The 288,358-nt window shown below is 40.9% G+C and overlaps 3 protein-coding genes across 6 annotated transcripts; 2 read left to right on the top strand and 1 right to left on the bottom strand.

Moving 5' to 3' along the window:
• Positions 1 to 14,808: 14,808 nt before the first annotated feature.
• On the top strand, positions 14,809 to 22,259 carry klhl42 (kelch-like family, member 42). The gene is made up of 3 exons (XM_063059639.1): positions 14,809 to 15,860; positions 18,585 to 18,778; positions 20,984 to 22,259. The coding sequence occupies exons 1-3, from the start codon at positions 15,100 to 15,102 to the stop codon at positions 21,427 to 21,429; spliced, it is 1,401 nt and encodes a 466-aa protein (XP_062915709.1). The 5' UTR covers positions 14,809 to 15,099; the 3' UTR covers positions 21,430 to 22,259.
• A 20,045-nt stretch (positions 22,260 to 42,304) lies between these two features.
• On the bottom strand, positions 42,305 to 47,632 carry LOC134352338 (parathyroid hormone-related protein-like). Of its 2 annotated transcripts, XM_063059638.1 has the most exons (4): positions 47,485 to 47,632; positions 46,796 to 46,875; positions 46,520 to 46,641; positions 42,305 to 45,844 (listed from the first exon to the last, which is right to left on the bottom strand). In XM_063059638.1, exons 3-4 carry the CDS (start codon positions 46,624 to 46,626, stop codon positions 45,409 to 45,411), a joined length of 543 nt encoding a protein of 180 aa, XP_062915708.1. In that variant the 5' UTR covers positions 46,627 to 46,641; positions 46,796 to 46,875; positions 47,485 to 47,632; the 3' UTR covers positions 42,305 to 45,408. The 2 variants fall into 2 exon arrangements, with proteins under 2 accessions (XP_062915708.1, XP_062915707.1); XM_063059637.1 differs by lacking the exons at positions 46,796 to 46,875; positions 47,485 to 47,632 and having other exon boundaries at positions 46,520 to 46,653.
• A 23,897-nt stretch (positions 47,633 to 71,529) lies between these two features.
• On the top strand, positions 71,530 to 279,649 carry LOC134351576 (coiled-coil domain-containing protein 91-like). 3 transcript variants are annotated; one of them, XM_063057915.1, is made up of 13 exons: positions 71,530 to 71,612; positions 99,333 to 99,376; positions 101,473 to 101,551; positions 133,147 to 133,325; positions 142,575 to 142,778; positions 143,555 to 143,659; positions 176,991 to 177,068; positions 199,470 to 199,577; positions 212,383 to 212,475; positions 212,564 to 212,632; positions 216,796 to 216,972; positions 231,551 to 231,664; positions 277,084 to 279,648. In XM_063057915.1, exons 2-13 carry the CDS (start codon positions 99,347 to 99,349, stop codon positions 277,204 to 277,206), a joined length of 1,359 nt encoding a protein of 452 aa, XP_062913985.1. In that variant the 5' UTR covers positions 71,530 to 71,612; positions 99,333 to 99,346; the 3' UTR covers positions 277,207 to 279,648. The 3 variants fall into 3 exon arrangements, with proteins under 3 accessions (XP_062913985.1, XP_062913987.1, XP_062913986.1); XM_063057917.1 differs by lacking the exon at positions 277,084 to 279,648 and adding an exon at positions 262,297 to 262,522; XM_063057916.1 differs by lacking the exon at positions 71,530 to 71,612 and adding an exon at positions 82,619 to 82,703 and having other exon boundaries at positions 277,084 to 279,649.
• Positions 279,650 to 288,358: the final 8,709 nt, after the last annotated feature.

The raw sequence follows: 288,358 nt of genomic DNA, 5'->3' as shown, positions 1-288,358 counted from the left end.
TATACAGAAAGTGAGTGGGTGCAGTTGTTCATATTTTTCGAAGAATATTAATTCATTGTCATCGTTATGACAGAGATGATTTTCCGGTCTGTCAAATGAATCTATTCTCTGCACCCGCTTTTCTTTATCCGAACAAACTTGAGATGAAATTTAAAAGTCAAACGGAGAACACCCCGAGTATAAATCTAATGGAGCTTAGCCGTACAGAGAAACATAATTAAGGTATTAATAAGCCCGATTATCGATCTTTTTCTTCGTGCGCATCTTTACAAGAAATTAGAACAAAAATCGAAGAGAGTATATGAATTAATCGATTTCGAAGAATTACTCCACAGCATCAGGATTTCTTAATCCCCGCAGTACCCTCCATATCCTTAATACAAGGTGGACTTTGGCGACATTCTTACAAAGATACTCCTATATAATAAAATGTTTTCTATACTGATACGGAGTTGGGCTGTATTTTGTGCGTGTTGAAATGAATATTGGTGTTTGGTTGCAATAGAGTTAATCAAGTATAATGTGGAACATACAAAGCAAGATCTAAACAGGCATTTAAACAAAAATCGGCGATCCGTTGGCGGTTTTTCTTAGAATTAAGTCCTACACATATGACTTTCGATAACCCTACGAAACATGCCGACTAACCTAAAATCATAAAAGGAGACGCATATCCTCAAGCCGACACACAGCACTGATGATCTCAATAGAAAACATGTCGAGCGAGCTTTGCATGGCACCTATTAATAAGGGCAAACAATTCGTCAACACTTGGCAAAGCTGAATGAAAGCATTGTGTGAAGGGGAATCGTACGTTACACAAAGTATAACAAAAAGAACCAGGACCATAACATAAATACGCAACTTTTTATAATTACAAGATTCCTTTGCCAAGGACAGTTTCATAATACTATGGATCATAGTAAATCTTCCTTGTAAAATTGATAATGAAGACATCGATGTAACACAAATATGTTTCGTAATTGCTTTAAATAGTTTAAACGATCTTCGGCATCTTCGCAGAGAATAGTTTATACCCTACGCACGGTTCTGTGTAAATCGAAAAGTATATTTATATCAAGCCAATATGTGACTGAATGTGAATGAAACGTACTTGGATGCAAATATAGTTTCTATTCTAATTCGAGTGTAGCAAATAAATGATTGTTGTACTGGTATTTTTGAGTTTTTCTGGCGTTGTGCTTTAGCAGGTACGAGATATGCTAGAATATTGATCGCTTTCCAAAACAATTCACCCGGAGTCAATAATAAATATTACTCTGTATGAAAAGTGCTCTGTAAATAAGTTATTGTTGTTATTGCTATTATTGTTATTATTCATACCAAAGTAAAACACGGGCAGGTGTAAATTAAAAGCCACTTAAACCTAAACTGGAACCCCAAATGCACAAAGATGACCTTGTGGGGGTACGAGGCCAGCCATCATTGTTAATTCTTTCAGTACAATTGATATGTTGTGCAAATTGGGAACTTTTTATGAAATCCCGTGTGCTGACATCGGATCGTAGAAGTTTATTTCATGTCAAATATTAATAGCCAGCAGAGACAATAAAGGCTTATTTTGGTTCTTCCCGTATGTCCTATCAGATAGTTCCAATGATTCACGATTCCAATGATGCAGTCTATTTGTGCCGTCAACTTAGTTCTCAAGAAACTAGTTCTCCAATGTGTTAAAATGGAAGAAAATCATTACTAATTTAAGAAATATTTTAAAATATCCCCCTGACATCCAGCCCTCAAAAAAGGTTAATCAGCAAGTTCGAGAAGATCAGAATAAACAGTAAATCCTTGTGATTTCACATCCAGCTTCATCCTGTTAGGAATTTTGAATTTCTGTTATTTATAATTTAAGATTGTAAGAGTCACAGAGTCATAGAAAAGTACAGCACTGAAACAAGCCCTTCAGCCCATCTAGTCTGCACTGAGCCATTTAAACTGCCTAGTCCCATTGACCTGCTCCTGGGCCATTGCCCTCCATACCCCTACCATCCAGGCACCCATCCAAACTTCTCTTAAACATTGAAATCAAGCTTGCCTCCAGTCCTGGCAACATCCTGTGAATTTTCTCTGTACTCTTTCAACCTTATTTACACCATTCCTTAGGTAGATGACCAAAACTGTAGACGATACTCCAATTAGGCCTCACCAATGTCTCATACAACTTCAACATAACATCCCAACTCTTGTACTCAATACTCTGATTTATAAAGGCCAATGTGCCAAAAGTTTCCTTTATGACCCTATGTATCTGTGCCATCGCTTTCAATAAATTATGGACCTGTACTGCCTTTGTTCTACTGCATTCCTCAGTGCCCTAACATTCACTGTGTAAGATCTATCCTGATCGGTCCTGCTGAAGGGCAACACCTCGCACTTGTCTGCATTAAATTCCATCTGCCATTCTTCAGCCCATTTTTCCAGCTGGCCTACATCCCACTACAAACTCTGAGAGTCTACCTCGCTGTCCACTACACCCCTAATCTAGGTGTCATTCACAAATTTGCTGATCCAGTTAAACACATTATTATCAAGATTATTGATATAGACAGCAAACAACAACGGGCCCAGCACAGATCCTGTGGCACTCCACTAGTCACAGGCCTCCAGTTAGAGAGGCAAGCATCTACTACCACTCTCTGACTTCTCCCACAGAGCCAATATCCAATCCAATTTACTACCTCATTCTGAATGCTGAGCAACCGAACCTTCATGACCAACCTCCCATGTGGGACCTTGTCAAAAGTCTTTCTAAAATCCATGTAGACAACATCCACTACCTTGCCTTCATCTATCTTCCAATCCTCTGGTATCTCTCCTGTTGCTAGTGATGATTTAAATATCTCTGCTAAGGCCCCTGCAGTTTTAGCACTTGCTTCCCACAGGTCCGAAAGAACATCTTCTCAGGCCCTGTAGATTTATCCACCCTAATTTGCCTCAAGACAGTAAACACCTCCTCCTGTTATAGGGGTCATGACCTCACTGCTGCTTTGCCTCACTTCTATAGACTCTGTGCTTGTCTCTGTCATGGTCCCTTCTGGCAATCCCCCACCTTGCTATTTACCACAGGAATTGGGCCTCAATCACCTCATTTAATTTCCAATTATTCCCAGGTTCCACTAACTACACACACCCACTTCCCATCAGAAACTGCAGGATAAGGACCCTGTGATTACAACAAGGAACTACCAGTTTGTTTGGTTGACCCGTTTATGAGTAACCTCGTTCCATGGTTCTTAGGACTATTAGTTCTAAGTCTAGCATCGTTCCTGAATTCGCTACTAAAACCAAGACTCCTGGTTAAGACTCTCTTGGACACCAATTCCACACTCGCTACGACCGTAATGCCTCCTGACTCGGCTTCCACGCCTGTGTTAGGCACTTGGGTTTGTTCCACTGCCACATCCTTGCAACAGTCTCCCGAATAAATACAGATGCAAACAAACCATTTTAAGATCTTTTTTGGCTCCAGGTATAGATTACCATTCTTATTTTTCAAAGGATCAATTTTGTCCCTTGCAATCCTTTTGCCTTTAACATATCTGTAGAATCTCTTAGGATTCTCCTTCACCTTGTCTGCTAAGGCAACCTCATGCCTTCTTTTAGCCCTTCTGATTTTTTTCTTAATTGTTCTCTCGCATTTCTTATACTCTATAAGTACCTCATTTGTTCCTTCTATACCTGCCATGCACCTCCTTTTTTTTAAACCAAGGCCTCGGTATCTCTTGAAAATCAAGGATCCCTAAACCTGTTATCTTTACTTTTTATTTTTTCATTTAAATTTACCCAACTCCCTTCTGAAGACAGGTAAATAATTCACATTCACTTTTTCTTTGTTCTAGCAATCTATTCCATAAGTCATCAACTCTGCAAAAAATAAATAATCTTTGGAGTCTATACCTATTCTGCCTTGGGATCCCCTGTTATTAATTTCTTTCAGATTAAATGCTGCTGAATCTTGCTATGATTCTATTCTTTAATGTTCATGATTTATATTCTTTTCAGAACACTGATATCAATAGCTTAAGATTCAACATGTGCCCTGCTGAATTACCAGGGCTGTTTTTTTAAATTTAGTTTATTGCTGTACACTAACTGAGGGAAAATGGAGACAAATATGACCACAGCTGCTAGAATATGAAGCAGCAAACAATCTGCAGAACAATCTCTTGGTGTAGGGCTTCAACCTGGAGCACTAACAAAACTCCCTCCTCCACCACCACTCACAGTTCCTGACTGACCTACTGAGTTCCTCCAACAGATTGCTCTTGCTCATCGTGGGAGAAACTAAATAATTCCTAAAAATGTATTTTGTGATCACAATGTACAATTAACCTTTGTCATTTTTAGTTGGTGATGAATGAACAAATTCCATTATGGTGCTTTTAAGATCCAGTCAGCATTAATCATCTATTAACTCCCCTAGTGTCTAACAACCAGATTTAATTTCATGGCTGCACTGATTGAAGCTAGCTATTGCTGGAGTAAACCAGGTTTCTATTTCTTAACTCATGCGTAATCATTAGTGCAAGTCACCCCACGTATTTGGAAAACTTGTTGAAAGGTCCTGATGCCTTAATGGATAGAATGACAGAATCTGTTCTCAGGTGCTCAGGAAGTCTGAAGAAACATTAGAGTGAGACCTGGAACTCTTTTACGATGTATATCGATGATTTGGATTATGGATTAAATGGTTTTGTAGCTAAGTTTGCGGATGACACCAAGATAGGCGGAGGAGCAGGAAATGTTGAAGAAACGGAAAGGTTGCAGAGAGACTTAGTCAATTTAGGAGAGTGGGCAAAGAAATGGCAGATGAGATACAACGTTGACAAATGTACGGTTGTACATTTCGGAAGAAGAAATAATCGAGCAGATTATTATTTAGATGGGGAGAAAATTCAAAAATCGGAAGTGCAAAGGGACTTGAGGGCCCCCGTGCAGGATACCCTAAAGATTAACCACCAAGTTGGATCAGCGGTAAGGAAAGCGAATGCTATGTTGGCATTCATTTCAAGAGGAACAGTGTATAAGAGTAAGGAGGTGTTGATGAGGCTCTATGGGGCATTAGTGAGACCTCATTTGGAATACTGTGTGCAGTTTTGGGCCCCCTATCTTAGAAAGGATGTACTGGTGTTGGAGAGAGTTCAGAGAAGATTTACGAGGATGATTCCTGGAATGCAGGGGCTAACATATGAGCAGCGTCTGTCGGCTCTTGGATTGTATTCATTAGAGTATAGAAGAATGAGAGGGGAGCTCATAGAAACATTTCAAATATTGAAAGGGTTGGACAGAGTAGATGTGGAAAGGTTGTTTCCCTTGGTGGGTGAGTCCAGGACAAGAGGCCATAGTCTTAGAATTAGATGGTACCCAGTTAAAACAGAGATGAAGAGAAGTTTTTTTAGCCAGAGGGTCATGGATTTGTGGAATTCGTTGCCACATACAGCTGTGGAGGGCCGATCATTGAGGGTGTTTAAGGAAGAGATTAGCAGGTATCTAATTAGTCAGGGTATCAAGGGATATGGGGAAAAAGCCGGAAATTGGAACTAGATGGGTGAATAGTTTAGCTCATGGGGGAGCTACGGAGCAGACTCGATGGGCCGAATGGCCTACTTCTGCTCCTTTGTCTTGTGTCTTGTGAAACTCAACACCTTCCTTTGCAGATAGATCCTTGAATTCTTGACTAACAGTTCACAATCAGTAAGGATAGGCAGAATCAACTCCATCACGATTATCTTCAGCACAAGGCTGCATCCTCAGCTCCCTACCAGTTTATTCCATATATACTCATCACTACTTGGCCAGATACTACTCGAACTCACCTACGTTTGCAGATGACATTACCATAATGGGTTGAATCTATAGTAGTAACGAATCAGAGTACTGGAAGGAGATGGAGAGGCTCATGGCATGGTGTCATGACACCAATCTTTCTCTCAATGTCAGCAAAGAGACAATCGTTGATTTCAGAAGGGGAGAGGGGGTGTGCACATGTTTAAACCAATGGTGCTGAGGCAGAGATAATCAAAAGCTTTCGGATCCTAGTTGTAAATATCACCAATAATCTGCTACATCATCTCAGTGAGAAGGAGTAGCCCAAGTGTTTAGTCCCTGGACAGCAAGATTCAGTGTTGAATTCTATGCCAAGATACTTACAGGGTAGTCAAAAAGATAGGACTATTCAGCAGTCTCATTAAGATGATAACGACATTGCCATCCCCATGTGAAATGTCGAGGAGAATATCCTGTTTCAGCCTTCATATTGCTTTACATACAACCAGAATCTCAGTCTTTCCAGGATTAAGATGGAGGGCAGCTTTTTTTTAACAGTTGCAGACTCGCACATCTTACTGTATCTGACAGTCTCATTTGTTATCTCAACTTTTAGTGGAAGACAAGCAGAAATGCTGCAAAAGAAACTGACTTCTGAAATGCAAGCTGAAACTTCTGCTATCAAGACCCTGGGAAATATTTTTCAAACTGTGGTAGCCTGGCAATCTGTCATTCAGCACATTACTAGGATTACTGAGCCAGGTACCACTCCAAGGAATGAAAGTGGCTTCTCTCCGGGTGCTGTGGGTGGGAGTAAGTTGTTGCCTATTACTGCAACATATCCACGCCATTGTTATTGCTTGTCCTTTAGCTTTAGTAAACTACTGCTATGCATAGCAAGGCAATGAGGTCCAAATCTGGGCAATTAGCTCCAGAGGAAGGTCAACCTTTGAGTTCAATCACTGCCCCTGCAAAGGAGAAGCAGGCTTACTATAACCATTATGCCAGAAATTTGGACAGAGGACAGAAGTGAGTGCACAGTAGCTGCCATAGCTAAGGAGAAGGTGCTTGAGAACCTGAAAGGTCTGGAGGTAGATATATCACCTGGACCAGATGGACTACACCTCAGGGTTCTGAAAGATACAGCTGAAGAAATTATGGAGGTATTGTTAATGATCTTTCAAGAATCACTAGGTTCTGGAATGGTTCCAGAGGCCTGGAAAATCATAAATTTAAGAAGGGAAGAAGGCATCAGAGATGAAATTATATTACCTGACCTTAGCAGTTGGGAAGATGTTGGAATCCATTACTAAGGATGAGGTTTCTGGCTACTTGGAGGCACTTGATAAAATAAACCAAAGTCAACATGGTTTCGTTAAGGGGAAACCTTGCCTGACAAATCTGTTGGAATTCTTTGAAGAAATAACAGGGAGGATAGACAAAGGAGAGTCATAGATGTTGGTTATTTTGATTTTCAGGGGGCTTTGATAAAGTACTGCACATGAGACTGCTTAACAAGATAAGAACCCATGGTATTACAAGAAAGATGCTAGCATGGGTAGAAGATTGGCAGACTGGCAGGAGGCAAAGAGTGGGAATAAAGTGGTCCTTTTATGTTGGCTGTTGGTGACTGGTGTGTTCTGCAGGAATTAGTATCGGGGCAGCTTCCTTTCATGTTATGTGCCAATGATTTGGATGATGGATTTTGATGGCTTTGTGGCCAAGTTTGCAGATGATACAAAGATAGAGGGGCAGGTAGTGTTGAGGAAGCAAGGAGTCTGTGGAAGGACTTAGACAGTTTGGGAGAATGGGCAAAGAAGTGGAAGTTGGAATCTAGTGTAGAGAAGTGTGTGGTCATGTATTTTTTGTAGAAGGAATAAAGGTTTAAACTATTTTCTAAATGGGGAGCAATTTCAGAAATCAGAGGTGCCAAGGAACTTGGGCATCTTTGTGTAGAATTCCCTAAAGGTTAACTTACAGGTTGAATTGTTAGCAAGGAAGGCAAATGCATTGTTAACATTAATTTCAGGAGGATTAGAATACAAAAGCAAGGATGTGATACTGAGGTTTTATAAGGCATTAGTCGGACTGCACTTAGGGTATTGAGAGCAGTTTTCGGCCCCTTACATCCTGGCATTGGAGAGGTTGCAGAGGAGGTACAGGAGAATGATTCTGGGAATGAAAGTATTAATATATGTGGAGGGTTTGATGGGTCTGTGCCTGTACTTTCTACAGTTTAGAAGAATGATGGGGAGTGGGGGTGGGGGGTGGAATCTCTGAAACCTACCGAACGTTGAAAGGTCTGGATAGAGCAGATATGGAGAAGATGTTTCCTATAGTTGGTGAGTCTAGGATCAGAGAGACCAAACCCAGAATAGAGGGACATCCATTTAGAACAGAGATGAGGAGTAATTTATTCAGCCAGAGGGCAGTGAATCAGTTGTATTCATTGCCACAACTAGCTGTGGAGGCCAGGTCATTGAGTATATTTAAAGATGAGGTTCATAGACTCTTGAACAGTCAGGGCATCAAATGTTACGGAGAGAAGGCTGGAAAATTGGGTTGAAAGGAATAATAAGTCAACCATGATAGAATGGTGGAACAGACCCAATGCACTGGATGGCCTAATTCTTCTCCTATGTCTTCTAGTCATATGTTCTTATTATAAGAAAATGACATTTCATGGACTGCCTAATTCCTTAGGCTTTATGATTCAAATTGGCCTTGACATTGGAAGAATACGAAAATGAGAGGCACCTATAATGCAGACAGAAGGTGGTATTCTCAGCACCAGCTCCCTTCTTTCTCCTTCATTTCCTCCTCTGGTTCTTCCTAATTCTGCTTCATTACTGTAACGAAAGGGCTCTTCCTGCATGATGGTACGGGTGTGGTGAAAGCAACAGGCAGGGAAATGTTGACTAGCCATTTCCCTCCACAGCTGCTGCCAGTTTTGTCTCCATTGTCTGCAAGGACTTTAGTAAAGCACTCAATTACATCCCTCATGGTAGGCCGATCCAAAAAATTGAGGCACATACAATCCACAGAGACTGGGTAGATTACATTTGAAATTGTCTTAGCTGTAGAAGGCGGAGGATAGTAGTGGAAGGGTCCTATTCTGACTGGTACTCTGACACTGGTGTTCCACAAAGACCAGTGCTGGGATCTCAGTTCCTCAAGACATATATAAATGTTTTGGATGAGAATGTAGGTGGAATGATCAGTTAAGTTTGCACAACACAAAAATTGACCGAGCTGTGGATGGTGAGGAAGGTTGTGAAAGAAAACAACAGTGTATAGATCAGTCAGAAATATGAGCAGCGAAATGACAGGTGGACTTTAAGTCCAGACAAATGTGAGGTGTTGCACTTTGTGAGGTTAAATTTAAGAGGAATATATACTGTAAATGGCATGTTTCTTGGGAGCATCAATGAACAGAGGTATCGTGGAGTGCATTTTCATAGCTCCCTGCTCTAATCACTATATACGCATGATTGAACTCCAATGCCATACTTAAGTTTGCTGAGGGCACACCTCTGTTGTTGGCTGAATCATAGGTGGTAATGAATTGGCATATACTGTAAGAGGGAGATTGAAAATATGATTGGAGTAGTGCCACAAAAACAACAACCTCTCTCTCAATGGCAGTCAAGCCAAAGAGCTGGTTATCAACTGCAGGAGGAAGAAGCCAGAGGTTTATGAGCCAGTCCTCACTGGGGGCTTGGAGGTAGAGAGGATCAGTAGCTTTAAATTCCTTGGCATTATCATTTCAGAGGATCTGTCCTGGGACCAGCACATAAGTGTCAACACAAAGGCAATGCCTCTACTTTATTAGAAGTTTGCACAGATTTGGCATGTCACCAAAATCTTTGACGAACCTCTATAGATGCACAGTGCAGTGTATCCTGACTGGTTGCATCATGGTCTGGTATGGAAACACCGGTACCTAGGAATGGAAAGTCTACACACATGACTGCACAGCCAAACTCCTGAGTAATCACATCGTCAAGTTCACTGATGACACAATAGTGGTGGGGTCCTTCACCAGCAACAGTGAGATGGCCTGCAGAGTGGAGATGGAAGAGCACAAGGCCCAGTGTCAGGCAACTAACCTCTGCTTCAATGTGAACAAGACAAAGGAGATGGCTCTTAAGGAGTAACCGCACCACTCACGCCCCTCTTTACATCAGTGACACAGCAGTGGGAACTACAGGCAGTTTCAAACTCCTGGGAGTGCATGTCTTGCACAACCTCTCAAGGTCCAAGAACACATCATACACAATTCGGAAAGCTCACCAATGCCTCAGTATTCTGAGGGGGCTGAAGAGATCTATGCACATGTCATTCTATAGAAGCACAGTAGGGAGCATCCTAACAAGCTGCATCACTGCACGGCATGGAAGCTACATTACAGTGGACAGGAAGGCTCTACAATGGAGAGTCAAAACTTCCCAGCGCCTCACCAGCACCGGCCTACCTACCATCAAGGACATACAGAAGGGTGCCAGGAAAAGGTCCAGTAACATCATGAAGGATCCCCCCCACCCTGCTCCTGGACTGCCAGACTCAAAAACAGTCACTTTCCCCAAGCAGTAAAGCTGATCAACACCGCCACCCAGTAACACAGTCCCTCTGCACCCCAACCACCACTACTTTATCATTTCCTGTCAGTCACCTTATGTACAGACGCTCCTGTGCCTTAGCATCACTTTATCGACAGACAATTAGTCGATGTATATTAGCTAGCTTACACTGTCTGTTACGCCACTGGTGCTTAGGGAAGCAGTGAAGTTCCTTCATCTATGGCAGTGTTTGGAGCTTCCTTCATTGTGTCCGTAGCTTCCTCTCGGTTTTCACTACTGTCAGTTATGCAAGTATCGGGATGGAGACTCAGGAATACTGTTCTACTCAGATGTAGACATAGTTACATTTATTGTGCTTTTTATTATTATTGTGTTCCTTAAATTATTAACTATTTTTGGAACCAGAGTAACAATTATTTCATCCTCCTTTATACTTGTGTGACAAAATGACATTATGAAAAAGTGATGGATACAGCCCGGTCCATTGCAAGTGAAGCCCTCCCCATAACGGACTACATTTACATGGAACGCTGCCACAGGAAAGCAGCGTCTATCATCAAGGACCCCTACCACCCAGGCCATGCTGTCTTCTGGCTACTATCGTTGGGCAGGAAGTAGAGAAGCCTTAGGTCCTACACCATCTGGTTCAGAAACAATATTATCCTACAACCATCAGGCTCTTGAACTGCTGTGGATATCTCTACCTATCTATCTATGCATGTATTTATTTAGTTAGTTAGTTATTGATACAGCATGGAATAGGCCCTTCTGGCCTTTTGAGCTGCACCACCCGGCAACCTCCAACAATCCCTGAATTAGCCCTCACTGCAACACGGGATAACTTACAATGACCAATTAACCTGCTACCTGGTACATCTGTAGACTGTGGGAGGAAACCAGAGGACCCGGAGGAAACACACACATTCCACGGGGGATGTCATACAGACTCCTCACAGATGGCGTTGGAATTGAACTCTGAACTCCAACATCCTGAGTTGTAATAGAGTTGTGCTAAGCGCTACTACCGTGACACCCTTCATTCACTTCCACTCTGAACTCATCCTGTGACATACAGACTCATTTTAAAGGACTCTTCACAACTCATTTTCTCAGTTTATTTATCTACACAGTTTATCTTCTTTTGCCCATTGGTTGTTGGTCAGTCTTTGTCTGTCCAGGTATCATTTTCATTAAATTCTATTGTATTTCTTTTATCCTGTAAATGCATGCAAGAAAATGAATCTCAGGGAAGTATATTGCAAACTTCAATTTACTTTGAACTTTGAAAGGAGCAACATAATAAAACAGGATGTTAAAGAATGTGTAAGGATACTTCCTTTATTAGTTGGGGCTCTGCTTGAGGAGTGACTTGGACCTGCCTCAATTCATAACAGGTCAACAGCAGAGGCCAATTTATTGGCTCTTCACTCAAACCTGGAACATCTGGACAGTGAAGATGCATACATCAGGATGCTCATCATTGACTACAGCTCTGCAGTCAACATGATCCTTCCCTTAGAAATAATTACAAACGTTTGTAATAAGCTCCAAGACTTGGGCCTCAATACTTTCTAGAGTGTGAAGCGCAGAATCAAATATCACAGTCATGATTGTACGTTCTAGTACCAATTGTTTGGCGACAATAAAGTACAAAGTATAAGTATAATTGGATGCTTGATTTCCTCATTTGAAGTTCAGATTGGCAACATGTCTTCTCTGCAATCACCATCAGCACAGGTGCACCACAGGGCAGTGTGCTCTGCAAAAGGTCAGCAACTTTAAACTCCTCAGCACCATTATCTCAGAGGATTTAACTGGGTCCAACATGGACCCGCACCATTCAGGTCATGCTCTCTTCTTGCTGCTGCTATCAGGAAGAAGGTACAGGAGCCTCAGGACCCACACCACCAGGTTCAAGAACAGTTATTACCCCTCAGTCATCAGGCTTTTGAACCAGAGGGGATAACTTTGCTCAACTTCACTCACCCCAACAGTGAACTGATGCCACAACTTATGGACTCACTTTCAAGAACTCAAGTCCTTGATGTCTATTGCTTGTTTATTTATGAATATCATTTTGTTTTTTTCCCTTTTTGTATTTGTACAGTTGTTGTCTTCTGCATACTGGACGTTTGTCTGCCTTTGTTGTGTGCAGTTTTTCTTTGTATCTGTCACAATGGGGGCATTGGGAACAGACCCAAGTGCAAGATACAGACACTGAAGTACACGGAACAGGTCTTGATGAGAGTAGAGACGTAACAGAATACAGACAAGGAGCAGGGACAAGAACGCAGACTTGGGCTAGGGCATGGACAAGACAGGGAACCCGGACAAGGAACTATGCACTAGGAGCCTGGGCTTGGGCTCTGAGCCAGAGACTGGACAAGGACCCAGAACCTGGGTCTTGTCTCGGGCTTGGGCCCCAGAACCAGGCAAGGACATGACATGACTACGGGACAGAACGTGACTGGGGTCTAGAGGCTTGGGGCTGCAGGCTGGGGTCTTGGTCTTGAGGCATGGAGGCTGGGGTCTTCAGGCTTGGGTTCTTAGAGCTTGGCTTGGGGATCTTGGAGTTTGGCTTGGAGGTCTTCGAGGCTGGGGTTCTTGGAGCAACTCCTGGGCAGGACACGGAACTCCTGGGCAGGACGTGGAACTCCACCCCACGGAGTCAAGGACAGGGAGGGACGGACCCAACCACAGGGTAACGGCAAACAGCCTGCTTACCTGACGGAGGCAAGGGACAGGAAGGGACAGAACCAACCACAGGGTAATGGCAATTACAGCCTGGCTTACCCAATGGAGGCAAGGACAGGAAAGGAGCTCAATCCAGGGTGGCTCTGAGTCTCAGGGCAGCCAGCAACCTTGGCTGGTTACAGAAATGGCCAAGTCCATACCACGATGACTGCTCCGATGAGTGGCAACAAGGCTCCATGAAGCAGTGGTCCTCCAACCAGGCCTAGAGATCACAAATGGTTTCACCAGTCTTCCATCAGCAGGTTACTCCAAGGGGGACTAACAAGACAAACCAGCCACCCACACTCAACCCCAAGGCTACCTATATTCCAGGCCCAAAGATGGGAATCAGGTGCCTATGATCAACTCAACCAAACAAGGGACAGCTGGAAGACCTAGAATCCTGAGTCCACGGACCGGACCGTGAACCAGAATGCAGACTTTACGGACCGGACCATGACAGTATCTACTGTGAACGTCCACAAGAAAATTGACCTTAGGGTTGTATATGGTGACATGGTGATAATAAATTGACTTTGAACTTTTAAGTATAAGTATTGACAATTCATATTGCAATTGTATAAAACCTTAACTTGACTACTTATGGAGTATTGTGTGCAGTTTTGGTCCTTGCTTTGCTTGAATGATTTAGAGAGGCTGCAAAATAAGTTCACCTGTGTTTTTTTTGCCTGAATTAGAGTACAGTATTTGCTATAAGGAGAGTGATGCACCATCAATAGCTCCAAAAGAGTAAATACTGAAAGGCTTTTATTCACAGTAAAATGTGACCTCCAGCATGCTGAGGGTCTGCCCCTGGACTGAGAGGAGGAGCAATGGCCCAATCGCCTTTATTCAGGGATCTGTGGGAGGAGCCACAGGGGCAGTCAGCAGAGGGGTGTGTCCGGACAGGTAACCCAGTTACAACATATGTATATAGTTTACCACAGAGAGGTGGAACAAATTTTCTATGGAGTATTTGGACGTTGAGGGGTGCCCTGACAGCAGTATATAAAATTATGAGAGACAGAGATATGCACAGTCTTTATCGCACGGTGGAATTGTCAAACTCTGAAGTTTTATGGAGAGGTTGGAGAATGTAAAGGCACATGAAACACGGCGCCATTTGATGGGGCAGGGGGAAGAGACAGACCATAAGCAAGCAGGTGGCATTAGTTTAAATGGGCATTAAAGTAAGCACGGCATGGCAGGCTGAAGGATCAGATTATGTGCAGTACTATTCGATATAATGGGAACCATACAGTCCAATTCACTCGAGTTGCTGTTATATCTCGGAGTTCAGATTTCATATTCATGAAGCGCACAGTAGAAATCGTTAACAACAAACGCTACTTAAGCACCAACAAACATTAATTCTTTATATACAGTATTTCGTGTTGTTTACTGTGTGTTCATTCCAGTTTGATCCTTTAAATATATTGAATGTTCTGTAAAATAGAGGTGCAATGTTTGATAAACTATCTTTATAATTTATAATTTGTAATTAGATAGTCCCGTCTCCCATAGACACGACCTATGTCAGCACATACCCAATAACATAAATGATTTGTGGCACGGCACACATTTCATAAACTGTCCAAGTGCCTTTAAATGGTGAAGTAGCTGAAAAGCAGATTGGGCAGATTGTTGCCTTTTACGGTCGGTGATTGGTTGTTGAAAACGGAACGAGAAATGACGAGTCTTCAATGAGAAGGAAACCAGGCTCAACAAACTAGCGAGCCGATGCTGAGGCTCTTTCTGAAATTCCTTGAAAACTGAACGAAGTGTGAAGTGGTTCGTGTAACGTGTACAGCAGGTTTCTGTCGTTAAGCAGAACTGTGCACACTAATGCTGACAAATCAGGGGAGGCTGATGCGCTGCCTGGAGCCGGCCTTTCGTGCGAGGCGAAGATCAATGCGCAGGTCTGAGTAAATGTAAATAAAGGTTGAAGCTGCCCACTTAAGGAAAGCAATTGCACGGCCGGGCGTGCCACCCTGCCAGCATGTCCTCCGACCAAATCATTGCGATTTCCATAGAAGATAAGACGTACAATGTCAGCAAAAGTAAGTTAATTGAGAAAAGCGACTACTTCAGAGCTCTTTATGAGTCTGGGATGAAGGAATCCGAAGAGGATTCGGTTCAGTTGCAGGGTTTGAGTGTTCATGGACTAGAGCTCGTAATTGAATTTATCAACACCTCTAAAGTACACTTTGATAACGACACCTTGGAAGATTTGGTGGAAACAGCGTCTTTTCTGCAAGTGACTTCCATATTAAAGCTGCTGCTCTCAGAGCTGAAATTGGACAATTGTGTGGAGTTGTATAAACTTTCTGAGATTTATGGAATCGATGATCTAATGAATGCTTCCCTCAGGTTTATGGCGTGGCACTACCACCCTATGCTCAGGAGACAAGAATTTAGGCATCTGCCGAACACTTTGCGTCACCAGGTTAAGGAGATGCGATTTAAAGGCACGGCTGTGTTGGTGGCGGTTGGAGATTTCTTCAGTACGTCCTTGGATCTGGCTGCAGGTGAACCGTGGTCGATGCTGAGATACGATGAAGTCGCCCAGAGATGGCTTCCCCTTGCTAACACTCTCCCCCCTGACATGGTGAACGTGAGGGGTTATGGCTCGACCGTAATGAATAATTACCTCTTTATCGTGGGCGGATACAGGATGACCAGTCAGGAGATTGCGGCAGCACATTGTTACAATCCCTGTAAAAACGAATGGAATCAGATTTCGCCGATGAATCAAAAAAGGTGCTAGCATGATATAATGCATTCTTGCCACTTGATAATATTTGAAATGCTTTCTCCCACTCTATCTCCACCATAATTATACAAAATTAATTTGCTTAAAGTAAGTTTAACATTCCCATCTCTGAAAATAACTATCAAAAGTCTTGAGCAATGTCTTTACAAGTTGTATGTATTGGGTAAAACGTGTTAAATTCATCAAGAAGAGTTTATCAGCTGAGATGCTTTTACCGCCATTGCAGCCTGTTCATTCCTAAATGTAACATTTGCAACAAAGTTAAATCAAACAAAGTGTTTTTGAAATCCAGTAAATTGGTTGAAATTATTTGGTGATGCCATTTGACTTTCACCATTATACAGGTGAGAGTATGATTTTGTTTCATTTCCTTCGATCATTGCATGCCAGAATTTAAAATAGAACACAAATCTTTTAAAGGAGGATGTGTCAGTGTATTTATTGTATAAAATAAACCATTCGAAGAACTCAGCAGATCAAGCAGCCTCTGTGGAGGCAAAAGATGGTCAATGTTCAGTCTTGAGATACTTTATCAGAACTGAGAGTAGAGAGAAGCAGACAGTACAGTGGATTCTGGTTGATTTGGAAACATTGGGACCAGTACATTTTGGCCTAATTAAGCAGCTTCCCAGTTAGCTGGTTTCATGGAAATAGGTATTAAAAAGACAAACTGCCATGTAACTGAGTAACAAACTATGTATTTAGATGAAATGCAAAACAAATCTGAACTCTTATCAATTTAGAAGATTGAGGGGGGATCTTATTGAAACGTATAAAATCCTAAAGGGATTGGACAGGCTAGATGCAGGAAGAGTGTTCCCGATGTTGGGGAAGTCCAGAACGAGGGGTCACAGTTTGAGGATAAAGGAGAAGCCTTTTAGGACCGAGATTAGGAAAAACTTCTTCACATAGAGAGTGGTGAATCTGTGGAATTCTCTGCCACAGGAAACAGTTGAGGCCAGTTCACTGGCTATATTTAAGAGGGAGTTAGATATGGCCCTTGTGGCTAAAGGGATCAGGGGGTATGGAGGGAAGGCAGGTACAGGGTTCTGAGTTGGATGATCAGCCATGATCGTACTGAATGGTGGTGCAGGCTCAAAGGGCTGAATGGCCGACTCCTGCACTTATTTTCTATGTTTAATACTACTACAGTACTATAAAACTGTATTAGTTCCTAATAGTTAACAATGGAGGAATTCATCCAGTAAATGCATTCTTTTGATTGACTGTAAATGAACAAACTCAGTGCCGACACCTAGTGGACTGCCTTTCGTTGTAACATTCAGGATGATTGTTGATACCTTCAAATTGTAGTTCTTAACCTATTGTAGTTTTGAAATAATTTCATTTTCACTCCTGACCGTCTCTGGCATCTCCTCGCCACAATGCTTGAAACCACAGTGAGCAAAACGGTTTGGGATTGGTTTGCTGCTTATTTCTCACCAACTGTCAGTGACAAAACTCACTGCTTTTGAACACAAGTGCACACAACTGACACCATTTTAAAAATTGTTTGCATGATGTAGTGCTTAATGGCCATAGGTGTGCATGCATCTGACACTAGTTAGAATCTGTTTGGCAACAGTTTTGTGCCCCGGTTAAGTGGCATAGGACCACTGAAGTGTCTCGGGCCAAAATGTCAACTCTTTATTCCTTTCCATAGACGCCATAGATGCTGTCTGACCTGCTGAGTTCCTCCAGCATTGTGTGGTGTGTGTGTGTCCTTATCAATCTGCTCATAAGCCTGTAATTGTAGCATACTTGGTAAGTATATTTTCTCAGTGAGCAAGGACTCCACATCCAGCAAGGAACACCAACCAGCAAGTGTTGCAATTCTACCACTGATCCCCTTGCACAATAAAGCCTGTATGCTTCTCTCTGGACCAAACTATGTTAAGGAAGTGGGCCTATGACAAGCCAAAATGCAGTACAGTCTATATACTTATAATATCTTAAGCATCCATTAAGTTATCTTACTTGTGCAGCCTTCAGAATAATTGGGTGAGTTTTGTTACAATGTGACTGTACTTTCACCATTTTCTTCGTTCCCCAGATATGCGTGAATCTCAGAGCTACAATACAAGAATAAACATTTTTTCTTCTGATTCTGAGTACATTTCCCGCCCTCCTCCCCCCCCCCACCAAGTCCAATATGTACCAAACAACTCTCCAATTTTATTTGAGGTTTTTCAAATTCTTATCACAGGGTTGTGTTTGGTGCAGAGCTGATGTTCTTATAAAAAAAAATAAAATAATTTGGATCTAAATTTAGTCCCTCTTGACAGTGCTCAACTCTCTTGTTTAGTGACTATAAATGTGGAATCTGAAATGGGCTGGATCAATCCCAGGCTTTTGGATGCCTGCCCACAAAACTAAGTTATCTTCAACTGAGCACCAGTGAGCCTTATTATCATTAATCTCACTTGAATAAAAACAATGGGTGGTGTGAGCTCAGAGAAATAACATTAATCCAGTGGAACATGTGTTGGAAGTGAAGATTGTGGTGATACTTGTTGAAAGCAGAGTAGAGGAACTTTAGTCTGTATTTAACCATGTCTCACCTGAACCTGGGAATGGTTGGGAGTGCTGATATATCAACAAAGTATTCTGTTGCCTAACATTTGCATGCCTCATTTTTGACCATCATATTTGATAGTCAAATTCTATGTTCTTGTTAAGCTGTGTTCTCAGTTTTCCTATTTTTCTTTCAGATCAAATTTTAAGCTTCTGGCTGTATGTGGGAAGTTGTATGCTGTAGGTGGACACTCACTTAGCAATGTGGAATGCTACAATCCTGAGATGGATTGGTGGAGCTTTGTAGCTTCAATGCCAGATACCCTTGTGGAGTTCTCAGCTTGTGAATGCAAAGGAATGATCTATGTAATAGGTGGATATACGACACGGGGTAAGTTGTCATTTTTTATTAGCATATCTTTTGGAGAGATTCATCTTTCTACTTAATCAGAGATTCTAACAAATAAAGCCATTGTTGCTCTTGCAACTGGCAGGACAGTAGTGTGGTGACATTAATTTGATCTTCCATTTCATTGTCATGGTCTGGTCTTAGCTGCGTGCTATAAGTAGAAGCTCGGAGCTTATATTCAGACTTGCAAGAAAAGAATGTATAGGGCTTTCTGGCAAGAAATAATATGTTCGTATATGAAAATTTAACATCAAGGTGACCCTATGCAATTTTTAACAGTAATTGAACCAAAGGTATTGTCAGTTTCAATAATGGAATATCTTGCACATCAACTTTTCAGAACATGGGGTATTCTGTGCAATCAAGAATATTGATAAAACAGTTATGTCATTTTGACTCAAAGTTACTTTTAAAAAGCTGCTTCCTTTCTATAATTTGTATCAAAAATAATTGGCCAGTTTGCAATCATCACCAATGCCATTTCCCATTAGAAGATTTAAAAGCTGACTAGTATCAAACTTTTCTCCCCATTTTACTGAGATACGAGATTTGTAGCAGGAATTTGTGTCCCTACGAATCAGTTTGCTAAACAAAAAGCTGAGAATTTCAATTCCTAAAGGCAAAAAAAGTTCCCTGAAAGCTCTGTCAGCTGTTGGTACTCTGACAGCATTATAACAGGGCTGAATTGATTGCCGTACGAGCAGCCAGCACAAACATATTGAGCTAGGTGGCGGCCACCTGTGCTTGTTCTTTGATTCCAGAAGATTATTGCATTTGGTAGTTTTTCAAAGCTTCCGCCTAGCTGAAAGTTCAAAGTAAATTTAATATCAAAGTACATGTATATCACCATTATTGCCCCGAGATTCATTTTCTTGAGGGCATAATCACTCTATAATAGAATAATAACCATAATAGAAACATTGGAAAGACTGCATGAATTTGGGGCCTTCATCCAGAGCACAAAAGACAAACTGTGCAAATATAAAAAGAAAGAAATAATAATCATAGTGATAGTCATACTTTATTGATCCCGGGGGAAATTGGTTTTCGTTACAGTTGCACCATAAATAATAAATAGTAATAAAACCATAAATAGTTAAATAGTAATATGTAAATTATGCCAGGAAATAAGTCCAGGACCAGCCTATTGGCTCAGGGTGTCTGACCCTCCAAGGGAGGAGTTGTAAAGTTTGATGGCCACAGGCAGGAATGATTTCCTATGACGCTTTGTGCTGCATCTCGGTGGAATGAGTCTCTGGCTGAATGTACTCCTGTGCCCAACCAGTCCATTATGTAGTGGATGGGAGACATTGTCCAAGATGGCATGCAATGTGGACAGCATCCTCTTTTCAGACACCACCGTCAGAGAGTCCAGTTCCATCCCCACATTTATAATAATATAAATAAGCAGTAAATATCGAGAACATGAGATGAAGAGGCCTTGAAAGTGAGTCCATTGGTTGTGGCAACATTTCAGTCATGGGCAAATGAAGTATCCCCTTTGGTCCAAAACCCTGATGGTTGAGGAGTAGTAACTGTTCCTGAACCTGGTGGTGTGAGTCCTGAGGCTCCTGTACCTTCCTGATGGCAGCCTTGAGAAGAGAGCATGTCCTGGTTGCTGGGGGTCCCTGATGATGGATGATGCTTTCTAGTGACAATGCTTGGTGTAGATGTACTCAATGTTGCAGAGGGCTTTACCTGTGATGGGCCATATCCATTACTTTCTGTAGGATTTTCTGTTCAAAGGTTTCCATAGCAGGCTGTGATGCAGCCAGTCAATATACTCTCCAGCACACATCTATAGAAGTTTGACGAAGTTTTACGTCATGCTGAATCTCCACAAACTCCTACTCCTAAGGAAGTAGAGGCTGCCATGCTTTCTTCATAATTGGACTTGCATGCTGGTCCCAAGACAGGTTCTCCAGAACAAAAACACAGAGGAATTTAAAGTTGCTGACCCTCTCCATCTCTTTTGTTTAAGAGTTTCTGCAAGACGTAGCCTTGTGTACTTGCTGTCAATTGGCTGTCAATGGACCCAAGTTTTGTCTTCTCTTAAAATCTGTAATAAATGAGAAGTTTGAGTCTTACCTTCAGAAGCCAAAACTGAATTGGGAGTGTTATAGTAGTGTAATGCTTGTTTAAAGTTATTTTGTTTCTCAATTCACTTAAAATTACTTTCAATTCCAGAGAGAAATATGAACGTATTGCGATACTGTCCTACATCGGATGCCTGGACTGTCATAGAATCCTGTGAGGTTCATATTCGTAAACAACAAATGGTTTCTGTGGAAGATACTATTTACCTTGTGGGTGGCTGCATTCATGAGAGAAGTGGAAGTAAAAAGGGAACTCGTACTGAAGACATGCTCACTGTGCAGTCGTACAACGTGAGCAGTAGGGAATGGCTCTACCTTAAGGAGAACACATCAAAATCTGGACTAAATTTAACTACTACATTGCACAATGATGGAATCTATATCATAAGCAGAGATATTACACTATCAACCAGCCTTGAACATCGTGTATTCTTGAAATACAATATATTTTCAGATATGTGGGAAGCATTCCGACGGTTTCCACCATTTGGTCAGAACATTTTGCTTTGCTCATTGTATTATCCTAATGGACTTTAACAGTGTGTTGTTTTTTGTGAAAATGCAGTTGATACTTGTGCAGGAAGATCAATAAATGATTAAAAATGTTTCTTTTATGCTGTTACTCTCATGTAAAAGAGTTAGACTGATTGCTGCTCTCAGGCAGTGAGTTTTTAAAAAAAAAACTAAGACATTAGAAATTGTTGCACAAACAATAGCTGGCTGCTACACAGAAGGACCTCCTTAAGTATAGTACTTGCAAACTAAGTCAAGCATCATTAATAAAAGGCTAATAATGATGGATTGCTTTAGATTGCAAATACATAATGAATCCTATTTATTGATCTAAGGTACTGATCTGCATGCTTGCAGTACAGTGATTAGTCTTGATCTTTCAGGAAATTGGCAAAGCTATTTTCCAGTAAAGCATGATGTTAGACTTGTAAGTGAAACAATAATGTGCCTTTGATGCGATATATGTACACTATAATAGCAATTCATTTAAAAGGCTTTTGTGGCTACTCCACAATGCAGCAGTTTCTAATTTAATTTATATAGACAGTTCACCAGCATCCCAGCAGCTTTCTGATTTGCATATCACTGTGGTTTTAAATCTAATTGAGTCTTTGAAATGCAAATTTCTGAACTCCATCAAGTTTACATTGAAAAATGAATCCATTGCAAAGTCTTAATTCAATATTTGTCTCTGTCTTTATATAATTAAATTATTTTGTTGAACATTTGTGTGACAATATTGAGCACGCAGGCATGAAGTGGATTTGATGGGATGACCGTTCTGTTAACAATGAGTCTTTGGCAGACTAATAAATTATTAATTTGTACTGTTATAAGTCTCTAATATATTAAAATATTGCTACTGTTGTGTATTTGTCATATTATTGTGTCAACCTCTTCTATAATTTCTCATGCTTGCAGTTACAGTGGAATTTGGTCGTGGGAGCTTGTCACCTCTTAGCAAATTACAGCATCACATTTGCTAATCAGTCTCTTGTGGAGAAAGGGGTACTAGTTGATGTAAGGTGCATAGATTTTCAAAGGCATTTAGTAAGGTGCCATGTAAGCACAAAGCAAGATTGTGTGTGATTGGGGGTAATAAAGAGGAGTTTAGAGAAGGTTCTGAAGTTGATTCCTTGATTGTCCATGCTATCTAATGAGGACTGGTTAAGCTAATACATAAACAAGCTTAAAGACTCAAAGGTGTTCTCATTGAAACACGAGATACAAGGGGGACTTGAGAGGATGGATGCTGAAAGCGTATTTCCCTTCATGAAGGAATCTAGAATCGGGCAGCACACACACAATGCTGGAGAAACTCAGCAAGGCAGGCAATATCTATCTTGTGGAATGAACAACTGATGTTTCAGCCTGAGACCCTTCATCAGGTCTGCAAAGGAAGGGGACAAAGGCCAGAATGGGAAGGTGGGGGAAGGTAAAGAATACAAGCTGCCAGATGATATGTGAGGCCAGGTGGGTGAATGAGGAAGGAGGGATGAAATAATGGGTAGAAGAAGTAAAGAGCTGAAGAAGAAGAAATCTAGTAGGAGAAGATAGTGGGCCAATGAATAAAGGAAAGTAAAAGGGGAAACCAGTGGAAGGTAATGGGCATATGAGGGGATGAGAAGAAGTGAGAGGGTAACTAGGGGCAATCGGTGCTGAACTTGTGTACTAAGAGCAACTGCTCCACAGAATGTGAAACTTTGGATAAGACAAATCAACACGAACAGGGCATTGGAAACTAACAGAAAACAGATTTAAGATAAATGGATTGTTTCGGGGTGAAAATCTGTAACCAGTGGCTTGTGCAGACATTGGTGCCAGGAAGTCAACTATTTGTAATCTATATTATGACCAAGAATAGCCAGGTTTTTGATGCTATAAAGATAGATAGGAAAGCTAGTTATGAGAAGGACAAAAACATTTGCAAAAGAATATAAACAGGTAATGTGAGTGATCAACAGTTTATCAGATGGAGTATGATGGGGAATGTGATAGAAATACAAAATAAATAAATGGAAAGAGTTTACGGAATGCCACTGTTCAGAAGAATTTAAATTACCTTCTATATGAAGCAGTGAAAGTTACCATGCAGGTGCAGCAAGATACTAGGAAAGGAGTTATTTATTCCAAAAGATGGAATATAAAACAATGGATATCTTGCTGTACCAGACACAGGTGAGACCAAGGCTAGAATAGTGCATGCAGTTTTGGTCTCCTGTATGGAGGCAGTTTACAGAAGGCTTAATTGATTCTTGGTTGCCTTATGAGAAAAGGTTAAGCTGGTTAGGCCTGTATACATTGAAGCTTAGAAGAAAAATAAGTGATCTAGATGAAGTATATTAAATGTTAATGGGTATTGGGAAGTAAAGGTTGAAATTATTCCCACAGTAAAGTGGTCTAGAATTAAGGGGACAGTTACAGAATAAATAAGCACTTATAATAGTAACAAATTTAGTGACAGAAGTATGATCAGCAGTTATCATTCAATCTCATTATTAAAGGGTACTTGCACTTGAAATGAAGGACTTAAGAACAGAGGTTTTGAACAAATCGTTTGGGATTTAGGTGTTTGAATGGAATTCAGTACTATCATAGTTGCACTATCATAAGTGGATGTTCTGAATGTATTAGACAATAGTTAGCTACTTATCTGTTAATAAGACCACAAGATATAGGAGCGGAATTAGGCCATTTGGCCCATTGAGTCTGCTCTGCCATTCCATCATGGCTGAGCCCTTTTTCATCTCAACCCCAATCTTCTGCCTTCTCCCCGTGCACAGAAGTGCGTGACTATACACTTCCTGACACTGTATTCCATCAGCCATTTCTTTGCCTATTCTCCTAATCTGTCCAAGTCCTTCTGTAGCCTCTCCATTTCCTCAAAACTACCTACCCCTCCACCTACCGTCATATTGTCTGCAAATTTTGCAACAATACCATCAGTTCCGTCATGTAAATCACTGACATACAATGTGAAAAGAATCAGACCCAACACGAACTCCTGTGGAACACCAGTAGTCACAGGCAGCTAACACACCCTCACTAATCAAGAATCTATCAACCTATGTCTTAAATATACATAAAAACTTGGCCTCCACAGCTGCCTGTGGCAAAGAATTCCACACATTCACACTCGCTGGCTAAAGAATTTCCTCCTCATCTCCATTCTTAAAGGATGCTGCCTATTCTGAGGCTTTGTCCTCTGGTCTTAGACTTTCCCATCATAGGAAACATCATCTCCACATCCACTCTATCAAAACCTTTCATGATTCAATAGGTTTCAATGAGTGCACCCCTCATTCTTCTGAATTCTAGTGAATACAAGCCCAGAGCCATCACTCTTCATATAACAAGCCATTCAAACCTGGAATAATTTTCCTGAACCTCCTTCAACCCCTCTCCAGTTTCAGCACATATTTATAAGATAAGGGTCCCAAAACTGCTCACAATAGTCCAAGTGATGCCTTGCCAGTGCTTTATAAAGTCTCAAAATTACATCCGAGTCCTCTTTACATCCTTGTAAAGGATCGAAAAGTAATCCGGGAAATTATAGGCCGGTAAATTTAACATCGGTAGTAGGTAAGTTATTGCAGGGAGTACTAAGAGACAGAATCTACAAGCATTTGGATGGACAGGGACTTATTAGGGAGAGTCAATATGGCTTTGTGCGTGGTAGGTCATGTTTGACCAATCTATTGGTGTTTTTCGAGGAGGTTACCAGGAAAGTGGATGAAGGGAAGGCAGTGGATATTGTCTACATGGACTTCAGTAAGGCCTTTGACAAGGTCCCGCATGGGAGGTTTGTTAGGAAAATTCAGTCGCTAGGTATACATAGAGAGGTGGTAAATTGGATTAGACATTGGCTCGATGGAAGAAGCCAAAGAGTGGGAGTAGAGAATTGCTTCTCCGAGTGGAGGCCTGTGATTAGTGGTGTGCCACAGGGATCAGTGCTGGGTCCATTGTTATTTGTCATCTATATCAATGATCTGGATGATAATGTGGTAAATTGGATCAGCAAATTTGCTGATGATACGAAGATTGGAGGTGTAGTAGACAGTGAGGAAGGTTTTCAGAGCCTGCAGAGGGACTTGGACCAGCTGGAAAAATGGGCTGAAAAATGGCAGATGGAGTTTAATACAGACAAGTGTGAGGTATTGCACGTTGGAAGGACAAACCAAGGTAGAACATACAGGGTTAATGGTAAGGCACTGAGGAGTGCAGTAGAACAGAGGGATCTGGGAATACAGATACAAAATTCCCTAAAAGTGGCGTCACAGGTAGATAGGGTTGTAAAGAGAGCTTTTGGTACATTGGCCTTTATTAATCAAAGTATTGAGCATAAGAGCTGGAATGTTATGATGAGGTAGTGTAAGGCATTGGTGAGGACGAATCTGGAGTATTGTGTTCAGTTTTGGTCACCAAATGACAGGAAGGATATTAATAAGGTTGAAAGAGTGCAGAGAAGGTTTAGAAGGATGTTGCCGGGACTTGAGAAACTCAGTTACAGAGAACGGTTGAATAGGTTAGGACTTTATTCCCTGGAGCGTAGAAGAATGAGGGGAGATTTGATAGAGGTATATAAAATTATGATGGGTATAGATAGAGTGAATGCAAGCAGGCTTTTTCCACTGAGGCAGGGGGAGAAAAAAACCGGAGGACATGGGTTAAGGATGAGAGAGGAAAAGTTTAAAGAGAACATTGGGGGGGGGGGGCTTCTTCACACAGAGAGTGGTGGGAGTATGGAATGAGCTGCCAAACGAGGTGGTAAATGCGGGATCTTTTTTAACATTTAAGAATAAATTGGACAGATACATGGATGGGAGGTGTATGGAGGGATATGGTCCGTGTGCAGGTCAGTGGGACTAGGCAGAAAATGGTTCGGCACAGCCAAGAAGGGCCAAAAGGCCTGTTTCTGTGCTGTAGTTTTTCTATGGTTTCTATGGTTGAAATGTATACTAACTTTGGATTTGTCTTCCTCACCACCGACTCATCCTGAAAATTAACCTTTAAGGAATCCTGCACAAGGATTTCCAAGTTTCTTTGCACCTCAATTTTTTTGTATTTTCTCTGAATTTTGAAAATAATCAACCCTTTCATTTTTTCTACCAAAGTACATTTGCCGACACAGTATTCCATCTGCAGTTTCTTTGCCCATTCTGCTAATCTAAGTCCTTACGTAGTCTCTCTGCTTCCTCAAAACGACCTGCCCCTCCACCTATCTTCATATTGTCTGCAAACTTTGCAACAAAGTCATCAATTCCATCATCCAAATCATTGACATATAACGTAAAAAGAATCAGTCCCAACACAGACCCCTGTGTAATACCAGTAGTTACCGGAATCCAACCAGAAAAGGCTCCTGTTATTCATACTCTTTTCTCCTGCCAATCAGCCACTGCTTTATCCATGCTAGAATCTTTTCTGTAATACCATGGGCTCGTAGCTTGTTAAGCAGCCTTATATATGGCACCTTGTCAAAGGCCTTCTGAACAATACATTCCAGCTGAGGACTTCCTATTAGGTCCAGTAGCTATGCTCAATCTTGATGAGATTTCCTACCAGTTAGGCTGGGGAATCATACCTTGAATATTGCCTTGGGCCTTCAGCAGCAACTGAGATCCTAATGCATTTAACAGGGACTCTATGAATATGTGGAGATAATTTTTTGAAAATCTTAAGTTCAGGTGAGTTTTAAATTTTTACAAGTATTTTAGATAATTTTGGTTTTAAAGTCAAGCCTTTTAAGAAGAATTATTTCATTTTAAAAACATAAAATCAAGCACAAAAATGATGCCTTGGTCCATCATTTTCCTGGTGACCATTTTGCCTTGCCCTGTTGCATGTCTTTGAATGTCAAAGATATTTAAAATCTTTTACAACAATATCCAATGATTCTTAGGAACAAGCTTTCTCAGTGAGCCCATGGAAGCCATCCACTGATTGAGCCAAGGCAGTGTAGTCCAGGGTACTTCAGGCCAGGGAGACTGGCCCTGTTCATCCAGACCAATTAAGTGAAGGCTCAGTAAAACACCAGGTGACAATTTTGCACGGTATCTCAAACCAGCAACACTGAATCCAATGTTTTCTTTGGCAAGCCTACTTCATATCTAGGCCACAAATATGTCCACTTCACAACATTCGAAGGATGTCAATGATGACACAGACTTGTTTACAAAGATGATGTGAAAATGCAATTGTTCAGACAGTAAATAATTGGTATCGGCTTTTCGGTGAGATCTGTAAAATATGTAACACAATTGAATATGTTTAAAATGTAGAAAGATGAGCGGGATTGAGAAGACACAGTAGGAAGAGATTAATATGTTGAGAAACTTGAGAAGTTCACTGGGAGATGGTAATTTAGAAACCATCTAAAATGAAAGTGCACTAGGTAGGTACAGTGCACAAAACATCAACTTTTATACACCCAGAGAGAACAAAATTATTAGGAAAAAAAGTTAAGACATAATGAGATTCCTGTGATTTAGGAATAAGGGGAGGTGTGGCTGATCAGAGAGCAAAAATGATTATTTATGGAGGTAGGTGGCATGGGTAAGACACTTAGTGAGTTCTTTACATCAGCCTTTAGCCAAATTACTTATTTTGATGCATCCTGATACATGCTTTTAAAACTGAGATATAAATAATTCTACTCTGGTATGAAACTATTCTGTCTGAACTACAGATAATAAAGGTGCAGGCTTATTATCCAATATTTTTATTTTTAAATTAATATCTATTAATAGTCATATATGTAATTTAAAGCATTTCAAGCAAATTCAATATTTCTTGACATAGTGGTTTAAGCCAGTATAAAGCAAATCTATTTGATATCCTCTTCCTGCTGATATAAGAGCAATAGGAACATGAAGACCCTTTCTCTATGTTTATATAACCATGGAAAAAATACACTGTAATTTTTGAATGTAAGTTTCTTGGTGATATTAGGCAATTCAGTATTAAGTGGCAAGAAAATATAAGATCATTGTCAACAACCTGATTTTGTATTCTATAGTAAAGATAAAATTGAACTTCCTATTTCTGTCCAGAGTATTAGCTCCCTCTGTTGACTGTTTTAGGAAGGTGTGAAGCAGAAGATGGAATTACTTATCATCCCATTTTAATGGAGGTCTCTTTTATCTCCCACATTCTGTTAAACAGTTTACATGTTGATCTTTTGATATTTGAATATTAAGATATGAATTTATTCAAATACACCCTTAGTATTTAAACGCAAACAACAGGATTTCTGCAGATGCTGGAAATTCAAGCAACACACATAAAAGTTGCTGGTTAACACAGCAGGCCAGGCAGCATCTCTAGGAAGAGGTGCAGTCGACGTTTCAGGCCGAGACCCTTCGTCAGGACTAACTGAAGGAAGAGTGAGTAAGGGATTTGAAAGTTGGAGGGGGAGGGGGAGATCCAAAATGATAGGAGAAGACAGGAGGGAGAGGGATGGCAACACTTCACCTGTGAGTCGGCTGGGGTGATATACTGCGTCTGGTGCTCCCGATGTGGCCTTTTATATATTGGCGAGACCCGATGCAGACTGGGAGACCGCTTTTCTGAACATCTACGCTCTGTCCGCCAGAGAAAGCAGGATCTCCCAGTGGCCACACATTTTAATTCCACATCCCATTCCCATTCTGACATGTCTATCCATGGCCTCCTCTACTGTAAAGATGAAGCCACACTCAGGTTGGAGGAACAACACCTTATATTCCGTCTGGGTAGCCTCCAACCTGATGGCATGAACATCGACTTCTCTAACTTCCGCTAATGCCCCACCTCCCCCTCGTACCCCATCTGTTACTTATTTTTATACACACATTCTTTCTCTCACTCTCCTTTTTCTCCCTCTGTCCCTCTGAATATACCCTTTGCCCATCCTCTGGGTCCCCCCCCTTGTCTTTCTTCCCGGACCTCCTGTCCCATGATCCTCTCATATCCCTTTTGCCTATCACCTGTCCAGCTCTCGGCTCCATCCCTCCCCCTCCTGTCTTTTCCTATCATTTTGGATCTCCCCCTCCCCCTCCAACTTTCAAATCCCTTACTCACTCTTCCTTCAGTTAGTCCTGACGAAGGGTCTCGGCCTGAAACGTCGACTGCACCTCTTCCTAGAGATGCTGCCTGGCCTGCTGCATTAACCAGCAACTTTTATGTGTGTTGCTTAGTATTTAAAGACCACTTTGATACTTACTATATGATTGGAAATAACCAGTGCCACCAATAGTGTTATATTTTTTAAAAATTGGGATACAGCCTGGAATAGGTCCTTCTGGCACTTAGACCCAAGGCACCCAGCAGTCCCCCAGTTTAATCCTAGCCTAATCACGGGACAATTTACAATGACTAATATTTGGACTGTGGGAGGAAACCAGAGCACCTGGAGGAAACCCATGCGGTCACAGGAAGAACATACAAACTCCTTACAGGCGGTGGCTGGAATTGAACCCACACCACCTGTACTGTTAAAGTGTTGTAACCACTACGCTATTGTGCCACCCAAGAACAAAAACAAGCAGATATGTCTATGAAGGTTCTCAGTCATCCAGGTCATTGTATATCAAGAGTAGCACATCAAGGCAACTGGATTTGCTGTGATGTCTAGAAGACATTTCATCACTCATCAGAGAGGCTTCTTCAGTTCTAATCCACAGAGGTAAGGAGCAAAGCAGACGGAACATAGTCATCCCATATGTAGCTGGAGTTTCAGAGAAACTCAGAGGAATTTTCAACAAACACCAAATCCCTGTGGTTTTTAAACCTACAAACACACTCAGACAGAATCTTGTCCACCCAAGCTTGAACAGAGCAATATTGTGTGTGCTGTCCAATGCAATGGGAACCGCACAGGTCTGTATATCAGCAAGACAAAACAACCACTTCACAAACAGACGGCCCAACATAGGAGGGTTAACATCTCTGGTCAAGATTTGGCTGTACATCTACACCTAAAGGACAAGGGACACTCCTTTGATGATAACATTGTGTACATTTTGGACGGGGAGGACAACTGATTTGAAAGAAGCCTAAAGAAGCCATCCTTGTCAAAATGGAAAACCCATCTCTGAACCGAAGGGGTGGGGTATGACACCGCCTATCAGCTACTCCCAATGCGTTTCCATAACAGTTCACACCTCCGTTCATGCAAAGGTAAGGCTAATGACCCTCTCATTACCTCTACGGCTCTTAACGACCTTCACGTGATTGCTACATCTTTAAACAACTCACTGAGTTTATAAACCGGAAAACTATCCACTATGGATTCAATCTGTAGAAGCCTGTCGGATGAGTAGTGACATGTTTTCTAGACAACAGAGCAAGTCCAGTTGCCTTGATTTACTACAGCTTGATATACAATCAGTTTTGCTGTCATTCAAACCATAGTCTGGAATTTCATTACATTATAATCTCATGTCTGTAGAGTAATTATGTGTGATCTTACAAACAATCTAAAACAAGAGTCACACGGAGAATAGGTTTACGTGTTAAATCGGATAATATGTAGTTTTACTGAATGGATTAAACATGATTGTGAGCCAATTGGGGAAAAAAGGTAAATCTTGCAATGGGCAAAATTCTTTTCCTGAACCAGCAGGACTAGACAGGCTGATATCAAAGTTGAAGTGCTGTGGGCTTATCAGGTATCCTCATTGGCAATGTGTTCTTTCTTTAGGTAAGGAGACAATTACCCAGGATTCATCACTGTAAGTTTAGGATGTTAGAATGTCTATGGCTAGGTAATAAATGGTGAATACTCTATTTGTGACATTTTGAAGGATAAATCAATTAAAGAGCTGCTCAATATCGAGTGGGACTGAAATTGGGCCAGAGCATGACTTATTGGAAAAACAACATTAGGGGATGTTAGCTCTAAGGAATGAAGAAAGCGGGATAAGCATTGTGAAAGTAATAGATTCTGTGGAGAAGATGTTCAAAGATAGGTAATGGTACTGCAGGAAGGACATTATCCTGGGAGGGAGGATTTCAAAGGTATGATAGTTGAGTCATAGATGAGTTTAGGGGTTTAGGGATATACTGTATGCAGCTGTGTTCAATTACTTCAGATTTACTTACAGCTGAGCAGCTTCATTTTGTAACCCAATTTCACCTTTACCTGAAGTAGATCATGCCAAGGATAATTTCCAAGCAAATTCACATGAATTGCAAAGTTGAAATGCTTCTAGGCATGATCCACGTAACGTCACCTGACTATTCAATTGAGCCTTGCTCGGTTGGCAACCGTACAGATCCTGTTTTAGCATTTGCTTCTAGACGCGAGCCACCTTAAAGTGGTTTCAGAAGTCTAATTGCTAAGGTTGTGATGACCTTGAGACTAGAGTGGAGGGACAGAGGGTTCCCATTCGTTCTGTAGATCGGCCCCAGTCCCAGAGTACAAGTGATACTCTTGCTATTCACTCGCACTTACACGCCGATGGTGGAAGATCCTGCGACCCCGTCAGTCAACTCAAGGTCTACGGATCCGGCGTGGAAAGGAATTGTCCTCACTTGGTCCAGAAGAAGATAATTCAGATGTGATTCTCTGTTGCTGTTATGGCATCACGCCAGATAGAGAACGCCTCAGAGAGGCTCAGATGAACACTGAAGTGTCTACGTTCATGGTTATTGCTGGGGCGGGAGGGGGTGGTGGTTAGATGATCCAGGAGATAGTTCACAGAGAATAAATGCCAAAAGCTGTCGAGGAAGCAAGTGGAACTGGGATATTTCGCAGTCCTCGGGAAAGGCAGCCCAGAGGAACTCTGGTGACAAATGGAGCCTGGAGATAAAATGTGACGCGGGAGCGCTCACCTTAAAATGTCCAAGTGGGTTTATCAGAATGAAACATACTTTGCCAAGATATAGACACCAGCGAATGGGCAAACACCCAATCAACACAAAGATACTGCGGTTGGCTGGCGAAGAGGATTCCTGGGCGTTGTGCAGACGCACAGCGCAATACTGTAATGCCACAAGACACTTGGTGGCAGGTACACACTGACGACGCCAATAAAGTTCAAGATTCAAAGTAAATTTTGTTATCAAAGTACATATATGTCACAATATACAACTCCGAGATTCATCATTCCTTCCATCATACTTAGCAAATTTATAGAATTGTAACTATAACAGGATCAATGAAAGATCAATCCGAGTGCAAAAGATAACAAACCGTGCAAATATAAATAAATAGCAATACATAACGATAACTTGAGATAATGAGTAAAGAGTAGTTAAAGTGAGGTCATTGACTGTGGGAACATCTCAATGGATGGGCAAGCGGTGGGCAACCTCCCTCTGAAGGTTCATCACTTGGCTCATATAGCTTTATTCAAAGGAATAACTTACCAGGGCTTTGTAACGTTTTACGGCGTTTAGAAAATGCTCCCAATCATCCCGTGTTAACAAATACGACCAGTAAGCAGCGTAGGAACCCGAGTCAGTCGCGTCTCGATTCCGAAAATAAGCTCTGTGTGAATAATTCACTGTTTTTGTTTGTTTCCAAGATACTGCTCTTGCAATGAAGCCTGATAAAACAACCGAGATTTTTTTTTCACTTGGAAGAGTTTTGAGATTAGATAACAACTCTATTATGAGATATACTATGCCATATTTCCAGGAAATCGTCGGTAAAACAAGAATTAACCAGATGTCAGGCGGGAAAAAAAGCTCAAAGCCGGTTTAAGACTATTTATATTTTGGGAAGCGTTTAAATAATTGTTTTTCTACTTGTGGAGTTGGTGGAGCACGTCTCCAAATCTTCCGCTTACCATGACCAAAGAATCTCAGTCAAGTCTGTAGAGTTCCCACATGTTCAGGAACAGCACCAGGAGATGCAGCCACGGTGTTACATCGTCGTGCCAGTGGGCAGATTAGTACTACTGATACAGAGGTGGAAACACCCCACCGTTGGGTCAGAATTCTGCTCTGAAACAAGATGAAAGCGCAGTAAGGGGTAAAGGTACGCGTTATCGGCGTGCAGTGAAACCTGGTCGTGCACGTGATGGAGATTCTTCCTAGTGTTTACTAGCTTTGATTAACTGGTTGATTTAAACACTTCACAGTGTTATGCGCCTTGTTGTGATAGTTCGCCTTGCTTGGAAATTCGACACACGAGTATTCTCAAAATATGTCAGTCTTCAAATATAACTCAACACGCTTTCCACTCCATTTCCAGAAAGACGGTTCCCTTTTACTTCAATATTATAAGACCTCACGTACAGTTCAGTCAATATGATGTTAAATCTGGTTTTATTTCCTGAAAGTTGATTAATTCTATATTAGACGGCGATTGTCTTTTAGGTTTAGGAGGACGAAGAGGCTTGCATTCATTTCCTTGACATTGTCTTCTTTTTATCAATGGTTTATAATCCAAAACAAATGCAAGGAAGCTTTATGCACTAGCATAAACATCACACAGCAGTGATCTATTTTGAGATAACGGCAGCCTCATTTCATTATGATTTATTGATGGATTTCCCGAAGGTTTTTTTTCTGCTTGAGCGCATTTTAGGAGTGTTTTTTAAATCAATTAGTAAGCACTCTCCACGTTACAGAATGTAGCTTGCCATGCACCAAGAGCCTACAGGGACCCTGAAAACATGAGGCCTGGAAGGAGCATTAGGAATGCGGCGGGGATCAAGCAGCTTATAGACTGAGAAACTGTTCTGGCAGAAGCCAAGGTTGGGGTAAGTACAGGTGTAATTGGTGAGGAAAAATAGAGTAAGTTAAATGCGGCAGAGGATTAAATGAACACGAATTTACATCTGGAGGCCAGAAAGGAAAGCGGTGGAAATTGTAATAGTAGAGAAAACACGACACTGGCAAGGATTTCAGCAGCAATTGAGCTGAGGCCAGGTGACTTTACACAGGCAGAAATGGGAAGTCTTAGTAATGAGACAGATGTGTGAATAAAATCAAACTATATGTCAAATACAAGATTAAGGTTGTAAAAGTTTGGCACAAGATTGAACAGTTTCCTGGGGTGGGAATTGTAACCGTTGATGCAAGGGGACAGGTCTGTCACCTTTGCACCATCACCTAAAATCCCTTCCCCTGATCCATCCCACCCCTATTCCAGGGTGTCACTGATGTAACAAACACGAGAAGATCTGCAGATGCTGGAAATCCAAAGCAACACAAACAAGATGCTGGAGGAGCTCAGCAGGGCAGGTGGCATCTATGGAGAAGAGTAAACAGTCAAGGTTTTGGGCAGAGACTCTTCATCAGGACCTGGTGATGGGTCTTGGTCTGGAACGTCACTGCCTGGCCTGCTGACTTCCACCAGCATTTTGTGTATGTTCTCATTTATGCAAACTGTGTGCAGTGGGCCTCTCTAGCCATCTTTCACATTCCAGAGTCCAACAGTCTTATTATGTCTTATTATTGTGACATGTATTATTGTTCAGTGACAAACTTGTTCTTGCATACAGTTCATAAGGATCAATTCATTACAGCAGTAAACTGGGGTTATACAAGGTAAAACAATAACATAAGTCAGAATAAAGTGTGTTATGGTAAAGAGAAGGGGCTGTACAAAGTCATAACAAGGTAGACTGTGAGATTACGAATCAAGGTTATTTAGTTAGATTCTCCCAATTTTTTTTACAAAAAAAAGCCTTTGCCAGGGACCTATCAGGCAAACTTTCAAAGTTCAATATAAACTTATTAACAAAGTGCATATCAAGGGATATGGGGAGAAGGCAGGAATGGGGTATTGATTGTGGATGATCAGCCATGATCACAGTGAATGACGGTGCTGGCTCGAAGGGCCGAATGGTCTACTCCTGCACCTACTGTCTGTTGTCTATTGTATACGTCACCATGGGCCACCATGAGATTCATTTTCTTGTGGGCATTCACAGTAAGTACAATAGAATCAATAAAAAAATACATATAACCAGGACAGGTGACCAAACATGCAAAAGACAACAAACTGTGCAAATAGAAAGAGAGTGAAAAAGAACAAAATAATAATGATAAATAAATAAGCAACACACATGGAGAGCATGAATTGTAGACTCCTTGAAAGTGAGTCCACAGGTTGTAGAATCAGTTTAGTGTTGGGGTGAGTAAAGTTGAGTGAAGTTATCCCCTCTGGTTGAGGAGAAATAGCTGCTCTTTAACCTAGGCGTGGGTCCTGAGTCTTCTGTACCTTCTTTCTGATGGCAGCAGTGAAAAGAGAGCATTACCTGGATGGTGGGGGTCCTTGATGATGAATACTGTCTTGCTGCAACAGCATTCATTGTAGATGTATTCAAAGGTGTGGAGGGCTTTATCCGTGATGGACTGGGCTGTATCCACTACTTTTTCTAGGCTTTTCCATTCAAGGGTATTGTTTTCCATAACAGGCCATGAAGAAACCAGTCTGTATACTCTCCATAACATATCTATAGAAGTTTGTGAAAGTTTTAAATGACATGCTGAATCTTTAAAAACTTCTAAGATCGGTCAGGGCATGAAGTGATATGGGGAGAAGGCAGGAGATTGGGGCTCAGAGGAAATATAGAAAAATGGATCAGCCAAGATGAAATGGCGGAGCAGATTCAAAGGGCCAAATGGCCCAATTCTGCTCCTATACCTTATGGCCTTATGGTCTAAAGTAGAGCCACTGCCGTGCCTTCTTTGTAATAGTAACAGATGTAATAGTGACCAAAGGACCTAGGGTAATGGACGAACTGAAGGAAATTTATATTAGGCAGCAAATGGTGTTGGATAGACTGTTGGGTCTGAGGGCTGGTAAGTCCCCGGGACCTGGTGGTCTGTATCCCAGGGTACTTAAGGAGGTGGCTTTAGAAATCGTGGATGCATTGGTAATCATTTTCCAATGTTCTATAGATTCAGGATCAGCTCCTGTGGATTGGAGGGTGGCTAATGTTGTCCCTCTCTTCAAGAAGGGAGGAAGAGAGAAAACAGGGAATTATAGACCGGTTAGCCTGATGTCGGTGGTGGGAAAGATGCTTGGAGTCAATTATAAAAGATGAAATTACGGCACATCTAGATAGCAGTAACAGGATCGGTCTGAGTCAGCATGGATTTACAAAGGGGAAATCGTGCTTGACTAATCTTCTGGAATTTTTTGAGGACGTAACTATGAAAATGGACAAGGGAGAGCCATTGGATGTAGTGTACCTGGACTTTCAGAAAGCCTTTGATAAAGTCCCACATAGGAGATTAGTGGGCAAAATTAGAGCACATGGCATTGGGGGCAGAGTACTGACATGGATTGAAAATTGGCTGGCTGACAGAAAACAAAGAGTAGCGATTAACGGGTCCCTTTCGGAATGGCAGGCAGTGACCAGTGGGGTTCCGCAGGGTTCAGTGCTGGGACCGCAGCTGTTTACAATATATATTAATGATTTAGATGAGGGAATTAAAAGTAACATTAGCAAATTTGCCGATGACACAAAGCTGGGTGGCAGTGTGAAATGTGAGGAGGATATTATGAGAATGCAGGGTGACCTGGACAGGCTGGGTGAGTGGGCAGATGCATGGCAGATGCAGTTTAATGTGGATAAATGTGACGTTATCCACTTTGGTGGTAAGAACAGGCGGGCAGATTATTATCTAAATGGAGTCAAGTTAGGAAAAAGGGAAGTACAATGAAATCTAGGTGTTCTTGTACATCAGTCACTTGCAAGTACAGCAGGCAGTGAAGAAAGCTAATGGCATGCTGGCCTTCATAACAAGGGGAATTGAGTATAAGAGCAGAGAGGTCCTTCTGCAGCAGTACAGGGCCCTGGTGAGATCACACCTGGACTACTGCATGCAGTTTTGGTCTCCAAATTTGAGGAAGGACATTCTTGCTATTGAGGGAGTGCAGCGTAGGTTCACGAGGTTAATTCCTGGGATGGCGGGACTGTCATATGTTGAAAGATTGGAGCGACTGGGCTTGTATACTCTGAAATTTAGAAGGCTGAGAGGGGATCTTATTGAAACATATAAGATTATTAAGGGATTGGACACGCTGGAAGCAGGAAGCATGTTCCCGCTGATGGGTGAGTCCAGAACCAGAGGCCACAATTTAAGAATAAGGGGTAGGCCATTTAGAACGGAGTTGAGGAAAAACTTTTTCACCCAGAGAGTGGTGGATATATGGAATGCTCTGCCCCAGAAAGCTGTGGAGGCCAAGTCTCTGGATGCTTTCAAGAAAGAGATGGATAGAGCTCTTAAAGATAGTGGAATCAAAGGTTATGAGGATAAGGCAGGAACTGGATACTGATTGTGGATGATCAGCCATGATCACAGTGAATGGCGGTGCTGGCTCGATGGGCCAAATGGCCTACTCCTGCTCTTATTGTCTATTGTCTATTGTAATGGCACTTACACTGTGGACCCAGGACAGATCCTCTGAAGTGATAACACCGAGGAATTTAAAGTTCCTGACCCTCTCCACCTCCAGTCCCCTGATGAAGACTGGCTCATGTTTCCTCCTCCTGAAGTCAATAATCAGCTCATTGGTTTTGCTGATACTGGGTGAGAGGTTGTTGTTGTGACATCATTCAGCCAGATTTTCAATCTCCATCCTATGTGCTTTGACACAGCGGTGTCAGCAGCAACATAAATATGGCATTAACACTTAGCCATACTAATATTTTCATCACACCTATTTGTGTCAGAACATTGTCTAAGTCTTGTTGCGTGTAGATATACATTCCCCATTATGTGAGGAGCTGAAGGCGGATTTAAGCATAATGAAATCAACAGTGAGAAACTTCACTTCAGACTTCAGACCGTTGAAGGAAAATGCATTGATATAATAGCTGAAGAAGTCATGGTCTGGGATGATCAGCAATGCTCCCATGTTGACATGGTTTTATTTTATAAGTTAGTCATCACCCAACCTATCTTTCACAATATCATTATGCCGTACCACAGGAATTAGCTTTTGAGGTGATGAAACAAGAGCTAACATTTTCATTGTTGATCTTGTTTCTTTTATTTAATTGAGTAAAGACCACGTGTTCTAAATGTATTCTTTGATCTGTGTGGGTCCAACTCGTGGGCAATGGGTGTAGTTAACACTGGAAGAAAACAAATAAGCAAAGCACATCTGTGAATGATCCATTTTATGTGTTTTCTGGTTATTTTGGAAACTTAAGTGAAAATTTTAATTAATGACAGCTTTACAAATGTTTGATTGACCTCGGATCACCTCAGTCTCACACACACATGTTCACAGTTACACATAGAAATACAGCCTTGAAAAGTTAAGGTTGAGGGTGCCTCTTTTTTGTGAAGCACTCTGTAAACTTTGTACCTTGATCACTAATTTACTGTCATATACATCACACTGAAAAACGTCATTTCAGTGACGTGAATTACCATTAACTCTTCATTTCAACAAACTGGATGAAATTAAATTTTGAAGACAGTTTTGCTTCATAGTTTGCTTTCATTTGTTCTTGAGGACCTGTCTGACACTATTTGCATCAGGAAATTTTGATGCAACCTGAAACAGAAATATTTACACAAACAAAATTTTCTTGTTCAGGGACAACTGAGAAATTTTCACCCTCAAATCTAAAAAAATATATTTAGTGAGTTAGAATACATGTTTGATCCTGGATAAAAATAAAATTATTTAGGGTCAAGATCTTCATTCACTCCTTGAATTGGGCTCATCAAACTAATATTTAATCAAAAATGGTTTGAGTTCCCCAATAAGAAATACAATTCTTTATATGCTTGGTAATAGAGCTTTAGCCAGCTGGTGGCATAGTGGCATCAGCGCCAGACTTCGGAGCGAAGGCTCCCAAGTTCGAATCTAGCCGGCTCCCTTGCACGTTTCCTTTCCATCTGTGCTGGGTGGAACATCGAGCTAGCAACTCGGCCTCGTAAAAATACGAAAGCCTGCTAAAAAGACGACATCCCGATGACTCCACTCGGAGTTAAGAAAGTTAAAAAAATACAGCTGTAAAAAAAAACTCCATGAAAGATTAAAGATGTAGATCAGCCAAATCCAAAGAATTTGTCTTTGTCCTCTGCAGAGAAGTGTTCTTGCAGAAATTCTATCAAGAGTTGTGAGTGGAAGACCAGGACTTCCCACTCTTTGTGTGTGTACACTGTAGTGTACCAGTTTGCATAACATTTTACAGTGCCAGTGACTTGTCTTCACTCTCTGCCGCTGTCTGTAAAGAGCTTGTACGTTCTCACCGTGACCGAATGGGTTCCTCCAGGTGTTTCCACCCAAATTCCAAAGAAGTGTAATTTAGGAGTTTAATTAATCACATGGGTGTAATTGGAGAGCAACAGGTCGTTCAGCCAGAAGGGTCTGTTACTGCTCTATATCTCTAAATAATTTTTTTTGAAATAATGAAGAGTGAAGATGGTGGAGGAGGTGAACTAGGAAGAAGCTAACGGGTGAAATTGTGAAAAAGATCAAAACAAATGTCGGGTGGGAAACAGAGCAAATGATTATTGAAGGCAAAAAAAAATTCTGGGAGAACTCAGTAGGTCAGGCAGCACCTGTGGAGAAAAGAATGTATAATTTGCAGTTGTTTTTAAACCCTGCGCTAAGACTGATAGGGAAGATATGGTAATAGCAGCATAACCGAGGGGTGTAACAGAAGTTGGTAGATGATGCTTGGGACCAGGTGATGAGCCGCTGGAGAAGGGGTGGCAAAAGTGATCAAAGAATGAAGAAAACTCAGTGACCTGGTGGGAATGTGTGGAAGGAGAACACTGCGAAGGTGGATTATTTGGAATGCAATGTTCATGTTGCTGAGTTTTACGATACCCAAGTGGAAGGAATGATTGAGGATGTTGAGTGAATGAGGGGGGTTGGTTGGGCAAAGGAGCGAGGCCTCAGGTGCGCAATAGCATTTTCATTCTATTTATTTATTGATTGATTGAGATACAGTGCGGAGTAGGTCCTTCTGGCCCTTTGAGCCACACCAAAGGTGTGGAAATCCAAAGCAACACATACAAAATGCCAGAGGAACTCAGCAGGTCAGGCAGCATCTATGGAAATGAGGAAACACTCTATGTTTCGTGTGTGTTGCATCTAATTACGCTCATCCTACATTAATCCTTCGCACATTCCCCTTAATTCTCTCCAAGTTCCATATCTCACCTACGTTTTAGGGGCAATTTTTGAAGGCCAATGAACCTACTGATTGGCATGTTTGTGGTATACGTGAGGAAGTACTCAGCGAAAACACATGAGGTGACAGGGAGACAATGTAAACTCCACACTGAAATAACAGAAGGTCAAAATCAAATCCCAGTTGCTGGAGCTGAGGGACAATCGCCCTACTAGCTGTGTCGCCATGCCAGCCTGGATTATGGGTTCAAGGGTGCTTGAAACTCCAATTTACTTTGGAAAACAAAAAGAATGATTAAGAAGCTACTTATATCCAAAATAGTGCATTGCAGATTTCCTGAGTTACAGTCAACTCTTTGGAGTCCTCTGAAAGGTGGGCACGCCTGGCCTAGAGACAAGCCATGTGTTGGTGTGCATTATTGCAGCTTTTACTTTTTTAACCAGTCATGCATTATTATTTAACTCTAAGTACGGATAATCACGGCTTTTGTCTATTAAAAGGCCTTTTAGGAACAAATCCAGGAGTTATATGCAGAGGTTCAGGAAGAAATTTCTCATTTCCTATTACTTATGTTCAAATTTTAAGTTAAATTCGCAAGTATAGATTACTAAGTGGCATTCATTGAATGAATTGGAACAATGTTTTTCTTTAGCTGGCCCTTTTTTGCAAAAAAAAAGAACAAGAGACGATTGAGTATGTATGATAGTTCAAAGCTTTGCACTGAATTTCTTTACAATTTTCCTGGGTGCTTTAGTCTGGAAATTAATCAATCTCTTCATTTCTCTATTGCACTTGAAGTGCATTCTGCCCTCCAGTGGTGCACGGAAAAATTAACTATCCATAGATTCAATATCTGCTGCATTTCCCAGCTTCAGGTCGCATGGTCTGATAAAATGTAATGTTGATTTCCTGCAAAAGAAATTGAATAAAGAATTGGGATGTTTGTCTTTCACAGAAAATCATTATGGCGGAGTGGGGGTTGGCTATGTCCCAAAGTTGTTTTGTTGGGCTAACCTAAATAAAACCCACCATATTTAACCAAATATTCTAAGAATATACACAAGGAATTCTGCAGATAATGTAAATCCTGAGTAACACACACAAAATACTGAAGGATTTCAGCTGGTCAGGCAGCATCTATGGAAATGAGTTGATGTTTTGGGCCAAGACCCTTCTTCAGGACAGATGGCTCTAAGAATAAAATTATTGTTGGGATATAGAATCATAGAGGACCACGACACATAAACAGGGCATTCAGCCCATCTAATTCATGTTATTCAGCCTAATCCCAACATCCCTCCATTGGAGCATAGCCCTCCATACCCATCCCATCCATGTACTTATCCAAACTATGGATATACTTCATGAATCCTGATGATATATTAAGTACAAGTTTATCCTGTGCAAAAGCAACTTCTTTCCCTCAAATCAAAAAATGAAGTTCAAAAGTTAGCATTTTTTCTAGCAGGAATCTCTTGGGGCATGCAACACATTCCTGGCCAAGCAGGTATGCCTACAATTTTTCTGAACTCTATTATCAAGATTTGTGTGTCTTTTTGCAAGCAATTTTTGGTAAAATCTACTGAAATACTTTCTATAACTTTGCTGCTTTATAAATTGCTTTGAAAAGTAACCATTGAATTGTTGTTATTAAAGAGCATTACTCCTTTTTTCCAATTTAACAAACCACAAAATCACTTTATTATTGGTCATATAACAACATTACTTGAACTTTAAAGTGCATATCTTTACAATATATCAAAAGTTAGCAGCACCAATGATACACAGTTCAAATAAATAGATGATTTAACAAATAAATTACGGTATGTGACATTAATCATAAATTGTCAGATATTCACAATGACCAATGGTATAGCTCCATAGAGTAACACTCATGTTTTTATTCTCTTGCGTGCTTTATATTTACAATCAATAAATATGTTTAATACTTTAGTTATGATCACACAAACAGAATACTGCAAAAGATATTTTTTTCAGTCTTCACCTACAGAAATAAAGGAAAATTAAACAGTCGCTCAATATTTTAAGCAAGCAACCACCTTAACGCCATAAAATTATTGTCTTTGGAAAGTGACTCTGATAACTTTGTAGCAAGTAGGACTTTACTTGGACATCTCAGAGATGCCCAATTAAGCAATATGAACTAGCAGTCCAATAGTTGTTGTGTGCCTGGTTTTGGTCATAAACATATTTATGTTTACTGGATGGGAACCAACATTGTAGAGATGTTAGTCCCTGCCCTTTATCCTCTAAAGAAGAACTTATATTTGGATCATGTCAATGCAAATTGTGCAACAAATAATAACACAAGATAGATAGGTTCTGGTGTGGTTCCTCTTCTTACTCAGTTACCACCCAAATGCCCCCAGATCAATATATTCTATCAAAGATGTATATTCCCACAGGAAGAGTCCAAAATACAAAACAGAGACGGATAATCAAAATAGCCACTGTATATAGTTAATCTGGAGTCTTTAATCTAAAGATTAACTCCCACATTGAGAATCACATTTCTAAAGTCAAACAAAATCCAAATATAAGTCCCAATATGCTGCATTTTGTTGCATTCTAATACACCAAAAAGCTCAGTTGGTAAATTACCAGAAGATATTTTCAGAAAACTTTGAAATGATTTAATTCGAATTTTAGTCATCTGCATATTCAGAATTACATAATTGGCATCTTCGCAGATGATTACACCAACATTAGCAAGAGCTTCCCTTAAAAATCAAGAAAACTTTCAAACTTTCTGTACGTTTTCAATATTTTATCTTGAATACATACTACGAATCAACATTTTTAATAATGTGTTATTTCAAAGACAATTTAAGTGACAGTTGTAAAATGCTTAATTAATTATTAAGTTGACCTTGCATTGCATTTCTAGAAGTTCATTTTAATATCTATACAATTATTAACCTCTGGCTATGAAACATAACAATTGCAGTATTTAAATTAAATGGTAGGTTTTACCAAATAGAATATATTGCTCAATGGATTTCACCCATTGAAAAGCCTGGAGTGTAAGAACGTGCCTTCAGTAATCTCTTAATTATAAAGAACTACCCCTAAAGAACAATTACTGCAACAATGCTTCTTCCTAGGCTAGAGCGTACTTGTGTGGCAAACACAATGTGGCATTATGTAAATAATCGTAAATGGAACTTAATACAGAGTATGAAGAGTAGGGATGGAATCTCATTACTTAGGGCTTTGGCAGCTGAAAATGTTGTTTATTATAATTGTAGCAATAAAATTAGAAACATGCACAAAGCCAGAAGTAGGAGAGCACAACTGTCTAAGGCAGTTTTAGGGATGGTTGAAAGCATAGAGGGAACTATCTACAAAGTTGAGAATTTAAAGTCAAGGCTTTGCTTAACCGGGATCCTCTGTAGTGATGTGAATGATCACAAGGGCAATGTGAACATAACTTGGTACAAGTTTGAACCTGGAAGCGGAGGTTTGGATGACCTCCAATTTAGCAAGGCTAGAACATTGACAGCTGAAAGGAATTACTGTACTGTGAAGTCATGACCAGAGGTAACAAATCCAGAGATGGTGGTTTCCTTGGGAGATGAACTGAAGCTGGGCCAGAGTTAAGCAATATTACAGACTATGCAGTCGTGGTGGTGATGTGGAATTGATTAGAAACCCTGTTGGGACGAAGAATTTACTTGTCCAGAAGGGAAACCTGTACACTTTATGGGTACACTGCCAGCAAAACAAAAACTGAAGTGTTGCTTGCAGAATGCATGCTATTTAAACTAACGTGCTCACTTCAGCAGATATCCACGAAACCCCATACATTGGGTATCCACTCAAGTGATGTGCTCGTAAAGTGCAAAGCACAGCCAGTATATAGACGTGTTGGACGTAGCTGTACGTCGGCTTTCGATAAAACAATGCATTCTGACTATCAGACGTTTAGTTCCCAGATTCTGGAATTACTTTCCTCAGCTTGTACGCCCCTTTTTTCTCTATCAAAAATGAGGAAGCTTTTAACTGTCTGCATCATATTTTTAGTCTTAGTTTGCCAGACTATTACTGTGAAATATTTCGAGTGTTTCTCTTCGTTTGGACACGCTTTGCGCGCGCTTCATGCCTTCTACACCTATTTGTTTTTGATTGGGTGGTGGTCGGAGGGGGGGGGGAACTGAATAAAAGTTTTCATTTATTCACGTTGTGTTCTCCAACTTTAAAAGGAGATCCAAGGGGTTAGAACAGATTTCAAACCTCCAATGTACAAGCGGAAGTTCTCACCACCATTGACCTCTGAAGGAGTTTATTATCACTGGGGTTTGGTCCTGACTTACGTCGGTGTGCAATCAAATCATGCTACAAAATTAGAATCATTACTGAAAACATGGGGCTTTTTAAGAGGGATTATGTCTGTATAAGACTATTTTGGATACTTTCAGCTATTATCTGGCTGCAGATCATTGGTACGCTTACACTTGTAAAGTGCTTTTGTCCATTAACTTCTAAACTAAGGAACATGACAGCAGTTATGCTGTCAGTCGCGTTGATAGACTACGATTTTGGGCATGCATGAAGGAGAAAAGCATCATTTGGATGCTGACCGTACACGATGGTACCGCACAACGCCTGTGACGTCCTCTCCATCCACGTGAACTGATTGGTTCTACGCGCCTATTCTCTGCTAATATTAAGATGCAACTGAACGGGTGTATGCGCTTTCAAGCGCTCGAGTGCGGCCGGCCTAACGCTCCTTGTATCTGGACGCTTATTAATCGGAGATCCCTTTCTGTTCAAGTTCACAGCACATCACAGCAGACGCCGAACTCGGGCGTTGCCTGCAGTCTTTAAACTTTAAAGCAAGTGTGAGAGGGTGGACTGGGAGAGTACTGAGTAGTTACCTAAAATATATTTTACAGGTTGGACCCTCAATGCCACAGCCGTCCGTAGACGGCGTTCAGGAGCGGTTGGAACCGGATCCGATGCCGGGATCTCTGATTTCGGAACCGGCGGAGCGTGCGTGCCTCCTGCTCTTCTCCTGACGACCTTTCTGCGCTTTGCGCCTGTTACTTTTGCCTTGCTTCTTCTTCTTGCCGGTCTTCTTTGCGTTCTGGTATTTTAAAGCACCGGGTTTGCTCTCTTGCAACTGCTCCGCCGGGGTCTTGGCACCCTCGTTTTTAGACGCCAGCTTGATAAGAAGCGCTGCTACGTCCGGCGTGTCCGGCCACGTCGCCGGGTGTTTGGGATTGCTCGGCGACCGTGGCTGAGTCAGTCCACGGCCCTCTGCTGTATGCAGTTCGCCCATTACATTGTTCAGCCAGATCCGCCTCTGCAGTTCCTGGATAGACCTGCTCTTATCATGCATGAACTGGTGCTCCGAGACAGACCTCTTCCTACAAAATACAGACACGAGATTCATATTATTTTAGATTAGTCAGCTCGGCACAGGCTCAAGCACGGTTCGCTCCAGTTCCGAACCACTACAAAACTGGAACATCAAATTCCGATTGACCATACCAAGAACGCTCTCAACTGTATTCCAGCTGAATTTATCACCCTGGCGTTATTTTGTAGTCAACATTCTTTACGCACGCTGCTTCCTTTTGGAAGAATTTTATATGCCATTCATTTCCAGATCCCCGAGTCTAAAGCATCGGTCCGAACGCATTAATGTGCGTTTAATCATTCCACCAGGGTGCGCGGCGTTCCGAACAACCTCTACAACTGGCTGGCAGTACAGTACAGTGCTTCAGCCGAGATAAGGTTAAAAAAAAGCCTTAAACAGGATCAGTTACTGACCCGGAGTGCTGGCACCGCGCTAAGCAGAAATTCTTCACGTTGTAATTTGTCTATTACACAAATAAAACCTAGTCTCCCCTTCTCACACACCCTCTCCAACTAAAGCCGGCGAAAACAAACAAATCAGGTGCAATACTTAATCAAGTAAAACAAAACAGTTTATATTCATTAAAAAAAAGAAAACTCTACCCTATCTTGTGTATTTGACAGAGAGTTGCATGCACGCTGCAGTCTCATAGCCCAATTTCTACTAATATGTAATAACTTACTTTATATTGGAGATTTCATCCACGGGTTTCCCATAGGTAGCCATTGAATAACATAAGATAAATATCGCGAAGTTCAGACGCTGAAAGAATCTCCTGGTGTTCGACATTTCACCGTTCCCAACCTGCGAACACATGAATTTGCGAGTTATAATTAAATACAGGGCTCAGTCCCGCCGGTTTCTACATACGAGATCAATTCTTTCCACAAAGAAACTGTGAGCATTGCTAAATAATATTATACTACACATGTAAAGTGACGCCTCTTCCCTCACTTACTTTACTTCAGGGTGGCCAGTTCCTGCGGCGTTTGACTGAATTAGATGCTTTACCGAACAGTAGCCGTTTTAAAGTTCTGTCTAGGACGAAACAGAAAGGTAAATGAATTGCAAAAGTTTATCCAGCCGTGGAAATGAGCCTTTTAAAACCTATGCCAATTCAGCTGGATCGCTAGCTGTAGGACCATCGACAGCGTGCTGTGTGGTTGGAACCAGCCGAGCCCCTATTACGCCAGAGACATGCAGAGCAGAGCCCAGAATTCAAACCCACTAATCAAATTAAAGACACAGTATCCCCCCGCACCATTGCATCGGACACATTCATGGCAAAAGTGAACTTTAAAATAGCTCACCTTTTTTAAAAATCCTAACCTGCTTTAAAGGTGGGGGTTCTTTTGCAAACATTCAAACCGAGTATGTCAATTATCTAACCTCTAGATATTTAGGGAACCATTGACATGGCAAACGATCCGTTGAAGTTTATAGGAACATGAAGTTCTGATATAAGTTAGCACTTCATCCAGGAGAATGTGTGCCAAACTTACAACAATTATGCCAGTCGCGCAACTTGCGTGTGCATTACAGAAATTCCTGGAACGTTTGAACTTGCAACTGTGATACAAAGAAATTCAATCTGTTAAACATCATCACCCCTTTTAAGACTCACCCGAACTTTGATAGATCACTTACTAGATCAGAATTCGTGTTGGGCGGATCTCTAAATTCACTGCGTTCAATGGTACTCAGTACATATCTTCGAAACAACACGGATCTTCGCGGAACAGCTTCGAGGCTAATAACAGAAATAAATGAGCTTAGTTCTTGCATGTGTCTTGCATGCTTACCGAACCGATTCTGCCTAGGGTTTCAAATTCGAGACCAAGGCTAGATAAGCACCTTTTCTCTGACATCACGCCGCGTTAATTTGCGTTTGACTAAGTCATCGCCGGTTCGATTTTGTTCAATACATCCGCATAGTTATGCAAAACCAATGAATTGGAACTAAAAGGACAACCATTAAAGGGGGGGAAATGTTGGCAATGGTCTCACGAAGGTTAACAATGAAAGTGAAGTTAATTCTAGTCTTAGGCAACCGTAGCCAGGTAGCAATCAGTTTGTCAGCAGAATTTCTTTCTCTGGCTCCCAAAGCTAGAGGCATTACTGGGGAGGCAACAGAACGAATTCCTTCCTCCGTGTTGCGTTTCGTGTCTTTGATGAATAAATCTTAACTTGAGAGAAATAAAAAAAAACTGTTGAATATAATTCTGCTAATCTTCTGTTAGGTTATTGATCTGTAACATTAACCAGTTGACCTAAAGCACTTACTTTTTATTCGCCCACCTTCCCACAATTAGACGCCCTTAAGTGAAAAGCAAAATTATATTCGGTAGCTGAATCAAGTTTAAGTTGTTTGTATACTGTCAATATACAGTACTGTAATTGTATACTGTAGATCTGTCTTTATAAACGACGCGGTACATCGGATATTACGTCTAGTACGGCTTAGAAACTTCACTATATTGGTATTTGGCATTGCCTGTATACAATGAAAACAGTATTCTTCAGTCTACTAGTTCGAAGTTGTGTCCCAGCTCTGTTTACTTTACATTTAAAAGCTAAATAAAAATGTAAATTCATTAACAGTGGAACATGTGGATGGTTTGGTCCAGTCAGTACCTATTAACACAGAGGCAATACCATAAGCGCTTCGATTTTGCAGACAATTGCATAACACTGAGAGCTGTCCATGGTGATTACCAGATTTGTTCTTTCTCGGGAAAATTAAAACGCAATTGGTTAAAAGACAGGAAAACAATGCAAAGGTTGTAAAGCTACCGACAGAACCTCGATGGAAATGCTTGTGACCTGATGCTTTTCGGTGATTCAGTGAAGAATGGAATTTAAAATATTCCCTGGTCTACTGTTAATTTGTTTACGTGTAGACAATAGCAAGTCCTCCTTACCGCAATACAGAAGTATATCTAATGACCGAAAATACAGAAGATCTTGATTAGTTTCACACAAATCACAATAAAATAGTTTGAACCTGATTATTAATTATAAGATATAATTTAAACTCGGCATTCTCACGTTGGTTTATTATTGATGTTAGGACATTCTTTTGTGCGTATGTTTTGGCTGCCGCTGAACAAAACCTTCCAAGCTGGATTTCTAGTTCAAAACGAACCTGTCACACCAAATAGAAACTTCACCTGAGAGGGCTCTTAAGAAACCAAGCGGCAGAAAAATGCTGGATTTACTCAATAGACCAGACAAGGTCTACGGAGAGAGAAAGTGGAATCTTGTTGCAGACTGATTATATTTAATCAGAACTGGCCAGCTTTCTGAAATTGTTGAATTCATCCCCGAGTCCCAAAGTTATTATGCGTCAAATCAGAAGTTGACCTGCAATCCTCAAGTTTACATTGAACTTATTGGGTCACTGCAAGTGGAACGGGCTGTGATGGCCAGAATACGCGACAGACAATTGGAAGACCAGGGGCACCCTTGCAGACTGAATAGAGGTGATCAGCAAAGTAGTAACTCAGTCTGCTTCCGGTTTCTAAAAGGAATCGACAGGTGAACCATTTTGTGTTATTTTGCAATGTACTTCTATTCTTCTCTTTTGAAACCAGTTTTCCAATAAGCAGTTCACAACTGCCAGCACTCAACTGGAGCCACTTTCTTGATGGATTTCGAATGGAAATTCTCAGAACCTGGAGTGTTTTTGACGGAAGCCAAGGTGATCCTGTATTTTTTTTCTAAGTTCTATATCCATCTAACCTCGACTATTGGTAGCACTACTCTGAAAATGAGTTTTCAAGGTACTTCTCCTACAATCTATGATTTGGCGTTCAAACCGTGGTCTGTGACTTTTTTCAGGATGTATAACAGTCACCGCCCTCTCCATTGTCCCCAGTGACGTATAAATTCAGATGTGGTTTTACACTGTGATGGGATATCTGGACATATAATTATATAGGTTCTGTATTATGATTTTATATTAGATAGGACGTGTCCTCGTGTACCTGGCTCCTGATATTCATATCATATATAGCCGATGGCTCCCTAAAAAGCAATCTTGGCGGGATTTGCTAAGCTTGGCCACCACAAGATGGGTCTTCTTGGAAATGTACTTTGGTATAAGGCTGCCAGTTGCAGTTGTGTGATACCATAGGCAGTGAGCCAGCCAACAGCACCAGCTTACGCCAGAATGAAAGTGGTTTTATACAGCCTGGCTGGAATGCATTAACTTGGCCAGAAGTAACTCCACGTGTATTTCCACGTACATACAAAGACTTGTATCTAAATAGTTGTCATTTTTAATGTAGTGGGGTATATACTGGATATTTTGAACTGGAACATGAAGTCTGCAAAAACAAATCCAAGTTCCATCTTCTTCTGTCGGGATAAACCAGAATGGTAAGCTGTCTTCACTGAATGACCTTTGTCTTTGAGAGATCTGGTAGAGCATGGCAGCAACATTTGTTGTGGAATTAATGAATACCTTATGCCCCTTTGGCTTATTCTAAGACAGATCAAGCATGCTATAATCATTAGTGCAAATGCCCAAACCGAGGAGCTTCGGATAAGGCTAAGAAAGACTTCTATTCTAGCCTTGAAAATCTCTGATTCACATCCCAATGGGGGACGAAGTGCTGTTCCTTTGAGATATCATTGCCACGGTGGGAGGGGGCACGGCCATCTGCGAAGGCTCATTGGTTAGGAAGATTCAGGCTGTCACACTGGAGCGCTGGAAACGGACCCAAATGAGAGACACAGATACTGAGGTACAAGGAACAGCACTTGACTGGAGTAGGGACGTGACAGGATTCAGACCAGGAGCAGGGACAAGAACGCAGACTAGGGCTAGGGAAAGCAGGTCCAGGACTAGAAACCATGGACTAGGAGACAAAGCTTGGACTCCGAGTCTCAGACTGGACAAGGACCCACAACCTGGGTCTTGCCTTGGGCTCGGACCGCAAAACCAGGCAAGCACATGACATGGCTTCAGGACAGGACGTGTCTGGGGTCTAGGGGCCTAAGCTCGGAGACAGGATGGGGTCTTTGCTCTTGAGGCTGCGGGATCCTCGGGGCTTGGGTTCCGGGAGCTTGGCTGCGGGATCCTCGGGGCTTGGGTTCCGGGAGCTTGGCTGCGGGATCCTCGGGGCTTGGGTTCCGGGAGCTTGGCTGCGGGATCCTCGGGGCTTAGGTTCCGGGAGCTCAGAGACAGACTGGGAACCGAACATCAACGTAGAGCCAGGACTTATCCTTCAACAAGCCGGGACTCATCTTTAACATGACACTAACACGAGACAGGACAGAACATAGACACGGAGCCGGGACTTATCCGAAGACAAGCCAGGACTCAACTTCATCTCCACTCCAAAGTGCGACAGGTCCCTCCGTCAGGTAACAGCAGAACGGCCAGACTTACCCAACAGAGTCAAGGACAAGACAAGACAGGTCCCCCCGCAGGGCAACGGAAAAACGGCCTGGCTTACTCCACAGAGGCGAGGACAAGGCAAGACAGGTCCCCCTGCAGGGCAACGGCAAAACAGCCTGGCTTACCCCACAGAGGCAAGGACAAGAAGAGACAAACACCAAAGAACGACAGACAGTTCCATCTCTGCTCCGGGGAAGCTCCGAGTCTCAGTTCAGCCAGCAACCTCAGCTGGCTACGGAAACAGCCAGATCCCTACCTAGCTCAGAGTGGCTGGCAGCCACTCAGCTGGCCCAGGAAACAGCCAAATTCATACCGCAAAGACTACTCCAACAAGTGGCAACAAGGCTCCATGAAGCAGTGGTCCTCCAACCAGGCCTAGAGATCATGAATGGTTTCACTAGCCTTCCATAAGCAGGTTGCTCCAAAAGGGACTAACAAGACAAATCACCAGCCCACATTCAATCCCAAGGGTACTTATGTTGCAAGCCCAAAGATGGGAATCAGTTGCCTATGATTAACTCAAACAAGGGACAGCTGGAAGACCCAGAGTCCTGCGTCCATGGACCGGACCATGAACTGGAATGCAGACTTCACGGACCGGAGCATGACACAGGCAATGCCAACTCTAATTATGTGTTTCCCATGAAAAATCTTTGCTACACGGTCTAGTCATTATAAATATATTATTATTAGAGGAACATTTAGAAGGTATCATGTCAATACCCTCCAAACATTGGTAGCTGTTAGATTTTATCATCAGCTGAGTGGGCGATGACAAAACTATCTATATCACCCATGCCATAACATGTACCTGTAACTACAAAATGACACTACCTAATCCATTCTATTATCTCCTCAGCCTGGCCAGAAAACATCACAGAAGCATTAACAGATGAAGATCAATGTTAAAACATCCATGGACTCCACACAATCAGCTGTTTTCAGCCAATGCACTTGAAGGTGACCTGTTCACTCTCAGCCAAATGGAGCTGCTCAAATGGACTGCTTATGGGCAGTCCTAAATCCTGTCATAGGTTGCAATTGTGAAAAGATTTTTGATTTCTCTATGAAGACTGGTTTGATAAGAATGGCCAGGAGATTGAGAAGTAAAATAACTACAGACAACAAAATCAGAAAATGATGGAAATGCTCAGCAGTTCAGGCCATGACTATGCGGATGTGAGGAGAACAATGCCCCAGAAATGTCTGATAGTTTGCACTTATCCGTGATCCTGGGTGGGCAGTCCAAATAGATGAGTTAGAGCGAAGGACATTTGCTAAGGAAAGAGATGTGGCTGTGGAGATATGTTTTGGTCAATACCTTATCAAACAAGAAGGGAAAGAGACACAATAGACAGTGAACAAGGCAAGAGAGACAGGTGGAAATCCCAGAGTGGAACCTCTTCAGGTCAGACATTCCTGGAAGAGAGGTGTCATTAAATTCCTCAAGTAATTGTCAATGGAACAAACTGCAGATTCTGGAAATCTAAAACAAAAAATAGAAAATGGTAGAAATAACGAGATGGAATGTGACCTCCTGAGCATTTTCAGAATGTTCTGCTTTTGTTTTAGATTCCTAGCATCTGGAGTTCTTTTCATTATCAACCACAAACATAAGCTATTCCTACATTGGAAGCTCCATTATTCCTCTAGGGGAAAGAATAACCCCACAGGCAACAATTTAAAGCCACCTCTTTTCCCCATCCTAATGAGAGCTAAAAATAGTGACAAATTCATCAAGTACAGAGAGTCATCTAACACACTGTGGAAGGAATCCACTAAAGACTTCCTCAAGCTGTGATATGCACACCTTTGACTGTCACAATGGGGCGCTGGGAACGGACCCAAATGCGAGACACAGACACTGAAGTACAAGGAACAGGACTTGACTAGAGTAGGGATGTGAATGCAGACTTGGGCTAGGAAAAGCGGGACGAGGACTAGGAAACCTGGACTAGGAGACAAGGCTTGGACTCTGAGCCTGAGACTGGACAAGGACCAAGAACCTGGGTCTTGCCTCGGGCTCGGACCCCAGAACCAGGCAAGGACATGACATGGCTTGAGGCTGGGGTCTTTGGTCTTGAGCTTGGCTTGGGATCCTCGAGGCTTGGGGTCTTGGGTCTTGAGCTTGGCTGCAGGCTGGGGTCTTGGGTCTTGAGCTTGGCTTGGGATCCTAAAGGCTTGGGTTCTCGGAGCTTGGCTTGGGATCCTTGAGGCTTGGGGTCTTGGGTCTTGACCTTGGCTTGGGATCCTCGAGGCTTGAGGTCTTGGGTCTTGACCTTGGCTTGGGATCCTCGAGGCTTGGGGTCTTGGGTCTTGACCTTGGCTTGGGATCCTCGAGGCTTGGGGTCTTGGGTCTTGACGGCTTGGGATCCTCGAGGCTTGGGGTCTTGGGTCTTGAGCTTGGCTTGGGATCCTCGAGGCTTGGTGTCTTGAGTCTTGAGCTTGGCTTAGGATCCTCGAGGTTTGGGGTCTTAGGTCGAGCTTGGCTGCAGGCTGGGGTCTTGGGTCTTGAGCTTGGCTTGGGATCCTCGAGGCTTGGGGTCTTGGGTCTTGAGCTTGGCTTGGGGTTCTCGAGGCTTGGGGTCTTGGGTCTTGAGCTTGGCTTGGGATCCTCGAGGCTTGGGGTCTTGGGTCTTGAGCTTGGATTGGGATCCTCGAGGCTTGGGGTCTTGGGTCTTGAGCTTGGCTTGGGATCCTCAAGGCTTGAGTTCTCGGAGCTTGGCTTGGGATCCTCGAGGCTTGGGGTCTTTAGTCTTGATCTTGCCTTGGTATCCTCAAGGCTTGGGTTCTCAGAGCTTGGCTTGGGATCCTTGAGGCTTGGGGTCTTGGGTCTTGAGCTTGGCTGCGGGATCTTCAAGGCTTGGGTTCTTGGAGCTTGGCTGCGGGATCTTCGTCTTGAAATGCGGAGGCTGATAACTCAGAGGCTGGAGCTGAGAGACAGACTAGGAACTGAGCATCAACATAGAGCCGGGACTTATCCTTCGACAAGCCAGGACTCATCTTTAACGCAACACTAACATGAGACAGGACAGAACATAGACATAGAGCTGGGACTTATCCTATGATAAGCTAGGACTCAACTTCATCTCCACATCAAGGTGGGACAGATCTCTCCGTCAGGTAACAGCAGAACGGCCAGACTTACCCAACAGAGTCAAGGACAAGACAAGACAGGTCCCCCCGCAGGGCAACGGAAAAACGGCCTGGCTTACTCCACAGAGGCGAGGACAAGGCAAGACAGGTCCCCCTTCAGGGCAACGGCAAAACAGCCTGGCTTACCCCACAGAGGCAAGGACAAGAAGAGACAAACACCAAAGAATGACAGACAGTTCCATCTCTGCTCCGGGGAAGCTCCGAGTCTCAGTTCAGCCAGCAACCTCAGCTGGCTATGGAAACAGCCAGATCCCTACCTAGCTCAGAGTGGCTGGCAGCCACTCAGCTGGCCCAGGAAACAGCCAAATCCACAGCGCAAAGACCACTCCAATGAGTGGCAGCAAGGGTCCATGAAGCAGTGGTCCTCCAACCAGGTCTAGAGATCACAAATGGTTTCACTAGCCTTCCATCAGCAGGTTACTCCAAGGGAGACTGACAAGACAAACCAGCAGCCCACACTCAACCCCAAGGCTACTTATATTGCAAGCCCAAAGATGGGAATCAGGTGCCTATGATTAACTCAAAAAAGGGACAGCTGGAAGACCTGAATGCGGCCTTCATGGACCGGACCATGACGTTGACTCAATTTCACAACAGGTATTCAGGCCAGCCTTGTCATCATTCCTGGCTGACAAGGTCAAAAAGACCATGCCCTACTGAAAAACTACCAAGGCATCTGGAGATACTTCACACCCATCCCGCCCCCGCCACCCCCAACTCAACCATTACCATAATGATCCTAAAGCTCGTGAATCCACAATTTTAATTTTTACTTCTGGGAAAAGAAGGATACAGAATGAAATCTTAGCGAAACTCTGCCTACGATCATCTATCGAATTGGAGACTGACCCTGCTATGGTAACAACAGATCCATCTGCCAGCTGTCTGCCAAAAAGAAAATCATCATTAGTCTTCTTCAACAGCTTTCTCTCATTTCCAAGCAGTTCATCCTCAAATTGCAACATGGTTTCCATTTATTTTAACTCCCAGATGATATGAATGTTAATGAATGATAACTCCAAGAAAAATATAAGAAACAGCAACATCCACTGTAGATGGTCTGCTTCAACCACTGATCCATTGATCCAGAGAGACTGTGGAACCATATAAACCATATAACAATTACAGCACGGAAACAGGCCATCTCGGCCTATCTAGTCTGTGCCAAACTCTTACTCTCACTTAGTCCCACCGACCTGCACTCAGCCCATAACCCTCCATTCCTTTCCTGTCCATATATCTATCCAGTTTAACTTCAAACGACAACATCGAACCTGCCTCAACCATGTCTGCTGGAAGCTCTGAGTAAAGAAGTTCCCCGTCATGTTACCCCTAAACTTTTGTCCTTTAACTCTCAACTCATGTCCTCTTGTTTGAATCTTCCCCACTCTCAATGGAAAAAGCCTATCCATGTCAACTCTATTATTCCCTTTCATAATTTTAAACACCTCTATCAAGTCCCCTTTCAACCTTCTACTCTCCAAAGAATAAAGATCTAACTTGTTCAACCCTTCTCTGTAACTTAGGAGATGAAACCCAGGCAACATTTTAGTAAACCTCCTCTGTACTCTCTCAATTTTATTGACATCTTTCCTACAATTGGGTGACCAGAACTGTACACAACACTCCAAATTTGGCCTTACCAATGCCTTATACAATTTCAACATTACATCCCAACTCCTATACCCAATGTTCTGATTAATAGAGGCCAGCATACCAAAAAGCTTTCTTCACCACCCTATCCACATGAGATTCCACCTTCAGGGAACTATGCACCATTATTCCTAGATCCCTCTGTTCTACAGCATTCTTCAATGCACTACCATTTACCATGTATGTCCTATTTGATTAGTCCTACCAAAATGTAGCACCTCACATTTTTCAGCATTAAACTCCATCTACCATCTTTCAGCCCACTCTTCTATGTCAATGTTCATGCCATCTCCCTCCTGGCACTTAACCTTGTAAGCAGAACAAGTGCTACACATGCCCTTACACTGCCTCCCTTACCACCATTCATGGTCCCAGACAGTCCTTCCAGGAGAGGCGACACTTCACCTGTGAGTCGGCTGGGGTGATATACTGCGTCCGGTGCTCCCAATGTGGCCCTCTATATATTGGCGAGACCCGATGCAGACTGGGAGATCGTTTTGCTGAACACCTACGCTCTGTCCGCCAATGAAAGCAGGATCTCCCAGTGACCACACATTTTAATTCCACATCCCATTCCCATTCTGATATGTCTATCCACGGCCTCCTCTACTGTAAAGATGAAGCCACACTCAGGTTGGAGGAACAACACCTTATATTCCATCTGGGTAGCCTCCAACCTGATGGCATGAACATTGACTTCTCAAACTTCCGCTAATACCCAACCTCCCCCTCATACCCCATCCGTTATTTATTTATATACACACATTCTTTCTCTCTCTCTCCTTTTTCTCCCTCTGTCCCTCTGACTATACCCCTTGCCCATCCTCTGGGTTTCCCCCCCTCCCCCTTTTCCTTCTCTCTAGGCCTCCTGTCCCATGATCCTCTCATATCCCTTTTGCCAATCACCTGTCCAGCTCTTGGCTCCATCCCTCCTCCTCCTGTCTTCTCCTATCATTTTGAATCTCCCCCTCTCCCTCCCACTTTCAAATCTCTTACTAGTTCTTCCTTCAGTTAGTCCTGACGAAGGGTCTCGGCCCAAAATGTCGACTGTACCTCTTCCTAGAGATGCTACCTGGCCTGCTGCATTCACCAGCAACTTTGATGTGTGTTGCTTGACCTCTATAAATAAAGGTCAAAAGCAAGGCCTTAGAACACATGGTCCACTACCACAATGTAAGAGATATTTCATATAAAAAGCAGACAGTAATGATGAAGTTTATCACTTCGGATCTGCTACCCTGTGTTTGTTTGATTGAGGAAAATAGTACTTGAAGAATACATCCTCAGTTGTGTTGCAAAACTCACGTTCTACCAGGCAACACTAATCGTTGTCCTCCAATATCTTTCTGAGAATCAAGTTACAGCAGGCACTAAAATCCCAGGAAGGATACCACATCTGCTGTGTCCAAAGAATTCTCTAAATTCACTGGAAGGATATTCTGAGACCTGGGATAACTGCAGCAGAGACTTAGAGCCCCTGAAAAGATACCACCTCTGCTGTCTCCAAAGAATCTTCTAAGTTCACCAGAATGATAAATGTCACCTCCCAGGTGCATATCCCTAATATTAAGGTGCCTGTTGCACTCTGTTGATTACATTGGGCAGGAATAGGTTTTTGTCTTCCCGACATTGCTGTCCTAACTCAGCCATCCAACTCCAAACTCCTTCATGGAAGTGATTATCAGGCAAACTACAGATAAGATTCAAGGATGTGCTTAAAAGGTCCATGAAAATTTGTAGCATGGCATCTGATTCCTGAGGATCTTTTTGGCTTGTTGCATTTGGGGGAATACAGGAATCCATACACTAACCACACATAGATACTCCGTATTGAGAGGAACATGAGCACGCTACTTCACAAACTACCCACCCATCTTCTCCACTGGCCATTTACTGTCCCATTCTTGGAGGGGTCTGCGGTCCCCTGATTGACCCCTATTGTGTTGTGGTGAAAGCAATTTAATGATGCGTTGTAAAGGGATATGTTAATGGCTGAAATGAAACACTACTAGAGCGTTGTACATCTCCCACTTTTTCCACAACCTTGAGGTTTCAGGGCGTAAATCGCACAGGTGGAACAACAAGGTTCCCACTTCTCTGTCTCCCACTGATGACTGAGGAATATTAATAAATGTAGCATTTGCTGCGATCGTTTGGAAGGTGTGTTTTTTCCCCTACCACCAAGATAGGAGGCAAGGAGATAACCTCATGTATTCGGGGAAGTTTCAGTACCACACTCACGTTTCGGGGGAGGCTTTCAGCCATTACAGACTACCGAGCACGGGTTAATATTGAACATTTCATGACCACCTCACATTAAGTTATAATCTCACTGTGACATACTGTTGGGTAATTTCATTTCCAGGAATGAGGGAACAAAAGTATCAAATCCACTTTGAAGAATAACAGCCTCGGGATTATAGATATAGAAAAAAAATACAAAATAGTGAAGACATGTATATTTAGTAATGTAAAGAACAGGCATTAAAATAACATTTAACCATATTTAACGGAATGTATGTCATTAGGGACTTATGGCAAAGTCATCTGTAAAATGGCCATTGGGTGTTTGGATCGATTAAATAAATCGACAGAGGTGAAACTATTTCCTAAAAGTAAAAAACCATTATGTATTGAGATAAACGGTCTTAATTGCCCAGTAATCATCTTCTACATTCCTTCTGTCCTGCACAGTTTGGTTGCTCCAACATTTTCATGTTGACTTTTACCCATGAACTACAGCTGGGAAGGTTCAACGATACAACATTAAAGCACAGGTATAGTAGTTATTTAGAGATCAAAAACTTAAATTAGAAAGAGAAAGCGGTCACTCTTAATTTCCCCTTTGCTGCCGCCATAAAATAAAGGGGGCAATTTCTTGGCTGATAGTCTTTCCGTCACTGGTCCAGACCGGTGCTTGAGTCACAGTTAAAGATTTTAAAAGCTGCATAATGCTACCAGTTTTACGATGTTATCTCAACAGAAGCCATTAAAAGTAACTTACTCCGGAAAGAATCTGTTTCGTTCTGAAAATATAACATATAAACATGTTTAACGATTTATTCATGAATAATGAATTCTGTCAGGCCAAGCTCCCCATTTAAAAATAAAATAATTGGGTAGCTAAGTCAAAGAACTGGTAGGCTTCTTGTGAAACGCTATAAACCTGTGGGGTTTTCTCCTCCCCTCTTCCATTGCCACCTAATAATAGTTACCATTTTCATGATGAAACCAAGGGCATGAAATCTAATTTAGAACTGCTGTTAATGTTTTGCTAAAGTTGTAAAAAAAAACTTTTGCTGCTGAGGCCATGTATGCATTGAACCTTTGGCATTTGAGAACCTTATCATTCCCTTTGCAATATATTCTTGCTGTAAGGGCTTTCTAGAAATGGCTAACCTGTGTTCTAGTCTATATTTTCTTACTAAGGGATAAGTAGTAACTACTTGGGTTCATTTGCGTTGTTGCTTGAAATCAGGACGGCCACAAACATTTATGTAAAAACAGATGTTATGTTGAAATTTCTCACAATTAGTTAATAATTTGGTGGTCCCAGGTAAAATATAACAACACCATCATGAATTGGATTATCTTCTGCTTGCTTTTATGGTAAAGTATATATGTTGACACTCAATAAAATGGAAACCCCAACATAAACATTCCCTATGTTTCTTTTCATCAGTAGAGGACTGATGAAAAGGAATATACACCAGGACTGCAAATGCCCTCAAAGATGTCCATCCCATTTCTCATAGTTCTGTTTTCTCATCTGTTGTTTATTCCCAGAATCGTTATATGGTTCCTCTTGGCTTCAGGTCCAAACTACACAAAGCTACATACCACCCCCAGCTAGTTGTCAATGCACTTTAGTCTTGCCACATTCTGAAGATAACTATGTCTCTATAAAACCGATGGTCCACTCTGCCATTTCACCAGAACATTTGTTTTTGCATGCCACCTTCCTATGCATGCATATTAAATGTAATGCATACTGCTTTTCATTGTTCAGGACCCCAACATGTCCTTCATGATGAAGCAGCATTTGCTCTGTACATTCATTTTATTGAACTGCTTTGCTGCTCATGCACAGTCTCTTTAAACCTGGGGATAGTCAAATTTGATTCCTTTCTTGCATACTTCCTTTTTCATCCATAAACATAACCCCAATCTTTTAGTTACTTTAAATTTCCAACACTCATGTTTAAATTTGACAGTTTTCAAGTTCCAGTCATAATGGATAGAGAATTCCAAAGACTCAACCTTCCTCAGTGAAGAGGTATCTCTCTATTTCAGTCTTAAAAGGATAAGCCTCTATTTTGAGCTGATGAATTTTGATTCAGTGTGGGAAACTCTCCCTCTGTATCTACATATCCTGCCTAGCCTTTTAAGAAACCTATACATATGAAAGAGGCCACTCCTGGTTCTTCTAAATTTTTGAAAATAGAGACCTAGCCTCCTTCGATCTTTAATCATACGACAAACCCACCATCCTACCAGTCTGGCAAATCTTCACTGCATTGAGTTTATATCATTCCTTGTAAATCTTTTTACACACTCTTTACAGTTTAATAATATCTTTCCTATTGCAGGGTGACCAAAACTGAACACAACACTCCAAGAGCTGCCTCACCATCTTGTACAACTGCAAGATAACCTCCAAGTTTTCATGCTCCATAACCTGACCAATGAAGGCCACCATGGCATCTGGCTCCTTCACCATCCTGTCTGCCTTTCAGGGAACCATGTACTGTATCTGAATGCCAATTGCTCATGCTTGATTATGATCCCCTTGTAATTTTTGGTAACCTTTTTCACTGCCAATGATACCACCTATTTAATGTCAGCTATTTTTGCAAGCTTTATGTCTTGTACACCCTCATCCAAGTCATTGATATAGATGATAAATAACATTGTCCAGTATCTACCCCTGAAGGACACAACCTCCAGAATGAGAAACAACCTTCACTCTCTGCTTCCTACTATCAAGCCAGTTGTGTATCTTATTAACTGTCTGTCACATAGTTCCATGCAATCTACCCTTCCAGAGCAGACTACGAAGTGGAACCTTATCTACCAGGTGGACATTAAGTGGATCTTACTGAAGAATCAGTCAGTGGATCTTACTGCCCTGCCCTCATCATCCTTCTTGGTCATTTAAAAAAATTCAGCCAAGTTCAACAGGCATGAGCCATGCTGACTATCATTAATCCCTGTATTTCCAGATATATGTGTACAGTATTTTATCTCAGAGTCCTATCTAGTAACTTACCTATCAGATTCCAGGCTTATTAGTCTATTGTTCCCAGGGTTTTCTTTACAGTACTTAAATAAATGCACAATATTCGCTTTCCCCTCTACTCTTCCAGCATCTTACTAATAGTGGTGCATATATCTCAGCCAGAGATCCCATTATTTCTTCTCTAGCATCCCATGGTGTTCTTGGATATACCTGTTTGGGCCTTGGAGATTTATCTACCTTCATACATTTCCTCTACTATAACGTGGACAATCTCCGAGGCATCCCAATAATTTTCCCTGGTTTGAACCTCCCTAGCATGTGCAACCTGCTCAGGCAGCCGGCTGGGTCATGTCTGCTGCATGCAGGATGGCCGCATCCAAAGACATCCTTTAGGCAAGAGAACTACTGGCCACCTGCAACTGTGCTGCAAGGGTATCTGCAAGTGGGATGTGAGGGTGCTGGACATGAACATTGGGTCCTGGGAGAAACCTGCAGTCGACTGCACCAGATGGTGAAGTACCCAGAAAAAAACACCTTAAAACAGGTGAGGAAAAATTTTGGAAAGTGGAAGAAGACAAACAGACCCATAAAAAGAAATGCTGCATCTCCTTTGCACTGCCACTCTCGCATTGGTGTCATCAGTCACAGAGGTCGTTGCACTAACAACGTAGGTAGCTAGGACACAATATCCTTGGTTGACCTCAATCAACGGATGGCCACAATGAACGAGGGATTGGTGTAGGTGGGTGCTTGATGGTCAACTTCAATGCAGTGTCTGAAAGTCTGTTACTGTTCTCTGTTCTTTCATGCCTTGAAAAAATATTCAGACCCCACCAATTTCACAGTCTCATTTTCTAAAATTAAAATATGTTGAAGTATGATTTTTGAGCTAATCTAATCATTGTGCATCATGTCAAGTCAAAAGAAACTTTCCAAACCTGTCAACAATTTAATAAAATAAAAAAAACAAAACTGTGAGGCTGAATCAGTATTCATGACCTTTGTAATTACTGTGCTAACTTTCCTCAGGTGTAATTCATGCATTACTCTACCAACTTGCCCAGCCTGTGGAAAATTGGAGGATCACCTTTTTTCAATTAATTCACAAGAGTAAATTTTCCTTTTTTCTTCTCTCTCTCTCTCTCTCTCTCTCTCTCTCTCTCTCTCTCTCTTCTCTCTCCTCTCTCTCTCTCTCCTCTCTCTCTCTCTCTCTCTCTTTCTCTCTCTTTCTCTCTTCCTTCTCTTCCCTCTGCCCCTCCCTTGCCTAATAGTATGGTAGATTTTCAACAGACCAAACCAAAGTGAAGCCCAAAGAGCATTCAGGGCAAGTCAGGGGAATGATAATGGAGAAGCACAAATCTGGGGAAGGGTTTAAAATAATCTCAAAGACATTGAACATACCTCAGAGCTCATTGCATTCCATTCTGAAACCACAGCCACACTCTCTAGGTCAGGCTGCCCCTGTAATTTAGGAGCCTTCTTCTCAATGGTAGCAGTGAGACGAGAGTATGGCCTGGATGGTGGGAGACCTTGATGACAGATGCTGCTTTTCCGTGACAGCGCTCCTTGTAGATTTTCACAATGGTGGGCACAATCACTAATAATAAAGGAGATTTTTAGTAATAATAGTTACACATGGTTAAAATTAAAGGCAAGGCAGTAAATCATGGGAATCTGATATATAGATTTTAGTTAATTTCCTTTTGAAACTATTTTACTGAAAGTTTTTCAAGTCACAAAATAAAAGCAGGTGATACATTGGGCTATCTTCAATTATCAAAAGCTACATTGGAGCTGCTTCTATTGTTTTTCTTGGCATCAGATTGTTGTTTTATCGTGAAAATAGATTTCAGCAAACTGCCATCCCAATACATGTCAATAAAATTAAGCAAGATTTAATGTTACACAGAAATAAGAGTCAATAATAATCTTGGAAATTGAGAGAGCTGAGTGGGTGTCATTGTTAGCATGGACTCATTGGTGTGAGGACCGAATTCTTTGCTGTATTGTCCTACAGTTCTATGATCACAAAATCCCAATCCCAATCCTGAATGATAATATACAGTATGCTTGCATAAGAACCATCAAGTATGTTTCTGAAAACAGAATATGTGGCAAATGAGAAAGCTATATGTAATCTGTTAATATCACAAATACAGTAATAATATGAACATTTTTCCATGAGATATTGTCAGTTTAATACTTTTCCTTTAGATTTTCCAGAGTAATGGGAATCAGCTACATTCCATAACTTGAGGCTGATCCACCTAATGCCAACTTAATCTGAAATATGAATATGGAAACTAGGTTGCATTATACAGATTGTGAAATCACTGCAAAGCATATGAAATGTGTTACTTTGTGGCCAACCCAAAAGATGTAGGCTACAGAAGCAGAAACTATGAAGTTCTGGCAAACATTAATTTCATTAGGGCCAGATTTAATAACTATGGTCTAATCAAGGGAGATAAGCATGTTAATGTTACCAGATTCTCTAACTGATTAGAGAACATCAGGATACTTTTTCTGGCAGTATTTTCTGTATCCTCTTTGGTTAATTAGAGGCTGTTTTGGGATGGTAAAATCTCTTGGAACTCTGAAAGACTTAATATTTTTAAACATTTATTTGGCATATGTTTATCAGACTGGCAGCTGATACAGAGCTGTATAATTTTCCCTCTCTCAGCCAAGCTGGTTCGTCCCAATAGAAAGAAATAAGCCAATATGCTGGTGCCAGCTTGACTGGAAGGGCTAGCAGCACGAAGATCTTCAGTTGGTCTGTCCTTTGGGATTCTACTTCAAAATTGGTTGCCAATCCATGCTCACAATCACAGTCCATTGCAACATTGCATCTGCGTTTTTGGTGGCAATATTTTTAGCGCAATAGTTACTGGTATCCCACTCTAAGTTGTTCTTCTGCTGAAAGATTTTAGCAGCATTGGGGTTATATTTCTCAAACCCAGCTTCCAACATTGATAATTGCAGGTAGCTCCATCTACAGTGCCTGGTAAAAGTATTCACTGCCCAGGCCTTTGCTCATATAAGTCAGCATTACAACCAGTGATTTTGATCAATTTAACCAAGAATTTTGATTTGTGAGTCACATGCTCCTTTTTTCACAGTAGAACTCAAACACCGGGGAAAAATGTAAAGCATGAGAAAGTAAAAATTCAAAATTGAAATGCCAGCAGTTCAAAAGTAGTCATCTCTCTTTGTTGAACTTAGTTGAACGACATCTCACAGCTATTACAGCCAGTAGTCTTTTTAAATGAGTCTCTTTTAGCTTTGCATGATGTAGTGGAGCAAGATTTGCCCATTCCTCCTTGCAAAATTGCTCAAGCTGTGCCAGATTAGTTGGGGAGCAGCTATGGACAGCAACATTGAGGTCTTGCCAGGGATGATCGATCAGGTTAAGGTCAAGACTCTGTCTGGGCCACTCAAATGCATCAATTATTTTTATTTGAAGATACTCAATGGTTGCTCTGGCAGTGTGCTTTGGGTCATTGTCCTGCTGAAAGATAAAATCCCTCCCCAGTTGAAGCTTTCTCGCAGAGGCTAGCAGGTTTTATCCAGGATCTCTCTGTATTTAACAACATTCATCTCCCCATCAATCCTGCCTCAGATTTCCAGTTCCTGATGCTGAAAAGCATGATGCTACCCTCACATACTTTACAGAAGGGATGGTGCTACCTGGCTGATATGCAGTAATAGACTTATGCCACGGTTTCTGATTAGTATTGAGGCCAAATGTTTCACTTTAGTCTCATCTGACCACAAGACAGAATTCCACACCTTTACGGGATCTTCTAAGTAATGTTTTGTAAAGTCTATATGGGCAAGGATTTTTTTTTCAGCCAGAGCTTCTTCCTTGCCACTCTCATAAATAACCCTTTTGTGCAGGGGTTTAGAGGTTGTGGGGCAATCTCCAGTTGCAGGCACTGATTTCAGCAGCTCACTCAGAGTGACTGTTGGCATCACAGCAGGCTCCCTTGCAGGCTCTTTTACCAGAGGGAATAACTTCACTCGCCCATCACTGAACTGTTTCCACAGTCTATGGACTCACTTTTAAGGACTCTTCATCTATTGCTTATTTATTTATTATTATTATTTTCTCTCTTTCTTTTTGTACTTGCACAGTTAGTTGTTTTCTTTTTGCATATTGGTTGCTGTCTGTCCTGTTGGGTGCAGTCTTTGATTGAGACTATCATGTTGCTTGTATTTATTGTGATTGCCCATAAGCAAATGAACCTTAGGGTTGTATATGGTTAACAAATTTGATGACATATGTTGGCGATATTAAACCTGATTCTGATATATGTATTTTGATAACTTGTTTACTTTGAACTTTTTGAATCTGAATGTATTCATTGTGAAAACACTTAGACAGTGAGTGAGTCGTCATTTCCTGAGACTGTAACTTTTTAACTGTCCCTGGACAAAAGTAATATTTAAAACTGTTTACTGAAGCATACAATTGAACCTACTGTGTTTGACTTGCATCATTTAGTATGTATTACTTTCAAAATATAATTGGAAATTGGGAGGGTGAAATGCCCCAAGATAACATGTGGAAAAAAACATAATGTAACTACATTTTTCCTTTACAACACAGGTGCAGTTTTAACCACAGCACAAAATTTCCAGCTGGTATACAGCTGTTCATTATAGTGTGTCACAACAGCAATTGCATCACTTACAGTACCTTATTGTGAGCACATCCATAAAGTGAAGGAGAAAGTTCCTTAGTTCTTTACTTATCTTCCCAGTCAGGCTGTTCTCATTTTGATTGTCAATTTTAGATAATTAATTAATATGTCTATAAAAATTTCAAATTAAACTTTGCAATAATTAGCTACCCCATAGGCTATCCAATGATATCAATGCTGTTGAATTTGTCCTGATCTTGTACAGTCAAATTTGACGTAATATAGGAATAAAATTATCAAATAATGTAGCAAAGAAACAATTATACTTTTAATTAAAAAAGGCTTAGGGATTCAAAAGCTATACTTGGTAACATTTGAAGATATTGGAGATTAGATTGGTCTGCGTGGTAGCTGTTTATCAGTGTAGTTAAGTGTTTGATGATTAAAAATAGCACTGAAGTGCAGGTATACACAAGGAATTCTGCAGATGCTGGAAATTCAAGCAACACACATCAAAGTTGCTGGTGAACGCAGCAGGCCAGGCAGCATCTCTAGGAAGAGGTACAGTCGATGTTTCGGGCCGAGACCCTTCGTCAGGACTATCTGAAGAAAGAGCTTTACTAGTCCTGATGAAGGGTCTCGGCCGGAAATGTCGACTGTACCTCTTCCTAGAGATGCTGCCTGGCCTGCTGCGTTCACCAGCAACTTTGATGTGTGTTGCTTGAAGTGCAGGTACATACTTTTGATAGAAAAATGTGGATGATGCAATCATGGTAAAGATCATGATATATACTACTGGACTAGGCACGCCCAGGCATCATCCCTGAGGAAGATGGCAGAGCTTGTCATCGAAACCTCGGTTGAAATCCATACCTGTACCTGGGCGAGAGCCCGAGAAGAGTTTATTTGTCATATACGCCAAGAAAGCAGTAGATCCTTTTTCATGGTAAAGATTAGTGTGCACATTGATGGCTACCTCATGACAGCAAGAAGCATATAGAGTAGGGTTATGGTGATGCAGTCCAGTGTACAATCGTGGATTTCTGTCAAAAATCGCCACTTTCTAATTGTGTACATCTGAGAATTACCTGTGTTAAATTAAATATTGGTACCTCACCAGTGTTAGCTATCTTAATGTATCCTCATTATCAGTAGATAAAAAATAAATGCCATAATATGATTTAGTTAATGGACACAATGTAGTGGCTTTTGTGTGTCCACAAAGGTAATTCACTGTAGTTGTAAAGGATAAAGAGTTCAGGTGCTATTTTAGGTCCAGATTGAAAACACTTGAGAAGAATGTAAATGAACACTGACACAAACAAGGAGGTGACAATATCAACAGTTTTTTAGTCCGAGAGGTAAGTTCTTACTAATATTTCTTAATGTCCCTGTTGATTTCTTCATCATCTATTGGTTACGAAATATTCTTTCATGGCATACAACTAGTTATTGAAACAACAGTATAGGATGCAAAGTCAATTTGATATTTTGGGGTTTTATGAAGGGGTTTGGCAGTGAATTAGCATTTAAATTACTGGACCAGTAACATAAAAGCTTAGCAGATATTCAATTGACATTCATATAACAACCTGGAATTTTAAAAAACAGATCAATATCAACGGCCATAAGATTTTTATAAATATCCATTTGTGATGAGAGTCCTTCATGCAGATAGTTTGGATCCTAGCTGGAGTATCAGACTGGATCGAGAACTGAGCACAAAACAAACACGAGATGATATCACTGGTAGGGCTTATGTTTGAGCCCTGAGGCTCCATTCAGGTGCTCCTTAAATACTCAATTCTTGGCACCCAAAACATGATCGCTAATTAGTGGGACGGCCCCGAATCTTTAAAGGGGCCGAGCCAGCCATCCATATTCCAGAGAGCTAGTTTACTCTCCGGAAACTGGCACGGTTGGGTGCGTATCGTACCACCACTTGATTCAATGATACCTTCAGAAGACTTAACCTGCCATTGTGGCCCGAATGCAGTTCCTGGCCAAATGTGGTTGATTGCAATAGTCTTAAAATCCACTCAATTGTGTGACAGCTGTTGTGACAAAACAGGAAAAGAGTACAACCGAGCAGACCACCTGACAACCAACGGACTTAATTGGATGCAGCAAGTTGTTCTGCTCCAGTCATCTTTCAAAATACTCCATTAAGGGAGGTCAGTTTGCTCAGTCTGCAACAGCCTATATCAATTGAATGAGTAAAATATAGGGACTGATGTGAAAATTAAAGAGCCATCCCAAGACTAGCTGAGCAGTTTGACACAGTCATGTTCACTGAATCAAACCTTACATACAATATTTTAGAATCTTCCTTCAAATTTCCTGGGTACATGGTTTTTCAGATAATTTTCTCCACATCCCAGCATTTTGTTTATATATCAGATAATATACTTGCTGAAAGGATTTTTCATGGAATTGTTATTTGATATGCAATTGTGTGGTTGGGAATCTTTCGGAGGGTAGGCCTCAAAGTCCCCGGCCTTGCCTGCTTTTGGCGACTGAGAAGGAGGTCGAATCGTTCCGACAGAGATGGCGCTCAGTACTCGGTGTCGGAGAGCTGATCAGAGCTCGATGTTTTCGGATGACTCAGAGTCGGATTGTGGTCGGCATGGCGGGGGAGTTTTTCTTCCTTCTCCCATCTGCGTGAGATGTGGTACATTTGAGAAACTTTGAACTTTACTGTGCTCATGGACTTCTTCATCAAGTTATGGTATTGTGCACTGTTGTAACTATATGTTATAATTATGTGGTTTTGTCAGTTTTTTCAGTCTTGGTTTGTCCTGTGTTTTGTGATATCACACCGGATAAAGTAATGTATCATTTCTTAATGTATGCATTACTAAATGACAATAAAAGAGGACTACGTGTCTTCATAATCTAAATTAATTTGCACGGCGTAAGACCCTGACAGAACAGCATATGTAAAGTTAACATTCTTTAAAGTTAAAGTATGCTATTGCATTATAAAGAAAACATTAATTATAATGCTTTTAGCACAATTCTGCTTCACGATTGCATTAATGTTTATTCTGTAAAATAGCTGATCCTCCTTGAACATAAGAAAGTTATAAATACATGCTCTGTCAAGCCCAAGAATGTACTATTCAAGGATTTAAAAAAACTGTCAGATTAAACATTCTTTCTGCAAGACTGCACAACCAATCATTAGTGAGCTGTGCCAACCATAAGACCTACATTGCCTTAGGATGAAGGTAAAGCTAATTTACTGCAGTACAAATATCACCTTAAGGCTATCTTTGGACAAACTGTTCTCTTAATGGTAGTTTTGAAATGTGATTTACTTCTAGTATGGACCTGATTCTTCTAGTACATTGTATATCTGTTGTAACCAGCCAAACCAGTGTACCATTGACAGCAGAATAAAAGATGAGTGAAATTCAACTTTGGTAATAGATTTAAACAAGGTGGTGAATCTGAGACCATAAGACAAAGGAGCAGAATTAGGCTATTTGATAATATATCAAATGCTGATTCTTTTTTCCCCTCCTGAGTCCCACACCCTGGCCTTCTCCCCGTAACCTTTAATGCCGTGTCCAATCAAGAACCTATCAATCTCCGCCTTAAATACACCCAGCGACCTGACCTACACAGCTGCCTGCGGTAATAAATTCCACAAATTCAACACCCTCTAGTTTCTCTGCATCTCTGTTTGAAAGGATGCCCCTCTATCCTGAGGCTGTGCCCTCTTGTCCTAGACTCTCCCATCCTTTCCACATCTACTCTACCTAGGCCTTTCAATATTTGAAAGGTTTTAATGAGATTCCCCCCCATCATCCTTCTAAATTCCAGTGAGCCATCAAACGTTCCTCATGTGATAACCCCTTCATTCCCAGAATCATCTTTGTGAACCTTCTCTGAACCCTCTCCAATGCCAGCACATCTTTTCTTAGATGAGCTCAAAACTGTTCACAATTTATTCCCTATTCTAAAACTCACTGAATTTTCTTAGTCATTGACTATTGTGCAAAATAGTCTGCCGATTCACTGTTATCATGTCATACGACAGCAACAGTCAAATTTCATGCCCAATAATCCTGAATTGCTTATGCCACAAGCTTTCAGTTTTGAAAATTCATTCAGAAACCTGGAGATTCTCAAAAGCACAAAGATTCTGCAGATGTTGGAATTACTGAGCCACACACACAAAACGCTGGAGAAACTCAGCAATTCAGGAAGCATCTATGGAGGTGAATAAACAGTTAACATTTCAGGCTGACAACTCTTATCAGGACTTTCATCAGGCAGAAGCCAAAAAGGGCAGATAACAGAGGGGAGCAGTGTGCAGGGTTTCATTGAATTCTCATGAAAAAGAAGATTTAAACTTCTTCAGGATAGGTATACCTCGAAGAGACTTTGCGGTGGAGCTCTGCCTCCTGTATTTCCAATCCTGATGAAGGGCTCAGCCCAAAACGTCAACTGTTTATTCCCTCCAAAGATGTCTGACTTGCCGAGATCCTCCAGCATTTTGTATGTGTCGCCGGGGACTCTCCGATCGGTTTCTTGCTAGGAGCATCCCTCATAAGTTCTGTTGTTGATCTTAATTTTTTTCAGCTGTTTGTCAATATGCTTGCACATTTGATAAAACCAAGTGGTTCTTGTTGAGGTGTGAGGGTAGAAGGAAAAGAGTAATTAATATGTGCAATTTAAATTAAAATAAGCACTACAATGTAGTAGGTTAAAATTCCTCTGGTCATTTACACAGGGTCACTTTCCCTTTGGGTATCACAGTATCTTGACCTTGCCCAACCACAATTTCATGTTTGTTCCCACCCAGACAACACAAATAGTTTTCTTTTAAAAAATAAGTCCTGCAAATAACCAAAAGGGGTAGAAATGATGGATCCAAATTGGATTCATGCATTCTACGGGAAAAGTGATATGAATAGTTTAAATGATTCAAAAAATGAAAATCTGATCATTTGATCATGGAAATCGGAATACTGTACAGGACTTAGCCCTCGAGGCTGTTTCGCCGCTCATTGAGATCAATGTGGTTTCTTTTTTGTAAATTCCAAAGTCTGCTTGTTTTCGCTCTGTATCATTTCGTATCCTGGAATTTCACAGATTTAGCCATTTTATTTAACCCCTTCCTTTCCAGTCCTGATGAAGGCTGTTGGCCCGAAACATCGCAGGACTTCTTACAAAAATCAGTTGTATTGTCTGGTGGGAACAAACATGAAACTTAAGCTGGACAAGATCTCAAGATACCGCACAACCCGAAGGGAAAATGACTGTGTGCAAAGACCAGAGGAATTTTTAACACAAGTTATTCGGCAGATGTTGAGCAAATCCGAAGCAACACACACAACATTCGAAGTCAGGCAGCATCTACGGAAGTGAATAAACTGTTGACGTTTCGGGGCGAGAAATTTTGGCATACTGCATAACAAGTTATTTTGCATTTTAATTTAAAATGCAAGTATTAATAACTCTTTCCCCCCATAGGTGCTGTCTACAGCGGAGAGGCTCCGGGTGTCCGAAAGATGCCCGTTCTGCAGCCGGAGAGCCGGCGAACATATCGCCATGTGGAAGTCCGCGCAGCGCGGCTACGTGACAAACACTTCCGGGTGGGAGGGCGCGCGCTGCTGCCCAGGAACAGGTAGACCCAAGCGCCAGGTTGGCGGAGGCTGTTGAACAGGTGAGCAGTCGGTTAGCCTCCTAAGTACCGGCCCCTGCCACTGGCCCTGGCTCCAGCAACAGCAATAGGAGCGGGGTAATGGCGGAGATTCGGACCGCCCGGAGCCCTGTGTAGGATTGGGAGATAAAACTTCTGCCTTGGGATAAACGTAGGCCTGGGGGAGTTGTGGTTCGTTGACGGTATCTGGCGCTCTTCGCCGCCACCGAGATGCCCCATTGCTCGTCGAAAAATGCCTTTGATCAAAGTTGAACGGAGAGTAAATGTCGGTACCGCAGTTGTTGTGTTCTGGGAGATCTGCTGCAGTATTTTCAGCCTTATTTCCTTCTGTCTCCAATGCCGAGTATTAGAAATAACAATGCGGGTGAATGTTTAGTTTATACAGCTCGCTCTGTTTTCTGGAGGACTGATTAAAATGTAATCGAATCCTAGAAGCATGGGTTATAACAATTATTGGGCCACTCCAATAAGATATTATTCTGCACTACAGCATCTACAACCTCCAAAAGTACACCTGGTTGATCGTAGCTTCGAATTGCCAAGTTGTCTAGCAGGGTTGGAGATATGTAATGTATAGTTTTCACGGGAAAGAAGCTTGACAGGCTCATGACAACCTCTGTACAATGATGAAAAGTTCAATTGCTGGTGTTGGTTTAGGAAATTGTATTTATGGAAGCTAAGATATTTCTTGGACCAGGAACACTTTGCCACAGGGAATGGTGGAGGTCATTGCTTCTTCCAAAGAGAAGTTGGGATTTAGAGAAAGTAGTGGTTTCATTGCACATAAAAGTGGTTGGACATTAGTCAAAAACCTTACTTTGGTACACTAACATTCTACATGTTGAAGGAAATAAGATTGAGGCATATAAACTCAATTACTTATATCCACAATTATTTTTGGGATGTTTGCTGGTCACTCTGTAGGTCGAACCATATCTGATGAGTTTTAAAGCTTATTTTAATGCTGAGTACAAAATAACCTAGAGAGCCTAATGTGGCTATATGCTTCGGAGTCATTAATTAGAATCATAGAACTGTACAGCACAGAAATAGGTCTTTTTGCCCAGTTTGTCCATGCTTACAATGATGCTTGTCTATGCTAATCCTGCATTAGCCCTGTGTCCCTTTACTCTTTTTTTTATCCAGGTATCTACCCAAATTCCTTAAACACTGTATTCTGGTTCCACCAGCTCCTTTGAGAGTTCTGTGTGGAAAAACTAGCTTCTTGGATTTTTTTTAAAAACTTCTCTCTCACCTTAAACCCATGACCTCTCGTTTTAGACTCCTTCGCTTGGGGGGAAAAAGACTGTGACTACAACTATATGCCTCATAATTTTAAAAGCCTTCATGAGGTCATCCCTTTGAGGAAGAGAGTTCCAAACACTCTTGACTTTTTGAGAGAAAACATTTACCTTATCTCTGCCTTAAAAAGATGACTCCTTATTTTTAAACAGATAACTGGTTCTAACTCTCCTTCAGAAGGAAACATTCTTCCCATGTCCAATCAGTCAAGACTGCCCTGGATCTTCTATGTTTCAGCTACATTCTCTTCCTCTTCTAAATTCCTGTAGATACAAACCTAGTCTATCCAGTGTTTTTTAAAAATATATTTCAAAAATGAAACTTATCCATGAAGTATATAGAAGAAATACCAAGAAAGCTCTGCATGAATTTCTTTTTGCATTCCTGGTGTCATTTTGCCTACATTCAGTATTATAGGTCCTATTCATTTGTAAAGTTATCATATTCTGTATACAGAACATGATTGCACACATGGCCTTCTTGGCCAATTCAATCTTAGAATTTGAGAGGTATTCACACAAGACTCACCCTCTCAATGTCTTGTGTATTTGCATTTTGAATGTAATCCTTCGCCACAAAGCCTCTGCGTTAGCTGCAGCAAGCTTCAGTGCTTTCCTAGCATGCACTCCTGCAGCCTGGTCTGGGCCAAATGACAGCATTCCCTCACAGAATCTTCTTGTACTGGAAGACCAAGAAGCTTTAGGCAGACCAAAGAGCTTCTTTCACAGAGTTGTTGATCTGTCAGTAACATGATGTTTGCTTTGGTATTAATCTGACCTATTGGTCAGAAAGCTTCCTATTATTTAACTGCTTGGGATGAACCACAACAGATTCAATAAGTACGTTTAATGACAGAAAAATGTATACTATATTCATCCTGAGGTTCTTTTTCTTCGCAAACATCCACAAAAACAGGAGTGCCCCAAAGAATGAATGACAGTTAAATGTTAGTACATGAAAGCCCCCCCCCAGCTCCCCCCTCCCATGCACAAGCAGCAGCAAGGCAATGCCCCCACCCCATACCAGCAAAAAAGCATCAGCAACAGAGACCGTTGCATCTTTTTTCGGACATTTTTGCAAAGAATGGGAGCTGGATCTGAATGTTCTCAGGACCATCTGGGAGGCTGAAAGCACCATGATGAGATTTTTACTGAGGTGGTCATATCCAAAGTGCAAGCTTCAAAGAATAGATGGGTGACCACCAGGAGAAGTAAGGGAAGTAAGCAGTCAGTGCAGGGTTTCCCTGTAGCCATTTCCTTCAGCAACAAGTTTCCTCTTTTGGACACTGCTGTGGGGGTTGGGGTGGAGAATGACCTACGAAGAGACAGCAGCAGCCTCCAAGCCAGTAGCACTGTGGCTTGCTCTGATACTCAGCAGGAAAGGGTAAAGTCAGTCAGAGCTACAGTGAGAGGAGACTCAGTAGTTAGAAGGACAGACAGGAGATTCTCTGGCTGCAAAAGAGATACCAGGATGTTGTGTTGCCTCTCTGATACTAGGGTCCAGAAAGTCTCAGAGTGGCTGCAGAAATTTCTCAAGAGGGAGGGCAAGCAGCCGGAGGTTGTGGTGTATGTTGGTACCAGTGCCATGGGTAGAAAGTGGGAAGAGGTCCCGCACAGTGAGTATAGGGAATTAGGGAAGGGACTGAAGAAGAGGACCTCCAAGGTATTACTCCCTGTACCACGTGTCACTCATGGCAGGAATAGGATGATAATACAGATGAGAAAGTGGTGCAAGGGGCAGGGTTTCAAATTTAGGGATCATTGGGATCTCTTATGGGGAAGGTATGACCTGCACAAAAAGGACTGGTTACACCTGAAGCTGAGGGGAACCTATATTCTTGTGGGTAGGTTTGCTAGAACTGTTGAGGAAGGCTTAAACTAATTTGGCAGGGGAATGGGTACCAGAGTGATAGAGCTGAGGATGGGGTCATTTGGTGTACAAGTCAATGCATTGTGTAGAGGGACTGTGAGGAAGAACAGGCAGATGATCGGGCAAAATTGCAGACAGTGGGATGAGTTGAAGTGTAACATGGGGGCAAAATCAAAAAAGGTGACAAATACAGGACTGAAGGTGATATATTTAAATGCAAGCAATATATGGAATAAGGTAGATTAACTTGTAGCACAGTTAGAGATTGGCATGTATGATGTGGCAGCATCACTGAGTTGTGGCTGAAGGAAGATCATAGCTGGGAGCTTAACATTCAAGGAGACACATAGAATCAAAACATAGAACCCACAGAGGGGGTGGTTGGGGCTCTGTTGGTAAAAGATGAAATCTAATCCTTAAGAGAGACGTGACATGGGATCAGAACATGTAGAATTGTTGTGGGTAGAGCTAAAAGACTGCAAGGGCAAAAATTCTCCGATGGGAGTTTTTTCCAGACCTTTGAACAGTAGCAAAGATGTAGGCTACAAATTACAATAGGGTATAGAAAATGCGTATCAAAAGAGCAATGTTATGATAGTCATAGGGGATTTCATTGTGTAGGTAGATTGGGAAAATCAGGTTGATGCTGGAGCCCAAGAGGAGGAATTTGTAGAATGCCAACAAGATGGCGTTTTTAGTGTGGTTGAGCCCACTAGGGATTAGCTATTCTGGATTGGGTGTTGTTCAATGAACCGAAATTGATCAGAGTGCTTAACGTAAGGTAAAGAACCCCCTTATGGGACAGTGTTCATAGTGTGATAGAATTCACCACGCAGTTTGAGAGTGAAGTAAAGGGAATTACAGAGGTTTGAGAGAGAAGCTGGCCAAAGTTGATTGGAAGAGGACGCTAGCAGGGATGATGGCAGAGCAGCAATGGCTGGAGTTTCTGGGAGCAATTCAGAAGGCACAGGATATTTACATCCCAAAGTAGTAGTATTCTAAAGGCAGGATGACACAGCTGTGGCTGACAAGGGAATCAAAGCCAACATAAAACCCAAAGAGAGGACACATAATAGAGCAAAAATGTGTGGGAAGTGGGAGGATTGAGAAGCTTTTAAAAACCAACAGAAGGCAACGAAAAAAGTCATGAAGGGAAAAGATGGAAATCAAAGGTAAGCTAGGCAATAATATTAAAGAGGATGCCAAAAGTTTTCTAAGATGTATAAAGAGTAAAAAAGTGGCGATAGTAGATATGAGACCACTGAAAAATGATGCTGGAGTGGAGGTAATGGAGGACAAGGAAATGGCGGATGAACTGATCAAGTATTTTGCATCGGTCTTCTCTGTGGGAGACACTAATAGTATGCTGGAAGTTCAAGAGTGTTGTGGAGCAGAAGTGAATGAAGTTGCTATTACTAGAGAGAAGGTGCTTGGAAAATTGAAGGGTGTGAAGGTAGATAAATGACCTGGACCAAATGGTCTACACCCCAGGGTTGTAGGCCAAAGTCAGGATTGTTTCCTTAAGGGAAAATGTTGCCTGACAAATCTGTTGAAAATCTTTGAGGAAATAACAGCAAGATGGAAAAAGGAGAGTCAGTGGATGTTGTTTAATTTTCAGAAGGCCTTTGACAAAATGCCACACATGAGGCAGCTTAAGATAAATACCCATGGTACTACAGGAAAGGTATGAGCATGGATAGAAGATTGGCTGACTGGCAAGAGGCAAAGAGTGGGAATAAACCAGGCCTATTCTGGTTGGCTGCTGGTGACTAAGGGTGTTCAGCAGGGGTTGGTATTGGGAATTCTTTTAACATTATACAGTATATCAAAGATTTGGATGATGGAATTGATGGCTTTGTGGCCAAGTTCGCAGACTATACAAAGGCAGGTTGCAGAAGCAGGGAATCTGCAGAAGGGCTACGATGACTGGGAGAATGGACAAAGAAGTGGCAGATGCCTTGAAAAAATATTCAGTCCTCAACTGTTTGTTCCCATAAATGAGTTTTACAGCTAGAGATTTTGATCAATTTAACTGAGAATTTTTATGCGTGAATCACAAGCTCCTTTTTCCCAGTTGAGCTCAAAAAACAGGAAACATTGTAAAGCATGAAAAACTGGAAGTTCTAAAACTTAAATGTCAGCAGTTCAAAAGTATTCATCTCTGCTCACTACTTAGTTGAACCACCCCTTGCAGCTATTACAGCCAGCAGTCTTTTTGGATAAGTCTCTATTAGCTTTGCACCATTCGATGGAGCAAGACTTGCCCCTCTTTGCAAAATTGCTCAAGCTGTGCCAGGTTAGTTGGGAAGTGATGGTGAACAGCAATCTTAAGGTCTTGCCAGAGATGCTTGATCGGTTAAGGTCAGGGCTCTGAATCGGTGACCCAAGGACATCAATTTTCTTCATTTGAAGCCACTCCATGGTTGCTCTGGCAGTGTGCTTTGGGTCATAGTCCTGCTGAAAGATAAACTTCCTCCCTAGTTTAGGCTTACTGGCAGAGGCTAGCAGATTTTTATCCAGGATCTCTCTGTACTTAGCACCATTCATCTTCCCATCAATCCTGACCAGATTTCCAGACCTGCTTCTGAAGAGCATCCCCATAGCATGATGTTAGCTCCAGTGTACTTTACAATAGGGGAAAGATGTTACCTGTCTGATTGTGCAGTATTAGATTTATGTTACATGTACTGCTTAGAATTGAGGCCAAAAAGTTCCACTTTAGTCTCATCTGGTCAGAAGACCTTCTTCCACATCTTTGCAGTATCATCTAAGTGATGCTTTGCAAAGTCTTTATAAGCAGGGACATGTTTTTTTTAAGCGGTACCTGTGGCGTAAATCTAATATTGCTATCAGGTTAATTTGTAGCTTGAGTTGGTGGTAAAAGAAGGCAAGTGCAATTTTAGCGTTCATTTCAGGAGGACTAGAATATGCTGAGGTTTCATAAGGTATTGGTTAGACCACACTTGGAATATTATGAGCATTTTGGGCCCCTTACATAAGAAAATACGTGCTCGCATTGCAGAGGCTCCAGAGGAGGCTCACTAGAATGATTTCGTGGAATGAAAGGGTGGACGGCTGAGGAGGGGTTGATGCTTCGCTGGAGTTAAGAAGAGTAAGGGGGTGGGAATCTCATTGAAACCTATCGAATATTGAAAGGCCTATTAGTGGATATGGAGTGGATGTTTCATAGAAACATAGTAAACCTACAGCACAATACAGGCCCTTCAGCCCACAAAGCTGTGCCGAACATGTCTCTACCTTAGAACTACCTAGGCTTTACCCATAGCCCTCTATTTTTCTAAGCTCCATGTAGCCATCCAGAAGTCTCTTAAAAGACCTTATTGATTCCGCTTCCACCGCCACCACCGGCAGTCCATTCCACGCACTCCCCACTTGCTGCGTAAAAAAATTTACCCCTGACATCTTCTCTGTACCTACTTTCAAGCACCTTAAAATTATGTCCTCTCATGCTAGCCATTTCAGCCCTGGGGAAAAGTCTCTGATCAATGACTCTCATTATCTTGTACGCCTCTGTCAGGTCACCTCTCATCCTCCATCGCTCCAAGGAGAAAAGGCCGAGTTCACTCAACCTATTCTCATAAGGCATGCTCCCCAATCCAGGCAACATCCTTGTAAATCTCCTCTGCACCCTTTCTATGGTTTCCACGTCCTTCCTGTAGTGAGGCGGCCAGAACTGAGCACAGTACTCCAAGTGGGGTCTGGCCAGGATCCTATATAACTGCAACATTACCTCTCGGCTCCTAAATTCAATCCCACGATTGATGAAGGCCAGTGCACCGTACGCCTTCTTAACCACAGAGTCAACCTAAGCAGCAGCTTTGAGTGTCCTATGGACTCAGACCCCAAGATCCCTCTGATCCTCCACACTGCCAAGAGTCTTACCATTAATTCCTGTTTCCTGCAGTGGGACAGTCTAGGAGCAGAGGGCACAGCCTCAGAATAGAGGGACGTCCACTTAGAACAAAGATGAAGAATTTCTTTAGTCAGAGGGTGCTGAATCTGTGGAATTTATTGTCATGGATGGCTGTAGAGGCCAAGTCATTGAGAAAATTTAATGCAGAGTTTATTAGATTCTTGATTAGTCAATGTGTCAAAGGTTACAGGGAGAAAGCAGGAGAATGGGGTTGAGAGGGTTAGTTAATCAGCTATGACGGAATGGCAGAGAAGACTCAATGGGCCGAATGGCCTAATTCTCTATTGTGTTATGATCATAAATGCACAAACTGCAAAGACATGGGCAATCATCTCACAAGAAATTCAGCAGATGCTGGATTTCCAGTTTTGATAAAGAAACTCACTCTGAAACATCGACCATTTATTTCCCTCTTTAGGTTTTGCCTGACTTACTGAAATGCTCCAGCATGTCTGTTGGATGATCATTTTATCCACATTAAGGCACTCTTTAAGGATAGCATGCAATGGGAATGATAGTTCAACTATGCAGGGATAATCTAATGGGTTGGGCCTCTCTCACTGCTGGTCAAGTGAGGTCCTGGTGCTTGTTGGCTTGTTCTGGTAGTGAGACATTCTGTCAAATGCATATAAGTATTCATTGTGTCCGTCACCTGTAGCATCTGCAGGACATTGTGGGCAGCACAGTAGTGTACTAGTTAGAGCAATTGCTTTATTGCGCCAGTGATCATTGATCAGGGTTCAATTCCTGCCACCATCTTACGTTCTCCCTGTGTGGGTTTCCTCTGAGAGATCTGCTTTCCTCCTACATTCGAAAGATGTACAGTTAGGGTGTGTGAAGTGTGGTGACACTTGGGCTACCCCCAGCAGAGCTCTTGGATTGTGTTGATCATTGACCCATAACGACACATTTCACTGCATGTTTCAATGTACATGTGACAAAGCTGATCTGTAATCTTCTTTAACCCTTTACATTCCATTCTGACCATTGCCCAATGAGCTTGCAGTCAAAGGTATTTTTAGACCATGAGATAGAGGAGCAGAATTAGGCCATATGGCCATCAAATCTGCTCTGCCATTTCATCATGGTTGATCCTTTTTTCCTCTCAGCCCCAATCTCCTGCCTTCTCTTCGTATCCCTTTATGCCCCGACCAACCAAGAATCTACCAACCTCTGCTTCTGCTCTAAATATATGTAAAGACTTGGCTTCCTCAGCCTCCAGTGGCAAGGAATTCCACAGATTCATCACTCTCTGGCTAAAGAAATTTCTCATCATCTCCACTCTGAAAAGGATGCCCCTCTATTCTGAGGCTGTGCCCTCTGGTCTAAGACTCCCACCACAGGAAAGATCCTCTCCACATCCACTCTATCAAGGCCTTTTAGCATTCGATAGGTTTCAGTGAGATTCTGGTGAATACAGGCCCAGAGCCATTACACACTCTTCATATGACAAGCCGTTCAATCCCTTGAACCCCCTCCAGTTTCAGCACATCCTTTCTAAGATGAGGGGCCCAAAACTACTCACAATACTTCGTGAAGGCACCTATAAAGCCTCAGCATTACATCCTTGCCTTTATATTCTCGTCCTCTTGAAATAAATGCTAATAGCGCATTTGCCTTCCTCACCACGGAGTCAACGTGCAAATGAACCTTTAGGGAATCCTGCACAGGGACTCCCTGGTCCCTTTGCACCTCAGATTTTTGAATTTTTTTCTCCATTTAGAAAATAGTCTACCCTTTTATTTCTTCTACCAAAGCACATGACCATACACTTCCTGACACTGTATTCCATTTGACACTTCTTTGCCCATTCTCCTAATCTAAGTCCTTCTGTAGATTTTCTACTTCCTCAAAACTACCTGGCCCTCCACCTATCTTCGTATCGTCTGCAAACAAGGCCATGAATTATGTCATCCAAGACATTCACATATAATGTAAAAAGAAGTGGTCCCAATACAGACCACTGTGGAACACCACTAGTAATGGTAGCCAACCGGAAAAGATTCTCTTTATTTCCATTCTTTGCTTCCTGCCAATCAGCGAATGCTTTATCCATGCTGGTATCCTTCCTGTAATACCATTGGCTTTTAACTTGTTAAGCAGCCTTGTGTGTCACACCTTGTCAAAGGCCTTCTGAAAATCTAAATACACAACACCCTGCTGACTATTTATTCAAAGAATTTCAACAGATTTGTCAGGCAAGATTTTCCCTTAAGGAAACCATGCTGATTTTGGTCTATTTTGCCATGTGCTTTCAAGTACCCCGAAACCACATCCTTAACCGTCAACTCCCGACATCTTCCCAATCGCGGAGGTCAGACTAACTGGTCTATAATTTCCTTTCTTTTGCCTCTCTTCCCTTCTTAAAGAGTGGAGTGACTTTTCCAATATTCAAGTCTTCCGGAACCATTCCAGAATCTAATTCTTGAAACATCATCTCTAATGCCTCCACAATCTATTTAGCCTCCTCTTTAAGAACCCTGGGGTATACACCATCTGGTCTAGGTGACCTACCTACTTTCAGAGCTTTCAGTATCCCAAGAACCTTTTCTCTAGCAATGGCAACTTCACATACTTATGACCTTTGACACTCTGGAACTTGCACCATTCTGCTTCCACAGTGAAGACTGATGCAAAATACTTATCAGTTCATCTGCTATTTCCTTGTCCCCCATTACTATCTCTCCAGCATTATTTTCTGGTGGTCCAGTATCCACTCTCACCTCTCTTTTACACTTTATGTACCTGAAGAAACCTTTGATATCCTCTTTAATATTACTGTCTAGTTTACTTTCATATTCCATCTTTACCTTAATGACTTTTTTAGTTGCCTTCTGTTGGCTTTTAAAAGCTTCCTAATCGTCTTACTTTCCATTAATTTTTGCTCTGTTGTATGCCCTCTCTTTGGCTTTTATGTTGGCTTTGACTTTTCTTGTTAGCCATGGTTGTGTCATCTTGCCTTTGGAATACTTCTTCTGTTTTGTGCTGTAATTATCCTCTGCCTACCGAATTGCTTCCAGAAATTTCAGCCATTGTGCTCTGCCATCATCCCTGCCAGTGTTCTTTTCCAGTCAGTTTTGGCCAACTCCTCTCATGCCTCTGTAATTCCCTTTACTCCGCTGTAATACTGACTTTATCTTCTCCTTCTCAAATTCCATGGTGAATTACGAGTACTTGCCTCTAAAGATTCTTTTACCTTAAGCTCTCTAATCAATTCTGGTTCATTGCATAACACCCAAATTCAGAATAGCTGATCCCTTAGTGGGCTCAATCATAAGCTGTTATAAAAAGCCAGCTTGTAGGCATTCTAGAAAATCCCCTTCTGGGGAAAATCAGATAGGCGCCAGATCCCAAATCTACCTGCATGTTGAAATCCTCCATGACTATTGTGACATTGCCCTTTTGGCATGCATTTTCTACCTTTAGTTGTCATTTGTAGACCACATCCTTACTACACTTTTTGGGGTCTGTAGTCTGACTTCAGAAGACTGATCTCCTCTTCCCTTCCAGTCCTGATGAAGGGTCTTGGCCTGAATCGTCGACTGTTTACTCTTTTTCCATAGATACTGCCTGGCCTGCTGAGTTCTTCCAGCATTTTGTGTGTGTTTCTCTGAGGGACAGGTAGTGTGGCATTAACCAACAGAATGGAACTTAACGCAGTAACGAGGCTAGGCCCGTCTTTCACAACTCTGAGCTAAGGCAGAACCTTTGCATGTAGTGACATTTGTTGATTGTGCATTTCAGTTCTGTACGCAGCACGATGAACCCACACACAAATATGGTTGCTAGGGCAAGGGCAACTAAGGCATTTCTCCCTGCTGTCTGGAATATTGTGTTTTGCAACCTGTTGGAAACATTCATTTTAATTGGCAGATGAAATGGAAGATGGCTTGAGTAATTATTATGATGGAGGAATGGCGTATGGGCCACACCTTTGCCAATTACAGAAACTGAAAGCATCTTGCACCTGAGGACCACGTTTATGAAGAGTGAGTGCTCTTTCTGTAGTCTGCTATCTGTTTCAGCCGATTCTTGTTACGCACCTTTACCGCCATGATTTTTCATTGGTAATCTGCCCATTCTGTTATCATTTTAATAACCTTTGAATGCTTTCAACATCTTTTCACATTCATTAATAGGAAGATGAATATTCAGTGCAGTGCAGGTGACCCAGGTGTTACGAGAGGCAGGGATGTTGTGTCCTAAAAACATGTACAATGATCTTCTGTAACACAAGACTGCATTAACTGCAATTGTCAATAAATGAGTTTAAATAAAATTAATTTTATGCTAATTTATTTACTTCTTTCAGAATCAGGTTTATTATCACCGGAATGTGTTGTAAAATTTGTTATCTTAGCAGCAGCAGTTCAATGCAATACATATTATAGAAGAAAAAACAAAGTAATAGTAATAAATAAATAAATAATTCAATTACAGTATATATATTGAATAGATTAAAAATCATACAAAAAACAGGAATAATATATATTAAAAGTAGTGTCCAAGGGTTCAATATCCATTTAGGAATTGGGTGGCAGAGGGGAAGAAGCTGTTCCTGAATTGCTGAATGTGTGCCTTCAGGCTTCTGTACCTCCTACCTCAGATAGTAACAGTGAGAAAAGAGCATGCCCTGGGTACTGGAGGTCCTTAATAATGGACGCTGTCTTTCTGAGACACTGCCCCTTTAAGATGTCTACGGTACCTTGTAGGCTAGTACCCAAGATGGAGCTGACTAAATTTACAACCCTCTTTCAGTCCTATGCAGTAGCCCCTCCATGCCAGACGGTGATGCAGCCTGTCAGAATGCTTGCCATGGTACATCTCTAGAAGTTTTTGAGTATATTTGTTGACATACCGAATCTCTTCAGACTCCTAATTGAAGTATAGCCGCTGCCTTGCCTTTTTTATAACTGCATCAATATGTTGGGACCAGGTTAGATCCTCAGAGATCTTGACACCCAGGAACTCTCTTCACTTCTGATCCTCTATAAGGATTGGTATGTGTTCCTTTGTCTTACCCTTCCTGAAGTCCACAATCAGCTCTTTTGCCTTACTGACATTGAATGCAAGGTCGTTGCTGCGACATCACTCCACTAAGTTGGCTGATCTCGCTCCTGTACACCCTCTCGTCACCATCTGAGATTCTACCAACAATGGTTGTATCACCCGCAAATTTATTTGAGCTATGCCTTGCACACAGTCATGGATGTATAGAGAGTCAGGCAGTGGACTAAGTACACACCCCTGAGGTGCACCAGTGTTGATCGTCAGCGAGGAGGAGATGTTATCACCAATCTGCACAGATTGTGGTCTTCTGGTTAGGAAGTTCAGGATCCAATTGCAGAAGGAGGTACAGAGGCCCAGGTTCTGCAACTTCTCAATCAGGATTGTGGGAATGATGGTATTAAATGCTGAGCTATAGTTGATGAACAGCATTCTAACGTAGTGTTTGTGTTGTCCAGGTGGTCTACAGCCATGTGAAGAGCCACTGAGACTGCATTTGCTGTTGACCTATTGTGGTGATAGGCAAATTGCAATAGGTCCAAGTCCTTGCTGAGGCAGTAGTTCAGTCTAGTCATGACCAACCTCTCAAAACATTTCATCACTCTAGACGTGAGTGCTACCAGGTGATAGTCATTCAGGCAGCTCACATTAATCTTCTTAGGCACTGGTATAATTGTTGCCTTTTTGTAGCAAGTAGGAACTTCTGCCTGTAGCAGTGACAGATTGAAAATGTCCTTGAATACTCCTGCCAGTTGGTTGGCGTAGGTTTTCGCAGTCTTACCAGGTACTCCATTGGGACCTTCTGCCTTGCAAGGCAGAAGACAGCCTAACATCGGCCTCTGAGACAGAGATTACAAGGTCATCAGGCGCAGCAAGGATCTTCACAGCTGTAATTATATTCTCCCTTTTAATGTGGGCATAGAAGGCATTGAGTTCATTTAGTGAAGCATCGCTGCCATTCATGCTATTGGGTTTTGCTTTGTAGGAAGTAATGTCTTGCAAACCTTGCCAGAGTTGTTGTACATCCGATGTCACCTCCAACCTCATTCGAAATTGTCTCTTCGCCCTTGAAATAGCCCTCTGCAAATCATACCTGGTTTTCTGGTACAAGCCTGGGTTGTCAGACCTGATGCCACAGATCTAGCCTTCCGCAAACGACGTACCTCCTGATTCATCCATGGCTTTTGGTTTGGGAATGTACTGTAAGTCCTTGTAGGCACGCATTCATCCACACAGGTTTTAATGAAGTCAGTAGCAACTGCAGCATACTTACCCAAGTTTGAAGATGAACCCCTGAATACAGTCCAATCCACCGATTCAAAGCAGTCCTGTTGGCGCTCCTGTGCTTCCCTTGTCCATACCTTCGTAGTCCTCACTGCTGGTGCTATGGGCTCTACTTTGGGTGTAAAATTGGTGACCAAAACAAAGCTTGGGCTACTCACATTTGTTGTGCAGCATGGGCTGTCGATCTTAGAGCTTGGCTCAGAGGTACTCAGACGTCAATGCCATTTGCTGTCCTGATGATATGGCGGAGCAGACGGATCATGTGACATACTGCTACTTCTCTTTGACCAGTGTGTCTGGGTCCAGACAACCAACCCTGCAAAAACTCATTTCAGGGAGGTCTCAACTGTAAGTCTCAACCTCAGAGCAGACTGTGTCAATGAATTTGTAAATTTTGCAAGACATCAGATTCACAAGTGTTTTGTGAGACAGCTGACTTCTGAATTCTGTCTTAATGTGACGCACCATGCTGAATGCCCTTTCTACATCACAATTAGAATTTGGCAGCACCAAAAGCAGCTTCATCAACTGGCAGATCTCTTTGAATCTCAACTGCCCTTTGCTCACAGATTTTACTTTGGACAGCTTCCCCCAGAACTCATCAACTGGCAAACTTTTGTATTTTGGCATCAGTCTTTCAAGGTTAGTTGAGACCTAATCCAGGATTCACCTCAACATGTCTTTTACAGTCATTTAACCCACCATGGGCAATAGGAAAGTCACTGTTGCAAACAGTGCAGCGAGCAACACTGTCATTATTTTTGATCCCTATTAGGCAGGGGTACATTTCAGTGTAGTCTGGGGTGAAGTACGTTTTATATTTTCTTTTTTTGGAACACTCTGCCACGGCGCTGCAGGACACTAAACTGAACTGATGGACAATGAAAGAGAGAGAGAGGTCAACTCTAAAGCCCGCCCACAGAGAAAACTGATAGGTCTACTTAGCACAATGTGAGACCAATCAGGATGCCCTCCCCCTCCCCCCCCCAAAAAAAAATCAACTTCCGGGATATTGTATATAATTCACAGGCGTCAGGGAGCTGCTATCAATATGTGGGAGACTCCCGGAACTTCCAGGAGAGGTGGGATGTCTGGGTTTCTCTGCTAAAAGCAAGAACTCATTTGAATACCCCAATCTCCCCTCAGCCATGAGACCTGTGCCGCATGACAAGAGTCTTCCAGTACCAAAGCCACCAGAGACGAGGAGTCTAGACGAGGCTGAGGAAGATGCCATGATGCATGAGCCAAGAATGGAAAACTCATACAGAGTTGTCAATGTCGAGTGAGCCTCACCTGATAACTCATTCTGACTTAAATGGCCTGGTCAGAGTCTTGGGTTTGTCAAAGGCAAAAGCAGAATTTCTGAATTCAAGACTGCAAGGATGGAATTTGCCGTCACCAGGCACAAACATTTCCATGAAGGATTTTGAAATTTGAGACAGATGTTTTCCAGAATAACTGATGCCAAGATTAAAGATGACATTTTTGTTGGTCCACAAATAAAATAGGTTATTAATGACAGGCAATTCCAAGAACTTCTAGTGGGACTGGAGAAAATTGCATGGAAGGCATTCAAAATATGTTGTTGAAGATTTTCTTAGCAACGACAGAGTACTGAACTATGTGTAGCTGGTTGACAACATGCTTCAAGTATACAAGACCATGAAGAGCACACCATGCTATTAAATATTCATTTTCTGCATTTCCATTTAGACTTCTCCCCTGCAAATCTTGGTGCTGTCAGTGACGAGCATGGTGAAAGGTTTCACCAGGACTTTGCAGTCATGGAGAAGTGGTGTCAGGGCAAATGGAATCTGTCAATGCTGGCTGATTATTGTAGGACACTTGAGTGAGAAGCCTCAGGCACTGATTACAAATGAAAATCATTAACAAAACATTTTTAGTTTTGTGGAACTATTGCAAAGGATTAGCATCGTTATGTAATTAAATGGATTATATTCAATAAAAGTTAATTTCTAGTATTTCCAAATTCCTACACAATACAAGTAGTCTGAAATTATATTTGGGTTCAACTTCAAGCAGTCTATCATAAACCACAAAAAAATCTGAGGAAGCAGCACTTTCGAAAATATTTGTTGTCCAGTGTTAGTGGTTCTAAATAGGGTGGATTGAGTATCTCAGAAACTGCTGATCTGGGATTTTCACTCTCAAGACTCTAGAGTTTGCAGAGAATGGTGCTTAAAACAAAAATCATCCAGTGAGCTGCAGTTCTGTGTATAAAAATGCTTTTTTTTAAGATTGAGAGAAGTCAGAGGAGAATGGCCAGACTGGTTCAAACTGTCAGTAAATGAAATAACCATGCATTACAGCAGTGATTTGTAGAAGAGCATCTCTGAATGCACAACATGTCAAACGTCGAAGTGGATGGGCTGCAGCAGCAGAAGACTGCACCAGCTCCACTTTTGTACTTAATCAAGTGGCCACTGAGTGTATAATTCACAAGATGCTAAGCTTAAAATATAGATAATTTTCGCAAAACATTAAAAAAAATGAAGAGGGGAGATTCAGCAACTTTAATGAGCATAAAATATTTTCTGTCCTTCCTTGGATTTAATCCGAGCTGAGTCCATTTTTTCCACATAATTTCTCATGAACATAAAGTTTGAAGTTATAAAATATTTTATCTTAACCAGATTACTTGTCATTTTGAAAGAGCAATTTTTTAAAGTACTTGCCATGTAGCTAGAATCAGTTTGTGATGAAGTCAAGGAAGGGCACTGTCAACAAGGTAAATTCTAATTCCCATGGAGGGGTTTCAACAAAACTTTCGAAGATCCATTTCTTAATGTTGAAATATGTTGAAATAGTAATTCCCCTCCTATTGTAAACACTTAAACATTTAAAATTGATGGAATAGCCAGGTTTGAATGGATTAAAGATGACTAAATTTCTGCTAGTTCATTGTTATTGAGTGCATGGGCAAAGTTACCAAGCAAAATAATTGAAAAAAAGCTCTTCAATACATATGAACATATGTGGCTAGTGTGACTTAAAATCTTGCTGCAAATATAACACTGCTTAGAAAAGTAGTTACAATAACAGTTGTAAATACAGGAGATTCTGCAGATGCTGGGTGGCATGGTAGTGCAGTGGTTCGCGCAATTTCTTTACAGTTTGATTCCTGCCACTATCTGTAGGTCGTTTGTATGTTCTCCCTGTAACCACATGGGTTTCCTCCAGGTGCTCCAGTTTTCTCTCACATTCCAGAAGATATATGGTTAGAGTTGGCGAGTTGTAGGTCTACTATGTTGGTGCCAGAAGCTTGCAAGCTGTCCCCTGCACAGTCCTCGGACTGTGTTGGTTGTTGATGCAAAATGACACATTTTGCTGTAAGTTTTGACATTTTGATGCACGGATGAGAAATAAAGATGATCTTTAATCTTCTGAGTAACACACACAGAAAGTGCCACAGGAAGTCAGGCAGCATTCATAGAGTTGACGTTTTGGGATGAGACCCTTCGTCAGGGCTGGAAAGGAAAAAGGTAGAAGCCAAAGTGGGTATGGTCTCTGTTATGTCAAAAACTGAAGAATCAAACATTGCCTATTCAAAAATTGATCTGTTTGTGATAACTCGTAACGCCTGAATGACAGTAGCTTTGCTGGAGTGACATACTAAAACCATAAGACATAGGAGCAGAATTAGGCTACTTGGCCCATCGAATCTGCTCTGCCATTCAAACATGGTTGATCTTTTATCCCCCCCTCCTCAGCCCCACTCCCTAACCTTCTCCCCGTAACCTTTGATGCCGTGTCTAATCAGCGATTTCTCCACATCTCTGCTTTAAATGGGTGCCCCTCTATCCTGAGGCTGTGCCGTCTTGTTCTAGACTCCCTTATAATGGGAACATCCTTTCCATGTCTACCCTGTTTAGGCCTTTCAACATTTGAAAGGTTTCACTGAGGTTCCCCCTCATCCTTCTGAATTCCAGCGAGTACAGACCCAGAGCCATCAAATGTTCCTCATATGATAACATTTTAATTCCCGGAATCATCCTTGTGAACCTCCTCTGAACCCTCTCCAATTCCAGCACATATTTTCTTAGATGAGTAGCCGAAAACTGTTCACAATACTCAACCTCACCAGTGCCTTATAAAGACTTAGCATGACATCTCTGCTCTTGTATTCTAGCCTCTTGAAATGAATGCTAACATTACATTTACCTTCTTCACCACCAGCTCAACCTGTAAGTTAACCTTTAGGGTGTTCTGTACAAGGTCTCCCAAGTCCCTTTGCATCTCAGACTTTTGGATTTTCTCCCTGTTTAAAAAATAGTCTGCACATTTATTTCTACTACCAAATTGCATGATCATGCATTTTTCAACATTGTATGTCATTTTCCACTCCCTTGCCCATTCTCCTAATCTGCCTAAGTCCTCCTGCAGCTTACCTGTTTTCTCAGCACTACCACTAATCTAATCTTGCAGCAAAGCCATCTATTTCATCATCGAAATCATTGATATACAGCATAAGAAGCAGTCCCAACACCGACCCCTGTGAAACCCTGCAATATTCATATCATCCGCAAACTTGGCAACAAACCTGCTACCAATCAGCCAGTGCTCTAACCGTGCCAGTAACTTCTCTGTTATAATTTGAGCTCTTAACTTGGTAAGCAGCTCGTGTGGCACCTTGTCAAAGGTTTATATTTGGACCTTCATGAAAGTCCAAAATATACAACATCCACTGCATTCCCTTTATCTATCCTGTATGTAATCCCCTCAAAGAATTCCAACAAGTTCTTCAGGCAAGATTTTCCCTTAAGGAAACCATGCTGACTTTGTCCCATCTTGTCCTCGGTCACCAAGTACTCCTTAACCTCATCCTTAACAACTGACTCCAACATCTTCCCAATCACTGAGGTCAGGTTAACTGGTCTATACTTTCCTTTCGGTGGCCTTCCTCCTTTCTTAAAGAATGGATGACGTTTGCAATTTTCCAGTCCTCTGGCACCATGCCAGAATCCAATGATTTTTGAAAGATCATTACTAATGCCTCCACAATCCCTATAGCTACCTCTTTCAGAACCCTAGGGTGCAGTTTATCTGGTCCAGAAGTCTTATTGTCCCTTAGGTCTTTCAGCTTTTTGAGCACTATCTCCCCAGTAATAGTAACTACACTTATTTCTCTTCCCTCACACCCTTCAACATCTGGCACACTGCTAGTGTCTTTCACAGTGAAGACTGATGCAAAGTGCTCATTTAGTTCATCCGCCTTCTCCTTGTCCCCCGTTATTATTTGTCCAGCCTCATTTTCTAGTGGTCCTGTATCCATTCTCATCTCGCTTTTAATTTTTACATATTTGAAAAAGGTTTTACTATCCAATTTGATACTGCTTACCAGCTTCCTTTCATATTTCATCTTTTCCCTCCTAATGATTCTTTTAGTTGCTCTCAGTAAGTATTTAAAAGCTTCCCAGTCCTCTGCCTTTCTGCTGATTTTTGCTTTGTTGTATGCCCTCTCTTTTGCTTTTACGTTTGCTTTGACTTCACTTCTCAGCCACAGGTGTATTATTTTGCCATTTGAGTATTTCTTCATTTTTGAAATATATCTATCTTGCACCTTCCTCATTTTTTCCAGAAACTCACATCATTGCTGCTCTGCTGTCATCCGTGTTAGCATCTCCTTCCAATTTACTTTGGCCAACTCCTGACTCATACCGCTGTAATTTCCTTTACTCCACTGAAATACTGCTGCATCAGACTTTACTTTCTCCCTATCAAATTTCTAGTTGAATTCAACCATATTGTGATCACTGCCTTCTAAGGATTCTTTTACCTTAAGCTCCCTAATCACCTTCAGTTCATGACATAACACCCAATCCAGTATAGCTGATCCCCTAGTAGGTTCAATGACAAACTGCTCTAAAAAGCCATCTTATAGGCGTTCAACAAACTCACTCTTTTAAGATCCATTTCCAACATGATTTTCTCAATGGACCTGTATGTTGAAATCTCTCATGACTATCATAACATTGCCCTTTTGAGATGCCTTTTCTATTTCCTATTGTAATCTGTGGTCCACAGCCCCGCTACTGTTGGGAGCCCCGTTATATAACTGCCATCAGGGTCCTTTTACCCTTGCAGTTTCTTAACTCAACCCACAAGGATTCAACATTTTCCGATCCTATGTCACTTCTCTCTACTGATTTGATGCCATTCTTTACCTGCAGAGCCATGCCACCTTCTCTGCCTACCTTCCTTTCCCTCCAATACAACATGTAACCTCGGACACTTGGCTCCCAACTACAGCCATCCTTCAGCCATGATTCAGTGATGACATTTTTCACTTAGCTTTAATAACCAGAACAACATTTTAAGAGACACTAGATTGTCTGAAATGGTGTCCTTTGTGTCCTTCACTCAAAGTGATAGTTTTTGTGCCTTTATAGAACATAGAAATCTACAGCACATTACAGGCCCTTCAGCCCACAATGTTGTGCCGACCATGTAAACTACTCTAGAAACTTAGATTAGGTTATGAGGACATGCAGTCCTCTTTTTATTGTCATTTATTGATGCATGCATTAAGAAATGATACAATGTTCCTCCAGAATGATATCACAGAAACACAAGACAAACCAAGACTAAAAAAACGGACAAAAACCACATAATTATAACGTATAGTTACAACAGACAAAGCAATACCGTAATTTGATAAAGAACAGACCATGGGCACTGTTTAAAAAAAAGAGCTCAAAGTCTCTCGAAAGTCCCATCATCTCACGCAGACAGTAGAAGGAAGAGAAACTCTCTTCCTGCCAGGAACTTCCGGTGTCGCAAACTTGCCAATGCAGCACCCTAGAAGCACCCGACCACAGTCGACTCTTGAGTCCGTCCGAAAACTTCGAGCCTCCGACCAGCCCTCCGACACCGAGCACCATCTCTGCCGAGTGCTTCGACCCCAGCCCTGGCAACAGGCAGTAGGCAAAGCCGAGGATTTGGGGCCTTCCCCTCCAGAGATTCTCGATCGCACAGTAGCAACAGCAGCGAAGCAGGCATTTCAGAAGTTTCTCCAAATGTTCCTCCGTGCTTCTCACGTCTGTCTCCATCAAATCATGATTGTGCATGGCCCCTACTTACAAATACGATACAATTTCGGAGCGGCCGTGCGCGCTGTGTCATGCCAGCATCTTCTCCTCCCCTCCCCTGGAATTATCCAACTGCATAGCCCTCTAGTTTTCTAAACTCCGTGAACCTATCTAGGAGTCTCTTAAAATACCCTATTGTATCCACCCCTACCACTGTCACCGGCAGTGCAATCCATGCACCCACCACTCGGTGTGAAAAACCTAACCCTGACATCCCCTCTGTACCTTTTTCCAAGCACCATAAAACTATGTCCCTTTGTGTTAGCTGTTTCAGCCCTGGAAAAAAGCCTCTGGCTATCCACACAATCTGTGCCTCTCATCTTATACACCTCTATCAGGTCACCTCTCATCCTCCGTTGCTTCAAGGAGAAAAGGCGAAGTTCACTTAACCTATTCTCATAAGGCATGCTCCCCATCCAGGCAACGTCCTTGTAATTCTCCTCTGCACTCTCTCTATATTATCCACATTCTTCCTGTAATGAGGTTGAGGTGACCAGAGCTGAACACAGTACTCCAAATGGTGTCTAACTATATATATATATAGCTGAGTTATTTATTTGTCTTGCATAGTTGTCAACCATTCTACCTCACAGTGGGATTTGCCATAGTTCCACTGCTTCAGTGGGAGGAGGGGAGGAGAAGGTGGCGGTGCAATGCGGTGCGTGTGGCTGCTCCAAAATGATATTGTATTTGTTAAGTAGGGGCCATGCACAATCCTGATTTGATGGAGACAGACGTGAGAAGCACGGAGGAACATCTGGAGAAACTTCTGAAATGCCCGCTTTGCTGCTGTTGCTACTGTGCGATCGAGAATCTCTGGAGGGGAAGGCCCCAAATCCTTGGCTTTGCCTATTGCCTGTTGCTGGGGCCGGGGCCGAAGCTCTCGGTAGAGATGGTGCTCGGTGTCGGAGGACTGGTTGGAGGCTGGAAGTTTTCGGACGGTCTCAAAAGTCAGCTGTGGTCGGGTGCTTCCAGGGTGCTGCATCTGCAAGTTTGCGGCGCTGGAGGTTCATGGCAGGAAGAGAGTTTCTCTTCCTTCTACCATCTGCGTGAGGTGATGGGACTTTCGAGAGACTTTGAGACTTTTTTTTACCGTGCCAATGGTCTATTCTTTATCAAATTACGGTATTGCTTTGCACTGTTGTAATTATATGTTATAATTATGTGGTTTTTGTCAGTTGTTTTAGTCTTGGTTTGTCTTGTGTTTCTGTGATATCATTCTGGAGGAACATTGTATCATTTCTTAATGCATGCATTACTAAATGACAATAAAAGAGGACTGTGTGTCCTCATAATTTAATCTAATCTAATCTAGTAGTGTACACAAAACACTGTTACCTATCCGGGCATAGTCAGTACTTTTTTTTTCTATCTTGCTTTCATATTGCAGTATCATCTATGATTCAGTTTTGACTCTCTACCCTTTTCTCGTCTATAGCTGTTCCTCATGATCAAAGATAATTTATGTCCGCTCTGCTTCTATGGGTTGTGAAGAACTCATGAGGCTCTAATGGGAACTACAAACTCTTCCACAGATGAGGCAGGAATTTCTCCTGGGATAAGGGAATGGATAGTTTTGTTAGGTGGTATTCTTTATTCTTGCTGGTTTATGTGTACACCCAATACATGGACACGTGGTTCTCAGATACTAGTCTCCATCTTCAATGGTTGTAGGCTAGAATTCCTAAGAATCAGTGGAAAAGCTGAGTATTTTAAAGAAGGCTTTGAGTATATATGTGCTTGGTAATATCTTCCCTTTACAGAGCTTAGTATAGTATAGTATATAGTATCAACTATCCCTCAATGTCAGCAAGACGAAGCAATTGGTTGTTGACTTCAGAGGGAGTAGTGGACCGCACGACCCAATTTACATTGGTGGTGCGCAGTGGAACAGGTCAAAACATTTAAGTTCCTCGGGGTCAATATCACAAATGACCTGACTTGGAGTTCACTGCCAAGAAGGCCCACCAGCGCCTTTACTTCCTGAGAAAGCTAAAGAAATTTGGCCTGTCCCCTAAAACCCTCACTAATTTTTATAGATGCACCGTAGAAAGTATTCTTTTAGGGTGCATCACAACCTGGTATGGAAGTTGTCCTGTCCAAGACCGAAAGAAGCTGCAGAAAATGGTGGACACGGTGCAGCACATTACACAAACCAATCTTCCGTCCGTGGACTAACTTTACACCGCACGCTGTCAGAACAGTGCTGCCAGGATAATCAAGGACACGACCCACCCAGTCAACACACTTTTCATCCCTCTTCCCTCCGGGAGAAGGCTCAGGAGCTTGAAGACTCATATGGCCAGATTTGGGAACAACCTCTTTCCAACTGTGATAAGACTGCTGAACGGATCGTGACCCGGATCTGGGCCATACCCTCCAAATATCCGGACCTGCCTTTCTGTTTTCTTACACTACCTTACTTTCCATTTTTCTATTTTCTATTTATGATTTATAATTTAAATTTTTTATATTTACTAATTTTTACTCTTAATATTTTTCATAGTTAATATTTGTAATCCAAGGAGCGGGAAGCACAGAATCAAATATCGCTGTGGTGATTGTACGTTCTAGTATCAATTGTTTGGCGACAATAAAGTATAAAGTAAAGTATCTGTTTTGGATTTCCAGCGTGTGTCAAACATGAGAACAATGTACCTTGCCTATCAGAGCTATGGGGACGAAATTATTGCAGCAAAGCTAGGAATGTCTGCAGAGACTTAATGCTGTTATTACTTTGATTATTCTTTAGCAGGTTTGGAGTATTCTTCAGAAACTGCAGGTGCCTGCAGTAGTTAGTCCTGGTCTCAGAAGCATATGGTACGGCAGAGAGATCGGTTCAAGATTCCGAACCTGAAATGTTGACTATCTATTTCTCTCCATGGATTCTGCATGATCTGCTGAATTCCTACAGCTTTTTGTGTGTTGGTTCGGATTACAGCACGTGCAGTCTCTTGTATCTCTGCTTGTCAGATCATAAATATTTTTTGGCAGATTCAAGGTTCTGATCTTATGGTGACCAAAGACTTGCCTTGCATATTTAAAGTGATGATAGATTTCCAATCAGGTTCTGACTTTGCTGAAACAGGGCTTATTGTGAACCTTTTTATTGTTGGAGGGCAATGTTGTGCAGCATAAGCAGTTTGGAAGAGAAACATTGTCTTGCAGCAGTTGAGCATACGGACCCTCCACATGCTTCAGTAAACATTAACAATGGCTTGACAATTAGCCTCTGATTGCAAGCAAACATAAGTATCTTTGACATGTAGCATATTGTCTACAGTGGTTAGGACAACCTTGGTTCTGGAGTGTAGTCTTTCCTGTTATTTCTGGACATTAGCTCTGCTCCAGGAAGAAGCTTGGTGACAAGATCGGAGACTGCAGAGCAGTAAATCACCCAAACAATCTCCAAACTGCAAATCGCAGGGCCCAACAGTTCTACAATCACATTCAAGATGAAAAGCAGAGGTAAAAGACATAAAAGAAATGAAGTATATGCTTTCATGATCTATCCAAAAGATGTTGACTGAAGGAGCATGGTATGCAGGTGTCATCTTTTAAAACCATGTATTAAACTTCAGCAGTTTTTCTACACCTTCTGCTTGTTCTTTTTGTTTCGATTGTCTTTTGGAAACTGTTGGAGCCTGTGACGTGCAGTTTGAAGTTGTATTGAATGATCTAGTGCTCTGCTGTCCTTGGAGAGGACTGAGAGCTGCCTTGTTGAGAAGACCAGAGATTCTATTTTGAAGTGTCGAGGAAGATTGAATAATCCAGGTGAATGTAGAAGTCAGTGGTTGCTCTCCATGGACGTCACGGGTCGACGGGTTAGTCGCCGGGTCGGTGATGTGGCGGTCGCTCTTCATGGAAGGACTGAGTTTGATTCTGACGGGAGAATGTTTTCAAAACTCTTAAGATTTATCTGAGTATTGGACTGTAGTTCATATTGTTTTCCTTCAGTTTTCTGTGTTTTCTTGTTGCCGATTGCATGGATTGGGGTTCTGAGTGGGCGATATGTTAGTTTTTGTGAGAGTGAGTGGTTGGGGATTTGGAGTTTGATATTCTCGTTGGTTTTTCTGTGTGGCGATCTGTGTACGAGAGAAGGGGTTGGGGGTTTGATGTTATTGTCGCTGTTTTTTTTGCCAGGGAGAGGGTTTGGGGTTTTTGATGTTCCAGCTGTTGCTTTCCGTGTAGCCGATCTGTTAGCTTTTGTGTGAGAGAGGGAGTGGGGGTTTGGGGTTTACAAGTTTTCTTTCTTTTTTTCCTTTTCGTGTGGTGAGGGGGTTGATATCTTTTCTTTCAATGACTCCTGTGGCTTTTTTCTGTATTTCATGTAACTGGAGAAGACGAATATCAGAGTTGTTTCTACATGCATACTTTGACAATAAAACAAACCTTTGAACCTTTTGAATGCCATCTACTCTCAAGGTCTTGTTCTTTCAGTTGCATTGTGGCTACCTTGATGGAATAAGTTACTGTAGAATAGAGTCAATGCTGGTTGCCATTCAGTGGGATTTTGCAAAGTTCCTCCCAGTGAGTGTAGGCTGTTTCTCTGTTCTTCGTTCTTAGTGAAGTCTTGAGTGAGCTGGTAGTGGTGGTAATTAATTTTTAGAGTTGTGGTGGAATGTCTTTTAAATTTTGTTTTGTACTGGATGGTACTGAGCTTCTTGAGTGCTGATCAGGCTGCACTCTGCAAGCAGATCATATTCCGTCACACAGCTTGTGGAAGTTGGTAGCCTTTTGGGGATTGCTGCAGGATACTGAAATTCTGACCAGCTTTGCAGATTTAGTATTTATAGAACTGGTCCAGGTGCACTTCTAGTGAATGGTGAGCTTAAGGTGTTGATGGTAGGAGCATAACAATGATAGTGCTGAGTGTAGGTGATCAGGCTCTTCAGTTAGAAATGATTAATTGAATTCTGCAGATGCTGGAAATCCAAAGCAACACACATAAAGTGCTGGAGGAACTCAGCAGGTCAGGCAGCACCTATGGAAATGAATAGATAGTCGGCGTTTCCGGTTGAAACCCTTCTTCAGGAGTGAGAAGGAAGGGGGAAGATGCAAGAATAAAAAGATGGGAGGAGGGTAAAGAGGCTAGCTGGAAGGTGGTAGGTGAAGCCAGGTAGGTGGGAAGGTCAAGGGCTAGAGAAGAAGGAATCTGATAGGAGAGGAGAGTGGACCATAGGAGAAAGGGAAGGAGGAGGGGACCTGTGGGAAGTAAAAGACAGGTGAGAAGAAGTAAAAAGTCAGAGTGGGGAATAGAGGAAGTGGGGGAGGGGGAGAGAATTTGTTTTCTGGAAGGAGAAATTAATATTCATGTAACTAGGTTGGAGGATACCCAGATTGAATATAAAGTGTTCCTCCTCCACTCTGAGGGTGGCCTCATCTTGGCTGGCACAAGAGGCCACAGACCAACACATCGGAATAGGAATCAGAATTAAAATGTTTGGGTACCGGGAAGTCCCGGTTATGGTGAATGGTGCGGCAGTCCCCCAATTTACAACGGGTCTCACCAATGTAGAGGAAGTACAACAGGTCCTTCCAATGTGATTATTGCCTGATATGAGTTGCTTTACTTGCTAATTTCCAGCCAGTCCCTGAATGTTGTTTTAAGTCTTGCTGTACATTTTCGGAGGAGAAGTGAAAAAGACTGAACATTATGCAGTTGTTGGATTTCCTTATATTTGAACATATGATAAAAGAAAATTCTTTGATGAAGCAACTGAAGACTTCTGGGTCTGGTACACTACCCTGATGAATGTTTGAATGAATCTATGTTCTGAGGATGAGTGATTGATCCACTCCCACTTTCCCAAGTTTTGACTGCAGCAATGGTGAATTTTCCATTGATTTCAGTGTTTTGAGAGCTCCTTGAATCCACATTGATGGCATGATGACTTGACTGTCAATACAGCTCTTTTGATCTAAGGTTGTGATGAGGTTTAGAACTGAGTGGTCCTGGTGACATTCAGCCTGTGTATCGGTGAGCAGACTATTGGTGGCATTGTCAGGGACATGGCTTGTCTGGAAAGGTAACTTGTTCTAGACCTGAAATCTTCAGCATAGTTTGTCTAATGACCTTTATCCCAATGATCAGAGCCTTTGCCGTAGCTAGTGGTTTGTAGTAGTAGTAGTATGCCTCATGGTATTCTGGTAAAAATGACTACAACTGTCTCAACATTTTATTTGGGATTCCTATGCTGGTCAGCCAAACTCCATTATTAGAGAGGATAGTATTGTTCTTGGAGTCACTTTTCTCTCATTATCTGTTTGGTTGTTCATATTCCTGTTCTAATGTTTGGGATAGTGCATTTAAAAGAATATAGCACAGCCAAAGTAACATGGATTTTATTTTTGTTTAGCAATATGTTTTTTTTTGTTATAGTTATTAGGGGTTCTTTTTTCCTTCCTTTTTTCAAAAAAAATATAGCTTTTGTTTTTCTTAATTATTATTGATATACTGTTTAGTTTGGTTAATAGTTTGACTCTTATTATACTTATTGATATATTGACTTGATTATTTTAATGTATGTTTCTTTATCAATTTTCAATAATAATTAATAAAAAGATTTAAAAATGAGAAATATGTTTATAGAAATTAAAAACAAAAGAAAATCTGCAGGTGCTGGAAATCTAAGCAACATACACAAAATGCCGGAGGAACTCAGCAGATCAGGCAGCATAAATGGAAAAGAGTACAGTCGACGTTTCGGGCCGAGAAGTCTTGCTGAAGGGTTTCAGTCCGAAACATCAGCTTTTCCATAGATGCTGCCTGGCCAGCAGTCTGTGTGTGTTGCTATATAAATTAGAAGTGTATTTTAATTGTTCTTGATGTTTTAATGTGTTCTGATTTATTCCCTTTGGATTGATTAATTTGATGTTGGGTGAAAATGAATAATGGAGTATTTGTTCAAGTTTTAAAAAAAAACCAGGTATACAGCTGTTTCAAAGATATTGCCAATGAAACATTAGGAATTGAAAATTTTTAATTAAAATTTTAATAGGTGCTGCTTACAGCAAACATTTAATTAATTTGTTCTGATTATTATACTGTAATAAACTAAAGCAGTTGACCATTTTCCCTGTGAAGTTAGACCAAACCCTTAGAGTACATAGTACAGTGTTTATCTTACTTTTTAAAAAAAACATAGTAAATGTTTTCTAAATTTTCTTTCGGTGGTATATTACTGTTATAAACGTGTGATGTTTTGTTTATTGTAGGTGCACGTTGAAGGATGGACGATGATGAATTTGGAGGGTTTGAGGTATGTGTTTAAAATGTGTAGTTTCAGATTCTGCAGTTTTTCTTATACTCAGTATTGGGCATGTACCTTCATAATGATGGGTGGTACATTGTGGTAGAGTACTGTGGTTTGGTTTTGGGATTGGGTTTTAAATTTGATTTGGACAGATAAGAATAGGCTTAAAGCCATGAGGTTTTAAATATTATTAATTATTTTATTTAGTGAGACAGCGCGGAGTAGCCTATTCCAACCCCTCAAACCACGTTGCCCCAACAACCCGACAAACCTGATTAATCCTAACCTAATCACGGGACAATTTACAGTGACCAATTAACCTACCCGTTACATCTTTGGACTGTGGGATGAAACCAGAGAAAACCCACACGTTCCACGAGGTGGGTGTACAGAGACTCCTTACAGAACAACACCGGAATTGAACTCCAAACTCCAGAATGCTCCAAGCTGTAATAGGGTTGCGCTAACCGCAATGCTACCGTGGTGCCCGTAATTTGGCATACAGATTGCAGTTTCTAGAAAAAACTTAAACATTTGCTAGAAAGGACCTCTTTTTGGCTATGCTACAAGATCAGGTGAATGGTAATTTCTTAGCGAATGATTGTAAAGGGAGTCAAATGTTTTTTTTCTTTTACTGTTTCTAATATTTAAGGAAGCTACTGAGTATTGCATGATGTGCTTTTTATTTGGTCTTCATGTGATTGCTTTCTCTTTGCTTATCAAAGGAGACTCGAAATAGGGAATGGAACCAATTTCCCTTTATTGAATACTGTTGGCATTAGTGCACAACAATTCAAAAGGAACACTGTTTGAACTCTTTCTTCTTTTGCTACAATGATATCATTATATCCCATTCTTTAGAGTGCTGTTCTGGACTTTCTTTTTCTTTGCACATATTAGATACCTCTGAATCCGCTCTGATAAATTTCTACCTTTTTAGACAATTTTAGTGTGGCTCATATAGAAAGGCAATGAGCTGAAACTGCCCAACTTAATATATAGAGAGAAGAACCTTCATTTGTTTAGTGTGGTCTGGATACTAATCCAGATCCCAAGAAAGAAAGGGGAATGTGCCAAAATATACAGACTATTTAAAAGAAAAGTACTCCTTTTCATTCAACCCCTTATGTGTATTGTAGGGGCCCTTGTTGGAACGTTGACTTGGAACAACATTTTTTGTAGTATCTTTCACAGAGCCTCATGTAACAGTACCAGCACCTGGGCAATTGAGTTAAACTTTCTGGCATCCACTGTGCATTTAATTTACTTGCTGAAGGCTCAAAACAAGCCGAACAGCTTTTGTGAGCAAGTATAAATTAGCTCACGTGTTTAGTCCCAGAGTCTATTCTCCCCTCATATGATGGGACCTGCCATTTGAATAATTTGTTCAGATTGGAGTCACATTATTTACTAATGAAGATGCAAGCATTAGCTTTTCAGCAGTGCTCCATGGAGTAGGATCTGCATTTTGTTTTCCTCCTTTCCCACCTCTTTGATCTGAGAGCTGCTTAATTGTTTGGGCCAACTCACCCTACACCCATTAACAATGAAGAAGCCACTGATTGTAACTTGTCGTCTGAGTGGCTTTTACGTATGGCTTAATGCAACATTTCATAATTAAAGTTACCTACCATATCTTTGAATTTTTGCTTTAAAGGTAGTGTAAAATGTTGTTATTGATGTGTAAGACTGAGGTTTCTTGTGGTGTTTTTTTAATTTGGTGTTCATCTTTTGGGAGAATAAGGTGTGTTCCTAGTAGCTGCATGGAAGGCAGTTTGGAAGCTAATTTTTCATTTGGAGTTGGAGGGGCGGTAAATTTCTTTCATAATGAGTAACTCTGTTCCAAGATGTAACATCCCATCAAGATATGACTTCAGAACATTTGTATGCCTAACTGTATTCAGATGGATATTTATAAAATAGGTTCCAAGTCAGCCCCAAGCTTGCTTCAACCAACACTTTCTCATCTTTCATTTGGATTTGCCTTTTTATTCTGAGCAAATTCTGATGACTCTTCATTCCTTTATTAAATATATTTAGGAAATAAGTTAGTACTGCCAAATTAAACTCTGCTTTTTTTCCTAAAAAAAATAAATGCTCAGGCAGCAGAGAACTTTGAAGATGGTGAAATGGGAACACAGTCCGTCTCCCTAGCCATTCCTTGGGCCGCATTTTCTGCAGGTAAATAAAACCCATTGATCGATTAGCTCTGGTCTCTCTGATGTGTAAACCTGTTTTCAATAGAATTTTCTTGGAAAATAAAAGCTGAGTTTCTTGTAAAAGCATTTATGTGAAAGAAGGGTTCATTAGATTAAGTGAGTAATTTATCAAATATACGTAATTATTGCTCAAGTATTCTCTGTTTCATTAGCATGTGTTTTGCCTCCTGGTATTGACCCCTGGCGATTGTGAACTTTCAAAATGCCTCAATCAGTTTTAAGCTGCCAGTGATAGGCCCAAGTGGTTCAGTATATTCAGATTGAAGTAATTCTTAATTGTGCTGACTGAAAATTATAGATAGATAGATAGATATACTTTATTGATCCCAAGGGAAATTAGGTGTTATTACAGCCACACCAACCAAGAATAGAGCATAAATATAGCAATACAAAAACCACAAACAATCAAACAACAAAATGCAAACTATGCCAGCTGGAAAAAAGTCCAGGACCAGTCTATTGGCTCAGGGTGTCTGACCCTCCACGGGAGGAGCTGCAAGTCCGATGGCCACAGGTAGGAACAACCTCCCGTGCCGCCCAGTGTTGTATCTCGGTGGAATATGGCCGAAGTCCAACAGTAAAAAGTTCAGTATCCGGTCTACAAACATGTTCCTCGATTGTAATATGACCCGGATTGCACCATCTGTTGTTAACTAGAACAGTAACCACCCAACTCCTTTATGCTTACCACTCTCAGTGCACTTCCGGTCAGCCCGAACGGTCTGGAAGCCATCCATGGAGAAGTTTTGATCAGGTATGTCCTCGTGTAGCCCCCGTTCCAGTGAAACACATAACACTGCACTCCCAAAATGTTCTCTGACGGTAATTGATGGTAGTTTCTGGTTTCATCATAAAATCCAGTCTCACAGGTGATAAACAAATGCAGAATTACAAAAGCAGTGTTATTTGAGTTTCATTTTGTCATTCAGTTGCTGCCACCTCCCTCCCCTCACCCCCCACCATTCACTTATACCTGTATAATTTCATATTTTCAATGGATAAATAATTGGTAAGATGCTGATGAGAACTCCTTGCTCCAAAGAAGATATTAATCCTTGAGGAATCATATTTGGGAAACACTGCTGCTATCCCTTCCATTACTCTGTATTAATGATGGAGATGCAAGAGATAACCATGAGACAACTGAATATATTTCTTTCCCACGTTGTGATGTATTTTCAATTTCAACTGTACTGAAACCTGCTGTAGGTATGTGAAAATAACTTTTGAGTGCGGTCACAGAAATGAAAACTTTCTTTAATGAATGGCACGACCTAATGCAGAGCATAATGAAAGACAGATCATATGTATGACTCCACATTGTACTGCTTTTCTGTGCACCTCGGTGGTTCCAATGAGTTGTGGAGTTGTACTGAAAGCAGCAAATAGTCTTGGTGATGAGAGAAATGAGTTCACAAAGTTCAAGTTCAAAGAAAATTTTCTATCGAAGTATGTATACCATATATAACCTTGAGATTTATTTTCATGGAGGAAAACAAAGTAACACAATAGAATCCACAAACTATCACACTCAGCAAAGATTGATAAATATCCAGTGTGCAAAAGAGGACAAGTTGGGCAAATAATAAGGGAAACAAATAGTACGTAGGAGATGAGCAGCAGAGTTCCCAAAAGTGAGTCCAGAGCAGCGGAGACAGTTCAGCACTGAGCTGAGTGAAGCTGGTCCAGGCTTTAGGGCAACAACCACCCCCGAAGCTGGTGGCTTAGGACCCGAAACTCCTGTATCTCTTAAAAGGAAATTGCAGGCTGTGGATTGCAGAGATCAGAGTTTAGAAGAAGTACGGTATATCTAATAGAATATCTGGTTGTTTTGTGAGTGACCTACAAAACATTGCTGTATACAATATGACTCTTTCCTTAGGATTAAAATTTATTGTTTTAAAGAAAAGAACTAAAAATTGTTTGGAAATTTCCAAAATGTTATGGGTGTGATTGATCCTGTTGATATGCAAGACAGTAGTTACTCTTGGTGTTTGAAGACCTGTTCCTGGCAGCTTCTGGGGGATCAGAGCGGAACTAAGTGTCTCCGCTGATGTAAATTACGAGGTAAGTTAAGGTATCTAACTTTATAATCCATCAATTGACTGAGAATTATGGCTGAGGTGAGCACTAGAAGATTTACAGATGTGAATTCATGCAAACACGAGAAAATCTGCAGTCCTGAGGAAGGGTCTCGACCCAAAACATTGACTGTACTTCTTCCTATAGATGCTGCCTGGCCTGCTGCGTTCACCAGCACTTTGTGTGTGAATTCATGGTTCATTCATGTGACTTAGTAAGGATTAGTTTGGTAATATATAGTTCTTAGTCATGTTTTATGTAAAAGAGAAATCTATCCACTTCTTTGTCTCAAGAAGCATTTATATATGTATGATAGTTCAAGATGAAAATAATGAATATTGCAATGAGTGTTGTTGATACTGTGGGCTGAAACAGTTATTATTGGAGTAATTTCAGATATTACTGAGGGAATACTTATTTTCAGTATGAGCAATTTTATGCTGACTTTGTATCATTTAAAAGTACAGGTATCATGCAATCTTGGCATTGGATTTCTTTTTAAGTAACGATATATGCCAAAAGTTAACTTGTACAAACAATGAACAGGATATTTTGATCAAGTATCAGCAATATTGAATTCAAATGAAAAGTGCCTCAGGGTTGCATGTGGTCTGTTCAGATTTATAGAACATGTGGATCTTTTGCTGTTGATTTGAATCGCTTATGGGGAAAATGAGCATGGATTTTGAAGGGAGATATTCATTCCGAAGTTAGCACCTGTGTATGTTTGAGTCCTGGCTAGGATTTGAAATGTTGTGCAGGGAAGCTTAAGTAAATATATATATTTTTTTTATTTAGTGCAATCGTGAACAATAGCCAGATCAGAAATGCTGGTCAAGTCAACTAGTTCCCAAAGAGAACTTTGATAGGCCAATCAGATGGTTTACTGCTGCTCAGTGATAGACCACAAAAAAATCATATGTACAATTAAGAAACATTAAAAAATAGTAGAAATACTGGAGTCATGATGATCATGATGAAGTCTGCTGGAGAGAGACATTTATACACATGCTGTCCTCCATAATTCAAAAGAGATTGAAGGATAAGGTTGCAGAGTAACAAAACGTGACAGAAGCACTTGGAACTAAAAGCTAACCCCTACCGGAAGAAACAGCACCTATTCTTTCCGCACTGTTCTCCAGCAGTTTAAGGACTAAGTCCAGCCAGAACATAACTCACAAATGCTCTTGAAAGTCAGGTATTAACCCTATCTACCAACAACCAAACATTGCCATCCTGGTCCCCTTCATGATACCCTTGTGCGCATGCGCCGGTTGTGCATGCAGCCTGTTACAGTTGTTCCATAATTTCTTACGTTTAAACTTTTTAACTTAGTTATTTGTTGTATTTTTTTTCCACGGTAACACGTTGAAGCTGCACCCTCTCTAACATGCTGGTGGAGAGAGTTTTACTTTTTTTAGCGCTGGAATTAGTTACATTCGGACACGTCTCGTTAGCGTGGCAGCAGGATGGCCGCATTGTTTATTCCAGGGACCAATTGATTACGATCATGCCCGCCGGTTTAGCAAACAGAGCAGCGGACATCCTGGCTGAAATTTGGAGGAAAACACACAGAAGATGCAGAGGGGGATCAAAAAGGCGAGGGAAGAGGACTGGGTCGAGCCAACAGAGGCTTATGGAGAAGAGAAGTTATAAGCCGTGTCTCCCCTCTCTCATCATGGGAAATGTGAGATCGCTGGGGAATAAAATCGACAAACTGATGGCGCCTGTCAGGAGTCAGAGAACATTTCGGGAGAGCGGTGTCATGTGCTTTACTGAGATGTGGCTGCACGAGGACATACCCGATCAAAGCGTTTCCATAGAGGGCTTCCAGACTGTTCGGGCTGACCGGAATTGCACTGGGAGCGGTAAGCGTAAAGGAGGGGTCTGGCGGTTCTGGTAAATAACAGATGGTGCAATCCTGGGCATATTACGATCAAGAAACGTGTCTGTAGCCCGGATATTGAACTTTTTGCTGTTGGACTCCGGCCATATTATTTGCCAAGGGAAATCACGCATGCAATTGTGGTTGTTGTGTACATCCCTCCCTTTGCCAACCCGACATCGGCGTGTAACATCATTTACACCGTCATAGCCAGATTACAAACCCAGCACCCGAGTGCCCTCATTACCAGCTCGGGTGACTTCAACCAGGTTACCATGGCTAGAACACTGCCCAACTTCATGCAGTATGTGAGCTGTACAACCAGAGGGGAGAGGACTCTGGATTTGATGTACGCTAACTTTAAGGATGCATACAGCTCCTCTCCCCTCCCCCCACTGGGAAGGTCAGATCACAACCTGGTGCATCTAAAACCCTGCTACGTTCCTCTGGTGAAGAGTAAACCTGCAACCTCGAGGACAGTGGGGAAATGGTCAGAGGAGGCTTATGAGGCGCTGTAGGGTTGTTTTGAGGTGACAGACTGGCAGGCACTCTGTGAGCCACATGGAGAGGATATTGATGGGCTCACAGAATGCATCACTGATTACATCAGCTTCTGTGTGGACTGCAATGTCCCGACAAGAACTGTCCTTTGTTATTCAAATAACAAGCCATGGGTGACAAAGGACATTAAGGACATCCTGAACGCTAAAAAGAGGGTGTTTAGAGATGGAAATAGGGAGGAGCTGAGGGCAATACAGAGGGACCTGAAAGCCAGGATCAGGGAGGCTAAAGACAGGTACAGGAGGAAACTTGAGTGGAAACTCCAGCAGAACAACACGAGAGAGGTCTGGAGGGGGATGAGGACCATCACTGGGTTCTGGCAAACTAGCAACAGAGGAGCTGATGGCAGAGTGGACAGGGCCAACGAATTTAACCTGTTCTTTTAACAGATTTGACATTGTGGCCCCTGCCCATCCCCCACATGAGCCAGCTGTTGTCGGCCCACAACCAACACATATTCCACTCTCCCCTCCTACCCCTCCTCACAGTCCCCCAGCCTGCTCTCATGACTATACCCCTCCCCCACACGAAACCACCACGGTGGGTTTCACGGCTGAACAGGTGAGAAGACAGCTGAAACGTCTCAACCCAAGCAAGGCTGCAGGACCGGATGGTGTCAGTACCAGGGTGCTCAAAGCCTGTGCCCCTCAGCTATGTGGAGTACTTCGCCATGTTATTCAACCTGAGCCTGAGGCTCCGAAGGGTTCCTGTACTATGGAAGACGTCCTACCTCGACCCTGTGCCGAAGGCGCCACGCCCCAGCGGCCTCAATGACTACAGACCGGTGGCATTGACCTCCCACATCATGAAGACCCTGGAGAGACTTGTTCTGGAGCTGCTCCGGCCTATGGTCAGGCCGCACTTAGATTCCCCTCCAGTTCGCCTGCCAGCCCCGACTAGGAGTTGAGGATGCCATCGTCTACCTGCTGAACCGTGTCTACGCCCACCTGGACAAGCCAGCGAGCACTGTGAGGGTCATATTTTTTGACTTCTCCAGTGCATTCAACACCATCCGCCCTGCTCTGCTGGGGGAGAAGCTGACAGCGATGCAGGTGGATGCTTCCCTGGTATCATGGATTCTTGATTACCTGACTGGCAGACCACAGTATGTGTGCTTGCAACACTGTGTGTCCAACAGAGTGATCAGCAGCACTGGGACTCCACAAGGGACTGTCTTGTCTCCCTTTCTCTTCACCATTTACACCTCGGACTTCAACTACTGCACAGAGTCTTGTCATCTTCAGAAGTTTTCGGATGACTCTGCCATAGTTGGATGCATCAGCAAGGGAGATGAGGTTGAGTACCGGGCTACGGTAGGAAACTTTGTCACATGGTGTGAGCAGAATTATCTGCAGCTTAATGTGAAAAAGACTAAGGAGCTGGTGGTAGACCTGAGGAGAGCTAAGGTACCGGTGACCCCTGTTTCCATCCAGGGGGTCAGTGTGGACATGGTGGAGGAGTACAAATACCTGGGGATACGAATTGACAATAAACTGGACTGGTCAAAGAGCACTGAGGCTGTCTACAAGAAGGGTCAGAGCCGTCTCTATTTCCTGAGGAGATTGAGGTCCTTTAACATCTGCTGGACGATGCTGAGGATGTTCTACGAGTCTGTGGTGGCCAGTGCTATCATGTTTGCTGTTGTGTGCTGGGGCAGCAGGCTGAGGGTAGCAGACACCAATAGAATCAACAAACTCATTCGTAAGGCCAGTGATGTTGTGGGGATGGAACTGGACTCTCTGATGGTGGTGTCTGAAAAGAGGATGCCGTCTAAGTTGCATGCCATCTTGTCAATGTCTCCCATCCACTACATAATGTACTGGGTGGACACAGGAGTATGTTCAGCCAGAGACTCATTCCACCGAGATGTAGCACAGAGCGTCATAGGAAGTCATTCCTGCCTGTGGCCATCAAACTTTACAATTCCTTCCTTGGAGGGTCAGACACCCTGAGCCGATAGGCTGGTCCTGGACTTATTTCATAATTTACTGGCATAATTTACATATTACTATTTAATTATTTATGGTTCTATTACTATTTATTATTTATGGTGCAACGGTAATGAAAATCAATTTCCCCCGGGATCAATAAAGTATGACTATGACTATGAAGAAACATGTGACTTCCCTCCCAGAGATGATAGGTGTTTGTGCACTCGACTCTTGAAGGCTTGGATCCCATCGTCGCAGATGTTTCCAACCACAGCATTCGGAAGACTGTTCCAAATTCTGATAGCACAGTGAAGGAAGCTTCTATACAGTGTATAGGTCCTTGCATCAGGCATAGAAACAGCATGAACAGGCAAAGATAAACTTGATCGTGTGGTGCGTTGTATCTCATAAGATGAAGGCAGCATGACGCGAAGGTCTGCAGGGCTGTAGCTGGTGTGCATTTTGTATAGCACAGTAGCTGCAGCAACCTGTCGTCTGTGGTGTAAGCTACTGATGGCTAACTTCTCATGAGCTGTGGCTTCATCTACACCTATAATCCTGAGAGCCTTTCTTTGAATGGAATCAAGCTGACTGAGGACACTCTGTGAGGCATTCATCCATGATAAGCAAGCATACTCCATGTTACTTCGTACCTGGGCTTTGTAATGTCTATAATGTTAATTTGCTAGTTTTTTAAAAATGAATTGTGAATAACATGTATACTATTTAATAATAAAAGAACCCTTGATTACATTTTGGTGCATTGGCTTGCCACAACATACTCTTAGTGACCTATTGAGTCCTGTACTATTTGATTATTTTTAAACGGATACCAGACACGTTAATAAATGATGTTTGTACCTCTGTGTAAAATGATCTTTTCATGTTAATTGTTCACTGCCAGCATAGCCTTAATGTTGAATGACTATAACGAAATGGTCAGGTCCCATGTTAAGCAGAACGTTGAAATAGCAATAGAGTTCTGAGGAAAAGAGAATACGTGCAGAAACCTCTTATGATTTTATATGCTCCACAGGGATTCTGAATGAGGCATCAAACTAGTTTCCCTTACTCCATATTCTTCATTAATCTGCAGGGCATTGCTCCAAGGTGCATCCATTACAAGGTAGCCTCAGAAAATACGGAAATTGATGATGAATATTGCAGTTCCATTGGTTCTTCACTCAACCCTACAACACCTGGACAGCAGAAATGCGGACATCAGGATGATCTTTAGCGACCACAGCTTGGCTTTCGATACTACCAACCTTCAAAACTAATCAATAAGCTTCAAGACCTCTGCCTCAAAACTTCCTTTTGCAATTGGATTCTCAATTTTCTCACTTGTAGACTTCGGTCCATTTGGATTGGCAATAACAGCTCCACAATCTCCACCAGCATAGATGTGTGCTTAGCTCCCTGCTCTGTTCGCTTTACACTTATGACTGTGTGGCTAAGCACAGCTTCAATGCCGTATTTAAGTTTGCTGATGACATCACTGTTGTTGGCTGAATCAAAGGTGGCGACGAATCAGCATATAGGAGGGAAAATCTCGCTGAGTGGTGCCACAACAACAATCTCCCACTCAGTGTCAACAAGACTAAGGAGCTGATTATGGAAAACTGGAAGAATGCACGGCAGCACCTCTACTTCCTTAGAAGTTTGTGAAAATTTGAGTTGACATCTAAAACTTGGGCAAACTTCAATAGATGAGTGGTGGAGACTGGCTGCATCAGAGCCTGGTATAGAAACACCAAAGCCATTGAGTGGAAGATCCTGCAGAAAAAGCAGGGGATATGGCCCAGTCCATCATGTGTGAAGTCCTCCCCACCATTCAGCACATCTACATGGACCTTTGTCACAGGAAAGCAGAATTTACCATCAGGCTCTTGAATCAGAGGGTATAACTTCATTCAACTTCACTTGTCCCAACACTCACCTGCTCCCACAGTCTATGGACTTGCTTTCAAAGACTCTTCATCTCATGTTCTTGATATCTATTGCTTATTTATTATTATTATTTTGTATTTGCATAGTTTGTTGTCTTTTGCACATTTGTTGCCCACCCTTTTGGATATGGCCTTTCGTTGATTCTATTATGGTTATTGGATTTATTGAGTATGTCCACAAAAAAATGAATCTCAGCATTGTATGTGGTGACATCTATGCACTTTGATAATAAATTTACTTTGAACTTTTTTGAACTCTACTGTTACACAGAGGAGAAATCTGACCAGCAGTATCTGGAGTTTGTGAATGAAGTTGAAAGTAAAATACAGATGTTAGTGGTAGTCTTCTACACAGAGTATACAATAAAACTACTTGATAAAGTAAAGATTATTGCATTCAGCTACAGCAATTTTGCATTTGGATACTAATTTTTCCAAGAGGTTTTAAGAAGAGTCTTAAAGGAGGAGGATGAGAGGTAGCTTGATTCCTTTGACACCAGTGCTTCCCGTCTTTGGATGCACGACTTAAAACTGTGATTATCTTTGTGATTTACAGTTCCATGTGTTTTATGAATCTTCTCTCTGCAACCTCCTCTAACCCTTGTCTGTTTCTGAATGCTCAGTTGATTTGGTTGTACAATTGGCATTCTTTCACTGATCTCTGGAGGCGGGCATTTCAGCTCCTTCAGTATTTTGCTCTCTGACATTCGTTGGGCAAGATGTTCTATAGTATAATTTGTTTGGGGATGGCTGGGTATTATTTTAACATGTTGTGCTTTATGTGTTTAGAAGTCTATTAGAAGTCTTGCTTTCTTAAATACGTATGCACAATTCGGGAGTCCAAACTATGCACAGTATGTACTATCTCCAATTTTTGTGGCCGCAATAATTGCTTCCATTGATGGATCTGCCAGGAATGCCAGATGGTTATAGGGGTGACCACCATGTTTTCTGGCTGATGGTAAATCTTGCCATTCTGGTTGGGTGGTTGGAGCAGGAATTCATGGTTGCTGTTCCATGAATAATGGACAACTTGTTTTCCAGAAAATGATTTTGAGGCCATCTGTAGAGACTATTGAACTCCTGTGAGGTAGTTCAGATAAAGTTGAACAGTTACCTACCCTTCAGGTAATAGCATCCACTGGAGAAGAGATGAATGTTATTTGCATACTGCAGATTTGTGGTGGAAAATTCTATGTTTAGCATTAGTCATGCATAATGTTGTTGGTATTCAGGAGTCATATTTCCGATGCAATCTCTACTGGATTTTATTCATGTATGTCATATATTTTGACTAGCAGTTTGGACCCCTCTCAACTGGAAACACAATCTTGGTTCCTATTATTTTAATTCCTTCTATAATCTTAAATAATTGTATCAGATCATCTATTGTAGGAGAAAATAACCATAGTCTCTCTGATCTCCTCTGATAGGCTTAATCTTTTGATTAATTGAAGGGGGAGGTTATGTATACTTTATTACACTTGTGCCTCTGTTTAATATGGAGATCAAATTCATAATGAAATTTATATATGTTGGCTCCAGTTGTGTTGGGAATATTCAGTTACCTAAGGGTTTATATCAAGTTGGAATGTTATTAATGTTTTGAAGAGTTTTGGGTTTTGAACTCTCAAGATAATTACAGGAAGTGGAGCACCAAATTATAATAGATTTTTGCCAAACTGCACCTGCTTTTGTTGAAAAAGAGATAAAATAATTATAATTTTGTTCTTCAGCTTGAGAGTCAAAAATAATCAGAATCAGGTTTAATATCACCGGCATATGTCGTGAAACTTGTTGTCCTAGTAGTGTCAGTACTCTGTTAATACATTTTTATGTAAATATAAATAAAATATGCATGTGTGTGTGTGTGTGTGTGTGTTTGTGTGTATGTGTGTGTATGTATGTGTGTGTGTGTGTATATATGTATATGTGTGTGTGTGTGTGTATATATATATATATATATATATATATATATTGATTGATTGTTACGTACCCCGTAACTGGGTTGCCAAACCAGCAGAAATGGACCACTCGTTGGAATCTGGGTTACTAGGAACTAATAAAGTTTTATTAAAGAAATAAGTAACACAGTACTCTAATCGTAAGGATATAAATGCAACAGGTTAGCAATGATAGTACACACATGTACACAGAACTAGGGTAATAGGGATCAACCAAGCTCTATCGCAGTCTAGGGGTAAAATGATCAGTCTTAAGTGACGCAGAGTTCAGTTCAGCTTAGTGCAGTTCGCAGTGATCGCTGTTGTGCCGTTGGGGGGCGGGGGGATGCAATTTGGTTCAGTCAGACCTTTGATGTCTTCACAGTGGGTTTCGGGCAGACCCTTTTTGATGTCTTCCATTCCGCTGTGGTCACAGACTGTGACCCCTCTGTTCCGGATATGATTGTTCTTCCGCGGCGAACCCGGCACCCAGGCAAGGGCGGACACACACACCAGGTTCCCACCGATCGTACCTTTATACCCTGTGAGCCTATGGTCGGTTCCCACGAACCGGACCTCCAAACTCCCACTTGTGGGGGCACACCGCTCTTTCCAGGGTCTTGTTATCTCGTGGTCTCGTGGTGTCCCGTGCCTTAACGAACCTGTTCTTTTTATCCCCCTGCTGGGGTATCGCCTGTCCATCAAACTTCAAACAGTTCAGATTCAAAGCAACCGGTCTGTTAATATTCTGAATTGTGTTTCTTTTCCGTTAATCCCTCTCTTTTCTCTTATTAGCATTTTGAACATTTCTCCATTGTCTCTCTTATCTCTCTCAGCATCAATTGTCCGATAGCTTTGTTTGGCGTCAATATTTATATGTATGTATATGTGTGTGTGTGTATGTATATTTGTGTGTGTATATGCACGTAGTGAAAAATAAAAAGGAGTAGTCGGGTAGTGTTCTGGGGTTCAATGTCCATTCATCCATTCAGAAATCAGATGTCAGAGAGGAAGAAGCTGTTCCTGAATTGTTGAGTGTGCACCTTTAGGCCCCTGTACCTCCTTCCTGATGGTAGCAATAAGAACAGGACATGTCCTGGGTGATGTCCTGGTTGAAGATGAAATAAAGTTTTTACAATAATGTGAACACTAAACTAGGTGCCTTTATTTCACAATCTGTACCTCAAATGGCACATAGCATGTTGATTGTAGCCAAAGGGTTTATTGTTTTTTTGTCTGTGTTACTGTGTACTGTGAAAATTTGTTTTTTGTCATATAATTATCTTTCTGTTCTGTCCATCATCTTTATAGTCTGAATACAAATGCTGACAGTCAAAGAGTTCAAGGGATTTTGTAATGTTAATATTTGATATGATATGATTATGAGGACACGCAGTCCCCTTTTATTGTCATTTAGTAATGCATGCATTAAGAAATGATAAAAATGTTTTTCCAGAATGATATTATGAAAAACACATGACAAACAGACTTAAAAACTAACAAAAACCACATAATTATAACATATAGTTACAACAGTGCAAAGCAATACCGTAATTTGATAAGAACAGACCATGACATAGTAAAAGTCTTAAAGTCTCTCGAAAGTCCCATCATCTCACGCAGATGGTAAACCTCCAGCGCCGCCAACTTGCTGGTGCAGCATCCTGGGAAGCATCCGACCACAGTCCGACTCCGAGTCCGTCCGAAAAACTCTGAGCCTTCGACCACCTATTCGACATCGAGCACCATCTCTGCTGAGCGCTTCAACCCCGGCCCTGGTAACAGGCGATATGCAAAGCCGAGGATTTGGGGCCTTTGTCTCCGGAGATTCTCGATCGCACAGTAGCAGCGGCAGCCAAGCAGGCATTTCAGAAGTTACTCCAGATGTCCCTCTGTGCTTCTCAGGGCTGTCTCCATGAAATCTGGATCGTGCACGGCCCCTAGTTACACATACGATATCATTTGGAAAGGCCGCGCATGAAACATTTAGATTTACCATGGTATATTTTTATATAAAAGTACAAATACTTCAGCTCACAGATGATAGTGCTCTACTGTATTCTATGATTAGAAAGCAGATTTTTTAGAGAGTTTTATAGGTTACCAATTAGATATTTTTACTTGGATTGCTGATGTTACTTACTCCAATTAATGGAAAGCAGATATAAAAATGTGGTATATTCAGGAAGTGTGGTGTGATATGTATGCTTTGTACCTGCTGAGCTGTACTTACTTTTTCAGCTTTAAATTTTACCTTTGCAGGAATCAATATAGAATTGAGTTCAACTGTTTAGCTGTGCAAATAAATAATGTATAGCTATAAATGCAGTCTCTAATTTTCTTCAGTTCCAGAATCAGCTCTGGAGTCTGAAAGACAGCAAAAGAAGCAGATGCAAAAAAAAATGTCTTGGAAAATAATAATGAAACAGCAAATAATATTTTTGCTATCCTGCTTCTAGTATTCTATATATTTTAGAAAAAAACTATACCTGCCCGGTAGCAAGATGCTGTGGGACTATCTAGTAGGCTGGGTTGGTGTGTGCTTTCTCCTTGGTTTGTGCCAGAGATCATCCTCCAACGTCACACATCTAGCTAGGTGGAATCATTTCACAATGTTCTGTGATGACAGCAGCAGAAATGTGCATCTAAAATGAATGAGTGTCTTTTGTGCAAAGTGCTTGATCCTTCTCAACCCAACCTAGGTAAGTGGTGCAAAATTAACAGCTTGGCTCAGCTTCTAGTACTCTTGCCTGGAGTCAGAACACATTGTTTCAAGCCCCACTCCAAACCATATATATTTAATAGTGATTGATATGTCTGTGAACTATTGACTGCTAGAAGTTTCATCTTTTATTTGAAATATTAAGCCACATCCAATGTCTTTGTTCATTAGGAAATAACTAATCTGATAGTGTTATTTAAATAGAACAAGAACAACTCGTGTTCCAGCCAACCTTCATTCAACAAATGCTACCAAGGAACGAACAGATTGATTGAAATTCACAGAACAGTGGTGTGTGTTTCAGCGCGTCCCAAGGGGATAGGGAGGTGCTAGTTCTTTCATTCATGCATCACATTTTGTTCGAGATTTTCTTGTCCAATGCAGTCAGTTTAGTATGAAGATCATGGAATAAAATACCTTCTGATCCTATTTCACTACTTCTCTTGAGACTTACTCAAGGAGAGGTCTTGGCTAAGAGAAACTGTGTTGGCTCCAAATTAATTATTGGATTTGAAACAGCTGCCTGGAATATTCATTTTGCTGTGCATTTAAAAACTCATATTGTTGTATGTATGTGAATCTGACTCTTCAGCCAGTATGTCTATCATGATGGATTTGGTATATCCTTGCTCATTATCTTTTCTGCATATGAAGTATTTTCTCTGTTTGAATCACAGTGTTTAAACATGTAGTAAGGTAATAAAACCATGTAAGTTGCAAAGCTACCCTGTGGACCATGACTCTGCTATGTTTTGCAACTCCAAAACACAAAACTGATTGAAAGAAAATACATGGAGCTGGGATAATTCATGTATGGTCTTAGTTTTACTTTTAGTGAGACTGGCACTTATAATGTGTTGGCATGATGTTTGCCATTCACGTACTTTTACCTATAACCCGCAATACATTATTACATTACCACTCAAATATTACTGAAATATTAAATGCATAACTCTCCTTCCTGCTTAGCTATAAACTCCAACTCAATGTAGAATGCAACTCACTCAAGTATGATGTATTGCTCAGTAGTCGTCTATATGAGGGGTGATTGATAAGTTTGTAGCCTAAGGTAGAAGGAGTCAATTTTAGAAAACCTAGCACATTTATTTTTCAACATAGTCCCCTCCTACATTTACACACTTAGTCCAGCGGTCGTGGAGCATACGGATCCCTTCTTTGTAGAAGTCGGTGTCTTGGACCTCCAGAAAGTGGTCCACAGCAGGGGTGATTGATAAGTTCGTGGGCTAAGGTAGAAGGAGATGAGTTATTAACTTCAAACTTTCTGCATAATCACTCAAAGAGTTGAACTGCGCGTGCATGTGATCTTGAAATTGTGTCTTCCAAGCAACAGAGCGCATCTCTGTATTCATGCTGCTCCTGTTAATTGAATTGAATTGAATGATCTTTATTGTCATTATACATAGGTACAATGAAACTCTGTTTGGCTCCCTCTCAGGCAATTAAATAAAGCTGTAGATAAAAACAAGACAGTAATAGAAAAACAATATTAAATAGATAAGTAACAGGAAATAAGTTGCAGCAGCGCCAGAATATCACAGTAATGCACAAAGTGCCGTTAGTGCAAGTATTTGAGTCCTTGTGTGTGTGCTCACAGTTTCAGTCACTGTTCTGTGGGAGTGGTGTGATGGAGGCCACAGCCCTGGGGTAGAAGCTGTTCCTCCGTCTTATTTGTTCTGGCTTTTAGTGTCCTGAACCTTTTGACGGATGGCAGCGGGTCAAACAGGGAGTGGCCTGGGTGTGTGGTGTCTCTGGTTATGCTGATTACTTTCCTCCTGAGTCTGCTGGAATAGATGGTGTCCAGTCCTGGGAGCTCCATTCTGACAATTTGCTGGGCTGCCTTCACCACGTGATGCAGGTCCCGTCGCTCAGTGGCTGTGCAGCTGGCATACCACACTGTGGTGCTGTTGGTCAGGATGGTTTCAGTTGTGCTTCTATAGAAGGTAAGCAACAGCTTTTGTGGGAGTTTGGCCTGTTACAGCTTTCTGAGGAAGAAGAGTCTTTGTTGTGCCTTTTTTACAAGCAGCGAGGTGTTGGTGGTCCATGTCAGCTGTTTTGACAACATAACTCCAAGGAACTTTAGGTTTTCCACACTTTCCACTACCTCTCCATGTATATGGAGGGGGGTGTGTACTCTGTCCTTTGATCTCCTGAAGTCAATGATCACCTCTTTTGTATTAGAAGTGTTAAGGACCAGGTCGCTGTCCTCACACCACTCCATAGAAAACCATAGAAACTACAGCACAGAAACAGGCCCTTTGGCCCTTCTTGGCTGTGCCAAACCATTTTCTGCCTAGTCCCACTGACCTGCACATAGACCATATCCCTCCATACACCTCCCATCCATGTATCTGTCCAATTTATTCTTAAATGTTAAAAAAGAACCCGCATTTACCACCTCGTCTGGCAGCTCATTCCATATTCCCACCACTCTCTGTGTGAAGAAGCCCCCTCAATGTTCCCTTTAAACTTTTCCCCCCTCACCCTTAACCCATGTCCTCTGGTTTTTTTCTCCCCTTGCCTCAGTGGAAAAAGCCTGCTTGCATTCACTCTATCTATACCCATCATAATTTTATATACCTCTATCAAATCTCCCCTCATTCTTCTACGCTCCAGGGTATAAAGTCCTAACCTATTCAACCTTTCTCTGTAACTGAGTTTCTCAAGTCCCGGCAACATCCTTGTAAACCTTCTCTGCACTCTTTCAACCTTATTTATATCCTTCCTGTAATTTGGTGACCAAAACGGAAGACAATACTCCAGATTCGGCCTCACCAATGCCTTATACAACCTCATCATAACATTCCAGATCTTATAATCAATACTTCAATTAATAAAGGCCAATGTACCAAAAGCTCTCTTTACAACCCTATCTACCTGTGACGCTACTTTTAGGGAATTTTGTATCTGTATTCCCAGATCCCTCTGTTCCACTGCACTCCTCAGTGCCTTACCATTAACTCTGTATGTTCTACGTTGGTTTGTCCTTCCAACGTGCAATACCTCACACTTGTCAGTATTAAATTCCATCTGCCATTTTTCAGCCCATTTTTCCAGCTGGTCCAAGTCCCTCTGCAGGCTCTGAAAACCTTCCTCACTGTCTACTACACCTCCAATCTTTGTATCATCAGCAAACTTGCTGATCCAATTTACCACATTATCATCCAGATCATTGATATAGATGACAAATAACAATGGACCCAGCACTGATCCCTGTGGCACACCACTAGTCACAGGCCTCCACTCAGAGAAGCAATTTTCTACCACCACTCTCTGGCTTCTTCCATCGAGCCGATGTCCAATCCAGTTTACCACCTCTCCATGTATACTTAGCAACTGAATTTTCCTAACTAACCTCCCATGCGGGACCTTGTCAAAGGCCTTACTGAAGTCCATGTAGACAATATCCACTGCCTTCCCTTCATCCACTTTCCTGGTAACCTCCTCGAAAAACTCCCAACAGATTGGTCAAACATGACCTACCACGCACAAAGCCATGTTGACCCTCCCTAATAAGCCCCTGTCTATCCAAATGCTTGTAGATTCTGTCTCTTAGTACTCCCTCCAATAACTTACCTACTACTGACGTTAAACTCACCGGCCTATAACTTCCCGGATTACTTTTCGATCCTTTTTTAAACAACGGAACAACATGAGCCACTCTCCAGTCCTCCGGCACTTCATCCGTAGACAGTGACATTTTAAATATTTCTGCCAGGGCCCCCGCAATTTCAACACTAGTCTCCTTCAAGGTCCGAGGGAACACCCTGTCAGTTCCCGGGAATTTATCCACTTTAATTTTCCTCAAGACAGCAAGCACCTCCTCCTTTTCAATCTGTACAGTTGCCATGGTCTCACTACTTGATTCCCTCAATTCCATAGATTTCATGCCAGCTTCCTTAGTAAATACAGACGCAAAAAACCTATTTAAGATCTCCCCCACTCCCTTTGGTTCCGCACAAAGCCGACCACTCTGATCTTCAAGAGGACCAATTTTATCCCTTACAATCCTTTTGCTCTTAATATACTTGTAAAAGCTCTTTGGATTATCCTTCACTTTGACTGCCAAGGCAACCTCATGTCTTCTTTTTGCCCTCCTGATTTCTTTCTTAAGTATTTTCTTGCACTTCTTATACTCCTTAAGCACCTGATTTACCCCCTGTTTCCTATACATTTCATACAACTCCCTCTTCTTCTTTATCAGAGTTGCAATATCCCTTGAGAACCAAGGTTCCTTATTCCTATTCAATTTGCCTTTAATCCTGACAGGAACATACAAACTCTGCACTCTCAAAATTTCCCCTTTGAAGGCTTCCCACCTACCAATCACATCTTTGCCAGAGAACAACCTGTCCCAGTCCACGCTTTTTAGATCCTTTCTCATTCTTCAAATTTGGCATTCTTCCAGTTCAGAACCTCAACCTTAGGACCAGATCTATCCTTGTCCATGATCAAATTGAAACTAATGGCGCTATGATCACTGGAACCAAAGTGCTCCCCTACACAGACTTCCGTCACTTGCCCTAATTCGTTTCCTAACAGGAGATCCAATATTACATCCCCTCTAGTTGGTCCCTCTATATACTGATTTAGAAAACTTGCCTGAACACATTTTACAAACTCTAAACCATCTAGACCCCTAACAGTATGGGAGTCCCAATCAATGTATGGAAAATTAAAATCCCCTACCACCACAACTTTATGTTTCCTGCAGTTGTCTGCTATCTCTCTGCAGATTTGCTCTTCCAAGTCTCGTTGACTATCGGGTGGTCTGTAATACAATCCCACTAATGTGGCCATACCTTTCCTGTTTCTCAGCTCCACCCATAAGGACTCAGTAGACAAGCCCTCTAATCTGTCCTGCCTGAGCACTGCTGTAATATTTTCCCTAACAAGCAATGCTACTCCCCCACCTTTCATTCCTCTGTCTCGATCACATCTGAAACATCGGAACCCCGGAATATTAAGCTGCCAGTCCTGCCCCTCCTGTAGCCAAGTTTCACTAATTGCTACAACATAATTCCACGTGTCAATCCACGCTCTCAACTCATCCGCCTTCCCCGCAATACTCCTAGCATTGAAATATATACACCTCAGAAGATTTTTACCACCACTCACAACCTTTCTATCAGCAGATTTGCTTAAACTTGCAACATCATTTATTTTCACCCCAGCCACACTGTCAGCTCTGGCACTCTGGTTCCCATCCCCCTGTAAATCTAGTTTAAAGATGTTTGTCCAGATCAGGTGGGATTATAGCCCTAATGTGTGAGAGTACAAGTCTCTCAAAGCACTTCATGGCTATGGGTGTCAGCGCTACAGGGTGATAGTCATTCAGGCACTTCACAGCTAATTTTTTGGGCACTAGGATGATGGTGGAGGTTTTAAGGCATGTTGGAACAACAGCTTGTTGCAGTGAGAGGTTAAATATACCTGTAAACACCTCAGCAAGCTGGTCAGCACATGCTTTCAGTACCCGGCCGGGCACTCCGTCTGGGCCAGCTGCCTTACTTGCATTCACTTTCCTCAGGGTGGATCTCACCTGATGTTGCTTAAGGACCAGTGTGGACTCGTCGTCAGGTGGGTTGATGAGTGGAGCAGCCTCCTCCCTCTGAGTATCAAAGCGGGCAAAGAACTCGTTCAGGACATCAGGCAGTGTGGCGTCATCACCTGGCAGCAGATTATTAGTTTTGTAGTCTGTCAGCACCTTGATGCCTTTCCACATACTGCGGGGGTTGTTGTTATCAAACTGATTTTCAATGCGCAATTTGTATTTGCGCTTTGCATCCGTGATCCCCCTGCGGAGATTTCCCCATGTTTCACTGTAGGCTTGTTTGTCTCCCAACCTGAAGGTTGCATCGCGCTCCCTGAGTAGTGCCCTCACATTGCTGTTAATTCATGGCTTTTGATTAGGAAACACCTTAATTGTCTTTTGTGTTATTACATTTTCTGTGCAAAACTTAATATATCCTATGACTGAACCAGCATATTCTTCCTGGTCTGCTCCCTTTGCAAGCAAGCCCCAGTCTGTGTTGTCAAAACAGTCCTGTAGCATTGAGGGGCTTCCTCAGACCAGACATATACTGTCCTGATAGTTTTACTCTGCAGATCTGTGGTCTGTAAGCTGGGGTCAGTGTGAGGGAAATATGGTCTGATTGTCCTAGGTGTGCAGATGGGGTCACTTTGAATGCTCCTGGAATATTTGTGTAGACTTGGTGTAGTATGTTATATTCTTGTGTCGGGAAATTCACATTTTTGAAAAATTTGGGCATGACCAGTTTAAAATCTGTGTGATTGAAGTCCCCTGCTACAATGATCACTCTGTCTGGGTGAGCCATGAGCTGTTTGTTGGCACTATCATGCAGCTTTTCCAATGCTAACTTAGCTTTAGCTTGCGGGGGAACGTATACAGCCATAATTATTATTGTTGTGAATTCCCTTGGGAGAAAGAACGGGCTACACCTTACGGCGAGGAGCTCCAAGTCCGTGCAGCAGTGTTTATCCACAGTGTTCACGGCTGTGCACAATTATTGTTTACATAGACATAGACGCACAGTCGTCCTCCCCTGCTCTTCCCGGAGTCCTGCATGTGGTCGGCCCTGTGAACAGAGCAGCCGGCCAGCTCGATAACAGCGTCAGGTATGTTTGGGTTCAGCCAGGTCTCCGTGATGATAGTCGCACAGTGAGGAATGGTTCTCACTTTGATCTCATCTATCTTGTTGGTGAGGGATCTGGCGTTAGTGAGAAACAGGCTTGGTAGTGCTGATTTGTACGGGTTAGCCTTCAGCCTAGCCTGTAGCCCGGTGAGGTATCTGGCGTTAGCAAGAAACAGGCTTGGTAGTGCTGGTCTGTATGGGTTAGCCTTTAGTCTACCCTTAGCTCGGCCCGCCTTCCCTGCTTCTGTTTCCTCTCCCTCCGCCGCCTGCGCCGCCTCCGAAGGATTCCGAAGGACTTTGGGGTACGTAGAATCTCTGGCGGGAAGAGAGTTGTGTTAGTGATCTGTGTAGTGTTCTCCAATAAACAGTAGCTGGGATTGATCGCAACTGGTGAGAGCTGCTACTATACTTAGGGTACTTAGCAGAACTAAGAAAAATACGAGGCCCAGAGTGAGCCGAGCTACTGCTGCGTCTGCAAGCGCCGCCATCTTGATTAGTGGAACACCCTTCTGTGAATTGAAAATGGACACCAGTGGTTGATGATCAGTAATGTGGGTAAATTCTTCCATACAAGTACTGATTGAAATGTTTTACATCCCAAACCACGCTCAAGGTCTCTGTCAACCTGTGCATAATTTTGTTCTGCTGCAATAAGGGAACGTAATGCAAAAGTTATGGGGCATTCACTTCCATCACTCATAATGTGACTTGATCTCACAGGTAAGTTTCACAGGACATGTAGATCATAATATGTGAGTACAATGTCTGACGTCACCATTTCCTTTGTCTTTTGGACAGCTACTTCACACTGCCATTGCCGGTTCTTCCCAACCTGTAGTAAGGGGTCCAAAGGGTGGAGGACAGTAGCGAGTTTTGGCAGGAACCTGTTATAGTAATTGACAAATCTTGAAAAGGACCGCAACTGTGGCACATCCTTCAGTCTTGGGGCATCCGCCAATGCCTTAATTTTCTCAGCATACTTACTGTATGTAATGCTTGTGTAATGGTGTGACCACAGTAAGTGATGCTTGGTTTAAAGAATTCACACTTGTTGTGTTGTTCTCTGAGTCCATAATCTTCTAATCTTTTTAACATGGTCCTGAGATTTTGACGATGTTTCTTCTCATCCTCACCAATACCAATGATGTCATCCAGGTAACATTGAGTGCCTGGGCAGCCTTGCAGCCCCTGGTCCATAGCTTTCTGCTGGAGTGCAGATGCAGATGCCGCTCCAAAAATAAGCCTGTTTTAGCAATAAAGCTTTTGAGGGTGTTTATGCTGAGAAACACTTTGGATTCTTCTTTCATCTCCTTCTCTGCCAAGTCCACTTCGCTGAAGTGTTTTGCACCGGAAAGATCTGCAAAGATATCCTCTGTGCTGGGCAGAGGATATTGATCTAATTTCAGTACCGGGTCCTGACAGACCCATTCATTTTGGCTACTGGGACCACTGGCATTCCCCATGGATTCCACATTGTAAATCTCATGGCTAACCAGTTGTGTGTCACTCTCATCATGATCAGATTTTTTTATTAGCAACGTGCAAGTTAGTGCTTTTTCTTAAGTCGCAACTTGAGTTTTTATCTTTTACTCTTCCAAGCGCAGTCCATTTATTTTTGTCTGCCTGACGTGCTGTTTGTGTCCTACTTTGTTGTATTATCTGAAAGTTTCACCTTTAAATCTGCATTGATATGATGCATGTGATTCCCTGCCACAATGGTAACATGATATGTTTGGGTAAGCCAGTTTCTGTTTAGACATTGCAATTTTGTTCATGCTCTTTTCCATTCCTGACTGCCTGCAACTCAATTGTGTCTCTGTCTGCTTTTTCCATTGATACAGCAATTTAAACTGCTCTTTTAAATGTGAGTTAGGAGCTATTTTTGAATACTTTCTTTTAAGATTCCACAAACTAAATGTTCTTTTAATGTATCATTAAGCCCATTACTGACCTGCCAATGCTTAGACAACTCCTTCAATTTAGCCACACAATGTTTCTCCGGAGTGATATCACAGAACACAGGACAATCCAAAGACTAACACTGTCAGAACCACATAATTATAACATATAGTTACAGCAGTGCAAAGCAATACCATAATTTGATGAAGAACAAACCATGGACAGGGTTAAAATAGGCTCAAAGTCCCCGAGTCCCTGATAGCAGGCGGCAAAAGGGAGAAACTCCCTGCCATAAACCTCCAGGCACCGTCAACTTGCCGATGCCTTGGAAACAGCCAACCACAGCCGACACCGAGTCCGTATGTCTGAAAACTTCGAGCCTTCGACCAGCCCCTCCGATACAGGCTCCCGAGCGTCATCCTCTGCTGAGTGCCTTCAACCTCACCCCGGCCGCTGAAACACGCAAAGCCAAGGATTTTGGGGCCTTCTGCTCCGGAGATTCCGGTTACCACACAGTAGCAGTGGCAGCAAAGCGGGCATTTCAGAAGTTTTCCAGATGTTCCTCCGTACTCTCACGTCCGTCTCCATCAATACCTGGGAATACGAATTGACAATAAACTGGACTGGTCAAACAACACTGAGGCTGTCTACAAGAAGGATCAGAGCCGTCTCTATTTCCTGAGGAGACTGAGGTCCTTTAACATCTGCTGGACGATGCTGAGGATGTTCTACGAGTCTGTGGTGGCCAGTGCGATCATGTTTGCTGTTGTGTGCTGGGGCAGCAGGCTGAGGGTAACAGACACCAACAGAATCAACAAACTCATTCGTAAGGCCAGTGATGTTGTGGGGATGGGACTGGACTCTCTGACGGTGGTGTCTGAAAAGAGGATGCTGTCCAAGTTGCATGCCATCTTGGACAATGTCTCCCATCCACTAAATAATGTAGTGGCTGGGCACAGGAGTACAATCAGCCAGAGACTCATTCCACTGAGATGCAACACAGAGCGTCATAGGAAGTCATTCCTGTCTGTGGCCATCAAACTTTACAACTCCTCCCTTAGAGGGTCAGACACCCTGCGCCAATAGGCTGGTCCTGGACTTATTTCGTAATTTCCTGGCATAATTTACATATTACTATTTAACTATTTATGGTTTTAATACTATTTATTATTTATGGTGCAACTGTAACGAAAACCAATTTCCCCGGGATCAGTAAAGTATGACTGTGACAAATCAGAATTGTGCACGGTCCCCTACTTGACAGATTACAGATATCATTCATTCACCTGAGAGGCTGCGTGCGCTGTTGTCGCGCCACCGTCTCTCTCAATTTTCTGTGCAATCAAACGGGTCATGTCTATCTTTCCGATGTAGCCAGTCATTTTTACTTTTTCGTTTATTTATAAATTGCTTTCACCAAGTACTCACTGTTTATGAACCCATGAATTTGTCCGTTTTCTGTCTTTTACTTAATTTGAAAACTCGAATGTTTCTCTGTGTTTCAACAGGTAGGTGGTTGTTTCGGGTTTGTCTAAAACTTCCTCATCACATCTGTTAGGTTTTGTAACTCCAAAACATAAAACTAGTTGAAAGAAAAAACATGGAGCCTGGATAATTTGTGTATTCTTAGTTTTACTTTTAGTGAGGTGTGCACTTATGACGAAGTGAATTGATAACGTGTGCCATTCATATACTTTCGCAGATAACCTGCAATGCATCATATGCACAATAAAGAATGCTTAATCAAACAATATATTTACAAGATTGCTGAAATGTTAAACACACAACAGATCTCACTGGTGAACACCAGTCTGTTCTGAACTCTGTAGGCAGGAGTATTCTCAGACATTGATTTTGTATTGTTACGTACCCCGTAACTGGGTTGCCAAACCAGCAGAAATGGACCACTTAGCTGGAGTCTGGATTACTGGAACTAAGAAAGTTTTATTAAAGAAATAAGTAACACAGTACTCTAATCGTAAGGATATGAATGCAACAGATTAGCAATGATAAAACACACATGTACACAGAACTAGGATAATAGGAATCAAACAAGCTCTATCGCAGTCTAGGGATAAAATGATCAGTCTCAAGTGACGCAGAGTTCAGTTCAGCTTAGGACAGTTTGCAGTAATCGCTGTTGTGCCGTTGGAGAGAGAGAGAGAGGGAATATGCAAATCTGATTCAGACAGACCTTTGTTCTTCGCAGTTAGCTTTCGGGCGGACCCTTTGTTATGTCTTCTGTGGTCACCGACTGTGACCCCTCCGTTCCGGATACGACCGTTCTTCTGTGGTGAACCCGGCACCCAGGCAAGGGCGGACACACACACCAGGTTCCTGCCGATCGTACCTTTGCACCCTGTGCGTCTATGGCCGGTTCCCGCGACCAGCCTCCAAACTACCACCAACTTGGGGGGGCACACTGCTTTTCCAGGGTCTCGTTATCTCGTGATCTCGTTTTGTCTGTCTTGCCTTAGCGAACCTGTTCTTTTTATCCCCCTGCTGCGGTATCGCCTGTCCATCAAACTTCAAACAGTTCAGGTTCAAAGCAATCGGTCTGTCAATACTCGGACTGGTGTCTCTTTCCATTATCTCTCTCTCCTCTCTCATTAACATTTTGAATGTTTCTCCATTGTCTCACTTGTCTCTCTCGTTAGCATCAATCTTCTGATAACTTGGTTTTTTGTCACACCCCTATCCTTCAAAGGATTTTTACCGGGGTAAAAATTATAGGTACGAATACATTATTAGATACACACTAATATACAGGGTCATCCGCTATTCGGCTAATACAGAGAACTTTAAGTTGTCAACACCTTGACAGACAGTCAGCAATCAACTTTCCGTTCCTTTTATATGTGTTATTTTAATATCCTCTAAGACTAGGCTCCAACTTAGCAAACTTCATAGTGGCCAAAAACACTAATGGGTTGTGATCAGTGTAACTTCTCAGTGGTTTCCGTCCCGGACAAATATAACAAGGGTCGTCCCGCACAAACTTCGCATTCTTTTGCAGGAGCTTAGTAAGAGGGAGGGTAATATCCGCAAAGTTTTGCAAAACTTCCGATAGTACTCCACCATTTCCAAGAACCTTCTCAGGGCTCTTTTGTCTGTCGGGGTGGGGACTTCAGCGATAGCCCGCACCTTAGCCTGCATCGGAGCCAGCTGCTCCTGTCTTACCACAAATCCCATATAAGTGACCTTCGCGTGGCCGAATTCACTTTTTGCGAGGTTCACTGTCAGGCTGGCTTCAAACAGCTTTTTAAACATCTCCTGCCACGTGTCACTCCAGATCACTAAATTGCCAATATACGCTTCTGCGTTCTTTAGCTCTTTTGTCGCTGAATTAATCATCCTATAGGGGTGTTGCTTACTAGGCTGACCTGATGTGACAACAACACCATGTCCCGGCTCATTGCGTCGCCTCGGGACATCTGGACATACGTGTGCGTGCCGGTTAATTATCTTTCTCAATGGTTCGGTCTGTTCGGGGGTTAAGGGAGAGACCTTATCAGCAAAGCTGGCCAAGACAATAGAGTTCTCCCATCTGGTCGGCACCATACTTACCTTTTCAAAATGGGTTTTCCCCTTATCAGGTGGCACCCTAGCCTCATTAATTTTTGTGATAACACCGACTAGGTCTGCTCTCTTATCGTGGCAAGCTGTTAACATATCAATAGCTTGTAACTGTGTTAGCTCACGTCTATAATAGTCAATAGCATCCTTCCTCCTGTGCGGCCAGTAAAACTCTTTCATGATTCTATCGACTGTCTTCCTCATCCCAAAATGTCCACCGAGGGGTATCATGTGGGCCAGGTTAAGAATCTCATCCCCATAAATTTTCGGCACCACCCCCCATTCCTCATCTGCGGGCACAGTACTTGGTCTCCATTTCCTCCTTAGTACTCCCTCCTTCACATAATAGCCCACTGGCTCCCTTGTTAATTCTGCTTCGGAGAGAGCTGTCTCCGTCAAAACCATCAGCTCCTCGTCTCGCTCCTGTGCTTGTATAAATTCCTTCCTTGCTAATGATAAGTCTACCTCAACTCCCTTACTTCCTTCTGTTTTACTATGCTGCTTCTCACTTTCTAACCCCCCGGTACAAGGCTGGTAAAAACGTCTTAGCTAAATCTATATTCACTTTGGCAGCCTTTCTGGACATGCGCCGAGTCACTGCGCAAGCAGGATAAACCTGTGAGTCCATGGGCGGGGCCTTAATGCTGGCAGGCTGGCTTGTCAGTTTTACTGCTGAGAACACATTTCCGTCGGCAAGCTCATTACCGAGTAAGACCTCCATGTCTTCCATAGGTAGTTCGGGCCTCACCCCGATAGTGACCGGTCCGGAGACCAAGTCGCTTTTTAAGTGTATCTGGTGCAAAGATACTGCTTCAGTCCCTTTCCCAATGCCTTTTATCACCCCGAGCTCCCCAGTCTGGGTCCCTGAACTAAAGTCTAACACACCCTTTAAGATCAATGACTGACAAGCTCTAGTGTCTCTCCAGATCAGTACTGGAACCGGGTTTAACCCCTCCTTCACCGACACCAATCCAGCCGAGATAAACGTCTCGCGCCCTTCCTGAACTTTATCAGACCTCTTCTCCCCTAGCGGTTTGTTTACCAGCTCAATACAGCCATTCGGAACCGTCGTTTTCCCTTTCCCCATCTCCTTCTTTGGGGCAAAGCACCTGGACGCAAAGTGTCCGGCTTTCCCACAATTATAGCATACAACCCCAGGAGACTTCCTACCAAACTGCTCCCTGTCTTCCTTATCCCTCTCACTAGTGCCTGGCTTACTTTCTGGCTTTTCCGGCGGACTCTCTCTGCCCTCTTGACTACCCTTCTGGTGGCTTTTACTCGGGGTAAACTTCGCTCTGTGCGTTAACACGTATTCATCCACTAATTTAGCAGTTGCGGCTAAGGTTTCTGCCTCTCTCTCTTCTAGACAGGGTCTCATACCTTCAGGGACACAACCTTTAAACTGCTCAATCAGTATTAGCTGTAGCAGTCTGTCATAATCCCCATTGACCCCTTTCGAGGTGCACCAACGCTCACAATACATCTGCATCTCACGGGCAAACTCTAAATACATGCGGCCCCACTGTTTCCTCGCATTCCGGAACCTCTGCCGGTATGCATCCGGGACCAACTCATAAATCCTGGGTATGGCCTCTTTCACCACATCATACCTCTGGGCATCTTCTGCGGACAAGGCCAAGTAAGCTTGCTGGGCTTTTCCTTTAAGTACACTCTGAAGCAAAACAGCCTACTTATTCCTCGGCCAGTCCTGACTTGCAGCAACTTTTTCAAAATGGAGAAAGTACCGATCAACATTGGCCTCCTCAAATGGGGGAACCAGCCTAACCTCCTGGGTCGCCCTGAACCCTCCACCTTGGTTCGGCATGGGCCCCTGCGTTAGCCTCATCTTTAACTTCTCCAGCTCAAATTCCCTTTCCCTCTGTTTCTCTCTCGCTCCTCATTCTAACTGCCTGTCCCTCCCTTCTTGCTCTAACTGCCTGTCCCTCCCTTCTTGCTCTAACTGCCTGTCCCTCTCTTCTTTTTCCAGCTGTTTTACCCGGAACTCGTGCTTGAGTCTCAATTTTTCAATCTGCAGCTGTACTGCTTCTCCACCAGATTTGCCAGTAGTTAATCACCTCCAACTCCCCTTGGGGAAACACACCTTTAGATACATAATCCTCTATGATAGCTCTGTGCATCTCTGCTCTCCTCATTGTCGACTTCCCCTTAAAAAGATTCAACCGTTTTGCCACAGTTGCCAATTCTGATTTCCTGGCACCCTGTAACGCCTCCAAGTTTGGCGCCTTTAGAAATTCCTCAATCTCCATTTCTGCTGTTTCCCCTTTCTTTCTTTTGGGAATTTTAACCCAATCAATTTACCCAGTCCCAAATTTGGCGTTCAAAATCGCGGACGAGATCCCCACTCATGTTACGTACCCCGTAACTGGGTTGCCAAACCAGCAGAAATAGACCACTTAGCTGGAGTCTGGATTACTGGAACTAAGAAAGTTTTATTAAAGAAATAAGTAACACAGTACTCTAATCGTAAGGATATGAATGCAACAGATTAGCAATGATAAAACACGTACACAGAACTAGGGTAATAGGAATCAAACAAGCTCTATCGCAGTCTAGGGGTAAAATGATCAGTCTCAAGTGACGCAGAGTTCAGTTCAGCTTAGGACAGTTCGCAGTAATCGCTGTTGTGCCGTTGGAGAGAGAGAGAGGGAATATGCAAATCTGATTCAGACAGACCTTTGTTCTTTGCAGTTAGCTTTCGGGCAGACCCTTTGTTATGTCTTTTGTGGTCACCGACTGTGACCCCTCCGTTCCGGATACGACCGTTCTTCCGTGGTGAATCCGGCACCCAGGCAAGGGCGGACACACACACCAGGTTCCTGCCGATCATATCTTTGCACCCTGTGCGTCTATGGTCGGTTCCCGCAACTAGACCTCCAAACTCCACCAACTTGTGGGGGCACACCGCTTTTCCAGGGTCTCGTTATCTCATGATCTCGTGGTGTCTGTCTTGCCTTAACGAACCTGTTCTTTTTATCCCCCTGCTGGAGTATCGCCTGTGCATCAAACTTCAAACAGTTCAGGTTCAAAGCAATCGGTCTGTCAATACTCGGACTGGTGTCTCTTTCCGTTATCTCTCTCTCCTCTCTCATTAACATTTTGAATGTTTCTCCATTGTCTCACTTGTCTCTCTCATTAGCATCAATCTTCTGATAACTTGGTTTCTCGTCACAGTAGTCTTTGACAATCATGGCTCCATACTTCCTCAAACACATACAGATGTTTTCTATCTCCTGGCTGAGCTGCATTAGCAGGACTGACTAGATGGACTCATTGTTTCACCCTGTTCATATTTCAAATAACCTATTTCTTCCAGCTTTGTTCTCCCCTTGCTATTTACATCTGTGGTTCCTCTGCCACTTTATTTCTTGTATCCAACTGTTCACTATTGCATTGGATAGAATACCTTTACACTCTCATTCCTCACCAGGAGAGCCCTTTACTTCTTCTTTGAATACAGACCCAACTATTCTTCTTGTACCACCACTCTTTGGCTGATCTTGAACTTTGAAGAATATCTCAGTTTAGTTCTGCTTACTTTCGCTGAATTATAGGAGCAGCAAAGGTTCAAATTATGCCCTTCTCTTTGCAATATAAATGGAAATTCATTTTTTCACTTTCCTTCCCTGCCTTTTTCTAGTGCGTTGAGGATTCCGGTGCTACATCCTACTCTCATAAAAACCTCAAATTCATCACCTTTGATGTAAATTTCCACCTTATTGCATGATTTAATTCTGATTCTTTCCTTTCTCAGGGGATAGATTAATAATTAGTTAAAAGCCTGCAGGCTTCCCTAGCTCTTGTGAGTAGATCTCCTCCCATCCCTATCCACATTGTTGTTTCACCTCCTTCATATCTGATGATTGACTCTACATCAGTGTTCCCAAGTTGTCTTCATTTTACCTTAATTTTGGTTAATCCTCTCAGTCGTATCTGTTTTCACTGTCTCCTGTCCAGAGCAATGTTGGGCTTTCCCTTGTCCTTCCCTTCATTGTTCACATTCAGTGAATAATCCCCTCTAGTTTTTGCCATCACGAGATACACTCTGCCCCCCTCCACCTTTTCAAAATTCAAAAGAGCTTGTCCTCTGAGATACTCTCATTCATTCTTTCACTTTCATTAACACTCTCTTCCCATGTAGTTACAGTACCAGCAGTTTTACCTGTTTTCTCAAATTATAAAAAGATAATCACTTCTTGCAGGTTTAGGTGCATCTTACTTGTACCAGATCCGTTTTACTGTACTGTTTAGGGCTGATTGATGGGTTCTGCAAAATAGATATGTTCTGCACTTGGTGACGGATTATGATCAGTTAACGCAGTGTACTGAATTTGATGAGGTCTCATCACATCTCTCATTCTACTCTGCAATTTTAATCCATGATTAATTTCTAACTTGTCACAAATCTGATGAAAAATCCATTAATCTGAAATACTGAAGATTTAAATCTACCGATGTAGCTTGAATCTCTTGAGTATTTTCATAATTTTCGGTTTTTATTTATGTAAGATAAGCTGTAATGTTTAATATTTTCTGAATTATAGTAACTGGAAGCATGGAGGTTGTTATACTTAATGCCATAGTTTGAAATTGAAATGTAGGGGTTAAATTTAATTTTAAGCAAGAAGTTTCTCAAAATTTGAGAGAAAGGTGATAGAATATTAGGTCAATATTAAGGTTGGTTAAAAAAAAAGTGTTATAAGTTGGTTAAAAAAATTTATGTTGTTCTCACTTGGCATCTTTTGGTAGTTTTAATATGCCTGGAATAACCTGGAATTCATTAATGATAAGAAATGGAAATAAGCTGGAATAATTGACTATTTAGAAATATTGTAATATTTATCAGGTGGGATAGTGTCATAAGGAGGTGGCTGGGAACGGACCCAAGTGCAAGACACAGATACTGAAGTACTAGGGACAGGACTAGGATACAGGGTGAGAGCTAGGACATGGACACGAAAACCGGGAACCCGGAACAGGACTGGACAAGAGAGCTAGGAGCCCGGGCTTGGACTCCGAGCCAGAGACAGGACAAGCACCCAGAACCTGGGTCTTGCCTCTGACTCGGACCCCAGAACTAGGCAAGGACGTGACTTGGCTGGCAGGCAGGATGAGGCTGAAGTCTTCAGACTTGAGGCGAGGCAGGAGACCAGAGACTTGAGGCGAGGCAGGAGACCAGAGACTTGAGGCCAGGATGGGGACCAGAGACGAGGCGAGGCTGGGGACCAGAAGCTTGAGGCTCGGGGTCTTGAAGCTTGGCTAGGGGTGAGGCTTGAGGTTTGGGGCCTTGAAGCTTGGCTAGGGGCGAAGGCTCGAGGCTTGGGGTCTTGAAGCTCCTGGGCAGGGCGCGGATCTCCACCCGACGGAGGCAAGGGACAGGAAAGGACAGAACCAACCACAGGGTAACGGCAATACGGCCTGGCTTACCCGACAGAGGCAAGGGACAGGAAGGGACAGAACCAACCGTAGGGTAATGGCAAGATGGCCTGGCTAACCTGGCGGAGGCAAGGGACAGGAAGGGAGCTGGGTATAGGGTGGCTCCAAGACAAGACTTCAGGCGAGATCAGGTGAGAGTTACAGGCAAGACAAGGCAAGGCTTCAGGCAATGCCAGGCGAGGCGAGAGTTACCGGCAAGACTTCAGGTGAGGAAACGGAAGACAGGGGAAGGGATACAAGGAGTAAGGACAAGAACAATCCAGCCACCACGCCCTGGTCTCTGGAGGTATTTTTGCAGCCAGCCTCAACGAGAATCAGCTGCCGCAATTAGTGCTCAACAGGAACAGAAACAGGGTAGACAGGAAAACCTGGAGCAAGGGACGATGGACCGGACTGTGAACCGGACTGTGAACCGGAATGCAGACTTCACGGACCGGACAATGACAGATAGAGAGAATGGGTAAAAGATTGTTTTGTGTTGAAAATATTACACAAATGTTTAACAAAAATTTGAACTGTTATATTACTTTGGGGTCTCCATCATGCCTGGAGGTATGATGGAACGAAGGATGAGATTTTAATTTTCTTCACTGTTTGAAATAATTGCTTGCCTTTTGGAAGTTAATATAATGAACTTGGGGAAAATCCCATGTTATAAAGTTGCATTTTGTCACCAGAGAATATCTTTGAAATTAGAATTTTGATACAATATACTCAATGCTTCAAATATGTGCAGAGTAAAAGTATCATGCTACTTGTAGCTACATATGTGTAAAATATTAGATGCCAATATGTTCAGTGATTTTAGTAGTTGTCATTGGGTTATTTTATTTTGATTCATCTGGAGTCTTACGATGTCACTGGATATATTTTTGTCCTAGGGCCAGGGGTGGAGCTGGGCCAAAAAAATCCTCCAAACGTCCTCGTCAACGAGACAACACAGTCATTTGGAAAGAACACTTCAAAATCTGTCCTCTTTGTAGATACTGAACCTGGCTCCGATTTGAGAGTTGAGTCAATGGAAAATGCCACTGTAGAACAAATTTCATCATCAGAAAAGGTAGAGTATTGAAACTACTACTGTATTTAAGGATATGGATTCCTTCCAAATGTAAATTTAATTTAAGATGACTGAAAAATATCATGATTGATGGGTTACACGCATGTTACACGCTACAATAATTATTACTGTCCACTTTATTCCTTGCACAAAGTTTTGCGATTTTCAGCAGGTTTATCTTTGTAAGTAGTGGAGAGAAAAGCAGTGGAATTAATCCAGTGTGGTAAACTCAGTGGTACAAAAAGAGTATATTAATGGAGAATTAGGTTAGGAAATTAAAGTGTCCGTTAAGTCAAGAAAGCTGTCAAATGCATGTGAAAATTCAAAAGGAAGATTAATTTATTTTTAGCGTGGAGTAAGCCCTTCTGGCCGTTTGAGCCACGCTACTCCAGTAACCCCCAACAAATCTGATTTAACACGAACCTAATTACAGGACAATTTATAATGACCAATTAACCTACTCAGTACGTCTTTGGACTCTGGGAGGAAACTGGAGCACCTGGAGAAAACCTATGCATTCCACGTAGAGGGTATACAGAGACTCCTTACAGAATGGTATCGGAATTGAATTCCAACCTCTAGAAAGCACCGAGCTGTAATAGCATTGTGCTGACCACTACGCTACCATGGCGCCAAATCATGATGATGATCAAGAAAAAAAGAATTAGTGAATTGAGAGTAATTTGCATCTGGAGTTCTGTTTTCTAAGCCATGTTAACGAGGAGAGATGAAGCTGCCCTGGAAGTTCTTCAATAAGCATACCAAAAACAGGAGAAGGAGTAGGTCATTCAGCCCTTGGAGTATGTTACTTCATTCAACAAGGTCATAGCTGATTTTTTAACTTTGAACACCTCCATGTTATCCTCCATATTTCTTGATTCCTAATAATATCTGGAAGTGAGACAGAATGTGTGGAATTAAACTTACAGTTTAAGGCACTGGTGATGCCCAACAAAAACCTACTGGTGATAAAAATCAAAACAAAGGAAACTATTAAATACCTTAAAATGAACACTTTATTAATAATGATCCATGCTAACAATAGAGAGGCAAGCAAAGGGCGGTCAAGACAATGCTGGTGTAGGTGTAGGCGAAGCATGGTTGTAGCAAGGAGAGTTGAAGACAAAGCAGAGTTAAGGCAAGAGGAGCGAGGAAAGTCCTGATGTCTGACTGATTTAAGCACCGGGCTGAATTGATATGTCGGGTACGGGCCGAATTGTGGCAGCAGGGTCCAGCCCCCGAGTGGTCCAAGAGCAAGGGACAACTCAGTGTTTGGATGATTTAAGTGACGGGCCAGATTGAAAAGGTCAGGCTGTTGGGCCCAGAGGTAAGAGCCAGTTCTGCTCACTGCTCAGTGACGTTTGCTCAGCTCGATGCTGAACTGCATTGTAGGCTGCAGTGATGCCCAGCTTTGCGTCTGTGGCTTTACAATGTTTACTTGGCTTTGTGATGGACTATGTCTATTGCCTGCTCCAGCTACAGTGATGTCTAGCTTTGTGTCTTTCATAAAACTCCAGTTCTGAATGCTATTTGCTTACTTTTATTCTTTTGCATGATTTGATTTTTTTTTCTCTCTCTCTCTCTGCGCATTGGGTGATTTTTTTTTAATGGTTCTTTTGAGGTTTCTTTGTTTTGTGGGTGTGTGTAAGGAGACAAACCTCAAGGTTGTATAATGTATACATACTTTGATAATAAATGTAGATTGGACTTTGAAATTGGAGCGGTATGAAAAGTCTGCATTTGCTTTGTCTGTGGATTCCCCCACTCCACACAGCAACACTCACTGCATGTGAAGCCCAAGAGATTAGGTGCAATTGATGAACTTAATTTGTGCAAATGCTCCAGGTGACTTTTTATCCACCAGCATTGCAACGGCAATATTAATGGAGGAAATCTGAATCAATCAGGTGTATTACTATTGACTTGTATGTCATGGAATTTGTTTTGCGACAGCAGTACAGTGCAACAACATAAAATTAGTATACATTACAATTTCATGCTTTTTAAAAAAAGAAATAATGAGAGTTTGGTCATGGGCATTTAAGAAATATGACGGCAGAGGGGAAGAACCTGTTCATAAGTTGTTAAGTGTGGATCGTAAGGCTGCGGACAGTTGAAAGAGGAAGAGAATGTGATTTGGAAGTGATGTCAGGTCCCTGAGGTTTGATGTATTTGTGGCTGTGGCAGAATAGGACTGGGCAGTTAGGGAAACAGTTGGCCAGGTTCTGTAGATGGTTGGAAAGCAAAAGTGACGTGGATATGGGAGATGTTCTAACTAATATCTGTAGTGAGGGAAAATAGTGTACGTGATCAGTGGATAACCATCCTGAAATAAGACTGCGCAGTGGTATTGCCCCAGAGCTCCAAAAGCCTGGGTTTGAACCTGCGTGGCTTCCCGTGGGGGCTTTGGTTTCTTCCATATCCCAAACCTATGCTGGTTGGCAGCTTAATTGTCGACTGCAAATTGCCTCTAATATAGGTAGGTGATGGGTCTGTGAAAGAGAATAAATAACAGGAAAGGAGTAGTGGATTAGGATAGGGAGGATTGCTTTGAGAGGTTGCTTACACTCTGGGCTGAATGGCCCTCTCTGTTGTATGAATATCTAAAATCAACTTGTTAGTGGATCAAGACAATGGATTTGATGGCTGCGAATTGGATCAGGCCAGAAGCACGCCTGAGATGTAAGTTCAGGCTGTCTTCTGTATGATTGCCACTTAATTAATAGGCCATGGATGAATGTATTGAATTCTGCATAGATGATGCAAAAATAAGTATTCCATACTTTGTGTTGTCATTATGTATTCAAGTGATCTTGCAATGAATGCTAGTCATACAGTATATATTGCAGATTCTGAATTAATTTACCAATATAAACCATGACACAAAAATAATTGAATTTTATCAAAAGCTCAGTGGCATAGTATTTGAAACTGTGGAATTATTTCATTAAAGTAATTTGTAAATGCTTTTATTGTTTAGTGCAGGAAAGAAGGAATTAAACAATCTTCCATTGGAATTCATATGCGCAGGTTCTATTATTATAACTAGTAGTTTATGGTTAATAGGGCTTCAGATATGAAGGCTTCATTAAATCTGCTTCCAAAATGCATACTAAATATAAACTGTTTCTTTAGTAACTCTGAAGCTAATGTATATAGTAGTTTAGGGTGCAATTGAAAGTCTTTCAATTTCAATTTTGTCGTACAGGGCTGATTGAAAGTGATTAAATACAAAAGGTTGTTCTGAACAAAGTGCTGTTGGTCAAGAATGAGGTATGTGGTATTAACCTTGCCTGCCCTGATGGCTTATGAATGACACTGCTGATCAGTCATCGTGAGGGAATTTGGATTTTGTGCTTGTTTTCTGTAGGAACTGGATGTGAAGTTTGACTTTGCAGAAACACTTAGAACGAGCTGCCTTGAAGCTCCTGAGTAAGGGTGTGAAAGAAAGCACAGCCAAAGTTCTCCGAAGTGAAAGTGATTGTGGTAGTTCCATTTGTTAAACTGGTAAATCCCTGGGCTCAGTTGATACCAAAGTAACCAAGATAATGCTCAAGTGACTAATGCTTGTCATTAAGTCATATTTTGGAAATAGCTGGCAGAACAACTTAACTGCTGATTTATTTTGATGCCAGATCACAATGTGCTGAAGTTGGAAGTTGAACTTTTATGTAATTATTGTGTGGATATTTTTTGTGCTTGGGGTGTAGACTTCAGAAATTAAGATTTATTTTCTTCTAGTATGTTGACCAAACTTTCTAGTACTGTAATTTTTCATCCGACATTTAGAAAGAACTTTTTTTAAACTAGCTGGATGTGTTGCAAACTTTGTGTGTACGTCCCCCCAAAAATGTTAATTCTTAAAAGTTGCAGACATGGTCAAGAAGTTCAGTTGTTGTTCAGACAAAACATCAGAATGGGGAAGAATGTGATCTAAGTGACTAGGTGTCAAATTTCTTGCTGTTGCCTGTTTGACTCAGAAAGGGATTGGGAAGGTAAATGCTGTTATCTAGTTGCCAAGGCTAGAACTTGGAGGCTAAGGGGATGGTCATCTGAGATGGAGGGGAGAAATTTATTTATACTGTTGATTGTATCTTTGGTATTCTCTATTAGGGCTATGGATACTCTATTTTTGACTGTAAAAATGATGATTTAGACTCTGGGAATTGAAGGAAATGGGGATTGGATGGCAAAATGGATGAGGCGTGTTATCAAAGATGGGTGCCTGAAAGGCTGAACAGGCTTGAGATTCAAGATTCAAGTTTATTCATCATTCATCAATTCGGTGAAGGAAGTCTGAGAATCGGAGCGGGAGTGCGGCAGAAGCCATTTTGAATTTTCTGTTTTTTCATTGGGGTTAGGAGAGACGGGACTGCGCAGGCGTGTGACATCGGCCAGAAAAGAGCGGAAGATTTAAAAGAAACACAGCCTTATACAGCGGGCAGTGGAGTGAGTCGGGAGCAGAGTGAAGGCCTAAGGGCTTTGGCTCAACGGGATTAGGCGGAAATGGGCGAGGCGAAGAAAGTTTGGTTTTCAATTTTTCCCATTATTTGAGGAAAGGGGGGAAGTATGAGTGTAAGGGCAGCTTGTTGTTCTCGGTGTCGGATGTGGGAGGCCCTGGAGTCTCCCAGCCTCCCAGACGTCCACATCTGCGCCAGGTGCGCCGACTGCAGCTCCTAAGGGACCGTGTTAGGGAACTGGAGCTGCAGTTCGATGACCTTCGTCTGGTCAGGGAGAGTGAGGAGTTGATAGAGAGGAGTTACAGGCAGGTGGTCACACTGAGGCCACGGGAGGAAGACAAGTGGGTCACGGTTAGGAAGGGGAAGGGTCAAGTACTAGAGAGTACCCCAGTGGCTGTGCCCCTTGACAATAAGTACTCCTGTTTGAGTACTGTTGGTGGGGGACAGCTTACCTGGGAGAGGCAACAGTGGCCGTGCCTTCGGCACAGAGTCTGGCCCTGTAGCTCAGGTAGGGAAAGGAAGAGGAGGGCAGTAGTAATAGGGGACTCGATAGTTAGGGGGTCAGATAGGCGATTCTGTGGACGCAGTCAGGAGATCCGGATGGTAGTTTGCCTCCCTGGTGCCAGGGTCCGGGATGTTTCTGATCGCGTCCAAGATATCCTGAAGTGGGAGGGTGAGGAGCCAGAGGTCGTGGTACATATAGGTACCAATGACATAGGTAGGAAAAGGGAAGAGGTCCTGAAAGGAGAATATAGGGAGTTAGGAAGGGAGTTGAGAAAAAGGACTGCAAAGGTAGTAATCTCGGGATTACTGCCTGTGCCACACGACAGTAAGAGTAGGAATGGAATGAGGTGGAGGATAAATGCATGGCAGAGGGATTGGAGCAGGAGGCAGGGATTCAAGTTTTTGGATCATTGGGACCTCTTTTGGCGCAGGTGTGACCTGTACAAAAAGGACAGGTTGCACTTGAATCCTAGGGGGACCAATATCCTGGCGAGGAGATTTGCGAAGGCTACTGAGGAGACTTTAAACTAGAATGGTTGGGGGGTGGGAATCAAATTGAAGAGACTAGGAGAGAGGAGGTTAGTTCACAATAGAGAAAGCTAGTAGACAGTGTGTGAGGGAGGATAGGCAGGGGACAGAGAACGGGAGCACCTAGACCAAAGATGTAGGGGAGAAGGAAGAAAAAGATAATAAAGTTGTTTGCTCCATTAGGCATAAACAGAGAGTAAGAGGTGGAGAGTTTCTTAAATGCATCTATTTTAATACTAGGAGCATTGTAAGCAAGGTGGATGAGCTTAGAGCATGGATTGATACCTGGAAATATGATGTAGCTATTAGTGAAACATGGTTGCAGGAGGGGTGTGATTGGCAACTAAATATTCCTGGATTTCTTTGCTTTCAGGTGTGATAGAATCGGAGAGGCAAGAGGGGGAGGTGTTGCATTGCTTGTCAGAGGAAATATAACAGCGGTGCTTTGGCAGGATAGATTAGAGGACTCGTTTAGGGAGGCTGTTTGGGTGGAATCGAGGAATGGGAAAGGTGTAGTGACGCTTATAGGGGTGTATTATAGACCACCTAATGGGGAGCGAGAATTGGAGGAGCACATTTGTAAGGAGGTAGCAGATATTTGTAGTAAGCACAAGGTTGTGATTGTGGAAGATTTTACTTTTCCACACATTGACTGGGAAGCCCATTCCGTAAAAGGGCTGGATGGTTTGGAGTTTGTAAAATGTGTGCAAGATAGTTTTTTGCAGCAATACATAGAGATACCAACTAGAGAAGGGGCAGTGTTGGATCTCCTGTTAGGGGTTGAAATAGGGCAGGTGATGGAGGTACGTGTTGGGGAGCACTTCAGGTCCAGTGATCACAATACCATTAGTTTCATTATAATTCTGGAGAAGGATAGGACTGGACCCAGGGTTGAGATTTTTGATTGGAGAAAGGCTAACTTTGAGGAGATGCGAAAGGATTGAGAAGGAGTGGTTTGGGACAATTTGTTTTATAGGAAGGATGTAATAGAGAAATGGAGGTCATTTAAAGGTGAAATTTTGAGGGTACAGGATCTTTATGTTCCTGTTAGGTTGAAAGGAAAGGTTAAAAGTTTGAGAGAGCCATGGTTTTCAAGGGATATTGGAAACTTGGTTCGGAAAAAGAGAGGGATCTACAATAAATATGGGCAGCTTGGAGTAAATGAGGTGCTCAAGGAATATAAAGAATGTAAAAAGAATCTTAAGAAAGAAATTAGAAAAGCTACAAGAAGATATGAGGCTGCTTTGACAAGTAAGGTGAAAATAAATCCAAAGGGTTTCTACAGTTATATTAATAGCAAAAGGATAGTGAGGGATAAAATTGGTCCCTTAGAGAATCAGAGTGGATGGCTATGTGCGGAGCCAAAAGAGATGGAGGAGATTTTGAACAATTTCTTTTCTTCGGTATTCACTAAAGAGAAGGATATTGAATTGTGTAAGGTAAGGGAAACAAGAAGGGTAGTTATGGAAAGTATGATGATTAAAGAAGGAGGAGTACTGGCGCTTTTAAGGAATATAAAAGTGGATAAGTCTCTGGGTCCGGACAGTATATTCCCTAGGACCTTGAGGGAAGTTAGTGTGGAAATAGCAGGGGCTCTGACAGAAATATTTCAAAGGTCATTAGAAATGGGGATGGTGCCGGAGGATTGGTGTATTGCTCATGTTGTTCCATTATTTAAAAAGGGTTCTAAGAGAAAACCTAGCAATTATCGGCCTGTGAGTTTGACGTCAGTGGTGGGTAAATTGATGGAAAGTATTCCTAGAGATGGTATATATAATTATCTGGATAGACAGGGTCTGATTAGGAACAGTCAACATGGATTTGTGCGTGGAAGGTCATGTTTGACAAATCTTATTGAATTTTTTGATGAGGTTACTAGGAAAGTTGACGAGGGTAAAGTGGTGGATGTTGTCTATATAGACTTCAGTAAGGCCTTTGACAAGGTTCCACACAGAAGGTTAGTTGGGAAGGTTCAATCATTAGGTATTAATATCGAAGTAGTGAAATGGATTCAGCAGTGGCTAGATGGGAGACACCAGAGAGTAGTGGTGGATAACTGTGTGTCAGATTGGAGGACGGTGTCTAGTGGTGTGCCTCAAGGAACTGTACTGGGTCCAGTGTTGTTTGTCATATATATTAATGATCTGGATGATGGGGTGGTAAATTGGATGAATAAGTATGCAGATGAAACTAAGATAGGTGGAGTTGTGGATAATAAAGTAGGTTTTCAAAACTTGCAGTGAGATTTAGACCACTTAGAAGAGTGGGCTGAAAGATGGCAGATGGAGTTTAATGCTGATAAATGTGAGATGCTACATTTTGGTAGGACTATTCAAAATAGGACATACATAGTAAATGGTAGGGCATTGAAGAATGCAGTAGAACAGAGGGATCTAGGAATAATGGTGCATAGTTCCCTGAAGGTGGAATCTCATGTGGATAGGGTGGTGTAGAAAGCTTTTGGTATGCTGACCTTTATAAATCAGAGCATTGAGTATAGGAGTTGGGATGTAATGTTGAAATTGTATAAGGCATTGTTAAGGCCAAATTTGGAGTATTGTGTACAGTTCTGGTCACCGAATTATAGGAAAGATGTCAATAAAATTGAGAGAGTACAGAGGAGATGTACTAGAATGTTAAGCAACACACATCAAAGTTGCTGGTGAATGCAGCAGGCCAGGCAGCATCTCCAGGAAGAGGTGCAGTCGACGTTTCAGGCCGAGACTCTTTGTCAGGAGGCTCCTGTCGAAGGGTCTCGGCCTGAAATGTCGACTGCACCTCTTCCTAGAGATGCTGCCTGGCCTGCTGCGTTCACCAGCAACTTTGATGTGTGTTGCTTGAATTTACAGCATCTGCAGAATTCCTGTTGTTTGTACTAGAATGTTGCCTGGGTTTCATCTCCTAAGTTACAGAGAAAGGTTGAACAAGTTAGGTCTTTATTCCTTGGAGCGTAGAAGGTTGAGGGGGGACTTGATAGAGGTATTTAAAATAATGAGGGGGATAGATAGAGTTGTCATGGATAGGCTTTTTCCACTGAGAGTGGAGGAGATTCAAACAAGAGGACGAGTTGAGAGTTAAAGGGCAAAAGTTTAGGGGTAACATGAGGGGGAACTTCTTTACTCAGAAAGTGGAACTGTGTGGAACGAGCTTCCAGCAGAAGTGGTTGAGGCAGGTTTGATGTTGTCATTTAAAGTTAAATTGGATAGCTATATGGACAGGAAAGGAATGGAGGGTTATGGGCTGAGTGCAGGTCAGTGGGACTAGGTGAGAGTAAGAGTTCAGCACGGACTAGATAGGCCGAGATGGCCTGTTTCCGTGCTGTAGTTGTTATATGGTTATATGTGTACATACATCAAACATACAACAAAATGTGTTGTTTACATTATCAGCCAACGTACCTGAGGGTGTGCTGGGGGCAGTCTGCAAGTATCTCCAGACTTTCCGGAGCCAACAAGCCCACAATGCTTGGCAACAAAATAACAAAGCAAGTCCCTTTCAGAGGGGACACGTGGTTTCCTCCCATTGCAAGTTGCTTAAATATCCATAGATTATCAAAATGCAAGGTATTGCTTCTGTGTATAGTGTATACACCTATGTATACTCAAGGGTAATTTTTTAATAATAAAAGTGAAAGTAGCAACCCTCAAGATTTTGTATTTTGTTGTTTGTCTTATTGTGAATTTGTGTTCATTTAAATATACTTGTTGGTATTTATTTTTAGTCAACCATTAAATTAATTTTTAAACCTATATTGCAGGTTCAGGAAACGTCTCCGTCATTGTCTGATAGTGTCATAGCACCAGCAACTTTGCAAGAAAATGATCCTCGACACTCTGCAGATCTTGCAGACAGCCCATTACCCATAGAAGCAAACAAAATTGAAGTAAGATCAAAAGAAACACTGGAAGATGTGGAGGCGAAGCTTTCCGCTGCTGAGAAGGAGAAGTTTGAAATGAAAAAGGTACTATGGTGTGCATTATGTTTTTTAAATTCATTGACACAGTGCTTATTTGTAATATTTCCATTGTTAAAAATACAAATCTTTCACTAGAAGTATGATTCAGATTGGGTTAGTTTTACGCACTGTCTGATTCCAGGAAGCTGCTTTATCAAACAATGTAGCTACAAATATCCTTACCAGTGGCATCTTTCCCAAAGAAGTACAAACTTTTCACTCCAAAAAAAATTAATCTAGCCATAAATTACGTTGTTCTTTATTTTGATCGGAAGTGTATTAGCAAACCTAAACCTAGTGTGATTTTCAATATATTTATCTTTTTGGGGGTGACATGAAGTGGATGATAATTTGTTTCTGTTTTGTGTATTTCTTTGGTGATTTGACCATTAACTAAGATTGTATACAACTTCCATTCACATTTCTTAACTGACTGCAAAATGAAATGATAAGTTAATATTGTGCTCCTGATTTAATGGCCCCAGTGATTTTGTAATTGATTAGTGTTTGCATATTAAAGCCAGCTTCACATCAACTATTTTAGCCTCTTCCAAGTATTTCTTGGTTCTGTGGAATATATTATGAGTACACTCGGCTGTTTCTTTCAATCAATCATGATCAGGAAAGTACTATAAACAAAAACTTCAGAAAGCATTACAGGAGAAAATCGTCATTTCATCTCACCAACTTAACAAAGTATTACTTTAACAACAAATTAAGTAAGCTATTTTTTCTGTATGCTATATGTTTTATGTTGTGCCAATTTATTTCAACTTCTTAAGGCATTAGCGGAGATGCTTGAGAAGTATTCAAAATTAGAGGAAGAATATTTACAAGAGAAAAAAGCAGAGGAAATTTCACACCAAGATCACTACAATCAACTTCAGGTAATTGAATGCAATTTGAGTTAATACATAATGTTGGGATTTGAAAAATATGCAACTTGTACCATATGGGGAAGTCCTAAATTTATCATATTGCTTATGGATTATCACCCTGGTTGTTTTAGCATTTTAAACAGTAACCTCTGACTATTCAAGGAAATAATTCAACTGGGTGGCCTTTAATAACAAAGTTTTAAATTTGTGTTTATACAAGGTCACCTATCTAATCAGTTGCTTTCTCGTGAGGCAAATATAATCTATTTTGATCTACCTTTTATTATCAAAATAAATCAAAGTAAATTTATTACCAAAATACGTATATGTCACCATCTACTACCCTGAGATTTATTTTCTTGTGCGCATTCACAGTAAATACACACGAACACAATAGAATTCATGAAAAACTGCACACAAAGCTAGACAAACAACCAATGTGCAAAAGACAATAAACTGCGCAAAGACAACAAAGGAAAATAAATAGATAGTTGTAGAGTCATTGAAAGTGAGTCCATAGGTTGTGGAATCAGTTTAGTATTGGGGTGAGTAGAGTTATCCACTCTGGTTCAGGAACTTGATGGTTGAGTGGTAATCACTGTTACTAAGCCTGGTGATGTGGGATTTAAGATTCCTGTACCTCTTTTCTGAATATAGCAGTGAGAAGAGAGCATGGTCTGAATTGGTGGGAGTCCTTGATGAATGCTACTTTCCTGCAAAAGCATTCCTTGTTGATGTGTCCATTGGTGGAGAGGGCTTTATCTGTGATGGACTGGGCTATATCCACTACTTTTTGTAAGCTTTTCTGTTCAAGAGCAGTGGTGTTTCCATACCAGATCATGATGCAACCAGTCAGTATACTCTCCACTGTGCACCTTTTGAAGTTTGTCAAAGTTTTAGATGACATGCAGAATCTTAGCAAACTTCTAAGAAAGTAGAGGTGCTGCTATGCCTTCTTTGTAATGACACCTACATGCTGGATCTAGGAAAGAGCCTCTGAAATGACAATGCCGAAGAATTTTAAAGTTACGGACCCTATGCACCGCTGATCCTCCAATGAGGACTGGCTAACGGACCTCTGGTTTCCTTCTCCTGTAGTCAGTAACACTGATGGGCAACAAAGATTTTACTTCCTGAATGCTTTTTTGGTGTATCTATGGATTTTGGACTGTTGATCATGAAAATCACCATGAAATTTCCCTATCATGCATGATTTTAAAAAATTGCTTACATTTGTTCATGCCATTAGGTTGATAGCAATCAGAACGTCGACTTCTCTAACTTCCGCTAATGCCCCACCTCCCCCTCGTACCCCATCTGTTACTTATTTTTATACACACATTTTTTCGCTCACTCTCCTTTTTCTCCCTCTGTCCCTCTGAATATACCCCTTGCCCATCCTCTGGTCCCCCCCCCCCGTCTTTCTTCCCGGACCTCCCGTCCCATGATCCTCTCATATCCCTTTTGCCAATCACCTGTCCAGCTCTTGGCTCCATCCCTCCCCCTCCTGTCTTCTCCTATCATTTTGGATCTCCCCCTCCCCCTCCAACTTTCAAATCTCTTACTAACTCTTCCTTCAGTTAGTCCTGATGAAGGGTCTTGGCCTGAAACGTCGACTGCACCTCTTCCTAGAGATGCTGCCTGGCCTGCTGCATTCATCAGCAACTTTGATGTGTGTTGTTTGAATTTCCAGCATCTGCAGAATTCCTGTTGTTTACATTTGTTATTTTAATTCATAATTCAAGTCAAAATGACTGATGCCAAGATTAAGGAAGGCATTTTTGTTGGTCCACAAATCAAATAGGTTATCAATGAGAGGAAATTCAAATAACTTCTACTGGGATGAGAGAAAATTGCATGGAAGACATTCAAAGGTGTTGTTGAAAATTTTCTTGGCAACTTCAGAGAACCAAACTATGTATAGCTGGTTGAGAACATGCTTCAAGCATACAAAAACCTGAAGTGAAACTTGTCACTAAAGATTCATTTTCTGCATTCCCATGTCAACTTCTTCCCTGCAAATCTTGGAGCTGATGAGCACAGTGAAAGGTTTCACCAGTACATTGCAGTCATGGAGAAAAGGTATCAGGGCAACTGGAATCCATCAATGGATTATTGTTGGGTATTTAAGCAAGGCACCTTGGGTACTGAATACAGATGAAAATCACCAGTAAAACATTTTTGGCTCGGTTGAACTATTGCATTCAACCAAGATGGTGCCGCATTCAGCGGCTGTCTTGCAAGCTCTGTCCCAACTTTACAGTATACTTTTAACTTCTGTGATTTCCTTCACATTTCTTGTTCAAGTCGCTGATAGTCACATCAGCTACGATATACTGACTCTCCTGAACATCGAGAATGCGGCATTTACCCACTACGTGCAGCCTTTTCTACTCTGGGATTCCCTACTTTCGCGATCAATGGGAGACTTACCTACTACACTGCCGCTACCGCGGAAGTGGCATCGGAGGCAAGGGAGAAGGGCCGGCGTCCTGGTGAGGTTGAGATGGCGTGCTAATCGGCCGCTGCTCCCTAGAATACTGCTGGCTAACATTCAGTCCCTGGACAATTAGCTGAGTGAACTGAGAGCCAGAATCTCCTACCAGTGGGAAACAAAGGAATGCAACGTTTTGTGCTTCGTGGAGACCTGGCTGATGGAGGAAATACCGGATCATGCTATTGAAACCTCTAGGTCTCCCTGTTCCGGGTGGACAGGGAAGAGTAAAGGAGGTGGGGTATGCTTCGTGGTCAATAATGCCTGGTGCGCCCCTCAGAACGTGCATGCCCTCAAAGCCTTTTGTTCCCTGGATTTGGACTACCTGGTTGCTGTGTAGACCTTTCTGGCTACCTAGGGAGTTCATGGCTGTTATCACAGCTGTGTGTATTCCGCCACAGGCTGATACTGACCTGGTTCTCAAGGAATTGTACGAGACCATCAGCACCCTGGAGGCTGCCTTCATTGTCGCCGGTGACTCTGATAGAGCGTCACTGACTAAAGTCTCTCTGAAGTTTTGCCAACATGCCCAGGTGAGCACACAGGGACATAGCATACTTGAATACTGCTACTCTCCCTTCCGCAACACTTACAAAGCGTTCCTCCGTGCCCCCATTTGGAAAATCAGATCACTGCTCCATTTTGCTGTTGCCAAAAATGTGTGGGCATGTGGCCAAGTGGTTAAAGCATTGGACTCGTGACCTGAAGGTTGTGAGTTCGAGCCCCAGCCGAGGCAATGTGTTGTGTCCTTGAGCAAGGCACTTAATCACACATTGCTCTGCAACGACACTGGTGCCAAGCTGTATGGGTCCTAATGCCCTTCCCTTGGACAACATTGGTGTCATGGAGAGGGGAGACTTGCAGCATGGGCAACTGCTGGTCTTCCATACAACCTTGGCCAGGCCTGCGCCCTGGACAGTGAAGACTTTCCAGACGCAGATCCATGGTCTCGCAAGACTAACGGATGCCTTTAATTAATTTAATTTAAAAATACAGGCAGAAGCTGAAACAAAAGGCGGCCACAGTTAAAACCATCCACTATTGGTCCGACCAGGATGTTGTCGACTGGAATGATTTCCATGATGAGGATGTCTCCGAGTTCACGGAAAGGGTCACGAGTTTCATCTGGAAGTGCATCGAAGATATTGTCCCCCTGAAATTGGTCAGGGTCTTTTTAAAACAGAAACACTGAATCAATAGTTCCTTGCGAGCAGCACTTACCACGTGAGACAGAACTTACACAGCCAGTAATCAGCTAGAACTCAAGAAGTGCAGTTACGATCTCTGCAAAGTCATCAAGGCAGCGAAACAAGACAGAGACAAGATTCAGACTCAACTTTCCACCAACAACACACGCAGTTTAAGGCAAGGTCTGTATACCATCACAGACTTCAAAGCTAAACCCAGTGGAGTTTCCAAATTCGATGCCTCTCTCCCAGACGAGCTAAATCTTTTTTACTCTCGATTTGATGTCAGCAGTACTGAGCCCCTGAGGAGTCCTGCTGATGGTGTGACCGACAGCTTGGTCATCTCTGAGGCTGAAGTACATAGATGTTTCCAACAGGTGGACAGTCACAAGGCTGAGGGACTGTAGGGCATTCTAGGGTGAGTACTGAGGATGTGCGCGGCACAACTGGCAGGTGTGGTTACAGACATTTTAATCTCTCCCTCTCCCAGTGTAGAGTGCCTTCCAGCTTCAAAACGTCCACTATTGTCCCTGTACCTAAAAAGACCTAGGTAACATATCTGAATGACTGGCGTCCTGTCACACTCTCCTCAATAAAAACCCAATGCTTTGAGAGGCTGGTTAAGGACTACATCTGCAGCATGCTGCCACCCACACTGGACCCCCTGCAATCCACCTACTGACACAGCTGATCGACAGATGACACAATAGCCACAGCTCTACACACTGTCCTTACGCATCTGGAGAAGAGGGAAGCTTATGTGAGAATGCTATTCTTGGCCTGCAGTTCAGCAGTCAACACCATAATTTCCTCCAGGCTCAACAAGAAGCTCAGAGATCTTGGCCTTCACCCTGCCTTATGTAGCTGCATACTGAACTTCCTGTCAGATTACCAATAGGTGGTAAGAGTGGGCTCCCTCACCTCTGCCCCTTTGACCCTTAACACAGGTGCCCCTCAGGGCTGTGTACTAAACCCCCTCCTTTACTCACTATATACCCTGGACAGTGTCGCCACCCACAGCTCCAATTTGCTGACGACACCACACTGATTGGCCTAATCTCAAATAAGAATGAGGCAGCCTACAGAGAGGAAGTCATCACCCTTACACAGTGGTGTCAAGAGAACCATCTCTTCCTCAACGTCGCAAAAACAAAGGAGCTGGTTGTGGACTACAGGAGGAATGGAGACAGGCTAACCCCTATAGACATCAATGAATCTGGAGTTGAGATGGTGAACAGCTTTAAGTTCCTCAGCATAAACATCACCAAGAATCTCACGTGGTCTGTACATACCGGCTGTGTGGTGAAAAAGGCACAACAACGCCTCTTTCACCTCAGACGGTTGATGAAGTTTGATATGGCCCCCTAAATTCTAACAACTTTCTACAGGGGCACAATTGAGAGCATCCTGACTGGCTGCATCATTGCCTGGTATGGGAACTGTACTTCCCTCAATCACAGGACTCTGCAGAGAGTGGTGCGGACAGCCCAATGCATCTGTAGATGTGAACTTCCCACTATTCAGGACATTTACAAAGATAGGTATGTAAAAAGGGCTCAAAGGATCATTGGAGACCCAAGGCACCCCAACCACAAACTGTTCCAGCTGCTACCATCCTGGAAACTACTGCAGCATAAAAGCCAGGACCAACAGGCTCTGGGACAGCTTCTTTCACCAGGCCATCAGTCTGCTTAATTCATGCTGACACAACTGTATTTCTATGTCATATTGACTATCCTGTGTACATAATATTTATTATAAATTACTATAATTGCACATTGCACATTTAGACAGAGACATAATGTAAAGATTTTTATTCCTCATGTATATGAAGGATGTAAGTAATAAAGTTAATTCAAAGTGTCAGCGTCGTTATGCAATTAAATGCATTATATTCAATAATTTCTTGTTTCTCCAAATTCCTATGTGATACAAGTAGTCTGAAATTATATTTGTGTTCAGCTTCAAGCGGTCTATCATAAATAAATAAAAATCTTTGGGAGCAACACTTTTGAAGAATTTGTCCAGTGTAATTAGTTCTTTGATTTTGCTGATGTTGAATGAGAGGTTGTCACTGCGGTACCATTCAGCCAGATTTCTAATTCCCTTCCTATATGCTGATTCATCGCCACCTTTGATTTGGCCAACAGCAGTCATGTTGTCAGTAAACTTAAATATGCATTGGACCTGTGGCCTAATTATAATTTCAGTAGTGTAATGAGGTTTTAACAGATAGGGTAGTGTATCCATAAAGCACTCCTTTCCACTGCAGTAAGGTAATTTACTAATTTGGGTCTTAAAGTGGAGAACTGCTGTAAGTTAAAACTTTTTACAGGTGGCCCCGTTTTCCGAACGTTCGCTTTACGACACCTCGCTGTTACAAAAGATCTACATTAGTTACCTGTTTTCACTGTTATGAAAAAAGGCAGCGCACACCCGAACAGCCAAGCTCCTCCCCGGGAACTGCATTCTAGCCGGCATTGCTTAAACACGTGCTTTATCTTGATTTATTTTGTGCATCCGTTAGCAAGATGAGCTCTAAGGTATCAGAAAAGCCTAAAAGAGCTCATAAGGGTGTTACACTTAGTGTAAAACTAGACATAATTAAGTCCATGTCCGCACGTTGAACTTGCCTGCGTCCACCATTCGCACTATTTATACGCAGAGAGAAAGAATTTTGAAAGCTGCCGATGTTACTGTTGGTTCTGCTCGTAGCAAAGTGGTCATTCTTAGTCAGCGTCCAATAATGGATAAAATGGAAAGTCTATTGCTTGAGTGGATTGATGGGTGTATAAAACGTGGTGTTCCGTTAAGTCTCATACTTAAGGAGAAATCAGTCAGTCTTTATAATAAGCTGAAACAGAAAGCACTGGACGTTGGTGATGGAAGTGTTGTGAAAGTGGAATTTGAAGGTAGTTATGGGTGGTTTGATCGTTTTCTGAGGCGAGGGCAGCTTCATAGTTTAAGCAGTGATCCCCAACCTCCGGGCCGCGGACCGATACGTTGCCGCGAAGAACGCAGTGGTGCAGCGGTAGTCGGGACGCACCCAGCACACCCTTAAAAAAAAAGCCGAGATAAGCTAATTAATTAGGTGCCACCCGGCACGGAAATGTCGGCCCAGATCAGGGGCGATTGCCGATTGCGTCAGGTGGTTATTCGTATAAGCAAGTGTTTAACTGTGACGAAACTGCAATTTATTGGAGTCTTCCTGATTCTCGTAAGTGAAACTACACTGTACATACATTATTCCTACTTTATATGGGCTGTGTATTTTTATGTGTTATTTGGTATGATCTAGCAGCTCCATAGCTTAAAGGTTACTGGAGAGAGTGTTTCTGTCGAGAGCACTTCCGCGAGATTTTCTCTGCGCTAGACAGTGCTGCAGAAAAGTATTTCTAATTTATATAGGCTGTGTATTTATCATATCATTCCTGCTTTTACTATATGTTACTGTTATTTTAGGTTTTATGTGTTATTTGGCCTGATTTTGTAGGTTAGTTTTTGGGTCTGGGAATGCTCAAAAATTTTTCCCATATTAATGTTAATTGCTTATTCACTTTATGACATTCTGGCTTATGAACCGTTTCATAGAAACACTCTACCTTCAGATAGCGGGGGAAACGTATACGAATCAGGATATTAAAGCTTTCTCTGGGGGGAAAATAATGGCTGTTTCAATGGTGCAAGTTGTAAATGTGAAGTTGTAAGCCAATTGAGTGGTATGATGGTGGGCAATTTCATTTCTTGAGAGATTCTAGCCAACTTTTTAGTGCAAAAAGTGAAGTGATTTTCCCATTGAAAGTGAGGGAATCTGACTATAAACTAATACAGGGCAATAGGTGTCAAGTCAATTGGAACATTAAGTGCTGAATCTACTCGACAAGCTGGGTGGCATCTGTGGAATTAGAAGTGGAATCTAGGAACTCTAGGGTTGGACTTGCCTCTTTTTCTCCACTATTCCATTTTTTGAATGCTACCTATTTTTGTGTTTTCTCTTTCCATACATAACTTTTACTTTCTCTAATTATGCTAAAATATTTTTGTCCTTACTGTTGTTTTAATACGATTACAAAAGAGATATCTTTATAACAAAAATGAAAAACATTAATTTGAGTTCGAATATCAACACAAAGTTTAAGATCGTGTGCAATATACAGTATGATAAAAACATTATCACACCCACTGCATACCACAAGTAAATAGTTACTATGACTAATAAATCAAATGCACTGTTAGAACACTAGTATCTCATTTAGTATTCACAATTCGTTTCTAAGAACGGGAGGGTTATGAAATCAGAAACCAAAAGCTTTGTGTAACCCACATACTGGGAGTCTAATGTAAACCCTTGGGCTTTCTGCTACTTCATGCTACTGTGCTGTGAATTTGTTGAGAGCCTAGTCCTCCAAAAGCAATTAACCAATTGCAGCTTGGTTTTGGTGGGCTGTGTTGGTAGCTGCTCCATTTATTGAGGGACTGTCTGGACTCTCCTGTTGGATGTGATGGAAGCTGCTGTCTCCCCTGTTTTAACCTACTGAGCTATCCCCAGCCTCCTTGCTGTAATATTGTCAATGGCTTCTTCTGCAAGAGAAGATGATGAGTAGGATCTGGCTGTTTTTTTTTATTAAGTAAAACAATCATTGTCAGTCCAAAGCACTGGCATCATTGCTCATTGTGCCAGCTGGGATACACCTTTCAGCCCTGTATCTCTGCTCTCAATAGTCCTCCCAGCCCACCCAACATTGGTCCTCACAGGCAGCCTACACATATTGCCTGGGTATATCACAACAAACTGTGTGGCAATAAAATACCAGCAGGAATTTGTACCTGATATTTCAGAGTAGCAGCATGCAGGAGATGTCTGTTTTGAAGTACACTGAAGTATATCATAGTACTTTTGGTCTGGTATAGGTTCAGGGCTAAGAGCACTAAAATGAGTCAGTGCAGTCTGCAGTAGTGCTAAGTAGGGTACCATTGAAAAGTTATTTTGATCTTTCTGTTTCGTCTTCTACCAGTACCATTGTTTAAAGCAGATGCATAAATGTGTACAGTACATATTGAAAAGTCTCCTTTAATTATGCCAAGACATTTGTGTTTTGAAGGATCGTGAGAGCATGTTGGGAAACAAAAGTAAAATTATGGAGTACTATTTTTATGGTTCTGATCTTGTAAAGGAAGTGTTCTCTCATGCATACCTATGAGTACTCAATAGCTAAGACCTATTTGATTAGATAAAAGATTAACCTACGGCATGAAGCCTAGAACCACAAACTACAGCACCAGGAATGTCGGAGTTGCTATTAACCATTCAACTGGAGCTAACTGCTTGAATCTTGTTCATTGCTTTTTTTACTCTCTCTCCCCCACCCCAAAAGTTCAAAGTTCAAAATACATTTATTATCAAAATATGTATACATTATAGAACCTTGAGATTTGCCTCCTAACAGGCAACCACGAAACAAAGAAACCCAAAGGAACCCTTTTTAAAAAAACGATCGTCAAACCTCCAAAGAGCAGAGAGGAAAAAAAAAATCATGCAAACAATAAACGCAAGCAAATAGCGTTCCGAGCTGAAGTTCACAAAGACAGTCCTGCCCATGAACATTTAGTTCAGCACAGAGTGGAGCAGCAACCTGAACTGGCCCATCTCTTGCCTTGGGCCCTGACACCCTGACCTTTTCGATTTGGCCTAGCAACTAAATCATCATCCAAACCTCAGGTTCAGTTGCCTTGATATGTTCTGGGGCCTTGACCCTGCTGCCTCGATTTGGCCTGTACTCGGCCTTTCCAATTCAGTTTGGTGCTTAATTTGTCGTCCAAGCAGTGGGTTCAGTTGCCTTGATGTGCTCTGGGGCCTGAATACTTCCAATTCATTTTAGCTTGTACCCGACCTTTCTGATTTGGCACAGCACTCAAATCGATCTAACCTCTGGTCTTCCTCACTCTCGGCAACAGGCCAACTGCCTCGCCTCGCTTCGGATCTGCCACATTGAATTGCCTCCAAGTCCAAAGGGAAGCTACAGACATACTTGTAACGATTGTTTACCAGAAAAATAGTTTTATTATTGGCCACTGGCTAGAAGTCGCTGAGATTCACCAGTGCTGTCTTAAACTGGAAGCTTAATTTAAGTCAAATCACACTTTATTCACTTAATCATGAATTTCTGCAATATGCATGAGAAGGTCAAATTATGTATTTCTGCTGTTCACATGACACTATTGTGTTATATCAGATTTTGCAGAGAAATTAATTGCAATGTGTCACTTCTGTGTTTTGCTTTAACTGATTTTCCAGTAAGATTATAGTGAAATTATTGAGGAAGATGCTCAGAAATTGGAGCTAAAATTAATGTAAAGAAAACATGAATATTTTTAAAAAGTATTTGCATTCGTCTTATTGATGTTTATAATACAGCATTGATCTGCATAATTTCCAAAGTATCTGTACACAGTTTTCAATTTCTACTGACCATGACAAACTTGTAAGATGTTTTTACTTCTAATGTTAAATGTTTGGGAGTATCAGAAACTTAACAAATGGTTATTTAACAATTTGATGTTCATATGCTTTTTCAAATAATAACTTACTGCAAAAAATTGAATAATATTTGCATAACAGAACAGGTAATTCAAAGTTCAAAGCAAATTTTATTATCAAAGTACATATATGTCACCATATACAATCCTGAGACTCATTTTCTTGTGGGCATACTTAGCAAATCTATAGAGTAGTAACTATAACAAGATCAATTAAAGATCAACCAGAGTGCAGAAGACAACAAACTCTGCAATTGCAAATATAAATAAATAGCAATAAATAACAAGAGCATGAGATGAAGAGTCCTTGAAATCGATATCATTCGTTGTGAGAATATTTCACTGATGGGGCAAATGAAGTGGAACGTAGTTAACCTCTTTCGTTCAAGAGCTTGACGATTGAGGGGTAGTAACTGTTCTTGAACTTGGTGGTGCAAATACTGCAGCTCTTGTACATCCTCCCTATTGGCAGCAGCGAGAAGGGAGCATGACCTGAGTGTTGGAGATCTCTGATGGACGCTGCTTTCCTGTGACAGTGTTTCATGTAGATGTGCTGAATAGTTGGGAGGGTTTTATCCATGATGTACTGGGCTGAGTCCACTACTTTTTGGAGGATTTTCCGTTCAAAGGCATTGGTGTTTTCATACCAGGCAGTGATGCAGCCAGTCAATATACTCCCCACTACACATCTGTAAAGTTTGTCCAAGTTTTAGAGGAAATGCCATATCTCTGCAAGCTCCTAAGGAAGTAGAGGCACTGCTGTGCTTTCCTAACACTTGCACTAAGTCCAGGGCAAGTCCTCTGAAACAATAACACCTCGGAATTTAAAGTTGCTAACCCTCTCCACCTCTGATCCTCCGATGAGGACTGACTTATGGACTTTTTTTTCCTTCTGAAGTCTACAGTCAGTTCCTTGGCCTTGCTGACATTGAGTGAGAGGTTTTTGTTCTGACACCTCTCAGCCAGATTTTCAATTTCCCTCCTATATGCTGATTCACCACCATCTTTGAGTTGGCTCATGATAGTGGTGTTATCAGCTACTTGAGTATGGTATTGGAGCTGTGCTTAGCCACACAGTCATAGGTGGAAAGTGAGTAGAGCAGTGGCCTAAGCACACAGCCCTGTAGTGTACCTGTGCTGATGGAGATTGTGGAGGAGATGTTGTTGCCAATCTGAGCTGACTGGGGTCTACAAGTGAGGAAATCCAGAATCTAATTGCACAAGGAGGTATGGAGGCCAAGGTCTTGGAGTTTATTGATTGATTTTGAGGAGATGATGGTAGTGACTGCTGATCTGTAGTTGATTAAGAACATCCTGATGTAAACATCTTTGTTGTCCAGATTTTCCAGAATTTAGTGAAGACCCAATGACATGGCATCTGCTGTGGACCTGTTGCTTCAGTAGGCAAATTGGAGCGGATCCAGGCTGCCTCTCAGACAGGAGGCATGTTTCATCACTTACCTCTCAAAGCACTTCAGCATTGTGGATGTAAGTGCAGCTGGGCGGCAGTCATTGAGACAGGTCATCACGTTCTTCTTGGGCACCAGTATAATTAAAGCCTGCTTGAAGTAGGTGGGTATCATACACACCCAAAGTGAGAGGATAAAGATCTCTGTGAACACACCAGCCAGTTGGTCAGCACAAGTCTTTACTACGTGGCCTGGTACCCAGTCCAGTCCGGATGCTTTCTGTGGATTCACCCTCCTGAATGCAGCCTGCAGGGATCAGCTTCAGAGACTGAGATCATGGGATCATTGAGGGATGTGGGAGTTCACGATTGATCCTCCATGTTCTGTCAGTCAAAGTGAGCATAGAAGACATTGGGCTAATCTGAAAGTAAAGCCTTGCTGTCTCCCATGTTGCTTGATTTAACTTTATAAGAGGAGATAACATTCAAGTCCTGCCACAGCTGTTGAGCAGCCCTCCTTGATTCAAGTTTGGTTCGGAATTTCCACTTTGCCTGTGAGATGGCTTTCCGCAGATCATACCTACATCTCATGTAGCTTTCTTGGTCTCCAGACTTGAACGCCTCAGATCTGGCCTTCAGCAGATTCTGATCTCATGGTTCATCCAGGGCTTCTGAATGTGGAAGACTCTGAATGATCTGGAGGGGACACACTCGTCTATAGCTGTTTTTATTAAAGTCCGTTGCAACCATGGAGTATTCATTCAGATCTCCAGATGAGTGCTTGAACACGGCCCAGTCCACTGTCTTAAAGCTATCCCATAATCGCTCCTGTACCTCCTGCGACCACCTCTTTGTTGTCTAAATCTCTAGGAGTTTGCTTTTTAGCCTCTGCTTGTATGCAGGCAGGAGAAGGACAGCCATGTGATAGATTGGTAGATAGGTGCTTTATTGATCCCAAAGGAAATTACAGTGTCACAGTAGCATTACAAGTGCACAGATATAAATATTAGGAGAAAAGTAAGAAAGAATAAAATAGAAAGTTGCCTTAAAGATAAGATGTACAAGATTTACAAGTCAAAGATTACAAGATTTATAAGATTTCCAAGATCACACTGATAAGATTGTACTGGAAGATTTGCCATAATGTTATATAGTAATGGGTGCACATTCACACCGTCCAAATAAGAAGATAAGATAAGCACAGAATGTCTGCGATAACAAGGTGTGGTAAACAGAGTTTAAACAGAGCTATGGTAAACAGGGGTTAATATGTGTTCGTCCATCATCGACGTCGATGAGGACCTGGACACCATTTGATGGTGTCGAGACTAGCGCGTGATTTGGATTTAAGTGAGGGAGAGTTACACGGCATCAGCCTCACTCTCTCTTCCCAATTCCCATCTGGATTCAGTGGCAAGACAGAGTCAAGACGGCTGGAGATGAGACTAGGCGCAGTGGATGACCAGGATGTCTTCTGTGTCTTGTCCTCCTCTACATGTTCCACAATGCTTGCAGAGACTGCCTTCTTGACCGTTGGACCTTCCATTGGTCTCGTCCGCTCAATCCACCAGAATCTGTCTTCACATGCTGGGATAGACAACTCCCTATCTCACTGAGGGTTTGAGACCCGTCGGCTACCCTCACCTGGTTTAGCCGGCTTGTTGAAGCTGTTGCCCAGGGTGTGGCCGCTGTTGCATGCAAACAGCTACGGGGAGCCACAGGTGAGAGCTGACTGCCAGGTGGGGATCAAAGATGGACTAACCGCCTTGAAAAGGACACGACATGTTCCCCCACCAGAGGTACTGTCCCTCCCTGACACCCCATACACCCCAAACAGGGGTTAATAACAGTCTAATAGGAGGGGGGGGTCATTACTTCCCTGGCTATAGGTTGACTCATTATAGACCCAAATGGCCAAAGGTAAGAATGACATCATAGCGCTCTTTGGAGCAGTGCAGTTGTCTTAGTCTATTACTGAAAGTGCTCTGCTGTTCAGGCAAAGTGGCATGCAGAGGGTGAGAAATGTCCAGAATTGCCAGGATTTTCCAGAGGATCTTTTGTTCTACCACTGCCTCCATAGTCTGTGGTGGCCAGTGCTATCATGTTTGCTGTTGTGTGCTGGGGCAGCAGGCAGCAGGCTGAGGGTAGCAGACACCAACAGAATCAACAAACTCATTCGTAAGGCCAGTGATGTTGTGGGGATGGAACTAGACTCTCTCACGGTGGTGTCTGAAAAGAGGATGCTGTCTAAGTTGCATGCCATCTTGGTCAATGTCTCCCATCCACTACATAATGTACTGGGTGGGCACAGGAGTACATTCAGCCAGAGACTCATTCCACCGAGATGCAGCACTGAGTGTCATTGGAAGTCATTCCTGCCCGTGGCCATCAAACTTTACAACTCCTCCCTTGGAGGGTCAGACACCCTGAGCCAATAGGCTGGTCCTGGACTTATTTCATAATTTACTGGCATAATTTACATATTACTATTTAACTATTTATGGTTCTATTACTATTTATTATTTATGGAGCAGCTGTAACGAAAACCAGTTCCCCCCGGGATTAATAAAGTATGACTATGACTATGACTACTATGATAGTGTCCAGTTTGACGCCTATAGCAGAGCCAGACTTTCTAATCGGTTTATTGAGCCTGTTGGGATCACCTGTGGTGATACCATTGCAGGGGTGTGCTGGGACAAAAAAGATTTTACTGGCAACAACAGACTGGTAGAACATATGAAGGAGAGGCCTGCAAACTCCAAAGGATCTCAGTCTCCTCAGGAAGTAGAGGTGACTCTGGCCCTTCTTGTGTTGGTTCTTCAACCCACATCCTCATCCTCACCCTCACCCTCAGTGTGGTTCTCCATTCAAGTCTGTCATCCAGGTGCACCCCCAGGTACTTGTAGGTCCTCACCACATCCATGTCCTCACCATCAATAGTAGCAAGGGGCAGAAGGCTTGGTCTTCCTAAAGTCCATCACCATCTCCTTTGTCTTAGTGATGTTGAGTTGCAGACAATTCGGCTGGTACCATTTGACAAAGTCCTCCACCAGGGCCTTGTATTCATCCCCCCGTCCTCCCTTTATACACCCAACTTTTGCTGAGTCACAAGAGAATTTCTGCAAATGACATGACTCCATGTTGTATCTAAAGTCTGAGGTATACAGGGTAATCCGATTTACCAAAATATGGTCAAAATTAATATGGTGAGTCACTCACCAGCCTACTTCAACTAACCACATTAATATTAAAATCCAGCTTTGTGACATCCTCAAAATAAATTTGAAATGAGTTTAAAAACTGACAGATTTAGTCTCTCCTATAATAAAATTTAAACGTGTGAAATACTCATGATTAGAAGTTCAAACCACTGAACTTTCATGGATAATAGTAATAGTTGCAATTTTGCAACATCATATAAAGATGTCTCTTTAAAAAAAATCAAATGAAGTTCCTTTAAAAGCGCAAACATGAGGAAATCTGCAGATGCTGGAATTTCAAGCAACACACATAAAAATTGCTGGTGAACGCAGCAGGCCAGGTGGAACAAGTGCCCTTACACTTCCTCCCTCACCACCATTCAGGGCCCCAGACAGTCCTTCCAGGTGAGGCAACACTTCACCTGTGAGTCGGCTGGGGTGATATACTGCGTCCGGTGCTCCAGATGTGGCCTTCTATATATTGGCGAGACCCAACGCAGACTGGGAGATAGTTACGCTGAACACCTACGCTCTGTCCGCCAGAGAAAGCAGGATCTCCCAGTGGCCACACATTTTAATTCCACGTCCCATTCCCATTCTGATATGTCTATCCACGGCCTCCTCTACTGTAAAGATGAAGCCACACTCAGGTTGGAGGAACAACACCTTATATTCCGTCTGGGTAGTCTCCAACCTGATGGCATGAACATTGACTTCTCTAACTTCCGTTATTGCCCCACCTCCCCTTCGTACCCCATCCATTATTTATTTATTATTAATTTTTTCCCTCTCTCCTTTTTCTCCCTCTGTCCCTCTCACTATACTCCTTGCCCATCCTCTGGTTTCCCCCCTCCCCCTTTCTTTCTCCCTAGGCCTCCCATCCCATGATCCTCTCGTTTCCCTTCTGCCAATCAACTTTCCAGCTCTTAGCTCCATCCCTCCCCCTCCTGTCTTCTCCTATCATTTTGGATCTCCCCCTCCCCCTCCCACTTTCAAATCTCTTACTATCTCTTCTTTCAGTTAGTCCTGACGAAGGGTCTTGGCCCGAAACATCGACTGTACCCCTTCCTATAGATGCTGCCTGGCCTGCTGCATTCACCAGCAGTTTTTATGTGTGTTGCTTGAAATTCCAGCATCTGCAGATTTCCTCGTGTTGGCATCATTGTTTGGCAGCACTTATCTGTGTGAGCAATTATTTTCAAAAATGAAGCACACCAGGAACCATTTGAGAAGAAGATTGATGCCCATCTGGATAATATCTTGCTCTTGGCATCAACAAGTCTGACGCCCAATATTAAGAGGCTTTCAAGCAACAAATGGCATTAAGTTTCACATTGATTTATCGACTGCTTGCATTAAAATTTTCTTTTTTATTATACTTAATTTACCACCATTCAATGCATCATATTCATAGTTTTATGTTTAAAGATTTTTTGTGTCCTTTTAATAGATTCAAAAGATGTCTTGATTGAAATAAATTGCAACTAAACTGAGTTCTTTGATTACTAATTGGCATCCTTGGTTAAGCACAAATGATTTTCTAGTATGCGTTATTCATTAATTTGAGGCCAAACATAACTAGATGTATCTAAAAGGATAATTCCCATATTTCAAGTTTATTATGGCATTTATCTGGCTCACCGTCCGCTCATTAATACGCGATCCGGCTCACAGAGGCAAAAAGGTTGCCAACCCCTGATCTATGGCTTGCTGACAAAATAATTATCAATGCCAAACAATAAAATGCGAAGTGCTTCTTTGAATAACCTGTGGCACTTTTTTTTGATGAGTTTATTCCTTCAAGACTGAAGATACCTTTTAACTTATTTCATTAATTTCTTGAGCTGAATGACTGCCCAATAGATTACTTATTGTGTTTTCTGCAAGATTCTATTTAATATTGTATTGAAATCTTTGCTGTATATCAGTAGGTATGGGTGTATAGTTTGTAGCATGCCAATTTGTTTGTTAATCTATAGAAAGAAAGTAACCTCCTTCAGTCTCATTTTCTTATTTTTTATCATTTTGTTAATCCTTCACTTTGAGTAATGCGATGCATTGTGATTTTTTTCCCTCTCCAGTTTCTCTCCATAATCTGTGCTGTACCTGGCTGCTACCAATTTCCATTAGCGTTCTCTTTTTGTCTTTTGGAATTCTAAGCTGCTCTCTGGGGACCTGTGCACATTTTAGTTGCTTTCGCACTAAGCCTAGTTGCTTTCTAGCTCTAAGCTATTGAGCATATGTGTTTTCAAGGCTGGACCAATTTTTACTTTTAGTTACAAAAATACAGTACAATTTTATTAAAATCTGAAAACAATGATTATTATCTAGAGCTGAATTCAAATAGAACTGTAAAATGTTATTGTGATAGCTCTTAAAGAATAGAAGCACGTGTAGGTAATTTTGGATTTTAATTTCTTCTCTACTATTCAGAAAATCATTGCTGATCCTTAACTTTGGCAACACTTCCGTGCAACAATCTCATTTTTCTTGACCTCCTTCAATATCTAAAAACTTTATCTACATGATAATTTTAACCAAAAACATTAACCTGTTTATCTTTTATCAAAGGTTGAACAGTAAGGAACTAAAATGCTGAAATAGCTTGCTGATAAACAGCATTTGAGAATCTGAAAAGGCATTGACCTGTAACGTTAACCCTGTTTCAGTCTTCACAAACATTCCTGACCTGTGGAGTATTTCCAGCATTTTCTGTCTTTACATTCTTCACGAGTTTAACACATGAATTTCCAAAGCTATTGCTTTTTATTTCAATTAACATTTGCACTCCATGTTAAAACAAGGTACTGATAAAATTTACAAATACAATAAGATAAATCTGAAAATAATCAATACATTTTTAAGATGAATTCATGGGGGTACCGGTGACGTCATCGTTCATAATGGCAGCTTAAATCAACGGCTCTTCCGGAAAAACATATTTTGCCCCGTTAATCCATCAAATATAAGAGCTATTGAAAATATCTGAATTGATAAGGAGGGCAAGAATGGGGAGCACGGATGGAGATTTAAAAAAAGCACCACTGTGGAACCTATGGGAGAGAGAGGTACAGCACGTGGCTCTCCTACACGTGCGAGTGGTGGCAGGGCTGATGCTGGGCCTAGTGCAGGCGAAGCGGCAAGTATGGTAAGGATTTTGGAAGCGATAAGGGAAGTCCAAAAAGATATGAAGCAGCAACTCAATGATATAAAGTCAGAGCTCACCAACGTCAATCAGAAAATAGCGGTGGCAGAGACTTGAATTGAGAAGGTGGAAGATCGTGTGCAAAACGTGGAACAGATACTAGGTAAGACGATAAAAATATTAAATCAACAGGAAAGTAAAGTGCTTGACCAGGAGAGAAGATCGCGACAGAAAAATATCAGGATTTATAATGTTCCCGAAGGAGCGGAGGGATTGTCGATGATGGACTTTGTAGACAAGCTTCTGTGGGAAGCGCTAGAGATTCCTCAGACTACGGAGATTGAAATTGAAAGGGCACACTGTTTGCTTGTCCAGCAGTCTCCCGGAGAAGGAGAAGGCAAACGGCGCCCCATTGTACTTAGATTCCTTCGATTCAAGAGCAAGGCAGAGATTCTACGAAGGGCTTGGGTTAAGAAGAGAGTGTTTTGGAACGGGAAGTTAATGTACTTCGATCATGATTACCCCCCGGCGGTCCTACAGAAACGGAAGGAATATTCCGAAACAAAACGAATATTAAAGCAAGAAAAGATTAAATTCCAAAACCCGTACCCTGCTAAACTGAGGGTATTTTACCAAGAAGAGATACGACTGTACCAGACGGTGGAAGAGGTGACTACAGACATGAAGAACAGAGGACTGCCCATTAGCGTGGTCAAACCAAGGGAAACTCTGGCTGAGCAGTTATCCCGAACTGCTTGGGAAATAGAGAACCTAGAAAGCAAGGGATGGGAGCAGGATGAGAGAAGGATATTAGGAAGAGACTGTCAGTTCTCCGAGGGCAGCACTCACCTCCTCCAGAAGAGCCATAAGGTTTGGCTAACTTTAAAAGTGCTGATAAACGAAACGGAAGCAAAAATAGACGGTGAAATACCTATCTCGGGAAATACGTGTTATAATGTGGATTTTATATTACTTAATTTTTAAAAATTCATTTATTCATTCCTTTTTCCCCACCGAAATGAGAATATATACATGGGAGGAATACACAGGGAAATCATTTCTGTGTGGACATAGTTTTTTTTAAATTACTTTTATAGGTACTGCAGCAGGGGCCCTCAACCCACAGGTAAGAGGGGCTATCCCCCATGGCTAGACCTTTCTTCTAGCCCAACCCAAGGTCATCTGGAGACCCCAGCCTTGGAACCACACCTTTCTTACCCTTTTTTATTATTTGCGTTTCTTGGCTCTTATTTGTTCAGGGAGTAGATTGATTAAGTTATATTCTGCAAATTTCAATGATATACTAACAGATAAATACACTTAGAGAGTAATTGGGTATATACCTCAAGAATGGTTGAAAAGAGATAAATATAAATATTTAATTAATATACTGCTAGTGGCTGGTAAAAAGACCCTTACCAGTAAATGGTTATCTCAGGAGAGCCCAACTTTAAATGTATGAATGGAAATTACAATGGACATTTACAAAATGGAGAAGATAACAATATCTGTTAATCATAAGTTGGAATAATTTTATTCATACTGGAAAAAAATGGTTTAACTACATAACATCTTATAGGCCTGATTTTATTCTCACAATCAATGAATATGTTAAAAAAAACACTCCCAACTTTGTTCATGGTGAACTTCTTTCGATTGTTCTTTCCTCTTCTTTCTGTAAGAGTATACTTCAGGTACATATTATGTGGAGATTTGTGACAAATATGATTATATGATATATATGTACAGTATCTGAAATACATCCTATGGAAATGTTTGTTTGATGATGAACTTCAATAAAAAATAAATTACAAAAAAATGATGAATTCATGGATTGGCACAATGAAGTAAACAAATGAATGCAGTGGAGTACCTGTAACAAACCACTTTTACACTTGTCAATGACTTAAGGTGAAACTAGATTACTGTCCCGTGATAAATTTTCTATATATTGCACAATTATCTTGGCATCAATTTTTCAGCTGGCTGTTGCTACCAGATGACAATTCATTAACTGCATGATCTACTTAATCCTTTATTAACTCTGTGGATAACTCTGGGAAATTTAGTTCAACTTAGTATGTGTTTGTATTTCAAACCATAATTTTCTGATAGTTATCTTCCTAAACTTTGGAACCAATAGGTGGAACCTTGCCATGCTGATTGGTGAAATTGTTTGCGTGGAATGGAGTGTCTGCCAAGTGGAAGGCCTTCAAACATGTTATGTCAAGAGTTCAGGGCCTGCATGTTTCTGTTGAGGTGAAGGGCAATGATGGCGGGGGGTGGGGGAGGGCACTGGTTGATGAAACATACTGAGGCTCTGCTGAAGAGAAACAGTGAGTCATCTGTTGTACATAAGCAATTGGAAACTAACTAGTGAATCTCTTGATAACTACGAGAAACGGAAGGGTGCACTTGAGAGAAAAGTTAGGCGGACAGAAAGAGGATATGAGAAGAATCTAGCAGGTAAGGTGAAGCAAAATCCCAAGAGATTCTATATTAAGAGTAAATAGGTAGCTAGGAAGAGAATGGTCTCCTTCAAGATATGGCCATCTGTATGTAAAACCAAAAGAAATTAGTAAGATTTTTAATTAATATTTCTCTTCAGCTTTTACTGAGGAGAAAACTATGGAAGTTTAAGAAATGGAGGAAATGAGTGGTGTTGTCTTGGATCACATACAATTTAACAGGGAGGAGGTATTGATGGCTTTAAAGTGCATTAATGTAGGTGAATCTTCAGGGCTTCATCGAGTGTGTCCTTGGACCTTGTAGGAAACTAGAGAAGAAATTATGGAGACACTTGCAGAGATTTTTACTTCATCTCTGACCACAGGTGAGGTTCAGAAAGACTGGAGAGTGGCTAATGTGGTACTGTTATTTAAAAGGGTAGCAAGAACAAGCCAGGAAACTACAGACTGGTGAATCTGACATCATTAGTGGGTAAATTGCTGGAGGGGATTTTGAGGGACAGGATCTACCAATGTTTGGAGAAACAGGGTCCAGTTTGAGACATTCAGCATGGCTTTTTACAGGGGAAGTTGTGTCTGATAAATCTGTTAGTTCTTTGAGGAGGTAATGAAGAGGATAGATAAGGGTAGGACAATAAATGTTGTCTGTATGGACTTCAGCGAGACCTTTGACAAGGGTCTTCATGGCAGGCTAGTTTAAAAGGTTAGATCACATGGAATCCAAGGGGAGATAGGAGATTAGATTCAAAATTGGCTCAGTGGTAGGAAGCAGAGGGTGATGGTTGGGGGTTGTTCCTTGGACCGTGAGCGTGTTTAGTGGTGTGCTACAAGGGTCAAGTCTATTCTCATGTTGTTTCAAAAATACCAGCACATCCTCTTTCTTAAGATTGACATGTTCCAGCATATTGGCCTGTTCTACACTGTCTTCACATGTATCCACACCCCCTCAACTAGTAAATACTGAAGCAAAGGACCTCCCCCACCTACCCCAACTCCAGGCACATGTTTACTCTTTTATCCCTGATTGGTCCTACCCTGCTTCTGCACTATGTGGAGAATGCCTTGGGGTTTTCCTTAATCTTACTCACCAAGGCCTTCTCATGTGCTTCTAGCTCTCCTAAATCTCTTAAGCTCCTTCCTGGCTACCTTTTAACTCTCAAGAGCCTGGTCTGGTACTTGCTTCCTAAACCTTAAGTATGCTTCCTTCTCCCTCTTGGTTAGATATTCCACATCTCTTGTCAACGATGGTTCCTTCATCCTACCATCCTTTCCCTGCCTCAATGGACAGACTTATCCAGAAACCCATGCAAGTGCTCCCTAAATAACATCCACATTTCTGTTGTACAACTGTTCCCAATTTATGCCTCCAAGTTCCTGTCTAATAGTATCATGATTCACCTTTCCATAATTAAATACTTTTCATACCGTCTGCTCCTAACCCTGTCCAAGGCTGTGGTGGAGGTTGGAGAGTTGTAGTGGCTGTCTCCATAATGCTTACACTCTGAGAAATCTGTCACCTGACTCGATTCATTGCCCGGTACTAGATCCAGTATCGCCTCTTCTCTAGTTTGCTGGTCCACATACTGTGTTAGGTATCCTTTCTGGACACACCTAACACATTCTACCCCATGTAAACCCTTTGCACTAAAGAGGTGGCAATCAATATTAGGGAAGTTGAAATCACCTATGACAATAACCCTGTTGTTTTGCATCTTTCCAAAATCTGCCTCCTGATCCTATCTCTGTTGCATGGAGGGTGGGGTGTATATAGAAGGTGCTTGCTCCTCTCCTTTTTCTGATTTTCACCCCCACTGATCCTTCCACAACGTCCTCCTTTTCTGCAGCTATCCTTGGTTAGCGATGTCACTTCCCTCCCTGTCCCTTTTGAAACATCTAAATCCTGGATCATCCAGCAGCCATTCCTGCCCTTGTGACAGCATTCTTTAATTAAGGTGAAAGTTTTAAAGCAATTTACTGTAAGCTTCCGGCTGTATATAATATTTGTTGGAGAAACTTACACTTAATTATATGGGCTTATGAACAGCCCCAAAGGATTTTTCTGAAGTAACATGCATCATACGTACCTTCGCCTTCATATTAAGCGATTATAGAGAATGGTGTCTGTGTATTTGTGCTTGCAAACCTCATAGTGTTAAATAATGCTTGAAAAAAATTCACACCAACCACAAATAATAAATGAGTACTGTTTTTGCAGATGTACATGAATCGATTTTTCCTTTTGTAAGAAAATCAATAAAAGTCATTCAATATGATCAACATACCTTCACAGTATTGTAATGAATGGCGTCAAAAGTGATAAGAACAGTTACAAAAAGTGGAGAGGGAGAGTGAGGAAACTAATTCTGCTCTTTGTATGTACACTTGTACGGCTTTAGAATTTAATAATTAGGAACTCATTTACATGTAGGTGTGTTCATAAGTCAGGGCATTCGTAACAAGGGGATGGTTTATATTGGGAACCCCAATAGAAGTTAGGTTAGGAGCTCATATACAAGGCACATAGAAGCTCATTTTTGGCAGTCTAAAGCATTCCTCAAAAATGTTTTCTTTTACTGTGTTTTAGGAATGTCTACTTTTTCATTGTTCATTGAAATTGTGTGTTGAAATGGAGAATTGCCTATAGGAATTTTTTTTCATTTCCTGTTTAAACAATGACATTCTTCAGTTGCATATGTATATTTACAAGTCATTAATGGAATTGTAATAAACTAATGTATCTACGTATTTCTACTAGCAATGAGTTGCAACATTCATAAAAAAGGTTAAATAAAAGGTATATGGCATTTAATAAGAATAAAGTAATTCTAGTGCTGTTACTTTTTACTTTATTTTACTTTATTGTCGCCAAACAATTGATACTAGAGCATACAATCATCACAGCGATATTTGATTCTGCGCTTCAAATTATAAATCATAAATAGAAAATAGAAAAAGGAAAGTAAGGTAGTGCAAAAAAAACTGAGAGGCAGGTCCGGATATTTGGAGGATATGGCCCAGATCCGGGTCAGGATCTGTTCAGCAGTCTTATCACAGTTGGAAAGAAGCTGTTCCCAAATCTGGCCGTACGAGTCTTCAAGCTCCTGAGCCTTCTCCCGGAGGGAAGGGGGATGAAAAGTGTGTTGGCTGGGTGGGTCGTGTCCTTGATTATCCTGGTAGCACTGCTGCAACAGCATGCGGTGTAAAGTGAGTCCACGGACAGAAGATTGGTTTGTGTGATACGCTGGGCTGTGTTCACGATCTTCTGCAGCTTCTTCCGGTCTTGGACAGGACAACTTCCATACCAGGTTGTGATGTACCCTAGAAGAATGCTTTCTACGGTGCACCTATAAAAATTAGTGACGGTTTTAGGGCAGCGGTCCCCTACCACCGGGCTGCGGACTGGTATCGGGCCGCAGAGCATGTGCTACCGGGCCGTGAGGAAATGATATGAGTCAGCTGCACCTTTCTTCATTCCCTGTCACGCACTGTTGAACTTGAACATAGAGTTTCCAACTGTCCCATATTAGCTGGGACATCCGGTATATTGGGCTAAATTGGTTTGTCCCATACGGGACTGCCCTTGTCCCATATTTCCCCTGCTAAGGTAGAGCGTTCCTATGAAACCTTTCGTGCCGAAATGGCGTAAAGCGAAGAAGCAATTACCATTAATTTATATGGGAAAGATTTTTGAGTGTTTCCAGACCCAAAAGATAACCTAGCAAATAACACATAAAACCGAAAATAACACTAACATATGGTAAAAGCAGGAATGATAGGATAAATACACAGCCTATAGAAAATAGAAATAATGTATGTACAGTATAGTTGGGAAGACGAAGCCAAAACCGATTTGTGGGGAAAAAGATCGGCACGTACGTCATATGCGCACATCACGCATGCGCACACAGGTGCCCGCGCAAGGCTTCATGGTCATGGTAGTCTTTCCTGGGGTAAATGCAAGTGTCCCAGGATTTGACTGCTAATTTTGTCCCTTATTTGGGAGTGAGAAAGTTGGCAACCCTAACTGTAAAAGACATGTTGAGGTGAGTTTAACCCTATTTGAACACCCCACCCCACTGGTCAGCCAGTCGGCAGAATATTGTCAATATTAAACCGGTCCGCGGTGCAAAAAAGATTGGGGACCCCTGTTTTAGGGAACAGGCCAAATTTCTTTAGCTTTCTCAGGAAGTAAAGGTGCTGGTGGGCCTTCTTGGCAGTGGACTCTGCTTGGTTGGACCAAGTCAGGTCATTTGTGATATTGACCCCGAGGAACTTAAAGCTTTTGACCTGTTCCACTTGCACACCACCGATGTAAGTGGAGTTGTGTGGTCCGTTACTCCTTCTGAAGTCAATAACCAATTCCTTCGTTTTGCTGACGTTGAGGGATAAGTTATTGTCTTCGCACCATGCCACCAGGTTCTTAATTTCCTCTCTGTACTCAAACTGATCATTACCCGAGATACAGCCTACAATTGTGGTGTCATCATCAAACTTATATATTGACTTCGATGGAACTTGGCTAGGTGTACAGTGAGTACAGCAGGGGGCTCAGTACACAGCCTTGTGGGGCACCGGTGCTCAGAGTGATTGTAGAGGAGAGCTTGTCCCCTATTTTTACAGCCTGGGTCCTGTCTGTGAGGAAGCTGAAGATCCAGCTGCAGATCTGAGTGCTAAGGCCCAGGTTCCGGAGCTTCGGAATCAGTTTATTTGGAATGATGGTATTGAAGTCAATGAAAAGGAGCCTTACATATGTGTCTTTATTCTCCAGGTGTTGTAAGGAGGAATGTAGGGCCAGAGAGATGGCATTCTCCGGTTGACCTGTTGCTCCAGTAGGCGAACTGCAAAGCATCGAGGTTGACTGGTAGGCTGTGGTTGATGTGTGCCATCACCAATCGCTCGAAGCCCTTCATAGGAATTGATGTCAGAGCCACAGGTCGATAGTCATTCAGGCACGCCACCTTGCTCTTCTTCGGCACTGGGATTATCGTTGCCTTCTTAAAACACGAGGGGATCTTAGACTGAAGCAAGGAGCAGTTGAAGATGTCAGCAAACACTCCAGCTAGCTCGCTTGCACCAGCCTGGAGAACCCGTCCTGGGACGCCATCTGGGCCCGTCGCCTTCCTTGGATTTATCTTCAGGAAGGCCCTTCTAACATCCTCCTCGGTGACCATGAATCTCGATTCCACCAGGTCTTGTTCATCCGGAGGGAGTGGGACGTTCCTCTTCTGTTCGAATCTTGCGTAGAATACATTAAGTTCGTCAGGAAGAGAAGCGCCACACTTATTGATATTCCCAGCCTTTTCTTCGCGCCCAGTGATCTCATTTAGACCCTGCCATAGTGTACCAGCATCCCTCTGGTTAGCCTAGGATTCCAACTTGGCTCGATATTGCCTCTTGGCGCCTTAATGGCTTTCCGGAGTTCACGCTTGGATTCCGTGTAGTGACTGGTATCCCTGGACCCATAAGCCGCATCTCTAGCCTGAAATGTTGACTGTTGACTTATTTCCATAGATGTTGCTTGACCTGCTGAGTTCCTCCAGCATTTTGTGTGTGCGTTGCTTTGCAAATTATAACATTAGTTGATTTTAACTATTGCATTGAAAACAAATCACACTTTAAAAAAAAACCTTTCTCTTTGCCATTATTTCAAAGTCCTTTTTTAAAATAGGGATTAGGTTACCAGGCAAAAGTGTTTAGTTACAAAAGGTCTCAAGAAGAACCTATTTCTAATTTTCCAATAAAAGTGGACACTGCACTTTATGCGTGGATTAAATTGAAATTCTCACCCTCAGTTTTATATTTAGTATGTTCACTTTGTCATACAGATCAGCTAGGCATGCCACATCTCCATTAAGGCGTTCAATCTTGTTTCCCAAGCTCTTGTTGACTTTGAGCAAAAATTCAACTACAATGTCAAAAAGATTAAAGAAATGTTTCAAGCAGCATTCTTTTGACAGCCAATGCACTTCAGTGTGAAGGAGCAAGCATTCAAACTCTTCATCATTATCTTGCCGTAACTGGCAAAATATTCTGCTATTTAATGAATGAGCCTTAATTTTGTTGGTAGCAGATATAACAAGAGGCATGCTTAAAAAAGTTGCTGACTGAGGTTTTTGGCTGTGAGGTGTTGACAATGAATTACACAATGGATTGCAAACAGATATGGAATGTCTTTTTTTCATAAATGCCACTGAACCAGCATGGCAACTTGTCATATATGGTGCTCCATCTGTTGCACAAACAATCATCTTCCTAATCAGAATGCTTTTATCCTCAATATACATTTTGAGCTTGTTATAGATTGATTCTCTATTAATATTTGTTTTTAACTTTTTACAAAAGAGAATCCTTCATAAACTTTTCCATTTTTGATAAACCATACATTTGTCATTAGCAGTGCCTCATTGTCTCACACAGTTGACTCGTACAGTTTTTTGTAACTCTGTGCATAGTTGATACTCAATGTCTTCACTCATTTCGTCAATATGACGAGCTACAGAGTTACAGTGCCTATAAAAAAAATTCACCCCCTCCCCTTGGAAGTTTTCATGTTTTGTTGTTTTACAACCTTGAATCACTGTGGAAATATTTTGACTTTTTTTGGACACTGACCGACAGAAAAAGACTCTTTCGTATCAAAGTGGAAACAGTGGCAGTACAGGATACACTTTTTCCAGATCACTGTTCCTTCTACACCCTATCCTCGTTATATGTGTCTTCAGACAATGTGGATTCACAGTTATGCGAGGAACCGATTTCTACCAACGTCTCGTTATATGCGTCCAAAGCACACAGTTATGTGAGGAGCACCTGTTTCCCGCCAATACAGGTCACGAGCGCACACCTCACAGGGACGAGAAGCACCGCTTTCCCGCCAATACAAGTCAGTTGCGTGCGCCTCACAGTCTCTCTCCCGCCAGTCTCACATTGGTTTTGGCAAGGTGTGGATGTGCGAGCTTAAACTTCTGTTGGTGTTACCTACGGTGCAGTGATTTTGCGCTTGAAATATTTAACTAAGCGTCCAATGTCATGTCCTGGGGCTGTCAGCTGAGCGGCAGAGAACCGCTTTAACACTTGGAAAAAAAAGTTGGAAATTATAAACAGCGCGGTATCAGCTGAAGGTAACACAGCTCTGGGATGCTACTGCTGGGAACAGAATCTTGCCTTTAAAGTTCTTTTGTTGCTTGACAATGCGCCAGCCCATCCTAAACATTTGGACAGCGGTCATCCTAACATAACAGTGCATTTCCTGCCATTTAATACAACATCGCTGATTCAACCACTCGACCAAGGTGTAATCCACATTCAAGGCATGGGTATTTTTTTTACCGCAAACTGTCTCTCAGATGCTGCAAGCAACAGACGATTCTGAAAATCCCGGGAGTTTACCAATGGTGAGGGAATGGTGGAAGTTGGAACACTTGGCACAAACGGCAATGGACATGGAGCCACGTTTAGAACGGAATCAGCATTTCACTCGTTCCCTGCCGTCAACCCTTCTTCCCTACAAGCAAATTTAAAACAAAATGCTTCCAAACAAACAACCCTCAGCACTTTATTCAAATCGGTAACACCTTCTGCTGCCAGCAGTTCTAAGAGTTCTGTGAGTCTTCCTTCACCCCTTGCTGTGCTTGATATGATCCTGACGACCACAACCATCAACCTTATAGTCATAGTCATACTTTATTGATCCCGAGGGAAATTGGTTTTCGTTACAGTTGCACCATAAATAATTAAATAGTAATAAAACCATAAATAGTTTATCTATCAACACACATCAAAGTTGCTGGTGAACGCAGCAGGCCAGGCAGCATCTATAGGAAGAGGCGCAGTCGACGTTTCAGGCCGAGACCCTTCGCCAGTCCTGACGAAGGGTCTCGGCCTGAAACGTCGACTGCGCCTCTTCCTATAGATGCTGCCTGGCCTGCTGCGTTCACCAGCAACTTTGATGTGTGTTGCTTGAATTTCCAGCATCTGCAGAATTCCTGTTGTTAATAGTTTATCTATGTAAAGCTGCCTGACACCACAACAACCACTTATCCGCCAGAGTGAACACACCTGCCACTGTTGGTGAGTACTGCACACCCTTGGATGTTAACTTTCTATGATTTATTACATTGAATATTACCTTAAATTGATGAAATATAATACAAATGTTGTCTTGTAGTACTGCTTTTGTGTCGTATTGGTATGAAAGTGTGAATAAATTACAGATAAAACATATTTAGGAAGCCCTCTGGAACGCATCCTTATTTTCTCCATTTAAATAATTATTCACATTACAGGTTTCCCCCGCCATCCGAAAGTAGAGCGTTCCTATGAAACGGTTCGTAAGCCGGAAGGTCGTAGAGCGAAGAAGCAATTACCATTTATTTATATGGGAAAAATTTGTGAGCGTTCACAGACCCAAAAAATAACCCACCAAATCATGCCAAATAACACATAAAACCTAAAATAACCGTAACATATAGTAAAAGCAGGAATGATATGATAAATACACAACCTATATAAAGTAGAAATACTTATCTTCAATCATTGCCTGCACTGTTCTCCGTAGCGAAAATCTCATGCAAGCGCTGTTGGCAAAAACACGGCGCAAGCGCTCTCCAGTAACCTTTAAGCTATGAAGCTGCCAAATCATACCAAATAACACCTAAAAATACACAGCGAATATAAAGTAGAAATAATGTATGTACAGTGTAGTATCAGTTATGGAAATCAGAAAGACATTGAGCACACTGATGATGGTGTGTTATGCTGAGTTGTCGGAGGTTGGAGTGGTGCAGTGGCCCGCACCCTCCAGGCCACCGACCAATACCGATCCGCAAAGAATGTAGCGGTAGCCGGGACGCACCCAGCACATCTTTGATAAAAAAGCCGAAATAAACAGGCTAATTAATTAGGTGCCGCCCGGCACATAAATGTCGGCCCAGATCAGAGGTGACGCAATCGACAATCACCTTTGATCTGGGCCGACATTTACATGCCAGGGGGCACCTAATTCATTAGCTTGTTTATTTTGGCTTTTTTCTCAAAGATGTGCTGGGTGTGTCCCAGCTACCGCCACATTCTCTGCGAATCGGTATCTGTCTGTGGCCCGGGAGTTGGGGTGGTGGACACTGGGGTGTCATATCACCGTCGATCGGGGCAGGCAGGTCATCTTCTTCTATGTCTGCCTGCCTCGATGTCGAAGGTCGAGGTTCATCGTCTGCTGAAGGCTTGCTTGACTGCTAGCCTCGCGCATTTTTCTATCATACAGTTCTTTGTAAGCACTCAAACCATCTTGCATATATACCCTAAACCGATGTACTCTTTCAAAATTAAAGTTGTATTTTATCATTGCAGCGAAAATCTCACGCAGTTGCATCACGTTCAGTTCCTGGATGACTTCACTTTCGGTCAGTTCGCTACTGCATTCGGTTTCGATTGTTATCCTTTCCTCTTCCAATTGCATCAGCTCTTCATCTATCAGTTCTTGGTCATGGGATGTCAAAACCTCTTCAACATCACCTTTGTCAACTTCCACAAGCCAAACTCACGTTGTCTTTACTTCGTTTACCATGATCGAAACACTTAATTATGTCTAGTTTTACGCTAAGTGTGACACCCTTATGAGCTCTTTTAGGCTTTTCCGATACCTTAGAACTCATCTTGCAATCGGCTGCTCACAGGCACGTGTTTAAGCAATGCTGGCTAGAATGCAGTTCCGAATCCGGGGGAGAGCAGCTGCTCGGGGCGCGCGCTGCCTTTTATCGCGTGCTGCTTTTTTCACGCGCTGCCTTTTTTCGTAACAGTGAAAGCACCTTCTGTTAGCAAAAACAGGTAACTAATGTAGGTCTTTCGTAACAGTGAGGTTTCATAAAGCAAACGTTCGAAAAGCGGGGGACACCTGTATGTGATTTCACATTATGCATCAACTTCGAGGAACGTATCCCCCGCATATAACGAGGATAGGGTGTACATATATACAGTGTATGCAATGCTGTTCCAGTCTTGAACATTGTATTTTATTGTTTTGAGCAAACGAAAAGGAAAGAACACTTGAGCAATTATCTTTTAAACCTCCCAGAATTTCAAAACTTCACTACTTGGTAGGCGACTGCTCTCAAGTACTGTTGTGAAAAATGCAAGCAAAGCATATCATTTTCATTCCTTGTTTCCTAGGTATTTCAGTTTATGAACTATATGTTTATTTTTTCCCAATTTATCAAGTGAACTTAAATCTTCATATCTGAATTGTCTTGCTGAAGTTAAATTCTTGTCTCAAATAAAGCAGATTTCACATTCCACGCATCTGGTTTCAACTTGGCAAATGTTGTTTCTGTTCTGGATATTATTAGATTGTGCCTCCAAGCTAACAATTAAGTCATGAAAACTAAAGGGACAGTTATAGTAACTTTGGATTACTCCAGTCATTGTTACAGGTAGTTAATTAGGGCATATCAGCTTAACTAAGTCATGAAGATCCAAGAATTGTTCCCTTCCATTTAAATGTGTATTGGAGTCCAATAGTTAAGCCAATTAAGTTGCATAGTGACATATTAATGTTAAAATGAATGTTCTCTGTATATGATTCCATTTCCCATCTGCATAGATTGAAAATAATTTCATTGTTAGCCTTCATGCAGTTTATAAGCCAGAGAAAAGGTATTGTATTGAGAACCTTTCATTTGAATCTTTTTGCTGGTGAGTTAAATCTTTCAATTTCTCACGACCTGTTTTGCTTTTTTTTCTCATAATTTATTACATTTACAGCCAGCCATTCATTTTAATTCTTATTTTCCTAAATTAAGGGGAAGAAAGGTGCTTATCTGCAGCTTCTGTTCATTATTGTTTAGGGGGAAATTTGTAGATTTTTCTCCTTCCCTCTACCACTTTCCTCATCTGTAATTTCTTTATAGGGCCTTGTGATGAAAGTAATGTGTAATTGCAATTTGTTCTTTATCTGTTCCTTTGTAGAAGTGTTTCCTTGATGCTTTCCAGGGGTGTATGTTTGAATTGAAAAAGATCATAATACAGTTGATGATTTGAGAAATATTTGCTTCCCACCACCGCCACACCAAGTGGCTCTGTTCTTTTCTTTTATAGGAGCGAGCAATTGCTGCCTATATTCCTCACCTATAACACATAGCTGTTGTCTTGAACCACTGCGGCTTTTCTGGTGAAGGTGCTCACAACATGTTAGTAGGGCAAAAGTTCCAACATTTGGATAAGGAAGCAGGTTATTTCCAAGTCAGGGGAGGGTGTGACCTTCATGTGATGGTGCTCCCATGCATTTGCTGCACATGATCTTGAGGTAGGTATTTGCTGCCATGGTTACTCAGGAGAGTAACCACATTTTCAAGATTTGAAATGAATCAGTCCGCATTAAACATAAAAGTAATTTTATTATTAAAGCACATATATGTTACCATATCGACCTTGATTCATTTTCTTGCAGACAATTACAGGAAGAAAAAAGAAATACAAAAGAAATTCACAAAAAAACATAAATACCGACAAAGAATGTGCGAAAAAAGACAAACTGTGCAAATATAAAAAATACTGAGAAGCAGAGTTGTAAAGAATCCTTGACAGTGAGCCTGTGGGTCATTGAATCAGCCCAGAGTAGTGGTGATTGAAGGTATCCTTGCTGGTTCAGGAGCCTGATGGTTTTAGGGTAACTGTTCCTGAACCTGATGGCGTGGGATCTGGGGCTCTTGTATGTCCTGCCTGATGGTAGGAGCAAGAAGAGGGCATGGTCTGCATATTGGGAGTCTTTGATGGTTGATGCTTTCGTGTGGTAGTACTCCATGTAAATGTACTCATTGATGAGGTGGGGGGGTAGCATTTTGCCTGTGATGGACTGGGTTATATCCACCACTTTCTGTAGTCTTTTTCATTCCAGGACATTGGTGTTTCTATACCGGTTGATGATGCAACAAGTTAGGGTACTCACCACTAAGCATCGATAGAAGTTTGTCAAAGTTTTTGGTGACATGCAGAATCTATGCAAACTTTGAAGAAAGTAGAGGTGCTGTCGTGACTTCTTTGTGTTGACACTTAGTGCTTGTCCCAGGGCAGATCCTCAGATATGTTCATGCCAAGGAATTTAAAGCTGCTTTAAGATACATTAATTCAAACTTACTTGACGTTGATTCAGATTTGTATGTTTTTGCTTTGGTGAAAACTGCACATTATATGAAAAAATGATTGTAAGCTACCTTTAAATTAAAAACATTTCTGTTCAGTGGGTAGTTCTGTTGGCAAATAGTACTGAATTTGCTATAGCTGTTAGTAGCAATGGCATATCTACAGTACCTTGATTCGTAAATGTTTCACGATTCATTACTGTTGTTTCAGAGTACATTGTAAACAATTCTTATCACTGCAATGCTTAACTTGTTCTCCATTTTCCAAAGGTGTTAATTTTTTATTCATTCTCAATGCCCTAATTATTAAAACAGCAACACCTTTGTCTCAATAATGAGTTCAACTAATCTGTGAATCCATTTTTGATGACAATAGTACTATTAACTTCTGTAGCCTTGATCATGTAATCATCCAAATATTTAATGCACTCATACTAAAGCTTCCTCATCAAAGTAGAGTAAAATTGCATTAGAGTGAAGCCACATGTGGATATGAAAAGTTATATGCTATGTTTACGTACTATGAAATTCAGTAACGGCCCAAACATAACACACAATCGAATTTTTGTAATAGAGTAAGCTAGGTTGTCTTGGTATGTACTAGCATGTAAATAGCTAGGAATTTTGTGCTGCTTTCAATTACCATTATTTAAAAAATTGCAATATTTCTACACAGCATTAAAATGTTATCACTATGGTATTGATAATGGCTGTAATAACATTTGTTCATAATTCACACATTAACAGATTGTAATATTATTTTCCAGGAAAAACATAAACAGCAGTTAGAAGACCTTCGAAAAGCTGGCAACGATGCTCTTAGCATTATCATTGAAGAATTTAAGGTTGGTATTCTTCAGGCAGAGTTGAAATAAATTGAAACACAAGAAAGGCTGCAGGTGCTGGAATGGAGTAACATACAGAAAATGCTGGAGTAACTCTAGTCAGGCAGCAGATGTGGAGGGAAACGAAATTATTGATTGTTGTGGGGTGGATGAAATCACCGGAGAGAGAGTCACTGGTAGGTACAAAGCAGCTTCTTTATTCAACACAACAAGGTACAGCAGACATCATACGGACGGAGACACTTTCGGTGGAAAGGTCTGCTAGCCCAATGTGGGCTCGCTATTTATATGCTAAACCCAAAGGGCAATCGCTATTTACAAAGTTATAGACAATGCTTCCTTTTGAAGCTACATACAAAACATCACACCTTCTGACTTCATCCTTTCCTCCTGATGCCAACATGTCTGGGTTGGTACAGCCTTTAGGAGTGCAAGTCAAATCCACAATACATTTATTTGGTATTTTACGTGCTAACATAGAGGGCAATTAATATTTATAAAGTATAGATAAGGCTGTCTTCGAAACTACCTGTGAACTTCACACTTCCACCCGCAGCATCTGGCTAGTATTCCAATATTCACAGCATTTAGGAAATGCATTGTTGTGAACTCAATCCATAGTACCTTGTCAAACAGAAGACTGGTAGCCAAAGCCATTTGAGTGTAAATGAATCATCTACCTAAAAACTCACTCTAACATTGATAACAACATCTTTTACAAACCTACTGATTCCAACACCTTGATTACACCTCTTGCCACCCTCTCATTTGCAAGGATGCTATTCCTATCTCTCAGCTCCCCTGTTGTCCCTGCATTTGTTTTCATGATGAGTCTTTCCTATCCAGGACGTCTCAGATGTCCTTTTCAGAAAATGGGTTTTCCCTTTCACTGCTATGAATGTAGCTCTTACCCACATCTCTTCCATTTCCTGGACAACTAGCCTCACTGCATCCTCCACTGGCATAATAAGGACAGGATTCCCCTTGTCCTCATCTACCACTCTGCAAGCCTCTGAATCCAAAATAGCATTCTCCACAACTTCCACAATTTCCAGTGGGATCCCACCACCAGGCACATCTTTTCTTTCTCTCCCTTCTCCGCAACTCCTTTAGCTTGTTTTGCTCCCACCTCCATGATCTCCCTCCTGGTACTTAACCCTGCAACCTTCCTAAATGTTACACTTTGCTTTACACCACCATCATTTGGAGCCCGAACCAGTCCTTCCAGGTGAGGCAGCACTTCATGTGCAAATCCATCAGTGTAATGTTTTTAGTAGGCTCCTAGAGGGGCCTCCTCTACATTGGTGAGACCTGACACAGATTCAGGAATCGCTTCATTGAGCACCACTAGTCTGGCTACTGTAACAGCCAGGATCTCCAGGTAGTTAGCCATTTTAATTCTGCTTCCCATTCCCACACTGACAGGTCTGTGCACAGTTTCCTCTCCTGACTAGTTGAGGCTGAATACAGATTAGAGGAACAACACCTCATATTCTAGTTTGGTAGTCTCTAATGACATAATCTCAAACTTTCGGTAACCAGTCCACTCTGTTCACCCTCACCCCACCCCTTTGTTTTCCCTTATCCCTCAGGTCCCTTTATTCCTTCTGTTTCTCCTTCCCTGCCGGTATGATCTGACCATTACCCATACCTCCTTTGCTCTGGTTCCCCACCTTTAATTCCATGGTCCACTGTCATTTCCTATCAGGTTCCATCTTTTTCAGCCTCTTCCATCTATCACCTCCCAGCTTCTCACATCTTCCCTACTTGTGCCCTCACCACCCAGCTCCCCCCTCACTTGGATTTACTTACCACCCACCACCTTGATCTCTGCAATCTCCCTCACCAAAAAGAAAAGAAAATTAAATTTTCTTTTTTGCAAACTGAAACTTAGAGGAAATATAGGTTTTTAAGTTTGTTGAAAGGAAGGACAAAGTGTGTCTAAATATTAAAAGGGCAATTTATTGTTAAGTGTTATAAAAAGGACTAACACATCCTTTTGTCTTAAAAGCTGCAATTTTCCAAAATTGAAACCTATGGAGGAGAACCTATTACAACTTTGTGCTCCATCTCTGATAAAAATGGAGTGGAGTCAGAAAATTACCTTTGAATAGCTCCTGGCCTTTCTTTGCAAAATCAAGTCCATTATGCAATTATATTAAACAGAATTCACAGTGTATGCATCAATAAACTTACCATTTTAAGTTGTAATCAAAATTAATTTAGATCTTAAGACATAGGTGCAGAAGTAGGCCCATTAAGTCTGCTCTGTCATTCCATCAAGGCTGATTTATTATCCCTTTCAATCCCATTCTCCTGCCTTCACCCTGTAACCTTTGAAACCCTTCCTAATCAAGAAGCTATCAGCCTCTGTTTTAAATGTACTCAATGTTCCTAATGACTTGGCCTCAACAGCTGTCCGTGGCAATAAATTGCACAGATTCACCAGCCTCTGTTCTAAAGGGATGTTTTTCTATTTTGAGGCTGTGGTCCTAGACTGTAGGAAACATCCTCTGTACATCTACTCTTTCAATATTCAGTAGGTTTCAGTGAGATCCCCGACCCCCATTCTTCTAAACTCCAGTGAGTACAGGCCTGGAGCCAGCAAACATTCTTCATAGGTTAACTCTTTTATTCTTGGGATCATTCTCATGAACCTCCTCTGGAGGTTTTTCACATAAGGGGCTCAAAACTACTCTCAATACTCCCAAATATGGTCTGACTAATGCCATATAAAGGTTAGCATTACACCCTTGTTTTTATATTCTAATCCTCTCAAAATGAATGCTAACATTGCATTTGTCTTCCTTACTGCTGACTCAACCTGCAAGTTAAGCTTTAGGGAATCCTGCACGGGGATTCCCAAGTTCCTTTGCACCTCTGATTTCTGAATTTGCTCCTGTTTGGAAAATAGTTTACGCCTTTATTCCTTTTATCAAATTGCATGACCATATGCTTCCCTACACTATATTCTATCTGCCGGTTCTTTGCCCATTCTTCCGATCTGTCTTAGTCCTTCTGCAGACTCCCTGCTTCCTAAACACTACCTGCCTCTCCACCTATCTTTCTATTTTCCAGAAATTTGGCCTCCCTTCCTCCTTAAAGAGTGAAGTGCCTTTTTGCAATTTTACAGTCCCACAGAACCATTCCAGAACTCATGATTCCTGAAAGATCACTACCAATGCCTCCACAATCTCTTCAGCTACCTCTTTCAGAACGCTGGGTGTATTTTATCTGGCCCAGGTGACTTGCCTACCTTCAGACTTTTCAGCTTCCCAAGTACCTTCTCCTTCATGGTAGCAACTATAGTTACTTCAGCCCCCTGACACCCTTGAATTTCTGACACACCAGTAGTATCTTCCACAGTGAGGATTGGCACCAAATACTTAAGTTAATCCTCTATTTCTTTGTTCCCCCATTATTACGTCTCCAGCGTAATTTTCTAGCGGTCTGATATCCACTCTTGTCTCTCTTTTACTCTTTATATATCTGAAAAAAATTTGCCTTCCTCTTTTATATTATCAGCTAACTTACCTTCATATTTCATCTTTCCGCTCAGTTACAAATCCAAAGATTAGTTCCAAATACTTTCCTTGATTCAATTCTGTCCACAACCTCGGGCGTTATTTTCATAGAAGTTGTTTGACTGGCTGAGTTCTTACAGCATTTGTTTGTGTTTAACTCTGTTTTCATAAGTACCCCATCTGGTGGTGTAGCTGAGTATCAATTTAATTGTCCACTTATGATTAAAATCAATGCCAAACACTGGGTTTTGAATGTTTTCATAAAGGTTAACTTCAAAAAAATTTCAGTCAAGAATCCTTACAGTGTATTGATCTTTTTTGATTAAATGTAACTCTCTTTGGGGTAGTTGTTGGGTATTAAGTTCATTACCTGACAGTGTACAAATTAATAAAGAATAGATGGATATTAATATTTAGAGCATTCTACTGTATTTAAGAAAAATGATTGATACTCTACAGATCATTAATCTATATTGCAAAAGAAATAATAGTTACTAAATCAAATACATACATGCAATCTAATGCCATGATATAATGTAATTTAACTGATTTTTCTGAATGAGAAACAGAATCAGATTTAATATCACTGGTATATGTCATGAAATGCATTGTTTTGCAGCGGCAGTACATTGCAATACCTAATAAAATCTAAATTATACAATATAAAGTGTATATAAAATATGAATTAAAAAGTAGTGAAAAAAGAGAGGAAGAATAGTGAGGTAGTATTGATGGATTCATTGTCCATTCCATTCTGATGACAGAGTGGAAAAAGATGTTCCTGAGTGTGTCTCTTTAGGCTCGTGTACCACATTCTTTATGGTAGCAATGAGAAGAGGGCATGTCCTGAGTGATGGGGATCCTTAATGATAAATAACGCCTTTTTGAGGCATCACCTTTGGAAGGTGTCCTGGATGCTGGGAAAGCTAGTGCCCATGATGGAGCTAGCTGAGTTTACAACTTTCTGCAGCTATTTCTGATCCTGTGCAATGTCCCCTCCATACTAGATGGTGATGCAACCAGTTAGAATGCTCTGCATGGTACATTTGTAGAAATTTGCAAGTGTCTTTGGGAACACAAGAAGTCTCCTCAAGCTCTTAATGAAATATAATGAGATCTTGCCGCCTTTGTAATTGTGTCAGTCTGGTGGGTCCAGAATAAATCTTCAGAGATGTTGACACCCAGGAACCTAAAGCTGTTCACCTTTTCCACTGCTAATCTCTCAGTGAGGGCTGGTGAATGTTCCTCTGACTTCCCCTTCCTGAAGTCTACAATCAATATCTGGTCTTACTGACATTGACTTCAAAGTTGTTGTTGTGACACCACTCAACCAGCTGATCTATCTTGCTCCTGTACACCGCCTCATCACCATCTGAAACTTTTGTCAACAGTAGTTGTTGTGGATGCAGAAGAAAGCTGAACAGTGGGCTAAGCATGGATCCTTGAGGTGTGTTAGTGTTGATTGTCAGCTAGGAGAAGATGTTATTTCCAATCTGCACAGACTGTAATCTCCTGGTGGGGAAGTTAATATTCCAGTTGCAGAGGGAGGTACAGAGGCCCAGGTTTTGGAGCTCGTTGATTAGGACTGAGTAAAGAGCAGCCTGATGTAGATATTACTGTTGTCCAGGTGATTCAAGGCTGAGTCAAGAGCCAGTGAGATTGCATCCGCTGTAGACCTTTTGTGGTGATAGGCAAACTGCTGTGGGTCCAGGTCGTTTCTCGGCAGGAGTTGATTCTAACTGTGACCAACCTCTCAAAGCCCCTAATCACTGTAGATGTGAGCGCCAACTGGGTGATGGGTGCTGAGGCAATTCACCCTGCTCTTCTTGGGCATTGGTATGATTGATGCCCTTTTGAAGCAGGTGCACACCTCTGACTTCAGCAGTGAGAGACTGAGGATGTCCTTGAACACTCCCGCCAGTTGGTTGGCGCAGGCTTTCAGAGTCCTACCAGGTACACCAACAAGGCCTGATGCCTTGTGAGGGTTCACCCTCATGAAAGATGTTCAGATGTCAGTTTCTGAGATGGAGATCACAGAGTCACTAGGTGCTGCAGGATTTGTACGGATGTAATCCTATTCTCCCATTCAAAGCATCCATAAAAGGCATTGAGCTCATCTGGGAGTTTTTTTTTCCCTACAGAAGTGAATGTGGCTACTGCTGCCTATTACAGCAATCAATAAAAGTAAATATTTTTCTTATTTTTATCCATTGTGTATGTATTTTAGCCACTGTTTAGTTTTTAAAGCTTATCCCTAGAGTCAGTAAAGGTCTAAGTAATTCAGATATGTTGAAACAAATATTACCTATATGTATATATGGATTTAGATTTAAAGATAGAATTTTAATACCTTAATTAATTAACTGTTTTCAGGCATTGATTTAAAATAAACTTTCTCTATGTTACATTAATATAAACTGCATGTTTCAAAGTTTCCACACTTGGTTGATAACTCTTAAAAAGGCAATTTTATGAACCCTATCAGTTCATGGAACAGGGTGATTGAAAAACAAAAGACATGGAATTACTCAGCTTTGGCTGACTTGGTAATTATTATCATTTTAATTTTCTATTTATGGATCTGATATATGTCTCTGAGATACCATAAATGATATTACGTCTCACTTTGAACCATTCTGGACCTTCTGTTTCGAAATCTGATCAAGTTCATATATCCTACAATAAGTTCAGCAACTCAGCAACTCACTTCAACAATAGTTCACTGATTTGCCTTTATTGTTATTTTCACAGTTATGACATTATATCTTGTCTTGAAAGCTCAATATCTAGACACTACACTGTTTGGGAAATGGATTCAAGATTTCAGCTGCACTATTTTGTCAAAACGTTATTTGAATTCTCTCCTTAAATAATAGAGCTTTGATTTTAAATCCCTTCAATGGGTTGAGTCTCATTGATATATAGGAAGCCGCACTGGGAGCACTGGGTGCAGTATGTGACCCCAACAGACTCGCAGGCAAAGTATGTTTGACCCCAACAGACTCCCAGGTGAAGTCTTCCCAATGTAGATTGGAAGACCGCTTTGCCGAGCACCTACACTCCATCTGCCAGAAGAAGCAGGATCTCCCAGTGGCTACATATTTTAATTCCATTTCTCATTCCCATTCTGATATGTCAATCCATGGCCTCCTCTACTGCCACGATGAGGCCACACTCAGGTTGGAGGAACAACACCTTATACTCTGTCTGGGTAACTTACAACCTGATGGCATAAACAAGATTTCTCAAATTTCCAGTACTGTCCTCCCCACCCTTCTCCTTCACCATTCAGTATTCCCCATCCCCTTTTCCCTCTCACTTTACCTACCCATCGCCTCCCTTTGGTGTTCCTGGCCCTTTTTTTTTCTTCCATGGCCTTCTTTCACTCCTATTAGATTCCCCCTCAAGCCCTGTATCTCTTTCATCAATCAACTTCCTTCTCCCTCTTTTTAAATCTACTTCTCATCCTTTTCTCTTCGGTCCTGATGAAGGGATTTGGCCTGATATGTCGCCTGTACTCTTTTCCATAGATGCTGCCTGGCCTGCTGAGTTCCTCCAGCATCTTGTGTGTGTTGCTTGGATTTCCAGTGTCTGCAGATTTTCTGTTGTTCTGATTAGTCCTTTCAAGCAGATAGAACAGAATCCCAGGAATGCAAATTCTGTATACATCCTGTTTTTACATTTTAAAACAAGGTTTAAAGAAAAAGGTGTTGGTTGGGACAGAATACATGTAAACAGAACTAAATATAATTTGTCAGGTTACACGTTAAATTTGTATCTGCATAATATTATAAGTTAAAAGGTTATATTTTAAACTTGGTTAACTTCCTGTCAGGAAAAATGCATAAAAATTAACATTGTTGAATGTTTTATTGTGCCTAAACAATTATCCTTGCAAAGCACAGCTAGAGTTGGAGTTTGATGACATTTCATTGTTGCAGTCAAGGTACAGTATGTGTCACAAATGCTATTCTTTTGCATTTTAGAAGTTCCTTTTTGTTCAATAACACGAGGTTCTGCAGATGTTGGAAATCCAGAGCAGCGCACACAACATGCTGGATGAACAGTCTTGGCCCAAAACGTCTGCTGTTTATTTACTTGCATAGATGGTACCTGACCTGCTGAGTTCCTCCAGCATTTTGTGTGTGTTGCTGTCCTTTTTGTTCAGAGCTTTTTAAATGTGAAGTTGTTTTAGAAGAAGCATGGTTCCCTTATTGTTGCTCATCTCTGGTTATATATTGTTCTGAGGGAGATTTCTGATATCTTGACACAGTGGTTATGAGGGGCCCTGGAACTTGTGGAATGGTAGGCTTTAATATTTGGAAATATTTGGAGGGAATGTTAGATATAATGGTGTGACCTGTCTGGAGGCTTTTAGGATTTAGAATTGGAGGAAAATTGGGTGCCATGGTAGCATAGCAGTTTTGTGCAGCGCTATTACAGTTTAGGTCATCAGAATTCGAATTTCAGTTTGGTCCCCTCTGTAAGGAGTTTGTACATCTTCCCCATGTCTGCCTGGATTTCCTTCAGGTGTTCTGTTTTCCTCCCTCTATCGAAAGACATACCAGTTAGTAGATTAATTGGTCACTGTAAATTGTCCTGTGATTAGGCTAAGGTTAAATAGGTGGGTTGAGGTTGCAGCAGTGCTGATTAATTGCATATTGGAGTATTATTAGCAGAGATTGTCTGAGGAAACGTCTGATTATCATTTCAGGTTTTCTAGGAATCTAACCATGTTGCAGAAGCATGTCTTAATAACCTATAAGACAAACTATCTGTGAGAATGCCATAGTCTCACTGGATACATTAATTTGACAAAATGCAGCTTCTCTAAGACTATTAATAGCTTATTTTGAATTTGAAGGTTACAGTCGGCCCTCCTTATCCGCAAGTTCTGCATGCGTGAATTTAACCAACCATGAATCGAGAAAACCCAGAAGAGCTCTTCCAGCACTTGTTGTTCGAACATGTACAGACATTTTTTTCTTGTCATTATTCCCTAAACAATGCAGTATAGAACTACTTTACTAGGTATTTACATTGTATTAGGTATTATAAGTAATCTAGAGATGATTTAAAGTGTACAGGAGGATATGCGTAGGTTATCATGGATCGGGATCGGAAAAAAAACGGAAGTCCTCTTACTAAGTAAGTCGGAACAGGTACATCCGATATATAGCGTCAGTTAGTCAAACGTTTGTCTTAGTATATAGTATATATTTTGCCTTTCTATGCATATAAAACACTTAAGAAACATATGTTTCAGCGCCAGGTTCAGGAATGGAAGTTCCTGAGTTCGATCCAGTGACAGACCGCTCCCGAGACGCTCTCCATCCCTGCCGGGTTGATGTGGAAGATCAAAAACCCAAAACCCTAAAACCCAATAATAAAGCCACTGCGTTGCTTAGTAATAATTGTAGCTTTCATCGGCGCAGGGCCTTTCTCACTTTATCCTTTAAAATTGTTCTAATCGTTGACCATCTGTAGCCTAACACTTTTCCAATGACCGATGGCGTTTCACCTCTTTCCGATCGCTTTATTATTTCCACTTTATTTTCAATCGTGATCGTGATTATTTTCGTGAACAGAAACACTGCGGAATCACAGCTCTGTTGCCAGGTCCTAATGTCCACCACACTGAGACAGATTAAATAAGGTCCGGGGTTCCGCTGGGTCCTAAGGTGCATCGCATTTAAACAGGTTAAATAAGGACTTGAGGATCTGTGTTTTCTGGTATCTGCGAGGGATCCGGGAACCAATCCCTCATGGATAAGGAGGGCCGACTGTATTTTCCATCACCATCCACCAAATCTAATTTGTAAAGATACATTTCTAGCATAAACCGTTAAGCACACATTCTTCTTTTTACAATTAGTCTCAGAGAGTGTGCAATTTCCTGAAATGCACATCTGGCATGTACTAAAATTCCAGTTTTGTAGAACAGTTACTGAATTGGATAACTTGTATTATTTTAATAAATGTTTCCATATATAAAAGTTGGATCTTTAATATCCAATCTCTTTTGCATGTTTTAGGCTTTTGTGTTCTTTGTTAGTAGGGATAAGCTTTGTTAATTGTAATGGAGCTGAAGAAGAATGTAAAGATTAGTGCAATTTAATTTTTTTGACGTTTCTTCAATACACTCCCAGAATTACTGTTCTGTCCCAAAGGCAAAAGAAAGAAAGAACACCACGTACATGGCCCTGGCATGTCAGAAGAGCTTAACAGCCAATTAAATACTTTTGATGTGTAGTTGCTATAATATAGCATATGCAACAGCCAAACTGAACATGCAGTCCCGCAAAAAAAAAACTAAAGGATAAATGACCAAATAATTTGGCCCATGTAGTGCTAGATTTTATTGACAATACTACAGTTAGCCCTGCAAGCGCCAGCAAGTTCAGGAAATGCAGATGGCCCCAACTTGCTGGCAGATTTTTCCTTGTTACGCTGAGAAATTCGCTCTTGGATCTTGCAGCAGGCTAACTCGTTCCTCTTGAATGTTGAATTTGCAGCTGTGAGGAAGAAAGGTGTACTGTACGTACAGCTAGTTGCATTGTAATTGTAATTTTTAAAAATAACATTTCAATGTATCAATTTTGAAGGATTTTAGATGTTTCAAACTGTCAAGATATATTCAGAAGCACTGGAAAATCTGACCGTTTTGGCAGATGGCAAAGTTCCGGCCATAGCTTTGCTCTCAGAGCTTATCAGAAGAGTGCTGACAGCACGACTTGTCATGGCCTACTTATACATTTGATTCGTACTGTACAAGATCCTGATGCCATGCAGCGATTTGTCTTGTGGCTCCTTGTGAGCAAGAATATATTTCCATGTAGATGAGGAAATCCATCATAATTGATGTAGTTTAGTGATTTTTGTAGACTCTGACACTGGCCCCAATCAGTAAGCTACTATTTAATAATTAGTACAGGAAATTATTGGCCACAAATACACTGCACATTCTCAAGAGTTAATACCATGATCTCTTGAACATGTACAGTGCTGTACAAAAGCCTTATGCACCCCAGATTTTTTGTATGGTTTCAGATATCATGGCCTCCACAGAGCCCTGATTTCAACATCGTTTAGGCTGTCTGGGATTACCTAGAGACACAGAAGCAATTGAGACAGCCAAAGTCTGCAGAAGAACTGTGGCAAGTTCTCTAGAATGCTTGGAACAACCTACCAGCCAATTTTCGTATAAAACTGCACAACAGTGTACCTAAGAGAGTTAAAAGCAAAGGGTGTTTGTTTACTGCTCTTTATAGTAACATTTTTGATATTTAGAAATTTTTCATTTCATTATTTTTGAATGCATATTAGCTTTACAGAACTTTTTACATGTGCCTAAGACTTTTACACAGTACTGTACCTGAGAGGACATAAAGGCCTTAGTTTAATGTCTTAAAGTGACAATACTTTTGGGCAATGTAAGGCTCCCTCAGTACTGCATTATGCAGTACGGAATTATGCGCTGAAATGTCTTGGAAATGGATCTATAACCTTTGGATTCAAAGGTGTGAGTGCTGTTAGGTTATGAAGGCAAATAATTTTCTTGGTTAAGAAAATAAATGTAATAATCCTTTTCACTTGATTGTCCATAGTTTATTTTACCAGAATGCATGCTCAATGATTTCAGATCTTTTTCATGACTGTTGTTCAAGTTCAGTTTATTGTTTGGTCATGGTGTGAAGGGAAATGGGGAGAAAGCAGGAGATTGTGAATGAGAGGGAAAATGGATCAGCCGTGATAGATAGCAGAGCAGATGTGATAGCCAAATCTGCTCCTATATTTTATGGTCTTATTGTCATTCAGCCATATGCATGTATACTGCTAAACAAAACAATGTTTCTCAGGACCAAGGTGCACAACACAGTACATATAACTCACATACATAACACGTTAATATTACCACAAATAAATTGAAGAATAATAAGGCGCATTTTACAGCATATGTTCAAAAGTAAACAGTATAGTGCAACTGTTGCTTCGTATGTGATGAGACCTAGGTGGTGGTAGGGAGTTCAGTAGACTCACGGCCTGGGGGACGAAGCTGTCTCCCATCCTAACAATTCTTGTCCTAATGCTATGGTACCTCCTGCCTGATGGTGGGGGATCAAAGAGATTGTTGGATGTATGGGAAAGACCTTGTGAAGGGGTTTGCATTTGCAGCGCTCCGGGTAAGTATTTCTGATGGGTGGAAGAGAGACCCCAATGATCCTCCCAGCAGTCCTCGCAGTCCTGTGAAGGGACTTGCAGTCAGATGCCTTGTGATTCCCGTACCTGCTGGTCAGGACACTTGATGGTGTTCCTGTATAAATTGGTTCAAATGGGGGTGGGTAGATAGGGAACCCTGTGAGTGATTACCTGAAGTATTGCACTGTTTTCATATGTATATAATAACGTTTGTGTGTTAAAATCGGCTGACAAGTAAATAATGGTGGCTCTGACATTCTTTTCAAAATGATAGTGATTAATGAAATGTAATGTGGTTTCTACTAAGCAAGTAATGGCACAGTGAAGCATTGAAGGAAGTAACAAGCAGGCTTTAGGTGTCTGAACAATGGGATCAACATGCAGGAAACAGCACATCCTAACGCCTGTACCATTGTTTTGGGAGATTTGAAAAAATCACTGATCAATTACCATCAACAGATCACTTACAATACCACTGGAAACAACACACTGGACCATTGCTACACCACCATAAAGAATGCCGACCGTGCTATTCCATGCCCTCATTTCGGGAAGTCTGATCACCCGGCTGTACTTCTACTCCCTGAGTATAGGCAGAGACTGAAGACTTCAGCACCAGTAGAGAGGACCAAGAAGGTATGGACAAGGAAAGCACAGGAGCTTTTACAGGACTGCTTTAAATCAGTGGACGGGACTATATTAAAGGGTTCATCTTTGAACCTGGATGAATATGCTGCAGTTGTCACCGTCTTCATTAAAATCTGTGTAGATGAGTGTGTGCCTATAAAGACTTACTGTACATTCCCAAACCAAAAGCCGTGGATGAACCAGGAGGTACGTCGTCTGCTGAAAGCTAGATCTGTGGCATTCAAGTCTGGCGACCCAGACCTGTACCAGAAAACCAGGTATGATTTGCAGAGGGCTATTTCAAGGGCGAAGAGACAATCTTGAATGAGCTTGGAGACAACATCGGATGCACAGCACCTCTGGCAGGGTTTGTAAGACACTACTTCCTACAAAGCAAACCTCAATAGCATGAACGGCAGCGATACTTCACTACCAGATAAACTCAACGTCTTCTATGCCTGCTTTGAGAGGAAGAACACAACTACAGCTGTGAAGATCCCTGCTGCACCTGATGACCTTGTGATCTCCGTCTCAGAGGCCGATGTTAGGCTGTCTTTAAGGAGAGTGAACCCTCGCAAGGCGGAAGGTCTAGATGGAGTACCTGGTAAGGCTCTGAAAACCTGTGCCAACCAATTAGTGGAAGTATTCAAGGTCACTTTCAACTTATCACTGCTACGGGTGGAAGTCCCCACTTGCTTCAAAAAGGCAACAATTATATCAGTGCCTAAAAAAAATAAAGTGAGCTGTCTTAATGACTATCACCCAGTAGCACTCACATCGACAGTGATGAAATGCTTTGAGTGGTTGGTCATGAGTAGACTGAACTCCTGTCTCAATAAGCACCTGGACCCATTGCAATTTGCCTATCACGACAATAGGTCAACGGCAGACGCAATCTCAGTGGCTCTCCACGCGGCTTTAGACCACGTGGATGACACAAACATCTATGTCAGGATGCTGTTCATCGACTAAAGAGCTGATTGTGAACTTCAGGAAGGTTAAGATGAAGGAACACACCAATCCTCATAGAGGGATCAGAAGTGGAGAGAATGAGCAGTTTCAAGTTCCTGGGTGTCAAGATCTCTGGGGATCCAGCCTGGTCCCAACATATCAATGTACTTATAAAGAAGGCAAGACAGCGGCTATACTTTATTAGGAGTTTGAAGAGATTTGGCATGTCAACAGATAAACTCAAAAACTTCTATAGTTGTACCGTGGAGAGCATTCTGACAGGCTGCATCACTGTCTGGTATGGAGGGGCTACTGCACAGGACCGAAAGAAACTGCAGAGGGTTGTAAATCTAGTCAGCTCCATCTTGGGTACTAGCCTACAAAGTACCCAGGACATCTTCAAGGAGCGGTATCTCAGAAAGGCAGAGTCCATTATTAAGGACCCCTTTTCTCATTGTTACCATCAGGGAGGAGGTACAGAAGCTTGAAGGCACACACTCAGCGATTCAGGAACAGTTTCTTCCCCTCTGCCGTCCAATTCCTAAATGGACTTTGAACCCTTGGACACCAACTCACTTTTTTTAATATACAGTTTTTGTTTTTTTGCACGTTTTTTAATCTATTCAATATACATATACTGTAATTGATTTACTTATTATTATTATTATAATTTTTATTTATTTTTCTCTTCTATATTATGTAGTACATTGAATTGCTGCTGCTAAGTTAACAAATTTCACGTCACATGCCGGTGATAAAAAACCTGATTCTGAAACAATCAAAATATTCCATTTTGACTGATTGTTTCTGCCAGTTCTGGTATATAATCATCATTGGACTTGCATGCGCTTCACAATTTTCATTGCAGACCAAATGTGTGCCTATTTGGTTACAACCTCCCTGGATGGTTGTGGTCAAGATGGTGCTGAGCTGTGATGTCAATCAAAGCTGTGGCTCAGTTAGGCTTTTAGGGTATGAGGAATGGTTTTAGGGGATAGCACAGGGAGTGAGGGGTCAGGTTAGGGTTTAGGGACAGGGATGAATAGGTGCTAGAGGTCAGGGGCAGTTAAATAAATGTGGGAAACAGGAGTCAGTGGCGGAGTAGAGGTCGTAGTGCGCCATGGTCGAAGGGCAGCAGTTTACGTGGACGGATATTGGGTCGGCAGGCGATGCAAATGAAGAGCAGCCATTCTCATAGTCAATGAATTAGGTTGGCGGGCCCCATGGACCAGGGCTGTTGACCATGCAGGTCAGCGAGTCCAGGGGGGGTCAGACATCCATGTGAGTTGGGAGCTTGAGGCCTGAAGTTCAGTGTCCGTGACTGGTGAGTCCTGGGATCGATACTGAAAATCGAAGCCCAAGGGTCAAAGATTGAAGTTAGCAATCTGGACGTTAAGGCCTGTTAGTTGAAACCCTTGAGCTGGCGCCACAAGTCAGGGTCCTGATGCCTGTGAGCCCACCGGAGGCTTGGAAGCAGCCTGTTCTGGGGTTGGAGGGTTGTCTGTGTATGTGGGTGGGAGGGAAGGGGCTTGTTTTGCTGATTTTACTTTGTTTTGTTGATTGCATTGTTCTGCTGAAAATTGTGGTCATGCTATATTGCTACTGGTGTGTGTTGCCGCTCTTGCAGCTGCCCTCAGTGATCCTTAGTTTGTGTTAGCAACACACACAAAATGCTGGAGGAACTCAGCAGGCGAAGCAGCATCTATGGAAAGGAGTACTGTTGACATTTCGGGCCGAGACCCTTCAGCAGATTTTATGTGTGTTGCTTGGATTTCCAGCATCTGCAGATTTTCCCTTAGTTTGTGTTGGCTTTTAACAAAAACAACACATTTCACTGCACAGTATGTTCGATATATATATGTTAAATAAATGAATCTGCACCTGAAATGATCAGGAAGTGAATATCTGAGCAGCAATCAAGTATGTCCAACAGAAGAATAAGGAGTATAGAAACATAGAAAATAGGTGCAGGAGTAGGCCATTTAGCCCTTCGAGCCTGCACCGCTATTCAGTATGATCATGGCTGATCATCCAACTCAGAACCCTGTAACTGCCTTCTCTCCATACCCCCGATCCCTTTCGCCACAAGGGCCATATAGAAACATAGAAAATAGGTGCAGGAGTAGGCCATTCGGCCCTTCGAGCCTGCACCCCCATTCAGTATGATCATGGCTGATCATCCAACTCAGAACCCTGTACCAGCCTTCTCTCCATACCCCCTGATCCCTTTAGCCACAAGGGCCTTATCTAACTCCCTCTTAAATATAGCCAGTGAACTGGCCTCAACTGTTTCCTGTGGTAGAGAATTCCACAGATTCACCACTCTCTGTGTGAAGAAGTGTTTCCTCATCTCGGTCCTAAAAGGCTTCCCCTTTATCCTTAAACTGTGACCCCTCGTTCTGGACTTCCCCAACATCGGGAACAATCTTCCTGCATCTAGCCTGTCCAATCCTTTTAGGATTTTATACATTTCAATAAGATCCCCCCTTAATCTTCTAAATTCCATTATTATTTACTATGTTATTTAATTTTATAAATTATTTAGTATGTTGCTAAATAATTCAGAATTGTGAGTATCAGCATCATGTGTTATAATATCGGCAAGAATTTCTGTGCTGCTTGAAATAGATAGTTATTGGCAATAATAATTGGAGAATTCCTCCAGATCAAGAGTTTGTTGATTTGGATGTTTAATTTGCAACCAAGTAATGTTAAAATTTCTATTTAATTTTCCCCAAATGACCAACTTTAGTCTTGAAAGCATTTTCCTTGAACAGTTGAAAGCTCACATTTTCTGCACTAACCACTGAGTGAGATTGCCAATATGATGGGACAAGTAATAATATGGTCGCTTGCCTTCGTAAATATTGGAGGTTGCTTTGGTTAGGTTAGTCAGTTGCTGGGTTAATTTTGATCTTCTTCATAAAATTAGCACAAGAATAAAATCTGTCTTGTGTTTTCCTGAGGCGTAGGTACATTACTGTCAACTTACAATAGAATTGCAAGTTAACAGCTGTGTAACCATACTATCAACTGACAAGGGTACCAATTATAGATCACCTTTGAAACTTACTACTCTTTCTTGCATTTCTCAACATCGGTTCACACTGCATGGGAGTTGAAGAAATGTACTCGTATCTGAATTCAGAAAAAAAAATGTGAAAACATTATTCTGAAAAATTATTAATATTTAATATGTTCAGGTGCAAAGCCTATGTGTGTAAGCAAGCATATTCAAGTATTTCAAAGTATATTAAATAACCAGACATTCCTGCAGACTCTGCTCTCATACAAAAGTAGTTTTAGCTGTGGTTGTGTTTTTAACTACGAAATAGTTACTCACTAAATTGTATATTTTTGATAAATAATTAGTTTTGCTACATACAGTTTCTTATCCACATGATATACATCTATCATTTCAGTATTATCTAAAGAAAACGGGAAATATAAAGCACCTGCTGTCAAGTAAGAATAAATTCCCTGTGTATTTTCTATATTGAATGTTGTTACACAGTCTGTTTGTGGTATATGACATAATGAAATATTTTTAAAATTCATTACTTCTGATGATAGATACATAACCCTTTTAAACCTTGTGTGCCAGGTTTGCACAAACATTTCAGAGCAATGAGGGTTAAGGGTTTCTTGTCTTCTGACCATACAAGTCCTAAATGTAGTGGATATGGATTAAAAGGAAACCTTTTAGTTTAGTCAGAAAGCTTATTTGCTGGACCATAGCCAAGAACATTGCAGGCTTGTAGTTAACTAAAAGGCAGAATGTTTGATGTTGATATTGAATGGCTGGAATTGAAGTGTCATTCCTGATCACTTATTGTATACTGCTTAAAGTATCACATGATAAAGATTTCTGAAAATAGTATTTTTGTGGATATAATGAGGTCTTTTTAATAATGTGGCATAGATGAAATTGAGCATAAGTTTTAAGTTTAAGAAAGTTAAACACTCGAAGCGAGAGACTAACCATTTTTCAGGGTTTTACTGTGTGCTGTCCCAATGATCACCTGTTTTCATTGTTCAAGCTACTCTTTCCCTGTTGATTTAATGTTGAATTTGTGCTTTTCAGTGTGTCAGGATTTGTTTGCTATTGATCCCCAGTGTGCAAATGGACTTGTATTTCAGTTTAATGGTCGAATGAGCGCCAGTTCTTTTAGTTGGATTTTGAGCTTGGGTTGATTTTACTTCCCAGAAATTCATGCTCAATTCCATCAATAAACCCAAAAGTAGATCATGTTATATTGATAGTGTAAAGCCGTATGTTGGTCTGGCTAGCCTTTTCGATCTGGCTTTCTTTGCTAGTGTAATATTGGTCAGCAATCGTCTTAATACACAAGATTGTAAATTCTGCTTTGACTCTTGTTTCATTGTTTGTTTGATTTATGTAGACTTTATTGTAGGGTCTCAAATTTGGCATGTACTCTAACTCTGTATGTTGAGCCTTGCAGAGACTGTACTTGTTTAAGCAGATGTTCTGTGTTTTTTTTTGTTTCCTTTGGAGTACTAAATAGGCATAATTAAGAGTTCTTCCTAATAATCCTTTTAATGTTTAGTAGGATGTTTGAGAATGGCAGTGTCACTAATTTAAAGTTGTTGTGTAGTTAATCATTAAGATTAGAGGCAACAATGTAATTTCATAAAAGCATTTGCTAGATTTTTCATTTGTCTACCATCTTTCCCATTGATGCTGATGAATTTTGCTGTTTTAGCCAAATAGGCAAAGTAGTGTTGAGTTCATTGGATTTCTGTCCTCATGATTGGGGAGGACAGTGTGGAGTGATTCATTGTCAGTCATTTGCCTAGAATAGAACAGGACAAGGTGTGTAGAAGCATTTGGATATTAAATTGAGTCACTTTATCAAAATATGGTAGCTCCAGACTGGGACATGCAATCTTGCAGAAATTGGATTTATTTCTATGACAGTAATAGTGCCAGCAATGGTGGGAAATTATTATGCACCATCCCTCATTTATGCAGACACATTCATCATCTGACATCAACTGCGGGAAAGGCTGAAAGTGACAGCATTTGGCAGTGACTTGTGGAATGATTACTGAGCTAAATATCCTTCTCTGCATATATGGCAGAATTAACATTTCTGAATGAATAGCTAATATTATGTACATAAAAGTTTTTATTTGCTTTTGGTCATCTGTATCTGGCAGAAGACATGTTCTAGATCACTTGGACACATGAGATTCTGCAGATGCTGGAAATTGTGAACAATGTGCACAAAATGCTGGAGGAACTCAGCAAGTCAGGCCGAGGGGTGATTGATAAGTTTGTGGCAAAAAGGTAGAAGGAGTCAATTTTAGGAAACCTAGCACATTTATTTTTCAACATAGTCCCCTCCTATTATTAACCTCAAACTTTCTGCATAATCACTCAGAGTTGAACTGCATGTGCATGTAACGAGAGCTGTATAACTCATCTCCTTCTACCTTAGGACACAACCTTATCTATCACCCCTGCTGTGGGCACTCTCTGGAAGGCCAAGATCTGTATGCTCCACGACCGCTAGACTAAGTGTGTAAATGTAGGAGGGGACTATGTTGAAAAATAAATGTGCTAGGTTTTCTAAAATTGACTCCTTCTACCTTAGGCCACGAACTTATCAATTCCCTCCCCCCCGCCCCCGTATATGGAGGGGAAGAATCAGTTAACAATTTGGGCTGAGGCCCCTTCAACAGGACATGCTGAGTTCCTCCTAGATTTTGTATGTGTTGTTCTAGAATATTTGTTATGCCGCCCTTTGTAGAGTGTGTTCAGTTATAGAGCAACATTAACGGGGCCTCAGAATGTACTTTAGTCTGCATGAAATTTGTTTCATTTACAGTGCCTTGATGCAAAATTAAAGTTGAGTTTATTGTCATCTGCTCAAGTACATTTACATACAGGTGCAATGAGAAACTTGTTTAGCTTGCACTATGCTACAGTGTCTTGAGGTAATGAGATATGGATTACACCATTCAGTCCCTTGAAAGAGTTTCACCATTCACTGGGATCCTGGCTGATCCAGACACTAACTAAAGCTCCAACTTGTATCTACATCTGTATGCCTTTAGTTAACAGAAAAATTTAAAATCATTTGTCATGGCATGTATTGCCATTTGGGTTAGACAGCTTGGACTTTCCATTGTTTTTTGCATCAAGTGTTTGCTAACCTCATTCCTCATAGCCCAATAGTTTGACAAAAACTCTGGTTCTATATTCACAATAAACAGAATTAGTTCTCCTATATCAAAACTGTAACCTCCTGATTATATTTAAAAATTTGGAAAACTATGTCTGATTTGATTAAATTCCAGCTAATGCATCCCTTGTCTGTGTTATCTTAATAATGTTATACCAGGAATCTAGGTGTTACTTTGATATTATGTTACATTCTCTTCAAAGCCAAAATACTCTACCTTGACATCAGTAGAGAAGAATCAGTAAAACTCTAGCAAGTCAGGCAGTGCATATGGGGACTAGATTAAACATTTTGCATTGATGACCTTTCACCAGACTGGGAGTCATTGACATGAACCGTTGACCCTATTTTCCCCTCTAAAGATGCTACTTAAGCTCCTGAGTATTTTTACAATATTTTCAGTAATGATTTTGGATTCCCAGCATAAGCAGTTTGTGTTTTGGTCTTCAGATATATTCCCAGACCTGTACGGCCTGAATAATTGTAGGTTAACTTGAACTCCTGTCTTTCCTTGTCCTTAAGAAACAGGCTAAAATTCTGTTAGTATGTTAATTACTTTTTCTCCTTGTTCATGGCATTTTAAGGATTTTTGAATAGGAACTTATGATTCTCTTTGCACTTGAACTTATTGAAACATTGATGTATTGTCACCACTATACTCAAATAAACCAAAACAAATTCATTTAGCAAGATTTTCATTGTTGTCAAGTGACAGATAATGTCCTGGAAAGCTGCATTGAATGGGCAGTTTTCCTATGCAGTTTCGATCTCCTTGCCTATGAAACTGATTATTTTGGAATCTCAGTGATTCAGCATCCAGCTCACCATGATCACATGTAATCTCAATTTTCAGACCAGTCAACCATGTGAGACCTTGTCAAAAGCCTACACAAAGTCAACATATACTACCCTGCTCTCATCAATTGTCGTAGTCATTTTATCAAAGAAAACTGACATAATTACCCAAACACAGAGCTATGCTGAGTATCCCTAATTAGTCCTTGCCTTTCCAAACCAACAAACAATCTGCTGGATGAATTCAGTGTAGTGAGCAGCATCTATGAGGGTGGAAAGGCATTGTTGCCATTTCAGATTGCAACAATGCTGCCGCACAGATGATGTGTGACCCACTGAGTTACTCCTGAAGATTGCTTGCTATTCCAGATTCCAGCATCTGTAGTCTCTTGTGTGTACTTCATGCCTTTGTAAATGTAGATCGATCCTCTGTTAGTATTCCCTCCAGTAACTTACCTATCACTGATGTTAGGCTCACCAACTTGTGCCTTCCCTGGCTTGTCCTTGCAGCTCAGCTTGAATAAAGACACATTATTATCCATCCTCTAGTTTTTTGTGGCTAAAGAAGATTTTTAAAAAGTTCTTTGGAGTGAGTCCTGAGATGGTAGGATTGCTATATGAAGAGAGGTTGTCATCTGAGTTTATATTCAGCAGATTTTTAAAAGTATGAGAAGGGATGTAATTGAAACATGAAATTCCGAAAGGTCTGGACAGGCTGGAGGCAGAACGATATTTCCCCTAGCTGGTGTATTTAGAATGACAAGTTACTGTCTTCTGCTACATGGACAGAGGTTCAGGAATGATTGAAGAAAGATTTCTCTACTCTGAGTGATAAGCCTGTGGAATTCACTACTGCAGAGGACTGTAGAAATCTGTTTCCGAACACAGTACATATAAAAAGGAGATGGATAACTGTCTAGTTACAAAAGGGATCGATGGTTTGAGAGGGCAGGAATATAGTTTTGGAAAAGATGATTAGCCATCTTCAGTAGCTGAGTGGGCAAAAAGATTTGCTCTTCTTCCTGCTTTCTGTGTTTCTATGATTTTTTTTGTTGGCAAAAAGAACAGTTGCTATGATCTTTTTTAGGCATGAAGAACTGTAATTCAAACAATTACATTACATTAATCTGAATTACATCATTTTGTTGGCACAAATCTAGTATCATTTCCTATAAGTGGTGCAAAAAATGTCCCTAGTTGTTACTGGCTGGTTATTGTCAATCAGCATCGTCATCGTTCTGTGCAGGCTTTAAAATCAGGGGATTATTTTTAGGTTCAGGAATTTTATGACTGATGTACCCAAGGGAGAAAGAGATGTAAGACAACATCATAGTAAATATAACACCAATTTACCAACATTAAAATTAAAGCTTGTATTTAGTACAATTGGATACTCCATTGAATTCAGGAAATGGATAACAGGAATCATACCTTTCTGAGCCATAGCCTTATATCAGAATTTCTGGGCTTTGGTACAGTCTGGTAACTCCTATTTTATTGCACCTTAACTTCCTTTCCTCAAATTCAGACTCATTGAGTGGATCTGTATGGGCTGCTGTAATTGCCCTGCTTCACCTACACGATGGGGTGTTAGCCTCATTGCCTTTTATGCTTCATTTCTTGGAATTTCCATCTGCTTTTACTTGATGTTTTTAACATCATGCTGGCCCATGGGATTTCACAGCATGCAGATTTAATGTGTAGAGGATGTGGTATTTGTCAGTTAGTGAAATATGTCTGGTGGTTCTTTCTTCAGCAGGTTTCATTTGTCTGCGTTCTGTGTGGTCTGTCTTAAATTGACTAAATCGAACCCACTTTAGTCAAGTGAGCCCAGTAGCTTCCCGGTTGCCTGTGACGTGTCTGGGTTTGAACAAGGTGCAGTCTTTGCAAAGGGAATGCTGACTGGGATATTAAATAGCCATTTGTAATAGACTGGATGTTGTGACTTCATATTAACTTTTTAAATTAAAAGTGATCTTTTCTGAAAGATGTACAGCACATTTAATTATAGGTTTGTTTTTTAATCTGACTAATTTGGAGGGAAAACGTGGTATTGTGTTCAAAAGCTGTTTAACTTGGCTTGTTCTTTGTTCAAGGTATTAACAAAGTCTGCTGTAATGCAGCAGCAAGAAACAAGCAGAATATGTCTTCAATCAGCCATAGAGAAACAAATGCAGAAATGTGAAGAATTGCTCAATACTCAGGTAATATTGGCTTGGAACGTAGACACCTTATTTCTTAGTTGCACCATGTGAGTTCAATTATCAGTTGCGTTTAATATGGGTTTGAATATTTTGTATTTTACTTATTTATTATTGTTGTGTTCATTATGTTTCAAACTCTGATGTGTTTCTTCCACACAAGACTTTCACTAAAATAGGTTTATAAATTTCCTCTAGTCATTAATAAGACAGATTTGCCCACAACTTGCTAATTAAGTAATTGAAGTGAAGCTATTCATAAAATTTGCATCAATTTGACATGTTTTACGCCCCCTGTACTACAACTCTAGTACGTTGATACTTATGGGTTTCTGAGGAAATAGCTTCCTGCAGTGCCAGCTATATTCTGGTCTTAGTGAAGAAAAGAGATAGAAATTGTGCTTCAGATAATGCACTGTTCACAGCCTCAGTGTGTTCCAAAGTACATAAGTCTATGAAATACTAATGAAATGTTATTGCTGTTCTAATGAAATGTAGCAGATAAGTCCACAGGCAACAGTGGGGTGAAGGGTCAAAGGGTTAGATGTGGAGACATGAAACCTGGAACCTGGAGAAAAAGTTAAACTTCTGGAGGAACTTAGTGGGTCAGGTAGCATCCAGGGAAAGAAAATAGACAGTTGACATTTTGGGTTGAGACCAAAGGACTGAAGGAGATTAGGGGAGAAAGCCAATAGAGAGAGGCAACAGGGTGGAATAAGAGCTGGTAAGTGATAGATGGATCCAGGTGAGGGAGAGATGATAGGCAGATGGAGAAGGGAATAGTAGGGTTAACATTGGCAGCAGGAAAGTGATGGGTAGAGGCAACAAAGGGCTGTCAAAGATGGAATTTGCTAAAATGGAGCATAGAACCAATTAAGGGATGAGGGATGGGTAGGGGCAAGTTTGAGGAGTGTGTGGGTGATGGACAGATGGTTGAAAAGGAAAAGAGAATGAGGTGTTTGCAGGCTGTGTGTGGCATTAGGTATGTGTAGGAGGAACTGGATTGAACAGTAGGATAGGAAAAGGATAGGGGAAGAAGATTACCTGAAAATGGAGAATTCAGTGGTAGACTACCCAGATGCTGTTCCTCTGTTTAATGTTTTGCCTCACCCTGACAGTGGAGAATAATTAAGATAGCTTACAACTAGATGTTCTAGGTGTCTGTGAAGGACAGGCACAGATTCTTGGTAAACCTAGTCTGCACTCGGACTCACTGACATAGAGGAGGCCACATCGAGAGCGCAGAATGCAACAAATAGGGTTGGAGGTGGAGTGTGTGAATCTCTGCCTCACTTGGAAGGGCTGTTTAGGTCCCCAGATAGTGATGAGAGAGGTGGTATAAGGGCAGGTTGTTACACCCCTTATCATCCAGGGGAATGTGTCTGGGGAAGGGGAAGAGTAAGCAGTCCAGGGCATCATGGACAGACTGATACTTGCAGAACAAGTTGTGCAGGAGAAGATGTGGCTAGTGGTGAGATCACATTGCAGCTGATGGAAATGTTGAAGAATGATGTACTGTCTGGTAGAGTGAAAGGTAAGGGACCAGGGAAACTATCCTCGTTCTGTCTGGGGGAAGGTGGGGTGAGAGCAGGACGTAAGGAATGGAGGAGGTGTGGGTGCAGGCTGCATCAATCATGGTGTGGTGGGATGAGGAAGATGCCCCATTTTCTGAAAAAGGAGGACATCTGATTTCTCCTTTACTGGAAGAACAGATGTGGTAGAGACAGAGAAACTGAGAGAAAGGAATGGTATGGGAGGCGACTGTGGGAGTCAGTGAATTTGTAAAAATGCTCGTTGATAGTTTGTCTCCTGAGATGGATACAAAGAGATTAAGGAAGGGGAGCGGCTGTTGGAAATGATCCAAGTGAATTTGAGGGCAAGGTGGAAGTTGGTAGTGAAGCTGAAGAAATTGATGAGTTCAGCATGGGTGCAGAAGGCAGCACCAAAGTGTGTGTCATGTTATTTTTCAGACTTTTGCCCTCTTAAACTTGTGGTTGGCACAAAGCCCAAAAATCAGTTCTCAGATTTCTCCTTCAAAGTGAATATGTCATTTTGCTACTTGTTTTGCTCCATTCTAGGATATCAGCTCCGTACCTCTGAAGCAAATCCCATTTACTGCTAAAGCGGTGCAACATTTTAACATTTTATTGGTTCTAGAACTGTTTTTAAAAAAATCTTCCTGCTTGCAATATTTTTCTCACATTAAGCTGGCAGATAGAAATGGGTTGTATTTTCTTTGTTCCCACTTGTTTTGATGGAGTACTGGTGATGTTCTGCATTTGATAACCCAAGCTACTGTACAGCACATTTTCCTGAAGCATGGTTATTTGTTTAGTATAGTTCATACATTACAGTCATTTAAATTCGGCATGTTTACCAACCTTTTAATAACCTTTTTTTTTAAAAAAAAGTCACCTTGAGTGCATTATTATATAAGATTTGCATTTTTGTGCTGAGTAGATCTTCTCATTTTGCAATGCAAATACAAAATAAATTTTAAAGCTATTAAAGCAGTTGTCAAAACATTAGCATCAAAGTTAGTTATCTAGTGGCTAAATGATGCATTAATTTTAACATTATGAAAAGGGTTTAGTTTAGTCCCGGTAGTTTTCAAGTAAAGCTAATGATTTTTAGCATGAGAAATTGGGGAAAGAAATTCACAAGTTTGTTCAAAGACATTTAATTTGACAGAAATAAAACTTCCACTATGGAAGTTTGAAGCGTTTATGGAGGGATGAATATGTGGTTTCTGATATGTATTTTTTAATGGGAATTTTTAGAGTTAGAGATGACAATAAACTGGGTAGGGAGTGGCAGTAGACTTGGAAAAGGCTGCTTTGTCGATAAAATATAGTCAGACAAAAGTAATTAAAATAGATAACATGTTGAAATAGATAATTATGAAGTGGAGAACGTTGAGCGTATCAGACTTCATTCTCAATTTATTCAACTGATGGAGAGGAGCCATCAATAGCAGGTTGCTAACTTGAAAAAAGGGGTGAAAATAAATACAGGTCAGCTTGCTTCTCATATGCATACAAAATATTACAGATCACAGAAATGCTTCCTGTTGACCTAACGAAACCAAATTTCCCTCGGATTTATAAAGTATATCTATCTATCTATCTAATCAACACTTGTCCCTTAACTGCTAGGTCACTGCTAGATTAAAAGCCGATGCATAATATTAGGATTTGGAGAATCTTGAGTGCAAATTGCCTGCCGAGGTTAAAACAAGGATAAAAATAGGGACATATTGCAGCTGTGAAAATAAATCATATAGATTATGTTTATCAGTTGTGGAAAATGTGTACTGGATGTTTCAATATGGAAGCATGCCATATGACTCAATCAGTTCCTATCTTGTTTTGGATGGTGAAATAGGAAAATTCAATGTCTATATTATGGGGTTGAAGACTATCCAGTTGGAATATGAGTTGTTGTTCCAATAGTTTACAGTGGGCTTCAACCTGGTAGTGGAGATGACCGAGGAGGGACAGGTCATTATGAAATATAGCTATCATTTAGGACTCAAAAACACAAAGGAAGGCAAGCATCATTACTGCCAGTGTTATTCCAGTTATGTGGTCTTTATCCTCAAAAATGCTCTTCCGAATTCAGTTGGTGGAAGATTTATATTTGCAGATGTTGAATGTAAGGCCAGACCTCTTGCTTGCTTCAGTAAATGCACAAATGATGGCTTTGAGCTTGACCTCTGAGTCGTCAAAAGCAAACATCATTTGCATATTTCAGCATGACTACCTTTTAGGCTTGAGTGAACTTTGTCTTAAGTTGAAATTTTTGTTAGGCTGAAAGTATTGCCCAAGATGACTGAAGCTTAAGGGCCATGGAGTCACACAGCACAGAAACAATGACTTCATGAGTAAGATTATATATTTATAATTCTAATATGGGATGAGACTTTTATAGAATCAAAGGACAAGAGGAACAAAAGCATCAGTTGTAGATTGCAGAAGAGGGAATAGAGAAAATGAATTTGAGAAAAAGCATGCAGAAATGCAAAATAAGACATAGCTAATAACAATACTAAAAATAACCAAAGCCAACAAAATAGATGTTAGGTAATGCACACAAAATGCTGGAGGGGCACAGCAAGTCAGACAGCATTTATGGAGAGAAATAAACAGTAGACATTTTGGACCGAGACCTTTCATCAGGAAAGTTGGAAAATGGGTGTTAAGCGCTTGACAATAAATTTGTAAGAGAAAGCAGAATAAAAATGCAATGTATAGCAATGTTAGGTGGAATTAATTAGGTACACATTGACTTGGTGAGAATGAAAACACAGAATTAGAGGACAGGTTTAAATTCCTATTTGTAATGGAGAAGTGTTGGGTGTCCCAAGGAAGTTAATATTGAACAGGGGTAAAGGACTCAGCAAAATTGACATAATCATGAATATGACTCTAAAGAATGACAAATCCCAGGACAAGAAGGCATCAAACATGCAGTTTTAAGAGATGAAAATATTGCAGATGCCATATATGTAATCATTTAAAGTTTTGTCATTTCTAGAATCATTCCTTTAGTTAGGAAAAATGCTTAAGTCATCTTACTGTTTCAAAAACAACTGAATATGAAACCATAGAGTTATAGACCACTTTAATTTTCCAGCAGTCAGTTTTACGCAGTCTGTAATTAAAGATAGAGTAAATTATTGTTATGAATATTTTTAACAGATCATATAGAATTAGTGTGGATGTATAAAAGATGATTCATTCCTGACAGATGAAATTAAAATTTTTGAAAATATGTCTGAAGAATTGGAAAACAATGTCTATGAATGCTACTGGTATGGACTTTCAGAAGGCATTTAAAGTCTCTGTTATGAGGCAATGAACGGAAACTAAAATTCATAGAAGTAAGGACAGCGTATTGACTTAGAATGATTGAGCCACTTGAGACAAAGTAGGGATGATGAGTAGTTAGACCAAATAAATTTATGGTCAGAAAAAACTGTTGCAATGCCACAACTGTTCGTAATGTTTATTAAAAACTTTAAAAAATTACATTGTAAGGAAATTTAAATGGAAACATTCAAATTTGTTGTGTTGTTAAATGTAAGTAGGTAAAACTGATAACTATTATGGTTTGAACTCATCATCTTTTGAACCTAGGATGAATAAATCAGTACACAAGCAACACCGGAAGTCCAGAAACTTGGGATTCATTTACATAATAGCAAAATAACTAATAAAATATAATTAAATAGTATTTGGAGCACTGGAATTATGTGGTTGGATGTAATCCCACAGCTATATGCAGCTCCCAAGTGCCACCCCTAAGGATTTATTATCCTTGTACAGAGTGAAGCATAGGTTTACTGGAATGTTAACTGATCTCTCAGAGGTGAAATTAGAGGAATTTGAGCAGGAGTTGCTCCCTGTAGAAATTTAAGATTTTAAGAAGCTGAAGAGGCTTATGCAAAGACCAGGGATTTCCAATCTTTTATATGCCATGGACCCCTACCATTAAGCAAGGGGTCCATGGACCCCAGATTTGAAACCTCTGACAAAGACAATTTTTAATGATTGGTTGGGGGTGGGAGGAGCTAGGTTGAGAAACTTAATTTAAAAATTATAGCACAGTGATAGTGAAACATTTCCACGTGCAAAAAGGTTGTAGAAACATTGTTTTTCCAGCTCACAAATAGAACAATGTTAGCTTAGTTATTAGTTTTAATTGTGGTGAATACACATTCACTCTGATATTTAAGGATGAAAGTAATTTCAGATAGTATAGTGACTTGCATTGCAGATCTGCCAGGATTTCATTGAATGGCAAAGTTGACACATAACATGGCATCTTCCTATACCCATATTATCTGCTGAAAATTGTATTTATTTGCTCGAAAACTTGAATGAAACTGCTATGGAATAATTGAGCCTTTGAATGTTTATAAAGAAAATTGAAAATATTAAGTGGAAGATATCCTTTTCTCGTCAAAGTTTAGAGACACTTACTTCCAGCTAGTGTTGTCAGTTGATACATCAATTTTCTGAGTTGTTGCTGCTCTACAAATTTAATAATATAGTCTTTTGATGTCATAACAATTACGTTGGTTCATCTGAGCCAGTTCAGTGCATCTGCACCATTGCATCATGAAAAGATTGTGTCAGTATGTTTGAATAATGAAGTGTATTGACTCATCTATTACCAGAACTGCCACTTGTTTTTTTGCAAAACATAGAACTATTAATAAATGTCTTTTTTCTTCCTATCTGCTATTTTTAACATCCAAATCTCCGTTTTCCGTACCACTCTTTAGAAGGTTGACAGGAAGCACAGGAGTGTATCGTTTTATGATTGGGCTCCCTAAAGGTATAATGTAAGAGTGCATATGGAGAGCAAGGAGCTCCAGCTGGCTGCAGTGTTCCCAGTTAATCAGTCAGTTATTTGTCCATTGTTTCTGTTGCCTCAGGCCTTGTTTTACTCTGATGCACTAATTTTTAAATTACATCAGAACAGCTGTTATTGTAACTATGACATTTTTAGCACGCATTAATATCTGCTTCAGTTATTTCTTTTTTCTGGTGCTTCTGGTGAAAACAGTTAACATTGATATTTAATATTAGATTGGATCCCATTTTTGTAAAAATGTGCATATCATGTAATTATTATTTAATTCTATAAAAAAGATCCAAAATCAATGTTTTGGCTCAGGGAAGCTATACTAAGCATGCAGTAATTTTAGTTGTTATTGTCTTAAAAGGCAAAAAAAATCCTTTTATTTTGTCAGTATCTGTCAATGAGCATTCATGTCTCCTCACCTCTGGATTGAGCATGGCAGAGTTCTAGATTCAGTGTATTGCCTCTGTGCATTGCTTCACTGCTCCAAGAATATTTAAAATTTAATAAAATACCTGCAAAAATGGCAATTTCCATTAATACAAAGGATTCTGCAGATGCTGGAAATCCAAAGAAACACACACAAAATGTTGGAGGAGCTCAACAGGTCAGTTAGTATCCGTGGAGAGGAATGAACAATCGATATTTCAGGCTGAGATCCTTCATCAGTCCATTGTGTTACGCTGGCAATATTTATTATTTTAAAATAAGCAGTTGGCATTTCTGATAGCTAAAATATCACCATTCCTCTCCTCACTTTCACCTTCCTTTCTTCCATTGTTCAACTTTGATTGTAGTAGCTTCACAATAAAATTGACATTTTATCCAGCAGCTTCCTCCTAAACAATTGCCAGTGCAGTTAATTTCTTGTGTCTGCAAGGTGCATATTATGCACAAACCATAATGTTGAATATGTAGTTTCCTCTGATTCGTCTAATTTTAATAATTAAAAATACCATTGAATATTATATATAATTGTGTTTGTATTTTGCTTTAATTAATTCCAATGTAAACTTTGCCTTGCTTCTATCCAAAAGAAATTTTTCCATATCTCAGTGTTCAAAAGATAGAAGTTCTGCCTTCATTCAGGAGGAAAGTCTGGTATGATTCACTGGAAATAGTAAAACCAAATAAATGGTTCTCTGGAGTGTTTTGCAGACTCTAAATGTTAGAATGTGTTATGATGAAGATTGTATTGACAGCTGCTGTTCCACATGTGTTTTACTTGGAAGTGCCATCTAAATACAACTTGTTATATAGTACAACTCTAAGGGAGCTTTCAGCTGAATTTATAAAACAAAGTTAAAATTATAAATAGTTACTTGCCTTGTTCTTCATAGTGAGGTATTTTATTTACAATTGCTTTGACATTGTTGTATCATATAACGCTTATGAGACAAAAGCCATAAACTCCATTTTATTTGTTCGCTTACCCCATTATCCTATTGGTTTTTGTTTTCATCAGTTTCTCAGTGAGCAGCAGGTTGTGGAAAATACACCATTTTAAAGCAGTGAAATTAGGCTACTGAATGGATGGAAAAGACTGTGGTTTTTTGTGAATAATACTTTTGAAAGTAATAACATTGAGATTGTACTGTCTCAATGAGGAGGATGACAGCAGCTTTCATTTCTACAGACAGAGCACTCTAGGAAGGAGTGTGTGTGGCCAAGTGTCAATTGCATTCTTGATTATAATACAAGGAATCTAATTAAATTAGCAATTGGTTTGGGCCATCAATTCCATGATGATTAAAGTATATGAGCTATGTAATTATATTTCTAGGATAAAGTATTAGAATAAATAAATGCTATTTGAATAATGGTTAGAAGTGGTATACCATTATCACTGCGATATCCACTTTTGATTGCAGTATACGTACATGATTTCAGATAGGTATAGAGAATGGAATCATGATTCATGAGCCCTAGGGTCTAATGTCTGGAAGAGGTTGGAGGGATTTTACATGTTTTCCTCTGATACGTTTCAGTAACAAATAATTGCAGAAGCAAGATGTGCACATTAATGGGGCATTGTATTTTATGGATAAATCTTGAATATAGAGTACATGAATACTAAATTGTAAGGTTCAAAATACACCTGAAAACTTGCTCTGAGTAGATATTTATTTATTGCAATATATCTTGCACAACCTATTTTAAGTATTATGATGTTCATTCCTCAGAGGTAACAAAAAATTGCTGGGAACTTTTTCTATATATATAATTTTAAAATAAAAGAGGAAAAATAAGAGACTATCTCAGGAAAATAAATGTTTATTAGTTAATCTGGTTCAACAAAGCCAAATGTTCAGAGTAAATGCAAGTTGCAAGCCTGACTAGAATATCCATGAAGCAGATTTTGTACTTATTTGCATAAAGCCTTGCATATAATTGCCAGGCTTGAAGCCTCAAGTGGGATCCTGGTGAAAGTTTTCTTCTAGAAAGTGACTGCCAGCTGATTGGTAAGGTCTTGTGTAGTGCAGGACCTTTTGGATTTGCCTCTGCCTTTAGAGTTGCTTTGATAATATTTTGATGTACTGTACTCAGATTTACAGACATCAACTTAATCCTAACCCTATTTTAATTTCATTTTGATTAAAAAAGATACAAATCTGAGAAACAGTGAGCATTTAAAGCAAATCAGTAAAATAAAATGTTCATTAGCTTGCTTTTATACCCTTCTCTCCAGCCAATTCTTCTCTTAAAAAAAAAACAGGTGGAACTTTCCAAGGAACCATTAGCAGCTTATTCCACAAATCAGAAATTCCTTATGAGAAGTAATTCCTAAACTTGTATTTCACTTTCTATTTCATCCTTTTGAAAATAAAGGCACCTTTCAGCTAATTATTATCTGCACTAGTTCCTCTCAATCTTTTAGGTTGGATGTGTATTTAGTTAGAAGAGAGATAGCAGGGATTGACAAGGAGGTTAGAAAGGAAGGAGAGATTGATGGAAATATCCTTATTCCGTTCCAATTGCAGTGCATTTTATTACTCTCTTACGTTCTAGATCCTTTGCTGATACTGACTAGGGGTTCTGTTATTGCATTATCAGATATTCAGATGAGATGAACATGCAGGTTATCTGGGAAACAAGTTATCATAGCCAATTAGAGGGCACATGTTTGTTTGCTGAGCTCTGGAGAACCATTACATTCTACTGAAGTACTTCCTCCTTCACCTGAACTTTGTTGCAATATTTTCAATAGTTAAGCAGCAATTCAGTATTAAAATATTTAGTGAGATTATACAATAGAAGTGTAAGCAGAAGTTTCATGTGGGTTTTGAGCTTGCACACTAGGGAAATTTTAGTTTTGCTATCATCCAACTTAAACTTAGGGAGTGATTTTCATATTGTAACTGTCACCATATTAGGTAACAAGCAAGGTGAGAATACTTTCAAGACTTAAATACATATCAAATCTGCTTCCATAATCTTTTCATGAATGAAATATTTTGGTTTCTTTCTCAACTTTTCTTACATGCTTATACAAATGAGTTTGAATGAGACATGTAAGTCCGCTCTCTTAATATTGTTACATCGCAAATATATAATACTTTACTGGTGGTTTCAGTATTGGTATATTAACTTAATTAACTGGGTAAGAATAAGTATCGAACATAATCTATTAATCACAATAATCACAGTTTTACTGATTAACAGGAATGCAATGGTAGGCAATTACTTTCTCAGTTATTCACCAGAAAACTGCTCAAATCTCAGCTGCTGTTTTTTTTGTCCTTCTGATTCTGTGCAATTATCAGAAGTTGGTGGAATTCAATTTTACATGCAAGCTGACTAAAATTTAATGCCTGCCTGAATACGAAAGTGTTGAAATAGGGTGTAGAGTTGTTATTTTTTCTTGTATTTTCCGTGTAGTTTAGCTTTTCTATGCTTGTTTGTATTTTATATAAACACTTACATACAGTACAGTACATATAATTGTTCAGTGAATTTTACGGCAATTGTGCAGTTGCTTCTGTACTTTTTAGAAACTACTTAGTTTTCAGGAGCAAGTTTCATACCAATTGAATTTTTTTATATGTTAATTATTATTAATGGAATTTTGTTATCTCTAGTCTGAGTATGAGGTGACAATGACTGGTATTTCCTATTTTCTCCCTTTGTTCTCATCTTTCTTGTTTATTTTCCACTCTTGAAACACTTTGTTTATGGCCATAAACAATAAGTTTTATGCCTCACTTTTGACTTGTGAAGAATCTTTGCATCACAGAAGCACAATGAGCCAACAAAAGTTATGTTGCTTTTGATGCTGTGCAGTAGATTGGGCAGACCAATTGAATAACTACTTTGGTTCTGTCTTCACTAAGGAGGACATAAATAATCTTCCGGAAATAGTAGGGGACTGAGGGTCTAGTGAGATGGAGGAACTGAGGGAAATACATGTTAGTAGAGAAGTGGTGTTAGGTAAATTGAAGGGATTAAAGGCAGATAAATCTCCAGGGCCAGATGGTCTGCATTCCAGAGTGCTTAAGGAAGTGGCCCAAGAAATAGTGGATGCATTAGTGATAATTTTTCAAAGCTCTTTAGATTCTGGATTAGTTCCTGAGGATTGGAGGGTGGCTAATGGAACCCCGCTTTTTAAAAAAGGAGGGAGAGAGAAACTGGGGAATTATAGACTGGTAGCCTGACATCGGTGGTGGGGAAAATGCTAGAGTCAGATATCAAAGATGTGATAACAGCACATTTGGAAAGCGGTGAAATCATCGGACAAAGTCAGCATGGATTTGTGAAAGGAAAATCATGTCTGACGAATCTCATAGAATTTTTTGAGGATCTAACTAGTAGAGTGGATAGGGGAGAACCAGTGGATGTGGTATATTTGGATTTTCAAAAGGCTTTTGACAAGTTCCCACACAGGAGATTAGTGTGCAAACTTAAAGCACACAGTATTGGGGGTAAGGTATTGATGTGGATAGAGAATTGGTTGGCAGACAGGAAGCAAGGAGTGGGAATAAACGGGACCTTTTCGGAATGGCAGGCAGTGACTAGTGGAGTACCGCAAGGCTCAGTGCTGGGACCTCAGTTGTTTACAATATATATTAATGACTTAGACGAGGGAATTAAATGCAGCATCTCCAAGTTTGCGGATGACACGAAGATAGGCGGCAGTGTTAGCTGTGAGGAAAAATGCTAAGAGGATGCAGGGTGACTTGGATAGGTTAGGTGAGTGGGCAAATTCATGGCAGATGCAATTTAATGTGGATAAATGTGAGGTTATCCACTTTGGTGGCAAAAACAGGAAAACAGATTATTATCTGAATGGTGGCCGATTAGGGAAAGGGGAGGTGCAATGAGATCTGGGTGTCATTATACACCAGTCATTGAAAATGGGCATGCAGGTACAGCAGGCGGTGAAAAAGGCAAATGGTATGCTGGCATTCATAGCAAGAGGATTCGAGTACAGGAGCAGGGAGGTACTACGGCAGTTGTACAAGGCCTTGGTGAGACCACACCTAGAGTGTTGTGTGCAGTTTTGGTCCCCTAATCTGAGGAAAGACATTCTTGCCATAGAGGGAGTGCAAAGAAGATTCACCAGATTGATTCCTGGGATGGCAGGACTTTCATATGATGAAAGACTGGATTGACTAGGCTTGTACTCTCTGGAATTTAGAAGATTGAGGGGGGATCTGATTGAAACGTATAAAATTCTAAAGGGATTGGATGGACTAGATGCAGGAAGATTGTTCCCGATGTTGGGGAAGTCCAGAACGAAGGGTCACAGTTTGAGGATAAAGGGGAAGCCTTTTAGGACGGAGATGAGGAGAAACTTCTTCACACAGAGAGTGGTGAATCTGTGGAATTCTCTGCCACAGGAAACAGTTGAGGCCAGTTCATTGGCTATATTTAAGAGGGAGTTAGATATGGCCCTTGTGGCTAAAGGGATCGGGGATATGGATAGAAGGCAGCTACAGGGTTCTGAGTTGGATGATCAGCCATGATCGTACTGAACGGCATTGCAGGCTCGAAGGGCCGAATGGCCTACTCCTGCACCTATTTTCTAAGTTTTCTATGTTTTTCTATCTGAATCTGCCAGAAAGCCCAAACTGAGGACTTCCATTTTATGTGGTAAGAATACTTCTTCAAGAATCACAGTGAAAATCAAGCCCATCTAACCATTCGAGTCCAGAACAGCCTATCCCCTATCCATCGCTGGACTAGCCAGTATTTTACAACTGCTTTCCATTCACCCCCTATCAACCTGGAAGAGGTGGGAAATGTTCTGGCAACATGTTAACAAAGCTCAGGGATGACACTTGAAGCCTATGTGAAGGTAAAGTCGATCCCAGACTATTTGGCACATTACCTATTTTGAATGAGCTGCTTTTATAATTTTAGGTAATCATTTAATATTTTATCTGAAACTTACATTTTATGTGAATTTTCTTCTGACATTGTCAACTATATAACCCTGCAGCATGAACAGTTAGTTGAAGTACTGGAAAAAGAAAAGTGTGCCCTACAAGACAAGATAAAAGAAGCTTTGGAGGAACAAACAAAACGGCATAAGGTGAAATTATGGTTTTCTTAAAAAATAACCTTCAATTTTGCTCTTGCGTAAAAATAAAAACCTGAACATTTTGCTTAATTATTTACAGGAGCTACTTGAAAAGTGTGTGGTTGAAGAAAGGTTACGAAGCACAGAGGCAATGGAGAAAGTTGTACAGGTATCTTAATCAGTTTTGCTAATCAAAAGTTTTTTTTAAGGATTAACTTTATTTGTCTTTAATACTCTCTTTAAAGGAGAGATGCACTTCCTTGTAGATCCCTTTTCATCTTTCCTTCAACTGTCAAAGTAAATTTATTATCAAAGTATGTACAGTGGTATGCAAAAGTTTGGGCACCCCTGGTCAAAATTTCCGTTACTGTAAATAGCTAAGTGAGTAAAAGATGGCCTGATTTCCAAAAGCCATAAAGTTAAAGATGATACATTTCTTTAATATTTTAAGCAAGATGACTTTTTTATTTCCATCTTTTACAGTTTCAAAATAACAAAAAAAGAAAAGTGCCTGAAGCAAAAGTTTGGGCACCCTGCATTTGTCAGTACTTAGTAACAACCCCTTCGGCAAGTATCACAGCTTGTAAACGCTTTCTGTAGCCAGCTAAGAGTCTTTCAATTCTTGTTTGGGATTTTCGCCCATTCTTCATTGCAAAAGGCTTCTAGTTCTGTGAGGTTCTTGGGCCATCTTGCATGCACTGCTCTTTTGAGGTCTATCTACGGAATTTCGATGATGTTTAGGTCGGGGGACTGTGAGGGCCATGGCAAAACCTTCAGCTTGCGCCTCTTGAGGTAGTCCATTTGGATTTTGAGGTGTGTTTAGGATCATTATCCTGTCGTAGAAGCCATCCTCTTTTCATCTTCAGCTTTTTTACAGACGGTGTGATGTTTGCTTCCAGAATTTGCTGGTATTTAATTGAATTCGTTCTTCCCTCTACCAGTGAAATGTTCCCCATGCCACTGGCTGCAACACAAGCTCAAAGCATGATCGACCCACCCCTGTGCTTAACAGTTGGAGAGGTGTTCTTTTCATGAAATTCTGCACCCTTTTTTCTCCAACTATACCTTTGCTCATTGCGGCCAGAATGTTCTATTTTAACTTCATCAGTCCTCAGGAGTTGTTTCCAAAATGCATCAGGCTTGTTCAGATGTTCCTTTGCAAACTTCCAATGCTGAATTTTGTGGTGAGGACGCAGGAAAGGTTTTCTTCTGGTGACTCTTCCATGCCCATGAAGGCCATATTTGTGCAAGTGTCACTGCACAGTAGAACAGTGCACCACCACTCCAGAGTCTGCTTAATCTTCCTGAAGGTCTTTTGCAGTCAAACAGGGGTTTCGATTTGCCTTTCTAGCCATCCTGCGAGCAGTTCTCTCGGAAAGTTTTCTTGGTCTTCCAGACCTCAACTTGACCTCCACCATTCCTGTTAACTGTCATTTCTTAATTACATTACGATGAGGAAATGACTACCTGAAAATGCTTTGCTATCTTCTTATAGCCTTTTCCTGCTTTATGGGCATCATTTATTTTAATTTTCAGAGTGCTAAGCAGCTGCTTAGAGGAGCCCATGGCTGCTGATTTTTGGGACAAGGTTTGAGGAGTCAGGGTATTTATAAAGCTTTGAAATTTGCATCACCTGGCCTTTCCTAATGATGACTGTAAACAAGCCATAGCCCAACAAGCTAATTAAGGTCTGAGACCTTGGTAAAAGTTATCTGAGAGCTCAAATCTCTTGGGGTGCCCAAACTTTTGCATGGTGCTCCTTTCCTTTTTTTCCACTCTAAAATTGTACAAAACAAAAATAATACACTAATCTTGCTTAAAATGTTGAAAAGAGTGTTTCGTCCTTAACTTTATGACTTTTGGAGATCAGTTTATCTTTTTTTTAGATTATGAGAACACTCAGTCCTCTTTTATTGTCATTTAGAAATGCATACATGCATTAGGAAATGATACAATGTTTCTCCGGAGTGATATCACAGAAAACAGGACAGACCAAAGACTAACACTGACAGAACCACATAATTATAACATCTTGTTACAGCAGTGCAAAGCAATACCATAATTTGATAAAGATCAGACGATAGGCACAGTAAAAAAAAAGTCTCAAAGTCCCGAGTCGATCGACTCCCGAGTCCCCGATAGCAGGCGGCAAAAGGGAGAAACTCCCTGCCATAAACCTCCAGGCACCGTCAACTTGCTGATACCTTGGAAGCAGCCGACCCCAGCTGACACTGAATCCATCTGTCCGAAAACTTCGAGCTTCCGACCAGCCTCTCCGATACAGCTTCCCGAGCGCCATCCTCTGCCGAGCACCTTCAACCTCTCCCCGGCCGCTGAAACACGCAAAGCCGAGGATTTCAGGGCCTTCAGCTCCGGAGATTCCGGTTACCACACAGTAGCAGCAGCAGCGAAGCGGGCATTTCAGAAGTTTTCCAGATGTTCCTCCGTGCTCTCACATCTGTCTCCATCAAATCAGAATTGTGCACGGTCCCCTACTTGACAGATAACAGACATCATCACCGAAGTGGCCGCGCGCGCTGCCATCGCGCTGCCATCTTCTCCCCCCTCCTCTACTCACTTATCTATTCACAGTAACAGAAATTTTGACCAGGGTGCCCAAATTTCTGCATGCCACTGTATATGTTACCATATACTACCTTGAGATTCATTTTCTTGCAGATATTTACCTGAACATAAAGGATTATAATAGAATTTATGAAAAACTATACATAAACAAAGACTGACAAGCAACCAATGTGCAAAAGAAGATAAATTGTGCAAAGAAAAAACATAAATAATACTGAAAACATGAGATAAAGAGTACTTGAAAGTATGTCTACAGGTTGTGGAATCAGTTTGGAGTCGGAGTTTATACATTGCAATATTGCATTAATCTGTTGTAAACACAATTGTAAAATTTCCCAGAACAGATCCTTCCTAGGTTATTGCAGTGTTTTTTCATAAACTGTTTGTAACACGAGCAGTTTGCAAGTCAGAAAATGCTGTTGTGAAGTGTTCCAACTTGGCCAATGATGCCTAAAGCTCCTTAACAGTCAGCAAATCAAAGCATTTATATGTATGAGCTATGCATAAATTGGGCACTTGTAAACTGGAGAGGACATGCCCTGACTGTCATAACGTTGCAAAAATAATAGTATTTTAAATTTGTACTTCATTTTTTATAACCATTATAATTAATGCAATTAAACAAAGTTTGTTCTTAGTTAACAAGGTTTTTGATTTTGATTTTAAATTGGAAAAAAACAAACCTGGTTTTTGTATTTTCAGGATAATATGAAAATAATTAGGAATGAATAATAAGGTTTGTTTCATAGTGAGCAGTATTTGGGTAACAGCACAGTGCACAAGAACAAGTTTGATCTGCCTTCTGCCTGTGCTATCTTATTTGATTCCTGATCCACATGAGTTGATTAAAAAAACTTACTGAATTCTACAAGACTTGCAGATAAAATATCCAATGAAAGGAGGTTGAGATGGTGTAGTGAAATATCACTTTGAGTTCCTGTATGAATGGTCTAACAGTAGTTGCTTGTAGATAATTACTGATGTGTCTGCATCTCATTTCAATTGTGGACTTCTATTTAGTAGCTTATCAATTTGTTCTTTTAGGCGAAAAGGATAATTTTATGTGGTCAAGTCTAAGATCTCTTGCCTTGGCCCAAATCACCAGAATTATAGTAGTTTGGGAAAGGCTCAACTCTTTCACTATATCTCTTCTTAGATGTATCTGCTGTAGTTACAAAACTATGTTAGAAGCATAGTGTTCAGTGTATGGTAAAATAATGGAGGGTAGTTAATGTATTGTGCCTTTAGGTTGACATCATTACCTGTAAAAGCTCACCAGTCATTTACTTATACATTAGAACAATGTATATTATGTATAAGATGGTGATTAATCAGGAAAAATGCTAACTTATTCAGTGCTATGGTATTGTTGTCATCTGTTTTCTGTAGTCCTTTGAAGATTTATTCTTCCCTTGAAATTGTAGACCATCTGTGGTTGCCAATGGCAGCCATTTTCTGAACATTGCCACTGTAACAATATTGTAACAAGAAAAATTTGCATTATTGGCAAGGATTGTTATAATAACAGGGATAACAATATTTCTGAAGCATCTGCTTCCAGCTTTGTAATCCAATTCCTGTTGAAGTTGGCAGACTTGATCATTTTTCAACACACAACATTTGTTAGTTTCTCTGATCTTTTATTTTGTATATGGCCGTGGATTTTTATGTGGTATTATATTTGGTTTAAATATCTTTTGATTTTTTTTCTTAAAATCCCGTTTGAACAATGGTCTGTTAACACAGGCAGAAAAGGAAATCATTACAGAGGCTGTTTTGAAAGCTGTGCAAGTGGAGAGGGAAAAGATGGAAAAGGTCCAGATGGAGAAAAGAGAACTCTGGGAAATTGAGCGTGGCAAGGACCAAGAAAAATTTGAGCAGGCTATCCAGGAGGCATTGCAAGAGGAGAGGAACAAAAGCCAGGTGAAGTATGAATTATGCAAATTTACGATTTTTCAAATCTGGATCTGCTTCTGCATTATTTGTTCACGGATCTTTTTCTGGTTGGTTAGATGTAATGAATGGTGTGCCACAGGGGTCAGTGCTGGGGCATTTACTTGTTACAGTTTATGTAAAAGACTTGGATGAAAACACTGAGGATATAGTTGCTAAATTGCTGGTGACACTGGGTTGGGAAGTAATTTGTAAAGGTGACATGGGAAGGGATGCAAAGGAGTTTAGAAATTTCAGGTAAGTGGGCAAATATTTGGAAATAGTGTGGGAAAATGTGAAATTGTCCATCTGGCAGAAAGAATAACAAGAAACATCTAATCTGAATGTTGAGAGATTGGAGCTCTGTGTTGCAGAGCAATCATTGTGTTCCAGTGTGTGACTGGCAAAAGGATGAAAATTTTAAAAATATGCAGATGCTGGCAATCCAAAATAAAAACAAAATTATCTGCAGAAGTACTGCCACACTTGGCTCAGAGTGTCAGAAGATAAGTACAGCCTTGAAGTCCAACTGAGCCTTTCTTCAGGTGAATCCCATCATTGCAACACTATTTAAACACATCGCCATGGACATTGTGGCTCCCCTGGAGAAGAGCAGTAGTGGGTTCAAGTACATCCTTGTGGTCTGTGATTATGTCACCAGATTTCCTGAAGCATTTCCATTTCCCTCCGTAACTACTCTCAAGATAATCTCTGCTCTCATTCAGTTGTTTTCCAGAGTGGGCTTTCTGGAGGAGACACTTACTGACCAAGGCACCTATTTCACATTCTGACTGATGTCCACATCATACCGACAGTTTGGCATCAGTGTCATCTTCACCAGTTCCTACCATTCCCAGACTAATGGACTTGTAGAAAGGTTTAATCAAACCCTGAAGTCCATGTTGAGTAAGTTTGTTTCTGACATTGGGAGGGACTGGGACAAATGGCTTCTATTTTTCCTCTTTGTTTATTGGGAGGTTCCTCAGGCCGCCACTGGGTTTTCACCTTTTGACCTCCTCTATGGATGGACTGTCTGAGCTCCTTTGAATCTGCTTTGCAGCAACTGGGAGGAGAAGTGCCAAGATAAAGCAGGAGAAAGCATTGTCTCATACATTCTACAGATGCGGGATTGTCTTGACCAGTATAGTGAGGAAGCCTACCAGAACACGATAAAGGCACAGAAAAAACAAAAGCTCTGGTATGATGCCAAAGCTTGGTGAATGGAGTTCTGGCCAGGTTAAAAGGTCCTGCTTCTTTTACCTACCTCCAGCAATGAGTTGCTGGCCAAATGGCAAGGTCCTTATGAGGTTTTGAGGAAGATAGGTCCTGTGACCTATGAAGTATTCCATCCAGAGAAGGGCAAATGGCCCCAGATATACCATGTTAACCCCTTGAAAGAATGGAAAGAGAGGGAGGAGGCTAAGGGTGGAAACAGAGGAGGACAATAATCAAGATCTCGGGCACTGGGAAACATCAACCCAAGCTCATCTCGACCACTTTGAACCTCACCAAAAGACAGCCCTAAAAGGTCTCTTCTCACAGCATTCTACTTTGTTTAAACTACAACTTGGGCATACCAACTTGATCAAGCACCCCATCCGTGTAAAAGATAACCAACCTATTCATCAGAGACCATACAGAATGCCTAAACATCTTGTCAGTGCCTTGAAGATGGAGATGAGGACTATGTTGGAACTGGATAACATTGAGCTATCAAATAGTGAATGGTGCAGACCAGTAGTTAATGTTCCTAAACCTGATGGTTCCAGGAGGGTCTATATCTACTTCAGAAAGATCAATGCCATCTCCAAGTTTGATGCTTATCCAATGCCACAGATAGATGAGCCAGTGGAGATGTTGGGTCATCACACTGGATTTATGTAAAGGTAATTAGCAAATTCTGCGGGATGAATGCCCAAAGAATACACTGCTTTCCAGACCCCACTTAGCCTATTTTATTTCACAGTCATGTCGTTTGGCTTGTATGGAGCTCCATCGATGCTTCAGCACTTTCATGGACTGCTTTGATGGGGGTGTGAAGAGTTCAGCATGGCTTACCTCAGTGACATGGTACTTTTCAGCATGAATTGGGAAGACCATCTCTGGCATGTCAACCAGGTCCTGGGACAGCTAGCCTCAGCAGGTCTTCAAGTCAAGTCACTTTTTATTGTCATTTCGACCATAACTGCTGGTACAGTACACAGTAAAAATGAGACAACGTTTTTCAGGACCATGGTGCTACATGAACGACACAAAAACTACACTGAACTACGTAAAACAACACAAAACTACACTAGACTACAGACCTACCCAGGACTGCATAAAGTGCACAAAACAGGGCAGGCATTACAATAAATAATAAACAAGACAATAGGCACAGTAGAGGGCAGTAGGTTGGTGTCAGTCCAGGCTCTGGGTATTGAGGAGTCTGATGGATTAGGGGAAGAAACTGTTACATAGTCTGGTCGCGAGAGCCCAAATACTTCGGTGCCTTTTGTCAGATGCAGGAGGGAGAGGAGTTTGTATGAGGGGTGCGTGGGGTCCTTCATAATGCTGTTTGCTTTACAGATGCAGAGTGTGGTGTAACTGTCTGTAATGGTGGGAAGAGAGACCCCGATGATCTTCTCAGCTGACCTCACCATCCGCTGCAGGGTCTTGCGATCCGAGATGGTGCAATTTCCAAACCAGGCAGTGATGCAGCTGCTCAGGATGCTCTCAATACAACCTCTGTAGAATGTGGTGCGGATGGGGGGGTGGGAGAGGGACTTTTCTCAGCTTTCGCAGAAAGTAGAGACGCTGCTGGGCTTTCTTTGCTATGGAGCTGGTGTTGAGGGACCAGGTGAGATTCTCCGCCAGGTCTTGCACTCAACCTACAGAAATGCAAGTGGGCAAAGAAAGAGACCCGGTACTTGGCATATTAGCTTGGGAATGGGTTGATATGCCCTCAATTGGACAAGGTAAAAGCAATTCAGAACAGCTCCCCACCCTCCAACAAAGAAACAAGACAGGTCTTTGCTTGGACTGGTTGGATGGCATCAACATTTCATACCACGGTTTGCTGAAGTGGCAACTCCTCTGAGCAATTTGACCTCAAAGTCTGCAAGGAATCCTATATACTGGACAGAGGGGTGTGAACGGACTTTTGTAAGTTTAAAGGGGGAGTATTAGACTCATTCGTCCTGATTTCAACAAGCCCATCCTGGTGCAAGTGGAATAGGGATAGGTGCTGTCTTGGCCCAAGGAGAAGGTGGCAACGAGAGGCCTGTATTATATCTGAGTAGAAAGCTGCTACCCCAGGAAACTCTGTATTCGACTGTTGAGGAAGAGGCTCTGGCTATCAAGTGGGCCCGAGACAGTCTACGCTATTACCTCCTTGGCCAGGAGTTTGTTTTGGAGACAGACCACCATGCCTTGACATGGGTCCACATCATGAAGGATCAAAATGCTTACATTACCAGATGGTATCCAGCCCTGCAACCTTTCCACTTCACAATCCGTCACAGAGCGGGCAGCCAAAATGTCACTGCAGATTATCTCTCCCATTTATCCAACTTGGGTAAACTAGGAGGGTAATGTTACAGAGCAGGTCAGCCACAAGTAATTTCTTCCTCCTGCAGTCCCAGAAGCCCTGCAGTTCTCATTATCCCTGTCTGGCACTGCTGACGTTATGCTTATCAGGTGCACGTGCTAGGCTAATGCGCAATCTGGACACTTTTGTTTGTACTTGCATGCACTAGAACAGTGGCATTCTTTGAAACGTCCAGTTTGTTTTTGACTGATGGGTGGGGTGTCTTAAAAAAAAAAGGTGCCTGTTTGTTGTGGCACATGCTGTATGCTGGCTCAGTGGAAGAGAGGGAAGAGTGCTGGCTCCTGGAAAATGGTTAGTTGTTTGACTTTGTTACACAATGTCATTGTGATCGTATAGTGATGAATGTATTGTTGAACATTTGTGATTTTAAGAAAGGATGTGGAATCCTGTGTTTTGGTTTTTGTGTAATTGTGGCAGACCTGCTCCGTCACATGATGTAAACACCCAGCAGGTCAACTGGTGTCAGTGGAAAGAAATGGTTAAGGTGTCAGGCTGAATGCTGGGAAAGGCGGAAAATTTTGTTTTATGCTGCAGCTTGGCTGGAGAAGAGATGAAAAGTATAAAGGGAATGTTTCTGATCACATGAGAGAGTGATTCCAGTGTTTGTGGAATCCTCTGTTTAATTAGAGGATAGAAAGAAGAATATAGGGAGCTAGGAAGGGAGTTGAGAAAAAGGACCACAAAGGTAGTAATCTCGGGATTACTGCCTGTGCCACGCGACAGTGAGAGTAGGAATGCGATGAGGTGGAGGATAAATGCGTGGCTGAGGGATTGGAGCAGGGGGCAGGGATTCAAGTTTTTGGATCATTGGGACCTCTTTTGGCGCAGGTGTGACCTGTACAAAAAGGACGGGTTACACTTAAATCCTAGGGGGACCAATATCCTGGCAGGGAGATTAGCGGGGGCTACTGAGGTGACTTTAAACTAGAATGGTTGGGGGGTGGGAATCAAATTAAAGCGGCTAGGTGTGAGGAGGTTAGTTCACAACAGAGGGATGGGAACCAGTGCAGAGAGACAGAGGGGTGTAAAGTGAGCGTAGAAGCAAAAAGTACAAAGGGGAAAAGTAAAAGTGGCAGGCTGACAAATCCAGGGCAAGCATTAAAAAGGGCTAAGAGAGTTGTAAAAGAGCGCCTGAAGGCTGTATGTGTCAATGCAAGGAGCATTCGTAATAAGGTGGATGAATTGAAAGTGCAGATTGTTATTAATGATTATGATATAGTTGGGATCACAGAGACATGGCTCCAGGGTGACCAGGGATGGGAGCTCAACGTTCAGGGATATTCAATATTCAGGAGGGATAGACATGAAGGAAGGGGAGGTGGGGTGGCATTGCTGGTTAAAAAAGAGATTAACGCAATAGAAAGGAAGGACATAAGCCGGGAAGATGTGGAATCGATATGGGTAGAGCTGCGTAACACTAAGGGGCAGAAGACGCTGGTGGGAGTTGTGTACAGGCCACCTAACAGTAGCAGTGAGGTCGGAGATGGTATTAAACAGGAAATTAGAAATGTGTGCAATAAAGGAACAGCAGTTATAATGGGTGACTTCAATCTACATGTAGACTGGGTGAACCAAATTGGTAAAGGTGCTGAGGAAGAGGATTTCTTGGAATGTATGCGGGATGGTTTTTTGAACCAACATGTCGAGGAACCGACTAGAGAGCAGGCTATTCTGGACTGGGTTTTGAGCAATGAGGAAGGGTTAATTAGCGATCTTGTCGTGAGAGGCCCCTTGGGTAAGAGTGACCATAACATGGTGGAATTCTTCATTAACATGGAGAGTGACGTAGTTAATTCAGAAACAAAGGTTCTGAACTTAAAGAGGGGTAACTTTGAAGGTATGAGACGTGAATTAGCTAAGATAGACTGGCAAATGACACTTCAAGGATTGACGGTGGATATGCAATGGCAAGCATTTAAAGGTTGCATGGATGAACTACAACAATTGTTCATCCCAGTTTGGCAAAAGAATAAATCAAGGAAGGTAGTGCACCCGTGGCTGACAAGAGAAATTAGGGATAGTATCAATTCCAAAGAAGTAGCATACAAATTAGCCAGAGAAAGTGGCTCACCTGAGGACTGGGAGAAATTCAGAGTTCAGCAGAGGAGGACAAAGGGCTTAATTAGGAAGGGGAAAAAAGATTATGAGAGAAAACTGGCAGAGAACATAAAAACGGACTGTAAAAGCTTTTATAGATATGTAAAAAGGAAAAGACTGATAAAGACAAATGTAGGTCCAGTGCAAACAGAAACAGGTGAATTGATTATGGGGAGCAAGGACATGGCAGACCAATTGAATAATTACTTTGGTTCTGTCTTCACTAAGGAGGACATAAATAATCTTCCAGAAATAGTAAGGGACAGAGGGTCCAGTGAGATGGAGGAACTGAGCGAAATACATGTTAGTAGGGAAGTGGTGTTAGGTAAATTGAAGGGATTGAAGGCAGATAAATCCCCAGGGCCAGATGGTCTGCATCCCAGAGTGCTTAAGGAAGTGGCCCAAGAAATAGTGGATGCATTAGTGATAATTTTTCAAAACTCGTTAGATTCTGGACTAGTTCCTGAGGATTGGAGGGTGGCTAATGTAACCCCACTTTTTAAAAAAGGAGGGAGAGAGAAACCGGGGAATTATAGACCGGTTAGCCTAACGTCGGTGGTGGGGAAACTGCTGGAGTCAGTTATCAAGGATGTGATAACAGCACATTTGGAAAGCGGTGAAATGATCGGACAAAGTCAGCATGGATTTGTGAAAGGAAAATCATGTCTGACGAATCTCATAGAATTTTTTGAGGATGTAACTAGTAGAGTGGATAGGGGAGAACCAGTGGATGTGGTATATTTGGATTTTCAAAAGGCTTTTGACAAGGTCCCACACAGGAGATTAGTGTGCAAACTTAAAGCACACGGTATTGGGGGTAAGGTATTGGTGTGGGTGGAGAATTGGTTAGCAGACAGGAAGCAAAGAGTGGGAATAAACGGGACCTTTTCAGAATGGCAGGAGGTGACTAGTGGGGTACCGCAAGGCTCAGTGCTGGGACCCCAGTTGTTTACAATATATATTAATGACTTGGATGAGGGAATTAAATGCAGCATCTCCAAGTTTGCGGATGACACGAAGCTGGGTGGCAGTGTTAGCAGTGAGGAGGATGCTAAGAGGATGCAGGGTGACTTGGATAGGTTGGGTGAGTGGGCAAACTCATGGCAGATGCAATTTAATGTGGATAAATGTGAAGTTATCCACTTTGGTGGCAAAAATAGGAAAACAGATTATTATCTGAATGGTGGCCGATTAGGAAAAGGGGAGGTGCAACGAGACCTGGGTGTCATTATACACCAGTCATTGAAAGTGGGCATGCAGGTACAGCAGGCGGTGAAAAAGGCGAATGGTATGCTGGCATTTATAGCGAGAGGATTCGAGTACAGGAGCAGGGAGGTACTACTGCAGTTGTACAAGGCCTTGGTGAGACCACACCTGGAGTATTGTGTGCAGTTTTGGTCCCCTAATCTGAGGAAAGACATCTTTGCCATAGAGGGAGTACAAAGAAGGTTCACCAGATTGATTCCTGGGATGGCAGGTCTTTCATATGAAGAAAGACTGGATGAACTGGGCTTGTACTCGTTGGAATTTAGAAGATTGAGGGGGGATCTGATTGAAACGTATAAGATCCTAAAGGGATTGGACAGGCTAGATGCGGGAAGATTGTTCCCGATGTTGGGGAGGTCTAGAACGAGGGGTCACAGTTTGAGGATAGAGGGGAAGCCTTTTAGGACCGAGGTTAGGAAAAACTTCTTCACACAGAGAGTGGTGAATCTGTGGAATTCTCTGCCACAGCAAACTGTTGAGGCCAGTTCATTAGCTATGTTTAAAAGGAAGTTAGATATGGCCCTTGTGGCTACAGGGGTCAGGGGGTATGGAGGGAAGGCTGGGTTCTGAGTTGGATGATCAGCCATGATCATAATAAATGGCGGTGCAGGCTCGAAGGGCCGAATGGCCTACTCCTGCACGTATTTTCTATGTTTCTATGTTTCTATTAGAGAGGTGGTCAGAGAGAAAGAGGAGGAAAATAAACACTCAGTGGTCACTTTATTATGTACACCTGTCCATCTCATTAATGCAAGTATCTACTCAGCCAATCACCTGGCAGCAAGTCAATCCATCAAAGTATGTAGACATGGTCCAGAGGTTCAGTTGTTGTTCAGACCAAACATCAGAATGGGGAAAGAAATGTGATCTAAGTGAGCAACACACACAAAATGCTGGAGGAACTCAGCAGGCAAGGCAGCATCTGTGGAATAAAAGTACAGTCGATGTTTCGGGCTTCCAGCATCTGCAGATTTTCTCTTGTTTGTGGTGATCTTAGTGACATTGACTGGAATGATTGTTGGTGTAAAAGAGGGTGTGGCTTGAGTATCTCAGGAACTGCTGATCTCCTAGGATTTTCTGGCACAACAGTCTCTAAGAGTTTACAGAGAATGGTGCCAAAAACATTCAGTGAACAGCAGTTCTGTGGACAAAAATGTCTTGTTAATGAGAGAGGTCAGAGGAGATTGGCCAGACTGGTTAAAGCTGCATGAAGGTGAAAGTAACTCAGATAACCATGTGTTTCAACAGTGGTATGCAGAAGAACATCTCTAAACACACATTATATTGAACCTTGAAGTGCGTGGGCTACAGCAGCAGAAGACCGTGAGCACACACTCAGTGGCCTCTTTTTTAGGTACAGAAGGTATCTCATAAAGTAGCCACTGAATGTAAACGGCAAATCAGAGTTAACAGAGTTAGTATTTCAGATGCAAAAGGGCGGGTATGCTTAGACCAGTGGTTGGAGCACATTTAAAATATTATGCAAGAGTATTTCTTCTCTCATTTACTGAAGATATTAAAGTACTGGGAACAGTTCAAGGAAGATTTAAAGACTTGTTATCCGGAGTGATTGAATTGCCTTGTGACAAATGGCTAGACAGGGTATGCTTATATTTGTTGGAATTATAAGCATGAAAAGGGAATTGATTGAAATAGTTCTCGACCCATCAGAATCTTACTAAATAGATGTGCAGAGAATGTTTCCTCTTGTGGGAAAGTCTTGCATAAAGATTGTAACATGGAATTCCATGATTTGATTCTTCAAAGAGACATCTTTGAAGTGGTGTGAGTACTGCAATAATTATCTGCTTCATGAAAATAAAGCTATGTGTGTCAGTCAGTCACAGATATATCCAAGCTGGCTGATTCGTATCAAAACGTTACCATAATATTCATCTCTCTTTCAGCTTTTGGTTGAACAATTGTTCTCTCTATTCAGACATTTTTCTACATTACCAACATCTTATTTTTGTTTTTCTATATAATATCTTCCTACTTATTCATTTTGAGTCACAGCATTCTCAGCCCAAATGTTCCATCTGTTACACCAATCCTGAAATCCCACATAGCACAAGTTGCTAATTTTGGCCCATTAATTCCTTGTTGGTCATTCATAAAGCAGGGATTTATCATTGAAGGTGTAGATATTCAAAACAGACAAAATTGGTTGTAGCTCTGCTTCTCCAAACCTGTTTAGCATATGTCAGAGCATACATATAGGCTAGGGAGCACATAGATAGAACTTAAGTTTTTCCAATTCTGACACATACTTAAAATACTAATACTTCCTGTAGATGTTAACATATGAGGAACGTTTGTCCGCTCTTGGGCTGTATTCCTTGGAGTTTAGAAGAATGAGAGGGGACCTCATAGAAACATTTTGAATGTTGAAAGGCATGGACAGAGTGGATGTGGTAAAGTTGTTTCCCATGATGGGCAAGTCTAGTACTAGAGGGCATGACTTAAGGATTGAGGGGCACCCATTCGGAACAGAGATGTGAAGAAATTTTTTTAGCCAGAGGGTGGTGAATCTATGGAATTTGTTGCCACGGGCGACAGTGGAGGCCAAGTCATTGGGTGTATTTAAGGCAGAGATTGATAGATACCTGAGTAGCCAGGGTATCAAGAGTTATGGTGAGAAGCCGGGGGAGTGGGACTAAAAGGGAGAATGGATCAGCTCATGATAAAATGGCGGAGCAGACTCAATGGGCTGAATGGCCGACTTCTGCTCCTTTGTCTTATGGTCTTATGTACGCTGAAACTCGACTGGTATTTTGAACTGCTGATAGAACTCCATCCTAGTAATAAAAGTATTAGCAATTGTGGTGATTTATCTGACTTATTAAAGACCAGATAAAGCTTTAATCTCATCACTGCTGACCATTCCCATTTGATCTTGTGATGAATTTGTCAATGGCATGATGTGGCTGGACAAGACTGGAAGAGTGACAACACAGGGAGAACAGTACTGATAAACAAAAGGCTTCTGCAATTATATGAAAAAAAATGAAGGTTTTCTTGAAGAAGTAAAATTGAGATAAAGCCTGAACTAGTCTAAAGCTATAAGTAGCAATTTTGATTCACTTGGATTTCATAATGAACAAAGGTTGGGGATGATGCATATTATTTTTAACAATCTGATTTTGCTAGCCACTATTTTAAAAATCAAAACTAACCAATGAATTCAAGCAGAAATTATAACTCTTGGGAGCAAAGCAAAATCAGGTACTCACATAGTTGTGAGATAGCATTGCTTTGTCTTAGCTACTGTTATGATAGCTTATTCAATGAGTACTTGCAAGGGGTCAGGGAATTTAATAAAAGTCACAATGATACTTTTAGAATGCTAATGTGAGATGTATGAGGAACCTGATGTATAATTAAACTGAATTATACTTTTATTTATACTCATAAAAAATGTATTACATGGAAGGGAGGACAGACTATTCCACACTTTTATGGATTACATCATTGCAGGGGGCAACAACACACACAACAAGCTGGAGGAACTCAGCAGGTCAGGAGGCAACTACAGAGAGGAATAGACAGTTGATATTTCGGCAGTTTTTAAGTTGTTTATAATGTTGTCAGCCAGCTGGTGGCGTAGTGGCATCAGCGCTGGACTGCGGGACAGAGGTTCCAAAGTTCAAACCCAGCCAGCTCCCCCCAGCATGCTTTCCATCCGTGTGGGGTTAAGAGCTGGTGATCTCCGGAAGAAAAAACTCACCCGACAGAAGGCAATGGCAAACCACTGCTGTAACTTGCCTCGTAGGCTAATTCCAACTACGTCAGAACGGCGTGGGAGGAAGTCATCCGCTACCCGGAAAATTCTGGATGCAACCTACATTATAATGTTGTGGGGTACATTTGAATGGCATCAACAACTTGGCACAAATGTGGAATAAAAATGTTAGTTTTATAAAGGTTACTTATCTAGAATGCCTGGCAAAAGAGGCTCCAGAGACTCATTCCACCGAGATGCAGCGCAGAGCGTCATAGGAAGTCATTCCTGCCTGTGGCCATCAAACTTTACAACTCCTCCCTTTGGAGGGTCAGACACCCTGAGCCAATAGGCTGGTCCTGGACTTATATCCTGGCATAATTTACATATTACTATTTAACTATTTATGGTTCTATTACTATTTATTGTTTACGGTGCAACTGTAACGAAAACCAATTTCCCCCAGGATCAATAAAGTATGACTATGAGTAAAAAACTAAAGCTGTCAGTAGGTTAGATGGCAAAAATCCAGGTGCACTGCTGAGCTGTCTTTTGTGGGGGTAGGGTCTTTCCCTCCCTTTAAACTTACATCTTGAAATCTGTAAAGGTAATTATTTTGAGACTCAATAAGCCAAAGAGCTCTGAACCAGCCTCCCAATTTGTTGGTTTTGTAAATCAAAAGTCGCTTAAAATTCCAGTTCCCATCGTTCTATTCTCAGATCACGGAGTGTTTGCTGGCCTACAGCTGGAGTGCCTGAATTAAAATTTCTTACCCTAGTCTGTAAATTAACCTATGACCTAGGTCAAGGTTACTACTGTCTCAACACTCAGATTACTGCAGTTCTTCAATACTTGCTCCATTTCTTTATAATTCTTGCTCCACTATTTGCTATTATGCTCATTATTGCCTTGGTCCTAAATTCTGGAATTATTTCATAAACTTCTCTTACCTTTCCTCCACTTTAGGAGGCTGTTTATAATTTGTCCCTTTGGCCAGGTTTTTTGTCATTTCTCCTAATTCTTTTACATGGCTGCCTTGAATTTTGTTCATTGCTTGCTTCAGTAAAATTATGTAGAAACAGGATGAGACCTCATGACCCCTTGAGCTGTTTTAGCTGCTTAGTAGAAGCATGATGCACCTTGTACTTAGTCCACTTTTCAGCTTGTTTCATCTATTGCCCTAAAACAAATGAATTGCCACACTGAGGTAGTGATTAGGATTGTACGTTGGTTCAAGAACCGAATGGTTGAAGGGAATCAGCTGCTCTTGTTCTTAGCACTGTGGAACTTGAGGTTTCTATTCCTTGGAATCAGAATCAAATATATTACTGGCACATGTTGTGAAATTTGTTGTGTTGTGGTGGCCGTACATTGCAATACATAATTAAAAAACTATAAATTACAAGTTAAAATATATAAATTAAGTAGCAGTGCAAAAAGAGAGAAAAAAAATCACAGTGAGGTAGTGTTCATGGGTTCATTGCCCATTCAGAAATCTGATGGTGGTGGTGAAGAGACTTCTTATAATGTTGAGTGTGTGTCTTCAGGCTCCTGTACCTCTTCCTTGATGGTAGCAATTAGAAGAGGGCAGAGGGGATGTCCTGGGTGATGGGGTTCCTTAACGATGGATGCTGCCTTTTGAGGCATTGCCTTTTAAAGATGTTCTTGATGCCGGGGAGGCGAGTGCCTATGATGGAGCTGGCTGAGTTTGGAAAAAGCTGCAGCTTATTATAAGCTCCAATCTCATGCTGTGGCCCCTCTATACCAAGTGGTGATGCAACCAGTTAAAATGCTCTCCACAATGGGTCTGCAGAAATTTGTGCGTGTCTTTGGTGACATACCAAGTCTCCTCAAACTCCAAATGAAATATAGCCGCCACCTTTGTAGTTGCATCAATATTTTGGGCCCAGGATAGATCTTGAGAGATGCTAACACCCAAGAACTTGAAACTGCTTACCCTTTCCACTGTTGATCCCTCAACAAGGACTGCAAGCAGATGGTATGGCCTAAATGCTGGGGATCTTTGATAATCGTTGTTGCCTTCTTGAGGCAGTGCCTCATGTAGATTCTTCCTGTGGTGTGGAAGGACATACCCATGATGTTTTTGACTTAGTCCCCAACTTTCTGAAGATTCTTGCACTTTTGAATTGCCGTACCAGACCTTGATGCAACCAGTCAGGATACTTCCAGCAGTGTATCTATAGTTGTTTGTCAGAGTGTTCAGTGCCATATTGAAACCTCCATGAATGTAGAAAGACTGGCGTGCCTTTGAGATTGCATTGATATATGCTACATCAGGCAGGTCACCTGGTATGTTAATGCCCAGGAATCTGAAGCTCCTGACCCAATCCACGCCAGTCCACCAATGTAGACTAGTGCACGTTCGCCTTTCTTCCCAACCCTGAAGTCAGCAATCAGTTCTTTAGTTTTACTGATGTTGAGCAAGAGGTTGTTGTTGCAGCATCACTCAACCAGTGATCCACTTCCACTCCTGTACGCTGACACACACCACCATTGGTTTGTACAATGACAGAGGAGGAGATGTTGTTACCAGTCCTCACTGACTGAGACCTGCTATTGAGGAAGTTGAGGTGGGTGAATAAGCAAAGAGATTGGCATGGACATGATGGGCTGAAAGGTTGTATGACTCTTTGATATGTCAATAACTTGAATTTACTCAACCACTGAGCAGTCACTGACTTTCTTTAGAGAATTCCAAATTGGTACAGAGGGTAGAGTATCTACCTTACTGCTGTAGTAAATCAAGTTCGATCTTGAACCTCTGTTCTGTCTATGTGTTTTGACTGTAATAATGTGGGTTTCTCAAGGTGCTCCAGTTTGCTCCCAATTAAGAATATCCTGGTTTGTCATTTGAGTCTAGATGGTGTTAGCAGAATCAGGTACCAGGAGTTGAAGGGTAATTGATAGTCATAGTCATACTTTATTGATCCCGGGGGAAATTGGTTTTCGTTATAGTTGCACCAATAAAACCATAAATAGTTAAATAGTAATATGTAAATTATGCCAGGAAAAAGTCCAGGACTAGCCTATTGGTAGAATCCAAGTTATCAAGAAATAAGTGGGACATTGGGATTGATAGAATTGCTTTGAAGTCCTATGTAAGCTCAGTGAGTTCAATCCTATTTCATAAACAGATATAAATAAGAAATGACCTACCATGAAGGCTGTCTTCCAAATTCAAAAAAGCTCCCTTCCTTATCTCGACACTATGTACCAGCTGTTTTTTTTTAAAACCCTCTTCCAGAGCAGAATGTATTTGTAGGTATTTCCATGTTGGACCATGCCTTTCTGGAAACCATCAGGTCTAGATGACAGGAGTGATTGAGGGTGCTTTTCTGACTTGAAGTCTGTAACTAGTGATGTCCCGCAGTGAGCAGTGCTGTGAACATCGTTGCTTGTCATAGATATAAATGACTTGGATGAGAATTTAGGTGGTTTGATTTGTTGGTAATAACAAAACTTGAAGCACTAGACAGAGATAAAGGTTGTGAAAGGATTTAGAGGAATGTAAATTAGATGGAAAGTAAGCAATGGCAAATTAAATTTAATGCTGATAAGAGTGAGGTAATTTATTTTGGGATGTTAGATACTAACAGGATATATACAGTAAATGGCAGGGACCCTAGGAGTGTTGATAGCTTGCAACCTTGATCTATTGATATTTGTGGAGGAATACAAAGCTGAAATAGTAATTACAATACCAAACAGTGATTTATTAATGTATCTTTTAGGATACACAACAATAATAATGATGATTTGACGGAGTAGTATTCATCTATTTCAGCTCATCATCAGTGTACTTTACTATTTGTGCATCTCCTGTGGATTTGGGATTAATACCATAGTGATTTCTGGATTTTTTTTTACCCCACCAGGAAGCCATAAGGGAAGCAGTAAGTCAAGAAAGAAAAAAAAGTAAGAAAGTTATAGAGGAAACATTACAAAAAACCAAAGAGGATATGGCAAAATATATCAAGGAGCAAAAGAGGGTAAGTGATTCCAAATATATGTATATTCTACTAATCATCTATGACTTTTATTTTTCATTTCATGATGACTTGGATCATTTTTGAATTTTACTCTGTTCTATTCTATTGGCTAACTCAGTGTCAACCATGGACTTTACTGAATTGTATAGTTGAAGGCCTTGCAAAGAATTAGATTTAGTTGTTGAATGACCATAGAAGTGAAGTTGTAGTAGACAAAATAATGAACTTTTTTTTTCCGGGAGTTTTTATAAGCTCCCCTTTCTAGTCTGCCATGTGAAAATACCAAATTATAATTCATGAGAATAGTAATTTATATGAATCTAGTGCTGCTTAGATTTAGAAGGATTGCAAGTAACTAAGTGACATATTATATCTGTATTATGCTTCATTGTCACTGTTTTTGTGCTTTAAACCCTTTGATAATTACCATATGTAAAATTGTTATACAATTTTAAACATCAGACTATAAATTAATATTATCTTATGTCTTATGTAATAATTAATGTCATTTTTTGATCATTTTTAGAAATTCTTATGTCCTTAGATTCTTAGCAAATGCTGCCATTAAACACAGATGTCTTGATGTAGATTTACCGAGTACAACAAGAAATTAAAAGCTGTTTTTATTAAACCATCAATTAATTCTGGCTGTTGATTTTTGACAAACTGTTCATTAAACAGAGATGTCATGAGGTAATTTATATTGCATTTTAGTGGACAGTTTTGGTTATTTATAGTGAGGAGTGGTTTATAGTAGCCAGTTAATCTATCAGCACTCAGCAGAAGCCTGTCCAGTCTTGGGGAAAGTATGAGATCAGGATTGAACCTGATTTCCTGAAGCTGAGGGTGTTAACTGCAGTGATTGTAATTCTTTCCTTGATTTATTCCATTTATGAGTTTAATGTTTAATTGTAAATTTGTGCAAGTTGAATGAGCTCCTTTCACCTGAATCTTCATGGTTATCTCTATCAATAGTTCCTTTCTCTGTGTAAGGAAATAATGATGCTTGTAACAGAGTAAAGCAACCTATATAACTTTTAAACACCAGATTCTGCAAATGCTAGAAGTCCAGAGTTACACACACAAAATGCTCAATAAGCAATTAATCGATGTTTTAGGCCAAGACTCTTCATCAGGACTCCTGATGAAAGGATTTGGCCAGAAGTGTTGACTCTTCATAGATTCTACCTGACCTGCTGAATTCCTCCAGCATTTTGTGTTTGTTACTCTATATAATTTTTGCCATTTGTTCTGTATTTTTACATATTTCACTCCCTTGTCAGTAATTTTAGTTGGTATCATTTATATATGTGGAGAAACTGTTGTTGCAATTGTATAGCAAGCTGTACTTGATTTGCACACAGAAAATGTTTTCAGTTACGTGGACAAAATCCCCACAAAGCAACTTTTAGTACGGTATCAAAAGTATGTCAACATAATATTGGCTTTTGTGAAACTGTAGTGACAATTTTTGCTGAATCTGTGCAAAAAGTGATTTTTAATGAAAATAAAAAAAATTGGTTAGATGGTATTATCTTGGTCCAAGGTTAGTCTAAGAATAAGAGGACTTCTTAAAGTCCATTTTCCTGCCAACTCGTTGTAATAATATCTACCTTTCCTGAGTAGTCTATCTTTCTGTAACTCCTCTCATGTCCTCATTGTTTTCCTGAGTTATATTCCCTCTGCAGATGTGTTTTGCAATTTCCTCATTCCTTATTCCATTGGACTTTGCTTTTTGAATTCTAAAAAATATTGCTGTCAGCTCCATGGCATGCTGGCCTGAGGAAATTGCCTTTGCCAATGGAAAAATTTTTTTAAAAAAAGATAAACTACTGAAAAATCTGAAACAAAGGTAGTAAACACTGGAGAAGCACAGTTTGTCAGACAGCAGCTGTACAGTAAAAAATACACTGTAATACCTGATGCTGAATCATCACTGAACCATACAAAATGGCTATTTTAATAGATTCAAAATTACAAGTGAAATTCCAGTTAAAATAAGAGAAGCTGACAGTAATGTAATGATATAGACATTTCATGGTTGACCTTTGATTAGTTCTGACAAAGCCATTTTCTTGTAATATATCTTGATTGTATTTAAAGTTATAGGGTTGTGCAACACAGAAGGAGACCATTCAGCTCAGCTAGTCCATGCTGACCAAGATACCGATTGATTTAGATCTTTTTTCCTGCATTTGGTCTATGCTGCTGTAGTCCTTTCTTATCCATCTACAGTACTGTGCAGAGTCTTGGGGGGGGGGTGGTGTGTGCGTGTGTGTGTGTGTATATATATATATACACACACACGATGTGGGTGCAGCACTGTGAGAGGGGTGTGGGACTGGTGGCAGAGAAGCCAGGGGCGGGAGATGGTGTAGGTGCAGACACCCCCCGGCCCGGAGACACTAAGCAAGGTCATTGGATTACAAGCAATTTGTTTGTTCATCATTACAGAATTCCTCTCTGGTGCTTCCTGCTTCCTCTCCTCTCCCTTCTCCTGTCCCAACCATGATTCCACTCTTAGTCCACAATGGAGACACGCATCAGAATCAGGTTTATCATCACTCGCATATGTCACGAAATTTGTTTCTTTTTGTGGCAGCAGCACAGTGCAATACATAAAATTACCACAGTACTGTGCAAGTGCTTTTTAAGTGCTGCGTTTTAAAACTTGTTCCTTAGATCTCCTTTAAACTTTCCCTTCTCAGCTTAAATCCATGTCCTTCAATTTTAGACTTCTCTAGCCTTGGCAAAAGACAGTGGTTTTCTACCCTATCTATACCTCTCATAAATAAAAACCTATGAGGTCATCTATCAACCTCTTATATGGCTGTGAGAACAATCCCATCCAATCCGATCCTTCCTTGTAACATCTTGGTAACTCTCTTCTGACCAAATTACATGCAGTATTTCTAGATGTGGCCTAACTAGCGTCTTGTACAATTGCATGATGTCCCAACTCTTAAATTCCATGCCACTTCCTGTGAAGGCAAGAAAGCTGAACATCACCTTCACTCTACTTCTGAGTCCCTATTTTCAGGGGCAATGAATTTATACCCTGGGATCCCACTTTGTGCCAACGCTTCTAAGATCTCTTCCATTTAGTGAATATGTCTGGACGGTATCAGATACCCAAAATGTTACATTACCTCACATTTGTCTGAATTAAATTCCATTTGGCACCAGTCTGCCCAACTGATCTATGGTCCTCTGAATTCTTGGGCAACTGTCCTCACTATGTACAGCTAATATAATTATCTAGTTCATTTGCTTTTCAATTTTTATATGCTTGAATGCCCATGTATGTCGTTAGTATAGCTATGGGAGTCAAAGTTTCACATTAACTTCTTTAAAATATAGAAGAGTGCAATTTAGTATGTGCAGAAATCTACAAAGAGTTTCAGGATTATTCGGAGTTACTAGATTTTTATAATATGGGGGTAGTTATTTAAACTGTGAATGAACAAATTAGACCATAAGATGTAGGAGCAGAAGTAGGCCATTCAGCCCATCAAGTCTACTCTGCCATTCAATCATGAGCTGATCCAATTCTTCTAGTCATCCCCACTCCCCTGCCTTCACCCCATACCTTTTGATGCCCTGGCTAATCAAGAACCTATCTATCTCTGCCTTAAATGCACCCAATGACTTGGCCTCCACAGCCGCTCGTGGCAACAAATTCCACAGGTTTCCCACCCTCTGTCTAAAGAAATTTCTCTGCATTTTAACATTCAGAATGTTTCTGTGAGATCCCCGCTCATTCTCCTGAACTCCAGGGAATACAGACCAGGAGCTGCCAGACGTTCCTCATACAATAACCCCCTTCATTCCTGGAATCATTCTTGTGACTCTTTTCTGAACCCTCTCCAATGTCAGTATATCCTTTCTAAAATAAGGAACCCAAAATTGCACACCATACTCCAAATGTGGCCTCTCAAGTGCCATATAGAGCCTCAACATCACACCCCTGCTCTTGTATTCTATACTTATAGAAATGAATGCCAACATTGCATTTGTCATCTTCACCACCGACTCAACCTGGAGGTTAAACTTAAGGGTATCCTGCACAACGACTCCCAAGTCCCTTTGCATCTCTGCATTTTGAATTCTCTCCCCATCTAAATAATAGTCTGCCCATTTATTTCTTTGCATGACCATACACTTTTCAACATTGTATTTCATTTGCCACTTCTTTGCCCATTCCCCTAAACTAGCTAAGTGTTTCTGCAGGCTCTCTGTTTCCTCAGCACTACCTGCTCCTCCACCTACCTTTGTATCATCGGCATATTTAGCTACAAATCCATTAATCCCATAGTCCAAATCATTGACACACATCATAAAATTCAAGTTGGTCAACACGTCATTCTTAAAAGGAAGCAGCACTATTAAAGTGGATGCCTCAAAGAATAAAGTGACTTATCTGATTTGGAATCTAGTTATGATTTGAAATATGCTGGCCTTTTAAGTATTCATTATGATATGCCTGGAGGGATGAACATGTCCAAGAATATCTCAGCATTATAGACTGAAAACAAAATCAAGTCCTACATGGAATTAAATTAATCAGTGTTAGTACCAAGTAGCTTGGTGCTTTTCTAATGTTGATAATGGATGTTACTGAAAGTACATCTTGAAAATTTCTCTGGAGCATCAGAAGCTGGGGGCAGATCTGATAGAGGTTTACATGATTATGAGAGGCATAGATAGAGTGGGCAGAGTGTATCTATTTCCCAGGGCTGCAATGTCTTAACACCAGAGGGCATGCATTGAAGTTGAGAGGGTGTAGGTTCAAGGGGGATGTGAGGAGTAAGTTTTTTTTACTCAGGGAGTGGTGGATGCCTGGAATGTGCTGCCTGGTATGATGGTAGAGGCAAATATATCAGAGACTTTTTAAGATTGGTGTCTTCCTCAACAAGATATTGTGTGAGGGACAAAGTAATATGGACCTCCATATTCAGGTTTACAGATTGAACTCAAAGGTGTATCCCAGGAATTTGTCCAATTTACTCCATAATAGGAGTATTAGCCTCACGTCTGTATCACTAAAGATCAATTTTTTCCTTGTTATTTGTTTTCCTCATCTTATTTTTCATATCTGAGGTTTCTGAGCAAAACTGGAAACTTGATTAATTCGGATGTGCTGTGAGTAAGGAAACCTGTGTTACAGAAATTACACTTTACAGTCAAAAAACTTACAGCCTAGTTTAAATAGAAGATGAGCAATAGATTGTGATCATCAACTTTATGGTGAATTATTATTAGTGATAATGTAATTTTCCAGATTTGCTGTTGACCTGTGTTTTACTTTGTTGTTCTCGTAATATTTACGTAACCCCATCTGAAAAGTGAAGAGGTTAGTTGTTTCCTAGGAACTTGATTGACATGCTGGGAAAACACTTTTACGGTAACACATCAGATGCCTTTTTACATTTGGTTGCTTCAAGGTTCAAGTGAGTTATCTCTCCCATGTTTTGATCGCATGGGTAAATTGCCTTGATTGGATTCTTAATGCTGAAAGATGGCCAAAAATGTCAGGCATATAGCAATCCATAAATCCATTTAAGAAGAGCAGGAGTAAGGTATTAAGGTATTCAAGCCTAGTTTGTATTTAATGTGATGTTGGCTGATCTATAACTAAACCTATACCTGTTTTTGCCCTTTATCCTTGAATACTTTGGGTAAGAACAATGATCAGTCTCGGATTTAAATTCACAATTGACTTAGCTATTTGAGAGTTTCAGGTTTTTGCCACCCTCTGTATTTGTTTCATAACATTAGTCCTTAAAGGTTAGGCCTGGCACTAATTTACTTTATACTTTGCCCCTTAATAATAAACACTCAATCCATTGAGTTCCCAACCTTTTCTATGCCATAGACCAATACCATTAAACAAGGCTCTGTGGATCCCAGGTTGGGAACCCCTGGTGTAGATACTCTAAGTCTGCCTACAGACTTTGCTATATATGAAAGCTCTCATTAAGTATCTTTTACCCTTCCGCATTCTAGCAATGACTGCACTCTTTTGTATAACATAGAACAGTGCAGGCCTGTCAGCCCATGAAGCACTGTTGACCTTTTAACTTACTCAAAGATCAATCTAATCCTTTTCTCCTTCATCACCCTTCATTTTTCTATCACCCATGTGTCTGTATAAGAGGTTCTTAAATCTCCTAATTATCTGCCTCTGACTTCACCACTACACCTGGCATGCCATTCGATGCACACACCACTCTCTGTATAAAGAACGTACCTCTGACATCTCTTCCCTCCCCCACCCCCTTTTGCTTCCTTCCAATCACCTTAACATTATGTTCTTGTATTAGCAATTTCCACCTTGAGAAAGCATACTGATGTTTTCAGATAGAATTATGAAAGGGATAGATAAGATAGAGGCAGGAGAGTTGTTTCCACTGGGAGGTGAGACGAGAACTAGACATAGCCTCAAGATTTGGGGCAGTAGATTTAGAACGGAGATAAGGAGGAACTGTTTTTCCCAGAGAGTGGTGAATCTGTAGAAATCTCTGCCCATTGAAGTAAATATGTTTAAGACATGGTTGGTTAGTGTATACTAGGGGAATTAAGGGTTATGGGGAAAAGGCAGGTAGGTGGAGATGAGTCCATGGTCAGATTAGCCATGATCTTATTGAATGGCAGAACAGGCTCAACAGGCCAGATGGCCGACTCCTGTTCCTATTTCTTATGTTCTTATGTTCAAATTTGGTTTGTATATAGTTAAGAATTACTTCTACACCTTCAGCAAAACCTTTTCCACCAGTCCCTTAGATATATAGGCCAGAACTCTCCTCATCAAAACCTGTTATTTTAAGAGCCAAACATGATATTTTAATTATCTACAGTATATAATGTCTTAACAAGCCTGTCACTTTGGAACTCTTGCTTTAAATCACATGCATGGAAATCCTTATTGACACTGTTCAATAGCTGAATTTCTATTGCTTACGTATTTTAGAAACGTCATATCATTTCAATATTTGCTTCAGCATTTGTTTTCTTGGCATGTCTAGCAAGCTGTTCTCTTTTATAAATATTAATGCAAGTTTTAATTCAGCATTTCCACCATTTCAACTGTTACCATTCTCAAATGACTCACAGTTTTTCTTCAAACTTAAAATATTTTTGTGCTTAGTTTCACATTTAGTTTCATACTCTTTTTTTTGCCTTTTGATTGTTCCTTGGATTTTTTCCCATCACCAAGCTCTGTTGTAGTTTCGGCCTTTTTGCGTGTCTTTTATTATGATTTTATGTTTTCCTTTATTTCTTTGGACTCCCATGGAAGTTTATTTTGGCAAGTGGTCCTTTATAACAATGGACCTAAATATATGTTGAAAATCTCTTTTAAATCCACTCTACCACTGGTACATTGTTTACTTTCTACATTTATGCATTGTACGGGCCAGCTGGTAGTGTAGTGGCAGCAGCACTGGACTTCAAGGCAGATGGTTCTGAGTTCAAACCCAGCCAGATCCCAACCTTTCTGCGTCGAAGAAAGGCCTGGCAATCTACTTCCGTATCCTGCCATGAAAACCCTATGGACCCTATGGTCCATGAGGTCACAAAGAGTCGGACTTGACTTAACAACTGAATAGATAGATATACCACTTTATACCTGCCACCAGAGGGCTCAAACACTGAAATCTGAAATGTTAATGCCAATGAATTCTTCTTGTTATCTTGCTTCTTCTCATTGCATCACTGAAGCAATTTCATCATTAATTACCAAGGCTGCTATTCATCCATTATCATTTTCATTATTTTTCCTTGTAACTAGCTTTTTGGTATTTACATTAAGTTCCTTGACCTTGCTGTTTTACCCCTTTGCTTCAACAATTGGCATCATGTCATACTATTCAAATTTTGCCAGCAATTCATTCAATTTGTCACCATTTGACTAGTGTATTTAAACACAGAATGCTTATTTGGACACATACACACCAACCATCTTGTTTTATTCTTCATTTTTTTTCCTGCTGGTTCAAATGCTTTGCATCTTTTAGAATTCATAATTCAAAAATTGGAGGTGCAAAATGGACTATGATGTCTTAGCTCAGAGTTCTTGTAAGGTTAACTTGCAGCTTGAATTGGTAGTAAAGGAGGCAAATACAACGTTAACAACAGGAATTCTACAGATGCTGGAAATTCAAGCAACACACGTCAAAGTTGCTGGTGAACGCAGCAGGCCAAGCAGCATCTGTAGGAAGAGGTGCAGTCGACATTTCAGGCCAAGACCCTTCATCAGGAATACAAAGTTAACACTCATTTTGAGAGGATTAGAACGTTAACGCTGCTGCTAAGGCTTTATAAGGTGATTATAAGGCATGTGGTATGTTGTGAGGAATTTTGGGCCCTGTATCTCAGTAAAGATGTGCTGGCCTATAAGAGGATCCAGAGGGGGTTCACAAGAGTGATCCCAGGAATGAAAGGCTTATTGTATGAGGAGCATTTGATATCTCTGGACCTGGACTCAATGGAGTTCAGAAGCATGGGGTGGGGGAGGGGGTATAGATTTCATTGAAACCTATTGGATTCTGAAAGATTTGGATAGAATGGGACATGGAGAAGATGTTTCTATGAGAAGGAGATTCTCATATCCAAAACCAAAACCTCAAAATAATGGAATGGCCCTTTAAAACCGAGATGAGGAGGAACTTATTTAGCCAGAGAGTGGTAAATCTGTAAAATTTGTTGCTGCAGAGGGAGAATGAAATTACACCTGTGCAAATGCTTGCAGCATCTGGTGAACCTGTGATCTGTCTCAGAGGCCAATGTCAGAGCATCATTCAAGAGTGTGAAACCTTGCAAGGCCTGATGGTGTGTAGCTGGTTGAGCTCTGAAAACCTGTGCCAACCAACTGGCGGGAGTGTTCAAAGACACCTTCAATCTCCCACTGCTGCAGTCAGAGATTCCCACCTGTTTCAAAAGTGTGACAATCATACCAGTGCCCAAGAAGAGTAGGGTGAATGACTATTGCCCGTTTGCACTCACATCTACTGTCATGAAGTGCTTTGAGAGATTGATCATGGCTAGAATCAACTCCTGCCTAAATAAACGCCTGGACCCACTGTAATTGGCTTATCACCACAATAGGTCTATAGTGGATCATTTTCACTGGCTCTCCACTCAGCCTTTTGACCATCTCGACAATAGCAATACCTATGTCAGGCTGCTGTTCTTTGACTACAGCCGGTGTTCAACATCATCATCATACCCTTAACTCTAACCAATAAGTGACAAAACCTAGGCCTCTGTACCATCCTCTGCAACTGGATCCTTGAATTCCTCACGAGGAGACCACAGTTTGTGTAGATCAAAAAATAACATCTGCTCCTCACTGACAATCAATACTGGCGCACATCAAGAATACGTGCTTAGCCCACTGCTCTGCTCTCTCTACACCCTTGATTGTGTGGCGAGGCACAGCTCATACACCATCTATAAGTTTGCCGATGACTCAACTGTTGTTGGTAGAACTTCAATTGGTGGTGAGGCATTACAGGAGCAAGGTAAATCAGCTGACTGAGTAGTGTAGCAGAAACAACCTTGCACTCAGTGTCAGTAAGACCAAGGAATTGATTGTGGACTTCAGGAAGAGGAAGTCAAGGGAACACACGTCAGTCTTCATCAAGGGATCGGAAGTGGAAAGAGATAGCAGTTTCAAGTTCCTGAGTGTCAATATCACTGAGGATCTATCCTGGGTCTAATATATTGGTGCAATTAAAACGAAGACATGACAGTGGCTATATTTCATTAGGAATTTGAGGAGACTTGGTAGGTCACTAAACAGACTCTCAAATTTCTACAGATATACTATGGAGAGCATTCTAACTGGTTTTGTCACTGTCTGGTATGGATGGAATACTGCACAGGATTGGAAAAAAACTGCTGAAAGTTGTAAGCTCTGCCAACTCTATTATGGGCACAAGCCTCCCCAGTATCCAGGACACCTTCAAAACGTAATGCCTCAAAAAAGGTGATATTCCTGATTAAGGACCCCCTTTACCCAGGATATGCCCTCTTTTCATTGCTATCATCAAGGAGAAGGAACAGGGGCCTGAAGACACACTCAACATTTTAAGAACTGCTTCTTTCTCTCTGCTAGCAAGATTTCTGAATGGACAATGAACTGAAGTTAAAGATGAAACATGCTTTTCAACATTTTAAGCATGATTAGTGTATTATTTTTGTTTTGTACAATTTTAAAGTGGAAAAAAAGGAAAGGAGCACCATGCAAAAGTTTGGGCTCCCCAAGAGATTTGAGCTCTCAAATAACTTTTACCAAGCTCTCAAGCCTTAATGTGTGTGTATGTATGTGTATATATGTGTATGTATATGTGTGTGTGTATATGTATGTATATATGTATGTGTATGCATATATATGTGATTAGTGATTTACAACTTTTGCTGTTATACATTGCATTGTACTGCTGCCACAAGACGAAATGTCACAGCATATGCCAGTGATATTAAACCTAATTCTGATTCAAAAGAATTCATCGGGTGTATTTAAGACTGCAATTGATAGGCTCGTGATTGATAAAATGCTAAAGGTTATGGAGAGAAGATGGGAGAATAGAATTGGAAAAAAGATGGAGCATTATTGGTTGAGCAGACTTTGTGGGACAGTAGGCTTAATGCTGCTTTTTATGCTGTCAACTGTTTTGTTGGACATGAGTCTGCTCAAGAGATCTCTTGGGGGATGTAAGGGATAGATTTGTCCCGGTGAGGAAGATAAAGAATGGTAGGGTGAAGGAACCATGGGTGACAAGTGAGGTGAAAAATCTAGTCAGGTGGAAGAAGGCAGCATACATGAGGTTTAGGAAGCAAGGATCAGATGGGTCTATTGAGGAATATAGGGAAGCAAGAAAGGAGCTTAAGAAGGGGCTAAGAAGAGCAAGAAGGGGGCATGAGAAGGCCTTGGTGAGGAGGGTAAAGGAAAACCCCAAGGCATTCTTCAATTATGTGAAGAAAAAAAGGATGACAGGAGTGAAGGTAGGACCGATTAGAGATAAAGGTGGGAAGATGTGCCTGGAGGCTGTGGAAGTGAGCGCGGTCCTCAATGAATACTTACTTCTCTTCGGTATTCACCAATGAGAGGGAACTTGATGATGGTGAGGACAATATGAGTGAGGTTGATGTTTTGGAGCATGTTGATATTAAGGGAGAGGAGGTGTTGGAGTTGTTAAAATACATTAGAATAGATAAGTCCCCGGGGCCTGACGGAATATTCCCCAGGCTGCTCCACAACGCGAGAAAAGAGATTGCTGAGCCTCTGGCTAGGATCTTTATGTCCTCGTTGTCCACGGGAATGGTACCAGAGGATTGGAGGGAGGCGAATGTTGTTCCCTTGTGCAAAAAAGGTAGTAGGGATAGTCCGGGTAATTATAGACCAGTGAGCCTTACGTCTGTGGTGGGAAAGCTGTTGGAAAAGATTCTTAGAGATAGGATCTATAGGCATTTAGAGAATCATGGTCTGATCAGGGACAGTCAGCATGGCTTTGTGAAGGGCAGATCGTGTCTAACAAGCCTGATAGAGTTCTTTGAGGAGGTGACCAGGCATATAGATGAGGGTAGTGCAGTGGATATGATCTATATGGATTTTAGTAAGGCATTTGACAAGGTTCCACATGGTAGGCTTATTCAGAAAGTTAGAAGGCATGGGATCCAGGGAAGTTTGGCCAGGTGGATTCAGAATTGGCTTGCCTGCAGAAGGCAGAGGGTGGTGGTGGAGGGAGTACATTTAGATTGGAGGATTGTGACTAGTGGTGTCCCACAAGGATCTGTTCTGGGACCTCTACTTTTCGTGATTTTTATTAACAACCTGGATGTAGGGGTAGAGGGGTAGGTTGGCAAGTTTGCAGACGACACAAAGGTTGGTGGTGTTGTAGATAGTGTAGAGGATTGTCAAAGATTGCAGAGAGACATTGATAGGATGCAGAAGTGGGCTGAGAAGTGGCAGATGGAGTTCAACCCAGTGAAGTGTGAGGTGGTGCACTTTGGGAGGACAAACTCCAAGGCAGAGTACAAAGTAAATGGCAGGTTACTTGGTAGTGTGGAGGAGCAGAGGGATCCCGGGGTATATGTCCCCAGATCCCTGAAAGTTGCCTCACAGGTGGATAGGGTAGTTAAGAAAGCTTATGGGGTGTTAGCTTTCATAAGTCGAGGGATAGAGTTTAAGAGTCGCGATATAATGATGCAGCTCTATAAAACTCTGGTTAGGCCACAATTGGAGCACTGTGTCCAGTTCTGGTCACCTCACTATAGGAAGGATGTGGAAGCATTGGAAAGGGTACAGAGGAGATTTACCAGGATGCTGCCTGGTTTAGAGAGTATGCATTATGATCAGAGATTAAGGGAGCTAGGGCTTTACTCTTTGGAGAGAAGGAGGATGAGAGGAGACATGATAGAAGTGTACAAGATAATAAGAGGAATAGATAGAGTGGATAGCCAGCACCTCTGCCCCAGGGCATCACCATTCAGTACAAGAGGACATGGCTTTAAGGTAAGGGGTGGGAAGTTCAAGGGGGATATTAGAGGAAGGTTTTTTACTCAGAGAGTGGTTGGTGCGTGGAATGCACTGCCTGAGTCAGTGGTGGAGGCAGATACACTAGTGAAGTTTGAGAGACTACTAGACAGGTATATGGAGGAATTTAAGGTGGGGGCTTATATGGGAAGCAGGGTTTGAGGGTCGGCACAACATTGTGGGCCGAAGGGCCTGTACTGTGCTGTACTATTCCATAAAAAAAAGTAAAGCCACTGCAATGATGCATCATCTTTCTTCTCTACTCATTTTCCAGTATTCCATAAAACAGAGTACCATTTTTAAATCTAGCTCTTATAACAACATGTTCCCCTCGGAAAGCTAGTTACTCTACAGCAATTTTTATTGGCTTTGATTATAATCCTGAGTTGCTATTCCTCGATATTTCTCTCAGTAACTACTGTACTATTCCTGTGATGATTTTGCATTTCCCAGTGAAGTGTGATCAGGTCTAGATTGAGACACACTACAGATTCTCCTTCCACTCAATATATGTTAATTTGCCAGATATGTGTTGGAAACAAGAGCCAGAGAGATCTAACATATCTTCTATAGTTGTGTTTGCCCAGGGCTGATTGCAATTTCAGAAAGGCAACCTGCTCTATCATTTTTGTTTTTTGATTTGCTAGAGCAGTATTTTCCTTTTATGCAGTACATTTGTATGACACTCTCGAAGTGTTCTAATTCAGGCAACTTCCTGCTTTTCTGCTCTGGGCACAAAACCAACCTTATTAGCCTGATTCTGTGCTGGTTATTGAAGCTTGAAAGATGATAGAACTAGATAAATGTACAAAATTTTGAGATTGAGGTTGAATGGTTTATAGGTTGAAACAACTTGAAGTGACATAATAAAATGTGCAATATTGTTGAATGAGAGGTAATTAGCATTGAGGATGAATGAGAAAATCCAAAGTAGTCAGATTTTAAAGATCAAAATAAACTATTGAGCGATAACAAAAGGAAGTAAATAATAAAAGTAAATTAATGTGTTCATAACTTAGGTCCATGTATGCTATAAAGTGATTTTGTCTTTTCTATCAGAATGCTGGTAAAAGAGATAATGCTATAATGTGTATATTATCTAGAAGTATGTCTCAAAGTATCTGCTTCTGGCATATGAAGCAAGTAATTTGAAAAATGAATACTTTTCAAATTACTTGTTTGCAGTATCGGACATGATATATTTAAAATTAACTAGATTTTGGCTATAAGATATCTTTCTATCTACCAATGCCACACTGTACGAAAATGACTAGATTACACCTTTTGACATAATGTTCTTGTCATTATGATGAGAGAATTGAAAACCATCAGAGTAGCTGGACATGAAGTCATGTAAAAGAGTTCAATCTAGTTATTAATGAATTCTGTTTGGAATTCTAAGGGACGCAGAAGTGGGCTGAAAAGTGGCAGATGGAGTTCAGCCCGGAGAAGTGTGAGGTGGTACACCTTGGAAGGACAAACTCCAAAGCAGAATACAAAGTAAATAGAAGGATAAATATCCTTCCAAGCATATTAAGTATAGTGTGGAGGAGCAGAGGGATCTGGGGGTACATGTCCACAGATCCCTAAAAGTTGCCTCACAGGTAGATAGGGCAGTTAAAAAAACTTGTGGGGTGTTAGCTTTCATAAATCGAGGGATAGAGTTTAAGAGTCATGAGGTAATGATGCAGCTCTACAAAACTCTGGTTAGGCCACACTTGGAGTACTGTGTTCAGTTTTGGTCGCCTCACTATAGGAAGGATGTGGAAGCATTGGAAAGAATACAGAGGAGATTTACCAGTATGCTGCCTGGTTTAGAGAGTATGCATTATGATCAGAGATTAAGGGAGCTAGGGCTTTACTCTTTGGAGAGAAGGAGGATGAGAGGAGACATGATAGAGGTGTACAAGATAATAAGAGGAATAGATAGAGTGGATAGCCAGCGCCTCTTCCCCAGGGCACCACTGCTTAATACAAGAGGACATGGCTTTAAGGTAAGGGGTGGGAAGTTCAAGGGGGATATTAGAGGAAGGTTTTTTACTCAGAGAGTGGTTGGTGCGTGGAATGCACTGCCTGAGTCAGTGGTGGAGACAGATCCACGAGTGAAATTTAAGAGACTACTAGACAGGTATCATCATCATCATCAGGTGCCATGCTCAGTTTGAGCTTTGACTGCTATGTCCCACACACTCCTGTTTCGGGTCAAGTGGATCAATTCATTGGTATTCATTCCCAGTTCTCTGGCTGCTGTCTCCATCATCATTTGTCTTTGTCTTTGTCTTCCTCTTGCTCTTGCTTTCTTCCCTTCAATCTTTCCCATAATTACCATGCATTCTAACTCCTCTTTCCTAATCACATGTCCAATGAAGTTACGTTCTCTGGGTTGAACTCCATCTGCCACTTCTCAGCCCACTTCTGCATCTTATCAATGTCTCTTTGTAATCTTCGAGGATACATTCAAACCATGTTGGATAAAGAACAGGTATGTGGAGGAATTTAAGGTGGGGGGTTATATGGGAGGCAGGGTTTAAGGGTCGGCACAACATTGTGGGCCGAAGGGCCTGTACTGTGCTGTACTATTCTATGTTCTATGTTCTAACAAGTGTTAATCATGATACCAAGATAGTTGAGGCCAGGATACTCCGGCGAATCTATAAGGATGAGAGAGAAATGGAAGAAGAATGCATTATATTTGTCCTACATTAATATAGGTTGTCAATTGACAACACAATGATATATGCCAATGGTTTGGGTGTCTTTAGTCTCTGCATGTTTCTGTTTTTATTTCTAGAGATGTGCATGTTAAGTGCTCTTTGATATCGCTATGGCTGAAAGTGGAAATATTGGTTGCATAAAATTTGGAGGCAGGTAAAATTTGAATTGCACATTTGTGTTTCAAGATGTACAATCTGAAACATTTTAGCTCAACTGACCTGTTTGCATTTTGGATCAATTGATGGAAGAATCTTGGTCTATGTTGGGAAGAATTATCTCAGTTCTTCAGAAAATTGATTACTTAAAATTATTTAGTTTTACAAGGTGAGGGCATCCTTGCATTACTCAGATGGCTCTCAGTATCTTGATTTTTGCAAATAGAATGTGGCTATGGGGTGAAAACAGATAATGGTGGATAATCCTTAACAGGTGGGGTGAAGAGGGAGAAGACATTCTAATTTGCACTTTGTTTACTATTATATTTTCCTGCATAATGCACATTCTGCTTTTCGCTCTCCATTTTCAGTCATATGCACTCTATGATTACTTAATCAAGTTGTGCAGGCTGCCATAATTCAAGCAGAAAGATTACTTGTGTTGAGCCAAAAGTGGTACTGATTTAAGCATAGTTTGTTGATCTAATTTGAGACTTGATATGATTTAAATAAATTATTCAATTTCTCCATACTAGCAGCCAATAATTATTGTGCCACCTGGCACCATTGACTTTAGTTCCAGTGGTTATTGGATGGCAGTAGTGCTGATATAATACCTAAATTCCTGAATGGCATAGGATATGCCACAAATAATTTTAAGTTATCGACTATATAGTTTCACTGATTTCCAAAAGGCCACTAAAGTGAAATGTACGAAGGGTCTCGGCCTGAAACGTCGACTGCACCTCTTCCTAGGGATGCTGCCTGGCCTGCTGCGTTCACCAGCAACTTTTATGTGTGTTAGTTAAAGTGAAATGAATTGTTGATTCAAGAATTTGGATTTGGGAGATACTAATTTTTTAATTAACTATTTAATTTGCTGGTAACAGTTGTTACGTACCCCGTAACTGGGTTGCCAAACCAGCAGAAATGGATCACTCAGTTGGAGTCTGGAGTACTAGAACTAAGCAAGTTTTATTAAAGAAACAAGCAACACAGTAATCGAAAGGATAATAAATGCAACAGTTCAGCGATGATAAACACACATGTGCACAGAATTAAGATAACAGCATCAATCAAGCTCTATCGTTGTCTAGGGGTAAATGACCAAATTTAAAGTGACTCAAAGTTCAGTCCAGTTAGTAGTTCAGTTTGCAGTAATCGTTGCCATGGCGATGGACAACGTGGGGAAGAGAGACAGAGAGAACAGGAACAACTGATCATTCAGCACAGCTTCACTCACAGACCGGCGAGATTGCTCACAAGCAACTTTTGGGCGGGTCCTTGGTGATGTCACCTGAGGTCACCGACTGTGACCCCTCCTCCAGATGTGGTCGATCCTCTGCAGTGAACCCGGCACCCAGGCAAGGGCGGACACACACCGGGTTCCCGCTGATCGTACCTTTCCACCCTGGTCGTTGTCTGCTACTTCTCACCCACTCGTGAGAGGCGCACCGCTTCCAGGGTCTCGTTACCTCGGGTGGCGTGTGTGTCGCCTTAGCGAACTGGTCCCTTTTTATCCCCCTGCTGGGGTATCGCCTGTCCATCACTTCAAACAGTTCAAGGTTCAAAGGGGGGAGCCGCTCCAGACAGCTCTCTCTCCCCCGTCCCTTCATTACACATCTCCAGACGCTGCTCCATTGTTCCTTATCTCTCCTTCCCCTGAGGGCAGGTGGCAGACCAACTGCTGATGTCACTGATGCTAGCCCAGGCCAGCAAACATCTTAATTTTATGTGTATTCTCGTCACACAGTTCTTCTGAATTATTTATTAATAGTCTCCAGGGTACTCAATAGTGTGATGTTTCAGTGTTTGAGTTAGTGTGATAGCAGTAGAAAAGCTAGGAAGTCATTTACTGGTTATGGTGAGATGATAGAGCTTGCATTGAATTAAAAATCCCAAAGTGAGCATAGAACTGCTCTGGCACCGAACATCTGGATACTTGCATCTCAGCAGCAACATAATTTTGATGTGATCAATGAATAGCATACTAACAACATACCAGTCTGTTTAACAAGTAAAATGTCATCAAGCTTATTTGAAAGTTTTTAGTTTGAGCTGTTCCCAAGATTGTCTTGAATTACCTGACAGACTGTTTTGCATATGCCTGTCTGATCAACGTCAACTGATGAATTATTGATTGCCTCGTGGAGGAGTGGGCAATAGAAGAATATGGAATTAATTTGTGTCGCTTTTCAGGCATATCTATGGAACTAGTTTCATATACTGAGAGAGAACTTAACAGTTGAAATGATACGTTCACAGCTTTTTAAACATTTGTTATACATGTAAGAATTCTAACAGGGGTAGACCAGTTAAATCCTAAAACCATTTAGTCAAACTATAACTGACCTGTGACTTCATAGATTACATCGTGTTAGATCTGATCAGTTGTCCAGAGAGTTGCAGCCATCATTGTCCAACAACCCACACTTCACTGGGCTGGATGCAGAGGATCTAACCTTCTGTATCTAGGTGGTGAGACAAAGATAAACTTTGGTGACACATTGCTAAAGCTCCACTCCCAATTCTAGAAAGACCTGTAGAAGGCAGTGGTAGAAGTCAAACTCGAGGGTGTTGGTTTGCCTTCTATCAAAGTTATGAAGTTTAACTTTAACAATTCTTAAAAGTCCTATAATAAACATCTCAGAAACTAGTCTTCAGCTAGTTCAGTTGATTATTACCAAAATCAAGAAGTAATTAAAAGCTCTGACTTGATGTCATCCCAACTTCAGTGCTGAACCTTCTAGCCAAGCTGTTAAATTACAGATATGCCAAGACATCTTAATTGACCATGTAGAGAAATCACAGGAATATTCTCTCTGCAAAGAGGACAAAAGTAGTCCAATTCACTAATTACCATCCTACATCAACAGACGATTTTTCAGGATGAAATTCCATCTGTTATGACTCTGTCCATCTTACCATGTGATCAATATTGTTCTACATTCAAAGACTACCCTCTTTATAAATCACACTGCCACCAATTTTTGTGCCACCTGCAAACTTAGTAACCATACTTCCAATTGTTATATCCAGATCATTAAATACGTGGGTCACAGCAATGCTCTCTGTGGTACAGCATCTGTAGCATGCTTCCAACAAAAAAAAACAACCCACCACCATCATCCTCTGTGTCCTAATAGTAAGTTAGAAAATTGGATCTGAAATTAAGTTGCTGGATCCCATGGATTCTAATCTTTTGTATCATCTTTCCATGTGAAAGCTTATCAAAGGCCATTCTGCGGTTCATGAACATTATGTCACCTGTACTCATTAAAATATTTAGCTACCTCTTTGAAAGATTCAATTACATTAGTAAGACAGAGCAGTGTTGACTCTCCCAGATTAATTTCTATATTAACTTCCTGCCTTTTGTGTGCAGATTACTGGTGACCTTCAGAATTATTTGCAATCATTTCCCTCCAACTGATGCTAGATATGTCAGCATGCAATTTTTTGGCTTATCTCTGTTGTCTACATGAATACAAGCACCACATTTGCTACCCTGCAGACATCTGAGGTCAGTGAAGATTTGAAAGTTTCTGTCAGAGCACTAGCAATCCCTTCTCTTGTCTCTACTTCAGTCAGGAGTACATTATTTCAGGTCCTCGGGGGCTATTCTTTAAGCCTACTAAGGTATCTATTACTTCCTCCCTGAATTTCAAGCTCCAATGTTTTTCTCCATAGTAAATACAGATTTAAAATTTTAAAATTTTACCCAAGTTTCCACTTCTATACGCAGGTTGCAATTTTGATCCCTTCTGGGCTCTATTCTGTACTTTGTTATCCTCTTGTCCTCACTAGATTGATAAAATTCTTTGATGCTTTAGAGCAGGGGTTCCCAACCTTTTCTATGCCATGGACCCTTTCCATTAACCGAGGGGTCTGTGACTCCCAGGTTGCAATTCCCTGCTTTAGGGTTTTCCTTGATCTTTTCTGCCAGTGCCATTCTTTGCCCTGCTGATTTTTTTTTACATCCTCAATCTATTTCTATAACCCTCTGATGCCTCTCCTGATTTGGTTCCCTATATCTGCCTAAAGCTGCCTTATTTTGTTCATCTAACTGCACCTGGACTGTAGTCCTCTGTACTTCTCATCCATGTACCATTGAATTCGCACCTGCTACTTTCACCAGCAACTTGTTCTGCACTCCCACCATCCTCTGAGTGAAGAAGTTCCTCCTCAGGTTCTCTTCATCTTTCACCGATGATCTTTCGTTCTAGTCTCACCTAACCTGAGGGGAAAGTGCCTACAATCATTCACCCTATATGTACCCCTCATAATTTTTTTACATCTCGACAAGATCTCTCCTCACTTTTGTACATCCCAGTGAATAAAGTCCTAACCTATTCAGCCTTTCCTTATTACTCAGGTCCTCAAGTCCCAGAAATATCCTTGTGAATTTTCCCTGCTCTCTTTCAAGCTTATTGATATTTTTACTGCAGGTAGGTGACCAGAACTGCACACAATACTCCAAAACACCTTATACAACTTCAATGTAACATCCCAACTGCTATACTCAATGCCCTGGTTTTTAAAGGCCAACATGCCAGAAGCTCTCTTTATGACCATATCTACCTGTTATGCCACTTTCAAGAAATTATGGATCCATATGCCAAAGTCCTTTTGTTCTATTGCACACCTCAATGCCTTACTGTTCACTGTTTAAGTCTTACTCTGGTTTTAGTTTGTTTACTGCCCATTATGCCACTGGCATTTAGGGCAGCAAGGAAGGTCCTCCATCTTGCTGTCCTGAAACTAAATTTTGTCATGCTCTTGTTCAGGGCTTCCTTCATTTTGCCAGTAGCTTCCTCTTGGTTTTCACTACTGTCAGCCATGCAAGTTGTGGGTAGAGACTTGGGAATACCTTTGCACACTAATGTAGAAAGATTCTTCATTGCTGTTTCTGTAACAGTTTTGTTTGACCAGTCAGGGTTGTTAGTTCTGAGCTGCTCTCCCAAACCTAGAGAACTGGTGAATCGCTCTTTGTGTGACCTCTACTCTTTGACCTGTTTAGCATGGGTGACCCTACCAAGAGCCAAAGCATTCGGCCCTGATTCCAATCAGCACAGCTCTCCGGGTCATTAAGGAATGCAAGTCTCCAAACCATGGCAAGATTGTAGTCCACTTGGAGGTTACCCTCATCTGTTTTCCCAAAATGCAACACCTCACACTTGTCTGCATTAAACTCCGTATACCATTTTCAGTCAATTTTTTCCAGCTGGTCCAGATACCCTTTCTTATCATATTAAAGTCAATATTCCCCCAATTCATGACTTGAATTTCCAAGCCAAGTTTGTCCTTTCACATAGCAATCTTAAACGTTAGAGTTATAGTCAGCCGCTAAATTGCCCTCCACTGACAGTCCCACCACTTGCCTGACTATATTGTCAAAGACTCCTTTTGTGCTATCCTTTTCTAGTTGGGCTACTAATGTTTCTCTCAAAAATGTTGTCTCTTGAAGCCTTTCCAAAGACTGTAGGATTCAAGAACTGCCTTTGCCTTCTGGTAGTTTGGACTGAGTAATAAATCTTGGTATTGCCAATAATACCAGAAATATTTTATTTTTTAGAGGTAAGGATTGAAGGGTTTTACATCTTTAAAAAATGTTTATTGGGGCCCTGATGATTAATCCTAGGTTAAGAGAAGCAGTGATGGAAAAAGCTGAAGTTGTGACAGATTTTACAATCTTATTTGGCTAAAGGCATTGTGGTGAAAGACAAATCAGCCGCAAATGTAGTGTTGTGTTTTAAAAGGGAGAATGGGATGAATCATTGGCCAGTCTGCCTAAGCATAGTGACAAGTAATTATGGAAAAAAATTCTGTGGGCTGTATAAATGATCATTTGGAAAGGCACAGTTTAATTAAGGATGGTCAACATGAATTTGTTAACAAAAGTTGTTTCTGACTAGCAGCTGATTTTTCTCTAAAGGGGAATAAAGTAGGTGCAGTGTAGAGTTGATGAGGACAACGTTTTTGGTGTAATCTCTGTGGATTTTAGCAAGGCAGTTGCCTCCATGGAATACTGATCTGAAATGCAGAACATCACAGAATCCAAAGAAAAGAATATTGGATCCAAATTTACTTTGGTGCAGGAAGCAGAAGGCTGGATGAAGTGAATTTCTGCAGGGATCACTTATCTGAAGTTTGTTGATGGTTTAAACCATTGGTCATGTGGATGATGGCAAGATTCTGTAAGTGGATAAAAATGGATTAAAAATGACAGGTGAAATTTGAGCTGGTAGAGTTGACAGAATGTATTTGGAGAGGGAAGAGAAGAGAGAAGTGCCTATTAGGATAGGTGATGCTGAATCGGGCTCAACTTCTGCAGTCACTACATATGGACAAAATGAGGAGCGTCTATCTCATTGTCCCTCTGTGTCCTTGCGTGAAGCAATAAGGCTTAAGCAGGATGACTGAGCTGCCATAAAGCTGCAAGGGTGAAATATTGGTAATATGCCTATTAGAACTTTAAAATGTATCACACTAATTAAAAGTGCAGCACTATTAGACACAGTCTTGATCCTGGCATTTCTTTCCTGTCTCTTAAATGGGGAATGCCATGTAGAGTCCAACAGCAGATATGTCCTAAGTATCTGTTGGTAAAGCCTAACAGCCTAAATGGCAGTGGTGCTCCACTCCCCAGTGAGCTCAATGCCTTTGATGCAAACTTTGCAAGGGTGGCTAACACTACATCTGTGTGATACCCCATAGCATCCAGTGACCAAGTGATCTGTCTTGGAGTTCGACTTCAGAACATCCTTCAAGTGAGTGACCCCTTGTAAGCTGTCAGGTTCTGATGGTGTACTTAGCTGGAAACCTATGCCAAGCAACTGACTGGAATGCTCAAGGACAACTTCAGCTTCTCATTGGTGTGGTCTGAGGTTCCCAACTGCTTCAAAGGGGCACAATCGTACCGGTGTCCAAGAAGAGCCTACTGAGTTGCTGCAAAGACTATCGAACAGTAGCACCTATATCTGTAGTAAAGAAGAGCTTCAAAAGACTAGTTGTAGCTAGAATTACCCCTGTATGAGAATGGACCTGGATTCCCTGCGATTCACTTACCACTGCAACAGGTCTACAGTAGACGCAATCTCACTAGCTCTTCACTCTGCTTTGGAGCACTGAGAAAACAGCAAAATATACATCAGGCTGCTGTTAAATGCTCACAGCTTGATATTCAATACTATCAACACCGCTCCCCCCCAGTATTAATCACTAGGCATCTAAAACTGGGTATTGTACCTCCCTTTACAGTTGGATCCTTTATTTCCTTATCAGGAGACCACTGTCCATATGGGTCAGCGATAACATCTCCTTCTCAGCTCAGATGCGCTCATGGATGCCCACTAAGCCCATTGTTCTGCTCTCACTACATTCATGACTAAGCACAGCTCAAGTGCCATCTGTACATTTGCAGATGACACCATGGTGAAATGTCAGATGGAGAAGAGGGAAGCGTACAGGAGTGAGATAAAATCAGCTGGTGGAGTGATGTTGCAGTAACATCACACTCAGTGTCAGCAGGGCCAAGGAATTGATTGTGAACTTCAGCAAGGGGAAGTCTGGAGAACATTTACCAGTCCTCAGTTAGCAGTCAGCGCTGAAAAGGGTGGGCAGCTTTAAGTTCCTGGGTGTCTCCAAGGGTCTATCCTGGACCCAGCACATTGATGGAATCATGAAGAAGACACACCCCCAGCTCTACTTCATTTGGAGTTTGAGGTGTTGGTCGCCAAAGACTCTTGCACATTTCTATAAATAGGTATACAGTGGAGAGCATGGAGACAGGTTGCATCTCACCCTGATAGGGAGACTCCAATCATGAACATGTTCACAAGAGACTGAAGAGGGTCGTAGACCCGGCCAGAGCCATCATGGTCAGTTTCTTCCTCTGTGCCATCAGATTTATGAACTGTCCTTGATCACCACCTCATCATTCCTTCTTTTTGCATAAAAATCCCTATTTTTATGTCTTTGCATTGTACTACTGCCACAAAACAACAAATTTCACATCGTACAAGACACTGATAATATACCTGATTTTAATAGGTCAAAGACGCTGTCTGGGATGCACATCTATATAAATTTGGGACTTTGATTTAAAAACCTGAATGCTGGTGGTTGTATTCAGAATTATTTGCCACAGCCAACACCTTTCTGCCTATTATATGGTAGACGACTGATAGGCTGATGAACAGAAGGATGTTTGAGTTAGTATAATAAATTGCTAATGATAGTAGATTAAACAGTAAGGTCACAAGGGTATAGGGCAGCGGTCCCCAACCACCAGGCCGCAAAGCATGTGCTACCGGGCCGTGAGGAAACAATATGAGTCAGCTGCACCTTTCCTCATTCCCTGTCACGCCCACTGTTGATCTTGAACGCACGCGAGGTCATTACCCGTGTGTCATCCATGTCAGTGTGGGAAGAAGATCAACTCCTGGAGCTTGCAAATGATGGTGGGCTAGAAAGTATGTTTGACATAACATCTTTGCTGGCATTCTGGATCAAAGTCAAGGCTAAATATCCTGAGACAGCCACGAAATCACTGAAAACGTTGCTTCCATTTCCAACATATCTCTGCGAAGCGGGCTATTCTGCAATGAATGCAATGAAAACTAAATTGCGGAATAAACTGGACATAAGGAACCCTCTTCGTGTATCGCTGTCTCCCCTCACCCCTCGATAACACCGTCTTGTTGCGGGGAAACTAGCCCAGGGCTCCCACTGATTCAGCGATATTGGTGTGTTGCAATGATTTTATATGTTCATACGAGGAAAATATGCGCTGTGTGTTTAATATCTAAACGTTACTTAAAATGTTATGATGCTATTGACTTATAAGTGACTTATAATTGACTTATCACTATATTCATGCGCTGTTACATAAAACCTAAAATAACTCTAACGTATAGTAAAAGCAGGAATGATATGATTGATAAGTACACAGCCTATATAAAGTAGAAATAATGTATGTACAGTGTAGTTTCACTGAACAGAATTACCAAAAACGATTTTTAGAAAAAAAATGGGCACCTATACGCATGCGCACATAGGTGCCCATGCAAGGCTTCATGGTCATGGTAGTCTTTCTCGGGGTAAACACAACATATTTGACTGCTACTCTTGTCCGTTGGTAACCCTATCACCTCCCACCCCCCAGTTGGCCGGTCCGCAAGAATATTGTCAATATTAAACCAGTCCACAGTGCAAAAAAGGTTGGGGACCCCTGGCATAGGGTACCTATTGGCTGAAATGCAAAGAGCTGAGAGGCAGTACTAATGTTGTTTAAGCTGGTAATTAGGTTACAATCAGTGCATTACTCTATATGGTTCTGGTCACCACACTACAAGAAGCCTGCTGTAATAAGCACGCTCTGGGCTTGAGAATTTTAGATAAAAGGAAAGATTGGGATTGTGTTCTATAGAGCAGTAGAAGGAGACATTTGATCAAGATGTTTAAGATTGTAAGAAGCACAGATAAGGGGAATATTTGACTTTCAAGTACATGTGCTCCATGTATTATGGGGGAATCTGTTCCCAGGAAACAGATTTTTGGACAGCAGGAGAAGTAAGTGTTATGGGGCAAAGGCACGTAGGTGGAACTGAGTCCACACCCAGATCAAACACATCTTATTGAATGACGGAGCAGGCTGAACTGGCCAGGTGGCCTATTCCTGCTCCTATTTCTTATGAACAGGAGGCATTTACTTTCCATAGCAAAAGATGTAATAACTAGGGACTTAAACCAAATACTGCTTACTTGGGAAACCCTGAAGGAAAATTTTCACCCAGTTTCTGCTAATAGTTTGGAACACTTCCTTTCAAAAAAAAAACTGGAGGCAGAAATTCTCATCACAGTTAAATGTGTCTGAATGAGCATTTAATGTTCCCATGCCTGCAGGGTTTAAGACTGAAGTCAGAGCTGCTGTGGCCCAACTAATGTTTTATATAAATCCTGCCTGAATCTATTTCTGAATTATAGAAAGTAATCAATATGCGCTCTCATTTTAGATTTTAAAAAATGCATGAAATAGCCTTTCATATCATTTACAGATAGTTTCAAAGTGCTTTACAGTCGATGTTTAAGATAGAGTAACTTGTCGGAAGTATAGCCAGCAAGCTCTGACAAATATCAATGTGTTAAATATTATTTTTAGAAGAGTTTATTGAAGAATAGAGATTGATTAGGATCCATATGTTCCCAATAATTTCCATTTGTAATCTCACATTTACATGTTAAATTCTATTTGTGTCTTTTCTGCCAACCTAGCCAATTTATGTCAATCTTCTTGCAATCTACAACTTTTTCCTTGCTTTTAATTATATATCCTATTTTTTTAGGTAAACACAACAAAAGATCTTTCAACGTTTTTCATGAAAGTAGAAGCAGGTGATGTTCGCAGAGCTTTTACCAATGTTGGGACAGTGAGGGACTACAGGTTATTTTTAAGTTACAGAAAGCAGAGGTAGGAATATCTTTGATAAGGTGAGGCCAAGGCTGCTGAGCTGTCTGGCCAACAGAATTATGAGAGCAGCTATAGGGAGAGACAGACATCAGACAGAGGGATACGTGAAGCAGGACTGAACTGTTGCTGAAGTGAAACCATATGCTGGAAATGGTCAGCATATCAGGCAGTGTCTGTGAAAGAAAAAAATGTTTGTACCACCAAACAATTCTTTCCCCTCTGTCCTTCTTTCAGCATTTCAAAGAGACATTTCTTCCTTGAGTCAATGTCCTGCTCTTCCACCTGCTTTAACCATTACTCTTCTTGTGACATTTTCCCATGCAACCATATGAAAGCTGCACCAATATTTTTACCTCTTCCCTTCCCAGTAACTCACATGCTCTTCCAGTCTAGTGTATGCTGTTTGATGTTCACAGTGTACTGTCTACCTTGGAGAAACTAAACTCATATTGAATGACTACTTTGTGGAGCACCTACTTTCAGTCTGCAGGTGGAACTCTGAGCTTCCTGTTGCCTGCTGACTCCAATCCTCCAACCAGGTCCCACTCTGCTGTGGCCTCCTGCTTTGTTACATCAAGGCCAATATGCAGTAAGCCAGAGGAACAACACTCATAAGCCTGGACACATTGCTGTCTTCTGGACTCAATATTGAATACTGCAGATTAATTTTCTCTGTATTAGAACTGACCAATTCTCTGTTATCTTAGTTCCGTTTTTCCCATTTTCCATTAGCACAGCTAGCCTGCTGGGCATGTTGTACACTGTGTTTTGCAACATTTAAGTGTTTTTTTTGTGTGTTTTCTCCACCATCCACTTTAACAGCTTTAATATTCCTTTGTTCTGGTTCTCTCTCTCTCTCTTAGAGCTATTCTGGAGGAACATTGTGTCATTTCTTAATGCATGCATTTCTAAATGACAATAAACGAGGACTGAGTGTCCTCATAATCTAATCTAATCTCACTAACCCATCAACCAGTACTCTTCAGAGAGATCTTGAAGGGCTGTTAACATCTGTAGAACTGTAACCCATCAAGAGCTATGCCAATTGGAGAACAGAAAATTGAGAGCAGTTAAAGTGATTTTGTGCTCAAATTACATCATTGAAGTTTTTATTTTGGAAGAACATTCCCTTTCTACTAAAAACAATTCTTACAGATTTTGTTCAGACATGCACTGGACATGAGTTTAATTAATTAGCTATTTAGTTCTGTAGTTGTGAACTAAATAATTTAAAAGTAAACTATTTGTAGGGAAAAGCTGAAATGCTATACACTGTTTCAAAGGTTCAAGGGTTCATTTATTATCAAAGTATGTATCCATATACAATGCTGAAATTTGTATTCTCCAGATAGCTACGAAACAAAGAAAGAACATGAAAGTCGTTCATGTTCAAAGAGAAATATCAAACCCCCCCCCCATACAAAAAAGACGGCATCCCGGTCATCAACAACACCCCCAAAACCCGCCTCCCCTCGCACAAAATGGAACAGAAACATTAAACCCTTCCCTGAAAACGACCCCTCCCCTGCACAAAAAAAACTACAGAACACAACAGAACATCAACAGCCAAACACCCTCCTCTTGCACAACAAAACGAAAAAGGAATGGGCAAATAAAAAACACAGAATATAAAAACTTTTGTGTTTGAAAAATTCTACCGTCCTGAATCGCAGCAATTCAATCCATAAACGCAGAACCACGATACCATCCTATGATATAATTGACATTCATCAAAATAGAGGGACATTATTTAAAATATGATTAATTAGAAAAACGGTCATCACTTGAGGGGTTGTCAGGTACTGGCTGACCTGTCTGCTCTTGCAATGTTTAATGCAAATGTGAGCACCAGAATCCATTACCAACAGTCAGTTGGTTTCTTTTTTAAGTTGTAAAATGAAGATAGTAATTTAGTGTTTTCTAAACTGTTTTCTTTTTCTTTAGGTTGTAAAATAATAACAACATTAAAGTCTTAATATTTCTTTTTATTGGCATGTATAGATTAAATTCAAATCACCAGGAAGAAAAAAATCACTAAATTATTTCTAGTGCAACAGCTCCTCTATAAAAAGTTCTCTGTAATTTTTTTGATTTAAGAATTTCTGTTGCTACTGGGAGGTTTTCATCACGTACTTTAAAAATATTTTGTAAAATTAAATTGCTGAAATGAAATACAGCATTTGATACACAAAACATTTTCTTAAGAAATTCTAGCCTATTTTTCTGATGTCATGCAATAAATATTCCTAAGGATCTGAATGGAAATTTCTTCATTTAAAGTTAGTGTTATTGTATAGAGCTTTTAAAATTCATTAATTACAATCCTTCTCCCCATTTAATTTATTTTAATATCTAATATAAATGAAATCTGTCAAGTCTGGTACTTTTATATGTAAGTTACACATCTTTGTTGAACTGCTTTCCATTTATGGGATGAAATTGGAAAGGATGATAATATAATGAAAGCACAGGAAGGATGTGAACCAAACATGCAATTTTAGATGACAATTCTATAGGGAATTCTTCATTCTGGTGATTTAAGCAAATGTCTGTAAAAGTTTGAAAATGGGAAGAATACTTGTTGTGAAAGTTGTCATATAGAATATATTCATTTAGCTGGCTATAGTTGTAACAAATGTGTTGCTGTAATGTTGAAAACATGGTTCTATGCTTCAGTGTAAATGCAGAAGCAACTGAAAGTTTTAAATGTCCACTTTAGATACTTAGGAGTGTAAAGTAAAACATGTGACTAATGTGCCTTTTCCAGAGCAACAGCAAAAAGTTAAATGGAAACATCCTGCACAAGAAAGTTTGGTGAATTGATGTATTAATATTTAGTCCCACCACAATACACCTAGTCTATGCATGCCAAATTGTTAATCTCAGTTAAGGTGGCTAATTTGTACCTGATGAATTGCACTTTTCATCATGGGTCGAGATCCTTCATCTGGTGGGTCTAGAATCTCGACGTAAAATGTCAACTGTGCATTTCCCTCCATGGATGCCTGACCCACCGAGTTCCTGCTTGGTTTGGGTTTTTTTGGTTCCAAATTTCAGTGTTTGCAGTCTCTTGCATCTTCTTAAAAATCATAAATTGTGCTCAATTAATATTCTATTTTGGCATATTCCATTCCAATGAGAAACAGTGCAGAGAGTAATGCTCATTTTGATCCATTTTCTTGATCTTTCATGTATCTTTTGTAAATATTTTAACAATTTATTTCAAAGAGAGCGCCGGTAGCTTCATTAGATTATTTGATCAGGGAAGCCCTTGCAAAGTGCAGAGGAATGAACCAACAGAGGGCCGATAGAATTGATGCTTGTTTCTTTGTTTTGGAGGAAGCTGAGAAAATGGATAACAGAAATAGACTGTGAAAACATGCAGTCTCTTCTCCCCTGCTCTCCCCAAAATCCAGTTCCATTAACAATGTGGTTAGCAACAAAATTGATCGAATCTTAATGCCTGGGTGCAATGTTTCCATACTATGTGCATGCTCATCAAGACTGCTTCTGCTAGACTAGGAGGCAGCTTCCCATACTCCCAAAAGTATGTTCTGAATGTGGCAAGCTCTAAAGATGTGATGGGGAAACCACCTTGCAAAGTCTCCTTCCAGCTTTGTTATCCATAAAAGCTGTGTAGGTCATTTAATAATTTTAATATAGTAGTAGCCAGTCATAGTCGTAGTCATACTTTATTGTTCCCGGCGGAACTTGGTTTTCGTTACAGTTGCACCATAAATAATAAATAGTAATAGAACCATAAATAGTTAAATAGTAATATGTAAATTATGCCAGTAAATTATGAAATAAGTCCGGGACCAGCCTATTGGCTCAGGGTGTCTGACCCTCCAAGGGAGGAGTTGTAAAGTTTGATGGCCACAGGCAGGAATGACTTCCTATGACACTCTGTGCTGCATCTCGGTGGAATGAGTCTCTGGCTGAATGTACTCCTGTGCCCAACCAGTACATTATGTAGTGGATGGGAGATATTGACCAAGATGGCATGCAACTTAGACAGCATCCTCTTTTCAGACACCACTGTGAGAGAGTCCAGTTCCATCCCTACAACACCACTGGCCTTACGAATGAGTTTGTTGATTCTGTTGGTGTCTGCTACCCTCAGCCTGCTGCCCCAGCACACAACAGCAAACATGATAGCACTGGCCACCACAGACTTGTAGAACATCCTCAACATCGTCCAGCAGATGTTAAAGGACCTCAGTCTCCTCAGGAAATACAGACAGCTCTGACCCTTCTTGTAGACAGCCTCAGTGTTCTTTGACCAGTCTAGTTTATTGTCAATTTGTATCCCCAGGTATTTGTAATCCTCCACCATGTCCACACTGACCGCCTGAATGGAAACAGGGGTCACCGGTACCTTAGTTCTCCTCAGGTCTACCACCAGCTCCTTAGTCTTTTTCACATTAAGCTGCAGATAATTCTGCTCACACCATGTGACAAAGTTTCCTACCGTAGCCCTGTACTCAGCCTTATCTCCCCTGCTGATGCATCCAACTATGGCAGAGTCATCAGAAAACTTCTGAAGATGACAAGACTCTGTGCAGTAGTTGAAGTCCGAGGTGTAAATGGTGAAGAGAAAGGGAGACAAGACAGTCCCCTGTGGAGGACATTCAGAAACATTTAAACTATTAACAGATAAGTAATAGAAGTATTTTTAATTGTCAAAAACACTTGAAAATCCATATAATTTGTAGAGAAGGAACTTGCCTTCTCTTTTGTTTTATATCTGCAGACCTTTGCTTCCAGATGAACTTGGTGAAGTATCTGATTCTGCACGAGGTTTAACCAAGCAAAGGATCCACGTAGTGATTGACTCGTTATTACTGAGGCTGGAGAATTTCAGCATGGTAGAACACTCCTGCAAGCTGTCAAAAAGTTATAGACTTCATGACTGATATTGCATGCATAGAACATAATGGGCAAATGCTGCTGGTTCTATGCTGACAAGCTACGAGTCTTGTCTGTTTAAAAGTCATATAAAATAAACAAATTTGTGAACCTCCTTTTTGTGTTGCAACATTTTTCCCAGGATTAAAATAACTAGTTTAACCAGAAGAAAAAATCATAACAAATGTAAGAGACACTACTTGAACATGTCAAAGTTGCTGGTGAACGCAGCAGGCCAGGCAGCATCTCTAGGAAGAGGTACAGTCGACGTTTCGGGCCGAGACCCTTCGTCAGGAGTCCTGACGAAGGGTCTCAGCCCGAAACATCGACTGCACCTCTTCCTAGAGATGCTGCCTGGCCTGCTGCGTTCACCAGTAACTTTGATGTGTGTTGCTTGAATTTCCAGCATCTACAGAATTCCTCGTGTTTGAACATCTGTACTCAGTTGTGGGGGGTAGGTGGGGGGAATGTGTACCAGTCATGAAAAGAACCATGCTGTGCGCCAACTATGGTCTAAGACTGCATGAAAAAGCACGTAAGCAGCTGGCTTTTGCATTGGAGCCACTACAACCCTCCAGCCCAACCTTCTACTTTATCTTTCTGATGCATTATGAAATAGAACTTGCAGTTCAAATTGTAACATGCACGTGATATGATATGATATGGTGGTAAAAATCTTTGGGTTTCCCTTGCATCATGTGTCTCACAAACAGCCAAGCAGCAATTGGAATACTGATTTGATCTTTGTTAATCTACATTTTATCCATGAAAGAAATTATACCTTAGTTTATTGCAAGACAGCCATGTTAGCATTCTTCCTCTTACCCTCTTTCTCCTCCTTTTCTCCCCTCCAATCCATCTTCAGTTATATCAGTATTATTGAACACCATAACATGGTGGATTCCGGCATATAAATAATATTACCAGGCAAGATGCTATTACAGAATTATTGCAGCTCAGCAGGATGACATTAAGTATGTACTGGCTTTATGCAGGGACAGAGCAGCCAAAACACTTCTTCATCCTCTCTCCATAGCCATTTTAGTATTTTTACAGTCTCCTTTGAATGCTGCTAGTGAATTTGCCACCATTACTACCCCAGCAGCCCATTACTAACCTCAAACTCTTGCTGAATCAAAGTAGTTTTCCTTTGTCTTTTGGTCATCTTTATTCTAATTCCTCAAGTCTTGAATCTTCTGCCGCTGGAGATAGTTTACATCTACTATATATGTAAACAGTATGCAGGATGAACTTTTCACTGTATCTTGGTACTTGTAACAAAATATTGCCATCCACCTGCTTCAAAGAGAACAACGTCAGTCTGTCCAATGAAATTCATTGCTCGGAGACACAAAAGATTTTAGATGCTGGAATCGGAATAAAAAACACAAACTCTTGGATGAACCCAGTGGGTCAGGCAGCATCTGTGGAGAGAAAGGAATGGTCTATGTTTAGGGTTGAGAACCTGCATCAGGGTCATTATTTTAATATTTTTAGTAAATCTTGTGTACTTTTTCTGAGATATTCACATCTATCCTAAAATGGACAGAATACTCCAGTTATGGCTCTGCCAGGGTTTTATAAATTTCCCCATGATCTTTTTCCAAAGACCAGAATCCTGTATTTTTTTTAAATATTCAATTTATCCTGACACTTTCAAAGCTATAAGCATATTTAACCTCAAATTTTGCTGTTCCTCTACCACTTTTGGAAGTGTGCCATCCAGTTTATATTGCCTGTCCTCATTCTTTCTCCAGAAATGTAAAACTACATATTTTCCTGCGTTAAATTCATCTGCCACATGCTTGGCTGTTGCTACCATGACCAATGCCTGTTGCAATTTCAATTTTTGTGTCATCTGCAGATTTGGAAATTTTGCTTTGGGAATGCAGATCCAAGGAAATACATGTTAAGAAATGCAGATGTCCTTGTGCCAAAGCCTGAGGAATACTACCTCACATTTCCCTCCATAATACTACTTTTCTTTAATACTCTCTGTTTCATGTCATGGAGCCAGTTTTCTCTCCATGCTGCTACTGCCCCACGGGCTTCAATCTTGATGTCATATTTCCTCAAATGCCTTTTCAAAGTCCATTTACATTTATTCAACTATGTTTATCTCATCAAATCTCTCACATTTAATCAAAAAATCTGTCCAGTAGTTAAATGTATTTTGCCTAAGCATATTCCTGGCGACGTTTCTTAACACTTGTCAAAGTGACTGTTAATTCTGGTCCTAATTATTGTTTCTAAAAGCTTCCCCACCACTTGTGTTTAAACAGACTGATGTGTATTTGCCTGATTTATTTTTGCAAACTTTCTTGTGCAAGGATGCAAAATTTAGTTCTCCAGTCTTCCACAACAACTTCAATTTATTTGTATATGGGGTCATCCTCCATGTGAAGGTCTTTTTTTTTCCATCTGTTCACTAACCATAAGTGTTCAGATACTTGTAGGATTTTTACTTGCTCCAGTATGTTTACCATTCGTCTTTTCTCTTTGTTCTAGATTCTCATTTTTGTTCTTTGCTTTAACTTACCACTTTCTTTTAATAAGTTTCTCAGTTTCTTTCTGCAAAAAAAAAACTTTTTTCTGCTTATTTCTGGTTATCTCAGGAGCTCTGATGGTGATTTTCCTACCTTTCACCCACATGAAACTATTATCTAGATTTCACCCAGGTCAACTTATAGGCCATTTATTAGTAAGTTATATTTTCACTTGTCAGTCTTTGATAACAATTAATCATGCCAAATATACTTTTATTGCACTTAAGTTGACCTTTCTCCAATTGGTGATTCTTTCCTTAGAGTGGGTCTTGCGAGACCATGGATCTGTGCCTGGAAAGTCTTCACTCTCCAGGGCGCAGGCCTGGGCAAGGTTGTATGGAAGACAGGCAGCTGCCCATGCTGCAAGTCTCCTCTCTCCATGACACCAATGTTGTCCAAGGGAATGGCATTAGGACCCATACAGCTTGGCACCAGTGTCGTCGCAGAGCAATGTGTGATTAAGTGCCTTGCTCAAGGACACAACACATTGCCTCAGCTGGGCTGGAACTCATGACCTTCAGGTCACTAGTCCAATGCCTTAACCACTTGGCCACGTGCCCACTTAGAGTGGGTGATCGCTCTTGAATTGCAGTTCTCAGTTTAATGATGCAATGATAGTTGCTCTCTATACTTCTGTTTCAAACTTCATTGAACTTTGACCTGCATCAGAGCCCGAGACAAGCCCAACCCTTCTTTGTCTGGAAGATGCTGGTCAGGATTGACCTGCTGAGTACGCTTGAAACTTTGTCCCCCTCTTTTTCCTTTCTTATTGTTCTCCCTGTTTATCTAAGGATAATTGAAGCTCCCCATAATAATTAGTCATGGTTTTTGCATATTTGTGATTTCTCTGCAAAGTTACTCCTTGTTTTCTCACTTGTTTTCAACAGGTATAATTGTCCAATAATGTAATTGCACCTGTAATGTTTCTTTGCAATTGTCTTTTGTACATTAATTTATGTACAACATCAACACATTCCCCTCATGTAATCTCTTATCTCATTAAGGTCATTAACAAATTCAATTTGCTTTTAATGTGCTGACTCCTTAATCCATGTTTGTTCAAGGAGCTATTAATGTTCTCCAGATTTTTACATAACAGGTAGTAAAGAGCTGTAATTGGCCCATTTGGGTTCCTAAACACTAATCTTAGAGTAAGAGTATAACGTTTACAATCCCTCTGTTCCTTTAACAATCGTTTGTTCATTATGTGCTGTGTCATATGAAGTGGGTGATCATGGTCTTTCTATGTCTGTAATTGTTTTTGGCAATTTTTTCTTCCAAAGTGGTTTGCCATTGCCTTCTTCTAGGCAATGTCTTTACAAGACGGGTGACCCCAGCCATTATGAATACTCTTCAGAGATTGTCTGCCTGGCACCAGTGGTCGCATAACCAGGATGTGGTATGCACCAGCTCCTCATGTGACCATCTATCATCTACTCCCATGGCTTCACGTGACCCTGATCTGGGGGCGAAGCAGTTAGCAGGTGCTACACTGTGCCCAAGATTGACCTGCAGGCTAATGGAGGGGAAGAGTGCCTTACATCTCCTGCCAACCCCTCCCCTTTAACAATAGAGGAATATTCGTTATAGAGGAATTCTTCATCAGCTTTGATCTCGAGCTTCATTTCATGGCATTCTATCTCCTTGCTCCCATTAAAATCATCACCATGCACAGTCAAGGTGATTCTCCACCATCTTTTCAGCAGCCAGAATCCAGAATAGCTGTTCAAGAAATTAATGGAGTCTGAGCAATGCAGCAGGAAAAGTACCTGGCATGTTGTCAAGCTATATAAATGGGCTGTTATAATTAATTTGTACTTGTAACTTAATTGAAAATATTAAAAACTAAGCTTTTTAAAACCATTAAGTTGAATTCAATATTCAAATAGGAGCTGGTGCTGTAATGTGCAATGCTGGAACGTTGAGGTGCAAGCTGTGATCTATGACATCTACATCTGCAGTAACGATGTGCAGCTCATGGAGCTCAGCTCAGTATTGCTGACATGTCTTTAAAATGCAGGATTTCAGAGATAATAAGAGTAAAACTGGAACTTGATTCAGGTGACTGTTGTATCCCTGTGGTAAGTTAAGGTACAGTCGTGGTTCATGATTGTGAATGGAAGCGTGTTATTGCATCTTGGGTAGGTAATGGGACACCAAATACAGTGTCTAAGGTGATAGCTATTATCATATACTGCCCTGATATTGGGGTTCCAGAAGTTACGTTGCAGGCTTAATAGCAAGATTGAGGACATCTTGCAGCTGGAGAGAAACTTGGAGTGTATGGAGGAGAACCCAAATGTATAACAAATACAATTCTTATGGCAAATCTTGACTAAGATTGGAAATGAGTATCTGCATTTGAGCAGCTTGGGTTGAAAATAAAACCCAGAACTTAGGGAACTATGTGCATTGTTATTTTCAGCCACATATCAAAAACTACTTGATGTATTTTTTTTTATTGTAGTTCACATTAAGACCTTGTAGATCTCCCAAAATCCAGACCCTAGGATCAAAATGAAATTTTGGTTTTTATCATATCTGAGGTTATTCTAACAATGTATTTCCAAAAGTCTTCCGGATAACAGCAATTCCAAAGCATATGAAGTAAGTCTCCATCACAAGATTTACATCTCTGACAATTAGGAGAGGCGTTATGGTATATTTTGTGCAGTCTATGTGGAGTGTAGTAGGTCCTGTTAAAAATATTAAACTGTATTTGTCTATGTTTAGTTGAAATTAATACAGTTTGGGACATTTGAAGTATATTACACCAATCAGCATCATTGTAATTGCATTCAAGATCTGATTCCCACTTATTTTTAATATCACTCTTAGTATAGCTTGGCAAGTTGCTGTTTAAAATAATATAAATAGATGACGTAAGACCCCTTGTAGTGTACAGGGCTTCACTAAGCAAGTGCTTTTCAAATGGGGATTCTATTGGAATTTGTGGATAGCCTGTATAACTGTAATGGACCCAGGGTCTAATCTGAAAATATTTAAATAAATTATGATTTGGTAGATTAAATTTACCAGACAGTTGTTGAAAACTGGCAAAGTTATCTTGGCTATATAAATCTTCAACTGTTTTTATACCACTATTAACCAGAATTCCGTCTGCCATCAGGTGGGGGATATTGGGATTCCATAGAGGAGTTTATAAATATAAATTTATTATTTAATATAAATTTACAGAACAATATAAATATACTTTATACTGCTCGCGGCTACAGCTGTATCCTACAAAACTGGAAATCTGAATTTCCTCCCTCACTCAGGTTAAATGAGTTAACATCCTGTAGGAAACCTGAAAAGATCTTGTATAGTGTGAGAAGGAAACCAGCAACATATGAAAAAATATGGGACTCCTTTTTGACCTTATTACCATCATTACACCTCCTCGGTTACTGAATTAGTATGGATACCCGTCTTCCTGTGCTTCTACTATCTGCTTAGTGTAGTAATATATACTTAATTAATACACATTAGGACCTCATACCTTACTTGATCGAATTTTATTTTTGCTATTTTTCAACTGTGAACGAGGAAAAAATTTTTTCCATACCAGGGTTGTGGGTGGGGGGGGCGGTGGTGGGAGGGAGTATTTTGTCTGTTTTTTGTTTGTTTTTTTTCTTATGTGTATCTGTTGTAAAACTACTTGATGGATAAATGTATGGCTGTAAAATTGGAATTTGGGGGTCCTGTTCAAGATATTCACACCTGTAGAAGTGTGAGAGCATTGTTCTTTGATGGTAAGTTTCAATGGAAAAGAGAAATTTTGTTTGATACATCCATTGATTTTGCAGTATTAACTAGCAGGATAGGTGAGTGGAAACTGGTCAATATGGAGTATTTTAATTTTCAAACAAAAGGTGCTACACAGAGATGGTTGCAAAAAGAAAAAAATAGCTCATGATATTGGTGGTAATCCACTGACATTGATTAAGGAGTGGAAATGGATAAAAAAGTAAAAATGATTCACCTTTCAACTGGTGATCTCAACTGTTTGGATACTCCAAGAATTATGCTTCCTTTTGAACTAGTTGCAGTCTGTCAATGACAGATGTAGAGTCGACTGGTAATATATTACGGATTAGAAAGTTAGGTGAAAGGTACATTGAGGTAAGCACAATAGGTTAAAAACGTATGTAGACAGGTTAAATGAATGGGCAAGTAAATTATAGGTGGAATATAATACAGAATGAACACACCAATGCCCAGAAATGGAAAAGTGACAAATGTCCATCTCGGGCAAATCCTCCATTGAGCACGTTTACAATAAGCACTGCCACCATCCAGGCCAAGCTCTTTTCTTGCTTCTGCCATCAGACAGGAGGTACAGACCCCCCCGGTCCCACACCACCAGGTTCAGAAACAGTTGTTACCTTACAGCCATCAGCCTCCTGAACCAGCATGGATTGCTTCACTCTACTCAACTCTGAACTGATTTCACAACCTACAGATTCATTTTCAAGGACTTTACAGTTCATGTTCTCAGCATTCTTTTGCACATTATATTTTTTTCAGTCTGCTTCTGTATGTTTTTTCATAAATTCTATTGTATTTCTTTATTTTCCTGTAAATGCCTGCAAGAATATGAACCTCAGGGTAGTATATGGTGTTATACTGTATATGTAGTTTGACTATAAATTTACTTTGACTTTGGTAGAATATAATGTTCATTTTGGTGGGAGAAAATAAAAGGCAGAACTTCTTATAAGATATAATTGCGAAGTACTGGCATTGCAGTGATGTTGATGTATATTTACACAAGTGACAAAGTTAATATTCAAGTACGCAAGGCACCTTCATTGTACTGGCTTTCATTGCAATAGAATTGAGTATAGACATTAGACGTCTTGGCTTACACTTCACAACCAGATGGATTCGATGTATTTCTCATTGTTCAATTGGAAACCTTATTGATGAAGGTAGATGTTCTAGTGACAAAGATAGAACCCTCTGATTCATACCTATTTCTCTATCTACCTTACGCTCTTTTTGGTTTTGGTTTTAGTTTTAGTTTTGCTTTCCAAAGTTTATATGTAATTGGCAAATATTTAATGATTGCTTGTCATTTTGGTGGCTAATTTCCTTTTTCACTTGGCCTGCAGAACCTGGCAGATGGTTTTCTTGAAAAGCAAATAACTGTAAGTGCTGTAAATCTGAAACAAAAACAGGAATGCAGACAATACTTAGGAGGTCAAGCAGCATTCTATGAATAGAGAAATAAAAATAACCCTAAAGAACTGTGCCCTGAAGGTTAGTCCCTGACAATGGATACCATTCTGTAATTGAGAAGCAAAACAATTGTAAGCACATGATCAACAGTAACTGTGCTTCAAGCCCTCCCTTGTGTTGATGAGGTAGGCCCAGGTATATTTTCGTATTACCATCATAATTAATTTAATTACAGTGGAGAAGTAGGGAATTTTGATGGTTTATGAGTGTAGAGGGCTGAAAATTGAGGCTCTCAACACTGGTATACCTGCTTAAAGGCCAATCCCTCCAAAATGCTTGGAGTCAATCCTGAGGGGTCTTTTAGAAATTCTATAAGTCTATAAAGAAAAGGGATTTTAAAAAATGCCCTAAATGCTTGCAGGAAAAAATGAGGTCATTCCGTGAAAATGAATAACTGTTTTGGGCACTGGGAAAGTATCCACAAATACCACATAAAATGACTAGTGAAATTATAAAAGTCTGACAGCCTGCATTTACTGCAAACCCACATAGCAACCTGGCAAGCTCTGTTACCCAACAGCTGTAAAGATACTTGAGACACTCATATTCGGCCATCACTCTTAAAATCTATTTCAAGTTGCCAGTTTTTTTATATACCATTTTTACTTATTTAAATATGTTTAATTTGAAGTGCTTGTCAATGAGATAAATATATCAATTTTTTCTTCCTTCAAAAGCACCACAGTACTAATTTCATTAAATAGTGCTTATAAAAGAGTATCACAAATCCAAGGTGCCAGTAGTTTGTTGGAGCTTCTGTGCAATTAAGTTTCAGTTCCTTAACCAGAAAATATACTTTTACTGTTAAATATTTTGTCTCTCTGCAGCTAAAATGCCACATACAACATGAAGTTTCAAAAGCCAAAGGCAATTAATAATAATTTTCCCACTAAACTGAATATAGCCATTCCAAATTTCTTGAATTGCTACAGAAAGGTCTTGTTATTCTTTTTCTTTATTCTTTATCAAAGCTTACTGCTTTGATCTAATTGGTTAATTTTTGTAGGGCAAGTCATTGTGTACTGTTGCATCCTTAAAAACACAGTAAGTTTGTGAAATGATTCATAAAATTCCAGTGACGCTTCTTGATCTTCAATACACTGAAATAAGTAGTCTTCATACTGGAATTGTTATTTTCACGGGATCTTTTGTATTAAAGGTTCAAAGGTTCAATTTATTATCAGAGTATGTCTGCAGGATACAACTGTGAGATCTGTCTTTTGTAGATAGCCGTGAAACAAAGAAAACCATGGAAGTCATTCAAATAAAAGCATCAACCCCAACCCCTCCACAAAAAAAACTAACAAATCACGGAAAAGAACGGCAACATGTTCATTCAACCCTCCCCCCCCCCCGCCACCCCACGTGAGAAGAAAAAAATTAAACGTCCTAACATTTTATCATGAAGAGAATTGGCTTTCTCTAATGTTAGCTGTTCTTAAATGTTTGGTGTTTTGTATTGAATACAAAGCAAAGTGGGAACATCACATGGATCAAGATTCAAAGTACACATATCAAAGAATGTATAAGTTATACAACCTTGAGATTTGTCTGCTTACAGGCAACCACAAAGCAAGAAACCTGACAGAACTGAATTTTAAAAAAGACCAACACCTAATGTGCAAAGAAGGAGAAAAAAATCACAAATCATGCAAACAATAGAAGTGAGGAACAACATTCCAAACAAGATTGAGCAGCCCGGAGTAGGCCTGAACCCTCGGTGTTAGTTTATCATATTAGTGAAGCCCACACACACGAAGCACGGCAGCTGGGGCAGTCTCAGAGCCTCAGTGCAGAGTTAGCACCACCCTTGCCATTGGTCCTGACATCCTGCCTTTCCAGTCTCTCTGGGCTGGTGCTTAAATTGTTCACAGCGGATCGTGCTTAGCATTAGGACCAGAGCCCTGCTCAAGGCCTGGACTATGCTGCCCGGCGATTTGCTCTGGGCCTAGGTCTCACTGCTCAGACTGAAGCCGTTCTTGACCTCTCCAAATCGGCTTGGTGCTTAGAGCGATCCAACCTTGCACCCAGGTTAGTTGGACGGGCATCGAAACTCCTCTGCCTCGACTCCTCCTTTCCGAATTGCTCACTCCAACTCCACCTGCATCAATTTTGCAAAACACCAGAAGGGCTCATCCCTCAAATTCACTTTGCTTGCCTCCTCACTGTTTGCAGTGATAGTTTACCGCAATTTACTTCAGAAAAGATGTTATTATTAATTATTTTAGTCAAATTTCTTGCCTTTCAAACGACCAGTAAGTTGTCACTCACCTCTTTTTTTCCCAGTGAGTAACTACTTTTCAACAACCAAGAAGCACTCAGGTTTGGAATTAATTGATTTCAGCTAGAGCAATGGTTAATTTTATGACAATCTATTCTGGTGTTTAGCATGAGCGAGGGGAAAGTGAGCAGGATTCCTACTCCCAATAGTGGTGGCAGATGTGAGTAGATGTTGGAAGGATTGGACTTGGACTGTGGTTGCTGCAACTAAATGGCCTGCCAATAAGTTGAGTCAGAATTCTCAACTCCCCTAGCCAAGGCTTTGGAAGTTGACCAATACCTATGTAATGACACCCTAGCAAAATCAGTATCCAAGGAGGAAAGAGAATAATCAGAAGCCAATTTTTGCGAAAAAAGCTGACACTAAGAAATTGCACTATTAATCTCTGCTCGTCTTTCATTTAAGTGGCCGTTTTTGCATATGAATAGTCAATTGTCTGAAGGCAATGGAAAATGTTATAGCTATAGTCTGTTTATAATGCCGTATTGTTCATTCACCTGCAGAACTAAAAATTTAAACGGCTCTTAGAATATTCAGGTGTTTTTGCAATATTAAAGCACAATGTTTCATGCCAATAACTTTGCTTTTGAATTGTTGTTATCAATATAAAACTACTTGTGTTTTAAACAGTCTTTTGGCTAATTGTAATTTTTGTAAAATTTTCAAATATCTGTGGTGAGAGTGAAATCCTACAAAGCTCACTTCTTGTAAATAAATCACGAAGAAGTGTCTCGATTTCTGGTGTGTATATTGTATTTGGACAGAAAAAAATGCATTTGAAGTTAATGGTTCTCAGTGTTAAAACTTTTTTTTACACTGGGGTGATTGTCAGTAGCTCTTAACAAGATTTGAGTCCTATTACATTAATTTCTCATGAACATATGTCCCCACTCCTCCATCAAAGCCTTTCATTGCTCTAGAAAGTTACTGTACAATGTTAGGTAAACTCAAAGATGCCTTCAATTATGTATTTGATTTAAGCTCTTATTTTTGCATGGATAATTCCATTTGCAAAACGTTGTCTGTGTTGCAGATTTTCACAGAACCTCACAGGGTATGGAAATATACATGTGGCTGTAACTCCTTGTACCATTTTCACTGAGCATTGGATAGGGTGTGTAAAGGAAAGCAGCTTTGAAGCATCCAGCACCCATTTACTTTGAGTGCTTTGGACTTTTTAAATAAAAGGTTATTGCTCGCATTCCTCATAATGCATATTGCTCCTGATCATTTTGAAGAATTCAACATTAATTTAAAGATTAAAATCAGCTGAAATTATTGAATAAGATTTAGTTCCTATATTGCAGAAAGTCTAATGTTATTTTTTGGGGGTATGTATCTGGACAAGTTCAGGAGCTGCTATTAGTGATCTGCTGCTGCTCTATGGTATACCATGTGGCAGAGTAATCAGTATACTGACACGAGCATTAACTATTCTCACAATTACAAAAACCTTTAAAATATTGCTCTTTGAATGAGATGTAACTGAGTTTTAATAATATTCAAATTCTAATTTCTGCTTTCTACAATGTATTAGTCATTAACATAGAAATATTATGCATATGATTTCCATTCCTTCACTTATTTTAAATTTCCGAGCTTTTAATTTTTATGCAGTTTGATTTTCAGTTTCTACCTTATTTGCATGTGAATGTCTCATTATTTTTGTGGTCGCGAGAGATCCCCAGAGCCGATACCTGATAGCAATTGATATCAGGAAAGAATAAGTCACGCACAGAGGCCGTTTGTCCTTTGTGTGCAGCTTTATTCAAAGTTGGCAATGAGCACTTTATGAAAATGCCAAATGGTGAGTTCAGGCACCCCTTCTTTGCCTTAAAGTAAACTGCACACTGTGCACCAAAGGATTTTGAGAATTTGTGATTTTGTATTTTTGTTTAGAATTAGTCAAAACTTTTGTTACTTTAAATGCATGTGTCTGCATTTTGTTGCACCAAGGTTTTCTTTCTAAATCTGTAAAATTTATTCTCAAAGTACATATATGTCACCATATGCAACCCTGAGATTCATTTTCTTGTGAACATAATACAAAGAAACACAATAGAATCAATGAAAAATTGCGCACAAGGTGGATAAGCAATTGGCAAGGACAACAGACCATGCAAATACTAAAACTAAGGAAAAAGGCAAAGTAATAATCATAAATAAAGATCAAGAAGAGTCCTTGAAAGTGAGTCCATAGGTTGTGGGAACAGTTCAGTGTTGTGGTGAGTGAAGTTATCCCTTCTGGTTCAAGGGCCTGATGGCTGAGGAGCAGTAACTGTTCCTCAACTTGGTGGTGTGGGTTCTAATGGCAGCAGTGAGAAGAGAGCATTGCCTTCCTCGAAGATGAATGCTACTTTCCTGCAATAGCATTCCTTGTAGATGTGCTCAAGAGGTGAGGAGGGCTTTATCAGTGTTAGACTGGGCAGTGTCCATTACTTTGTAGGCTTTAATTATTCACCTAATATACTTAACCAATATCACCCCCACCCTTTTCTCCCATTCCTCATCCTTTCGAATAACATTTTTAGATCAGTTTTATCAGCAAATTGTATTTGGTTTTGTCAGCTTATATTTAACAAGGAATATACACTACTGCTTCTCCAGGAGTATTTTTTTTTCATTTGCTTTAATTGTAATATATATACAAAGTGACACACATCAAAGTTGCTGGTGAACGCAGCAGGTCAGGCAGCATCTGTAGGAAGAGGTGCAGTCGACGTTTCATTTTGGATCTCCCCCTCCCCCTCTGACTTTCAAATCTCTTACTAGCTCTTTCTTCAATTAGTCCTGACGAAGGGTCTCGGCCTGAAACGTCGACTGTACCCCTTCCTAGAGATGCTGCCTGACCTGCTGCGTTCACCAGCAACTTTGATGTGTGTTGCTTGAATTTCCAGCATCTACAGAATTCCTCGTGTTTGCATATATACTAAGTGGTTCAGTTGCTTAGTTGATCTGAGCAGGCTCTGAAATGCTTGGTGACCAATTGACATAGTGATCAAGTCGAAGGGCAGTGTTCTATTAGGGATCGTCCTAAGTAGCCGATAGATTCCTTCTAAACCTGTTGTTTCTGCTTTTTGCAAACAGTTTTAAGATAACCTTGTATTAATATGGTAAAATGTTAATAAATTACATGAATGCAATAATTGCATTTGTAGGTGCAGCATTTTTCTTTTGCTAATTAGAAAGAAATCAAAGGATTTTCAAATGAGAATTGGTGAAAATCCCTATGCTATAATGTTGTGAATAAATTACATTATGTTGAAAGATGTTCCTTTATTTCATTAAATGCAAGATAGAGTTCTATCTGTGCTGGATAGTTGTTGAAAATTATTTTAAAAAACTGTGGCTATGGTTCAAAGTTTTGATGAATCATATAGTTCTGGAAGTGTTTATGACACATACAAATATATACTATTTTTTGATTTTCCCTTCTCATTGTTCTGTGATCATGAAAAGCAGATACCATCCTTATCAAAGTTGGAATATTACTTAACTTCTGTCTAGTATTTTAATTGGTTGCAAAAAGATAATGAAGTAATTGAGTCTTTGAGTCACAGAAACAAACCGTTCATCCCAACTGGTCCATGCTGACTGAGATGCCCACTTAGTTCTATTTGCCTTATTTGGTCCACATCCCTTTAAACCTTTCCGATCTATGTACCTGTTCAAGTAATGTTTAAGTATTGTTAATGTACCTGCCTCAACCACTTCCTCTTGCAGTTTGTATCATACACTGACCACTCTCCTCGGGTTCTTATTAAATGCTTCCCCTTTGACCTTAAACCTGTGCCCTCTAGCTTTTAATTCCACAATGCTTGGGAAAAGGTTATGTGCATTCCTCCTGCCTATGGCCTCATAATTTTATAGACCTTTTCTTATTTATTAGAAAAGAAGTTGACTCTTCAGGGTTTATTTTGAAATTGGAAAATGCTACATGCAGGTGCAAATTTCACGACAAACGACATTTAAATGATAGTAAGCCTGATTCTGATTTTGAAGTATCACAGAATGCCTCCCAGAAATCTGAATGGTATTCTGTCGTACTTGAATGTTGTAAAGACAGTCCCCAGATTACAACAAAGTTCCAGTCCTGTTTGTAAACCATAAATGGACGAAAAGAGTGTATTGGAAAAGATCAAAGAAACATCTGTAACAGAAGAACAGCCACCGGCCTGCCTCACTGATGAATGAGTAGGTGGGTCTGCTCACCACTCCCAGCTCTGTTCAGCCTAACATAATACCTGATCATTGCAGTTTGGGCTTCGGGCATGGAGAAAGTAGAGAAGGCACATGGAAATGCCCCACTCCCACTCTGCAGAAGATGCCTGAAGCCTCTCAGCAGCCTGGAAATGTGTCCTCTCCCATCCTGCCTCTCTACCAAGCATTTTTCTTAAGTTGAGCATTCACAACCTAAGGAGAAACCTGCATCTTGCTTTGTATTTATGGCATTAACTTGCTGATGTCATCTGTTGTGTTCTATTTTCAGGCATCTGTTTAAAATTAACTCATGTTCTGTTTTGTAGCACTGGTTTATTATGAATTATTTTTTCTCTTGCAGCTTGACCAAGTGGCTCAGCAACGTAACCTAACCAGCTTGGGACTGTTTCTATCATGTGCACAGAAGCAGTTATCTGCACTTTTGGAAGATATGCCTTTAGCTGTGGAACAAGACACTGAGTAACTTCAAGATGTTTAAACAGATGAAGCAAGAAAAACAAATATTACAATAAACCTGACACCATCTATTTGGTTTCTGTGTGTTCGGAAATGCCATTCGTGTTGTGCATGCCAGTTTAAAATGTGTGCACAATACTTACTTGAAGTCACTAGCAGCCTTGAAGACCTTCAAAACAGATTCTCTTAAGTTTGCACAAAAATATTATCAACTTAATTGGCACAAAACTATAAAATTAGCTTAATAAAGGGAGTAACATTAAGCTTATAAACATTAATTTTACACAAAAGGGGCACCCTTGTTCATATATCATTAAGATATAATTTTATAAGCACTGTAATATGAGACTTACATGTACCAATTTTGTACAGGTACCAAAATTGCTTTCATCTAATGCCAGATGTATATTTCTTAATCATATTCGACATTTGCAACATCTGAGGAGTTTTGGACGATAGGGACTTAAAACCAGTTTTAAAAGATCTTGTATATCCTCCATTGAATTTTTTAGTTTCTTTAATTTTATATTGTCTGCTGCAAAATAACACTATAGTTTTTATGGTTTCTTATTTCAGTGTTCTTTGCAGGAAAGAATTTGCCGGATAGCTATGTACATCAAAATATTAATTTGAATTCAGATTGTATTTATCACAACAATACATCAAACTTGCATTTATTTTGGATTAAATTTTTAAGTTGAGAGTTTGGAATAATGAGAGGCGATCTAATTGAAATGCTTCAATTTTAGAGAGCTTCTCAAAGTCAATGTGCTATTTCCCCTGGAAAATCTAACATTATGGATCTTAATCTCAGTGTAAGTTATTAGCCATTTAAGTCTGAGATGGGAGTTCTTCACTTATACTTATAAATCCTCAGAAAGAAGACTGGCAATTCTGTCATAGGTGAGTACGGTAAACATAGGTTAATGTAATTTGGACATGAAGAAATGGAAAAACATTGTCAGGTTCAGATGAAGATGTAAACAATTAGCTGTGATCTTATTAAGTAATCAGATTTGAGGGTCTGTTTGCACTATGCTCTCTAATGTACATTTTTTTCTGAGTATTTTGACCTTTAACTTGAGTATTGAGCTGAAGATGAATTATCATGTCAATAGGTAAATGAAAGAATTGTGCAAGTGCATATGCAGGCAGGTTGATAAGCCAGATAGTTAGCTGGTTGGGCAGCTTCAATGGATAGGGAAACAATTTTAACATCACAAGTCAATTACCTTTCACCAAATAGAAATCTCTTCCTGCATTTTGTACTTTTATTTCAGATTTCCAGCACCTGTAATTTTGCGGTTTTAAATTCACAAGTATGCCTAAGTGACCATGTACAGTATAGCAAGGCACCTCAAACACATATGGACTATTGGTCCCTGTGAGGGTTAAAGGATCATTTTCCTAGTTTTGGGTGTTTCTGCCATATTGTCATTCACTAATTTTGGCTATGTTTGTGTAGATTTTGGAATAGCATAATATTTAAACATTTTAACCAAGGATTTTTCTGGGCCAGGCCTATTACTGTGCTTTCTGTCATAATTTCTGTGTTTGACAGAGGTAGAAATCAAATGTAAATCATATTCAACAAAATATAATCTATTTTAGAAATATCACTTTCTGTAATGAACAAGCTAATTTTATGTTGATTAAAGAAGGAAAATAAATTCCTTATTTGAGGTGAATGTATAATGTTACTTAATTTTTAAGCAATTGAATAAGAACTAATTTTTATGGTCTCATTAGGAGTGACTCCTTCCTGTGGTTAAAGAATGGGGTAAATATATTATTGTGATCTGCCCTCATAGAACATAGAAATCTACAGCACATTACAGGCCCTTCAGCCCACAATGTTGTGCCGACCATGTAACCTACTCCAGAAACAGTCTAGAATTTCCGTAGTACATAGTCCTCTAATTTTCTAAGCTCCATGTACCTAGCTAAGAGGCTCTTACAAGACCCTGTTGTATCCGCTTCCACCACTGCCACCAGCAGTGCATTCCACGCACCCACCACTCTCTGTGTGACATAGTCATAGTCATACTTTATTGATCCCAGGGGGAAATTGACAAACTTACCCCTGGCATCCCCTCGATACCTATTTCCAAGCACCTTAAAACTATGCCCCCTCATGTTTTATGGCCCCTCACATTAGCCATTTCAGCCCTGGAAAAAAGCCTCTGGCTAGCTACACGATCAATGCCTCTGATCATCTTGTACACCTATATATCATGGTAGTTTATATTTCCCATGAACATTTGAAAAGCAGACCATACAAAACGGCCTGAAACGTCGACTGCGCCTCTTCCTATAGATGCTGCTTGGCCTGCTGCGTTCACCAGCAACTTTGATGTATGTTCCATACAAAATTACTTTTTTTGTTTGATTATACAGTGTATTCTGTTTAATCGGGACAGGTGCTTATTTGAGACAGCACTTAAAGAACAAATACTAATTGAGAAAATAATGTTTGTTTGTTTATTTATTTATTTAGGGCACTATTCCACTTAAACAGGACAGGAGATTGTTGCTGAGAAGTTTCTAACTAGCGTCAGTTGAGTGGACTTATGCGGCGGTTAGAAATATGACCATGTTAAAGTGAACAGTTTTCACATAGTATCAGTTATATTTGTGTTCAAAAAGCAGTGATTTTTGTCATTGATAGTTGGTGAGAAATAAGAAGTAAGACAATTCAGAACTGTTTTGCTCACTGGTTTCAAGCATTCAGGTTTCAAGATGTCAGAACTGGCTAGGAGTGAAAATGAAATGAGTTTTTCTACTTCAACAAAGTTAGAAACTACAAAGAATTCAAAGGTATCGACAATCATCTTGAATGTTTCCACGAAAAGGAAGATTTGGAGGATGCAATCATCGAAAGCATTGTATGAAGCCAGTCCATCATCTGCACTAGGTGTCTGTGCTTAATTTGTTCATTTACAGTCAATCAAAAGTACACGGCGGAGCACACTGAGTGAATTCCTCTATCAATACCTATTAGGAAATAAAGCACAGTTATATAGTGCTGTAGTAGTATTGATAGGGTTCTAATTTGTTCGTATTTTATTTAAAGAAATATATCATTGCGGTTAAAGGGTAGCTTTCCTTTCTTATATATACATTTTAAACTATTTCCATGAAACTTCATCAAATTGGGGCAGCTTCTTAATTGGGCCCAAATGTACTGCTTCCAGTGTGTCCCAATTAACTGGAATCCACTGTATATTGAATTTTATTGATTTTTAAAAGACTTTTAGTAAATAAAGCAAAAAATGATTAACTATAGTGGATGAATAATATTAATAAACAGTGCTCCCTTGAGTAAATATCTTCATACTTCTCCATTTAATCTTTTCCCCACTCCAACCCCTATGATGCAAATTTGGCAAAAGTGGGGGGTAAACATGATTAAATTATCCCTGAAAGGCTCATCTTATTAACTTGTATAAACATGCTTATGCATTCAAATTCTAACAAATTTTACACCTGTCAGTGCTGTCATTCATCACAAATTCTTTCACTGCTTCAGAAGTATCTAACACGTGGAAAAAGGGGGAAAATTGACACTTCAGTTACATAACTGGGTGATAAAGTATAACAAAAGGAAATGTATTAGCTCTGAGAACATGATATGTTGTTTAAGAATGTTGCATAGGTATGTTCCAGTGAGACAGGGAAAAGATGGTAGGGTACAGGAACCATGGTGTACAAAGGCTGTTGTAAATCTGGTCATGAAGAAAAGGAAGAGCTTACGAAAGGTTGAAAAAGAAAGGCAATGATAGCTAGAAGATTATAAGGCTAGCAGGAAGGAGCTCAAGAAATAAATTAGGAGAGCCAGAAGGGGCCACGAGAAGGCCTTGGCAGACAGGATTAAAGAAACTGGCAAGGCATTCTACAAGTATGTGAAGAGCAAGAGGATAAGACGTGAGCGAATAGGACCAATCAAGTGTGACAATGGAAAAGTGTGTATGGAATCGGAGGAGATAGCAGAAGTACTTAATGCGTACTTTGCTTCAGTATTCACTACGGAAAAGGATCTTGGCAATTGTAGGGTTGATTTACAGAGGACTGAAACGATTATGTTGATATTAAGAAAGTGGATGTGCAGGAGCTTTGGGAAAACTCCAAGTTGGATAAGTCACCAGAACCAGACGAGATGTATCCCAGGCTACTGTGGGAGGTGAGGAAAAAGATTGCTGAACCTCTGGAAATGATCTTTGCATCATCAATGGGGACAGGAGAGGTTTTGGAGGATTGGAGGGTTGCGGATGTTGTTCCATTATTCATGAAAGGGAGTAGAGATAGCTCAGGAAATTATAGACCAGTGAGTCTTACTTCAGTGGTTGGTCAGTTGATGGAGAAGATCCTGAGAGGCAGGATTTATGAGCATTTGGAGAGGCGTAATATGATTAGGAATAATCAGCATGGCTTTGTCAAAGGCAGGTCATGTCTTACAAGCCTGACTGAATTTTTTGAGGATGTGACTAAGACACATTGATGATGGTAGAGCAGTAGATGTAGTGTATATGGATTTCAGCAAGGCACTTGACAAGGTACCTCATGCAAAGATTATTGAGAAAGTAAGGAGGCATGGGATCCAAGGGGACATTGCTTTGTGAATCCAGAACTGGCTTGCCCACAGAAGGCAAAGAGTGGTAGACGGGTCATATTTTGCATGGACGTCGGTCACCAGTGGTGTGCGTCAGGGATCTGTTCTGGGACCCCTTCTCTTCGTAATTTTTATAAATGACCTGGATGAAGAAGTTGAAGGATGGGTTAGTAAATTTTCTGATGACACAAAGATTGGAGGTGTGGATAGTGTGGAGGGCTGTCAGAGGTTACAGTGGGACATTGATAGGATGCAAAACTGGGCTGAGAAGTGGCAGATGGAGTTCAACCCAGATAAATGTGAGCTGGTTCATTTTGGTAGGTCAAATATGATGGGCAGAATATTGTATTAATGGTAAGACTCTTGGCAGTGTGGAGGATCAGAGGAATCTTGGGGTCCGAGTCCATAGGACACTCAAAGTTGCTGCGCTGGTTGACCCTGTGGTTAAGAAATCATACAGTGCATTGGCCTTCATCAATCATGGGATTGAGTTTCAGAGCCGAGAGGTAATGATGCAGGTATATAGGACCCTGGTCAGACCCCACTTGGAGTACTGTGCTCAATTCTGGTCGCCTCACTATAGGAAGGATGTGGAAACCATAGAAAGGGTGCAGAGGAGATCTACAAGGATGTCGCCTGGAGTGGGGAGCATGCCTTATGACTATAGGTTGAGTGAACTCAGCCTTTTTTCCTTGGAGTGACGGAGGATGAGAGGTGACCTGATAGAGGTGTATAAGATGATGAAAGGCATTGATTGTGTGGATAGTCAGAGGCTTTTACCCAGGACTAAAATGGCTAGCATGAGAGGGCACAGTTTTAAGGTGCTTGGAAGTAGGTACAGAGGAGATATTAGGGGTAAGTTTTTTTATGCAGAGACTGGTAAGTGCGTGGAATGGGCTGCTGGCGATAGTGGTGGAGGCAGATATGATAGGGTCTTTTAAGAGACTCCTGGACAGGTATATGGAGCTCAGAAAAATAGAGGGCTATACGTAACCCTCAGTAATTTCTCATGTAAGAACATGTTCAGCATAGCTTTGTGGGCCAAAGGGCCTGTGTTGTGCTGTAGGTGTTCTCTTTCTAAGAATTTCACTTAATTCATGACAACTGCAGAAGAGAATACCTTGACAGGAGACTTATTAATGATATACTTTATACTTTATTGTTGTCAAACAATTGATACTAGAACGTACAATCATCATAGCGATATTTGATTCTGCGCTTCCTGCTCCCTGGATTACAAATCGACAGTAAATATTAAAAATTTAAATTATAAATCATAAATAAATAATAGAAAAATGGAAAGTAAGGTAGTGCAAAAAAAAACCGAGAGGCAGGTCGGGATATTTGGAGGGTACGGCCCAGATCTGGGTCAGGATCTGTTCAGCAGTCTTATCACAGTTGGAAAGAAGCTGTTCCCAAATCTGGCCATACGAGTCTTCAAGCTCCTGAGTCTTCTCCCGGAGGGAAGAGGGACGAAAAGTGTGTTGGCTGGGTGGGTCGTGTCCTTGGTTATCCTGCCAGCACTGCTCTGACAGCGTGTGGTGTAAAGTGAGTCCAAGGGAGGAAGCTAGATAAAAGCTAGAAGTAGAAAACAAATGGCTTGATATATGGCTGTCAGAGAATGCTTAGGACTTTTCAAATATATAGTCAAATAATAACAGGTTATTGTATACTTTCTGCTTTTAAAAAGGAGAGAAAAGCATAAATGAAATAATTGCAGATTTATCAGCCTATTCATAATGATGTGAGTAGAGGCAGTATGGTAGTATAGTGGTTAGCACAGCGCTTTACAATACCAGCAAACTGGGTTCAATTCCCGCCACTGACTGTGTGGAATTTGTGTGTTCTCTCCGTGACCACGTGAACTTCCTTTGGGTTCTTCAGTTTTCTCCCACAGTCCAAAGATGTACTGGTTGGATAGGTTAATTGGTCATTGTAAATTGTCCCAGGATTAGGGTAGGATTAAATTGGGGCATTGCTGGGCTGCACGGCTCGAAGGGCCGGAAGGGTCTATTCTGCACCGTATCCCAATAAATAAATAAAGATCATAAGAGGAACAATTACTCCATTTGGTCCATTGAGTCTGCTTCACTATTTCATTATGGCCGATACATTTTTTCTCTCAGCCCCAATCTTCTGCCTTCTCCCCGTATCCCTTCATGCCATGACCAGTCAAGAATCTATCAACCTCTGCCTTAAATATACAAACAGACTTGGCCTCCACAGCTGCATGTGGCAATGAATTCCACAGATTTTCTACTCTGGCTAAAGAAATTCCTCCTCATCTCCATTCTAAAAGGATGCCCCTCTATTCTGAGATCATGTCTTCTGGTCTTAGACTCTCTCACCATCGGAAACGTCCACTTTATCAAGGCCTTTCACCTAAATAAAGATAAGCAAATGAACAGGAAAAATGCTGAAAGGCAGCATTAATTGTAATTTAGAAAGTTATGTTTTAAGCAAACTCAGTAAGTTTTAATTTGGTTGGGAAAAGTCATGCCTGAAAAACTTGATTGAATACTTTGAGGAAGAAAAAGAAAGGCCAATGCTGGTGATGCTGTTGTGAGACATTTGGCAAAATTTTCTATGGCAAGCTGGTTTCTAAATAGTAAAAGGCCATTGGATCCAAAACCAAGAGGAAACTTGAATACAAATTTGCCCCTGACAAAGCAGCAAGTCTAATGGTCCAGGCATTTATATGATAAATGTTGACCTCTGTTGGGCTTGGTGAGAAGTCTATATTTTATTATCAACAATCGAGACTAATATATATATATATTTATTTATTTATTGCAGCTAATATACAAAAACTGAATATTATTTATAGAGAAAGTTCGTGTTAGTTTTTGAAAGTTTCAATTAAATTCAGAACATTTAAAAGAACAAACATAGCTTTTGTCTCATATTACAGTGAATTTATGCTGAGGATAAAGAAGAATCTCTGTATTTTTAAGTGGATTTTGAGAGAGACCTCACTCTCTGAAAGGATATAAAGACAACCTTTTATCGCCATTAAGAATACATAGATGAGCATAATTGTAAACTATATGCCTACAGAGTAAGAGTTGACATGTGATTAGGCTAGGTAGGCTTTTTGGCTGATGATGTAGGAAAGTTTCCTGGCATTTGTCACAAAAACATAATTTGATTTAAAAATTGACACCAAACCAAAGGAGTTACAAATTATTGAGTTGAACTCCCACCCCTTGAAACTCTGAAACCTAGGCTGACTCTCCATACATTAAATACATGCTACTTGATAGGAGGCGTCATCTTTTAGACTGGGTGCTAAACTGAGATTTCATCTGTTGTCTTGGTTGATGTGAAAGAAATGCATCTGACATAATTTTGAATAAGAATAGCAAGTTTGCACCTCATGTCCTGATCAATATTAATTTCTCAACCTGATAAATATACCTGATAAATTCCACCCTGAAGGTGGAACCTCATGTGGATAGGGTGGTGAAGAAAGCTTTTGGTAGGCTGGCCTTTATTAATCAGAGCATTGTGTATAGGATTTGGGATGTACTGTTGAAATTGTATAGGGCATTGGTAAGGCCAAATTTGGAGTATTGTGTACAGTTCTAGTCACCGAGTTATAAGAAAGATGTCAATAAAATTGAGTGAGTACAGAGGAGGTTTACTAAAATGTTGCCTGGGTTTCATCTCCTAAGTTACGGAGAAAGGTTGAACAAGTTAGGTCTTTATTCTTTGGAGCGTAGGAGGTTGAGGGGGGACTTGATAGAGGTGTTTAAAATTGTGAAGGGGATTGATAGAGTTGACGTGGTTAGGCTTTTTCCATTGAGAGTGGGGAAGATTCAAACAAGAGGACATGAGTTGAGAGTTAAAGGACAAAAGTTTAGGGGTAACATGACGGGGAACTTCTTTACTCAGAGAGTGGTAGCTGTGTGGAATGAGCTTCCAGCAGAACTGGTTGAGGCAGGTTCGATGTTGTTGTTTATAGTCAAATTGGGTAGATATATGGACAGGAAAGGAATGGAGGGTTATGGGCTGAGTACAGGTCAGTGGGACTAGGTGAGAGTAAGAGTTTGGCACGGACTAGAAGGGCTGAGATGGCCTGCTTCCGTGCTGTAATTGTTATAAGGTTATATGGCTATAAAATATTATGTGATTATTACATTATGGTTGTGTGAGTGCTGGTTGTGTGCATGCTTGCCCCTGTATTTCTTGGATTGCATTAGTAACTTGAGTAAGTCAAATCATATTCCACTTTTATGAACAATTAGTTCAACTGGAAATAACATTGGGTGATGTAATCAATGGCAAAATCACAGTAATGATATACAAGTATGTAAGTAAATATATTGTAGGGTGATTAGATATTGCAATCAATTAATCAGATCAATGATCATTTCATACTTGAAAGCACATTAGCAAAATGCCATATGTTGAGATCCGTTTATCATTTTGTAAAGGATATCAAATCTTATTTAAATCTATTACTTTGCATTTCTTTCTTGAGGAACAAATGACACAGTCTATTTAGAATTTATTTTATCCTGCATTTTGATTTGCACATAGTTAATTAGTTTATCTAATGATGAACAGCCTCCTTATGCACAACGTCTGCTTCGAGCTGATGTGGAAGAATAACTTTCAATCACCAGTCAACCAGAAGACTGTCAGTCTAGAACTTGGTCTTTTAAAGCTCACAGACTTGCTGTGTTATTAGAATTTTGTAAGTAAGGCCAAAATTTGATGAACATATATGTTTTTGTTTTATTTCGGTCTTCTTTTAATCTATAAAGCAGTTGTCATTGGAATGACTAAAGGATTATCAGTTTAATTAACTAAAATACTAATACCTGTACTGCAGAATTACATGGTGTGATGATGTTAGTAATTTGCTTTGGGAGGTCAGCTTTAAAATCTACTTTTACCTTGATTATTGATTCTTTCAATTGCTTAGTTGCACATTTTGTTTGTTTCGTCAGTGAAAATTTGTAATTTGTTGTACAAGATTTTCAACATTATTAAGTAGCATTATTCAAATTAACTATTGATTAGTTTACCACTACAGTAGTGCTAGAAACTGTAGATTTTTTTCTATTCATGCATAAATATGACTTAAAATGTGTTCAGATCTTCATATGTCCCAAAACTGGATAAAGAGAACCTAATTAAATAAGTAACACAAAAACATGATACTTGTTCATTATTTGTTGAGAAACATGATCCAATATTATATGTATTTGTTGGAAAATGTATTTGAACCTCTGCTTTCTGTAACTGGTGTGACCCCTTGTACAGCAATGATTTCAAACATTTCCAATAACTGTTGATCAGTCCAGCACATCGACCAGTCCTCCTTACAAAACTGCTTCAGCTCTGGGATGTTGGTGGGCTTCGTTGCATGAACTGCTTGCTTCAGGTCCTTCCACAACATTTCTATAGGATTAAGGTCAGGACTTTGTCTCAGCCGTTCCAAAACACAAATTTTCTTCATTTTAAACCATTCTGTTGTTGACTTACACTGGTCTTTCAGGTCATTGTCTTGTTGCATTATCCAACTTCTATTAAGCTTCAGTTGATGGATTGCTAATCTGACATTCTGCTGTAAAATGTCCTGATACAATTTTGAATTCGTTGTTCCCTCAACGATTGCAAGCTGTCCAGGTCCTGAGGCAGCAAAGCAGCCCCAAACCATCATGCTTCACAGTCGGGATGAGGTTCTCGTGTTTGTGGGCAGTGCCCTTTTTCCTCCAAACATAGCAGTACATATTTCTGCCAAAAAGTTCAACTTTTGTCTCATCTGTCCACAGAACATTGTCCCAGAAGCATTGTAGAACATCCAGGTGGTCTTTTGCAAACTTGAGACATGCAGTAATGTTTTTTTGGAGAGCAGTGGTTTCCTCCATGGTGTCCTTCCATGAACACCATTGCTGTTCAGTGTTTTTCTTATTGTGGACAGGGTGAACAGAGATTTTTGCAGGCATTTTGCTGTTACCCTTGGGTCCTTTTTGACCTCCTTCAGCATTGCACGTTGTGCTCTTGGTGTTATCTTTGCAGGATGCCCACTCCTAGGGAGAATAGCAACAGTACTGATTTTCCTCAATTTCTCTCACTGTGGACTGATAAACACTCAGGTCTTTAGAAATGCTTTTGTATCCTTTTCCAGCTTCATGCATCTCTACAATTCTTCTTCTAAGGTCCTCTGAAAGTTGTTTTGGTCGAGGCATGGTGCACATAAACAGATCTTTCTTGAGAAGAGCAGGATCTGTCAGTAATCTGACCTTGTGTGTCTTTTTAATAGGCCAGGGCATCTCTACAACCCACATCTGCAATCTCATCTTATTGATTGGAACACCTGACTCCAAATAGCTTTCGTTGAAGGCATTACCCCGGAGGTTTGCGTAGTTTTTCCAACAAAAACATGTAATATTGGATAATTTTTCTCAATAAATATATAGGCATCTGTTAGTTTTGTGAGACCATGGATTTGCGCCTTGGAAGGTTTCCAGGGCGCAGGCCTGGGCAAGGTTGTATGGAAGACCAGCAGTTACCCATGCTGCAAGTCTCCCCTCTCCAC

This window comes from Mobula hypostoma, chromosome 9 (assembly GCF_963921235.1).
Source record: "Mobula hypostoma chromosome 9, sMobHyp1.1, whole genome shotgun sequence".
Taxonomy (NCBI): domain Eukaryota; kingdom Metazoa; phylum Chordata; class Chondrichthyes; order Myliobatiformes; family Myliobatidae; genus Mobula; species Mobula hypostoma.
This window is presented reverse-complemented; position numbering and strand designations above follow the sequence as displayed.

What these genes read in the sequence shown, in the direction of transcription:
- klhl42 (XM_063059639.1), top strand. Translation starts at nt 15,100, where the DNA reads ATGTCCTCCGACCAAATCATTGCGATTTCCATAGAAGATAAGACGTAC. An exon ending in TCGCCGATGAATCAAAAAAG is followed by an intron (nt 15,861 to 18,584) that starts GTGCTAGCATGA and finishes TTTTTCTTTCAG; the next exon opens with ATCAAATTTTAAGCTTCTGG. An exon ending in AGGTGGATATACGACACGGG is followed by an intron (nt 18,779 to 20,983) that starts GTAAGTTGTCAT and finishes TTTCAATTCCAG; the next exon opens with AGAGAAATATGAACGTATTG.
- LOC134351576 (XM_063057916.1), top strand. Translation starts at nt 99,347, where the DNA reads ATGGACGATGATGAATTTGGAGGGTTTGAG. An exon ending in AAGAATTGCTCAATACTCAG is followed by an intron (nt 199,578 to 212,382) that starts GTAATATTGGCT and finishes ATAACCCTGCAG; the next exon opens with CATGAACAGTTAGTTGAAGT. An exon ending in AGGAGAGGAACAAAAGCCAG is followed by an intron (nt 216,973 to 231,550) that starts GTGAAGTATGAA and finishes TTACCCCACCAG; the next exon opens with GAAGCCATAAGGGAAGCAGT.
- LOC134352338 (XM_063059637.1), bottom strand. Translation starts at nt 46,653, where the DNA reads ATGTGTTCGCAGGTTGGGAACGGTGAAATGTCGAACACCAGGAGATTC. An exon ending in GATGAAATCTCCAATATAAA is followed by an intron (nt 45,845 to 46,519) that starts GTAAGTTATTAC and finishes TGTATTTTGTAG; the next exon opens with GAAGAGGTCTGTCTCGGAGC.